The sequence below is a fragment of the Xiphophorus couchianus genome, chromosome 4 (genome assembly GCF_001444195.1).
Source record: "Xiphophorus couchianus chromosome 4, X_couchianus-1.0, whole genome shotgun sequence".
Classification (NCBI taxonomy): Eukaryota; Metazoa; Chordata; class Actinopteri; order Cyprinodontiformes; family Poeciliidae; genus Xiphophorus; species Xiphophorus couchianus.
The window spans coordinates 32,421,063-32,709,420 of record NC_040231.1 but is presented as its reverse complement, the minus strand read 5'-3'; the positions used below and the strand labels follow the sequence as shown (position 1 = coordinate 32,709,420).

At 40.3% G+C, this 288,358-nt stretch overlaps 1 protein-coding gene across 8 annotated transcripts; it reads left to right on the top strand.

The window, feature by feature from the left end:
* The first annotated feature begins 49,810 nt into the window (after nt 1-49,810).
* znf536 (zinc finger protein 536) lies at nt 49,811-282,259 on the top strand. 8 transcript variants are annotated; one of them, XM_028014776.1, is made up of 10 exons: nt 49,811-50,045; nt 50,192-50,300; nt 77,537-77,615; nt 93,709-93,819; nt 102,215-102,314; nt 142,389-142,484; nt 172,711-174,986; nt 218,072-218,230; nt 228,957-230,729; nt 280,395-282,259. In XM_028014776.1, the coding sequence occupies exons 7-10, from the start codon at nt 172,712-172,714 to the stop codon at nt 280,547-280,549; spliced, it is 4,362 nt and encodes a 1,453-aa protein (XP_027870577.1). In that variant the 5' UTR covers nt 49,811-50,045; nt 50,192-50,300; nt 77,537-77,615; nt 93,709-93,819; nt 102,215-102,314; nt 142,389-142,484; nt 172,711; the 3' UTR covers nt 280,550-282,259. The 8 variants fall into 8 exon arrangements, with proteins under 8 accessions (XP_027870577.1, XP_027870573.1, XP_027870578.1 ...); XM_028014772.1 differs by lacking the exon at nt 93,709-93,819; XM_028014777.1 differs by lacking the exon at nt 93,709-93,819 and having other exon boundaries at nt 102,215-102,327.
* Nucleotides 282,260-288,358: the final 6,099 nt, after the last annotated feature.

Genomic DNA, 288,358 nt, shown 5'->3' with positions numbered 1-288,358 from the left:
AACCAAGTTGGTCACATCCAACAAGATCAGAGCTTTCATAAACAAAGAACAGCATTCAGTGAGGTCGATGCGATGTTTGTATCTTTGTAGTTGTGTTTGTTTTGTGTCAGCGATGAAAAGTTTCACACCGACAGAGGGGACATTTAGTACGTACTTTCATAACAGATTATTGGAAGCAAATTTCCACAATCTATTCCTTAATCTGGCATAAGGACATGTAATTATCAGCAGGAGGTCACCCAGCCTTATTTATTTTCTTAGATCGCTGGTCATGATCTGGGTCAGAACCATAGTCAACAAAAACCCAGTGTGTAATAAAGTATGAAGCACGCAAATTTGATTGTCAGAGTTTAGCATTGTTAGGAAACCATGCACTTAGTGGACTTTAGTTAAGAACATGAACAGTCACAGTCACAAAGGAGGATGTTCCACCAGCCATCAGATCCTCCAGCTGGGAACTTGGTTTGTTTTTCTGAATGTTGACTTTTACAGTAGGGTCCCTGGGCTGATGGCGGTCAGAACAATGGTGGGTCAACTTTAACCCCCCAATGCCTTTGCTTGTCCAATTCTTTAGAGCTAAATGTAAATGTTTGGTCGTTTATTACAAATAAATGGTGGTTTAAAGGTAAATAAAATGGCACACGGAAAAGTTGAAATCACATTTTTGGTACTTGGTTTTTCTTTTACTTTATGTTTTTTATTAAATAATTAAAGCATCAAAATAAAACAAGTTAAACAAATGAAGGCATGTGGTGGGAAAGGATGATAAATGTCTAAAATAAAAATATAAAATCAAGTGTTATTGATATTCTCAGAAATAGAAACAAGAAGGGAGATAAAAAATAAAATAAAACAATTACTTTCTTATATCTGCTAACATTATTTAGGCAAACATTTACCTTCCAACTTTGTTTTAGATATCTCTCCTCCCAGGTTTATTGAGTAACAATCATATTCTATCTTATGATTGAATATGAAGTGAATATCATTCCAGCCTTCTCCTGCCAACCGGGCCGGGAAGCCTGACAGTCCCCAAAAAATGAAAATGATCTGCCATAAAGTTTCCACAGTCCCTCCAAAATAATTTTTTGGATTACTGGCCTTTTTGTTTTGTATTATTTTAGGAGAAATAAAGAAACAAACAATGTTTTCCCATGTAAATTCCTTCCATCTACACAATGGAAGGAATTTACCAAAATCTTGTTAAACTTTTCCTGTTCACTAATTATATTTGCTTCTTTTTCCCCATTTTGATTTAATGTAGAGTGTAGATTTTTTTTATTTCTGTAGCTGTCAATATAATCTCACAATTAATCTTCCGTTAATTTTAGATTCAGAAAAATCAACCATAAAATTATCGGTATGACATTCTCCTGGGTTTATGAAATATTATAAAATAATGTCCTTACTTGAACATTTTTTTCCAACTAATTTTCTTTGTGAAGTTTCTGAAAACCGAAAAGTTGTTTGTTGTTTCATATAAAAAAATACACACACACACACATATATATATATATATATATATATATATATATATATAGGAGCTAGTTGTTAAATTGTCTATCATTCACAGCTGGTTTAATATAATACATATAATACAGGTAATATCAACATAGCTAATATATACTGATATATACATATACCAATATTGTTGCACTAATCTGTCTTTTCCTGTAGTGCTTAAAAAGGAGAAGCCATTGAACTTGTGATTAATTGCTAATTTTCAGGCGGAAGCAGAAGCTACATCTAGTTACCTAGATAGCTTACCAATCTTCATCTTCCAAAAATATTGGCCTAAGACATTTTTTGCCAAAAGTGATCTTGGTAAAAAAAAAAAAATAGAAAAAAAAGAAAGTTGATTTGGGCAAATATATATATATATAAATCAGTTTTTGGCCAGAAATGACCTAGGCTGTTACTTTAGTAAGGTGAGCATATGGGGAGGGGACAGGCTGGTTCTTCCCTTCATGCTCTGTCCATCTCTGACTTGAGGATAGGAAGGATGAATGAATAACATGGACAGTCGTTTTTCCTGGGTTTGAGTAAACACTCAGTGAAAAGTCTGGTGGCATCACTGCACCAACCAGTGAATGACAGATGCAACAGCATTAGCTGGCTGATTAAAGCCCAATCGTCTTCAAAGACGGATGTGGGGGGAGCGGTGGGGGATTTTCATCCTGACATTTAAAGAACAAACACATTGCCCAGTTGGGTGGCATATTTGCCTATTGTCCCTTTTTAAGATAAAATTTCAGCCCATGTGGAAATTCTAATCTTCTCACTTTGCTACTGTATGTTTCTCTTTAGGTCTCTGTCGCCTCTCTGTCTCAGAGCCCGTTGCATCCCGTTCATTGTGTTCCTATGAATCGACGTGGCTGCATATGCATGCATGCCCATGTGTGTTCCTGTCTATAAAGCCTTGTTCGGGAAAGCTCTGTCCAACTCAGGCGGTAGCCTGCAGCCACATGGAGTGGTCTGATAGAGCACTGAAGTCTGCAGGAGTCACACACACTGCTGATCTATGGTGGGGCCTCTCTTATCGGAGCTGACAGCACAGTAAGCTAGGATTAGCATCTAGATCTGTGAAGACCGGACTTCTGCGCCGGGGACAACGGTGACAGAATACAGGAGGGTGGAGGATAAAGAGATGAAGATAGTGGTGGTGCATGGACAGATAATGGAATGTTTCACTAACTTCTACAGTAAAAGGTAACATTCCTGCCAGCACCGATCTGAGTTGCTTCTCCTCACCCTGCTCTTTTCAGGCACATTGTCCCATTTTCACTTTCATTCTTGTTCTTGGTGAACAAAGAAGCTTGAGAGGAACATTTGTCAATGGCTTCTTGGGCTTTTTTGGTGGTCTGATGTGAAAGTCACACTTTAAAAACTCTAAAACATCACACTGGCAGAGCAGGCGAAGTGCGCCCTGTTTTTGAAGTCTTTCTTTGAAAAAAGGGAGGCAATCCCTTGGCCCAGGGATCATATTCTATTTACGTTCCCTTTGCCAACGACACAGGCAATGCTGGCCAAATTCACAAAAGAAGATCCACATTGGAAAATCCGGCTAATCCCTGATTGAAAGTTCATGTGTTGGCTTCGATGGATAAGCTCTGGCAGATTTTCCCAGGAAAGGGGAGTAAAGGAAAAAAAAAAAAAAAAAAAAGCAACAACAAAACTGGGATCCTTTTTGGTTAAAAAGTGGACTCAGTGTCAGTGGCAGGAAACAGTGTTCCAGTCTTCCTGTCACACACAGCCTTTCAGGCTCAGGGCTACAGTCGCCTCTCCTCTCCTTATGTTGTTGTCCTCAGAGGTGCTCGACTTCAAACCATTTCATTGGCTGGTTTGGCCTGATTCTACCTTACATAGCCTAGCTTCTTTTTCATCTACTTTTTTTCTATATCCATTTTTAAATATCTCAATTTCTTAGCAACTCGTTCCCCACTCTTGTTCCCAGTCTGTTTTTCGCTCTTTTCTTCCATCCTTCCCTCTCTCCCTGGCTCTTCCAGGGGTGGTGGCTATGGCTGGAGAGTCTGCACAGATGGCAGGCCAGCTTGCCTTCAGGGGAAGGGCTCCACAGCTTAAACTTCCTCAATTTTTCATCTTTGCTTCTTCTCTTTTCTTCGGCTCAAACTTTTGGCTTTCAACTTTTAGTTGCTGGCGAGAATTTATCTCACTGTGCATGATGTGATGCTGGAGAAGGGGGTGGGTGGGGATGAGCTGTCCTTAGATCAATAGGGGACATCAGAATCAGCGGAAACTCCACACAGAGACCAGAGGAATGTCAGCCATGCCTCTGAGGGGGTATTGCTGATAATCTGACACTTGAAGTTGTCATACAAAGGATAAAGAAGCCTTCATTATTCAGGCATGCGTGACATCTTTTAGTTTGTGTTGTACTTGATTGATAAATAGCATAGGTGCCAGTGAGGACTTTAGTAAGACAGTAGAAGCTTTAGCAAGTACAAGTGTCATTAAAAATCAGATTTGTCTGCCTGGTGTTAAAAAGTCTGCTCTTCTTCAATTTTCTCTAAAGATGACTCTGAGATAAGAGTAAGATTACCTCTTTTTATCTCCCAATAGATATCATTTCACACTCCAGTCAGCGGGAGCAATGATCCTCTAATTGCTTGCTATACTTAAAGCTGCCGCCAGCAGAAGTGGTCTTGTTAGCAGCAGCCCATCGCCTCTTCATGGGATCAGCCCAACAACTTGACCCCTGTCAAGTAATCACCTGATAGCCAGAGCTTTGCTTTGGGTCTCCTTACATTCAGCCCTGCAAACGCTTCAAGTTTCCCAGCACAAGCAGCAGGTTCATTTATTTTTATTACAACTCAGGAAAGTAAGTGTGGAAACAAAATAGTAACATACTGCAACTGCCAGAATTATATTTTTCTTTTTTACTATGAGCAAAAGCACCCCCCCCCCACCCCCGTATACACCCCTATATATATATATATATAATATATATATATATATATATATATATATATATATATATACATGCATATATATATACATACATATATATATATATATATATATATATACGTATATATGTACTGTATATATATATATACAGTACAGACCAAAAGTTTGGACACACCTTCTAATTCAATGGGTTTTCTTTATTTTCATGACTATTTATAAGGCAAGAAATCCCACTTATTAACCTGACAGGGCAGGTTGACCTATGAAGTGAAAACCATTTCAGGTGACGACCTCTTAAAGCTCATCAAGAAAATGCAGAGTGTGTGCAAAGCAGTAATCACAGCAAAAGGTTGCTACTTTGAAGAAACTAGAATATAAGGGCTATTTTCAGTTGTTTTACATGTTTTTGTTTAGTGCATATTTCCACATGTGTTATTCATAGTTTTGATGCCTTCAGTGTGAATCTACAATGTCAATAGTCATGAAAATAAAGGAAATTCATTGAATTAAAAGGTGTGTCCAAACTTTTGGTCTGTACTGTATATACTGTATATATATATATATATATATATATATATATATATATATGCACATTTTATTTATATTTTAATCTTTACTGTTCAATGTCTAAGGTTTTGTTAATTCATTATTAGTATTACTATCATTAGGACTACTATTATTTTTATTACATGTAATAGACATTTAAACCCTTTTCTTTCAACAGAACCATTTTCAAAACTGTATGTTTAAAAACTGTAAAATAATAATAATAATAATAATAATAATAATAATAATAATAATAATAATAATAATTGGGAAATAGAGTTTTTCAAAAGCTGTTTCAAATGCAGTATTCTTAGGAAAATTATTAGCTGATTTAAAAAAAAATGCATTTGGCACAATACTGCTGAAATAAATTGTGAAAGTAATCTTTTTAAATATTCATTAGTCATATTGAATGAAGTATATCATCTGTTTATTACTTCAATGTGAGATATCCAAGAAATATTTACTTCTGAGACGTATACACACATTGTGTATATATCTATGTAGTGTTGATTTAAATTTTTATATATAATGTTGATTTAAAATTTAGATTATATATATGTGTGAGGCTATTTTTGTTCATGATTTTGGACATACCAAATGTAATATTTTCTTCCGGCTGCACATTTTGCAACAAGTAATATCTCGCATTTTACTGGACTCATTAGTCAGACAAAAGCAACCAAATTAATATTTAGTTAGGCTTTACAACTTACATATGTTCACCACAAATAACTTTTCCTCTCAGACAAAACTTTTCTGAGAAGGCCTTCAGAGCACAAAGTGAATGTTAGAAATCCTAAAACCCTGAGCAGCACTCCAAACGTCTTCCAGTCCACTCAGTAAATTATTAGATACTTCAAATAAGGAGAGAAAGCAGAGATGCTTTGTTTAACTGTTTCTTTAGGTTACGAGAAGGAATTCATTCTAAGACGTTTTGGTCAACAGAGTAACTTAGTAAAAATAAATGTGGCTGTTAGGTCTGCATACAAATAAAGTCTTGATAAAAGGAGCAGGACATTAGTGAGATTTAGCTCCTCTGTCCTGTATTTTACTGTATAGCATCTTAATCCTGATAATATATTTTTTAGTAGTTTCCATTAATCTGACTGTGGCCATGTTGTCATTGTACTGCTGATGAGGTTTTGTGTGCGAATTAACACTCACCTTGACCTGTGACTTGCACTCTCAATTACTCATAAAATTCTAATTATATAGAGAGATTATAACGTTTTTAAATATGATTGCAGCATTTAATACACTTTAAAAGTTGTACGTGTCGTAGACTGGCTTTTTTTTTTTTTTTACTCCAATGTTCCTAATTAAAGCTTAGAGGGGATTTGTCATCAGTGTGCTTCAAGCATGTCCTAATTCTCATTTTCATAAAACATGTGTGAAATAGTCTATATTTAACACACATGATGGATACTTTATATTCCTTGTGTGGTTGTTTAAAGGACATTTTCATGTGCTGCACATGTGCCTTCAGCAGAGGTTGAAGGGGGGTGGGGGGAAAGAGGAGAGGAAAAAAGAGAGACAGGCCAGTGAGAAGGAGAGGATGAAGGAGAGTTGAAAAATGATTCTGGACTTTGTCAGAGAAATCAATTGAGAAATGCACAGACAGAGGCAGCAAATTGGGTGATAAGACCCCCGTGTCCTCCCTCTTCTTAACGAGAAGCACTGAAGCATGAGGGTAAATAAAAGAGACATCTCTCCATTTCTGCCTTTCTTATATTTTGTCTCTCTCATTTTTTCCCCCGTCCGTTCTGTTGCTCCGTCCTCTGCCGACGATGCGTCTGTTTATTTCATTAAAACGGATCTTCCTCCTCCTCCTCCTCCCTTCGTATCGATACGTTTGTGCATGTTAATGTCAGCTGACAGGACGCGACCGTTACCGTCGTGTCTGCACGGATTCCCATGCATGTGTGTGCAGGTGCATAATGCGATCTGAAGGGGGGCCCTTCCTCACTGCTCAAGCTTTTGGTTGAGGGACAAGCGAAGGTTTGGAGCATCATCTGCCTGTGCGTGGTGTAAGACAATGTGAGCAGGCTGTGGGGGCTCTGAGGTGTCCTTAAGGTGTCTCAGAGAAGGACCCTTCTGTAGCCGTGTGGGAACACAAAGCTTTGTCTCCCCATGCCAGATGGACCCATGCTTTTCCCCACACTCTTCCTCTCACAGCTAAGACCTAGGCTTTTCTCCCTCTTCTTTTTGTACCCCCCTCCCCCTTCACCTCCCTCCCTCCAAAAGAAAAGCGCTTTGGCTAAAGGAAAACCACAGCTGAATTTTATGGTGCCGCTTCTTTTGCCAAGCTGATTTTATAATTCAAAGGGACAGAGTGGAAATGTGTGTGGAAATGCTGTTTCTGAGCCGCGTGCCTTTTTAGATGCAAGTTTTGTAATGGTGGAAATATTTTTTTCTCCTACTAATATTTCCATTCCCCCATGTGAAATGCCAGTGATATCCAGTGTTGCAGGGAAGCTGGAGCTCAGTGAGTGTTTGGGGTCCGTTTGGAGCAGATCTGCTGGGGCCTGATTCCTGAGGGGCCTCAGTGAGGTGACAGCAGATCACACCTCACCGGTCTGTGCTTATGAGCTACAGCTCAATAAGAGCAAGCATACTTAAACACACACACTCATGTGTATGGATGCCCCCCCCACACACACACACACACGCATGCACATGTCTACTTACATCCATCCATCCATTTTCTGTTCACCCCTTGTCCCTAATGGGGTCAGGAGGGTTGCTGGTGCCTATCTCCAGCTACGTTCCGGGCGAGAGGCAGGGTTCACCCTGGACAGGTCTCCAGTCTGTCGCAGGGCAACTTACATACATTCATACATTTTATTAAAAAATAATAATTTATCAGTTTTCATTTAAAAATGTATAGAATGTTTTATGGGGTTTTTTACATGTTGCATTTATCAGATTCTTCTTATATTAGCTGAGCAACTTCCTACATGTTTCCACTTTTGTTTTTGGCGGTTTACTGTTGGTGAGTAGCACAATTTCTTTAGAGGTTGAAAAACTTCCTTTTCTTTACTGTAGTTTTTAACTCCACAGATTCTTCATCAGACTCACGTCAGGCTGTCATAACATCTATGATATCAATATTTAGGACTGGGTCATAAACTTGGGATGCACTTGTTTCTTTTTTTTGTCTCTTCCACTTTCTTCTTCCTTTCTTTTATTTCAACATTTCTAATAAATGATATAGTGGGACTCAATCATAAAGTTGTTTCACTCCTGAGAGTTCTGTAAACCCAATTTAATTTGTTCTGAAAACAGAACAAATTACAACATTTGTTCTGTTTTCAGCTGCTGCGATCGTCTCTCACACTGCACTGAGTCAAACAGTCCAAACCGTTGAAGGATCTGTTCCCCTCCTTGCCTGTGGTGGCGCTGCCCCGAGAAGCACTCAAGGAAATGACATAAAACTTCTGAAAAAACCTCTGAGGGCAACTTCAGATTTGAGCTGTTGTAGGATTTTTCTTTTGTGTGTTGGTAAAAGATCATGAGCCTTTGTATTTACCATGATATCAGTAAATATACGTCAACATGGCACTCAGGACCATGTTGACATTTGGTCTGACACTCAGTTCTTTTTAACAATCTTTATTTAATGCAATCACAGGTGAAGGTAAGCTGGTAGGTTTAGCTCATTTGAGTTAAGGTCCTCTCCAAGTTATGTTGTATACAAATGACTGGTTTCTATGGTAACGTCACACACAGTATGTATGGCTTTGATGCTTTGTTTTTATACAAGAGGTCCTCAAATCCAGGCCTGGAGGACCGGTGTCCTGTAACTGTTAGGTGTCTCCCTGGTCCAACGGGCCTGAATTAAATCCCTGAGTCACCTGCTCAGTTCAGCCTGGATCTTTGGAGTCCTGCTAATGACCTCATTATTACACTTAGGTGTGTTAAAGCAGAGACACATCACAAAGTGGCGAGGCACCGGCCTCCAGGCCTGGATTTGAGGACCTCTGGTTCTAGACAGTATGAACCAGTTAAAGGAGTAAATAGTAACTTCTGCGTTTGTCTTAATTTACTGCCACCGTTGAGGAGGAGTCGATAGTGTAGAGCTCTGCATCGACAGAGAAGTGGATGTTTTCTAGTTAAAGGGAGCTTCAGATTTACAAACCAGGCACATCCGACATCTTGTCCTCCAGCAGCACCATATAGACACCTTCAGTTCTGTTAGTGAAACACATACATGTCGATTGAATGTTCTAAAAATAAATAAAGATTTAATTAGGTGTAAGGATAATAGTTTGAACCATAACCTACTGCAATGCAGTGATACAGGCAGACTGAAACGTTATTAGAAACTTGCAGATCGACAGGGTACTGAACCCCCCTTACTCTAAATAAGTAGACAAACGCAGCAGCACAGCTTCACTTCCTTGACCGTGTTACAGCAACACCTCTCACCGAGCGGAGGGAGCACATTTACTCCAGGGATAGAATTAACTTGCAATTTTCCACTTCTCATTACAATTCAATAAAAGCCAATCTGCTCTTACCTTTAGAGCACTGTTTTGGGTGGATGCTTTCAGGGGGGCTCACTCCACTCTGAGCCCAATTAAGAACATTTAAACATATTAAAATCTCCCCAGTGCTTCACTGTCTGGATTACTAGTTAAATAAAATCAGTTGTTATCACAACTCTGCCTTTTCATCTATTATTTCATCTAAAATGTTCACCATACATGATGTTTTCCTCCCCTGTGGAGGACACTCAGGGCCATGTTAATATATTTACCGTTAATACAAAGAAGTTACCATGATGGCACTGACTTCAGTCTGATTTACATTTTGTTTACACATGTACAACCATTTGATTACTGTCAGTGGAGAAGAAAAAAGCATGATGTTATACTTTGATGCCTTGTATGCCAGATATATAAGTGGCACTGCTAGAGAATAGAAGGACAAAAAACACATTTGACATTCAGTTACTATGTCAAAAACATTCTCATCAGCCCTGTTTAGTCCGCTGTAATCGCACTCTGGTTCATTTGTGTAGTGAGTCTGGTTCATTTGGGGAGATGTGAAAATGTAATCAAACTGATGTGGAACTCTGGTCTGCAGGAAGTGGACTACAGTGCAGGGCATCCTGGGTAAAGACAACCAAAACAAACCTGTGTGTGTAGCATATGGCTATTGTTTTTGGGTTTTTTTTGCCAAAGACAAAAGAAAAATCCTACAACTGCTAAAATCTGACATCACTCCATTTTTGTTTCAGGACGAAGGAAGACAGTCTCTTCTTCAGAGCTTCTTTAGTGGTCCTTGGTGCAGAAGGTGAGGAGACAAGTTTTTCAAAGGGTGTATAATGACTACAGCAAAATCTAATTCCAAATTTCTCATTGAAAGTAGAAAACGATAAGCCTTTTTCCCCCAGCACCCAAAGAAAACCAACAGATGCAAAGGGTTCACACCAGAGCCAACATCCATTCCCTCTTTTGATCATGTTTTACTTAAAATTATGCAGCGCTTTTATTTCCATTTGGCTTATGCTCTATAAATCAAGACCAGGGTCACTATCTTTAGCATTAAAAATTCATAAAACCACTACAAGGGAAATGAAGAATTTATGAAACACATCCTAGACCTTCTTATTACTGTAAAATTGCTGATTCGCTGATGGGTGAAGGCGAAAGCAAACAATGATATATTCTCCCCTGAAAGCCAAACTCCAAAGAGTTGTTTTGAGCACTCTGTAATGGAGAGCATCAGAGTAAACAGCCTGATGATCTTTCACATACTGCGCCACTTTCATACAGCACCAGTGTCTAAAGAAAATGATTATGCATGGAGAAAGCAGACTGTCTGAAAAAGAATAGAGAGGCTGTAGTAAAGGAAGGAGGAGGAACAGAATAGATGAAAATACTTAAGTGTTCAGTTTGAATGGGCTGAGATAAATCTGACTCAGATGTGAGGGAGGCAGATAAATGGAGGGATGTGGGGCGGGTGAAAGGGGGGCAGGTAAGTTAAATGACCTGTGATATGTGTAGTTGGATTGTTTTTGAAACAGAACTAATGGCGTTGAAGGTGGTAGAAGGGATATTGTGACATAGCATTTCTTCTGTTTTTTGTTTTTTTTCTGGACACACGAAGATGGCATTTGCCTCCATTTTTAACACTCAGCCACACTTAGGTGCGCACTGTAGGTGTGTGATTGTCTTTGTTTCCAAGCACATTTGCGTCTATTGTGCGCAAAGGGGTGTGTGTGTGTGTGTGTGTGTGTGTCTGTGCGTGTAGAAATTAATCAAAGCGGGGGCGATGATGAACAGTTTCTGTAGAATTCTGTCAAAGGTTAAGAGCTAGTTATTTTTAAGAATGACATGAATCTCGGGGAGACAGTGATTGCCTAAATGACCACTGTAATTACCAATTACTTTTTGAAGCAGAGAATATATTCACGGCATGTAGCCAGCTAAATACAGACAGGCATTAGCCCATTTACGTACTAATGCACATAATTTAGATCCAGAAAAGGGCAGATGGGAACACAATGGAATATATAATAGATACTATCTAATATAATTCCTAAAAGAATATTGGATTCATTGGAGATGAATATTATTTTGTGTCAGATTGTTTTTCCATAAAACATTCAAAATATATTTCATCTTCTTTCTCTTCGTACTTTTCTCATTCTCTGGGTTCCTTGGAAACGCCACCGTCGGCGCGCTGTGATCGTTAACGAAGGGTACCGCAAAGGAGACTGCTGTCTGCCTATTTGGCAGGCTATTATCCCCTCCTGCATTAAACGAGAATGAGGGCTTGACACTTTTCACACAGCTAGCCTGGTATCAGGCGCTAGATTACCTGGCCTTGTCTGAGGCGCACAGTTCAGAAGTTGAAACTTTCGCGGCAACACCCACAAACAACAAAAGGGTGCAAATCAGAGAGAATGCGGCGTTCAGAAGCAAAACCTGCTTCTCTGTTTGTCACCAAGGCGCCTGGAGACGAGGAAGGCAGGGGGCGGGGAGAGGAAAACAATGGTTGACAGGCCTGACTGGCGAAAGGATATTTACTAAATTAGACATAAACTGCAATGCTCTGCATCTCCGCCAAGGAACTTGTAAAGTCCCATAAATAAGTAAAGCTGAAAGACAGAGACGGAGCACGCAAACAAAAAGCGGTGTACAAAATGTGACTGGAAGTGGGGAGTGAGCACTTCATGCTCCATGCGAGTGTTTGTGCGCGTTTGGGATGCTTTCGGTTTGGGGATAATGAGTTGTCGTTTTGCCACACTGCTCTGCTCAGGAACAACCTGTCTCCCTCCTGCGACACACACTGCTCTCTTCCTCGCCACCCTTCGTTTTCCAGTTCTCACTCTGTCACCTCTGCTATTGTCAATCTTTTGAGTCCTTCCTTGGCAGGATAATAGGGACACATATTTGCTCTCTATGTAATCTTGTCTGTGTTCTATCTGATACACACTTTGCAGAGAGGCTGATTATTAACGGTTGGCAGTGGGGATCAAAGGGAGACGCGGCACAAGTGAGCGGAGCGTTTTGAAATCAAACTTTGAGCATATGATTTCTCCGGCCCTCCCGCTCCACCTCCCCCCGTCGACACGTTGCTCACACATTGCAAAGTCATGTCCGCGCCGGTTGCGACCCGCTTGAAAGAGATTAGTTATTCCATGTGGGGTTTTTCTTTAGTGAGAGCTGGCACTACATTGAAAGCAAATCCACCGGGGCCCTGGGATTCGCATTGTAATGATAGTAATAGCTATGGGAAGAAGGAAAAAAAATAAAATACATATTTGCCTCAGAGCTCTCCTCGCCAATATATTATCCCAGCCCTCTTCATCCCCGCACAGCCCCATCACAGAATGTGTCAGGATTTAAAACGGGACAAGATATTTTTAAGAGGCAGAAACAAAGTGTGTTGACTGTTTATTTCTTTCACTTGCTTCCTGTCATCTCATGCCAAAGCTGTTTAGAAGCAGCATTGTTGCTCCTCTCTTTGCCACCAGCTCTTCACTCTCACTACTTCTTCCCCTTTTATTTTATATTTTAACAATACCTGCATTTTACAGTGACAGCACTTTTTTTTTTAGCTGCATCTTTATTATTTTTTTTCTTTTTTTATTCTTCATGCATCATCAGTTTTGTTGGCAGTTGTTTCAATAGTTAATGTGATAAAACGGGCTGACAAACTGGAGCTATGTTTTGGTTGGGAATTTGTGCAAAGCAAAGGCTTAAGAGTGCATAGCTGATAAGATATTATGTATAACAGCTCATTTAAAATTCAGTGCATCTACTAATTTTTTAATTTTTTTATTTAGAGAAATCTGCAGATAAACGGTTTAGTCTGGTTTTGGTCATTTAAAAAAATGGTTTCAATTGTGTAAAATTTGTCTTTTTATTGTAAGCTTAAAAAGTCAACTGGAATATTGTGTCAGTCTAATTGTTTAAATGTTTTGTTAAGATTTTAATACTTAATTTGTAAAAGAAAATGAAAGGTTATGTTTTAAAAGAAATCTCAATAATTACAGTTTTATACATCCCACAATATTATACTTTGTGGTAATTGTTGGAACACAGCAATTCAGGTATGCCGAGCCTGATGTCCAGGAGATGCTGATATCCAACATCCAGGACATCAGGGCATCCTGCAACATCCAGGACGTCGAGGAACTCCAGGCGAATTCCATCCACCTCCAGGACCTTGCAACGGAGAAGCTTTTTAATAAACACCACTGTGAATTCAGCACTGGAGGTTTCAGAGCCCAACCCAAAGAACAAAGTGTGTTTCAGCTAGAGGGGGCTCACACTGCTAAACCTCCTGAGTAAGGCCTATTCAGGGATCCTGCAGAGGAAAGTCTGGCAGATAGTCAAATCACAGATTCAAGAGGAGCAGTGTGTGTTCTATCCTTTCCACGGAATGATGGACCAGCTCTACGCCCTCAGCAGGGTACCGGATGGTACATTAGAGTTTGCAAAACCTTGCAAAAGTCTTGTGGTCATGGAGAACGTGTTCGACCATGTCCCTTTAGGCTTCCTGTAGACAGGTTCTTTATAAATAAAAGTACCAGGCTCCTTCATACATCCTTCGCAAATGCTATCAGAGTTTGGTTTGCACTTCCAGCAGTAAGTCAGACTTGTTGGACTCCACTAAGGTTGCCTCTTTGTCACCAATTCGGTTCAGAACCTTTATGAGCTGAACTTCGAAGAGCAGCCATGGTGTTGAGGGGATCTGTTCTGATGGGCTCAGGAGCAGAGTGTGAAGTGGCTGAGAAGAAGATCCGACACCATGGTCTTCAGCTAGAAAAGGGTGGAGTGTCCCTTGCAGGTGGAGGAGGAGAAGGCCCTGCCCCAAGTGGAGAAGTTTAAATATTCTTAAAAAGTAAAGTGGGAGATTGCTAGGTGGCTTGTTGTGGCATGTGCAGCGATGCGAGCTGTTTACCAGTTTGTCATAGTAAATTGAGATTCTCAATTTACTGATAAATCTATGTTCCTAACCTTCCTAACCTCATCTACACTCACAAGTTCTGGGTAGAGGCCAAAAGAAGATCAGCCTGTTGAAACTCATCAAGGCTGAAATGAGTTTCCTCTGCAGAGTGTCTGGACTTTCCCTTAGAGACGGGGAGAAGTTCAGTCCTATGGGACCGGCTCAGAGTAGAGCCACTGCAGCTTTACAGAGTTGAGGCGACTTTGGCATCTATTTACGATGCCTCCTGTATTAACATTAGGATTTTGTTAGTTTTGTCCTTTAATGATATTTTGATTTTGATTTATTTTATTTTTTACCATTGTTGTTTTTGCTCAACAATGTCCAGGAGATGCTGAATATAATCTCCTGAATGCTGATATCCAGCATCCTGGATTCCATATTCTGCTCCCTCCTTACATAGAGCTGTAGACTGTTAACCGCAGTTTGACATCTCTAACAAAGCCTTGTGTCGGCTCCAACCTCAAGGTCACCATCTCACTGCTTCAGTGGGATCCAAACTCTAAGTCCAGGTCTGCTGCCCTGTCAGTGTCAGGCTCAGTCCAGTTACAGTCTTCAACCTCAGTCTCATGCTCTAGCTAAGCAGCCCACGGCTCTCTGCTGCCAGGTCAAGCTGCTGTCTGTGATGGAGGTGAAAAGCCTCCACCCTCTGCTCTTAGCTGACTTACAGATGTTGCCCCTTCAACAAGCCAAGTTCTTTCCATATAGGCTTCACATTCCTCTCCTTTTCCATGTACATCAGCCGCTGGGATCTGCTGGACAAACACACACACAGTCTTCACAAACGTTTTTATTTATTTTTTGCTCAGAGATCAAGTTTATGCTCCACCCTCTTAAAGGGGTGATAATGAGCTGGTCTTATACACTCCCTTCTCAGAAGAGGAGAAAGAGAAACACACTGACAAGAACAAACTAAAGCAAAGCCATGTCGGCTTCCTGGTTGTTCCTGATGAATTATCCACAGCAGATCGCTCCTGCATTCTTTGTTAAATTCATTTTTATTTTGGGCCAAATCAAGATCACCAATGCTCTCAACGGACCAACTGTGGAATAATGTATAGTTAAAACCTATTACAAAAACTGTTATTATAGTATAGTATATAAATATTATAGTTTCTCTGCATTCAGTTTGTACTTCTTAAATTAAGTAACATTTAACATCTTTTCACGTTAATGTAATTTGGTCTGATACAAATAACAACTGATTTGACAAACAAAATGATATTTAAGAGGCTAGAGGACCGCAGAGATAGTTAAAGCTGGCCTGATTTGGTTTGCAGGCCGTGAGTTGGACACATGTGCTTTAAAACATGTTTTATTGTTGTTTTTCTTCTTCTTCTGCTCATCATCTGTCCTGTGTGTCTGGCACCACCTCTGCCTTGGATTGAAGAGCAGCATACTGAATATGCTTTATTCTTTTACAGCTCTGATATTAAAGAGCTGTGAGTATTATGTAATGTTGACTTTTTTGAGCTTTACATCATGTCACGATGTTATTACCTTCTCATAACTACGTCTGCAGTGTTGCTTTGATTCTTTCATGCAAGTGAAGATTTGATAAATCATTTAATCTCCCACAGCAAACAGCTGTCAAATGTCTGGGTGGACCTAGCCCCGCCCTCCAGCACAGCTCCTTGGAACTGCAGTTTCCAAGCTTCTGAGCTTCCAATTCACAGAGAAGGCGTCCTCTGTGACTCTCCCACTCAGCTCCTTCAGACTAGCCATCAGCAATTAGCACCTGGTGGATATGTGCATCTGCTTAGCTCATTATGGAAGCTACTTCTCAGTGCTGAAAACATTGTCAAAGAGTTAATAAAGGAGCCATGTTATGATGACTTTGTCAAGTCGGAGTTTTAGAAAGAGTTAGTTTTTAAAGACAGAAGCCAATTTTTAAGGCATTAAATTACAAAATCAAATTTCTTTGAAGTCATATTTGATATATGTAGCAATTTTTATAACATCTGAAAGCAACTTTGTTACTTGATTGAGGCACAATCAGGTATTACAGTAATCTTGATAATGTTTTGTTTTCTTCTTTCAAGAACATTTTCATGTTGGATCATTTATTCAGTTGGATTTAGTTTCCTGTCCTGGTGTAATGAATGATGACTGAAACAATGAAGTCCCATCACGCCTGCCTCTCTCTGGTATCCACTGGTTTGTTGTTGCAGTACTGTGGATAAAACACTGATGTGGTTGTAATTCAGTCTTTCATGTTGTGTGATTACTTGCTCTTTATTGTTGCTTTAGTTTTTCCCATTTGAGACACATTAGATACAACTGAAAATTCTAACATGCATTTGGCAGAAGATCTGCTCTACAAAATAAAGCTACTGATTAAGACAATATCCCCATCCTGCCAGCAGTGTTCATGGAATGTTCACGTTTTGGTGCAATGATATAGAAATCAGTAAGCATAAGCACATTGTCACAACTGCACGGGAGCGAATGAACTAAACTGTAACCTTTATATCCACGAGCAAAGTAGTAAGTGGTGAGTGTGAAGCCATGGCATTTGAATGACACATTGATGGCCGCAGCTCATGTGCGCCATGCCAAGAGTCCAGAAGATAGAACAAATCTGGATCAGAGCGGTCCAAGAGCTTAGTGGGGAGTCCACAAACTGCTCAAAGCTGACATTTGTGCCTCCAGGAGGTATACAAACAGGCATAGGCAGACAGTCAGCCCCCCAGCCCTCCGCATACAAACACAGACATAAAAAGATCCTGAAATTATCTTAATCTTCTCTGATTTTTTGGCACTTTTTCTCCCTGTTCAGTCTGAATAATGTACAGCGCCATACAGTACATACAGTATATGTAGTTCCTGCTCTGGTGTTCCCCAGAAGAAGTGTCATTTTGAGAGTAGAGCTCGTCTGTGTTGTCTGGGGGGACGGAGGAGAAACTGCTGATGTGTTGTGCATCGTTTTCCTCCAATAGTGCCGCAGTTCGTTTAATGGACACAGGTTCTTGTTAAATCATGCAGACTGATTGCTTTTATGTTCTACAGTACAGACGTTTCTATCCCCTCACTAAATAAACAAAGTATTCAAATGTGGAAAGTACAAGGAGTGAAAACAGTGCCTGAATGATAGAACACAGACAATAATGAAATCTAATTTTCTGATATGAACAAAAGGATTTCATACATCTATAATGGAAACATATCCTCAGACATCACTGTCTTTTATGAGCACAGAAACCGGGAATTAATAAAAGAAATGATGTATTGTGTTGGCTCCTGAATCTAATCCAATAACAGGAGGAGAGATTTTATTATGAAATTATATTTACTCATCTATATTAATATTTTGATGAAATCTTAAGGTACAAAATGTTATCTGTAGTGAAAACTGATTGTTGTTCCATCCTCCCAGCATTAAAATTGAATATATGTACACAAACGGTTCGGAAAATATATATTACCAAACAATGCAAAACGTAGCAATTTAACAATAAATGTCAGGAAATTATAATTGTTCTGATTTCTTTCCTTGTTTCCATGACTCTACATGATTATGTGATTTTTGGTGTCTGATATTTATGGCGAACAATGCCACAGACGAATTAACTAAAAAACTCTTACAAAGAGGAAGGAGATGCTATCTTCTTTGCTAGCAAATGTTTGCTGGTCTCCTTGATTTAAAGCGTGTTCTGAAGAAATAGTGTGGTCAACCCTTTTGATCCAAAATGGCCGACTTCTAATTGGCTTAAGGATTTCAAGAGAGTTTAGTTCTTGTTGTAGAGATATTGACACGTGTACCAAATTCCAAATGTCTACATTTACAAGTCAATCTAACTGAGTTTAGGGGGCGCTGTTGAGCCATTTGAACTCGACCATTTTAATTCCACTGAAACATGAAAGTTTCCCTATGGGGTGAATTTTGTGTAAAGTTTTGAGAATGTTTCATCCAGCTAAAAGTCACTGTTTATCTGTAACCAAGTTATATCAAGTGCATTGCTCCCTGTTCAGTCTGAAGTTTTTTTCCCCTAATTTCCAGCCATGACTCTGTGATTGGAACATGTTTTTTCACTGTGCTGACTTAATATAGTGTGACTGCGGACGTACACACGGACACAAATGAGAGGGATTTGTTGTACATGGTGCCAGCAAGCACTGATGACTTTCTTAGGGATTCTTTCCAAATAAATTATGCAGCACACAATGAAAGGGGCATGCATCTATTTTAACGAGGATTCTTTGTTTTATACTGTTGCTCGCCATGTGTCATTGACTTAAATGCCTTATGAATACCATTGATTAAATAAACTGGCATTGCATTGACGTACTTATGTGCTTAATATCATCCTTGAGCTTGCCTCTGCTGCTTTTATTGCAAGGGGGAATTAAGAGAAAACAAAAAGATTAAAGCTTTTTTTTCCTCCCGTGTCTTTTGGAACAGTTTGCTGAATTCCATTCAGGGCACAATGTGTTGCTTGCCTTCTGCGCACACAAAAAGCATTTGGTGCTAGACATTAATGTTCTTTTCATGATGAGATCGTCGCTATTTATTAAAGGTAAATTTCTCCATAAGGTTCTCTTTATGTTTGCAATGCAGACTTTATTTAAAATCAATGTCATCACCATAATAATTTTTTGAGTTATTTATGAGTCTTAATGCAATGGCTGTTTGTGTAAAAGTACTTTAACCAGTCAATGAAAAATAGGTTGATCTCTCTACTATGTTTGGCTCCTAGTTTTCCCTTTTCCTCAGAAGTGAAAGAGGAAGTAATGAAAGTCTTTCACCCAACAACACCTACTGATCCTGGAGAGAGATGGTAACGTTTTCATCAACAGAACTGGAGACTGTCAGGAAACATATGGGAATAACTGCAGTTCCTTTATTCATGTGATAATCACAGTTACAATTAACAAAGGAGGTACTTCTTTTGTCACAAGACCGTAAGAAGCAACACTTTTCAAGTATTATGTGCCCCTACCTTTTATAATGACAACCAGGGTTCCACTGAATAAAAGCAGTGTGTCATAAAATGCGTCTGGCTCTTCGAATTTGTCCCCAAAGTGTTAAAAGTGGTAATGAGTATTTTCTTCATTGTTTCTACCTTTGAAATGTTGGGGCTCTTGATGAGCCTCGTGTTTTGCTTGACATTCTACATGATGTTTATCAGATTGTGGAAAGCTCAGATCATATTATAACTAAAACGTCTGCAATCTGAGCTGCTGGTCATTCAATCCAAACTGCTCAACAGGCGTTAACATTAAGCAACTATACAACTCACCGCTCTCATCTAATAGTTACAAATGGGTTATGTATCAGTCATGGCAATGATATCTGAAGCAAAGAGATGATCATTATTACTTGATTATTGTTAATGGAGGAAGAGGGGTGATAGTGTTTCATGATGGTTCTGGCCTTTGACCCTGCTCGTGTGCCCTGTTTGAAGCTGGATCAAGATGAGTAGGTGGAAGAGAATCTGAGACATAATTATACGGAAGAAAGTGATTCAGAGTATTAAGATGTACAAAATGTGATATTATTAACATCATCAACATTTCTCATGTGATGGTGGGAGCAGAGGCAGAGCTGAGATTCTTTTTTTGTCTTTTCACGTCTAGGATTGTAGCGGACGTTAATAAAAGCTGGTACAGAGGTAGAAGTCAATCCTAATTGGTGTGGATTTTATTCTTTCACATTAAAGCTGCAGTATATAACTTTTAAAAATATGTTATTTTACATGCTTGTTAAAATTGTCACTATGTCGTGACAATATATTGAGAGATAATCTGTGAAAAATGGAGTTCATCTGCCTTTTCCCAGTGCTGCAGTATCTGGTGACGTTATTAAATAGAATGTTGACTACAATGTGCAAATGACTCACTAATAACTTACAAGGTCTCTACCTATATCGACTTCAACTAGTTTTACCTATAGTTAGATTCATGTTTGACTGTTATCCCCAAGGCAGCTTAACGGAAATCAAAAGACAGAAGATAAATTGTAACGGAGCAAATACTAGAAAATGAAATATTCAAAGATACACATTTGGATGAAAATTCATACAAATCAACCCATTTACATTTCCCCAAGTCGTTGCTCTTCTTCCAGCTCATTGGTAGAGCACACACACCATGTGGAGAGTTGAGATGTAACAATACAATATTAATATCTGTATCAGTATTGATCCATCCATTTTCTGTTCACCCTTGTCCCTAATGGGGTCAGGAGGGTTGCTGGTGCCCATCTCCAGCTACGTTCCGGGCGAGAGGCGGGGTTCACCCTGGACAGGTCGCCAGTCTGTCGCAGTGCAACACAAAGACATACAGGACAAACAACCATGCAACAACCACACACTCACACCTAGGGAGAATTTAGATAGACCAATTAACCTGACAGTCATGTTTTTGGACTGTGGGAGGAAGCCGGAGTACCCGGAGAGAACCCACGCATGCACAGGGAGAACATGCAAACTCCATGCAGAAAGACCCCGGCCGGGAATCGAACCCAGGACCTTCTTGCTGCAAGGCAACAGTGCTACCAACTGCGCCACTGTGCAGCCATCAGTGTTGATATTGAAAATAATTGCAGATTGGGTATTGATCACAATGTCCTCACCCATAAGGGCAGATCTACTCAATCTAATTCTATGCTATATGCTCTGAGCTTTTTTATTTATTTTACATTATATTTAGAATTCCTAAATGCATTTTGGTCAGTTTCAGTTTATTTTAAAGCTGTCTGATATATTGCTAATTGCACTGACTGAACAGATTAAAATTAATGTTTCTATATGTTTGACCAAGCTTGTGAAGCTATTGGCGTATTTAACTCTCCTGTTATGTTGCAGGTCAAATTGACCTGTTTTAAAGTTTTTTTTTTGTTTTTTTTTTAATAGTTGGAAGTATTTCTTTTGCATGAAACTTTTTCCATTTGTCTTAATAGGTGCACTTTACATATAAATAGAAAATGTATTCATTTTACACATTTGCAACCCCTCCTGTATCTACTTTTTACATAGATACTGTTTGGGTCAATTTGACCCGGCAGTCAAGTTGAAGTGCCAAAAAAGATTTAAAAATGTCCAATTCTATGTTTCCTTGCAGATATGAACCATATTTTACCACACACACAAACACAACACACCACACACATACACACACAAGCCCACTTTCTCACTATTCTTTTTACTTCACTATGAAACTGCGAGAAAGCAGGTGTTCATACAACTTTTGTTGTATGAACAGAAAATGTTCCTCTCAACATTTTCTGTTCCCATGGTCAAACTCCACACACACTGAATGGACATTCAGCTGAAGTGGGGGGAAACATAAATACTCTCTATTTGACTAATCAGCGGGTCAATTTGACCCTGAACAGTATATGTGTCTTAAGTTCAATTATAAAAATCACCCATTGAAAAAAAGTCAAAATGTAATATAAAATCTGTGAGAAAAGATACATTTCCAGGAAATTATTGTTTTTTTTTGTTTGTAGGTTTATTTCAGCTAACATAAACAATGTAAATTCCATTTTTTATGTCCAAGTGAGTAAATAAGTAAGTTGTCGTCATTAATCCTTTATTTGTGAGAAATAGAAAAACATAATTGCACAAATATTGATTGAAATGGTTAGTATTGGAGTTAATAATCAGATACAAAAATGTTTTGGAGGAATTTTTTTGGTTTCTGACACTACACCATGTTCTAAATTATTATGCAAATTGGATTTTAGTGTCTTAAAGATGAAATTTTTGTTGCGCAATTAAATTTATAGATGGTATTGTGTGTCAGGGCTCTTTTAATCACTATAATTAATTAATTAGAGTTGGTTGATTAGTTTGTCTGGTGAGCTCAATTAAAGGAAAACTACTTAAGAAGGATGTTCCACATTATTAAACAGGCCACAGGTTTCAAGCAATATGGTAAAGAGAAAGGATTTCTCTGCTAGATGAAAATCATCAGATAGTGTAGTGCCGTATGACAAGATATGAAAACATTAGATATTTAACGAAAACTGAAGCGAAGCGTTATCGTACTGTGAAGAGATTTATGGCTGATTCAGAACAAAGATGAGTTTGTACAGATAAAGACAAAATGAGGAAGGTTTCTGTTAGACAAATTCATTGGATTAAGAGAGCAGCTGTTAAAATGCCCTTACAAAGCAGCAAACAGTTATTTGAAGCTGCTGGAACCTCAAGGTGGAGGATCCTCCAGAGGCTTGCGGTGCATGAACCTACTATTGGGCCCCTAACCAGAGCTCACAAGCAGAAACGGTCGCAGTGGGCCCAGCCGTACATGAAGATTCATTTTCAAACAGACTTGTTCACTGATGACTGCTGTGCATCAGATAGTCCAGATGGACGCAGTAGTGGATTAGTGGTGGATGACCACCACGTCCCAACACGACTGTGACGTCAGCAAGGAGGTGGTGGAGTCATTTTCTGGGCCGAAATCATGGGGAGAGAAAGAGAGAGAGAGAGAGAGAGCGAGAGAGAGAGAGAGAGAGAGCTGGTTGACCCCTTCAGAGTCCCTGAAGGTGTGAAAATGACCTCAGCAAAGTATATGGACTTTCTGACTGATCACTTTCTTTCATGGTTCAACAAGAAGAGCCGCACCTTCTGTAGCAAAATCATCTTCATACATGACAATGAATGCTGCAAGGAACACCACTGTGTCATTGGCTGCTATGGCCATAAAAGGGGAGAAACTCATGGTGTGGTCACCATCCTCCTCTGACCTCAACCCATTGAGAACCTTCGGAGCAGGGGTGTCGAACTCCAGTCCTGGAGGGCCGGTGTCCTGCAACTTTTAGATGTGCCTCTGCTGCACCACACCTGAATAGAATAAGTAGGTCATTAGCAAGGCTGGGAGAACTGATCTACACAAGGAGGAGGTAATTAAGTCATTTCATTCCAGTGTTTTGTACCTGTGGCACATCTAAAATCTGTAGGACACTGGCCCTTGAAGGCTGGAGTTTGACACCTGTTTTTGTATATCTGATCGGTATCAGTCGATACTAGACCTGACATTTTGGTATCGGAAGTGAAAAAAATGGATCAGTGCAGAGGCTACAGTCCTCAAGTTGTCTTGTGTTTGATTTCCGGTCTTTGGCTATTCGCTGCATCTAGCGAGTGTAAAAAAACAACAACAACAGCAACAAAAAAAACACAAAATAAAAAATAACTTTTAGATAAATAAGATGAATAAATAGATTAAAGAAACCCATCCCTTTGAAAAAGGTCAAATTTTATTCCCAAATACTACCATAAAAAGGTCAATCAAATCTACAGTCCTGACCGCTCTGTTGACCAATTAAAATCTCCCATGGAACTGACACTGCACTGAAAAATGATTCAAAGTATTTATCTTTTCTACAGTCTTAAGTTCTGAAAGTCCTGGCAGAAATAAGGTCAGGGATTAGAGTGAACATGACTGTGGTGTAATCACTACATTTCTGTCCAACCATCCAGGCTGTAAGTATATGAAGGACCAGCGCCAAGTCTGGCCTGATGTTTTTTGTCATCCCGCCAGTTGAAACATCCTCTGGATAGTTTCAAAAATGATGCATCCGCCTTTGATATATTCTTAAGCACACATCAGACACAGTCAAATATTAATCTGCCAAACTTTCCTGCCAAACAACATCTGTCAGAGAACATGATCTGATTCTCAACTTTTGTTTTTTTAGGCTTGCAAAAATATCCCCCCCGCCCCCGATCCCCCCAAACCCCACCGCCCCATCTCTAGAACATTCATCCTCGCAGCAATGCGTGTGTTTGCGCTGTTATTTACCAATTCATAAAAATTCAAATACTCCGAATAAAATGTAGCAAACAGAAGAGCAACTATAAGCATGAAAACACATCAGATTTATTCTGCCTGCCTTGTTTACTGGTTCACGGAACACTGCATGCAAACAGAATGCAAATGCATTTGATTTAATCAGGTGATGCTGAGGTAATTGTATTTGGAGAAATGTCCAAGATTTTTTTTTCCTTTATTATCAGTGGGGAGTGTGTGTGTGTGGTGGGGTAAAGGAGGGAGGGGGGGTTATGAAATCCATCTTAAACAAAAGCTATCATCACTTCCAAGCCTTGTGATCTTCTTTTGTCACATGCGGATGTGGATGCGTCTTTAATTTCCTTTCAATTAAAAGTAAATATTCGCCTTTATTTTTTCCCCCACTGTGAAATCCAAACAAGAGAAGTCAACACAAGCAGACAGGTGAGGAATATTCATTTATAACTGCCTGCCATTTTCCCTTTCTTTTTTCATTGCTGACACTGATTATGTGATTCAACAGGCAGCCCTGTGCCTGCATGCCTTCACCACTTTTATCAAACCCATCCATAAGTTTGCAACAAAAGCAAAAAAAAAAAATAAACAGAAAAGGGAAGAAATCCTTCCTACCTGCTTGTCTCGTTCAAAGCCAGATGGAACAGACAGGCAAACAGCAAACAAGCACAACATAACACAACTTTACTTCATCATTAAATGGTTGTTAATCCATGTCTCCTGTGGCTACAGTCGCTTTGATCAGAGCAAAATTGTCACAAAGATGCAGATTTTCTGTCCCTTTCGTCGTGCGCTAGCTCATCATTGTATGCATCGTATGTAGCAGTCATAGACAGAAACAGCTGACAATGTAGCCCCTTTGTAGTAATGGTGTTAGAATGAAGACTTAAAGCAGTTTGTGGGGGAATTAAGGCATCAGCAATGAATAATTTTGTTAGGGAAACTGAGAGAACTAGATAAAAGTTATTGTAATTCTGATTTTCTGTATCCTCACTATTGATCTGAGTTATGTGATATTTTTTTGTTTGAACATAGTTTAAATCTTGTAGTGTGCTGTTGGTCCATTCAGCTTGATGGTTGATGGGTTGTTTGACAGACGACCATATGAATGTCTTAAAGATCAAAGCAGTCCTAAATAGTAAGTTTTACAATTATACAAATATTTCTCACACAACTGCTGAACCGCTTCAGATAAACACTGTTTGGTATTATGACTTTTACTTTGCTGGTGGTAAATTCCTTTGGCTTCTGTCTCAAAAAAGTTGAAGCAGTTGTAAAACAACAACACTGGATTAAATTTTCTAATTTTGCATCAGGAAGGACACTGGTTTACCTTAAGTAATACTGAGTCAAGGACTTGATTGAATTTCACTGATGTCGTTATGAGGTCACATTTCACTGTGTAATATGATATAAATTTAGTTATCCCATCCCTCCCCTCTCCACCTCTCCATGCCCTGTGCTGGGGACTCTTGTTTGTGCTTTTAAGCTTTGCATCTTCCTGTGTGCTCCAGGACAAATGATGGATGGCCCCATCCTTTACATTTGTTTTATTGCATCTGTCATAAGCCAGAGGTGGTATCTGCATACTGCTTGTGCATTAACCCACCACAGTGCATGTGATATAGGAATACACATATATGTGCAAACAAAGCAGTTGATTTGAAGTAGTTGAGAGATGGAAGGCCTCTCTGTGCACCATAATAATCATGGCTATGCGTTGGATGTTTGTTGATATTTCACTCCTCCTTTGTAGCTGGGTTGTTTTTTATTGAAAATGCCTCAGACATTACAAATGAAGTTTAGTGTGCTGAAAGCAAAGAAAAGAACTACAGAAAAATATATGTGTAGTAGTTGTGTGCAAGTGTTATTGTGTGCAAGTGTTCATTTTTTGGGTAAAATTTTTTAAATGCCTTTTTTTTATTACTTCAAATCACATTTACCAGTGTTTTTTTATATTGTCAGTTGTATTGTATTGTATTGTATTGTATTCAGACTCAAAGCTGGGGCACATCAGTGGTTTTTCCTAAGCTCCACAGGTGTTTCCAGGCACCTTGTCACAGATCTCAGTTTTTAGATCTTCCCACAACTTCATCATAGGGTTGAAATCAGGGCTTTGAGATGCCCATGACAAAACATGTTGGTGTTGAGCTACTATGTTACCAGGTTGGCTGTATGCTGAGGGTCATTGGAAGACCAATCGGCACCCAAACCTTTACTTCCTGGCTGATGTCTTTAGATGTTACTTTAATAATTTTACTTAATTTTCTTTTCGTATGATGTTATGAAGTGTACCAGTTCCTCCTGCAGCAAAAGAGACCCATAACATTATGTTGCCACTCCCGTGCTTCACAGTTGGGATGGTACAAGCAACCCATTTATCATCTAAGCGTTGTCATTATGTCCAAGTAGTTACACCTGCTCAGTGTAGGGTGTCACAGGGTGTAACACAATTTACAAGACAAAAGGCTGGGGTCAATAATCAAAGGAAACTCAGCTCAAGTCAATAATGTATTTTTCCAGCTTGTCTGTCTGGCTTAGAGCCATACAAACCCAGAGGAGAGTAAAAGTACCTCAAGGTTTCCAAAGCCAAAACAACAAACAAAAATTCACCCCATTATAGCTCAAGAACAGAACTACTCTTGTATAAAATGAAGAACATAAACTACAATCAAAAAACTTCCTGAAAAACCACAAAAACAGGGGAAAACTTAGTCAAAAGTAAATGACGGAGAACCTCTACCAAACTCCCCATCAGGACTAACTTACAAAAGTTCAAATGTCAAAAATGAGCCATCTCAGAATGTGAAACCTCACAGTTCAGACGTAACAAGATCACAGGACAAATCTCCCAAAAACAAACATGTTTGTCCCTGTGTGCATTTGCAAACTGCAGTCTGTTATTTATTATTTATTTTTTTCATAGTTCTACTTTGGGTATAAGGACTTCTTCCTCACTGAGTGGCCTTTCAGCCAACGTCACTGTGGATCAGTTAACTCACAGCCATGACATCATAATCTGGCCTTTCCCTTGTTGTTGAAGGAGACAGTAATCTGTCTGCATGCAAACTAATGAAATCAAAGAAAATTACAAAAAGTAATTATTTGAAAGTTTTTTGCTTCCAACCATTTAGTAAGACAATGATTTGTCTCTAGTTTCACAGCTGAAACCTTAAAGTAGTTGCTTGGTTCAAGTATCTTTGGGTCTGTGTTAAACTACCTTTTTTATTTTCCTTTTCTCATGACAGTTGTTTAAAATGTTGCGTCTAAACTTGTTTATTCTTGAATTAGTTTTGGGAAATTGTTTTCCTCTCTGATTCAACTGGAAACTGAGGAAGACTTTGAAGGTATGCTGACCTTCTCCACTGTCGCAAACATTTCAGTGAACTTAGGGCGTCACAACTGTTTGTTCTGACGTCTTTTCTGTACATTTCCTCCGTGGAGGTAAGCAAATACATGTAGCTGTACAACTTGAAACACCATTATACATTCATATATATTTATATATATATGTGAAAACACTGTGTGTATGTATATGTAAATGAGTTATCTTTTACCTTGTATTTTATGGGTTGTCTGGGTGTTTTCTTCCTAACCTTGCCTTTCCTCACTTCCGCAGCAGTAGCCCATCATAACTTGGTGAGTTACAGAGGCTCCTGATTTTTCCTCGCTCCTGTTTTGTTGTTTTGACCCTGCACTCTGCGAGGAATTTTTGAATAACAGATCTTGCAGCCCTATGTGGTTTTCAGAGCGGCATCATGCAAAATGAATAGGGGGTGGCACATTTTATTGAAGTTTGATTTAAAGATGGGTGGGCTGGAGTGTGAAGGACAGAGACGGGAAGAAAAGAAGGAAAGAAAAGGGGGGGAATTTCATCATAAATTATTTTACTCATATTCAGCCCCGCTGATGCATGTTGAGTTGGTAAATAATGCATCACCGCAGTGCATAATTAGGGCAACAACACTATTCTTCTCTCTCACTCATGCTTCAGTTTTGCTATGTAGCTGTTTCATTGTTCTTCCCAGCTTAATGGACAAAGAGGCCACCTGATTGATCTGTGAAAAACGGCCTAAATGGTCTGAAAGTGCTGCTGCTGCTTTTGCACAGTGTGAGGTGGCATTATTTTTTATTATTAGCGCTTTAAGATTTATGTTTACATTTAACAGATATACGTTATCAAATGAAATCTTATTATCATTTGGACACCAAATAAGCAAAGGTAATGTGTCCTGGAACACAGGAGGTGCCTCGGTAATGTTTGTCGCAAGCTATGAATATTGGCTTCACAGATTCATTACAGAGCAAATGACCTCGTCGTTGATTCTAATGCAATGTGACAAAATGCAAAGCGCTGTTAAAAGGGCGGGAGGGGGGGAGGAGGGGGCAGGGGAGATAGGAAAGAAGAGGTCATTATTTAATATATGTGTCTGGATATGTGTGCGTGTGTGGGGGTGTGTGTGTGAGTGTATGTGTCCTGCTCTCTGTCGTCTTCTTTCCACTGTGGATAACACCTTTTCAGAAGAACTGCCTTGAAGCATTATCCCCTAGACATGATACATGGCTAATCTTCAGCTTTGAGCCATTACGCTACAGTTATCTGTGACCCCCTCTCTCTTTATATCATTACAGTTAAAGTCCATAAAAGTGTGTTTAGACAAAGATGAAGGCATTACCTGCTCAGAAACCCCAAGTGCTATTAGAGGCTTAGGCCCCTGCTGGCATGCACTGGATATTAAATATCCTTTATCTTAAACTCTCTCCCTCTCACTGTGCTCAAGGTAAGCTGATATCTCACTCTGCTTTGCCTTATATTGCCACTGGCGTAATAAATACACAGATAGCAATGGTTCGAGTTTGTCCTGGTCTCAAACGATTATGTGAGGCATGCCCTCCTTTTATACAGTAGGGGAGAAGAGCTTGTATTTATTTTCCGGGAGAAGGTAAGGAGGGATACAGTTACAAAGCCAGACAGAGTGGAGGAGCAGTTTGACTTCTTCGCTGCAGTCGGATGGAAGGCTGAGCTTTGGACTTGTAGACAATCTTGAACAAATTGTCATCTTGTAACATTTATGTCCAGAAATATACACACTTCTGCACTTGTCCACAGGTGTCCTGGTCCACTCCTGCTGGACAAACTGCTCCACTAGAATGGTGCCTTCTCCAGATGTTCCAGCTCCCTCCACAGATGTTCAACAGGATTTAGATCAGGCCTCATGGAAAACTGGTTCAGAATAGTCCAATGATTTGCTCTTAGCTGTTTGTGGGTGTTTCTATAGATAGCATCTTTTTTGTTCAGGCCTCTTTCATATGTTTGTTTTTATATGATTCTACTAAACCTCATTTTAAAAGCAATGTCTGATTGTTGCTGGTTAAATGTAAGTTTCAGTACATTTTTATTTACTATTACTTTTATCATTTTCAAGTAATTCCAGTGATCATTGTGGGCTTCTCAGTCATTCACACAGAGGAAACAATAATCTGAGCCAATCTATGTGTGCACATATTTATACCTTTGATATATATATAAATACACAGGCCTTGGACAGTCTACCTGAATGTTTGTCGTGTGTTATTTTGTTAGCTCATGGACATATACATGTTCCTGCCAGATATGAAAATGTTTTCTGATGGGAAAAGTGATGTTCATCCCTTCAAATATAACAATGTGAAAGGAGTACAAATTTAGAAAACAAACTGTTATTTTTCCTCTACATTTTATTAGAGAATGTCATGTAAAAATGATCTGTACCAGTCTCAATAATCAACAGATATTTTTATTGACAAATGACAAGACTCTGCAATGTTTCCGCTGATATGTTGAGCATCTTGGCGTTGAGCTCCAAGTACTCTGAGGTTGGAAGGCCTCTTGTCATCACCCTAATCTTTAGCTCCCTCTGTAGACAGCATCCTAAAACTGAAACGAAGAACAGTTCTAACAATTGAGAGTCCTATAAAAAATGCAATAATAAGTTGGACATTATGAGTTTAGTTTTATTATTTTTACTTTGATTTAAGCATTTAATGTTTGATTCTGTTGCTGTGTTTCTGGTAACAAGTGTTGCTTTTACCTCAGTGCCTCAGTTTCCTGGTCTTCAACAGCTGCTTCCCATCTGCTCATTCATTCACCTGTTCAGCATCCATTAATCAGAGTCCATAGCATAAATACTACTGGGTTGGTCCATATCAGATCCTCTGTTGTCCTCACCCTGTTTTTCCTTTCATAAAATTATTTATCATTATTTCTCCATTTGGATCCCCATGCTGAACATCTATTGCTTGTACCAGAGTCTGTACACTAAGTTGTTCCTTGAGTCCAAACAGTTCTATAGAATATTTGTACCCTCTATCAGACTGTGCATTTAACACTAAACATTTGATTCTGTAGAATTCATTGTCATCACCAGGTAACCAGGATTACTTTCCATCTTTTGGATGTCCAGAAACATCCAACAGACGAAATAGCTCAGGATAACCTACTCAGGTCTAACTATAAGTTTTATCAAACTGGAAAGTTTTAAGGGGCTGCACAGTGGTGCAGTTTGTAGCCTTTCAGCAAGAAGGTCCTGGGTTTGATTGTATGGAGTTTGCATGTTCTCCCTGTGCATGCGTGGGTTCTCTTTATTGGTGTGTCTCCTTAGGTGTGTGTGCATGGTTGTTTGTCCGGTTTGTCTATGTGTTGCCCTGCGATGAACTGGTGACCTGTACAGGGTGACATCACCTCTTGCCCACCAGCACTCCTCCCAACCCCAATGGGATAAGGGTGTAAAATGGATGGTGAACAGGTTGTCTGCCTCACAGAGTAATGGGAGCTAGTTCCACAGGAGCCAGTCCTTCAGACTGGTAAATCATGGAAGGTTTGTAGTTCTGCAGGACTTTTCCCATTTTGTTAAAAGTGACAAAACAAACACATCAGGAAAGGCTTCCTTCTAAACTATGAGAATTAGCATATATTTGTATAAAAGCAACATTCCCCCTTTATTTGGCAGTATCGCATAAAAGATTTGATTTGATATTCAACTATGAAAAATGAAAAACAATGAACAACTGTGCTGAATTTGGTTGTTAAGTCTTTCATTTCACAGCTTTCTTTACAAAAATAAAAATCTGTTAAGATGCTGTAAAAAGTTTTTCTTTTTGCTCTGCATTAAGTCACTTTCACAACTTTCACTACTCCTGTCATGGCAACCAGGGGTAGCCTGCTGGGGAGATGGTGTTTCTCCTAGCTATAACCCCTGGTCTCCAGAGTGTGGAGGTCAATGAGATTAACCTAAAGTTCTTTTTCTTCCATTATGTACACTAAATTGCACCCACTTACAGACAAGAAAAAGAAAAGGGAATCACGTATGGGCTGATATCTATTTAAAATCTAATCCCTTTGGGGGAATTCCTCAGCCTTTCCATTTTTCTTATGTTTCTGCCTATTGCCTGCGGGCTCTGCTGTGCCGTGGTGCGAAACAACCCCATTCAAGAAGGTGCTATAACCTCGCCCCTGTTCATATTAACTGTAGATTCATCTATGCTAATTCAGCAGACACTTAAGATTATAACTCTTTTCTTTTTCTAAGCTCACAACCCGTATTTCTCTTTCTCTACCAACGAAGCTTGCTCTGTTAATTTACTGTTTCCTTATTTCTATGTTAGAAAAAATATTTGACTATTCCCTCAGGTTTCCTGATATTTTTGAAGCACTAAAAAGACCGTGTTCCTTTCAGTATTCATGAATGTTTTGGACAATGCGACAAGTAAGTACTATAAACAAAATCTGGCAAATGTAACTTTGAATTGGGAGTAGTGGCCAAACTACAGGTGCGCTAATTAACAATACCTCACTCCATGTCATAAGCAACGGTCTAGAAAGTGACCGCGTATACTAAACATGGAGAGATTGTTTAGTTAAAGAGGAAGTGGAAACAAACTAATCTGACAGCTATAAATACTGCAAATAGATGTATCACATATTCAACCTTGTATAATCTGCCTTTGTTTTGGGGATGTTAAGGTTGACTCACTTCCTTTAAAGTTCTCTTTCATGCAGACCTGGCATTAATTTGCAAAAACGCAGTTGTTTAGCTCAAACTATATTTACTGACCAGGGGAGCAGCCACAGCAACGTGTGAAGGAAACAGAGCGAATGACTAAAGGCTCCCCAGATCAAATGGATAAAAACCAGTCTGTTTCCATAGGTATAGTCTTTGGTCTTGGCATTTTTTTTAACAGTCTTACTAAGATCCAAGAAAAAACACAAACATATTTCTGAAATATTATAAAGATTGGTTCTAAAATTTCAAAAATACTTATTTGCATTACAGCAGTCTTCCCCGTCTTATAATTGCTGACCAGTTTTGTGTTTGCTTCCTTTGGCATTTTGATTACTTTCGGTGATGACCTCCAGGTCCTTCAGATTTGAAGGCCCTTCTTGACTTCACCTGGCTCCTGCCACAGATTCTGTATCAGCATTTTCCATAGTACTGCATGGACTAATTGTACGTGTTCACAGTTAAAGCTGCATCATTACTTAAAATATTTCTACTATTTTAAAGTATCCACATATTTCGTCATCCATCCCAATTTTATAACAGTATTGCGTCCCCCACTGCTGTCTAATTTAATCTTTTTCTAAGGGTATTGATTGTCTGTTAAGAATCAGGTTATGGGGTCTCGGCATAGGTTGCCATGGCAGTAGACCTCAGTAAGGAAGAGGACCTGCATCGCCATAATGACAATGTTCAAGCTGAAGCCTGAGACCAGTTTGTTCCCTCAGTATCAGTCAGGAGAAAATATTGTGACTGGCTTAAAGGAACTTCTCCAGTCACGGCGTGTGAATGAGGATCAGCAGCTGATCAGAGCGTCACAAAGCGTGGAGGTGTTCATGTTGTCAGCGCTCTGTCATGCTGTGACCATCGTCTCTATTTTGCCATTGGTAAGTTTACTTTATGCATTCCGCAAATTACTTGTGAGAGTGCATGAAATGATCTGAAATATTGCATAATGTTAACCACTGTCCATAGGATGATGTACAGCAGCCGTATTGTATATGTCAATGGAATATTGAAATGTAAATTCATGTAAATATTACAGATTATGCAAGGTCAAGTTAGTCTTTCCCAATAAAAGATTACTGTTCATGGCATTTTAGCATGTCACTATTTTATGGAAAAAATATAGTAATGTATGTGACGTACATGACCTGACTGTGTCTCACACTCAAAATATTTCCTACAAAAAGCCAAGCAATCCAAGAGAGAGCAGTTGTCAAGATGAAGTTTATCAGCAGGTTCTGATTGATGATGTTCCTTTCTTTAGAAGTGCAAAAGTTCCTTCTTGATGACAGCCTCAGTGTAAGCAGACCAGGACAGGTTGGCAGAGGTTTGTGTAGGAGATGAGTCCCACCCTTGCTGTATCACCAGCAGACTTCATGGTGGGGTTGCTGCCCGGCAGCAGTTGGAGGTGTAGAGGTTATAGAGCAGGGGTTTAATGTGGGGAGATCATGTTTGGAGTGATGTGGACCAAGTTTAACAGAGCAGGGTTAGGTTTAGAGAGGAAGTCCTTTATCCAGAGAGGGTTTAGTGGGGGGAAGTCTGAGGTCAGACAGTTTGCTGATCAGAATGTCAGGTGACAGTGTTGGACCTTCAATACATAATTTCCTTTTAATGACCAAACAGCATTTTTCAAAGTCATTTTGTTATTCTGCTGAGACCTTCATTGATTTGATCTTGCTTATTAGAGGAACTGACAGAAAGCCTGCACTTCATTAAAATACTACATGACAAACACTTTGACAAACTATTTCTACAAAAGCAAGTCACATTTAAGGAACAAGTCACACATTGACTCGGCCCTGAATTGATATTATTAAATGTTCAGAAAACAATCTTAACAGTTGCAATGATGATAAAGATTGCTTGTCATTTAGCAGATTCCACTATTCTGAAAGGTGGTGTTAGTCGTTGTTGCAGGTGTGACAGATTAGGCAGTGACCTGGACCATGTAACGTTCTGGTTATGAATCGCCCCTGTGGAAAGGTGAGCACCATGACAACCCTGTGATGGATGGTGCCAACGTCCAATTAAGCATTTGTCACCAGGCTACTGAGGCCTTTCTTCCCTCAGATCCATCTCTCTTTCCTGCGTTGGGCCCATTAGTTTACTACACACCCAGGCACTCATAGAAAGCCTCAAACTACTACGAGAGAGGAAGAGGATTCAAGATCTTGTGTGTATACTTTAGACCTATGGATTTTCTCTTACATTCTTAGAAACACATCCACATCCACAATGCTTTGTCAAAGTCTTGGGCTTCCCTCACATTTGTCTGGAGGATTGAAAGTTTTTACGTGAAAATTTTAACAACTTTTAAAATACTTCATTAATCCCAAAGGGAAATTAAATGATATAACTCATTATAGATGTTTCTTCAAAGAGTTGCTGTGGTTTTCCCGAAGAGCCCTCTGACTGACAACACTTTGTTGTTGTATGGCAGTCTGATGAACACTCAGTTGCCTGTGTTGTTTTTCATTTTATGTGTAATCCTTCTTTGTGTATTTCTTTCCAAAGGTTCCAAATCGATCAATCAATTAATCAATCAAGTTGATTTGTATAGCACATTTCAGCAAAAAGACAGTTCAAAGTGCTTTACATCATAAAAACATAAAAACATCATAAACACATCAGAGTCACCAATTATGAAACCAGTAAGACATTGATTGCATTTTGTCAAGAGCCATTGGTAAAATCATCAATACACATGAAATATGTATTGCTTGATTGATAGACTGATACAGAACCAGCCTGCTTTATCAGATTGATTGTTTTTTTAAGTCTGTTTCTGATGCTGTTGTCCTAACAGATGACAGAAAAGACTGAACTCTCCACAACAGACTAATAGAAGATCTGCAGCATCTCACTGAAACACTGAAGGACTGAAGCCTCATCAGAAAAATGCAGCCAGAAGAATGTTTGTTTGGTTATTGCAGTCCACTCAGACTTTTATGTCTGAATAATTTATATGTCAGAGGTGATCAATAATTGTTAAGTTACAGTCCCTTCCAAAAATATTAACACCCTAAGTTTTAAGCAAACGAACAAAAAAAGTCATCCAGTGCAAAATATGATCTCAATATAAATGTCACCGTTATGGAAAGGTCTCAGAGCTTTCTTAGAGAACAAAAAGCATCATGAAGACCAAGAAACTCAGTAGGCAGGTAGGGAGGGGTTTGTGTAGCAATTTAATCCAGAATCAGAAAACACAATATCCCAAACTATAAACTTCTCTTGTGGGACGTCCTCCTTCCATCATCTGAACATGGTAAACATTTATTTTGGCTGTCCATCTGAGTAGAGAGGTCAGGCAAGAGGAACTTCAATCAGAGAAGTAGAGAAGATACCTTAGGAGGGAACATCTGGTGAGAGGACAACTAGATATTATCCAGTCCAAAAATCAGGCTTATATGGAAAAGCAACAAGAAGAAAGCCATTATTAATAAAAGCCATAAGAAGTCCCATCGACAGTTTGCTACAAATCATGTAGGAGACAGCAAACATCTGCAAGAAGGTGATGTGTTCAGATGAGACCAACATTGAAATTTTAGTCTATATGCAAAGAAATCTGTGTGGCAGAACTGCAGTAAGGCCTTTCATCCTTCTGTCAGTCCATGGATATAAATCAGATGATTTATACTCCTGTCTTTGAATGGCCCAGTCAAAGTCCAGATCTAAAGCCAATCAATGGCAAAAAAAATAAATAATAAAAATAATAATAATAATAATAATAATAATAATAATAATAATAAAACTGATGTTTACATATGATACCTATACAATCTAACTGAGCTTGACTTATTTTTGGAAAGAAGAAATAGCAAAAACGGTTGTGTACAATAATATTCAGATATGAAGAACTGGTAGAGCTGCATGTTTTAGTTCTTTCTCTGGTTTAACACAACTGGATCAAATGATGGCTCATTAGAAGACCTACGAAAAACACTGACAAGCTGAGGAGGTTGTTACTACCACCAGGTAGAGAACTGAAACATGCAGGATGCCACTCCAACACCCACTATGGACACCCCTGATCTATAAAGAACACTACTCTATTTTTTTCCTCTACTTCACAATTCTACAATACTTTTGTCATATAATAAATCAAAATAAAATGTGTTGTAATTTGTTGTTTTAACATGAGTTCAGAAAAAGTTCAAAGTGTGTGAACAGTAACACTTTTTGGATTCCCTCAGAAGTGTAACAGCCTCAAATTGATTCGTTCATGCATGTTTGAGAGATCCTTCAATCTCCCGTAGCAACCATTCAGCTGTGCAAAACACCTGGGTGGACCGAGCACCGTCTTGGAGGACGGAGCTCCTTCATGGAGCTGCAGTTTCCAAGTTTCTGAGCTTGTGCCTCACAGAGCAGCCCTCTCAGCTCCTTCAAACTAGCAGCAGCAATTTAAAATATAATATAATACGCTGTAAAAATGTATTTTAGCATCAGTGAGATTTAAGCTAGAAACTACATAAAACAGGTCAGCTAAAGGATGATGCATTCCTCTGTCCTGTCAGAGGTTCTTTATGGGTTTATCACCAAAAACATGACCCTGAGATATTCTTAATCTCCCCTGTGCAGTTTTTATGCCAGATGCTCAAATTGTCCTTACTTTCCTCAGTTCTCTAAGAACACATTGCACAAATGCTTTCACGGTATAGTCCACACAGACTGGACAGAAGATGAATGAAAAATCAGCCAAAGCCACGTGAGAACCTTAGAGATACTGATGAATAATGCTCAAGACCATGTCAAAGGACCTGACAACAATATATCTCCATGGAAACAAAGTAGCAAGAAATTAAGGGTGATTTAAAACTTCCACACGGCACACTACGTGTCCACATGCTTGAAAAAGTCATTCAGCCTCATCTTTCCTCAAGTCCATCAACAAAAGTCTCAGACTTTTAAGGCTACCTTTGGTTGAACTTAAGCTTTTCTTTTTTTTCCCCCTCATGTCTTGTGTATCCACTCTGAAATTATAGATGGGTATAATAATAATAATGTCATTTTGTACCGGAATCTTAGTCATTACCTGCAGTAAAGTGCTTCTAATTGATACCACCAGAGAGATAATGATTACAATGCCCTCCAGGAACATATTATTGCAATATTAACCTTTGTATATACTTTTATGCAGAAGACTCTGCCACATTAAGGGATCTCTAAATCTTACTTGTGCGGTGTAATGCCATTACAAAAGAATGGGTACTTGGAGGTGTGCCCTTTTCCTGATTAAGTGTGTCCAAGGGTTTGCGGCCATCTCCAGGAAATGGATGGCATAGAGGAGCAATTGCTAACATCTTTCTCTTTTCTTGCTGGATAAAGCTGTCTTTCTTCCAGCCTTTGTGCACCAGAAATAACCCTGCTTTCAGTGGCATTACTCTTTCTAATGTGTCAAAGAGGGTTGACTTATTCCTGTTTGATCACAAGTGTCTAACAGTGATATCTGCCTCTGTGTGAGTTGGCCAGTTTGACCTGCTTCCTGCACTGTTGTTCAAGAGGACTCAAAGCAAAGTGTCATTTTATTCTGGACACCAAAACTTACTTTGCAACACTGCTTTGCTAAAAAAAATTAAAAAAATAAAAACTAAAAATCAAACAACACTTTAAGAGGAACCAATGGAAAAGTATACATTTTCATTTACTCAATGGCAAAATGCAAATCACCGTTTGCATCACTGATGCTTTCTCTCCCGATTACCCACTCCGCATTATGCTCCAGTATTGAGGTCAAAACATGGGTCAGGACCAGTTCCACAGGGGCATCGGCCCCTTTTGGCCCCTGTCTAGAACCGCCCATGGAGCAGGCAGAAGATGGAAGGTGAAGGACTGGAGGCAGTAACTGTGTTTCCATTATAAATGTGTGCAAAACGTTGTCAATATTCTGCTAAGGTCGAAAAACAAAACAATGTCATTGTGAGCCTGGCTCTTATATTAAATTGAATATAATTTCAGATTTTTGTACAATTTTTGTCCAGGTTAACTTTAAAAGAGAGCTACTATTGTTACAGGTTAATTTTCTAAACTACAGAAAATGTAATTAAGGATGCTCAAATATATAAAAAAATTGGGCAGACAAAACAAAACATATTTTGTTCTATTACTTGATTAATTGTCAGAATAAGCGATAGAATACTCGATTACTATAATACACGTTTACAACAGCCCTAATAAAATGTTCATCTGTACACATTTCAGTTTTGGGATGTATTGATTTATTGAATTGTGGCACATTTGGCTTTCCATACTCGGCTGCTGTCCAAATGATCGGTGCCGTGTTAGGCTACTGTGTATGACATTCTTTGGACGTGAACTCTAAATGCTACAGGCGAACCGTTCTTTAACAGTTGAGCTTCTCCAGCAGTAACTTCGTTCTACTCCTGGCTGGCTGGTGACCTCCAGCCCAGCGGTGAGGACACGCCTGTTAGCACCGAGAGGCGAAAGACGAGAGGAGAGCGAACTGTACCTGGATTTCAGGTGAGCTCCTCAATGACAGTGGCCGTGTTTCTTTATGTCAGAGTGCTGTGTGCTGTCGGCTGCCTGACCCAGCGCGGAGGGGCCAAGTGAGACTGTGTACTTTCTTCTCCCTGCCTGTGGTGCTCTGTGAGTTGGTCTAATAAACTCAAAGTGAGAGGTTGTCTCTCAGGCCAGACCTGTGTTTGGTGGCCGGTACTTAAACTACAACTGCACGGACAAATGGGAAGAAAAAAAACATCTTTATGTAAATGTTGGACATTTACATAAAGATGTTGGAGGCAAAATGTAAATTAAATATAAGGCCTGCATTTGTCTTAACACACAGGTAATAACTAAATAAATGTATAAATAAATAAATAAATTTTATCCTCCCTGTTACAGGTTCTCATACTTTGTTGATGTTCTGTTGCTTACCTCTTTGTTTCAGCGGGAGTGACATGATAACTTAGTTTTTGTCAAACTGCACAACCTATTACATTCATGGTTTAAATTTAAATCAACCAAATGTACTTTTGAAGTTATTGTGTTTGCTCAATGGAAGAATTAACAAAAATATGAAGCCTGTAGCTGGATGGACTGCTTCACATTTTTTGTTGTCAATCACAAACATGCTTTTTATTGGGACTTTTTGTTTTGGAACGACTGAAATTTGGGTCGTTCTAATAGAAGCCTCTGTAAAATGATACAGAAGCTTCAAAACTCTTCAAATAAAAGTGGGAACATGTGCTGTATGTGTGTATGAACTCGCGTGTGAGACCTTGAGATAGTTTAACTCATCCTGCTTCCAACCCCTTTAGACCTCATTTACAAACCTCCTAAGTATTTTTAGCTCAGCTTTACCACAGTTTTCACAACATGGCAGTGATGTGCTTGTTTTTCAGAGAAAGTAATTACTCACTATATTTCTTAAAAAAGCAAAGTTTTTCTTATTCTGTAGACTTGGAGGTATGAATGAAGCCTTAATCAGACACCCTTAAATAAAAGTTATTCAAAAGTTGGCTTCATGGCTCACCTAATTTGTAAGTAGGGTCCACTTCTGTTTAACTTAAGTATAAAATGCACCAGCTTTTGGAAGGCTTCATGTACGTTGGAGAACATTAGTGAGCTTTAAACAAAGGAGTCTGAACACACTGTGCCCACAATTAAATATGGAGGTGACAGCATCATGCTGTGGGAACGCTTCTCTTTCGTAGGAATTGGACAATTGCTCAGAGTTGGAAGGAATACTGATGGAGGCAAAGTCCTGAATGGAAACTGTTAGATGCTGGACAAAACGTGACCGGAGTGAAGCAGGTGGTGCAGTCAATCACTTACAAAATGTAATCAGATTAATCACATTGTAGCGCTGTGATTAATCACTATGTCTAACTTTGTAAGCTTGAAATGTAAATATGTATACAGTTGTGGTACTTATGGTGACGTGGGCACGCCCTGACAGATAACATATTTTATTTTCTTGTTCTTGGGTGCCCAACCCTTTTCTTGTGCCACCCTGGGCAACCGCCCAAACAGCTCGTATCACTGAATACCATTGTATTGAATAGCACATTTCAAAAAATGTTTAAGAAAATGTTTTACTGTATCAAACCAATCATGTCTGAAGATTCTCAGTTTTCTGTTTTTTTTATATTCATTGAGGTTTAAAGGAATTCATTTTGTTTAAAATGCTAAATTAGAAATGTCCCTCTGCATTCATTTCCAATGGAACATGGGTGATGAGGCGACAGTCACTTGTCCAGCAGAGCCACCAGCGTAATTTGTACATGTGAAACCTTGAGCTCGTACATGTAGATGTGCAAAGGTAGCCTTGCCACGCAACACAAGAGGGTTGAAAAATGTCCAACATTTGTTGCTGTCTGGGATTGTAAAACACTTTCACCTTTCACTGTCATTCGTTGCTCCCCGTGTGTTGATAAATCTTTTGGTCTAGTTTGATAAATCTGCAATATGTGATATTAATGCGTTAAAATGTTCAGATTAATCGCGTGCGCTAACTTGTTAATGTTGACGGCCGTAGAAGCAGGACAACTACCTAATGGACAAATTTAAATTAGCTTTAGCTACTTCACAAAGGAGAATGGGCAAAAATGTCAGAGCTTATACGAGAAAAGCTGGTAAAGACATGACCCTAATGATTTGCTGCTGGAATTGCAGTGACATCAGGTGGGCTGAATACAAAACCCCACGTTCAGAAATTTTATTTGAGGTTGCAGCAGGGCATGTGAAGAAGTTCGACGGGTGCCTTTGCAGACAGACAAGTTTCTTTTACATTAGGAAACATGAATTCTGGTGCTCTTTTTTCACCTACATTGACATACTGTGCTGCTGTGCCAAACCAGTGACACCGTCAAAGATAGAGCAGCTGCGTTTACTGTGTTGGTGTCAGTTCCAGCAGCATTTATCCAGCAGAGTATCCTCTCCGTAAAATATTCTCCCAAGCCTTCTTCATCTGTATCTGAAGTGAGCAAACTTACCTGTTGATTCCAAAGCGAAGTGATGACCTGGAAAGATAGCTGCTCAGGATTCTGCTTTGTGTTTAGTTTTCATCCCATAGTTGGAACACAAGGCTCTCTTGTTCCTGACTGCTTGTTACAAATATCCCACATAATTCCCACAGGATCAGAGATCATTTGCTGTGGTGCTGGGTGAATCAGTAGGTTGTGTGTGCAGAGGCTGTAGTCCTTAACTCTGCTGTCTTGGGTTCGATTCCTGCTCTCAGGACATTTGCAGGACTTTCTCCTCCAGATTTACTGTTGTTCAAGGACAATAGAGCCTAAAAAATCTGTAAATAAAGGAGTGAGATGGTTTATTGATAAATTAAAGGGGCAGTGTTATGTAAAACAAACTTTGTTGAGCTTTAAATCATGTTATGACTTTATTCCCTCATCAAAAAAAAAAAATACCTGGAGTGTTGCATTGATTCTTTCATGGATGTTTAAGAAATCCTTTAATCTCCCATGTCAGTGGGAGAATCTTGTGCCCCCTGCTGCTCCTCCTCAGAGATGCAGTTTCTTAACTTCACCCTCCCCCATGACTCTCCCACTCAGCTCCTGCAGACTAGCAAGTAACAATTAACAAACACCTGGTGAAACTGCGTATCTGGTGAGCTCATTAAAGGAGCTACTTTTCAGTGAACGCTGGTAAAAATCATTGTTGAACGGTTAATAGAGGAGCCATGTTATGACGACTTCCTGAAGGCTTGAGTTTTTATAAAGAAGAGGGGTTTCTTAAAGAGAGAGAGAGGCCCAATATCAAGGCGAAAAATCACAAAGTCAAATTTCTTTTAAGTCAGATTTGATATATGTAACTTTTTTATGACAACTGAAGGTAACATAATTACTTGATTATGCTATAAAATGGCACTGTATGTCTGGAAGGTACATAATACGGCCCTTCAAAGAACTGGTACTGTGTAGCATTTTTTCCTCACACTCAAATCATCACATTCCTTTTGTTGTCTTCACTGATTTCCTGCTGTTTCTGAGCTGACACTAGTATGGTTTTCTTTTGTCCTGGGTAATGGGAGACTGTTGCTGAAGTGAACACTAGGGTTAGTGTGACCGAATCCCTTTGTGGTGTGGCTGGAAGGTGCTCTTTCTCCTCTGTTTTGGTACAGAGCAACGTAATCTGCTTATTTCAGGGTCAGGCAGGCAAATCTGCAAGCAAAGTAAATGCAACGTTAACCATCAATGCTGTTTTGTTTTGTTGTTTTTTAAAAATCAATAAATGTGCCATAGCATTGAAAATAATAATACAATAAAAATCTATGCTAAAGTACTTTAGTAGTAGGGCTTATAAATAGATATATTTTACTGGTAGTTATCCCACTGGGGAGCCGATGTAATCCTGTTGCAGTTTGGAAAAAAAAGACGAGGAGGGAAGGAATACCACAAGGAGGAAATCCAGGGAAATGGACGGGATATTGAAGTGGAGCTCAAATGTGAAGGATGGGAGGTGAGAGTAAGGCAAAACACAAGGAAAGGGAGTAATCACGTGTGTTCGGCGGAGGTCACCACTGGTCTGCAGGTTCTAATTATGAGCTAATAGCCACAGAGGAGGTCATTTGGAGCCATTAGCCGGTGCCTGTAGATAGTTAACGGCTCAGTGCATAACCCAACCTCCTTAATGTTCCCTATGAGGCCGTTAGTGCTCTGTCACCAGCCAGCTAGCTGCCTCGTTACTGTGATTAGAAACCAATTGATAGGTAATACTAAAATATGATAGCACTCTATCCAAGAAATATGGACTTTAGTGGAAAGGTAAGATGACAGGAGTTGTAGTTTCTGAGTGTCTCTGCTCTGTAGTGGGGGGATGCGAATTTCCACAGAAGCTAAGAGAAAATATCCTGCTGTATAAAGATGAAAAAGTTGGGTCAAATATTGAGCGGCACTAGGTTCAAAATGAAATACGTCAATATTGCAAACCTAAACACTGTCTGGTTACTATGTTTCTATGTCTAGATGATCCTATAAAAATGGTCAGGAGGTTTTACAAGTGGAACCTCAGACACAGAAAATCACACTCAGTCTTAATAAAACTCAGGGTGAAACAGGAGCAATTCTGAACCGCGGGCCACCAGTATGATCTGGATAACAGGGACACCAGCTCTGTCCAGAGGCAGCACACTCAGCCACACTGCTGATGCTTTGACTTTTACGCTGACTATGTGTTTGCTTCATTTTCACTCTGAAAATGAAGCAAACCAGCTTCAAACAAGCACTTTCTGTGTTTCTGATACTAAACACAGAAATGTTCCTCTACTGGACTCTTGATCACTTTGGAGGACTTTAAAGAGGACGGGGGATGTTATGTATTTTCCAGGAGATTATCTTGCTATATTTCAACAACTTTTTAGTCAGCTGTATTAAATACTAAATAAACAATAAAAAACTCTCACACATTTATTAAACTTTAAACTGTTTAATTTCCCTGTCCTGGGATGCCTTCATTATGATTATTTCTCATATTACTATCAACTGGGTTGTCACCATCGGACCCTGCAGCAGTGGAGCTGTGGTTTTTAGAGTTATACCTGAATCATATCTTTTTGTTTGGTCATCCAATGGGTGAGTTGAGGTTTCAGTTGACAGAAGAACAGCATTGGCCCTTCAGGTCAATGAAAGGAACTCTTCATCGTTAATTTATTGAGGGAAGAGTTTGGAGATGACAACTTCCTGTTTCAACATGACTTCTCACCTGTACACAACGGGAGTTCCATAGTGAGATGGACAAACAGGTTTGGTGTAGAACCGTTTGACTACAGGTGCACCAATCTGATGTTAATATCTGTATCTGTCCCATCTGTGTATTTATTGGAGTAAATTCTAGACCGGGTATCAGTGACAATGTGCCCAATCCGTGAGGGTCGGTCTATTCAGTCTACTTCTATGATGTGCTCTGAGCGACATCGTGCCTTATTATTTATTTTACATTATATTTACTATTCCTAATAGAAGGGTTGTTTACTTTTTACATGTTTGACCAAGGGTATAATTCAGAGCATTTATGGCTGTGTTTAAGAAAAGAAATGTTTTCAGTCAATCCTGTTTTTGTGTATCAGATCAATATCAGTTGATACTAAACCTCAGATATCTGTGTTGGAAGTGAAAAATCTGGATTGGTGCATCCCTAGACTCGACTGATCTGTACAGAATCCTGACATCAAAGCAATGTTCAAGTGGAGAGTGCAAGTCTTTTTGTGCATTATTAGTGTCTGAGCTCAGAAATGTGGTTCAGGAAGCTCACGTTGGGCCAGCTTTATGTCAAACTACAAAGATTAATAACAGGATGTAGCTCAAGTTCTCGTGTGTGAAGGCTGGCGAGTGAATACTTTTGGAACTATCGTGCATTTTTAGTATTAAACAGCAGTGCTATGACTTTCCCCAACTAGGCCTGTATAAACTTACACAAACACATAGAAATTAAATCAGTATCAAAACAAGGTTAATCTAGACCTACTATGCAGAACATTGTTCTTAAGCAATTAGAGTCAGATGTTTTCATTTAAATATATTTTATTTCTGCTCTGGCCAGACATTGATTCATATGATTTAAATTAAAATCACACTGGTTATCGGTCAAAGGCAGAATACTTCCTGCTCTTCCACATTCATCAAGGCCCCAGACAAGTTTGATCTTGAGTATATGCTCTTTCCTGGCAAATAAAGTAATCTAGCGCTCCCCGAAGAGTCACGGCTTCGTCTGTGATGAAATCTCCAGGCTGGCCTCTAAATATTTGCCCGTGCTGTATTTGTGTGAGCGTTTCATTAACGATCAGAGCTGACAAACATGCACACTCATTGACCCCGGTCATCAAGGGAGAGCCTGAGACAGCAGGGCATGTTCCGTGTGTATTTGTTGGAAATGTAAATGCCTCACATGAAGAATTGATGTCGCCGGTGGAGACGGTTGCGGGTGGAAATGAAACTGATCTGGTAAACATTTTCCATATCCAGCTCTCCTGGCTGTTATTTAAGGTGCTGTCAGAAGTTTCAAGTGTAACTGATATAAAATTCTAAAGTTTCATTTTTACAGTTTACAGTCACAGAAGGTTCAGAGCGTCAGATTGTTTAAAATTGCACTCACTCCCTTTTCATTATAGCAGTCTAGTTTGAAAACATTAGTTCATCAAAGGGTTGCTCCAAATTAGAGTTTGAGGAACTCAATTTGAAGGAGAGAAAAAGCGCTTCTATTCCACCGAGGAAAAGCCGAAGTGTGTGTCTTGGCTATGTTTGCATTTAAATCGAAACAGGCCCACTTTAAAGATGCTTGCTGTCTTCATAAGTTCTAAATTATGCAGACACACATGACCACAATCAAACAAAGCACCAGAATTAGTTTGTTCCCATGAAGTGCTCTTTGACTGTTGCCTTCGCCCCCTTTTAGCTATTAGCAAGAAGGGCAGCAGAAATGTTGTGCATCTGGACAGAGACTGAGACTTTGACAGAGACGGCAGGGCGATCTGAATTTGCCCGAGGAGTTAACAGAGGAAGGCCTGTTTTTGGAGCGCTGCGTTGGACGGCTTCCAGGCCAGAGGGGAAGTGAGTGGAGACATCTTCAGCTGCTCGTCACTGTTAGGGCAGCAAGAGGGCTGCCGCAACCCGTCCGGACCGCCGGCCAGCGCCTGCTTTGCCTCCCATCTCGAAACGCTGAATGGGAAAGTAGATCCAGGAAGAGAAAAGAACAAATCAGATTTTTTTTAAATCATAAAAATAAATTATTCCCACCTGAAAGCAGACACTTCCAGGATATCCTTTTATTGCACTTCAGGTCCTGGCCCTGCTAAAATAGAGTATCCTAACAGCATGTTGCTGCTGATACCAAGGTTTCTTTCAACATTCTTCTTAACACTCTTCCATAAGAATGGAGTGTGCTACTAATATTTGTCTATTGAGAGATCTGAGTTGTCTGCTCTGCCAGAGTTACCATGGGAATGCTAGCTGCTTCTTTTATTGAAGCTGCAGCATGAAACTTTTATACACAATTTGATTTTTATCTATTTGTTAGAACTGTCACCATGTCCTGACAGTATGAGACAGATAATCTGAAAAAAACTAGCTCTTCCATCTCCTTCCTGTAGTCCTACTGCCATCTGCAGAAATACAATGCTCAGTCAGCAACAACCAATCAGAGCCAGGGTCTTAGTGCTGTCAATCAACCTTGTGAATGCACTGCTAAATGCTCTAATGGTGGAGAAATAACTTAACATTAGGGGAAAACCGTTCATCCACCATCATTGGTGGCCATGCTAACCAGCATTAGCAGTGACGGGTCAGAGGGGTCTCTTCACTAGATTTGTTTACAGTGTTGTGTTAATTTGTATCTGTTTAAAAAAAGTTAAAGTTTGATGAAAATATCATACAAAAGTAAGAATATCTGCTTTTGTAATGGAACAAATACTTAAATTAAGGAGTATAAGACATCTTATATAGACAACATTGAATACAAAAAGGTTTATCATACAAAACATTCCTATTTGCCAAACTATACAATATGGGGCTTCAGATGATAATAAATTAAGAGCCATTTTGGAACTGACAGAGCCATATCTCTGAAAAGAGCTGAACTCCCCATTACTAAGCCTGATCATCACAACAGGCTGCATTGTGGGGAACTAGCTGTAGCGCAGCCGAGAAGACAGGGGAGGTGCTAAGGCCCTGCTACTGGCTCTGATTGGTGATTCTGACTGAGCGGGGTATTTCTTCAGATGGCAGTAGGAGCACTGGTAGGAGGAGGAACTGGATTTTCTTTCCCACAGATTTTCTGCCTCATATTGTCACAACATAGTGTCAGTTTTAACAAATATGTAAAAAAGCTATTATTTATAAAAGTTCCATACTGCAGGCATCGTTTCATAATCTAACACTGTATTATGCTTCTCCACAGCTTCCTCGCTGAGCGATCTGACCGCTCTGACCACTATGACCATTCTGCTGGGTTCCTTGATCTCCATGATGATGTGTTCTTGAAAAGACTCCTGAGACCTTCACAGAAGAACTGGCTTCATGTTGGGAATCACACACAGGTGAACTCTGTTGGCTAATTAGTTGATTTATGAAGGGAAACAATTGCACTGAATTTATTTGCAGGCATTGGAGCTAAGGGGTCTGACTGACATTTCACGCAACTTTTAATATTTTTATTAGTAACAATCAAACAAAAAAAATCAAGAAAAACAAAAAGAACTACCAGGGTGTTTGTTTTGTTCATTCAAATGAAACTTGCTAAAGATAATCCCACAATCACTGAAGGTATTAAATAAATCCACAGGTGGACACGCTTTTCCCATGTCATCAATTCAAAGAAGTGATGATGATGATGATGATGATGTTTCCTGAACAAAGACCGTTCAAACTTTTCTTCAGGACAGGCAGATCAGTTCAGTGACATGGTCAGTAAAATAAAGATTTCTGATGGAAATGAGGAGAAAAAAAGAGTAGCTGATCAGAATAGATGATCATTTCGGAACCTGATTTTTTAAGAATATTGTTTTTGTCTTTATCAGTGAAGTCCATCCCTCTGACAATTTAAGATGTCAAGAAAGAAGATGTGACAAAGTAGTACTTGTGTTTTTTAGCACATGATTCTATTACTTTTTTCCTCAACATTGTGTGACTATTGTTTTGTAAAGGACAAAAATATGCATTACTTATAAGAATATAAAATATTTTTAAGTACATTTGTAAAAATCCCTGAATATCGAGATGTTAAATAAAATATACGTACATATTTTTTGTAGTGTCAGTGTGAGTGTTGAGTCCATATTTCTTGCCAGGACTTTCACTTGCCTGAAGCTGGTCATGAGCTTCTCTAGATGTTGAGATGAACTGAAACTAAATTGGTTCAACTATAGGACAAAATGTTTTGCTCTGTCCTGGATCCTTTTTTGAAACCAACCAGATAAACTTTCTCAGACTCGCAGTAACAACTGTGTCGAAACACTGTTACATTTACATGCAAAAAAAAAAAAAAAAATGCAGATAAATAGCCTTAAACAAATGGTGGAAATATTTTTTTGTTCCTTTAGTGTAAACATCCCTGGGTCAGAACAGCAACCAATAATAAAAATAACTACCAGCACAATGCATTCTGCTGGACTTTCATCATCATGGTGGCCCACTTTTTGACACATTTAACCCTGCTCTAACTGACGAGCCACACACCCCTGAGTCTGTGCAGAACATCTGCAGAAACAGTCACTTTACTGTATGTATGGCGAGGGGGACAGCACTCAGCAGCGCCATGCATTGTTGGAAATTTGCATGCTGAAGTCCATATGGCAAGTTCCTTTTGACCTGCTTTCCCATCCCCGATGGATTGTCAGGCCTGTCAGACGATAAAGAATCACTTGACTTGCTATAACAAGTTCAAAAGGCTCTGATGACGCGCCGTTGATCCATGGAGAATCGGTAAAGAAACACCCTGCCGCTCGCTGCTATCACTGCCATGAAGATAGCCGCATTATTTAGGGGATGGCTATGCTAATTTCTGGATGTGGGGAGCGAAAAGTTACATGTTTTAAGGTAGGAGGAAAGAAATCACGTGCATTAAACAAAGAAAGAAGTGCGAATCTTTAAATGTGATTATGTTTTCTGTTGGAAGGTAAAGAAAAGGACGGAAGGAAAAAGTGAGCAACAAGTACATATTTTATATAAAAAAAAGAGTGAGCGAGAAAGCAAGAAAAGTGAGCTGTAATCAAATGTGGGTAAAAAAAAAAAAGTCCGATTTCTTTTCCTTTTTTTTTTTTTTTTTTTTTGGATGGAAAAATGTTCCGAACAGGCTGCAGTTAATTCCTGAATGCAATTAAAGTAATAATGGTTTTAACACGCTGCGAGTTGCGGATTATTCCCACGCACAGATGGAGCGTCGCGCGCTATCCTTCGGAATGACCGTCCGCGTGCTCCTTCTCCGGACAGCTCTGGAGCGGCGCGTGCGTGTCCCGAGTGCGTGTGACCCGGCGCTGACTTATGTGGTGGAGGTGGAGGTGGAGGTGGTGGAGGGGGGTCATAAACACGACCCCCGCGCTGCATCCCCTCAGCGGGCCCACGTCCGGTTCCGCGGCCATCCGATCCTCTGTCGGCGGCGTTAATGCGTCTGTCGGTGCGACATTTTGAATAATCAAGGCTGCGCGCGACCACTAGCTGTCAGCAGCACAGCCTCCCTGTCTGTCACTCTCCTCTGTGATGCACTTAACATTACAGAAAACAAGCTGTCCGTCCAGGAGAGTACTTGATATACTTTTTCCCTCTTTATTATTATTACCAAACCGTTCCCATAATTACCCCATAATCATTATATAATCCCCCAACAAAGCCTCTATTGAAGCCCTGTCTTTTGTCAACGCTGGGACACTGAATCTATAATTGCATTATTCAGCCTCTTCCAGCCCCCCCGCCCCCCCCCCCCCCCCCCCCCCCCCCCCCCCCCCCCCCCCCCATATGGAACCATAATATATCAAAAACAGGGTGCAAGGGCAGCTTTTAGTCGCAGGAAACACTCCTGCGTCTGCGGGACGTCGCTCTGTCTTTCTGTCATGTGCTTTTATTCACCGCTTAAAAAAAAAAACAAACCAAAAAAAAAAAAAAAAAAACCCAAAAAGTTGAGCGAACTTCCAAGTTCCTGTTGGCATTAGTGTTTGAGTCAGCCTGAAAGAGCAGTTTAAAAAAGAAAAAGAAAAAAGAAAAAAAAGCTTCGAGCACCTGCGCAGAAATTTCTCCACGCTTTAACTCAGAGCGCACTCGCATCTTTATTCTCTAATAATTTCATTTTAGCGCAGCGGGAATAAATCCTTTGAATCGGCGAAAGAAAGAGAGAAAAAAAATCCCTGAAAAGGTAAAAGAGAGGCTCCCCTGGGAGCGGTCCTGCGTCTGTATGCGCGGGGACCCGCAGCCCAATGAGGCTTATTTACATTAAATACGCCACAAGGTTACAGTGCAGATAGATGAGCGTCATTTTTATCACTCATTACTTCTCTTTAGCGGTGACTGACGCTCGGGACGCAGAGGAGGAAACGCTCATTTATCCAGGAGTTTCTAAAGGCCAGGAGGAGACGGGGAGGACGGGGAGCCGGAACAGCTGTCCTGAAAGGTAAGGAATGTCACTTTTTTTGGAGTTATTTGGTGTGTTTGCAGGGAGGGATGTTAAGGCTCTGCCAGCCAATTCTGGTCGCCCCGAGCCTCCGCTGGCTGCGCCTTCACGGCTTAGAGCAGAGGGCACGTTGCTTTTCGCTTTCTTTTCTTTCTTTTTACTATTAAAATTTTAATCAAAAAAATAATCTCTCCGCGCGGTTCAAGGTCAGGATCTCGGAGGTATTTCTGGAGCGTTTTGTTTCTGTCTAATGTGAGGACCGGGAGAAGGAGAAGGTGGCGCGGGGGGCGGAGGGGGCTAGCTGCTCCGCTCAGCGCTGGGTTCATCAGCTGCTCTGACGGCGGATACCGCAGGAGCAGCCGGCGCTGCTCTCTACAGCAGAGCGCCTCTTCCAGCCGCCAGATAGGGGGAGTCTGAGCTGAGAGATGGAGGGGACACGCTGCTGATGCCCGCCGATAGGAGCCGGACCGGAGAGCGAGGGGACAAGTCCTGACAAAAGCCTTGTTTGTTTTCTTCTTTATGTCCAAGTCGGAATACGCGGACGAGCGTGGAGTGGACAGTCTGTAACCCGTCCTGAGCGCACTTTCCCCCCCACAACACTCTCGTCCCCGCAGCAGCAGCAGCAGCAGCAGCAGCGGCGGCAACATGATCCCGTCACATCAAATGGACATGCCTCGCTGTTTGCTGAGCACTGTTGGTCTCGACGCGGCGTTTACGCACCGGAGTCGGCGAATTTAAAAAAAACCCCCAAAAACCAAAATATATAAACAAATAAGAGAAGGTAAGAAGTGTGGAGCTGAAAGCGAAGAGGTCTTATCGGGGGGTTCTGAGTGTGTGTGTGTGTGTGTGTGTGTGTGAGGGTGGTGGTGGTGGGGGGAGCTCACTCAGGCTTGTTTCTGTGTGTGTGTCGCAGCGGGGGTCCCCTGATGTCTCCCCGAATCGTGATTAGAAAATAAGGGTGCAATTATCCGGAGCGAGGGGTCGTAAAACAGCAGCTGGGACCGAGAGAGATGGAAGCAGCTCGGAAGCGACACCTTGCAAGTCTCCGCGTGCCGAACTAGTTTCATTAAGAGCAGAAAATTCATTAATGTCCATTATTGCTTTTTATTTATTTTTTATTCTTTTTTTTTAACCCACAAAGCCTGTGCGTAAAAGCCGCTCGCTGCACACCGTTTTGCATTAAGGATCAGCGGCACAGCGTGGGACTTTTACAGAAGTATGTGGCCGTGTTCCCGGCTGCTTGGAAAACTTTCTTTTTTTTATTTTTTCCCCGTAGCCGGCGATATTCCACTCAGCTGGGATTTTTGAAGACAGATGGAATAAAGAAGTTAAAGTTTTGGCACCACGTGTTCTTAAAAAAAAAAGAAAAAACGAAAAGAGAAAAAAGGCAAACAAAGTTATGAGATGGTAGAAGAGCCGATGAGACCTGCCATTTTGAGCACCGAGATCGACCTCTGAAATGAAAATGCCGTCAAAGCGTTATGTTCTCGCTGATTAAAGCGCGGAAACGGAGCCGTCTTATTTCTGCCTTGACAACAACACCTAGTCCGGGTTGGGAAAAGTCTTCCTCAAAAGTTGCGGTGTGCGCGCGAGCAAATAGCAGCGGGACAGCTCACGAGGCCATATCACATCAGCGGAGTGAACAGATCAGATTTGTGTCCTGCCCTGATTTCAGAAAAAAACATTCTCTCTGCAATATTTTCACTCCATGAATAGTAATAAAAAGGTATATATATATAAAATAACAAGCAAAAAACAAACAAAAAACAAAACCACTCTCAACTTTAACAATCTTTAACATATTTCAATAATATATGAAAATAAACGGGCAGTTCCGAATTAATAAAGAATAAATTGAATTATGCGTGGCACCAGGGATGTTTGAGCTCTGTAATCCCATTTAAAGCCCCTGTCACACCAAGCGTCTTGGGTGGGGAGCTGTTATTTTCTCTCCCTTTTTTTTTCTTTCCTGGAAGTAAAACTGACCCCTGACCGGTTTGACCCCGCTTTACCTCCAACCAGCTACCAGCTTTATGAAGACAAATGCAATGGCTCCAACAACTCCGTCACACTGTTTCCCTAACCTTTCCCCAAGTTATCCCGAGCCCCCTCTGCCTCCTTCCATCCCCCATCCGCCCAAAAAAGTTGCTTCCTCCTTGGATTCATTGTGCAGGGAAAATTGAATAAATAGATGGACTGTACGGGCTGGGATGCTGTCATTGTGTAATGGTATGCACAGGGCGGATATTGTGTCTGAAATAGTGTCTGGGCGTAAACCCCTTTTGTCAGTTGCTTTCAGTCCTTTATCGCAGGAGAAATATGAAATGGATGACAGTGCAGAGCTGCCTCAGACCTGTCTGCCCCTTCCCTGCTCCTCTCTCTGGTCCCCTACCAGCTGACATGTTGTCATTCTTTTTAGTTGAAATATTTTAGGAGGAAAAAAAGGCCTTGCTTTGCTTTTCCAAACTGGCCTTTTTGAGGAATTGAAGGTGTTCTCGGTTTAGTTTGGATTTATCAGGCCCACCTGAAAATCTCTGCCTTCACAAATGTGTAAATTGTGTCACTGCACACACACAGAGGAATGTCAGAGAAAAAAAACAAAAAACGGGCATTTAAAATGCTGAACATTGATACATTTTGTTTCTGGATGAAATTTGAAGAGTGAATCGTCTCTCGTGGCAGCAGGGATTTGACGAATCCTCCTGCTGCAACTTTCTGACTGACGGAGCTGGAAATCCGTTCTGCCGACGATCCGGCGTGAGCCGCTTTCCCACCTGTGCCCTGTAACGGCGCTTCTGAGGGTGGTGGAGAGTGTGTGTGTGTGTGTGTGCATGTGTTTGGGGAAGGTGGGTGGGGGGTCACAGACCATGACTGACTGCGTTGATAAACATCTCGCCGCTGCAAACGGAGGAGAGAGAGCCAGAGAGAGGAGATGACATCAGATCAGTTCTCCTTTCAGCAGGCTGTCAGTCAGTCAGTCAGTCAGTCAGTCAGTCAGTCAGTCAGTCAGTCAGTCAGTCAGTCAGTCAGTCAGCAGGCCGCTCTCCCCTGCTGTCAGAAATCTGCATACTGACGGGTTAAACAATCACATTTTTATTCTAAGTGTAAAAGAGGTTTCTAAATTGGAACGGCCAACATGCATGCTTAACCATGGCCTGTGATTTGGATTCAAGCATCTGCAAGAGTCCCCCCCCCACCCATCAGATCTGCAGCCTCACATCCCCCCCCCCCCCTCCATTCTCATGTAATTATGGGGAGAGGGCTCCAGCTGCACAGGCTGCAGGGCCAGGTTTTCCCATCCACTGGGATCAGGGCAGTGGTGGGCAGGCCGGATCAGGCCAGCTCTGCTGATCAGCCAGCCATTAATTGATATGTGCAGTCATTGTGAAAGCAGCAGCCCTCCAGCCTCGCCCTCATCTCGTTTTTTTTCTTTCTTTTGGTTACCTGCTGGTTTTCAGGGCGCTGGATGGGAATAAAAAAAAAAAAAAAGTTCCACCCTTCATTTCTGATCAGGCTGTGTTCCTTACTGCGCTGGTAGAGCGAAGTGGCCGTGTGTGTGGGTGTGTTCTGTGGTGACTGTGGGAGAAGGGGGTGGCGGGGGGGCTTGTAACTCCTTGACCTTGATCTCTAGAGTTTAAGCCAGGGAGGGCAGCATGTTGTCAGGCTCCACATGAAGTTGCCTTGTGAGGGTAATAATGACGAGATTTCTCCGGCTAAAAACTCCCAATAAATTTCCCCCCAAAAATAGATTCTTCCTCCAGGTTGAAATGTTTTCAACAGCAGCCAACAGGTTTGGTGCCTCCTGCCTCTGCTCATGCTTAGGATTTCATTTTGGTGAATGAATTTATAGTGAGAGACACAGAGCTACAGTAGCTACAAGAGTCTCTGCCAAGACAATTATGGATCAAAACTAGATTGAACACATGAGGTAAAAACAAAAAATCAACAGAAATATCCAACAGTTGGGATGCGGAGGAGCTGAGGGGTTGGGTGGGCCGAGATGGCGAAGCTGAGGCTAATCGCGGACGTCAGTTCCATCTAAGAATAAAGAGTGTGGGGCAGATGAGGCGTTGACAGACTGGGTGCCCTCATGCCAGGGTGCCATCACAACGAGCGTCTGCGTGTCTGGGCAGAGGGAGGAAGCGGGGCTGAGAGGAGAGCGGAGGCAGTTGGTCTTAAGAGGGAGAGCTAAGTATGGAGGAGGTGATTTCTCTTTATCAGAGGACTTGTAGAGAATGTGTGTGTCTGTACATTGGTTCAGTGTGTTGAAGCCCCCAGGTTTCTGCCCAGTGTCCTCTGGCCCTACGTCCCCAGAGGAACCCCTCTGGGGCACCGTGGTTCCCCGATGGTTTGTGTCCTGCTTGGATTCCTTATTCCTAAAAGTTTGCTTCAAACTGTGGATTTAAGGAGGCGCCAGGCGATGTCAGGGCTGTTTTTTTTTTTTCCTCCCGTTGATGCGTCGAGGAGCGCTGTGTTTTCAGCCGTGTCAATTCCACAGACAACAGCTTAACACAAACCGGCAAGCACACATCAATCAGAGGTCTTGAAGCAGAGAATTGTTGCTACTTAGCATTCAGCTGCGCTCTGCAAAGACAGTGGTAAATACCTCCAGCCTTCATGAGATGGAAGTGTGTGCGTGGGTGTGTGTGTGTGTGTGTGTGTGTGTAGAAGGTCCTGTCTATCGCCCCCTTTCACCTAGCATCTCCGACTGCTGGGCTCATGTCATGTCTGCTCTTTAGCTGCGTTGCGCGTTTTCGGATGTGACCTCTGTAAACTTCCAGACCCCGGCTAATGAGGATGTCAAAATATTCGGGGAGGGGGGCCGAAAAGAAAAGAAAAGAACGGGAGGGGAGAGAGGAGAGGTGAAAGTGTGGGAAAGCTGGGGAGAATGTGTGCACCTTTAATTATGATCAAGAGGTTCTCACCAAAGGATGGAGGCGTTTCCCGTTCGCTAGCTCTCATAAATCTGGCCCTGGATCTGCCGTACGGCGAGCCCAACCATTACTGTACACCATTGTAGCGCACATTCAGCTGCTTCCCCAGCACCTCATTTGCATAATTGGATCTTTAATGAAACTTCCCCAGTGGAATGAATAAGAAAATGAATAAATTATAAAATAAATATAATAAATATATATATATAAAAACATGACAAAACAAAGCGTACGTTTCCATTGGGGTAAGAACGCTCAATCAAAATAATCTGCGGAGCTTTTTTATGAAACTCTCTTGTGATGTGTGTGTGTATGAAGGGAAAGGTGGTGGTGTGGACTGGAGGTAGGAGAGAGAGAGAGACAGCAGTGTGAACAGAAAGAGGGGAGAAAAAAAAAAGAGTGACCTGCTGTGGCACAGGCGCTCGCGCATCAACGGCAGTGCTACAAATAGGATGAGAAGTGACTGTGAAAGCTGTACATTCCCAGCCAGGTCTCGCGGGTTAAGACTACAATAGCGGGATATTCTGTAGCCCAGGGGGGGATTTCAGCTCCTCTTCTGTCGACACTCATTGCACCAACTTGTTACTCGGGGAAGATGGCTCTTTTGTCGGAGAGACGATTCCGTTCCTGCCTGCTGGAATTCCTCCGCTGCGAATATTTTCACAAAGATGAATTAGCACTGCTATTCTATTTTATTTGAAGCCCATATATATATATATATATATATATATATATATATATATATATATTCAGACAATTTGCTGAAAGTAGTTTTTTTTCTTTTGCTTCTCCCAGTGGGTCCCAGTGGGACGTCCATGTTTTTCTGTCCATTCTGCCTCAGGGTCTGTAGGGTGAAACCTTCACCTGTGTGTTTTGTTGAATACTAAATGTTCCAGTCCTCGATTTATTTAAAATTACAAATTTTAATCGGCATGGTGCGGTAGAGACTGTTCGGTAAGCTCTGTTTTGGTGATAAGTACCCTTTTACTCCAAAGTGGAGCAGACAATTGTTAATCGAGGACTAATGGTAAATGATGGTGTGTTAGAACGTGTGTCTGAGAGGAAGGGTTTCTCTCTGCCTATTTGTGCGCACACGCGTGCGCGTGTGTTTCCACTCCACATCTGTACAAGTGGATCATGTGTCCGAGTGGTTTATAGGTGGTTTGCGGGGCAGGATCTCCTTAGTGAGGTAGTGGAAAGGTGGGCAAGGTTCAAGTAGCTCAGACACTTTGATGGCAGCGCCGGAGAGAACCCTTCACCAGCCTTCTTATCGCTCTTCCCCTTGCGCTCTTTCACTCCTTTTTTTTGCCATCTGTCAGCTCCCACAAGCTTTCCCAATATTAACCCTAATCTTTTCCTACCTGCCTTCAGTTTGTCTTTTTTTATGTCTTCTCTTCTTTTTATTCCTGATCTTGACGTGAATCTTAATTTCAGATTCATAATTAACAATATACAAATGATCGTTTTTGGAAGTTTGTGTTAGAAGAGACATTATTAAGATATATTGCTGCTGTAGTTTAGTTTGGAGCCTGTTTTAACATTATTCTGAGACACTTCTCTTTCCAACTGCACAAAAAAACAAAATAGTTTTAATCACATTGAACAGGTGATCTAGAATTTCAAATGCATTTTTTTGTAACTGTCTGACAGTCATCTACCTCTAAACTTGTTCCACATTGAGTTTGAACCACATATTACATTTTACAAAGAAGTAAACAGGTTAGGTTGCGATAAGATGCTACTACCACATGCTAATTTTACGATTTAAAGTCAACTATTTGGGGGGAAACTGTCCTGTTAGTGGAAATAATACAAAGCTGAATGGAAGATGAGGAGTGATGACGAGGTGGTGTGGGGGGGAGAGGGAACAACACCCGGCGAGGAGCAAAAGGAGAGCAACAGAGAGGCAGGAAAGGAAAGATGATTTACCTAACAGATTCTGCAGGCTTCCCTCTCAACAAGCGGCTGCCACAGATCCTGTGAGCCTGAATTGATAAATTCACTTTGATAAAAGTCACTGAAATGCCGGCCTGTCTGCGCACCTCCATTAAGCGCCGGTACATTTGTCACAACCACTGGAAGTCAAGCGAAGGGTTTTAATGTCACATCGGGCTGAATTAAAGACTCAATCGAAAGCTGTGAAAGGTTTACGTTTTCATTCCAAGTGACAGTGGTGGCGCTGCAGCTGCGGCTGCTGTGAAGGATTCCTCAGCTCCGCTTGATCAAGGCAGTCATTTTACATTTTCTATTTTTCTGTTGGGAAATTTAGGATTATTTGCCACTCGGTTTAGCCTGGCTGCTCATTTTGTATATTATGACTTTGAGCAAAGGCGGGTGCATGTCTCTCTCTCTCTATTTGTGTGTGTGTGTGGAGGGGAGCTGGGTTGTTCATTTCATGTTTGGCATTATTTTTGTAATTTATTATTATTAATATTAATCAAGAAAAATTAAATCTGTGCCGCATTAATCATCAACCCTGCCTTAATATAGCAAACCAAGGGAGCGTTTTCTTTTTTTGTTTGTTTTTTAAAAAAGGCTGCATTTAAAAACACAGTTTTCCCCCCTGAGAAGTCCTTTAATACCACATTACTGTTTCCCATTTATGCAAAAGTAAATAAGTAAACCCAAAAGGCAAATGAGCATTCCAGGCATTAAACACACAGCCTTCTGTAAACGACTGGCGCAGCCTCAACCACATCTCCGAGGCAAAGCTGCTGTGAGACCCACGACTGCTACTGTGCCTTTTTTTTAGATAGGATAAAGGTAAATACATGTCTTCTTGTTTAACTTTGTGTCTATTTTAGGACAGCGCATTCAACATTCAAAAGCAAGTTTCTCTTCATGGGTTTCATTTCACGGAGCTTCAGGGACTGGGAGAGAACGCAGGACCTCCTTTAGACTTCAGGGAAAAGATCAGGGAGAGTTCATTCCTCGGCTTTATCAACACGTCTGTCCTCTGTAAAAAAAATTAAATAAAATAAAATAAAAATCTTCTTACAACACATTCAGCTTGTTTTGCATAACAGCAAAACAAGCAAAACAAAATGGTGAAGTTGGACCTGCTCCAGTCCTGGAATGTACAAACAAGCCCTCATGACTGCTGACTAAAGCTGGAGCACAGAAATACTTCCGTTACTCATACCTGTCACACACACGACCACTCACCCAAACAACTTAGTTACTTTGGAAGTTTATGGGAGGAAGAAAACTTTAAAGTATTTCAATATCTCTTACATACCAGCAGGTGTTTTTTTTGTGTATTTAGTAGACTGTTTAATTCAATCATAAATCAACAAAAGAAAACTCCCATCATGTTCCATTAACTACCAAAAACATCATCAAGACTGAGTGTTTGTGTCCAGACAGAAACAGGACTGGTATTAAAACCGTGTGTTAGCGGGGGGCAAGCCTTCCTCAGCTTGTGAAGTTGATGCCTCCTGGTGTTTTATTTAATCAAGTAAAACACACTTTACATGCGTGTGTGTGTGTGTGTGTGTGTGGTGCACGTGTGTGTGTGCAGTTGTGTGATGGCGTTTTGCTCTCCAGGAGCCGTCGGTCTTTCATGAACTACTTTAAAAAGTCTTGTTCAAGGTGGGGAACCTAATAAAATTTATCTATTATTTATCTGCGTTAGCGCTGGCGTTGGATTTGAAAAGAGAGCGCTCTAATGCGAGAGAATTCCCTCGGTGGCGCGCTCTTTTCTTTTAATGCCTCTCTTTAGTCATAAGACGAGCTCCCACTTCTGTGGTAAAAGAAACCTAATTGATCTCGGCCAATTTCAGTTTTCTCAAATCGTCTTTTTCTCCTTTGCATCTTCAAATGGCTCACCTCCTCCAGCCCTCTCCTCCTCCTCCCACCGCTCCCGCTTATCTTCCTCTTTGTCTTTTGCTGCTTAGTCTGTGGCATTTTTGTCAGCGTTATTATTTCAGATCATGTGCTCAAGTTGTTTTCCTCACCTCAGAGCTGAGTTTTTTTTTTTTTTTTTTTAATAGCTTTTCTTGTTGTACTCGCACACGTTTAAACATCCGCAGGCAGATCTGCCTGCTTTTAAATGTTGCTCTTGATCATTCTGTCCCGGTTCGGTCCGGGACCACAGTGGTGTGTTTTTGTTTTAAAATGTCTTCTGTGTATCCTTATACGACGTAATAATATTTTTATTAATTTGCTCACAATGCATAGCTGCTTTTAATCAGGGACAATCAGGGCCTCTTAAATCCTGTAGGAGATTTCAAAACAATCCCAGGAGTTGTTTATTTCTTGGTTTATAACATGGTGAATACATACATTAATAATTAATAGCAGACAGATAGAGTTACAATTGGCAGACATGTTTGTCTTGGAGCCAAATTTGGCTGAAAAACCTTTGAAAAGATGAGCGCACCTTTTGTTTAAACAAGGTGTGGATAAGATTTCAAAGTAAAAGGTGAAAAACTGTCCCAGATTGAAAAAAGGTGTCTGACCTCAAAATATGTTTGTGGTTAAAAGAAAATATGAACTGCATCAAATGGGTCACCAAAAATCCCCCCTAATTTACAACTATTTTGTTTTGAATTAATTTTAGATCAGACGTAGCAGCTAAATAAAATCCAGTTGTCAGTGTAGTTCTTTTGGTTTTTTTGTGGCGTGCCACAAGGTTCTGTGATAGGTCCTAACATTTTGGTAATATGCAAAATAAAAAGAAAAGATCTTAAAGAAACTTTAATGAGTGACTAATTCTTAGAGCATTTTTAACTTCAAAGCTGAGGAAAATATTCTAACAGTCACGCTGGAAATCTACAGTTAACTCTCATACCCTCTAATGCTTTCCAGATTGACTTTATTTTCAAACGTCTTTTTTTTTTCCAGTGAGAATTTGGTTTATTATTTTAAACAACAGAATACATTTTCATTCCAGTGTTGCTCCTTTTTTCAGTCGCTGAAAGCCCGAGTCTATGACATTGTATCATGCTTTCTCACCTCACCCTGTCTTTAAGCAATTAAGCTAGGTCTTCCACATTTACAAAAAGAACTACAACTCATATCCCCCCCATTCAGCCCATAATATGCCCACCCACCAGCAAGACAATCTCATGACAGAACTGCTTCAGATTGCAGATAGAGGTCTGCTCTACAGTTCTGAAGTTGAGCTCAGGTTTGTTTCTCTCTCTCCCTCTTGTAGCCTCCATCTCTCTGATTGCCGATCAGCCCCCGAGGGCTTCGAGGCGCTCCTTCTAGATCCCTGTGATTACAGTAAATGCCCCCCCACCCCAACCCTCACCCCAGCCCCCCCCTTTTTAACCAGAGATCAGAATTGGCTTGCAGGGCAGGAGTGGGAGACCTGAGGAGGTCAAGGTGAAGAGTTTGGGACACCACTGAGACTGAGGAGGCTCAAAATGTTCGAAGATAAAGTGCAAAAGAGCAGAAGTGGAACCAAAACATGACTTAAATTATTGTTCCATTAGACTTTGACAGTTGGCTTCTGCAGATAGATTTGGAGTTGAATAGAAAATTGGCATTCTAATATTACTTAATGTCCTCATGCAAAATAAAATTGGCATGAAAGCAATAACTGTGCTTAAAGGATTTTTTTTTTTCAAACTTCCTTTTTTTTATTGGGTTTAGGATATGACAGAGGAGTTTTAGTTTGCACAAGTTAACACTGAATTAATACATTTTCATTGTTTATCACCTAAACATTTTAAACTAATTTCACATCCACAACATGAAATTGTTCAATTTCTGTTATAATTTTTTAATAAAGTAAAAAGTTGATTATGCCAATTCACTGCCTTTTGCAAGCTTAGTTAAACCTGTTCAGTTTCCCACCAGTCCTTTGATAAATGATGATATAGTTGTGAAAAATCTTAATGAGTCTGCTTTTATTTGTAATTATTTACAAATTTTCCTTTATGAAAGAAAAATGACTTTTTCAGGACATCAGCTGGTAAAATCTAAATGCAACTGAGGGAAAGAAAGTATCTGCGGGAATGTTATCAATACTTGGTCATATGTCAGGTTGTAAGAAAACTTTTGAAAAAATGAAATGGCAAACTTGATGACTAGAAGATACAAAAAATATATATTTATATGTAAATGGCAAAAGTAGAAATTTGCTTTCAATTTTATTTCATGATTTATTGCTTGTTTTGTTACATGGCTGGCGGGGAGGCATTATGCAAAGTTGACTTTTTTGAGCTTCGTATTATGTTATAATGATATTCCTTCATCAAAAACATACCTGGACTGTTGCTTTGACTCTTTCAGGCATGTTAGAGGAATCCTTGAATCTCTCCTGGCAACCATTCAGGGGTGCCTAAGCGCCATTTCCCTCATCCCTAGGCGAGCCCCACCCCCGCGCCTACAACACAGCCCCTCCAGACTAGCAGCAGCAGCAAATGGCAAGCAAAAACCTGGTGTATTTGTGTGTCTGCTGTGCTAATCCTACAAAATGCAACGCTTCCAAGATCAGTCGTAAATGGCATCAGTGGATGGCATGAAGAGGTGTTGTTGGTGTGACTTGCTGAAGTCTGAGTGTCTGAAAGGAGAGGAGTATCTTAAAGAGACAGAGGCCACTTTCAAGGTGTCAGATGATGATGCAAAGTCAAATGTCTTTTAAGTTGTTTTTGATATGTACAGATTTTTCCAGATCATTGATGATAACAGTTACTTGATTGTGCTATAAAATGGCACTATATGCCTGGAAAATACATAATTCAGCCTCTTTAAATACTACAGGTGCATCAAATAATTCTATATGAACGACTTTACAAACTAAGGGAATTCTGTAGTTTTTCAATTGGAAGTAGCATATTTGGTTGTTTATAGCCAATGAGAGAAAATCAAAAAAAAAAAAAAAATCATAAACTGAAGCTAAATATGTATAAATAATAATATGTATCCAGAATAAAAAGAGCATGGTCAAGAATTAAGAAAGGAAGCATAGATACATTTAGACACTCCAGAGGACCATGGGGCGTTGCCCATGGTGATATTATAAAGGGCAGGTGGCCCAACTTGACCAAGTTTTCTGTTGCTGTTATGTATTTGCTGAGAGTTTCAGCATTTTATCCTGCTCCAGAATTGAAAGGATTCCCTTCAGTTTTATTGGGTAAGGGGGAAAGGGGTGACAGAACCCCCTCTGGGACTGAAAATGAAACTTCATTTCTTTTGGTAGACTGACCTACATCAGGATCAGTTTTATTGGCCAAGACTGTGTCCACAAACAAGGAATTTGCCTTGGGTTTTACATTACCGTTGTTCTCTAACCGCTCAGCCAAATTAAAACGAGGCCAACGTTTTTCTTTTAAGTGGCAATTTGCCTTCCAAACCTGCTCCCACCCCCCAGACAAAAAGTATATCATAATTGCTGGTGGACAGGTCTGCTGATAGTGTGCTTAGCAGCCATGTGTCAGTGTCAGCCCTCAGGTGCTGGTGTCGTCCTCTCCCTGGAAGATGTGTGCTTTCCCACGGTTTGCTGTCGTTCCGACTACAGCGTGTACCACTACCTGCATGTGTGTGTGTCTCAGTTCATGTTGGGAGGAAGGGGGCAGCTGGGGAAGGGGGTGTGGTGTGTGTGCATGTGGGGGGTGTTTGATTCAGCCGTTACTTGTGTTCATGTGGAGCCCGGCAGAGGTCAGTCTCCTCCTCAACACCCCTTTTTCATCTAATTTCTGAGGCTGCGGGCGACCGCTTGCCGCGCTTTTGTTGCCAGAGGTAATCTGTGAAGTGATCTTAATTATGGAGGTTCGGCCTGTCCCCCCCCCGCGCTCCGCCACGCATACACACCTCCTCATCCCCCTCTCTTCTCTCTCTCTCTCTCGTTCTCTCTCTCTTCCTCTCTGTACACACTTTTAATCAAACAGCATAGTTAGCTGGTAATGAGGGCGAGGGGAGCACGTGCGCTTCTGCTTACACATGCTGCGAGGCTTCGAGGAGGAGGAGAAAGACAAGGATGAAAGGAGTGAGGAAGGAAGGGAACCGTCGAGAGCAGATGATGTGCAGTTTCCATGACAGGTTTGTCAAGAAATTTTTGTGCTCATATTGAATGAAAAATAAAGCGGGCCTACAGCTTTTAGAGAACAAAAATAGGGATTTACATCAACTATAAGGACTGTAAAATCTGAAAAGTTGCAACTATTTATAACAGACACCTCTACAGGTAGTCTGTTCTCCCTCACACACACACACCTGTGCTGGTAGTTGTTTCCAGGTCACAGCCAGGTCAGGAGTGTAAACGTAATGACTCGCGCTTCGATGTGCTTGTGACTTGCATCACCACATTAGTGTTGCTGGAAGTGAAAGACCTCATGACCTCAACAACCCTGAAATGTTCCAGATGTGGGACATCCGTCAGGTTTTTGGAGTCCTCCCACGAGGCTGAACCAGCAGCCAACAGCCACCAAGCCCAGTAATGCAGGCCAGAGTGGTTTAGCCACCTTAACAGAATGAACTAGTTCACTTGGGTTATAGAACTGAAGTGAATTAATTCCATTGTTGTGCAATTTGGTAGGACACTGCAAGTTCCTAGAGAGAATCTACACATTCACAGGGAGAACATGCAAACCGGAGGGAAAATTTTAATCCCAAATATTGTCTTAGGGAACAGAGCAAATCCTGTGCTCTTGTTTCACTTCAAACTAAAAACTTTAGAAACATGGATGTATGACGTATGAGGAGCTTTCACATCTGCCAGGTTTTCTGCTGCAGTCTAAGAATGCATTCACACCAGCTGTGTTTAGTCCACTTTAATTAAACTCCATCGGACTAAAATGTCAGGTTCGTTTGAGGAGGTGTGAATGCGTAATCAAACTTTGATGTGGAACAAAAAATTTAACTTTGGGCTTCCTTCAAACCTCAGTCTGGGTTTAGCAAAGTGAAGTGTGATGGGGTTAGAATGAATATGTGAACGCCACGCGGATCAAAAACTGCTCTAAAAACAGGAAGCAAACTACTGCGCAGGGCATTCTGGATAAATATAACCAAAACAAATAAACGTGTGCTAGCCGGAGAAATGGCTCGTGGTCTTTAAAAACGAAAAAGAAATCCTCCAACCACTAAAATCCGACGCCACACTTGCTTTGTTCATGTTTGGTGAAGATGGAAGTTGTTCTCAGCATCTTCTTCAGAGGTTTTCATATTGTTTCCTTCAGTGGTTGTTCATGCAGCGCCGCCACAGGCAAAGGGAGGAATGGGTTCTTCAAAGGGTTGACACAGCGTAGTCTGAAAGAGAACCGCATCAGCTGAAAGTGGGACAACTGTTGCAACCTTGGTCCCCAATCGAACCGAGTCTAATGGACTATCAGGAGTGAAAGCAACCTGAGGGTGTGTGCTTGGATGTGTGAATAGTGCTAATTCCTTCAGGGTCAAGAGGAGGGGCCGGGGTTAAATGTGCCTGACAGGAGAGGTCAACAGTGATTAGCTTCCCTCTGAACTAATGGCTGGATGCTGAGGAAGCAACAGGAAGCACAGGAGAGACGGAGCAGAGAGGTGGACCTGCACTTGGGTTACAAGTTTGATGAAATGACTTTGTGCTACTGCTGTGAATAGTGCCGCCCCCCTTCCCCCAATCTCCTCCTTCAATCCCCTCCTTTCCTCGTGTCGCTACATTATTAAAGGTTGCCTCGGTGCTTAAGTTAGGCAAAGCAGATGGCCCTTTTCATAAATCATACTTTTAAGACGATTATAGGCATTGCCACCCTCTGTTCTTCCTTCGTTCATGGAGTTTATTTTATTTCTTTACAACACAAAGATAACATCGGTGTGGACTAGAACACTTCAGTTTGAACCTTGAGATCCACAACAAAACAAAAAAACAAAAAAAAAGAAAACAAGAAAAGAAAAAAGAAGGAAAGAGATAAGATTCAGCACCATATCGTCAGCCTCCCCTGACTTATTCTGTTCTGAGCTTGGCACAAACTTATTCAAAACAGGATGTTAAATATATAGCATTGGCAGGGGCTGGGGGGAAAAGAGGCAGGAGACGAGTGATCATGGGGATGTGTGTGCATATGCACGCTGGATTATGTCTTTGCTGTTGCACTATTCCTTGATGTATGCACCATGTCAGGCAGTCATTGTCTCCTGGGTAAAGAATGATAGTTCAAATACCTAGCATCTCTCCCCTGGTGCTCCAAATGCTTTGCCTTTGAAGTTTTTATAATCCATCTGTCATCTTCGAGAAGGGAGGGCACATGTTCCGTACCGCTCAATTACCAAATTCTCTTTTTGCCAACTGCAATGAAACAGGAGGCAAATAACATGGGTGACCCTAAAAAAAAATTTAAAAAAGCAGTGGTGTGTGGAGGTGAATAGAAAGAGAGAAAGAGGAATTGCCCAAAATCCTGCGTTGCTGACTTTCTCACGCACTTGATTGTGTCCCCTCGCTGCCTCTCATAACAGGAGAACAAAGCCTGTTTGTTGTGGGTGGAATGCCTAAAATGCTTCCTACTGTTACAATTATGAAGCATTTGATTGAATGTGTATTGTTGCAAGGGCTTGGTGATTTTGATCATTTTTTTAAGTGCCTTGGATTGTTATTCTGCTTCCCTGCAAGAAATAATAACCAGTCACCTAATCAAATTCCATTTGATATAAACATTTCATTTGTTTTAATAGCTGGTCAATGCCTTGCATAGTTATGAAGGAACAGAAATGTGTGTTTTGATTATAAATATTCATCACGGCGGCTTACAGACGAACGCTGAATGGGGGCTTTTGTCAGAAGCTTGGTGGAGTATCTAATGAAGTTTGTTGCAGTTCTTGGTGTTAAAATCGTCTTTAATTGGTGAACGCTTTGTTGTGCATTACTTTAAAAGTGCCACCGAGCGACCAGAAGAACTTCAGACGGCTGCCGGAAAAATAACAACAGCGGCAGCTGCAAATTACGGCTCCGAAACATATTTCATTTACATACACCACAGGCGCCTTTAAAAGGCTTATACCTTCCTTAATTCTTTTTCACATTTAACACTCGATGCAAAACAATCAAGGCTTCAGATCTTTGTGTCTGCATCCTCGTTTACATCGACCCCCTCCCCCCCCCCCACCACCATCCTAAAGCATCCTCCATGGGAAGGAGATGAAAAGATTGCTTTGGAAAACTCAAAAGGAAACTTGACATTCTTTTGTTGTTTCTGAAACTTCCAATATTCCACTGTAATTGTTTCACGCACCTTATATATATATATATATATATATTTTTTTTTCATTTTAAGGGGGGAAATAACGGGGGAAGATGAAGAACATGTCGGCTCCTTTCTTCCTGAATAAAAGGCAGCAGAACCCATCTGGTTGGGTGATCCACTGCTGGCCCTCTCGCACTCATCGCTGAAATAATACTCCCTCTAATGACTCCCGCATATTCTGAAATCTCCCTTTTGAAATTGGTCTTGGCAGATTATTTGCAGGTACTTGAGTTGCATCTGTTTGCAATTTTGCAAATGTGGTAGATTTTAATGCCAGGCAGGGGCAGGGGCGGCGAGCGGAGAAGAGGCTATTTTAATCTTGGGGATAAGACTGGCGGTCTGCACGGACGTGTTCAGGTAGTGGTCTGCATCAGACTTCAATACGCTTATATGCACTATTACTTCCTTTATCCATAATTTGGAGCTGCTATCCGCGGTGGATAGCTCTGTGGATTTTCAGTGTGGTTCATTGTGTCGCAGCGCTGAGTTGTAGTTTAAGCATATTTCGCATTCTCCTTAAGAAAATAATCCAGAGTGATAAAATCTCTTCTCAGTGTCATTTTGTTTAATGAATACTTGCAATTCTAAAACTTTGAGATCCTCGGGTGTCTGGGAAGTTTGTCCCTGATTTATATGGCACTGATTAGCGCAGCTAAAGCAAAGCTGAAATGATTGTGACTTCAGTCCCTATTATTTCTACCATGTGGCGAGCAGCTGACCAGCTTAAGCCTGCCCCCCTCTCCCACTGCCTGGCCTCCCTCCTCCCCCCTTTTAAAACTGTAATAAGGTGCCCTATTGTCCTATAGCAGGGAGTAACAGGGGCCACCGCCGAGCCCACCCACCTGACTGTAATTTCATAGGTGGTTACAATTACATTAATTACATATTTCATCAACACTGTTTATCCAGCCGCACGGTAAATGAAGAGGCCAAACTTTTCTTTTGTTTTTGCCCCCCCATCCCCACTCTGTCGTCCGTTCTTTCTCTCTTTTTTCAGTATATTGAAAGTTAGGATGGGGCGAGGGTAGGCGGGGGTGTGTGTGGGCGTGAGCGGGGGCGTGTGTGTGTGTGTGTATGGTGGGGGGTTACCAGAGGAGGAATTAGGCTGAAAGTGTATGCCTTGCAACTTTTCCCCTCCCCGTTGAAAATGTTTATTTGAACAGTAAGCTCATGATTTGAATATTTGTAATCCATGCTTAAATTTACAGGCCAGATGAACTTTTTGGCACAGAATGGCAACCATAAGTAGGATTTTGAGAAAAGCTTTACAAAATTTTAAGCCATGTGCAAGGCTTATATAATTTAGAAGGGGGGAAATATGCGCAAATAACACAGCCTAAATCTTATTTACTTTACACATGCAGGAAATGGACTCAAATAAAATCAGATCTATATCTATATTTATCATTATATCTACACAGCTCCACTGTACTGCATATATATATATATATATATATATGTGTGTGTGTGTGTGTGTGTGTGTGTGTGGGCGTGCGTATGTGTGTGTATACAGTCATTCAATAAATTAGAATATACGTCCCAATTAGAGCCGTTTGTCATATTAAGTGTGTGTTTTGAAATGCATGTATTTCTGTTTTTAAATATACTTTTTAGTCTAATGAAATATTCTCACTTTAAAAGTCATGTTTTTATCAGCTGTAAGTGGAAAATCATCAAAATTTACAGAAATAAAGGCTGTCAAACATCCGTCTGTGTGTAATTCACCTATATAATGTTTTTCATTTAGTGATAAACTTCCTAAAATAAGTGAGCTTTTTGATAATGTTCCACTATATTGGATGGGTCTGTGTATGTCTATATACTTGCATACATACACAATACATTGCTATGATGATCCTAGGCTGCCATGCTGTGATGTATTTAAAACAATATGCACAGTAGGATCTGTTTTATGTTATTTATTTAGGAAAGAAAGCAGCAGTTTCTCTACTTTTAAATAATATTTTTAACCTACATTTACAAGTAAATATGCTTATTCCTCAATATGTCTGTTGTTGTTCTGTTCCTTATGAATCAACAATAGTTTAATAACTGATATTACCTGCGCTCTTGTACGCCCTGCTAAACATGCATGATTGGCAGCGCTAAGACCCTTCCCCAGATTCTGATTGGTTGTTTCTGACTGAGCGGTTTTTCTGCAGATGGCAGTAGAATCATAGGGAGAACACAGAGGAGCTTAATTACCTGTCTCATACTATGATGTCATATCCTGGTGACAGCTTCAGCAAACATGTAAAAAAACATAAATATATATATATATATTTTTTTTAGTGAGTCGCATACTGAAGCTTTATTAAACGCATCACATCCTTCAGCGCTCCAGGTGGGAGTGGGAGGTGATTTTGTGACTGGATTTTTTTCAAACAGCTGAATTTCTTTGTAAGAATAAAAAGGTGTTTATTTTCCAGCTGACAAGCAGTGTGCAGTGTGTGTCCATGCAGGAGAAGGGTAGAGGAAATAAGACAATTTCAATAGCTAGAATAATATTTTACCGTTCAGGTAATGTCGTAGGAACCAGCTGCTTTTTTGAAATCACTATTTTACTTTGTTGTTGGGACGCACGGGAAGCTGTCACAGGGATCATCTCCATGTACTCCATGTATCCGAGCATATGAACTGACTATTGAGTTCTGCTGCTGGGAAGCCACCCACATGCCAGCTGGGAGGTGGATGTCAGAGTCAGAGAGGCAGAGGGAGAGGTCAGTGAGGCAAGCAGACGAAAAAGGAAGACTTTTTTTAAAATGATGCTAATCAGTCCAAAGGGGCCTGGCCCTCTCTCCCTCATCAGGCTGCTGTAATTCAGATGTGCCGAGACCCTGGAATTAAATGTGTCAATGTGAGGCGCGTGCACACACACGTGTGTGTGCATCTGCGTCTGCCCGTATCTATTCGCCTTGAATCTATTTCTGCCCGTGTGTGCGCTCGTGCACAAGGGGTGTTTAGGGGTTAAGTAGAACCAAATTAGTCGGTAGGAGAACTAACAGCAGCACTGGCTTTCTGTGTGGCTACATCTTGGTGAATGTCAAGATGATTTAGCGGCTCTTCTGCGCGCCGTCTGCCTCTGAGCACCAGCCCTCCAATCACGGCTTTAGGCTGTCTGTTTTGTGGCCCTCCATGCAACAAATGAATAATAAATGTGAAACTAGGCACCACAATCGCAAGAGGTTATAGCTTTAAGTTTGGGGACAATGAAACAGTCTTTTAAATGTAAATGTCGGTAAAAGCTTAGTTTAGGTTAAAAGAAAATCCATAGATTTGGCTGCACAGTGCCATTTCTTAAACTTTCCTGTGAGAAATAAATGTGTGGTTTCTGTTCCACAGATTTTCTGTACTACAAAGATTTTAGTTGTGTCTGATTTAAACAGCATTCTCTCTGGCCATTCTGCCAAAAGTCTGTCATTCTTCCTAGTAAAAGCAGGGGTGATGTTACACTCTTTGCAAGAAATTTGCTTTAATTTAGTACTTTAAGCTATTTTTAATATCGTATGTTATCATTTGTACGGTTAGCACAGTAAACCTCCCAAACGTGTCAGTCTCCATGTGTCGTCACTATTTCATGTAGACCTTTGCCTTTCCTCTGAGTTTTAAAAAGGCTGCCAGTGTCTCTAACCCTGCATATTCCATTACACTGACAGTTCAGAAGAACACCACAGTGCTCTGTGCACAGCTTTGCTGTTTTAAGCTGATATTTCCTGTTCTATCCAGAAATCTGCTCCAGGTTGTTTAGCTAATATGAAAGTTCGTGTTAGTTGGGTATAATGTTGACATTCTGTGGCGGACAATTGTATCGTAAAAATCTGGTTTGAAATGACCAAACCTGCAGAAGAACAATACCGACATCACTGGTAAAAATACTATTCTCTTTTAAACAGCTTTTACTTTTGTGTTTATGCTAATCAAAAACAGCTTGAGCCTTCTTCCTACAGTAACAACTTCCACAATGAAGAGTGTTAAGGTTATTTTTTTGAAAAAGGAAAATATTTTTGAAGGTTTTTTATTAGTAATGTGATAATTCCAGTTGCTAGACCTATTTCTAGTTCAACTGATTGGCTTTCTGCCTATCTTAGGAGGTTTTGCACTCTTGCTCCAATATTCAGAAAAAACCCTGACAGAGTAGCCTCCAAATCTAAACCAACCTTAACCCTGATGTGGAAATATGTTTGTCCTGTGTGTCTCTGTGTTGGGGCAGTGACCTGTCCAGGGTGGGCCTGCTGGGAAAGGTGATGACCCCACCATTATACAGGCTAAATCAGACTCAGTAAATGACGGGATGGAAAGCCAACAATGAAAGCATAGAGCTTTGGCGTAGGCAGCATAAGATCAATGCTGACCAGCTCTTCTAAGTGGTGTTTGTTGTTTCTATAATGAAGCAGTTTTGAATAATAACTTGGTGAAATGCATTTAGGGAGAATTAGATAAAAAATAAAGTAGTGCATGAGCCTAAAGCATTAATTGAAGGTTTGATGAGTGTGTCCAGTGAGCTGGCAGCTTTATGTTTCCACCAAGAGTGCATGTTCACTCTTTACGCATATTTTGTGTGTGTATATGTGTGTGCAGAGCGAGTTATAGTGGTGTTAAGGGAAGCTCGAGCTCTGTGTGTGTGGGTGTGTGTGTAGGTGTGTACAGGGTCTCCAGTTGGGCTAAAAGCAGAATCACAGCTCAGCCGCTGCAGCCGCTGCCCCTTATAGTCCTTGGCAGTTAGTGGTATGAAAAAGCCTTCTCTTTGAGGGCATTATATAGATTGATGTGCTCTTCCTGGAGCATACACACCCCTACACACACACACACACACACACACACACACACACACACACACACACACACACACACACCTCAGCATCCTGAGAACCTGACTGTGTTTGATAGTGTGTGCTCAGAGCACAGCCAGATGTGTAAAGTAGTACTGGATCTTCAGGGTTTAAACTCCGCGGATGAGCGTGCGCGGGCGTGCCTGCTACAGATTGCACATGCGTGTGTGTGTGTGTGTGTGGGCGTGTGTGTGCTTGTGGAACATGAGAAGGGACAGGTCATAGTGAAGGGAGCAGAAATGCATGTGGAGGGTTCTTTTAGTAAGCACTGAGAAGCATTCACATTCACATGGTGGATTTTTGAATGATTTTGATTTAAGATGGAAAAGCTGTTCTCTGATGCAAGAAATTCAGCAGAGAGTCACACATTTGTGCTACATTTCTGAGTAATGAGAGCACAGGAGGGATTTTACCCATAGCTCCATGGCTGCATTACCTGCTCAGTTCACATCCAACCAAGAAATGCAGCTATTAGACATTAACATTATTAATATTGCGGCTATTAAACGGTCTAACATTAGAGTGTTGCCTTGCTTCATTTAACCGTGAGTAAGTGCACAATAAATGGACTGGAAAAAAAATGGGTGACAGCGTTTAATTCCTAAGTATCCCAGCGTATCAAGCTAACCACCTTTTAGTCCCTCGCAAAAGCATTTATACCTCTGGTTTTCTTTTTTTTTTTTTTTTTGTCACCTTATAACCACAGATTTTAATATATTGTTTGGGAAATGTAATTGTAAAACAATCTAATATGGTACACAATTGTGAAGTTTAAGGAAAATGATATTGTTTTGAGAATAAAAAAATGGAAAGTGATATGCACATGTATTGTGTATGAGAACCACATTTTTCTGTTATTATTACCTGCAGGTCTTGTGGAGTATGTCTGTAGTTTTGCACATCTAAGGATTGCAGTGTAGTTCAAGCTCAGTCATTATATGATGAAAGCAAATCCTGCAGACTCTAATTTGGAAAATAGCCAAACTTTAACTAGGCCATTCCAACATTTGAACCTGCTTTGGTCTACATTGCAGCACTGATTGGATGTTTAGGTTCACAAATCTGTCACCCTAAATCATTTTTTTCCCAGAATTGCCCTGTGTTAAGTGCCAACAGCGCTCTTGTCTTTGCTGAAGAAAAGCCTTCCCACAGCATGATGCAGCCACTACCATGTTTAATGAGTGTTTGTTCACAGTTTCTTGTGGAGACACCAGAGGTTTAACTTTGGTTTTACTTGTCACAGTTACACATTTGCCACTACATGACTTAGATTTAAACAGGAATTGTTGTGGCTTTCTTTCAACTGTGTTGTTTTATGGTCACTCTTCCATAAAGGTCATATTTGTAAAGTGTACAAATGGAAATAATGATTTCTGAAAGAAACCCTCAGAGGTTTCACAAAACAACTGAATTTATGCTGAGATTACATTAAACTTTTGAAGCAAATTGGTTGTGTTTGTTTTTTATTTAGGATATTGCAGTCAAGGTGGATGTATACATGTTTGCACATTTTTATTTCTAGTAAAAATTTAAATGAAGATGTGTTATTTTCACAAGATTTCACATTTATGCACAACCTTTCATTTGATTCTCAAATTAAATTCAAATAAAATGCTTTGAAGCTTGAATAAAGTAGACTGTACTCTCATGAAGGTTTGATTATCGTTAGATTAGGTTAGGTGAGGTTAAAGTTTGGAGTTGGCAGGAAGTTGAAAGACACCTGTGGTCTAGCAAGGGGGATCCTCCAGCAATGACTTAGTCCCATTGTTTCCTCCCTTGGCTGAAGCAGCTCCTACCCAAGTGTGATCAGGGTGTAGCAGAGCTGATATACAATATCACAGCAAATACACACAGATGTCATGGCTGGTGGAAGTAAAGGCCAATGGAAAAGTACAGCGCAGTTCCAGCTGACGCTAAAGCCAAAAACGAGGATGGGTAAACAGCACACTTAAACATTTCGGCACCCGTTTCATTTTCATTCTGATTCCTTTGCTTCTTTTAAATGCAGCGATTTATCTCAACCCAAATCTTTCTGCTTTTCTCATTTTAGCGAGCCCATTTAGATATTAACCGACTCAGTGCTGAATAGACCCGGCTGTAGTTTTGCGCGTTCGCTGGCATGTTTAGAGGGTTAGCCTTAGAGATGTCGCTTTGTTTAACATCAAATATTTTTACTGCTTATAAATGTACATATGCGGTTCCATAGACTCAATATGTGCCTGCGTGTTCATGCACTCGTCAGCTTTTGTCTCCAACCAAGTGGTGGTCCAAACAACCTACTTTTGTCTGACAGCGGCATCAAGACACGGAGGTGCACATATGCAGAAAGCTATTTGGAAAGGCCTCCTCGTAGCTGTCAGCTTTTATTATGCACCGAGGTGTCATGTTTGTTAGGAAGCTGAGTGCAGATGGCAGAGTGGAAGAAATGGATCACTAATTTTAACAATGATTAATGAACAGAGATGGAAAATGAATTACATCGGACTATTGGAGGCAAGGAATATTTTCTCTGAAAATGTTAACTTCAGCTGCCAGGCAGCCGGCCGTGTTGTGGGAGTAGATTGAGGAGGGGGAAGGAATGTGTGTGTGCGGGTGTGTGTGTGTGAGCACTAAGGTGCAATTTTTCCCTCGCATCTTTTGTAGAATCAACACTTCACTGCTCTTGCCTATTACTTTAGCTCTCGCCTGCTTAAACACTGCTTGCTTTATACACATTTACCCCCCACCCCGCACTCCCTCGCCTCCTGTGTGTACTGCTCTACCAGTTAAGGTACACACTCTTTAATAAGGTAAACACAGGAAAGGTTAGACTGTCTTAAAATGTTAGCTATTTTCATTACTCTGCAGTGAGCTTTATATCAGATCAGAGATGTACCAGATTCAATCAAGTGTTAGGAGCTTTTTCTGCGATTTTCTCCTCCAGTAGAACAATAACGGATCTAGCAGTGCACATCTGCTTCTGGAAAGTGCTTGGCAAGCTCTTCTTTTGACTGCATTTAGAATTTTTGATCATGACAACATCAATGAGGCAGATTTTGGGGGGAAACATATGTGTCCTTTCACAATGTTTTACCCACTTATAGATGCACCATTTGACTGTATGTGACATTTCATCAGCATGTTGTTCCCTTTCTCACATTGCTATTGTAATATTGTTGAAGAAAAAAAGGCAGACATGACATTCCTCGTTGCCTGTGATATGAGCAGATTTCCTTCTTCGTCTTCTACTTTCCTTGTATTAGACCCCCAACGCAGCCATTCCCACCCCTGCCACCCTGCCTGTGGTTGTGTCTGTGTCGATTGTCTGGTGGGCGGTTGGTGCAACATGGTTTAATAGGTAGATGCAAACTATTTTGAATTTAATTAACCTTCTGATGGGAAAAACATAAAAGGGAGAGAAGGGGAGCAACTCCTGGCAGCGTTGCGTGTTTGTGTGCTTGTGTTTCCGTGTGTGCAAACAGGAGACGGAGAGAAATAAGAGAGTAAGAGTGCGACAGAGGATCTCAGGTTACAACAGCATATGCTAAGCACTCAGAAAACATACACAATGCCTTTGGTGAACAAGGTAGTCAGTATGCCCCTGGGAGCCAATTTAGATTGTGACTTAAGGCAACATCTCGGCTTTGTGTGTGAGCGGGGTGTGTGTTCCCTGCATATGAGTGTGAGTTTTACCTCTTGACGCTCCATTGAAAAAGTAGTGGTGGGTAAATCTGGGTGGCCCTCCTGCAGACCCTGCACATCTGTGTCCCCCCCACCCCGTCCAGCCCCCCGTAACCCCGTCACCCCCGCCACCACCCCGCTCTTGTAGGACTGAGCCAGTCTGTATATGCCTGGCTGCCTCTTCTCATTCAAAGATCCATGAGATTTGGTTGAGCCTCTTTTTGGAGGTCCAAATTTAGCAACATCTCCATATTAATGGATCACAGAAAGAGACTGAGATACAACAAAAAAAGAGGCCCTAAAAAAGACGGGAATTTTGCTAACGGTGTGACTGACAGATGATCTTCTGATGAAAGAAACAGCACAAGTTCATTCTAAAATTGATGCAGAACCAAGTCTGTGCACATTATCATCTTGGCAAACTTGAACAGGTTTAAGCAAACCTCTGAAATGTCATAAAAAAATGAAATGTAAATAGGGAGCAGTTTAGTAAGCCGCAAAGAAATTGATATTTTGATTTCTTACTAATGGAACAAAGTGAAAGCACCTTATTTTAGATTTCTCAACTTAGTAAAGCTTAAAAACACACCAAATTAGAATTGTAAAAATAGTCATTTCACAATTTATTGAAAATACCTGGTGCTTAATTTGATTCAATAATGTTTGCAACAAAAAAAATGAAAAATATGGCTTAAGGCTGAAACGACTCCTCAAGTGAGTCGAGTACCTCGATTATTAAGATTCCTCGAGGAAAATTTATCTGCCTCGAAGCTTCGTTAAGTTATATTTTATTATTTAGCGCACCGTGTTCCGACCGGGTTATTACTTGCGTTGCGCAGAGCTCTCACTTCCGCCTGAGTTTGTTGACAAAAGCTAAGTGTTAGCAGGATAACGTCCAGTTTTCAGGTTCGGCCTGGGAGGATTTTATTGATTGTTGATTATGTCCGGGTCTTTGTCATTTTTCGGGGTACCAATAAGCATTCTTAAAATGACTGGCGCGGTGCCTGGAGTACGGCAGCTTTTCTCCTCCCGGAGCTGCTGCATGGTGGCGGTTCAGAGCGAACAGAGGGGAAGAGCGCTGCAGGTGTATTTATACAGGTGAGCAGATAGACTGAACACTGCGAGTGGCTGTGCATTAGATGATTAACGTAAGTGTAGCTTTACGGACGAACCAGAAAATTTATTTTATATCATTCCTGTCACAACAAATGGATGACGGAGGTCATTGTGACGGCATGTAGCTGGTAGATGAGTTTCTGTGTGTGACGAACAAAGGTGTCAAATCCCATCTCTAACATAAACATAAAAGCTATAAATGTCTGGGCAAGGTGAGAGTTCATCTATTAAATTGACTGAAGATGAATTCATAAACGAAAAGCTGGACTATAGACATTTTTTCATAAGCGTATTTGTGAGCCTGTTTCTTTATTATTGAATTGAATATAATTTCAGATTTTTGAATTACTTTTCTTCAGGTTAACTTAGAAAGTGAGCTATTATTGTTATAGGTTAATTTTCTAAACTACAGAAAAGTTATTTTTAGGGATGCTCAAATGTGAAAAATCAGACTGATGTTGAAATGCGGTAGTAATACTGTTGTGTTAGATTTACCAATGTTTCATTGTATCTTTTTTAATCCGATTACGGTACTCGATTAATCGTAAGAATAATCAATAGATTACTCGATTGATTACTAAAATGTTCGTTTACAACAGCCCTAATATGGCTTACATTTGTATTTCATTTTATATAGATATAATGAATTTGATAGCTGATGTTTGGACCATTGTCTACATGGATAACCACAGTCTTTTCTAACCCTCATCAATGGGCATATGTAGCAAAAAAAAAAAAAAAAAAGACCTAAAAAGTCATCCTTCCCACCTATTTTCATATCATCTTGCTGAATCTCTGGGTTGTTCCTTACATGGACACTGCATTACTTTTAAAACAAGTTCCCAGTGAAACTGCTATAGATTGCCCAGAACATTGTGGTGCATCCAGCACTGCATGCCAGCAGCTGTTATTGATTGCCTGGGCCTGGCCTTCCAGACAAAGCCTTGTCACTTTGTTGTCACTCACTTCCCTACAATGTGAGATCCAGGCTTCTAAAACGTTGTACTCCTCCTCAGCCTATAGGGTGTGCTCGGAAACCTGCCATGCTGACACACAATGCAGTCTGAGGAAACATTGTTTTCATTTTTGGCACCACGGCGCTTGAACCAGGTGTAGCAAATACTTTCAGACCAGAAAGCGCTCCTTTATACTGGTTTTGAGAAGTTCTCAAGGACGGTCTCCTACAAACACCCAACATCTAAAATGTGCCTTACACATATTTATTACGCTTTTCTCTTTTTCAGAGATAAAAAAGCCAAATTATAGCTCATAAGATTTGAAGTTATTGAAAAAAAGCTCCACCACTGGTTTACACAAGCATTTATGTTTGATACATGTGCAGAATGACTGTAAAAGTTGAAATGATTTCACAATAAGTTTGACTAACGAGTCGAGCTGCGAGGCGGGTTTGAGGGGGAGGGGACTCGGAATACAATTTTTAATGGGTATTTTTCTTCTGTCGTCAGTGTTGCAAACTTGTCAAGCTTCAAATGCAGGTGACGCTGAATTTCCTGGTATGTGTGCTTTGTTTACAGGCTCTTGTCGTCCCACCTTCTGTGAAACTGTCTGCGTTCTTCCTGACATCCGGCATCCGCTGGAGAGGCAGCCGTGCAGGTACGATCACACCCATTGATCAAGGGGAACGGGAGGATATTAAAGGTGTCTGTCACACTCACAGACCCGTGCACTTATGTTTTTTATTCCAAACTTTATCTGGGAAAATTAACTATGGGCTTCATAACCAATGCCATACTTCTCACTTACACTAGTAATTATAAATTCCTGGAGTTTCCTATCACTGTGTTGGCCTGTCAGTGGCTCACTTTGGAGTGTGTAAAAGTTACTCACACTCCACCTAAACTTTCACTACCAGAATAATATTTTGATGTGTCAACTTTTGTGGAAGCAAAATAGAAGCTAATTTGTGCTTGGTGTTTGTCTAAGCATTTATTCTCAAATAAAACTGTGAATGTAAATGTGATCTTTTTCCCAGTGTGATCAGAAATAGCCCTACAGCGCCAAAGTCTGGTTCAATATTCCAAGTGATTATGATTTCTCTTGGGAACTTTACGTAAACTGAGTTAAAACTGATTCATAACTTGTTTTATGTTCTGAAGCCAACATTTCTAAGTAGCAGTTTGAAATGAAACAAATTAAACTTTTTTAGCGATCAGGATTCCAAATAGTAACATAATATGTTTTTTTAAATTATTATTATTATTTTTTTTTTTACTAACCCTTACTTCAAAATCCAAAATGGCTGCCTCATATAAGAGCAGCGGAATGTCTTTTTTTATTTTTACCTTTATTGATTGGAATGCCAATAAAGCATGCATAGTACTTTGTAACAATTAATTAATGCATAGAAATAAATTAACCTGTACCCAGTAACACATCCACCAATTAAATCAACCAATTATATGCTTTATAATATAGTGGATATTCAATCTACATTCAATATTTACATGTGGCTATGCAGTGTGCATGTATTATATGCTTTCTGCATATTCATATAGTGGGTAAAGGTTAACCTAAATGACAAATACCATTCTCTACCACAGCAAGATCCAATTCCAACACTAAACAGCTAAATGAAGAGAAACACAATCGAGCCTAAAGACACAAACATGGCCGTATCACACAAACTGCATAGAAACCAGCAACATTACATTCCCTCATTTTACAGCAAGTGCATTTCAATATGTTTGGTGAAAAAAATGCTAGCCATGTGATTTTTGCTAACACCCCTGGATTCTATTGACTCTGAAGCTTTGATTGACATGTCAGCCAAATTAGCCAATGGGCTCCTGAAAGATGTCAACATCCATCGCCCTGAATGCACCCAGGTGTATTTTTACTTTGCAGTATTTTGTCTCTTGGGAACTTTTTGTTTTTGCATTTTATTGCAAAAACAAATTGTTACTAGATAGAATGATTTTGTATGGTAGGATAAAACGATAACGCAACCCCAAAAAAACCCCCAAAAAAACAAACTTGTTTGAAAATTCAAATTGTGCCAAAATAGCTCGGACGGAAAGTTTGTCTGGGCTTTTGTTGACTAATCCCTCTCTGAAACTTCTATTCTTCACATTTATTGATAAATTTTGGTGAAATATTCTGATCTTGTACTGACTACCTGTGGATTGGTAGGTGTTTTGGATTGTAACTACAGGCTTTCAAAGGGACATTCACATCACAAAGTGCATTTAGGCAGAAATGTTACTGGGTTTTTTTCATGCTCTGATGCATGCCATATTAATTTACTCTCACTCAGTAACATGGATTCTGATTTTTAGACCTCTGGTGTATTCTCTGGAGAAGTCTTTAGTTCTTGAGATATAAATTAAATTCCTTTTTCAAGCAGGTCTTCCATTAAGCGGCCTAGGCTAATTTGAAATAGTCACAGGTCACTGAACACAACAGCAAGTGAATTCAACTGGTTTTCCAAATTTTGTGTGGAATGTGGTTAAGTTGGTGTGACATCATTCACAGATCAGATTAATGAACACCAACATAAGCCTCCCCATCCCCACAATGTTGGAATACACACATTAACACATAGGACGTCTGCACAACCGATAACACGTCAGGCACCGCTCCCCCTTAGCACACGCTAAAACCACATGCGCCCACATGATCTGTCAGAAAGCCACATCTCTGTCATTCCCACGCGTTGTGCCTCCATGAGACAATTAGCGTGCAGAGGTGACACGGCAAACAGGTGCAAAGCATTATTGGTGGAGGTGGAGGAGCGCGTCCACCCCATCCCTCACCGTGATGGATACTTCCAGATCCGCATGTGTGTGTCCGTGATGGCAGGTTGGATGACAAGTCAGGGGACGTCTCCGCTTTGTGAAGTTAAATAGCTTCATCCAACCTGGTTGTTTGTAATCATCATCATCCTCATCCTCATCATTGCTGTCATTCACACACCATAGAAATTGCACTCACTTTCTTTTCTTACACTCTTTAGGACTTTATTCTTGTTTGCATTTTTGATATCCTTTCTTCCTCTCTCCAATTATGTTATTAATCACTCATCTTCTCACTTTGGTGTTTTTTTTTTTTTTTAGCTTTTAAATGAATCTCTGTAAATAGAGTTTAGGTGTCTGAGGGAATGGAGCTAGGTGTTAGGCTGGCTTTCACATCTGATAAAACTAACTGTTCTTTTCAAAAGACTTGTTTATTTTTTTCTGTAAAATGTAATTTATGTTATTTTATAAATTTTGAATGACCTCTATAACAGCCATTATGACATTAAGTTTGCATCACAGATGCGTTACTAAGGTGAAAAACTCCTGTCCAACACAGATATCTGAAATTCATTTTCTTATTCACTCAATAAAGATTAAAATATGCAGAAATATTACTACATGTCTCTATCTAAAGTGTGCCTTGGCACTTGTTGGTTGCATAGGAGTTAGTTCTGCCTGCTGTAGTTTTATTAATCAAATATAGCATGGGTGAGTCATGGCGTTTTGGCTTGTGTCATATTGGAGGTATGTGCCACAGATTTATCTCATATTGGAAGCAGAGCTAACACATGCTACCCTTGACGTATTCTCACACCATTTCTCACACAAAGCACTGACACACAAACTTGCAGGCGCTCACACTCTTGGAGGACTTATATAGAGGGAGGTGCGTAAACAGGCACTCCAGTCCTTGAAGACTCATTAAAAGACGGCCTGCCTTTTTTAAAAATACTTTTTTTTCTGCATCCTTAATATAGTTACTGCATTTTCAAATAAATGAGATATTTTGAGAATTTTTTTCTGATCTTATTATTCTTTTACTCTACATTAAAATGTGAAACATTCAAATTAGCCACAGGACAGTTTTCAGTTTTTCCATTTGGTAATGCTCCCTCATCCAGATTCTGTCAGTTACGGGTTTGTTGCCCAGATCAGAAGTGGTCTCAGGTGTCTTTGACTAAAAAAAGTTGGGCTACACTTCAAACCAGATATTTACATATGCTCCATATGTACACACAGAACCAATTTCTCCGCATATGTAACAATGGATTTGACTTTGACTTTTGTAGTTCCAGTCAGTTATAATTACTAAAATAATTTATCTTCACTAAATGTTAAGAATAATTAGCAATAATTTTTGTAAGTTAACATACATTCCCTTATGTTGTTGAAATTGTTGTTGAAATTGTATGAGTTGGACAGTTGGCTGGAATTTTGATCCAGGTCCTCCTACTGGTTTATAGGCTACTTTAACACACACCTTTTTGGCTCTGCCCACCAATTCTCAATGGACTGTAATGACTATTCCAAAACATTGTAATTGTTCTCTAAGCCATCTTTTGGGTTATTCTGTGGTCTACATTTGGTCATTGGAAGACCCCATGGTTCTTCCTGGCTGATGTCTTAAATGTTGCTTCAATAATTTCACATAATGTCTCCTTATGCTGCCATCTCATAAGGAGAGATGGCAGTGCATCTTTGTGAAGTGCATCAGTTCTGTGAAGTGCAGCATGGTTCTTACTTTTCTATACTTACATTGGGATTATGATCTCAGGCTTGCAAACTTTTCCCCTTTTTTGTATAATGCTAATAGTCCTTATAGACAAAGAGCCATTTTACCAAGAATGATGAACTTGCAATCTGACTTTTTTTTCTATTAATTTGGATAAATGGTTTCTTCCTGGGACCAGCGACCTCTCACCCAATGACCCGCCCCTTCATGGTTAAGTGGTACAGACATTCATCTCTTGGACACAGAACCCGTCTCCTTCCTGAACAATTTGATACCTGGACATTTCCAGAAGCTTCACTCAATGATGAGCCGGACTTGTTGAGGTCTACAATTCTCTTCAAAATATCTTACCTGATTGTTTGAGCTCCTTGATTTTTCCATGGTGTCACACAAGGAAGCTGTGTGTGTGAGGTGTTGTCCTAGACTACACCAGTTAGATCAAGATCAACACCAGAAGATTCCAAAATGCATGACAACATCATCTGGACTTTCTTGAAATTTTTAAAAGACTATTAATCTTGGTTTATTTCCAAAATCTGCATCTTTCAGACATTTTTTTTCTCTATTTTAGAATTTAGCAAATAGAAATATTTTGGGAATCTTAAGTGACCTAAAACATGATCTGTTTATTCCTGTACTACAATATCTGTAGTCTTATTTGATAGGAATTGATATTTATATTTCTCTTACAAAAGTTGGAAAGATCAATCCATTTAAAACAATATGTTTGTGTATATAAATATTCTCACGTTAGGAAAATGTTTTTTAAAAGAAACAAAACAAATTCTATAAATATCCAGCTTTGAATTGACCAACTTTGAACGTACTTTGAAATCAAATGAAAATAGCATCAGTCAAGAGTTAAAACTGAAAATAAACTGAATCAAATTATTGCTATTTCAAATTTCTGTATAAACTAAATTACAAAGTAAAACTAAATGTATGGTTATTATGATGGAGATACTGTAGGTCGGTTTTAATTAGTTCTTTGGGTTAAATTTGTCACTTCTGTGTTCTCTTTAAGCCGTCGGTATATTAAGACATGTTTGGCATAAGAAAACCCTCCCGTTCTCGCTCAGTTTCTCTTTTTATCTCTTCCTCCCTCTCTGACAGCCTTCATTTGCTGGAGGAGTGGCAGACTTGGTGGGAGTTAATGATTATAATTATTTAGCCTTTTTTTTTTGTTACATTGCGGGATAATTATTTAAGAGGTTTGTGTATTCATTGTTGTAATCAGTAAAGAGAGATTACAGAAAATCCGCATGCCAACAGATGGCACTTGGCTGTTGTTGTTGCTTCATATTAAACCCAGTACAGCACACTTGGTAGCAGGCAGGCAAGAGCGAGGGGACATTCACAAAGGGGCCAAATTATAAAACAATTTGTTCTTCATCATAAATCCATTTATCATATCACTTCATTGTAGAGGAAATGAAAGGGAGGCAACAGTAGTTAGCATTGTGCTGTGTTTGTGTTCGCTTCCAGACCAGCTAACACGGCCATCTTCACAAAGTGGTGGTGGTCCGGAGAAGTCTTTGGATTTGCTGGGCGAAACAACACAACAAACAGTATTTGACCAGAGAGGCCCCCAACCCGATGGCTTTGTGTACTGTATCAGTGTATGGCCATCGGTTTTCACACGTAACCCCATTCACGGCTGAGGCCGTCGCTTGGCAGCGTCTACCATGACGCACTCCGCCATCAGCCATCGCCGTCTCCTCTCCCCGCATGCGGAACGTTCTTCGCCTCCAAAAACTTTTACTTTTCAAAACACCGTTAACACGTTTTCTGCAGGCGAACAAGTGGATAAAAAAAAAAAGTTAAGCGAGGGCACTTATGATGCGGGGTCGGGGACCACAAGGAACTGCTGGCCTACATTCCAGACTAATTGTATAATTGGAAAAGCTCTCCAAATGAGCAAGCGAGCCACCCCTCGTCAGCCCCTTTTTACACACACATACATCCGCACACACATGCTCTTCAAAGCAAATCACAAAAGAGCATTTTAGGCATAATAATTAATTTCAAAAAGCGTTTATTATTAATCCCACACACCAGCATCCTGGCAGGAGCAGCTAGGCCAGGCTGGTTAACAACCCCCACACTCTCCACCCCACCAGCGCTCTCATGTGTGCACAAACATAAACACACAGGGCAGTCAGGTGTCTGATGCTTATGTTTATGCATTAACACATTCCTTTCTCTTAAAAAATGTCATCCGCCAAAAATATTCAACTTTAAAAGAAAAATAAATGTAAGGATAACTGTTACACAACTTTAAAGTTCAAGGATTGTTCAAAAATAATGAAAGTTATCATATTCACCGAAGTGAGTTTCCAGAAGGATTCAACTCTTTTCAAATGTATTGTTGCATTTATTGTTTTCTATTGAGCTTTTTTTGCAATTTCTCATGTTGCAGCCGCAAACTGTTTATGTATGCTATTAGGATTTTATGTGATGAACCCGCAAGAATCAGTGCATAAATGTAAACTGAAAGGAAAAATGACACTTTCTTTCACAAAAGTCCTAAATGGCACTTTTGCCTGTTTATCCTGTCTATGCTAAATGATTAATATTTCTTGAAATGTAATTGTAGTTACGAGAGACTTCATAATCCATTTTAAAAATTGTTATCTAAGTTGTTTTGTTTATTGACTTTGGATATTTAAAATATTTCCAGTTCATGTCTTAAATGTTCTTTTGAAATGAGTTTTTTTTTTTTTTTTTATCTTTGAGGGGATGTAATATGCCGTTAATGGTCTCAAAATGACAATAATCATTAGGCAAAAATGTTATTGTGACAGGCCTAGTGAGGACAGCAAACCTTATCAAAGTTTTTTTCTTTTACAATTTTTTAAATGCATAACAGGGATAATGCACATTAAACATTACCACAAGAGGAGAGATGCATTGTAGTCCTAAGTACTAGTTTTCACTTGTAGTCCCTGACTGATAGAAAGATAGTTAAAGCTGAAAGTAATCCTCCAAAAGATTCGTCTTCCAGCAGAACATTGATCCTAAATGTATAGACGGAGCAACAATGGAACATTTTAAGGCAATGTATCCCCGTGTGTTAGAATGGCCCAATCAAATCCCACACCTCAATCCAACAAAAAATCTGTGAAAAGATTCAACAGATTTTTAGTCTGATCTGAGTTTGATCTTGTAAAAAAAAGAAACAAAAGGTGAGGGTTGCAGTTCTAACATGTCAACTCTCAGGTAAATTGTTTATTTTTATTGCAGAGTTTTCAGTTACTAATTTTTATCTTTGACAGGCTTCACTTGGGCAAAAGAAGAAATCTGAACGTTTTTGCCAGCTGAATATTACGCCTCATGACATGTTCCATAAATTAAGTTGTGAAACTTTTTTTTTTGTCGTAAAATAAGCAATTTAATGACCAGTAAGGAATGATCTACTTGTGTGCTGTGTTAGCACTCATATTTTACTGTTACTACTGGAGCTCATGGTCAAATTGAATTTCCTGATTTATGGCCCTTGCCATGTACCGTTCATTTCCATGGCTACTGAGGGACTTATGGGGGGATGGAGTGGGATACAGGGGGTTTGGGGGTGGGGAAGGGGTTGTTGGGGTAAAGGTGATTTCTGAAGTCGACAGCGGCGTCCAAAGGGATTGCGGGATGCTGTTAAAACGAAGCCGTTAATTAATACTATTGATTGGCAAAAAAATAAAAGCAAATGTGATTTGCATATAGTGATCAATGCATTAACCGATTCCACCCCCCACCCCCACCCCACACACATACACACACACACTCCATCAGAAATCTGATTTCTGGAGTTTTCAAAGTGAGAGAGAGGGAGTTCAGACTAATGTGGATCGATTGGGCCCCGCTCTCAGACAAGAATGTAAAGCATTTTAGAAACCATTGGAGGGTGAAACATGTTAGCACAAAAGAAATACTTTCAACTTGGACCGCTTTATTTATAAAAAATGAAGACAGTTAGCCCTTTTTCACATTTGCACTAGAACCGGCCCCAAACCACACATTCAGTTTACATATAGCATAACACAGCAATATTTCTGCTCAACTTATGCTGAAGACAACACTGTGAAGAAAATGTCAATGAGAACAGCAAGGCCATGACAATCAAAAACACAAGAGGCGTTAAAAAAGCAATATGTTTTTTTTTTGCTGTGTTTTTTTTTACCCCTCCTTTCTTGCTTGCTCTGTCAAGAGCAGCTTATTATAGCGTATTGATTTATAAAGCTTTAAATGTGATCCTCCATGTCCAAGTCAAGGGCAGGGAGTGCAAGAGACAGACTGAGACGAGGTAAGGAAGAGGGTGGAGGGTGAAGCCAAGCAGGGGAAGAAGGGATTGGAAGACAAAGACAAAAGGGAAAAGATGTTCTAAAATGAATAGAGTTAGAATAGGGAGTCCGCGGTGTGGGGGGAAGAGGCAGCAAGGCATTTTCAGAAACGCTCTAGAACACAAAAGGGTAATTGTTTTAGCCCAGATGTTGTTTCGCACAACAAGCAGGATACAATGTTCCTACTGAGCTGATGAGCCCAATCAGTGAAATGATTAAAAATTGATTTTGTCCCTGTAATTACAGTATGTAAACTACTTAGCCGGGATTGCAAAGGAAGTGATTTTCTAATTACGTATATACTCTGGTGTCTAATGATTGGTTTTTTGAAGTAATGAAGAGAGGGTCCTAACGACTCCACTGTGTTCTGTTGTTGAAGGGAGAAGGCAAGAGAACGGGTGGATGAGTGTGGATGTGTGTGGGTGCGTATATGTGTATGTGTGCTTTGGGGGGGGGGGATTCTGACGGCAGAACATCGTTAGGGCAAGACAGCAGGCTTGCATACAAAAGGGGGATGAAAATTGAATTTTTGCCAGCCAGTGCTCGCACGATAACACGGGGGCCCTGTGTTGGTTTGCACAGGATCTGGAAGCTAAATGGAGACTGTGACTTCTCATGGGGGTCGCTAGGCCCTGACCAGCCCTGGCAATCTGGACCCTGCAATTAAAACCTCTCGGGGGTGAGGGATTTAGGACATCACACTAGCAGTGGAAATCTAACAGTTGTACAGAGATCCGGCTCTACTGTAGCGAGGCCCTTCTCAACTGTTTCATCTACAAGCCTAGCTGTTACAAGCTGAATGTTCAGGATTCAAAAGTTCTAAAGTCAGGATTCAAAATTCTAAAGTCAGAAATATTTTTACAATTTTTAGAGATCAGCTATTGTTAGTAATGATTCTGGTCACAAAACCCCATATTAAACTGCCTTTCGTTTTAGGATTATAATTTTTTTTTTATAATTATGAGTTTTAAGATCTGCCTTAGCTCTTTCGGGCCACAGGTGATGTAATCTTTTTTTCTGGTTTTTACCCAACATAATTATCCTGGAAGGCTCTCTTGGTTCAGTGATCTGTATGGGTTCTTTTTTTGTTTTTTCAGTAAATCTAGTTTCTAATAACTATAATAAAAATAAAAATTATTTTTAGCGCTTTCTTAACTACTCAAAGATGCTTTAAAAGATTACAACAACGTAATATCAAACAGTGCAGTATACTGTTCACCTGCTTTATGAGAAACTTTGAACATAAGATCCTTTTACTTATCAGACTAAAACAAGTAATGTACATTAATGTTGACTTTTTATGGTTGTTGTTCTATAAAGTTTTTAGAATGTTTGATTCATCCAAGCTCATTGAAGCAGACAAACATCTTTATATTTGGATAAAAATTTATATATTTTCTTTGTTAATGTGTCTCAGTATTGGCTCTACTGGTAGGAGGATAGAAATGACATTTTTGTTTTCCCCCTTAAAGGATGTAATTGTCATAAATCTGCCTCTTTTTTACAACCTACTTTGCTGGGGAAACAAGTTTGTGGATATTAGCTGACAGCATCGTGTTTGACCATCAGTTCCTGATTGGCTAGACGATGGAGTCACTGGTTGCATCACAAATGCGACTGCCTGGCATTTGTGTTTCCTGGACCGCATAATTGCACAATTTGACATTTTAAAAACAAATTTATCAACTTTTTTTTGCATCACACAAGTCACATCGACTGGATGCTGCCATTGACACAACCACAAAGAAGACGACGACAGAAAGTAGTTGGATGATTTTGGAGCAGCATGTTGCTTAATGACTTATCACGTGAACAGACTTAATGGAAACAGAAATTGTGAAACTGTTTTTTTATATAGTAGAGGAATATTGAATTGATAATTGATAATTGATAATCAATCTAATAATCTGATCCCCCATTTGTAAAAACTAACAACAGTGAGTAAAAGTCACAAACTGAACAGAGGTTTCAGCACAGCTTCCATTGCCTCCATAGTCAGATTGTACTAGTTTTTGGAAAATGGGACCACCCAACTATATGGTGACCACTCACTAACGCTGTTACTCAGTTGTGATGGAAAACTACCCAAACTCTGCATAGTGAAACCAGGTCCAGGCGCCGGTAGGTGCCAGTGGAAAATGGCCATCAAATAAGATAATCGAGATGCGCCAACATCACATCAGATGAGGATGGGAATGAAGAAGTAATATATAGTTGCAGACATTTAACACCACACTAAGACTTTGCACCACAATCTGTAACATTTGTTTGTTTCTTTATGTATAGAGGTTAGGTCTATACAATGACTTGTACAAGTCGTTGTATAGAGGTTTTAGAAACCTGAATTTTAGTTCAGATTTCTAAACTAAAACTTAGTTAGTCTGATTAGATGTAGAGGTTAAGGCATAAAGCAAAGAATTTCTGAAGGATTAAGAGTGGTTGGGACCCAAGAAGTACACCTGCAGCCGGATACTTCTCAAATGAACACGTAAGGCAGAGGCAGTCTGGCCTGTTAGAACGCAGTGCTCTGAGTCCCACCTGTGATCTATAAGCCAATCATCAACTATGAGAGCACCCTCATGCCATTGTTATTATTATTTTCTATATCGTACCATTGATGTGTTTAAGTTATAGTGTAATGTATTATATATTTAAAAAATGTCTACTTATATTTTATAATAACCTGCGCCATAAACAACCAGTGGATCTTATATCAGCATTTGTTTTGTACAGTAATGTATGAACAACATCTGTGGGAGTTTTGATGAATAGAATGTAATAATTCATGGATTTATTTTACACGAGGCATTTATTAGCTCTTATTGAACCTAAAATAAAAGGGTGGCAGTCTTGAGGAATAACATTTCCTTCATATCACTTGGAAATCCTTTTGTCGACTCAGCAGGTTGTAAAGCATCTTAAGATAACGCCTTCAGGGCGGACTTCCTCTCTCCTTAAAGTAGCACCAGTTCAGCAGCATTGAGAAATACTGGAGATAATTTCAGGAAGATGTCCAACAAAAGGCCACAAATCAGGATGTGAGGAAATGTAAGGGTTGTTTTGTCCAGTGTCTAATTTTCAACAGTTTCATCTGAAGAGGTTGCTCATTGTAACAGCTAAGATACTCTCTGACCTTTCCTTGTTTCTTTTCCACTACGTTCTTTTTCCCATCATCTGCAACTTGACAAACCATGGAAGCTGTCATGAATTAAAATTGACCAATAGGTCAGGTAAAAAAAACAGCATTATTGCAGGCACTGGGGTGTCAAGGAGTCACTCCATCAAACAGAATCTGGAGATAAACCCACATAAATCATCTCACACAGAGTGAGTCACTGCCACAGTAATGGCTGTGGTGTCCTCATTGTCTGCGCTCTTAACATATCTAACAAAGACAAAATATTTTCTTGGCTTTATCTTATGTTCAGTATTGAATATTTAATTATGACTTTATTCATTATTTAAAACATTTTTTTTAGAGAAATTAGAAGATGTGAGTTGAGCCTTTGATTATGAGGATAGGAAGATCTGTGGGTTTTAGCTCTTTGGGAACATTAATAAATGACAGAAATCTAGATTAAGAAAGCCGGAATGCGACTAGAAAGAAAAATGACAAAGCTTTGAAATGCTGCCAGTATCACCAACTGCACTCCTCTGACACAGCTGATTGTAAGAGAAGCCGATAGCATAGCCAACTTAGGCCTTTAATAATTCATTTAGCTGGGCTATGATCTATCATTTTGTACCTTTTGACATGCAATATTGAAATTTAATATTGCATCAATACAAATGATGTACTGCTAGTCGTTGAAAGTGGAGAAAGGATGTGGAGTGCACAAAGATCTCTGCCAATGTTTTCCTGCTCTGTTCTTCGTCCCGTTCTCTCTTTGCCTTTTCCACAGTTTTATTGTACTAAAGTGGAAAAAAAGGCATAAGAGAAACATCTGTCTCCCTCCAAACTCCCGCTTTACTCTCAGCTTTGATATGTGTGCTTAAAAAAAAATGACAACTTAAAAAGTTCAGGGAGAAAGTCTCTTGTTCAAGTCAAGAGAGGCTTGGGGAAGAGAAGGAGGGTACGCTGGGGGTGTAAGTGAGTAGCAGAGGGAACATGACAGCGGTGGCTGAGGGAGACGTCACGCGCTGTTAAAAGCTTTGACATGATTCTTAAGTGCGGTGGGATCCCGAGGGCAATACTCAGGCTATGAAAAGCAGCGGGAACGGAAAGCCTCTGTTGCAGTGTCAGTCTCGTTTCACCCCCAGACTGCTTCGTTTGAGCTGTCGGTTCAGTAAGATACGGATGCACTGATAGGCAACGCTGGCTGCTGTCAGTCTGAAGTGGATGACACCAGTGGTGTGTTGATGCTTTGTCTCCACATGTTTCCTCAGCCCAAAATGCTGCTGCCTTTTATGTGTCTTGCAGTACAAGACAACTTGGGCGAGTCGCTTTTTTCTCTCTTCTTTTTTTTTTGTTTTTTTTGCTTCTCTCTGTTGTTTTAAGTGTCTGTTTACAAGCCGGCTGATGGAACCACACTGACTGCGGGATGTGAGCCAACAGGGCTGCCCATGATCCGATGAGTTTGGCCCGGCAGTCCAGCCGGATTCCAGTGCGTTTAGGAAATCTGAATTTCTGGACCTGGGAACAAATTCTGTATTTCCCATAGTGGTCACCTTTCCTAAACCACCGGGGTTAAATTTTTTTAGAAGGTCTCCATCTACTCTTCCTAACTAGTTGCTGCTTATTCAATAAAGTTTGGTAGGAATTTACTGTAGCGTACTGAAAAAAACATATCCTGTGTAGTTATTGCCATATTAAACTTGTTTGTCAAAAACACATCATATGAAGAGTCCTGTAGCTCTGTGTAACCTCCTTCAAACAGATAATATGGTGCTTTTTGTTGCTTTGGCATATTTTTTTTTTAGAATAAGGAATATCTAGGCACCATAATGACCCAAAGAAATTAGGTTTGAAAAGATCTCCCATAAGAATCACTTTAAAACCCCAAGTTGTTCAAAGTGCTGCAAATGATTAATTAATTGTTCTAGATAATACAACAAATGATTTAAATATATTTTAGGAGCGTTAATGTGAAATATCTTAGTTATTTTGATTGACCTCTCTTAAGAACTCCCATTAGTCAAGTTGCTGGTTCCAAAGTTCTGCTACACTTTGTGCAACAGATCAGAGCTATCTGACTAACTCTGTGTTGAACACTGTGACTTTGGCTGAATCAGTGACATCTTGAAGGTTTTTACAAACCAGCATCACCCTGTCATAAACCCACGGGTGTGTATGGCTGTCACTGACGCTGCATATTCTTCAGTGCATTAGCATTTTACTATAATTACGTCATGTTAGCAAATGTTGTAAGAGAAGAACAAATAATTTTAGACTGTTACTAATGGCTGCTGTCACCATGCGAGGGCCCACTCGTGGAAAAAAAGGCTCCTCAGTGGAAATCGCTTCAAGACGAGAAGTATTTGCTTCTCTGCGATAGAGCTTTATTGCAAAGAAAAGAAGAAAATAATCCAAGGAATTGTGGACAACAGCTCACTGTTGTTCGTTCTTGTATAGCTTCCAAGAACCTTGACCTTTCGCTGTGCCCTTACACCGCTCTGAACATGGAGGAAGTCTGCCATGCTTGTAGGTGTCTGGGTATGCCAACAGTGGGAAAGAAAGGCACAGTGAGGGAGAGAATTAGGTGCAGTTGGGAGGTGCCTTGGGTCGCCATGGGTCATGGTGTGCCTCCCTGGTCACAGCCTTATGTCAGGGCTTTATTACTCCACCTGCCAAGGTCCTGACCTGCTGTATGAAGCACTGTCTTCCCTCACACTTTCCAGGGAAAAGGTGCCTCGTGAAAACCAGACAAATTACATTAACATAACATTAAGAGTGTTGTCTGGTTAAAAACCCCAAAACCATGGTGAAAAAGCTTATTACAGTAGAAGCATTATAGCGTTTTGTTTTGCATTAAGATCAGTGATGTGATGACAGAGGCCTGGAGGAACTACATTAAGTGAGATGTTTGATGCTCTACCTGAGGTAAAGTATGGAATGATCTGCATAATGATGTGAAATATTTTTACTAGGGGATTCAATATAAGGAGCTCTATATCTAACTGATCATATTATGTAAAGTCGGTGATATTGCTTGCAGTTGATTTTTTTTATACACGAGTGCAATCTATAGAATGGTTGTCAGGATATATAATTTATTCTCTGCCTGTCCATCTTAAATTTGAAGAGGGTTTTTTTTTAACTTACTGATAATTCACTAAAATTAGTGGAATAATTAATTTATTGAAAATAGGAAAGTTAATTGAATAAATCTTCAATAAAATGTGTAATTTTAGAGGAAGTTGTCGGAGGAAAGTAACGAGTTTGAAGGTAATGAGAGTGGATTTGGAAAACACATTAAACACTAGAATCCAGCAAATGAGTGCAACCAAAACACACCATGACTGTAGCACTACGTCTAATGACTGTTTTTATTTTCCATTCATCTTTTGATTCACTTCATCTAAATGACATTTTACCCCCAAAACAATAAACATCTTCTTATTTGTATTCCAGATATGCAGGTTTGCCATTTTTCTGCATATAAAATATCCAGACTTAAAACAATTCAAAGTGTGAATGCAAGCATGACAATTATATATACTATTAAGCCCGTATTATGTATGTTTTTAAAGATGGAACTTTGAATCATCTAATGTCACCTAATTTGAAGCATTTTTCAAAGTTTCAAAATATATGTATTTGAATTTATTTATTTGATTGATTGAATTTGTCACTGATTTTGAAGCTTTAACAATTTTTTTTTTTTATTGTTTCTGTTGGTTGAATCTGACCAATTACAGGGTGTTAAATCAGTTGGTATGAAATAATCTCCCAGTGGAACTAGACGTTTGTCATCAATATTAAGGAATTATTGACGTTAAGCAAGCTCCTATTTCTTACTGAACAGTTACTTGTAAGATAGTTTGCCTTATTTCAAGTGTACAAAGATATTTGCACTAGAAACTAGACCAAAAGTACTTGGTAAGATTTTGTGTTTTTACAGTGTGAAGAACGATAATTCCCATTGGGATCTTCTATTCCTCCATGGAAATATTTTTGCTTTTGTAAGAGAGAAAAAAAAAATCCCTCTTAATATTAATTTTATACAGGTTTCAATCGAATGTAGTAAAACTTGGATAGTTTCCTTTTCTGTTTCTATATATTTTTGTTCTCTTTCTGGATCTTTAGTTCTTACTTTAACCGCTTACTGAAAAGCATTTTTTCTTTTAATCTTGCTTTTTTTGCCCCGGGCCTCATGGGTGTGTTTGGCAGGTCAGCCCCTCAGCGGGTGAGGAGTTGTGGGCTTGGTGACCTTTGTCTGTCATTGTTTTGCTCCTCACACCTCACCCAGGGAGTAGGAGAAGAAGCTTAGTGTATCCACCTGCCACGGACCTTAGCATTGTAGCTCTACATATTGTCGCGGGGCGGGGGTGTTTTCGGCGTGCCAAGAGGAACTGAGACGGTCCCGAATGAATCGGTGCACGCAGTGAGCAGCCGAGTTGGTCCAAATGACACACAAAGAGTCGGACTGAAGAGGTAATATCAGAGTGTGGTGGGATCTTTAGCTAAATTGGTTGAGCAGAATCAAAAACGAGTAGCTAACAAAAGCAGAAGGGACTCCGGATTCCAAATGTGATTTGTGTTCACGCACGCGGCTCTGCGAGATGAATCAAACACACCTTGAGTGAGCGAGGGGATGGAGATGAAATGAAACAACCAAACGCTTGCCTCCGCCGGGGCCTGATTGAGTTCAGGTGGCTGGAAAGTGTCTCACCCAGGGCTAGTTGTCAGTGAAGGATCTGCTGTCTTCTTATCTCTCTCTGTGCTGCAGGGCTAACCGGTGAGCATCGGGCGCGCCGCTTTTGACGGATGCTTATGCGCCTCCTGTGTTGTCGGGGGACAGGCCGCTGACACTCTTCATCTTTCACCGGCAAAGTCTGAGGTAGAAATGAAGATTGATGCCAAAAAGTGGCGTGGCAACCCGTTGGCCTCTCTCGCCATACATAATCATTTGCGCGTCCGTGACACGCGGATGTATAAGCGCACGCGTGGTCGGCGATACGAGGCGCCTCGCGTGTTCACACAGGAGACTGCTTCCTCTCTGCTATTAGAGACATGTGATCTGATTGCATTTGATCTCCAAATAAACAGGGAATCAGTCCATCTCCTTGGTGAAGATGGCAGATGTGATGGACGAGCGCATTAGCGTCGAGGACAATATTAGATTTGCTCAAAATTATTGATCTTTTGTTTGTGAGCCAAGGCAGCAATAAATAACAGTGCATGGAAGATGTGACTCATTATCACCATGCCAAAAGCCTGATAGACCTCTGTCAAAGCTCCCTCTCTCCCTCTTTCTCTCTCTCCTCTCACCCCTCCTTCTTGTCCTCCTTCCTTTCATCTCCATCACTACAAACCAGTTTAATCTGTTTTTAATCCTCACTTCCATTCTGTCACTGGTGGCTTTAATGCGAGGCCTCACTGTCACTATCTGATTCCCTTAAAAATGTTTAATCCTCACTGATAACCCTGTGTTATTACATGTTGCTCACACACACACACACAATCGAGCGGTAGGACACTCACACTCACACACACACACATAAATATGTACACGCAGTAGCGTTTAGTGGCTCTCTTAGTGTTTTATTCCTTTTTACCTTCTTAGTGAAGAAAAAATCCTTTTATCACACAATGGGTAATTTATATCCATTACCAGCGTTTTCAATCCTTTTCAGCACGGCTGTCACTGCCTTTGGCACACTCGTGATTAATGTGATCTAATAATAGTCTGCCATTATATTTCCTTTAGTAAAACATGTACCAACATCCTATTCAGCTCCACAAAATTCATTGCCCCTTAAAACATTTTCCCCTTTTCGTTTGAAAGGCAAGATTGCTTTTTTTCTCTCTCTCTCTCTTTTCTCATTCTTGTTTCCTCCTTCCTTCTTATTCCTTCTAGGTGATTATTTGTTGGGGCAGGGGGGAGGGGAGAGCGAGTTGGTGGTGGGTTAGTAATGGCACTTGCATGTTTTCAGACACTTATAAGAATGATGAGATTCATGATCCAAAGTGGTTTGTGTGAATGCAAATATGTGTGTGGGAGTGTGTCTGCAGGTCAGAACTGGGTAGCTCCTGTATGGGTTTATGAGTGCCACACTATTGAGGATCCCAACACCTTCAGGCCAGAAGTACATATTACTTTTAGTCAAGATTTTTGCCAAGAATCCCTCCCCACCTCTTTTTTTGTTTAGATTTAAGGAGTGATAGGTCTGGAGGGCCAGGTTTCGATGTGTCTTTATAGAGCTAAGTGGTCCTAATTCCCAAAAGCATTGGACTGACATTTTTTCTTCATATGAGTAACAGTTTACAGAAAAAGTTCAGGTTTGTTCAGTGGTTTTAGATTTTAATCTTGAGATTACCAAATTGAATCCAAACTGTGAGACCGTATGGCTCTGAAGTGCTTTTTAACTTCTTTTTCTTTTTTTACTGCCAGGACTTCAAATGTTGACACAAAAAGCTCTGTTTCTGTCTTACGGTCATGCAAATCTTGAGTAAAATTTTGAAATGTCGCAAAACAGAAAACAAAAAAAGTAAAACTGATTTGGAGGGAATCAATCAGATTATGCAAAGCATAATTTTGTCAGATGTTAATGCTGCGTATGGCTGTAATGAACAGGAAGTAGAGGTTGCAAACTAGCAAAACTTATCCAGCAAATGTGTTTTGTTATCTAACTTTTTGCACATTAATTTTTTTTTTTCCGGAAAGGTCAAAAAACCAGCTCACGTAATCATAAAAACACTTGATGGAAAAGCTTGCTATTTCCATTAACTTTTTTTGATGCAATACTTCAGAATGCACATAAAAACAGATTGGTGGAAACATGGCTGAAGACGGTTCAAAACTGATGGAAACCTCGTCTGTGCTTCTGGTATTTCCAAGTCAACAACAAGGGCTAGTTCAGAAATAGCTAACTATTTAATTTAGAGTAAGACTATTAAATATTCTATTGGATGTGAAAGTCATGGCCATTTTTCATCAGCACCTAGCAGCATGGCTCAACAGCTTGCATGGTTTTCCATTATAACTGATGAACAGTTCCACTGGGTGTGGTCGTCCTACAGTCTGAAAAGTTTTGTTACATTATGATTTGTGTGCGACACAAACCCAACATAATGCCACAATGGTTGGACCGGTTGGATTGTTGTAAAAGAATCGCTCTTCTGACGAAAACAAGGCCTGTCAGTTTTCTGACGTTGCATTTTCAGCTCCAATCTTGAAACCTAAGTGAAGTATGTTTTAAAAACGACCTGGTACCACCTAACCATTATGGTGGAAAACATTTACAACCAAGGAAAGCAGAGCCAAGTCGCACTGAGCTGTGGAAAAGAAAACACTTACCTGAAGCTAACATGCTAACAGCAACTGGAAAGCGCCTTGCCAGAATGTTGCCAATTAAAGACGAAATATCTGGCTGCTATCGCACCCCTACAAGCTTTAATTAAATGGGTTAATATCTCAGTCTTTGATTCAAACAGCGTTCTTCAGAGCAGCTTAACCTTTTAAGATGAGCTGACTGTTGCTTTTAGAAAGACAACTGGAAATGCATTCAGCTAAGATTCAGACAATGACATTCCCCTTCATTTTGGGTATTGTCAGGGTAAACCCACAGAAAAACACAATAATGACTTTATAAAACTTTAACAATTGACTTTTTTTTTTGTCAACATAAAACTACTCAAATGCCAAAGAATAGAATCAAGCTTGTTTTACCCCAAATATACCTAACATGTTTTGAAGAGAATTTTCATTTCACAAAATTGATTGTAATAAAAATACCTAGCTTTAATTTCTGTCCACTAAGGGCCTCATCTGAATATCTTGAAGGCTGTGATGTTTTAATGGACTTTGCCAAACATCACATTTATAACATTTATATTCTTTTCATTATTTGTCACTGCTAAATTTCCTAATTAGCTTACTGCCTTAAAACAGCGAGTGTGTTGAAGCTTTGTGGATGATGTTTTTTGCTTTCAGAAATGTTTCAATATACGAAAAAAAGTCTTTAATAATACACTTTCTATTTAATTTTGAGTGTTGGGTAAATGTATAGTTCATCTATTATTCTCCTATCTGGATAAGTAGGAAAATAAGTGTAAGAAAAACACGCTTCATTCTTTGTGCTACTAAACGATCTGAGGAGGAAATGAGAGACTGAGTTTTATCACATGGATTAAATGTTAGAGATGAACATAATCAACACTACAAGTGTTAGCTTTAACAGTCTTGGCATAGCTGTATTGGTTTTTGAATTACTCACCGTGAAACCAATCAGATTTTTAGACCATGAACACTTTCTGAAAACAGGTGACAATTTTTTTCAACCGTTGCTCCATGTTGCATTTTTGATCATATTTCTGCAGCCATTGAATGTTTAAAAAATATTGTGTTTGCATCTGACTTTTAAAACATACTGCCTAATGAACACATTCATCACAACTATTTGGGTTTAATGGGATGAAAATCAAGCCAAACATGTCAGGAAATTTAAGTCTGGAAAAGTATGTAATTATGAAAAAAAAAAGTGTCAAAACTCTGCAGTTTAAAACGGAGACAGTGTGGAATGGACATATTAGCAGGTGAACATTTAGCTGATTGTTGGATTTTTTAAAAATTTTTATTAAACTCTAAATCCTCTTTTTTGTTTTCACATTCTTCCTCCCTTCTTTTTGGAAAAGCACCCGAAGCAGAGGGAAGACGCTGTCTCCCTAGAAAGCTCGTCGGATTATGCGTGTGTGTGTGAGTGTGTGTGTTTGTCGCTTGGGAGGTGGTCCAGCAGTGGGGTCTGTTCTGTCCCAGCCGGACAGCCTGAGCCAGTCTGCCACTCATGGGGGCACGCTGTAGATGGGGCGGCGCCAGCGCAGACACCCGCTCACACACATGCTCACCCAAATTCACGTCCCTGACGGAACAAGTAATACCTGGATTTCACACACATACATAAACACACCCGCACACACACACACGCACACCGTCCTGGCTCTGGCACACACGAAGGGTTAACCCTTACTGGGTTCTCAGACTTGTATCCAGGATGAACAGGTGGTCCCACAAAACATGGGCATTCATTTCCTCATGACTTCTCCCTGTGTGTGTGCAGGCGGGTACGGTGCGTGTGTGTCTGTGTGTGAGGACAGAAGGGTAAATGTGTGTGGAAGACAAATGTGTATAAGTATGGGGTAGCTTTTGTAAACCTTTTGTGATTTTATTTTTCTTCTCATGGCGAGCTGCTGCCTGAAAGAACATCACAAGTTTCACAGGGCGAGGCGGCGCGCAGATATGTGAACGTTTGTTGGCGTGTGTGTGCATGTGTGTGTGTGTTCCTGACCCCGCGATCCAACTGCACCAAACACAGCTGTCAGCACTTCACATCGTCGCTTTCTCCCCTTCTATCTGCCCCCTTTCCCCACATTTTTCTTCATTTGAATCATCCCAACTGAGATCCTTCCTTTAAAGACAACTTCTACTGAGCAGCGTCTTGCTCTCCTTCACCCATCATCCCCTCTCCACACCCCCACTGCCTCAAGTGAGCTCTTCCCAGCAGAGAAAATCGAAGGTAAATCTCTTTCGAGGCAAAAAAAAAAAAAAAAAAAAAAAAAAAACATTGTACTGCACTTTGGCTGTTTAATATATCACTCTCCAATAGAGGAGGAGATGGAGATGGAGAAGATTAAAAAACATACTCACCTGACCACCGTGATAACAGGTCCTGCTCACAGGATCGTTTCACCACTGTGAAACTGACTGCGGCTGGGCATTTAGCACATCGTTTATTGTGAAGAATGTCTTATCATGGCGAGAATTTTGATTCATTACGATAACAAAAAGTTTTAAGAACTCTAAAATCTGTCTGTTATTGGTTTTCCAGTGAGGGAGCATAAATAAATATCAATAAATTAGAAAAAAAAATATTAAATGCTTTTACCGTGGGCAGTTAGTGATAAAGATACTTCTCTTTGACACTCCTTTGCAAAAATACAAAATCTTACCAAGTATTTTTTGTCTAATTTCTAGTGCAAATATATTGAACTAATACAAAATGAAAACAACTTAAAATAAAATGTTCTGCTTATTTTGACTTTAGTAACTGTCGATATTGATACACAAATGCTACCTCCACTGGTAGTTTTTAACTTAAAACATGAAAAATGTATTGCTATAAGTGAGAAAATCTGCCAGTGGAACTAGTACTTTTCAATCTATATTCAATCTGTCAATCTAGTTTATTTACATAGAACATTCAGCAGCATAACAGTTCAAAGTGTTTTACATTGTGAAAACATAAAAAACATCATAAACACATCACACTGTCAACAATTTTGAAACCAGTAATATGCATTGCGTTTTGTTGAGTGCCATTGTTAAAATCATGACTATACATCAAATATGTTTGCCAGTGTTCCATTTATTAGAGTTCAAAGGTCATTCTAAACAGGTGGATTTTAGTTTTAATTTAAAGGAACTCAGTGTTTCTGCTGTTTTGATGTTTTCTGGAACTTTGTTCCAGATTTGTAGTGCATATTCAAGAATTAATAACTTAATCTCAAATATCTTACTGAAAACCAACTATTAAGTTAGTTTTGTCTTTTTTTAAAAGTGTGTTAAAATAGTTGGTCTAGAAACTAGAAGATGCCTGTCCCTGTCGGGAACACAGCTGATCCACTGAACCCAGATGCTGCAGAAGTGGATGCAAAAAAGACTAAAAAACAACCAAAAAATCACATAAGAGCAGGTAAACAAAGTGAGAAGGAGAAAAGTGGATGAAGCTGAGGAGACAAACACAGAAAGAGCTGAAAGAAAGAAGAGTCTCTCTGAGTCAGCAGGTTTAGGTGAAGTCTGATTAAACGAGGTAGGAAACCACTTGGGGTAGTAAATAACGGAGGTGTCAAAATGTTGCTTAATGACCTGGATATCTACTGCATGAAATATGTATCTGCAGATCTATGCAGAAGCCACATTTTTTCCTTTGATTCTTTAATGTGTGTGGGGGGCTAAATTTTTAAAACAACTTACTGCAAAACTACAAGAAGTTCGCTTGTAAGGTAAACTTGACAGAATACAGTATTCTGTGGAATACCACAGCCATTATTGTTTCATGGTTATGGGAAGGAAAATGTCTTGAAGCAGTATGTGAAAAGGTTTGAAGAATCTATCAATAGGAGAGAAAAATGCTAACATTAGCTCCTCAGTGCTAATGTTAGCTAACATTAGCTGACTTTAGCTATGATAGCAGACCAGTACAAGGCCTTCAGGTAGTAAGTCTGCGTCTGACGTGACTTAAGTTCATGTGTCCAGTCGTAGACTCAATCATCAAACTAAATTTATTTGAATTTGCTTGTCAAATACTGCTGTATGAATAAAATGCAAACATGATATTTTAGTCGTGTCCCACCACTACATTTTGTATAAAATGTATTGCTTTACTATATTTTAATTTCAGAAACATTTAATCTATTCATGACATATACTTTTTCACATTTTCATAAATCTTTTTGATTTATAAAAATCAAAAATATTATCATAAAGTAAAAATTCAGGTGCATACATCACTTTGTTTTAACTACAATCTTTGCATAACTTCTAAAGAAATCTGCATATAGATCCACATCTTCATTTCTGGGACTAGAAACAAAAATACTAAGACCGATGTTGTGCTAGTAGGAGTTGACATCCCATTGAAATCAAAATAAAAAGAAATCCACATTATCAAAATGAAATTAAAGTAAAGGTGAAAGATTTTCCTGAAACATTTGCAGTTTTGTTTTCTTTGAGAATATTTTGTTTTTATTTTTTTTTTTACTCAGTCATTAGCTTTCCAGCTTCTGGTTGGAATTAATGGAAAAAGAATCTGAGCTAAGGGAGACGAGTGTGGAAAACTCATTCAATCACACCATGCTTATTGGTTTTTAGGGCGGAAAGCGGTAATAGGCGTGCAGGAAACTGGCTTCTACTTTACCATTTCTAAAAAATTCTGTATTTCTACTCCATATGGATACACTTCAAACTGATTTTAAAATCCTTCACTTTGGAAAGTGTTCTAATAAATCTTTTTTTTTCCCCTCCTAATACTCTGCATATGAACAAGAAAAGCAAAAACAGCAGGAAAAAAAAAAACAAAAAAAAAACTATCAGTGTTGATATGTGTCCATATGTGGACAGGGGCCTTAGGGGATTTTGAAGAATATCAAGTCACCAGTGATGGAACCGTTTTGAACCTAGTGGGTTTTTATTGGTATCAAAGAGGTAAAATCCATACTGTCAGACTGTGATGTCACAATATTGTTCTTGTTCTGTGATTAAATATTACTCTAAAAAAAGTTGGACTACCATCAGTTGAATCACATTCAATGATCTGTTTTCCTGAAGTGAATGAATCTTCTTAAGTGCATATAGAGCGTCTGCATAGAGTAGCTCTAAGCTGAGCTGTTAGTGGAACAATGCTGCAACATTTGAGTAGTGTGTGTATTTATTCCTTTGTGTGTCATTATGTGTTATTGTGTGTTAAAGTTGGTATTGTTGGGTATTGTTTCCCATCAGTTTTTCCAACTGATGGGGAAAAAAAAACTCTGCCTAGCTGATGATCAAATTAAGCTTCAGTATCAGATGTGTAGAAGGGTAAGTGACCCTAAAAGGGAGAAGACATGCAGAGAAAGTGGATGGATAGATGGAGGGTTTCCTTGTTACCTTGACCCTCTGTACAAACAGTTCCTTAACTATTTAGCTAAGGACCTTCCACACTGGTGAAAAAAAAAAAGTTTCTTGCCTGGTTGCAAAGTTTTTATAGCAATAAGGGAGAACATAAAGATGTATAAAGAAAATGTCTTTCATTTTAAAATTGATTTCACTACCACAATTTACAGCTGGTCTACGTTCTGGTTTTTATTTTGCTCATTCTTTTTTTTTAAAAATCCGTTATTTGGAACCCTAACCCCTAACCCTATGTAGTCAGTCACACTTTGAAAATGTACAATGAGCAAATACTAAATGTTCAAATAAACAGTGCCGTAGTAAAAGCAGTTTAAGATTTGAACATGCTCATGCAGTTATGTCACCTCATATAGTATTATATTTTGCATTAAAACAAGGAACAGAATGTATAAAACACTGAAAACCACAAGGTTTTCTTTCTGGGAAAGGGAAAGCCCTTCCAGATGAGGAGGGTCCTACAAACTGTATGCTGTGTGTGTTGAAAGAAACTACGACAATGATGATGAACTCAGCACTCCCCTCGTTCTCTCCTTCTCTCTCTCTCTCCTCCTCTCTCTCTTTCTTGCAGGGCTCTCTGTGCAGTGGCGACTAAAGCGGCGCTGAAGCTGAAGCGGGCTTAACCGGGCTAAGTACTCTGTCTGAGGAACAACCCCCTCCCAACGTCTGAGGTGACTGTCTGAGGTGACTCAGGGCTTTGAGGGAAGAGAAAGGGAGGAAGTGGAAGAGAGAAAAATGTGTGTGTGTGCATGTGGAGGGGGGTTTGAGCTAACTTGAATATTTGTTATTATTATTGTTCACATGAATGGAGGAATTTTAAGTGAGGGAAACAGGAAGGAAAGACGACAGACAATGAACAGAACGCAGAATGATGAGGAGAGAAGTTACAATGTTGGTTACTCGCTTTACCATGCACTATGTGTGGGGAGAGGGGGGGTGACGGTTACAAAAAGGCAGAGGCTGATTGTATTACATATTCATCACACAGACATAACACACACACACACACACACACACACACACACACACACACACGAGTCAGCTTTAAGTGGACATACAGACGGACCTCATGAGCATATCTACAGATAATTCCTGTTTAATCTCATTAGTCCTCCAATGTAGTAGATTGTTTGTGTTTAAGCGTACACAAGCAGTGCCTTTCATTGCTGTGCACTGAACTTAATGCTGATACGCACATCTGTTTGACGTGAGCTAAGTTAAAGATGGGAGTCCAGAAAAGTAGAAAGAGAGAGAAGTGTGGCAGATGGAACCTTTAACATCCTGACACGGTTACCCGTCCGACGGAACAAAGTGGAACCCCCTGCAGGCCCGCGCCTCCAGGCTTCGGTACTCTCCAAGGATGCAAGGTTAGTTCACCCAGCAGCTATTTCTTGTGGAGCTGTGGAATTGCCTTTGACAGAGCACTGGGAATATCTAGCCAAGGTGCGGATGAACATGTTGCGTTCGTCTGTTAATAGCAGGGTCTCGTATGTTATTTTGGTTGATTGAGGAGACGGTTCTTTTCACATCTGACTATCCCAGTTACTCTTTTTTTTTTTTCCCACAGTTTGGGTATAATGATAGATGCATGTGCCCAGGCATGAGGCTGTGTGCAGTCGTAAATTTAGACATTATGACAAAAAAAGAAATGCGTGAATAATTTAAAACCTCCCTAATTTTTCTTACGCCATTCTTCAGATTCCAACTGCATCGCTGTGAGAAAAGCATATGTTGGAGAGTTCAGGAGGATTTTGTACGGTGCCTGTGAACTGTGAGTGATGGCAACCAGCCGACTCTGCTCTTCCTCCCGTCTAACCGTGTGAGAGTCCCACGCGCCCCGTTCCCTTTCTCAGAACTAACACCGCGGCGAATTGAAACAAAAAAGGTCACATATTTTATTTATGTGTCAAAAGTGTGGTGAAAGAAGGGCATGGGGGGGACGGAGCAGAGTGTATCACTCTATCTGTTGGCTGGTATCATTCCATCTGTGCAGATCAATTCTCCCAGACAGAGAGAGATGAGATAGGAGCTTCTACACAAAGGAGGGAGGGAAGGAAGAAATGCTAGTGATATTGATTTATCAAAGAAGTATAGCATTGCGTGATTTGCTTAAATGTCCACATAAAACCAAGCTGTCAGAGCCGGGCATGCATTTGGCCACACAGACGCGCAACTGTGGATTTTCTCCTGTGGCTAGATGTACACGACATGCAAATGCATCTAAAACCATCTGTTGTACAGTGACGATTTGACATGGCATTCCTAAAGCCATTCCACCAAAACATTGGTGCTAACCTCGTAGCTCCCATGACCTTAACATTTTCTTACGACGACGTGGGAAAAGTCATTTCATTCTTTGAACAGATATAAAGTATAACAAAGCACAGAAATCTGCCTGACTGGCTGGAATTCCTGCATTTCAAGAATGCCTCGACTGCAACATTGTACTCCGCCGGTTCAAGGAGTCTCCCGGCTATTCTGTCGGTCTCATCCCCTGCTGAATAAGTCCTGGGGAGCTTCTCAGCGCTCCGCGACCTGTACACCTGGCACAAGGACAGGGAGTGGAGGCAGAAATGAGATTAAAGCGCAGTTAAAGAAAACTGTAGAAAAGAGCAGAGAGAGTGTGCACAGGGCCATAAAAGGGATAGTTTAACCATTGATCGAGAGCAGTGGTGGAAATGGCAGCAGTAAATCAATTTTATCTTGGAGCAGCTAAAGAGTGTTTTCTAATGAGGTTAATGCCACGTAATGGCTAAATTCCTCTGGTTAAAAGATGCCCTCAAGGTGGTGACGAGAGATAGATGTCGCCTTGGAAAGCTTAACACCTCGCTGTTCAGCAACAAGCTGAGGGAGGCCCTCTTTTTTTTTTTTTTTTTTTTCCTCCCAGGCGGTTTTTGTTTTAAATCACATTACTCCTTCATCCCTGCAACTTGTCTTAACATCAAATAGACGCTGGTAAACCTGGACTAGCCATTCACAATAACTCTATTTATCTTGTCCCCAGTTTTTATCTAAGAATTACAGCATTTACCACAAGTAATAGACAATGTTGTATTTCAACACATAAAAAAAATAGTTTCTGGAAACCCAGTCATCACCTTAGTGCTAGACAGCCAACTATGAGGAATGTCATACTGGAATGTGCTGACGAAACCGACTGACAGAGCAATAACAGCTTATTAATCCAGGCCGCTTTTAGAAGGTAGAGCTTAGTGTGTTTTAAATCAGTCGCGTTGAGGCAGTTTGGAGATGCATGTAAACGCTGCAGCTACATCCATGTGCACACAGGGTTAAAACCAGAGAACCAGAAGGTGACATGCTAACAACAATGTAGAGTAATGCTTGAAACAGCCCAGCTGGCTGGTTCTGAACTCTGGTTCTGAGCCGTGACTTATTCAGCCCACTGAATTTCACATCCATCTGAGGTTTGGAGGTTAAAAGGTTCAGTCAAAAAGTTATGACCAGTAATATTCACAATACATTTGAAATGAGATATTTACATACTCTGTATCTATATTCTTTTTTTCTCACTTAAACTAAAAATGTCCCTGTTTTAAGTAAACTAAGGTTAACAAGATTACTTTTATTGGTTAAATACATGAATTAAAAAGAATGCTTTATTATTATTATTATGTAGTTATCCCCATTGCCAACTTATTCACAATATTAGATCAAACTAGAAGTTTTTCAATTGAATATTAGATTTAAAGTACAATAGTAGTTCTTTTTTCTATGAAGTATTTCAGATATTCCATTTGAACGGAGATGAAAAAAAAAACAAAATTCTACTATCTCCATAACCAACATTTGCGTAGTGTTGTAAACCCAAAAAGACAAGCCGTCATCATGTCATTTTCTCAAAGACTCCAGACCTTCATCTATTCAAAGATAATTTAAAAGTTTCTTCATAGCCCTGCATGATTATAGGAGGCTTCAGTAAAGGCATACCAGTTCTTAGCCGTTGACAGTTAGGAAATTAAATGGGTGGGTGAGTTTTCAGCAGTTCAAGAGTGTTGGTTCTAAACTAGAGCTTGTCTCAAAGTAATTACAGTGTGTAAAATGCAAGCACAATACCAGCGTCAACCGCCATTAGTTGATCAGCCGGCATCCTTCATTTTACAGTTTTGACTCCTGAAAGCAACCCTCCCTGTGCTGGGAAGGGAGAAGTTCTCAGACAACTTCCGATTTAGCAACTGGAGAAAACTTTAGCCGATACTGTATGTGCAGGGAACCCCACGGCATCTGATATCAAGACTAATCACACGCAATACAAGCTAGCTCCCGCGCATGTAAGCAGACCCAGACATGTTAAATTATTACATTACCCAAATTACATTAGTTAGTAATGGAAGCATAAAAAATCCTCTTAGACTTCGGTGGAAGTGATCTAAAGAGTCTGTAAGCTGTAAACTAGACTCCTCTATAACATTGCTGATGGAAATACAGCTCACAATCAGCGGGCGTCTTTTTGTGAATTGGACACATTAGGGGTGCACTCCACAACGGGAGAGGCTTGGAGAATTCATGGATTTCCGTCAGCAAGAAACTCTAAAGTAGCCCTTTAGTGGTTCTGGATTTAAATCTAATGCTTCCTATGAAGACCTTTCAGTTGATGACATGCAAACGTGAAACAAATAAAGTCATCCCCCTACTGCCATACTCCCTTTTGAAGATGAAAACTGCAAATGATAGCAATTATTAAATTTAACTGGGTAAAGTAGTAGTTAAGTTAAGTCACTGTAATGTTCCCTGAAGGATTTGAAACGTTGAAATCTGCTGGTTTGTGTGTCTGCGTGTGTGTATGTGTGGAAACAAGCGACACATGGCTTGAAACTTAAGGAAAGTTCATCTCCACAGACCTCTAGCATTGATCACTGGGGCCCTAAAGCTATTATCATGATCTAATTAGATTTAACATAAGTCTGTGTCACGGCCCGGTGCAAGGCTGCCTTGTCCCCAATTCCACACTTTCACAGCACCCCTATTTAAAAATAGCTCACACACGACATGAATACAAATACTTTTTTTTTTCCCGGTCATACTGAGATCTACTTTAATTTCAGACTGAAGGTCTGGGCCAAGAGAAATGATATAACTCACAATACACTGAAGAAATGTGGTCTGGTGCTGACGTCCCGTCACCCAGACAATCGGTGTAGGAAATGCTTCAACACTTTATTTCAAGTAGGTGTTTCAAAAATGGTTTCTTTAATTTCAGAATTTTGCTGTGAACCTTTGAAATAAATATGGATTTCCTTTGATGTTAGACCACTCAATTGGTTTTATAAGACCTTGTATTTAAAGTAAGAACAGTCAAGTTAAACAGAAAGTGCTCACTCTGTTGATTCTGTTGTTTGAATCAACAGTTATGGTCTATACCAGATAAATATACTAAGAATATTTAAATCTAACCCCAGATGTAAAAGCAAATTACATGGAGTTAAGATTTGCCTTAGTCTTTCTTTCATTTTTTTGAGTTGAAGCCATGTACTAAACTTGGTTTGAAAACTTTTGCTAAGTCTAAAAATCACTCGTTCTGTGATGAGACATAAATTATAAAACTGAATTCTAAGTGTAGGTAAATGTGATTGTTGAATTTCTGAATAAATGGATGGGGTTTATGTTTATTTAATTTATAACTGACAAAGTAATTTATTACAATGTTCAGCTTAAGAACATCCCTTTGGTCTTTATTATGATGCTAAGCTAAATATGAACATGTCATTGTTGATTTAATAAATCAGAAGCATCATTTATAAGGGCAACGTGATCATCACCGTCTGACTGGAGAGATGGGGCTGAACTTCTGTAAACTGTTGTTCAATGGTAGTGATAAATTCAATTTTGCTCAAGGAAAGTAAGCAAAATTCCTTAAGCAAAATCCACACATAGACACATGCAGCTATACATTTGTTGTATAGCCAATTCACAACAAATGTCTCAAGGAACATTACAAAAAAGTTAATTTCATTTCAATCGCACATACACATTAATCCAAGTTATTAAATCAGGGCATTAAATTCAGCTTATTATTGAAAGTAGATTAAAAAGTTTTCTGTCTAAGGACCCAGCAGATTGCATGGAGTCATTGACCTGCAGCATTCCCTCCTCCTGGACGAAAACATAGAGATAATCTCTTGCATTGTGCTGTTGACTATAGCAAGCCCTCATACTATGTGTGCATGAAGTTTTTTCTTCTTAAAAAACTCACTTTTAACAAGAAGAAACCTCCAGCAGAACCAGAACCTGGCTCAGTACAATAGGCCATCTAGACAAGACAGACTGGGGATTTGAGAAGACGGAGCAGGAGGCACAAACAAGAAACAGTTCTTTCTATCTTAATGACAAGTAAAAAGTTAGTATTAGGATATGAACACATTTACTACAATAACTAAAAGTCAACATGCTTGGAATCTGTTATCTCTGTAAGATGGCACATATTATAAAGAGGCACTACATAGTAGCCATTTGTACTGTGTGTTACCATCATAACCAATGTTTTGTATTTTTACAGTAACTCAGCAGGTTTAACATTAATCATTTTCTTAATAGATCTGTTATTTTCTCCTGATTCTAATGATCACGAATGAAGCCAAAACTGTACGCCTTTAATCCCTACTACCTCTGCTACAGACTATACTATGTCATTACTTGTTAAATAAAAATGAAGAGGATGACACACCATACAGTATACAGTATATACAGTATATGTATATACAGTATATATACATTATATACCTGCAACATATATGTATGTTAGTGCACAACATATACATACTGACTGTCTGAATTCTGCTATTATTAGTGCCTTTGGACTTGTGTTTTCTGGATTGAGGTGGCTGAATGCTGCTGTGAATTACCTGCTCTGACACTTTATTAATCTTCAACGAGATTAGCAGCAACTATGCACACAGCTGGGCCGGTAGGTTGCTGTGGCCATTTGCACCCCGTGCCCCAGCACAAACACACAGACTAAAACACTGATAAATAAATTTAAAAAACTGCACTAACAAGACCTCACATGCAAAAACTCCAATGTGCTTTTTTTTTTTTTTTCCACAGCTCTTTCTTTTCATTATCTACTGCAGTATTTCTAGTTCAGGCTAAAGGATGGCATCTCACCTCCTGTATATATGAAGACTATTCTTATGAATCCTTGTGAGAAATGCATATCTCCTTTTAAATGTGCTTGGCATTTCTCCAGAACCACTCTGACCAAACAAGCACCCCGTATCACTCTCCCCACCCCACGTCTCTCTTTTGATTGATATGTGAAATCCGTCTCTCTCTGCGGTTCTAAAGGCAGTCCCTGTGTGCATCTGAAAGGTGCTCATTGTTGAGCTGAGACCACTTTGTCAAGAAACAATCCCGTTCCCAAGGAAGCCGGGAATGTCTTAAAGAAAAGATACATTGGGGGAACTTTTAATTTTGTGTGGGGTCATTTTAATCCTGATCCATTTTTATAGAAGCAGTTGTAGTTCAATGGCTGCTCACCCTAATGCTCTAAAAGAAGGAGCCAAATAAAGAGGGACCAAGAGAGAATGGAAAACCCACCCGCGGGCCCATTGAACAATCCTAAACTTACGTGTCACAGGGAATGAGGAAGGGTAGAGGCCTTTGTTGTTGGACACATTGGGATGTATTTAAGATTTACAAAGGAGTTTTTACTGAATACAGGCCTGATTTTTGATACAAGGTTTAAAATGAATGGCTTCAGGGCAGATTTCTGAGGGGATGAAGTCTGGTTTGGGAAATCCTTCAGACCTAAACAGGCAAAAACTGGTTCCAGGAGGTAGTGGAGGAATATGACCCTACAGCTCTTAATTTAAAAAGGACACCTACAAAGCCCAAAACAATGTTTCTTATTTTTTTTATTTTTGTTCAGCTTCTGATTACAAAAACAATTCATCTGTATTTTCAAAAAGGGAAGAACTGGAAAAAGTTAACAAGGTAGCATATGGAGTTTCCACAAACCTTTTTTTTTTTTTAACAAAACCCAATCTGTTCCTTCAAACACATCAGTTAATGATTTTTTATTTATATATATATATATATATATATATATATATATATATATATATATATATATATATATATATATATATGAACAAGACAAGACATTGGATGTATGCAAAAGTTTTCTTTTTCTGCATTTGAAAAACCTGTGTTTGAAACCTTGCCACCACTGTGGCGAAATGGAAACTGGATCTTGTTTGAGAAATGGCGGGGTGAGACCAAACAGTCTGATTCATGATGGTTATTTATGTACCATGTAGCTGCTGCTCAGCGGGGGGTTAAAGGCATGGTCTTTACTAAGTAACATCTTTTCCTGCTCGGTTTCTCCTCAGCTGGGCTCGCGGCCGGTCTTCCTGGTGCAATGTCTGTTTTTGATCATCCCCCAAAAATAACGAGTGTAGGAGTTCTGCTCCAGTATCGTCGTGCTGAGAAATTAGGTGCATTCAAACGAGCTTCGCTGTTGCATTGTGACGGTCAGGCTGATGCACATCCCCTGTTTTGGTGACATGACCTCATGTTTGTCACTGAATCTCTCAGCGAGCAGAGAGACATGACCACATAAAGAAAGAATATGCAACTGCAACGTTATTTTTTTTAAGGAAGACATGCCTCATTCTTTTCCTCTAATTGTCCTTTATTTATTTAGTCTTTCCCCCTCCTCCTGTTTTCACCCTCTTTCCTGAGACACAGGGATCCAAGTGAGCAATGGTGCATTACTAAGGACACCTGCTCACTTGACGTGGCCAGGAGGATTGACTGCTGTGTGTATTTGTGTCTTCGAGTGTGTTCACTTTTTATTCATTCATCAGTTGTTAAGCTGAGAGAGGAACCAAACCTGTCACATGCTTTCATAGTGGATATCTGGAATTCTGCAAAGACTGTGTCCTAAATCCAGTTGGCACTTTGGTCAGCAAAATAATGAGAATATTCATACTCTGACAAAACCTTAACTGATGAAGCACGCGTCATAGAGGTATCATGTCTAGAAAGGATGGAACTTTGTCATCTGTTAGTAGCCTCATCCTTACCGGTCTGTTATTTATTCAGAAAGATTTCTAAAAACGGGCCAAGTTGGATTTGACCCGACTGGGGGCATCAGAACTTGATTTTTGTATTCCAAGAGTGACTTTTTGGTTTTGTTTGAGGCCTTGTGGTTGAATCATACATTTATCTAGAATACTAAAACACACTTCACACATTATTTTTATTCTGGTGTTAGTAGTTGTAGGATTTCACTTTTGTATTTGGTGAAAGACCATGAGCTGTTTCTCCCACTAGTGCTAGACACACAGGTTTGCTTTGGTTATAGTTTCCCAGCATGCTAGGTGCTATAGTTCGGTTCCTCCTTTCAAAGTGCTCTCCAGTCCACTTGGCATTCACATATTCATTCCACCAACATTGCTCACTTCAACTGAACAAGGACCTGTAGGTTCGTAGGCGGACCAGAGTTTGCTTTTTTGATTCACGCCTCCCCAAATCAACTGGACTTTCTAGGCAAACAGAGTAGAGTCCAATTCAAGCAGACTAAACTGGGCTGGTGGGAATGAACCCTTACAAACACTGGGACTGTAGGACCAATTGTCATATAAACAGCAAAATTCTACATCAGGGCAAATGTCCTCACACGCTCTGTTGAAATCCATTCCCGCTCCATTCTCAAGAAGTTGTGGTTTTGGATTTGTTCTAGAAAGCATTTGTTTTCTCAGAGAAGGTGGTCACTTGATGTTGAAGGTCTGTGATTACCTTCTGAGGAGGAACAGAGGCGTGACAGGTGTGGATCAACTATGACCTTCCCATTTGATGTCGATAGAACGTGCGTAGATCACAGATTGCAAGTAAGGCCCGAAGGGACCCAGTCGGCTGAACTTATCTGAACTTGACGTTTTCTCAAATTATGTCTAAATCGGAAAAGTTCTTCACCATTCCTGTCGTGTTCAGTTAGGGAATGTAAAATAAACGGTTTCTTAATATTTCGTTCATAAAAAGAAACCACAGCATCCCTCCAACTTAGACCTTCATGACACCAATTAAAAGCGACCTTGTTCGATGCAGTCTAAATAATTATCTCTTAAAGATGAAAAGAAAAAAAATTCTCCTGCCGGTCTTAAAAAGCAACAAAGATGAGATGTTGAATTCGGGGAAAAGCACAATATGTTCCGTTACGTTCTCAATACTTTCTCTGTTGCTTTGAACGAGAAGAAGATTGGAAGTGAAGGAGGCGAGAGAGGCAAAAAGCAATGTTTTACCATTCTAATAAATGTGTTCTGTTCACATTTATTCCCAAACCCCCACTGTGCCCTCTCACCCCCCCACTCCTGACTGTCAAACAAAAAAAAGTAAAAACATTCTTATTCGTTTAGTATGTAGGTCACATTACAGTGGTGTCTAGCTATTGGACATGGGCTTAGATAACTGTTTGTTGAGTATTAAATGCTTTCGCTGCATCAGCAGCCTCTGCTACTGGCATTTCTCACACAGCTGTGCAGCTGAAAAGAGGCAGCGCCACAGCAAAATTGCGTCCCGTTCATGCACATGTACACACATGCTTTCAGGTTTTGGGCGGCGTGTGCGGGTGTGGTTGTGTGTATGGATTAAGAAAGGAAAAAAAAAAAAGTAAAAAGTCTTTGTGTGAAACACTTACTTTTCTCATGTAAAAGTGGACATAAAAGCAGGTTTTGAAAGCCAGTCAAAGCTGCACCTAGAAATGAGCGCTGGGCTTTGGTGAAAAGGAGCTAAACCCAGTGACCTGAGGCGCTAACTCAAGCAGATGAATCTTTGCTTTTCTTTCCTCTTATCCATGTTTGCTTTGGGTGACCTTGCACACCAGCCTTGTTTCGGTGTGTTCACATAGCGGCTGCCCTAATGGCTCCGATAGGCCCCAGTGTGGCCGATGCTTTTCCTCTGAAAAACACCCCTCAGCGCTCGACCCTTCGCCCCTTCAATTATATCCTCGCCTTTTGATGCAACTGCTGCAACCTCTGATTTGAAAATGGCCAGGAAGAAGTTGCGGGGGGAAGAGGAGAAAATTGCCCTTGCTTTGATAGCAGCAGGATCCAGGCGAGGAGTTAAGTGTTCACTTAAAACAGAAGGACGGGAGACATGAGGGGGACGTGGAGCCGATGTGCAGTTTTACCCTCTGTTGTCTTAGCGTGAAATGAAAGATGCGAGAGGTACATGTGTGCTCGTTTGTGAGCTTTCCTCCCCTCCTTCTGTCCTTTGGACAAAACAAGCCCAGATGGTGATTGATTTTTCAAGTGCTGACATCCCTGCTTGAGAAGCGCCCCTCCATTCTGCACACACACACACACACACACACACACACACGCCTGCACACCCCTCTTTGTGCCTAGCAAGTCAGGCACACTAACATCTCAGTGCCATCTTTCTCTTTGTGACTGCCAGGAGCCACTATTGATTGACAAAAGTATGCATGCAAACAAATAGATGTACACCCACATGCATGCATACACACACACACACACACACGCCCTCCACACGCACACACACACCCCAACACAAACACGAGGACATGCTTGCAATGCCGTCCAAGACCACAAGCACAGAGCCAGAGGTCATTTCCAGTTTGTCCTCATTTGCAGGTGGAGCTTTAAAAAGGGAAAACATGTCCATGGAAGGTATTAAATATGCCAAAGACTGTTTGCTTTCACTGAAATAGCTTTGGAAGTATTGGGTAATGTGTTTGATCGACAGAATATACATTAATTAATCATTTCTCAACCATCCACATTCACAATTTGGTCCGCTTTAATCCAACTCTGTTTCCGGTTCACCTGTGGAGGTGTGACTGTGCAGTCCAACTCTAATTGAGTTCTGGTCCGCCTAAAAACCTCGGTCTGGGTTCGGTTGATCTGAACACTGGCATAGTTTGAATGCATATGTGAATGCAAGTGGATCGGAGACTGCTCCAAAAGCAGAAAGCAGACTATAGCGCAGGGCATTCTGGGTAAATACAACCAAAGCAAACAAGAGTTTGAGCAATTCCTCATGTTTTTTATTTTTTCACCAAAGGTTTAAGAGAAATCCTACTACCGCTAAAATCTGACACCTCTCCATTTTTTGAAGGAAGTTGCGCTCAGTGTCTTCATTTTTTGAAATTTTCTTCTGTGGTTCTTGGTGCAGCACCACCACTGGTGAGGGGGAGGGCAGGTTTTTCAAAGGTTTTTTGACACAGTGAAGTGTAAATGAGAACCACAACAATGTAGTAAATTGGTGTCAAAATGTAGTAAATGTTACAATTTTTGTCCCCAATCAAACCGACTCTACTAGACAACCCGGTGTGAAAACGCCCTGAAAATGAAGTGCTATACATTTCCCATTAAAGTGCAATTTAATTATCATCCTCAAATTGTCTGCTTCTTTTCAAACTGAATCATGGATTTATATTTTGAATTTACATGTCTTCTATTAAAATAAACCATCTTTAAAACAGAGAAGCCCTCATTTTGTGCCTGTGCAAGATTTCCAGAAATGGACAACATGCAGGAAGAAAAACCACTGATTATGGTTCATAAACTGGCATTTCCCCGGATGTTTCCCCAGTGTGAGGCAGATAAAGAGACACAGAGCAATGACAAGCAGGGATAGCATAAAGTGACAGAGAGCTGTACGCCACAGCAGCCCTATTGAGTTAAAGTGGCTGTGTGGCTAAATGATGTCATTGGCTAACTAGGCGTTCTCAGGCCATTGCCTCTGTTTGCGTGACTAAATACATACAATTAAGGCCTCGGCACTTCTCAATCTCTGTGAACTCATTGTTATCCCCGGGTTCAAGTGCACTGATAATGGGGGCCAGAGGAAAATAGGCATAGCAGCAAGAGAGACGGAGAGCTGGTGGGTAAAATAGACATCTCATTATTAGTGGCATTCTCTTTCACCCCGACAGCGTTTCTAAAGCCTCGTTCAGCGTTCACTAATCTGTCCCCTTTTCTGGCCGTTTTGCTTTCTTTCCTGTGGCTTTCTCTTTGTGGCACTTTTTAATTTTTTTACTTTGTCGTATCGCTTGTATGTTTTTCTCTGTGCTTCTCTTGTCCCTCATTAGTTTGGCCCTTTGTCTCATGACGCTTCATGTTCACTAAAACATAGACACTTTTCACATGCAGTTCAGGTCCAACAGCAGAGATCAGGCCTCATACGACTTCGTGTGGTCAGGAGTCATTTGTTTCTTGTGAACGTAGATGTTTAAATAAGAGATGCATCGATGTGACATTTCTCAACCAATGTCGATCATATAAATGTTCAATTTCACATATCGAAAATAAATTTGCTTCACAGAAACACAGCAACTTTTTTTGGATAAAATGTTTTGGCGCTAGGATGAGATGGGGTTTTTTTTTTGGTTGAAATTGATTTGACTCTCAAAGCTGCAATGGAAACACGTTTGTTGCATCACGAGTCACGACCGGATTCTGTCGCTGCCCCAGATCACAAAGAAGAAGACGACCGGATGACAGTTGGAGGGTCATGGCACAGGGTGTTTTTTGACTGACTTATCACGTGAACAAGCTTGTTCACATGTTTTTGTTTTTTTTTTCAAAACTTTTTTTATGCTTTAACATGAGGTACAATGTAAAGGCAGTGCAATAGTTATATCGTTAACAGTGGTTCACATGTGATTTTAATTTAATAGAAACACAGCCACTGTAAATTTATTTATTTATTTTTTTGTTTGTTTGTTTTTTTTTTTTTTACATTAGCGCAATATTGGCAAAGTTTGAAACACATTTGTAATGGAAGCGCAACTTATAACTTCTTTCAACCTTGACATAAAAATGTTGATGTTTGCAGGTTTTAGTCTAATAAAATGTGAAACAGTCACTAAGTTAAATAGATATGATTATGGTTTTCTGACTTTTTTCATACTGGAAAGGTATTAATATCAAAGTACAATTGATTGGATGCATTTATAGCAAAAGGGTGGAAAATCTAATATTTTATCACTTGATCAGTATTTAAAGTCAGTCAAATGAGAATTATCAGCTTTTAGATCTGGTCTATTGGTTGAGGCATCAGTAGTTTCAACTAGAAAGATAGTTTGACATATTACTTTGTAGCTACTGATCTGACTTCGCCAGGCCCTCGAATTCCAGCTTTAAGTTTCAGTTTTTGTTGGCTTTGAGCTGAAGAGCAGCTGCAACAACTTTTCTGCAAAGTTTTGCAAACAAAAACTCACTCTGTCGCGGGGAATGTAAGTAGCCCTCGCTGTTGCCTGTACAGAGCAGTGGAGGTCACAGTGTGGATTCTCTCTCTCTTTTTTTCTCTCTCTCTCTCTCTCACACACACACACCCACACCCGCACGCATACACACAAAAAAGATTGGGTGTAATCGTCTAAAGTGAGACTTCCCTGATGGCCTCAACACTTGACAGTGATGCCCTCAAGTCTCAGAGAAAACTCTGTAACTTGAGAACAATTGCTTCTGTCTGTCTTGAGTAACCAGATCACCATGCTGTCCTCCCTGCCCACAGGCACACTCCTTCCCAATCACCGCTGCACATTCATACACACACACACAAACATGTATGCCCCCACACACACATGCACCCGCACACCCCCCCACACACACAGATCTTCTTTCTGTAGAATACACACAGAGACAGATAACCCATGGAAGGAGTCTCACACACAGGTTTGTGTGACAATAAGTGTGTCTGAGGCGTACTACAGGGTGTGTGTGTGTGTGTGTGTGGGGGGGGGGGTGCGTGTGTGTGCCTCTAAGCAGAGGAGGGCAGGTTCTCCTTCACTCACTGCTGTGCAGTGTAGTGGTAGTCAAGGTAAATTGATCTTATTTAGTGGCACATCAACACGTGTAAGGGGGCTTACGGCTCATTACTCTGGGCCCTGATCCTTTCTGTTCACCCGCTGATGGATGGCCTGGGCGGGTGAGGGGAGTTACAGGTGGGGGGCAGGTTAAGGAGAGCAAGATGGACATCAGCCTTGGTGTCCCCCCGCCGCATCCTTCCTCCACTCCTCCTCCTGACTTCTCTTTACTTTTTCCACATATTTAAATTTGCCACTTGCCAGAGTTCCTGAACATGTTGAACCACCAGGTTTTAAATCTTCAGAAGATCAATGGAAATGAGTTTCTCAGTCATGACGTGAACTTTTACCTTCACGTTGCTGTTCATAAGGACGTCCAGTCGAATTTGCTGCGTGGATCTGTTTTGGTCAGGCGCCGTGTTCAGATCTTGATGTTTCAGGTGTTTTCCTTCCAAGGATTTTCACTCAATTTGCCGAACAAATCATACCCGACATTAACTCTATCCTTACTTATAAACGCAAGCTGGCTTTAAAAGTTGTTAAATTATTTTCAGCCTTTATTGAATTTATGTATGATAAGAAGTTCAACTTGCTCTGCTTTGCACATTGGTAAACTGTAAGAGGGCACATGCAGACTTCTATTGACATGTGTTGTCAGTATGTGACTGGAGTAAAATAAACATCGTAAAATGCTTGGACAGCTGCACTATTTATAGAAAACCATAAATTTAAGAAAAATGTTTAGGTTTTAAAAGGATCAAACAAAATAACTGGTCTTATTTTTGGGTCTGGCCCTTTAGCTAAGTTATTTGTTTTGTCTCAAACCTCTTGGAAAGAAAACAGCCCAGTAGCCGCTCTGTTCTTAGATATGCATGTTGTTTTATATTGTCTTTTTGACAAAACATAGATGTTCCTGGAAATAATATCTTGAAGGCAGCACATCCATCTGTCCGTCCATCCATCCAATTTGTACATGGTCTAGCATAAGGAAAAGGGCAGCTAGCATCTCTGCAGGGCAGCTAGCATCTCTGCAGACCCCACACATGCTGGACACAAACTGTTCAGACTCTTACCTTCAGGTCTATAGAGCGCTACTTGCAACAACCAGCCGCCACAGAGACTGTTTGTTTCCCCAGGCCGTCTCAGATGAACACTATTTCCAGATAACTTGTGAATATTTTTTGACCCAGAAAGAACGACTGGATCCTTCTGTCTGTGAATGTCGAGGGAGAAAATTCTAACCCAATAGAGACTCTGAGTGGGATTGGACCCAGGACTTTGTTACTGTGTGCCACAGTTGTGCCCCAACGCATGTGATTTTAAACATGCATTTCCAAATGAGTTTGTCCATGACTCAGACTCAATGTTAGGGTTGAATGTTAAACATTCAACTCAGTCTGAATGTTTTTTTTCTTTTCTTTTGTGCTTCAGAGGCCTCTGTGTTCATTCCTCCACATAAAAATCTGGAATACTGATTTGTCTAACCATGATAAATATTTTCCACTGAGTGATGGTCTGCTTTTCATAAACAACAGCGCTGTCAGAAGGATCATGGCTGCTAGGTGTTTGGCTGAGGCTGAGATTGTGGCCTTACTATTGGTTACCAAATAGCCTCCATCTTCTTCGTCATTCTTCTATGTTATAGTAATAATAATGATAAAATAATCTTATTACTTTTTTTTTTAGATTGAACGATTTCCTTAAACTTTTGAGGATAGTCAAAAGATTTACATCATATGTCTCAAGTAAGCTTGTTGTATAGTTGTTGTTTTTTTTTTCTCTTTTCTCCTTTTAACACCATTAGCATTTTTGACACTTTCCTTTTAGGTCTTCTTTTTATATTCCATTTCTCCCTCTCACCCTCCCAAAAAAAACACAAATAAAACAAAACAGAGTGGGACGTCTTTTAAATGTTCTAATTCGTTTCCCTGCTGTACTTGTTGATTTCAGATGTTTAGAAGGCTGGATTCACTCATTAGCTGTGAGGTTTTTGGTCAGGCATCCTGCTTTCAAGCTTTCTGTTTGAAAGCTTGTATGTGGTGAACTTTTAAACCCGTACATTAGCTCTCTGACACTTAATTGTTACCAGCACGCAAACCTGCACTGTAAACATGGCAGCCATGACACACGGCTACCACACACACACACGCACGCACACCCACGCCCATACGCGCCCACGCCCGCACACCCCCACACACACAGTGTTCGGAGCACTCCGTCAAGTCTCTCCCTCTTAAGCTCATGGAGCATTCCTCTCATTCATGGAAGCAAGGCCCTCCTAGTGAAGCGCTTAATTGGCTGCAGATTGCTCTTTAACCTCTGGGTTATACCACACACTCACACACAAGCAAGGCTCGCTCACACAACAGACAAAAGCAAATGCACACACATTGCACATGTGTGCGCACACACACAAGCGCACACCACTTGGCAGGCTGTTAAAGTCTTAAGGAAAATGGAGAGTGGTTTTTACAACTTGGATGGGAGGTCAAAGGTCAACAGATTTGTTGCAGACGTCCTTTGAGGATCTGTCAGTCAAGGCTACGATCTCATGGTGATTACCACACACACACACACACCCACACGCACACGCACGCCCGCATGCATATGTTTGGATGTGTGTTTTGTCTTGTTTCTGTTGTGTTTTTAAAAGAATAGTTCAGTTTTCTAGGTGGGATCCTGACGTTTGTAGCAGCCAATACCTTACACACTTTGAATCATGTCTTAAATAAATACAAGTGAGGCATTTATAGAAACACCATTAAAAAAATTGACCACCTTCTTTCTGATGGTTATGTACAGAGAAATGAATGCTAACAGAAAACAGTTTTTGCTAGCATTTTGTAAAATTGACCCATCACATGAAATGCATTACCCAATGGAAGCTTTTCAGGTGGTGGCTAACTGTAAGTAAGCATAAAACTCAATAAATGTTGTTTACTATAATAAATTATGTTTATTTATTCTATTAGTTTTTGTAGCAAATAATTACACTTAAAGGTTCTATTTAGCGATCTATGTTTAATATGAGAGGATTATTTTTTACAGACTGTGTCCACTGAAAACTGCAATCTTTTGTCTTTTGATTTTCCCAATTATAAATCAGTGTTATGATCATTTGCATGAATTTGCGATAACATTTTTGTCATTTGTTAAGCTCTCAACAGAACCCTGCTCACTAAAAATGAACTATACCTTCAAAGGTTTAGACATGTGTGAAAACATGGGAAATAAATATGAATATGCAACTTTTTGAAAGAGTCATTCCGTCAAATAGTGGCGTGGAGAATCATAATATATGAAAATGTCAGTTGCAGACTATTCCTTGAATGTCCAGTATTAGAAGGTCATACCATCATGGAGGACAATGATAGTGAATCTGCCATCTTAGCTGTAGGTTTCTTGAAATTAAATGATTTTTTTCACCCTCTTTAGGAACTGTAGACTACACTTTACTATCTGAAGTTCAAAATTAGAAAAAGAAAATACTTGTCCAGTTTCCCACCACTGGATTTCTGATCTTAGTATTTTCAAACGATCTGTGACGTCTTGCTCACTGACTTTACAGCCCAACAGAGATATCGGTGCCTGACTTTTTGCTCGAGTCGGCTGCACATCTTAGAAAATCATAAGCTATTAGTGTCCGAGTTTATATTCTGCCTTGACAAGAGGTGAGTCCAGATTATACTTTTAAATGTGGCAAAATAAAATAAATAAATAAAAGTGATGCTCAGCATGGCCGACTGATACCAGAGTGTGTATTCTCATATCTTCTGCTCCTGCATACACTAGGACATGCTCGCCCGTCTTACAGTGCTCTCTATTGTTAACAATGCATGCTGAATTTCTCCATGACTCACTGTCCTCTTCCAAAAGAATTAAAATCTCTGTGCTTTCTTCCTAGTTCGGCTTCTGCACTTTTTTCTCTCCCTCTTAGTACGTGAAAAGGACGCAGTGCTAATGTGATCGTGCTCATCGCAGAAAGAACAAGTGGCACAATTGAAAAAGAAACAGAGGGAAACTGAATGAACATTTCTAATTTTCTGCAGTGGCTCAGTAAGGATGGGAAAAGCTTTTCTTCAATCAAAAACAACAAAAAAAGAAATCATACTTTACTGCATCACTATGAATTATGAATACGAATTGATCAGTTATTTGTTACAAACAAAACATCAGTAATGGTAACTTCTCCTCTCACTGTACAAGCCCCATGAATGATTAAGCTACTGTAGCAATGAGAGCAGATCATATTACAGACGCCATTTTGTTTGCTCCCCCTGCTACCTTTCATATCTCCAGCAGTTGTTTACCATATTTACTCTAAACAGGACGGCGGTGGAGTGTGTATATGCAAGGGGTGTGCGTGAGTGTGTGAGTGTGATAGAGACAGAGCGGTGAGAGTTTGCAGGCGGGGTGGCATGCTCGGAGTTAATGCCACAAATTGTTGTTAGATGCAGGTCTCCCTCCGCCATGCGTTTTGGACAGGAAGAAAACGTGATTGGCTTTGTTCAATCTTCCTGGCAGCCGACACCAGCTGACATCTGTTCCCTCCTAACCACTCAGACTTATCTCCATCAGGGAACACACACACATGCACCCCCACACACAAGCAGCGTTACATAAAACAGCCACATGCACACACTGATTCATGCACTCATGCAAACAGCCATTCTTGCGTCTTTTGAGGAAAAAAGCGTGTCCGTGCTAGATTTTCTTTTTCTTTTTTTTTTTCAGAAACATTCGCACATTTATCTGTTAATGAAGAGCTCAGTGCGTGACAGTTGTATGGAAGCAGAAGGTATATGTACACAGAAGCTTTATATTGAGAAAATTGATTAAAAAAAAGTATTAGTAAAAATAAAAACAGAAGATGATTTGCTCATCTATTAAGGAGCAATTTTGGCAAAGCTTCACATCTTATTGCAAAGATAATTTATATTAACTGTGACACAAGGCTTGGCCACATATCTTGGATTTTCAGTCAGTTTTTCTTTTGTTTTTTTAAAAGCAAATAGCCATAGCAAATGCATGTGTGTGTGTACGAAAAGCCTTTTCGCTCTGAAACTAGAGGATTAAACAGGAAAAAATTAATAATAATGATAATAATAATAAAAGAAGAAGGGAGGATTGGTGGGAAGTAAAGGACAGAAGCCTGAGCGCTGAGAGGCTGTGTGGAATTGGCCCCTCTGCTCCGGGGTCTTGGGAGACGAACGCGACACGTCCAGATTTGGTGTTTTTGTTGCACTTACCAGAAAACACCAGATGAATTCTCGCCAAGCCATGTGTACCGTTTTGTGTATGCATGAGCGTGTCAATGCGTGAGCATGTATGTGTGCGCATGCTGGCGTGTGTGCGTGTGTGTGTGTCTTCTGTATGTGTGTGTGAGCAGGTGGCCGGCATATTTGAAGATGACAGTAGGGGTCTGACCCATGCCAGGCTCAATAAAGCAGCCTTGTGATGGAGCTTATGTGACACACCATCCCAAAGGCTCTGGGGTCCCCCCTCCCCCTGCTCCTCCAACACCCCCTTACACACATGTGCACAACACACACTCAGACACACACACTGCCTCATTTCCCAAGCGGGGCTCTCTGTCAGATTGCAAGGGCTGCACTCTGATTGCCGCGGGTGTGTGTGAGGTCTGTGTGTGGTCCGATGACGACACACTCAACAAACTATTAGCGCTAACGGTATTGATCCGGGTCACCTCCGGATTTTATGAAAAACTCAGATTTGCGGATCGAAGCAACTGCTAAATGAGTTGGAAGGAATGCTGGAAGTTCTGCTGCTGCTGCTATTTGGTTGAATTCGATATGAGTGTGAGGCGGTTCGGCCCAAATACACAACACAGAGGCCGGCCCAGTGACAGAAGACTGATACAAGTCTAAGTTTATTTGGGTAGCACATTTCAGTAACAAAGGCAGTTCAAAGTGCTTTACGTCATGAAAATATCATACAGTCAATAATTATGAAACAAACAATAGATATTACTTTATGTCAAGAAACAAACACAATCCAATGAGGATGGTTTCACACCTGATAGTCCAGTAGACTTGATTGGGGTAGAAAATTGCAACTTTTGTTCAGTCTTCAGCCTCTGTGGTTCTGTTTCATACTGAGTGTGTCAAACACAACAAACCCTTTTCAAAACCTGTTCCCTCGCTCACCTGTGGTGGCGCTGCTCTTACAACCACTGAAGGAAACAACATAAAAACCTCTGAAGAAGACACTGAATGCCACTTCCTTCTTCACAAAATGTAAGCAAAAATGGAATGGCGTCAGATTTTAGAGGTTGGACGATTTCTCTTCTGTCTCTGATAAAAGATCATGAGGCATGTCTCGCTCTAGCGCTAGACTCATTTGTTTGCTTTGGTTATATTTACCCAGAATGCCCTGTGCTGTAGATTGCTTCCTGCTTTTGGAGTGGTCTCTGGTCTGCTTGGCCTTCAGATATTCATTCAAACCACAGCAGAGTTCACCTCAACCGAAACCAGACCAGAGTTGGTTTCTTGGTTCAGTTGCTGGTAGACACAACCCAACAGACTGGAAACTGTAACTGTAATGAAAAGTGGCTCTACAAGGTATTTATTAAGAGGGAACGACTAATTGCACTTTCCACACGTTTCATATTTTACAGAAAATCATGTATCACTTTTTTTTCACATCACAACTGTACACTACTTTGTGTTGGTCTCATAAAGTCTCTGTGAAATACATTAAAATGCATCATGAAATGTGACAAAATGAAAAAAGTAGTAATGTTCTGGTCAGTAGGCCATTTAGAAAAATAAACCAATGCTGTGAAATAGTAAAAAAGACCCAAAAACTACAGCACTTAAAGGCCAGTTAGTCTACATTTATAGTTCAGCACTTTCACAATTGAACTAAATTCACTCTATTTATAAATGTTCCCTATGTTGGAAGTCAAGAAAATGTGGTAAATGTCATCCTTCCAGTCATCCTAATAGTTTTTGTTAGTGTAACATTTTCCATCTGCTGTCAAATTATTTACATCCACTAGACTCTTGACTTCTCTTTATACCACAGAAACTTTATATTAATATGTGTATGTTTCACACAAAGCTGCTTTGTTTCCCATCTTCTTTTATTTGTATCTAAAGGTAGCAACGTTAGTCTGAGCCTGTGACTTATTTACTTTATTGACCACAGTCATGTCTTAAAGAAGTTTATGTTCTACTTTATTTATGTATTGAGGCCAGTCAAAGTTTTTCAGGCTGAGGTCACTGAAGTCAAATGAAAGGGAACAGCTGGGCTGATCTGTCTGGAATACATGCAAAATGGACAGAAAAACTATGTGAAGACACACAGTTTTCCTGTTGGTTTCTCCCTTTCTCCTCCTTGCCATATTGTCATTCTTTGACTGCCTCACACTCCACAGGGGTGCAAAATGAGCAATAAGCTTTTAAATTTGATAGTTAAGAAAATAGGCTCCAGTGTGCAAATGTAAAATTTCTCCTTCATGTCTAGTTATACTGAAGGAAGAAATTCATTTCATCCAGAATAATCAAGTCCAGGGACAACAGGTTAAATCCATGTGTGCACAGCAATGCACAACATGTCACATCATGATTTTATTAAATAATATTTGAAAAAAAATAGGAACAAGAAAAGGGTAAACATCTGGCTTGCTGAGTGCTTAGGTATGGAGTGTTTAGATATCAGTATTATTTATATTCTTTTCACTTACCTTATATGAAATCACAAAGGTCTTCTGAGGGTAAAGGATGACATAAAAAATATGCCAATAACAAAAGCACAAACAGGTTATGTGTGAGCTCACTGAACTTTGACCTTCTTAAAAACACCAGTTTGCTTCATAAAGCACCAAGAACAGAGAAGCAGGTTAGGAGAGCGGCCATGTTGGGGTCAAGTCCAGGTTCAGAGACCATCGTTATTTTCAAGTATGTGTGCATTGATTTCAATTTTTTCCCAATTCTTTGAACAAATTTCCAAAAGCTGTTGTTTCTATTGTCCTAAAATGATGTTTCTTTGAAGAAAGACAAAACTCATGTGAGCAACTATTGAATTCATTACATTTTTTTGTGGATGTTGTGTACATCTTTTTTGAATTCAGTGAGATCCCCCAATCAGGGACAGGAAACTGACCAAAATGGTGAAGGATTTAAGACCTTGGACAAACATCTAAACAGCTTTGCTGCCATAAATATTTTTCATTAACTGTAAATTAATAAACGCAGGAGTGATTAATAGGGTAACATGATCTTTAGTCAAGTTAAACTTACCAGGGGAAAGTAAGAAACTTACCAGAGAAAAGTAAGAAGCGACCGTAAGCAACACACTAATCACACAACAGGGTTTGGGTATCTCTCTCTCTCTCTCTCTTTTTTGTTTAATTTGTCTGGCATCAACCTGCAACTGTCCGCGTTTGTCATTAAAAGCAAAAAATAACAACGATAAAGGCCTAATATGAGAAGCTGTTCCCTGATCATTTGGTACACTAATGTAAAAAGGACAAAAAAATGAAATTCAGCAAGCTAAGCCTATTAACAAATTTAGCCAGCCCAGGTGTCAGAGCAGACTCAATTGCCACTGTGACCAAATCCTTTTTAGATTCATCCACTGTAATTTTCATTCTCTTATGCAGTGAAATGTTTTTTTCCCCAGCTGTAATTAAGGAAAGCAGCCCAGCAACAGCTCAGTAAGCTGTTAGAAAAAAAACGTGCATCGGTTTAAAGGATAAATCCCACCTTTTCTCTACCCCCTCTCTGCATCTTTTAACCCAAGAAGTCATGAAAATCATTCCTGGCTTTAAACTTCAAGATGAATGCAGAATTCTTAGCTCTAACCCCTCTAAAGCAGTTGTCCCTAGAAGTCAAACATGATATATATATAAAAAAAAAAAAAACGGGCTCCTAGCAGGTGTTGAGTATACTGACAGTGAGTACAGCCATGAGGCTTAATGGGAAGGGAGGTTAAAGTGGTTTCATCATAGATCAGTTGACAGTAATGCTTTGGGGCAGACACTACTGATGCTGAGACAGAGAAGAAAAAAGGATGTTACCTGTCAGCCAGACAAAAATCCGTCTCACCTCAGAACTTTTACACCATCTGACGCTCTTTCTAATGCTCTCTGTGAAGCCCTGCTCCCTCCCTGCTCGAAGCTGCCATACATGCACAGCAACAAGCAAAAAAGTTCTGGCTCCTAAAAATGAAATAACAAGCAGTTGTTCTGTAAGTAATTGAAATCTGTGTAAAGTGTCCCAGTTGGACATTGGATTCAGCGCTTTTTTTTTTTTTACGTTATGTTTTCCTCTGATCAGTTTAATCAAAGCTGCAGTATGTAACTTTTCTAAAAAAATATTTATTTCTATGTCTGTTAAAATTGTTGTTATGCTGTCACAGTATAAGACAGATAATCTGTGAAAAAAACAAGCTCCTCTGCCCTTTCCCAGTGCTCCCAGTACGAACTGCAGAAAAACACCACTCAATCAGAAGAAACCAATCAGAGCCAGGAGGAGGGTTGTAGCGTTGTTAATCACTCTTGTGCTCACCCTCCCCCCTTTGCTCTTTGCTATGCTACAGCTGATTCACCACAACATTGCCTGACAACAAAGCTAAGGCTAGTTAGCATGGCCACCAGTAATGATGAATAAATGGTTTTTCTGGGACGATAAGTTCTTTCTCCGCTATTAGCACATTTAGCAGCGAGTACATAGCATGATTGACAGCGCTAAGCCCCTCCTCCTGACTTCGCCAGGGTGCCTCCTGGTGGAGGTGGAGGAGATTGTTCTTTTCACATATTATCCGTGTCATATCTTTGTTACAGTTACATACTGAAACTTTAGGAGGTTTTTTATTGCCTTTATTGTACCGACTCACATGATGAATCTGATTCTCGCTGCTGATACAACAGCTGCCGCCGGATGAGCTGTCTTTACCCAATCACTTAAATCTTCAACTCAGGTCTCGTTGTGTTCAGACAAATGAACTCTGCGTATGAAAGAGAGGGGATATACTGGAATGGAGGGATGATGTGTTCTTATATGGGTTCTTGGTTGGATTTCCAGAAGTTCTCATCTCATTTGATGTAACAATTAACTATAAACTTGAACATGTGACTGTGATGTATTTGCACACAGAGCTTTTTGAAGCTTTCTGAAAAACAAGACTTGCAAGATAAAAATCAACTAAGTGGCTGTGTGTGGTATGCATGCATGCATTACTGATGCAATCATTCATTGTTCTCAGAAGCATATTCAATAGCTAAAACATGGCTCATATAATCGAATATCTGAATCTTAGCTTGGAAGGTAATGTCTAATTTTGTCTTTACATCTTCCGTTATTATCTACTGTGTACCGCTCTGTGTCATTTGCCATCGTTTCACATGATGACTGGGTTTAATGGAGATGGTTTGCTATATTCTCTGCTATTAATGTAATTTCAGGTTAAGTTTCACATTTCAGCCTCTTGCCGTTGGGCCGACTACATTGTGATTATTTTTGTCAGGAGTTTTTTGAATACATGAAATAAACAGTAAAGTACATCAGCTGGCCAATCTATCCAGCAGATGAAATAATAGATTTACAGTTAAAGCGCAATGAAGTTGACAACTACCGCGCTGCCGTCTGAGCATCAGAATGGTGATGCAGCTTTAACATGGAGGCCTGTCCCAGATGTGACTCAGCCTGAAGTCTAAGGTGGCCCTAATGCTGCTTTGGTGTCTTCACACACAAAGTTAAGATCTCAAAAATCTCTGTTAGACATTAGAGTTAGTGTAGAATTAGCCAGGTCATTACATTTTGTAATTCTGTTGAGTTTGTGATTTCTCCCATTGAGCTTGATTTCTTAGGATATATGTCGTTGTGGCCAATCAGGAATTGTGTCTTCTGCATTTTTTGGAGTTGCAGTCTGCCTGTATAGTGTTGTAGTTTTAGCAGTGGAGTGGTGGCAGTGGAGGAAGTGAGTAAAGCTATTTGGAAGCGCTTCAGTCACAAATTCAAATGTTGAGCAATTAAAATCAGAGCAAAAGGAATATTTAATAAGTTTCACTGGGATGGTGTTTTGCAGTGAGCTTCATAGCGTAGCTCTCTTCACAATCAAGCTGCCGTGTTAGTTACGTCACACCCAAATGTTAGTGATTTGGTAAAATCAGATCCAGTCATTTCAAACTTCAGCAGATTCAGCAGATACACATTCAACAAGCAGTGGTTTTTCAATAGCCGAGGGCCCGGACCCTCTGCAGAAGCACTTGCTTAACCAGGGACAGGCTTAACCAGGCTGCCTCTAACTAGTATAAACTTTTTATTGACAGGATTTTCTAGATTTAAAAAATTAAATAAAATGTCTCACACAAAGGTTTAACAAAGAAGAACCTTGCAAGTAACTCTGGGTGAAACACAGCTGAAAAAAAAAAATGCTACTAATTTGTAATCAGGCCTGTTATAAATCCAGTTACCGTATTTTTCGGACTATAAGCCGCTACTTTTTTCCCACGTTTTGAACCATGCGGCTTATAGCCAGATACGGCTTTTCTGTGGATTTTTCTTCAACCACCAGGGGGCCCTTTAGCAGGAAGTGAATCACAAGAAGTCAAAATTGGAAATCAAAGAAGATAAGATAAGATAAGATAAGATAAGATAAGATAAGATAAGATAAGATTTATTTGTCATTGTCATCAACAGATTACAATGAGAACCTTTGTGTGAGACATTTTGTTTTATTTTTAAAAGAAGAAAGTCCTGATTTTCATTTAGAACAAGCACAAGCTAGCAGCAGGCACAACGGAGAAATTTCTTCAAACTCATATGATGCATCTTTTAAGTTGAGGACTATCAGTCTGGCAGTACAGGAGGGAATAGAGCTGCTGCACGGAAGGTCAGCATGAACGAATCCATGGTTCGGAGTTGGAGACGGATTAAGGACGCAGCCCTTTGCTGGGTCCTTATGGAAAACCGAGAGCAGCGGAGATACCAGCGGCTTATTGCCCGGTGCAGTATATAAATGTACGTTTCCATTTTTTTTTCTAAAAATTTGTAGGTGCGGCTTATAGTGTGGTGCGCTCTACAGTCCGGAACATTCAGTAATCCATTTGGTTCATATATAAACATGATGGCTCTATGTAATAATAGCATAAATGTAACGGGGCTTACAGCTACTGGATAGACTTCACTTGAGGAGAAATTTTTGGCATTTTCATAAAACCAAATCTTGTTACGTTCCTAATATTTTCATATTCTCTCTGCACTGGTCAGTGGCATGAGAAGAGAAGTTTTTTGTTTTGTTTTGTTTGTTTTTTTTTTGCCCGGTGCTGATATCAAGATGAATATTGGTTACCATGAGGGGTAACCAATTTTCTAAAGGAAATTCAGTGGAGCCCCTACTAATTCATGACTCAGTATTCATAGATGTTTCTGTGGTATGTAAATTATTCCCACCTGTTTGAGAATTTTTTTTTTGTTGCGAATATCTAAAATATTCTAAAAAAAAAAGCAACTTAGGAGGCTGACATACCTTAAAGCATCTCTGCTTGGCACATTACTGGCTGCGTTTACAAAGCAACCAATCCTGGAAAAGCACTTATTGTACTTGACACTGATTGGTTGTACCCGCAAGAGTGTAAATAAGAAAGAGTGTAGATGCTAGCTTCACTCAAGTTCTAAAATGGTTTCCACTGTGCGTTTTATGTATTATGGAAGGTATATTTGATACATGGGTTTGTGTTTGAAAAAGAAATGAGCCAAAATCTTTTAGGAAATTGCAATTTCCAAAACAGAACTCAGATATGGTATGGGTCTTACTCAGTGGGGTTACAGAAAAAAAATAGTTTCTGTACTGATATTTAAAAAAAAAGATAATTTTCTTTATTAATCATATATTTGTTTGTTTTTGCCTCCTTTTTACTATTTCCTTGTTAATAATTTCAACAATCTTTACATGTCCGTCCATCAGGTCATCTGTTCTGAAACGGAATAAAAAGTGAGGCACATCCTGGAAGGGCTGGCAGTCAGTCACTGGGCACACACAGACACACACACACACACACACACACACACACACACACACACACACACACACACACACACACACACCAGCAAACCTGTAGGCAACACAACAATTAGAGGTTCCTGGCTCCTTCTTAACTGATGCAGAAAAAAAAAAACTTAGTGCTATTTAGAAAAAAAAACTGTCAGGGGATGAAAAAGAAAACATAACTGTATATCCTAAATTAATCCCTACTGAGGTTAAATAAATCTGCAGCAAAAGAAAGAATCCCAAGCCTCTGCTGCCTCATCCCACTGTAAAATAAAACCCAGCTTTGCTTTTTTGATCTCTTTTTATGCATAACTAAGTGGGTTTAACGATATATTAACCTCTCTCCTGAGATATTTCTTTCAACTTTTTTCCCTCTTTCCTTATTTTTCCTAAAGGATTCATTTTCCGTAATGAATCAGCATTCATTAATTGGTAAATGATGATTGGAGTCATCAAGAGTATTAGAGTATAATTTTGTATTTAAATGTTAGCTAAATAAAAAGCCACAGTTTGACCCCTTTCCTTAACATCAGAATTATATTTGGACTCAACACAGCTTTTCCTAAAAAACGCTTGTGGTGGAAAAAATGAATAAATGTTGCCCATCCTCCCCTTGCAAGTTCTCTGTGTGAAAAAGTGTGAACTAACAAGCGCTCAGCAGATTGCAACACACAGGGACATCTACGTTGTTTGTTCAGGAAAGTCAGTGGAGTCGAGCCAGGCACTAAAACTGTTGAGTTACGTGAGACTCAGAGGGAGCATGAGTTATATTACAGCTAGCTGCCCTTTATAACTGGATCCCAGTGGTTGAAAACACCTGGAAATATCTGTCTGGTTTATTTGTTTTAAACTTGCATCGCAAACGACTGAAAGCAAAAATGGTGTTGAAGCACAACAACTCCTGGCAGCCTCCAGGACAGTGTTGTGAGTCGACTGATTCCTCTGGGCTTTTATTAGGAACATCAAGGCAGGTGGTCCATCCTCGAACGATGACCATGTTCCGGCTGGAAAAGGCCCTGATCTAACACTTACATCTTAGTTGAGAACAGCGTTGGAGGAGATAAATATGGTGCGTTAGTTCAGTAGTTACTTCTTGTCTTAAATATGTACATCACTGATACACAGCATACTCCATAATATGATATACTTGGTGAAGGTTTGGTGACAAACTTGATTTTTAATATTGTCTGGGTATTGTTCAGAACAATCTGCACTGAGGGAGCCATCTTCTCTCTGCGCCTGCTGTTGTGTGAGGACAGAGTCAGATAATCCAGCCAGTTATCTGCTGAGGTCCAGTCCGTTCTGACCCAGCTGGTCATATTCATCTAAACCGCTGAGTCACAGCTGGTTTTCCACACATCCCTGTCCTCCTAGACTGGCACTTAGAAAACTATTCATGCCCTTCTCTATGCATCTGGCCCCCCTTCTGAATGGGAACTTTTCTTGCTAGTACCAGGTTGGGCTCCTTTTTGCCTTCAAGATTACTTCCAATTATTATTTATTATAAGAAATTATTATTTATTATTTGTGACATGTTCAACCAGGTGTCAGAAACATTGCGTAGACATTTTCTTGAATTGATACAATTCCATCCTGGAGTTCCTGCAGATTTGTCTGCTGCTCATTCAAGATGCAAGGCTTTGTTTTCAGCACATCCAAATGTTGCATTACTCAGGTCTGATGTGGGATTTGTTTTCTGCTCTTTTTTTTTTTTACTGAGGATCTTTAAATGGGCCAAGAAAATATCCTCCCTCACCCACCATGACACCACCACCACCATGCTGAGTCTTTGAAACGCTCTCTTTTTTGGTTTGTTTTTTTTCACACCAGATTGCGAACATTGCAGTTGGAATTGCAACCCGTCAGATTTCAGGTTTACTTCTCTAAAACAGTGACAGTTCAAAATATTTGAACAAGTACAAAGTTATTGTAAATATCACCAAATATTACCAAAATTATCACCAAAAGCCCATTTCTGTCTGCTTGTCTCTTGGCAAGGTTGATGACAACATGCAGTATATGCCCTAAACATAAACACACAAAATGACATAAGACAATAAATCTCAAAACACAACAAACAAAAGTAGGAGAAAAGGAACAAAACTGAACATGATAAACAAATCAGTACATCAATTAATCAGTCAGGAATCAAACAATCAGTCATTTTCATAAAAACACAAAAGTACAAAGTCATAAAAGACACCACACATGGACACAGCTTTCTCCTTACTATGTAAGCATCACATTTTGTTTTGCAGTACCTCACACATGGGAAGATTATTACAAATCCCACATTAACTCGAATCTCTTTGTAAATAACCATCTACTGCAGAATTGACCAGTTTGTTTCAACTGTGGCATAATTTGCGTGGTAGAAATTCATTCTGGTCTTGGCTCTGTCCCGCATAACCAGTAGTGTCAGTCTCAAGGCTAAACTAAAAGCAACACAGAATCCTTTTGAGACGGACACAAACTTTCTATGATTTAAAACTTGTCACATATCAGAACAAGCAAGCTCATCACTTATTACTTACTGATCCAGCAGCAGTAAGCTCAGTTGGCACTTCACACTGTTTCTCTCTGAAAATTTTCCATGATGTTGTAAGAAAATCAAACTGATTGTAGGCGGTTTTTTTGTGGTCCCACAAGCATGCCATCATCTCTTCAAGTTCAAATCCTTCTATTTGCCTGAGTTGTATTAAATATAATGCAGGTAAAAGTTAGATATCTGTTGGGAATGTAGGCCTCGCTTCCCTGCTATCTTGAGTAGGGAAGCAGACAGAACAAGCCACAGCAGCCTGGTTTTTGATAAAAGCTCCCCTTACCACCTCACCTCCATCTATTTTCCTTCCCTGTGCCTCCTCCATAAACAATGAAAAGTTAATGAAGATGTAACCTAATGATGTAATGAATATGGCATAGCCCAAGGTCAAAACAGGCTGCAGTCTGGGGGCCCACAAGACTGGGGCAGTTGAGCACCATTCTTTTCTACGCCTCTTCTCTCTGCTTCACAATCACAGAAACACACACACTCTGAAATAGTTTGCAGATTCAGCTGAGAAAGCAATCAGACTTTAGCAGATTTTAAAACAGGCTTTGTACTGTATGTGTTCTGTCTTTTGTCAGCGATGGAGGGAAATGTGTGCTTGTGCAAACGTAAGCACAGTACAGAGGGTTAAGTGAGTACCGCAGTTGGTAAGAGGATGCACTTTTTATTTTACAGTATTCTTTTCTTTTTGTGTGTGTGTGTGTGTGTGTTTTAGCATTTCTAACCTTATAAGGCCCATTTTTCCCAACTACCGTAATTTCCGGACTATAAGGCGCAACTTTTGTCTCACGCTTTCAACCCTGCGGCTTATACAATAATACGGCTAATTTATGAATTTTTTTTCTAATGGGCGCTCGAGCAGAAAAGGTAAGAGTGAGACAGGTATATGTGTCGAGGAAGACGCAAGTTTAATGTAACCAAAGAGAGACTTACAGAGTTTGTGGCGAAGAATATCTGACGCTATTTCAATCCGACACTGAGGAGGAAGACTTCCATGGTTTCAGTGCACAGGAGGAAGATGAAGACGACTCTTAGTCTTCATGTATGTATGTTTTTTTTAACCAGCACTGTTAGTGCTGTGCTACCGTGTTGCTGCTGTGTTACTGCCGCGTCACAGGCACTGTTTGGAAAGAAAAGCTAAGGTATATTATTAAAACTTTGAAAATCCTTTCTGTGTACCGTCTTTCTTTGTAAATGTTCAATGTAGGCCCATGCGGCTTATAGACAGGTGCGGCTTATGTATATACAGCATGGTTTTTCCTTTAAAAATGTACTACTATGCTTATAATCAGGTGCGCTCTGTAGTCCGGAAATTACGGTAATACATATCTTCTGTGGACCCTGTGGTTTGTTTTCAGCTGCTTTGACCCCGCTCTGGTTCTGGAGTAGGGTTCAGGTTTTGGAATACGGTGTGAATTTAGTTTATGTGGGCATATACTGGTAATGGTTATGTTTATGATACGTGTCCGGGTTAGGCTCTAGAAATGAATGAAAATTGGATTAATGAAAAGTCAATGCAAAGTCCTTGTGATGGACCATGGGTGTGAGTGTGTGCGTGCGTGTTTGTGTGCATGTGACAGTACAGATGCTTGTTCTGGTAATGGAACCGGTGATTAAAAATGAAAGGGCCTGACAGAGTGGGGATTTTGGTGGATTCAGGTACGATCGATGGAGCACTCTCCCTGCTCATTGGTCTGGAGAGCGTTTGAGAACAGTGGTGTGTCTTAGCATGCTTGGGGTTTGCAACTTAAGAATTCTTTACCGCCTTTGTTAATCTTGAGCTCTATCCTGTTATGTTATCTTGAGTTCAGGGTACCTTATATATAATGAACTAGAAAAGACGGAGGGGTAAAGTGCCAAAACAAAGAAAATTCAAAGAGGAATGACCATGAAAAAGAGAAGATGACAACTGTTACTAACTCATGGCTTACCCACCAGCCAGGTGCTGCCTGTGTTCGATCTGTTTGGCCTCTGCCAGGGTAAGGAAATGTCTTCATCTGTCTTTTGTCCTTTTATAGACTATTAACTCCATACGGGGACAGCAGGAAAAGACTCAGGGTGTGCTGAATGGTAAGACATGAAGTCTTACTTGGAAGCATGTAGTCCATAGGTTTGTTCATGTTCTCAAATGTACTACTGTGATGTACCTAAGGCCAGGGCCAGGGGACACTTTTTGTCAGGATAGTATGAGTTACTCGCTTCAGTACAGTACACATAGATTCTGGCATTGCAGAACCTCCTAACACCTGCTAGCAGGACTCTTAATAACCCAGTTTTATTCTGCACCATGTCTTGATGGCAGGCATTGGCTGGACAAGGTATTTACCATCCATGTGAAAGCTATTATTAACCACAAGACAAAGACAGGCTGCATTTGAAGAGATGCCGTAACCAGGAGGCATGGACTGATAATGAATGGCATCATGTGAGGTTCAGGTAAATATCTGATGATCATTACATGCATGAATGATCACATTGGGGGAGCAGGACCAATCGGCTGTCAATGTTCTGATGGGACTTTTAACAGCATTGAAACATAAAGCCCTTCCACTCAGAAGGCATGGCTTTCTGTTCAGGCTAAAGATTAGAGTGATGGCAAGGAAGCCTTCCAGGTTCAAAGACGTGGAGCAGACTGTGGTCTGCTGGGGTACGTACTTTGTCTATAGGTTGATTTTATTTCCTATTCTTTGCAAAATAACTTGGGTTTTCTCATTCTAACACAGAAATAGGCTTTGATAAAAGGGAATTTGTTGTAGTTCAGAGTGTGTTTAGGACTGTTGTTTTGTGAGAAAGTGAATCTCCATTTAATTAATTAATTAATGTATTTATTCATTCACTCATTTTCAGCACATACTGTTGCAATGTACCCATTGACCTGTACATAGACCTTTACCTGCTCGGTCTTTGTTAAAAAGAAGAATAATATTCATTTGTAATATATTATTATACATCAAACATTGTGAAACATCTGCTGATCAAATTCCTCTGTAATATTTAATAAGCTTGATCACTGTGATTAATACATTATGACCTCCAGAGTAGCTCTGACAGACGTTGCCAAACATGTACAGTCAGTGCTGAAATGTTAACACTATCAACTTTATCTAAAACACATAGGAACCCAAACTGAGAGCCCCAAAAGAACCCGTCCACCATTAACAAACCGATCTGCTCATAGAGAGTGTGATCTTGCACCCAGAAATCTTCCTGAGATTGTGCATTTCTTCACGTTCACACACGCTTCTTCTATAAACAGGTTCTCCTTTGGCTTCTTATGTTTCCACCATGAACCCACTGTGTTCATGCATGTGGGCGTGTGCAAGGTTGCTGGGGCTGATCTGTTTTAAAGAGACTCTTGCCATAATCAAAAACAATAACTGCTCATAGTGTAAACTCTTCCAAATACCGCCCCCTCTACCCAAAACCCCCCCTTCCTCCTGACGCCCCCTACCCTCGCCTTGAAGTATGAAATAATATTCTGTGTGTGGGCCCGGCCGAACACTGAGAACGCAAACATTTCACAATAAAGTTGTTTAAAGAAAGGCCTTGGCATAGATGGCTGGGAGATAGAGGACATGCTGCGTTAATTACAAGCCCCCGTTAAAATAAACTGCCGGTATAAAATATGAGTCTCTCCCTCGCCTATTCTTGGGGATTTGAACCTATAAAATATCAGCGAGGTGTGCACCTCAGATGTGCTGTTTGGAGACCAAACACAGCAGTCGCTCTCTGCTTGGAGATGGAAGGGGGGCAGACAGACACAAAGAGGGAGAATGAGGGGAATCAGGGCATGATCAGCGAAAAACACAACAGAGCTGTACGATCAACAAAGAAAGCAGTGTTTATTCTGCATTTAAAGACTTAGGAATCTTTCTCCCTGCCACTGCATGCCGTTCACTCAGAGGGAAAATAGCCTAGTTAAGCGGCAGGTTTATTATTCTTCAAAGCCTGGACTGAAAAGTAATATGCTTTAAAGGCACAGTAAATGCATCGGTGTGCGCCTCCCGAGGCCTGTGTGCGTTTCAGCCTTTCCCCTCACCGAGTGCCGTGCCTGTGTGTGTGAAAGCGAGCGAGGGTTATATTGCAAAGAGAGAAGCCGAGAGTTGGATTATTTTTCCTGAAGTGTGGACTTAAGTTTCTGCTCTCTGTTCTGCTGCTGGGTGGCCCATTTGGCTTTATCCGTGTTAACATAAGAATGGAGGGGTGGCCAGGAGATGAGGGAGTGGAAGGAGGGGCCGGGTAGCTGGTTTAAATTATTCTTCGCCTCCGTCGCTGCATAGCAGGAGCTGTTGTTATCCACTTAGAACATCAGACGATTTGTTCCTTCTCCCTCTCTCCTGCTCTAAACCCCGTGGGCATCTTTATTCGGGACCTTGCGTACGTTATCCCGTAATGCCTGTCGTGGCCGGAGTTTAAGTCAGCTTGTCACCGCTACTGTATTCAGCAAAAAAGAACTCATAAAAAAAAGAAAAAAGAAATTTTTAAAAGTTGTTTTTTGCAATCAACTAAACAATCTCAAACTTTTCTGTCCATTTTGCTTAAAATAAAAAAAAAAAAAATAAAATGTCCTCTGTAAGGAAAAATCCAAATCTCAAATATAAACCCTCCTGGCTATAATCTAAGCTCAGTGACGAGGGCTGTGACGCTCGCAGGCCCAGATGAGGAATGCAGTTATGAGAAGATGTTTGTATACATTCAGCTTGTGCCTCAGAGAGCAGCGTTGGTGGTGAAGCACAGCTTAAAGACATCTGGATGCGATGAAATGCCATTTGTCTAAACAATCAAGAATTCAACCGAAGCCACCCAACGTGCGCCGTGCTTATAGGACACACTTGTGCAACGGGCTGCAGCTGAAATGGAAATTGACAAATATTTTATTGTGACATTCTTCTGATTTTTTAGTTTTTTTTTTCTTTTCTATCCCCCCATCGTTCAGCTGTAAACAAAGAGAGGGAAAAAAATTACTTGATGACAAAACTAAGAAAAGTAAGCACATATGGTTTGAGCTAAGTCTTCATTAGCATTTTTGGGAAAACTTACAATCCCAACTTTGGAGGACAGATGAAAGTTCATTTTGTAGATCTAAACAGTTTTAGTGGTTTTTGTTACGTTTTGCCTTTCTTACCATGTAATTAAACTCTTCTACAGTATCATTTTCTAATGATGATTATAATGATGTCCATATATATGTATATATATGTATAGACTTTATTAGAAATTGCTGATTTCCTAAAAAATTGGGTTCATTTCAATCTAATGAACGAAGAGACAGAGAAGAAAGGGGAAATGAAAGGGAGAGATGTGGGGAAAAAGTTTAAAGGGGAAGAAAAAGAGAAGAGTAGAGGAGAGAAAGAAGGATAGAGAAAATACAAATTAACATTCCAGAAGTCTGTAGAAAGAGAAAAACAACAGAGAAACTATAGCAGCAAACATATTCACATATAATAATAAAAGAGATGTTTCCACTGTCTCCATGAATATGCAAGTATGACATTTTCACTCTGGAACCTGGCCTTAGGTACATCATATTTTTAGGGTTTTTTGCAAACTAATTAATGACATCATTTAGTGGCTTCTTGCAACTTTTACCAATTTGCTTACTCAAAAATTTCCAACAATATTAGTCAATCATAATTACGTTTTTTATGCTTTAAGAGTCTCATAATAACATATGCTTGCTTGCTATCTGGCTGCTATTAACAGGTGACCTGTTAATAGCAGCCAGATAGCACTCAAGACATGGTGCCTCAAGAACAACTTTGTGGCAGTTTAATTGAGTAAAATCTTGTGACACTTCTGTTATTTAATGCCGATCTGATTAAAAACGCTGTTAAAAACAGAAGCCAAATGTAAAATAGCAGAAACCTGCTGGGATGGGATTTTTGTGCACGTTCAAGACGCAAAACCGCTAGATAAACAAGCAGACATGGGATGAGGCATTATCTGTCAAAAGAAATGCCACACCTTTTGATTTATTTTCCAATTAATTCCATTTAAACAAAAGGTCCAGGCAGTTGTGAAAGGCAGAGCTCTGACTTTGCCAGTGGTGTGTGCGTACGGCGGCGGCTGCGAAGGGGGCAGGCAAACATGACTGGGATAATAAGCGTCATGGAATCTAATCAAATTCCTAAGAGGAATTGATTGTTGTGAGGCAGCCGGTGCAGGAGTGGGGTTGACAATAAGCTGAAATTTAAGTGTTAATTTTTATGCTAATCCTCTGGCATCTCTGTGTGATGCAATTTGGTCCGGCAGCCCCCTCGACTTTGCACCGCAGATATGAAATTGTCCCGCGTACGTAGAAAATGTCAGCTTGCCAGACCCTGAAAGCTTGTAATTTATTAGGTATGTTTCTATTAGTATGTGTCACAGTTGTTAGAGAGCCACATGTGCAGGCAGGCGGTCGCTCCACCTCGTTCTCTACCCTCCCTCTCTTTCCATGCATCACACCTATTCTGCTCCTCTGTGCCAACTTCCTCAAATCGTCTCTTCTCCATCTTTGTTTCTTTTGTTGTTGTTTTTTTCCTCCCAAACTGGCATTTTATTCTTTAGCATGTCAACCAGAAGCCCACCACACAGACACAATGACACAAACACCAAGCGTGGCCTTAAAAGTGTCCCGGATCAGTGCCTGCTTCTACGGAGCCTTAATGTATTATCATATATCTGGTGGTCCTTGCCCCCTGGACAAAAGGCTATTTAATACAGTTTAATGACATTCTGTAGAATTCCTGTGAGTGTGTGTGTGTGTGGGTGTGTGTGTGGGCTAAAAGAGTAACAGAAGTAGGGAATTAAAAAGAGAATTATTCAGGATTCACTCATGCAAATATGCCAATATAAAATGTGCTACTTTCACTCGTCATTCTTCTTGTTTTGCTCTCTCCTCTGGAAAAGTCGAGTCCAGTCCAATTTAATCACGAGCACGTTTAAAAACAACAACGGTTAACCAAAGAGTTGTGCACATAAAGGAACAGATGTTACACAATAAAAGAATACACATTAAAGCAACACAGTGCTAAAAGAAATACAATTAAAAAGAAGACAAACGTCAAAAGACTTTACAACTCAGTCTGATTCAGATGCAAACAAGAAGAATTAGTTCTTCAGCACAAAGTGTTGAGAACAAAAGGAAAAATAATAATACATGGAAGAACAGAGCAGTAGCAAGTTGTTGCCACATTTACTTTTTTAATTCAACGTTACAAAATACTATAAAAGAATAAAACACATGATTACTAAATGTTGCCATGAACTAGCAGCATGCGAGAAGGCTGCCCTCCTGCAGGCCCCAGGACTGTGGTGATCGTTGTGCAGGAAGAGTTTCAAACAAGCAACCCTTCTCCAGTCCACTCATATTTCCATAAAATGTGTTTTTGCCCACATGAAAGTGTAAAAAGGCACGTATTCATTGTAGAATTTACAATGTTTCTGTCATACTCTTAAGAAACCAAAGGCTGTGCTAGTCTGAAGATGAAAACAGTCAAACAATTGTAGGATTAAAAAAAAAAAAAAATTAAGCTAGAATATTTTGTGCTGGGGTTGTTTTTAGATTGTTGAACAAAACGTACCATGGTTTCACAAATCTACAGTGCTTATATATTTTATTTAGAAACAGAAGACACAAGAAAAAATAAAAAAAAACATTAACAAAGCACTATCACATTCAGCCTTATTGTGATTTTGATAGATGGAGTCACAGAAGTGTAAGAGAATAAACAAGTAAGTTGGTCTATTTAAATTACCCCATTTCAAATATTTGATGTACTCTTGACAGTGATTTTAAATGTCAGTGGAAGATATGTAGACGTTCAAGTTTAAATTCTATTTTGTTCTTAAGCGGTCGCATTCATCGTTTTGGAAATCAAGTATGCAAACAAGTCAAACAGCAGCTCAACCTGGATGGAAAAGACAGATTTTTAACAACCATAAACTCCAGCTAAGTTAAGTACACTTTTTTAAAGGAAATCTGCTTATTATAGAGTTCTGAAGCATTGATATGAGTTTCTTACTTATTCAGGGTTAGCTATGCAAGTAGATGACTTCCATGTTTACTTTACTCTCATAGTTTGCCTGTTTGACTTAAAACAGTCTTAGCTTAAAAGTGGGCAAAGTGAGATTCCTCTTGTATTGATGCTGTTTTTATGGTTCAATGTCTATGTTTGTTGGTTAATATTTATGCTTAATGTCACAACAAGCAAATTTACTGTCTTACCTTAAATTTTGTCAAAAGAACACATGCCAATGCATCTACTGCTGGTCACATATATTTTTTCTTGATAAAGTCTTCTTTAAAAATAAGTGAATCAAATACAGTGGGTGACTAGCCTAGGTATGCTTGCTGCTAGCCTATTGATGCTAATGGACAACAGTGGGGTTAGCATGCTAGTGCTAACCTCTTCAATGGGAACGCAAGTGAATTGTATCTTTCTCATTTGACAAAGCCAGCTACTCGGTCACCAATTACGAAATACCATTAATCAGTAATCAGTAGCTAGCCGCAGAATGGATATAGCTTCCTACAAATGCGACATGGACCTAAACACATAACAAACAACTGACAAACCGCTAATACACTGTGTCACAGTCCATCAAGAATTTAAGCTGCAGAAATGTTATAATAAAAAGCAGAAATGCCTTTTTTTAAACTTCCTTTTTTGTCTAACTTGATGTCAGAAGCAGCTCAGTCACTAACATATATATATGGGCTACACATCTGGTGAATTTGGGTCGTACGCTGTCTAACAAAATGACTTCCAAACTGAGAAAGAAACCAGAAACAATGGATTTTTACTTTGTCTTTTTAGATTTTTTCCCCCTATTTTACGTTGCAACAGCATGTTAAGTCATTTTCTTCCTTATTTTTTAACACTGATGAAATTGCTATGTGCCCTGCCTGCACGCTGAGTGGCTCTATGAAGGCAGTCAAAAACTGTACTCAGCGGGCCCAGAAAACACACTGAAAGGTTTGGATGCAATTCACATATAGGTCAATTAAATGCAACAACATCTGCTCTCTCCCTACCATTTGCATATAGCATTCATATGTTAATGATGTCCCTTGTTTTTTTTTTTTCCCCCCTTTCTCAGCATGTGTGTACGTGCGTGTGCATGTTTGCGTGTTATTTGTTTCCCTCTTTATTTTCTGTACTTCCTACCCTCCTCCCAATTTATTTGTATCGCCAAACAAAAAGTGATGCTGAAAATTTGGATTCATACTTCCCTATTTGGGGAAGATAAAAAAAAAACACGATAAAGAGAAAGAGAGAGACGCCCGTCCTATTTTCACTTCCTCTCACTTAACGATTAAAGGGGAGGTTAGATTGGTGCCACAGTTGTTCCACTGCCATGCCCCTGATTTCTACAAGAAGCCCCTTTAACGGCAGAGAAGGCAAAGCCCCATCTCTTCCCCAAGCAGCCCTAACGCCTTATAAATCAATGATGACACAGATGGACTAGCGATAATCTATTTAGAATGCCTCACAGCAAATATTGTTGTGCAGATGATTAGATAGCCAGTTATTTTAACTCCCAAAACCTAATCTTCTGCTTCTTATAATGCCCTTCAGATTTCTTGTTGTAATATTGAGTTTGATGTTTTGCTTCCTCGAAATGAATTTAACAAAAATATGTATTTGCAAATGTATAATTTTTGCTTGTGCATATGATGGATATGCGATTTGGTGACATGACCTGCTTTAGGAACAAAAGATCCCGTGTCTTCAAAGAGGGCGGAGGAGGACCTTTAGCACAATTGTATCTCCGGGGCATTTGTGTGCGCATTAATGTGTGTGTGTTAGACTAGTCTAGCGACACGAGGGGGGTTAATGGCAATCCGGGGTCCCTGCCCCTTTTCATGGTCGATGGGTCTCACTTTAGAGTGCTGGGGGCGAGGAGAAGGAAGAGAAAAGGAGGAGCTGGGAGGGGAGAGAAAGAACAGAGGAGGAGTGCAGAAATGAAGTGGAGGTTGTCAGACGTGGCAACTGCTCGGAGGCCCTGATAAATATAAGCCCTTATTGATCGGTGGAAAATGAAAGATCCCCGAGTGGCGTGCAGTATTTAGCTTCTTGTCTGCCTCGCGTCAGCGATGGCCTTGCCTAGGAGGGATAGATTTTCAGCTGTGCCTCCGGGCACCGCAGCGCACCGGCTTTGATTTCATCTTTAACCTTTTTCTACCGCGTTCCCTTGACCTCTGCAGCAGCGTTTACTGAATTTGTTAGATTTCCATCTTGACATTGATCCCCACCGCCACCTCATACTCGCCTCCCTTTCAACCTGTCGTCTTCCTAATGCTCCATCCCTCTTGTCCATTCTTTTCCTCCTCTCTCCCAGGTCTACGTTTCATTATCACCTCGTTTTCTAATCCTCCTCCTCCTCTGTGTCTCCTCCTAGGTGGCCATTCCAGTAAGCAGTAGTCGGTGAAGAGTGACAGCGAGAGGCCACTTGATCCCAACAGGTTGTGCACCAGTATGCAGGTGGTGCATTAAGGTCAGTTCACACCCCCTTAGCACGTAGAAAAACTTGACTTCACTTGGATTTTTTTTTTTCCCAACCCTGTGTCTTATTTGCTTCTCACACTGTAAGTATAAAAGAACAAGACACATATACACACAGTTAAATGCACACATGCATTCACACATTCCAACTGTTCGTCATTCACCCACCATTTAGTTTTATCCCCAAAGGCACAGTCTTAAACCAAAACACACACACACGCAGTCACACAGCTACAGTACACTGCTGTTATGTGCGCAGACAGAACTTGTAACAATCTGGATTGTGATAATCTATGATAATCATCCACCACATGCCACCTAAAAACGCACATGGGTGGCATTCAACACCCACACTGGCACATTGCTTCAGCGCGCCTTGCCTCCCTGAGCCGCTCTCCCCCAATGTCACTACCTCTCAGGTCAATGTCATCGCTTATGTCCTTATTTTTCTCCTTGCGCGTGGAGGAGCCCGCTCTGTGACGCACAGCAAAAAAAAAAGAAAAAAGGAAGGAATCTAAAATATTTTATGTTTAGCATTAGCGTAATTGTGTCCCACTCGTATATCAAAGAAGGATAGTTGAAGTTCAACGAGATCCAAGAAAACATAGATCTGTCCCTCACTCCTCAACAATGTCTCCTCCCTCTCTCTTTTTGTATTCTCTCCTTCTCTCCTCTCCTTTTGCTAGATGGATGATACAAAGCCAGCAACAGCTGTTGGCAGACAGGCCTGATATGAGAATAGCAGCATAGGATGAGCGGGCATTAAAAATTAATATGCTATTTAGCTTAGGTGTATTTTAGGTATTTGACATTTTCATGTCCGGGACAGACTAAATTTATTCATAGCTGAGAAAAAATAAAAAAATAAAAATCTAAAAAAAAATCATAGCGAGAATGAAGAATAGATGTGGGGAAACAAGGCGAGGGAGGGGGCGAGGCAGGGGGAACACTAAGTGAAGGCCATTTTGGTTTTATGGTCACCCTGTTTCACTTTGCTTCCCACCACAGTGATCAATGTGTGTGTGTGTGTGTGTGTGCCCTGTATTTGATACATTGTAAGGGCCAGTTTCCTAACACATACTACGTTGTGAGGACTAACTGTTCCTAATAGGGACAAAGCCTGGGCCCCATAATAAGAACTGCTGTTTTTGGATTATAGGTTAGTGTTAGGACTGAGTTTAGGTTAGGGTTAAGTTTAGGCATGTACAGGTAATGGTTTCAGGTAAAGATCAAGTTTAGACTATAAAAATGAATGAAAAATGAATGGAAGTCAATGCAAAGTTTATGTGTGTGTGTGGACGTGTGCATGTGTGTATTACGTGTCTGCTGCATAACATAGTATAAAGGGAAATGATTGAGAGGTTTTAGCCTAAATCTTCACTCTGAATGAGAAGTACCTCGACATTTAAAGGTGATGTGTGGAAATTCAATTTTGTGGTGATTTTTTTTGTTAGTATAACAAAGCACTTTTGCAAAAATGAAGCAAAACAAAAACCAGCCTTACCTGAGACAACTTCTTGCCATGTGGATGCTTAAGGACCAGAGCAACATGAGGGGTGTGAGGTCAAGCAACCCAGTCTGATAATGTCATGATAGATTCTGCTTGTTACACGAGATGATGAAATCCAATTCAGACTCTACAAAAAACATAAAGAAATTTTTCTTTTTTGGTTTATCGCCGATTAGAAGCTCAGAAGAAGATGCCAACTTTAGCATCGTTAACAGCGAACAATTAGCCAGTCTGACTATTCCAACTGTGCCTATTAATCTTTTATATCTTGTCTAGCACGATTTTGTTTTTCTACCAGACACCCAAAATGCTGTCACAAGAATGATTTATTATTTATAGCTGGTGAAGACTTCTTTAATGTTTTCAACGCCGAGTGTTTTCAGCCAGACGGGTGAGAAGTCTAAGTGTTAACTCCATCAACACAGAATGACTTCATTCTTCACTTTAAAAACCCATCCAGCATGGATGCAATACTGTCAAGCTTGGGGATCATAATTTACTACCCAACGGCCAAGTGTCATGCAAACATGTTACTCTTACCTGCCACCAGAACCTGCCGACGTGTGGGTAGGTTCCCCTGGTCTGCCACAGTGGCCTGGAGATTTGAAAAGACAGAGTTAACCAGGAGAACTTAGAGAAAAGTAAGTTGGTGGGCCACTAGAGAAGCCACTAGAGAAGCTAGTGGCTTCATCAAGGAGAGTAACACATCTCAGCAGATAAACTTTGAAAAAGGGTTTTAAGATGGAAGAGAGCACATACAGATAGTCACAATAAAAACCCGTAGAGTAGGAAAGAAATGGGGTTAAACGCTGAAAGATTGGGTCAAGTGCATCATCTACGGAGGGAGAATGTTAAGTTGTTGGCAGCGGCGTCTCAGCCGATGGCTCCCTCCAGGAAGGTGTCACAGAGAGGCAGAACACCAGACCTGATGTAGCTCTCTAGCATAAAGAGGATAAACTGGAGAGACAATAGTGTTGAAAACAGCAGCCAATAGGAGAGTAGTAAAAGAAGAAAGTGAGTAAAAGTGGTGTGTCCTCTATCTCAGGATAATCTAAGCAAGTCTAAGTATAGGTTTTATATATAAAAAAGCAAGTTTTAAGCCTAGTTTCAGACAGCAAGTTTATTTGTATTGTCCACTTCAGTAACAGAGCAATTCAAAGTTCTTTACATAACTATAAAGAAAAGTTGACAGGGTGTCTGCCTCACGGATTACAACTGGGACCTGGTTCCACAGGAGAGGAGCCTGATAAACTACAGGATCTGCCTCCCGTTCTACTTTTAGAACCTCCAAGGACCACCAATAAACCTGCAGCGTGAGAGTGGAGTGCTCTGCCAGGAACATGTGGAACAATCTGATCTCTGATGCATGATGGTGTTTGCTTATTGAGGGCTTTATATGTGAGAAGGAGAATCTGAAATTCTATTCTGGATTTCACAGAGCCAATGAAAGTTAGCTAAAACAGAAGAAATACGATCTCTCTTTAAATCCCATCAGAACTTTGTTCGCTGCAGTGCTTTGGATCAGCTGAGGGCTTTTACTACATTTTGTGGACTTTCTGTTAGTAAATAATTACAGAAGCCCAGCTTTGAAGTAACACATGTATAGAATAGCTTTTCAGTGTCACTCTGGGCAGGATATATCTAATTTTGGCAACATTCTGAAAGAGAAAGAAATACATTCTAGAAGCCTTTGACACTAGATTATATCTTGGTAAAAAATGGCACCAAAGTCCTTTACTGTATAACTGTAGGCCAATATAATGTCATCCAGATTAATTGACTGACTATGCAGTTTCTGTCCTCTTAGAATTTAGAAGCAAAGAAAAAAAGCCACCCAGGCATTTATGTCTTAAGACATGTCTGTAATCTACTTGGATTAATTGGATTAATCAGAATGTATGGATGAATATAGCTGAGTATCATCAGCATAACAGTGTTTAAATGGAGATCCAGAGGTGCAGAATTAACCAGTTTAAAAAACAAAATTTACTATTTACATAATGCAGTGATGTGGTGCAGAAGGTAAACATATAAGTGACCGAAGTGTGTCTCTGGTCTGTCTTTTCAAATTACAAATGAAAATTTTTAAACATTTGTTTACTTAAAATGTCTGTTTTTGTCTGGAAGCCAATTTCTAGTTCCCACAGAATCAATATCTATAGTTTCTTTCAATAACCTGTCGCTGCCGGATCCTCAGGCAGCACTTCAACTCCATCTGATAGTCTAATGAAAATGGCTCAAAATGAAAATTATTCTTGCAAGCTGATACTGATTGTGCATGTTAATCTTCTTTATTGTTGGCACCAGATTCAAAGAAATGTAATTAAGTGAAAGGTCTCTGTCATGTTCACACCATATTTGTGTCATTTGCTAAATGACAGGGCTGCACAGTGGCGCAGTTGGTAGCACTGTTGCCTTGCAGCAAGAAGGTCCTGGGTTCGATTCCCGGCCGGGGTCTTTCTGCATGGAGTTTGCATGTTCTCCCTGTGCATGCGTGGGTTCTCTCCGGGTACTCCGGCTTCCTCCCACAGTCCAAAAACATGACTGTCAGGTCAATTGGTTTCTCTAAATTCTCCCTAGGTGTGAGTGTGTGTGTGCATGGTTGTTTGTCCTGTATGTCTCTGTGTTGCCCTGCGACAGACTGGCGACCTGTCCAGGGTGTACCCCGCCTCTCGCCCGGAACGTAGCTGGAGATGGGCACCGGCAACCCTCCCGACCCCATTAGGGACAAGGGTGAACAGAAAATGGATGGATGGATGGATGCTAAATGACAGAGGACATTAAAGGACTAGCTCCAACTTTTTGGGGACACACTGTATATTTCCCATGTTATTCTGCTGTGTTTTTTTAAATACATGTTAACCAACAAACTTTTTTAGTTGGTTTTATTAGCCTGTTAATTGCACTTTTCTTTTTTAACACAAATAGATAAAATGTATTTTTTTTATAAAAATATTATTATTATTTTTGCAAATACATTAGTGTAAACACTATGAAAGATACTGTTACAGCTGTAAAACAGCTTACCACCATGAATAAGAGCTTTCATAGAACCATGTTATGACAGCTGCTATGCATAGAGTCATTTTCTGGCAATTAGAATGAATTGTTTGGCAATCAGAAGGTTGTGATTTTCATTCCAGCTCCCTCTGCTACATGTCGTGGGGTGCTTGGGAACCCAGAGTTGCCTAAATGTTGTGCATTATCATATGAGTGTGTGAATGCTTTTGAGTGTAGGTGAATGTGACTTGTCGTGTAAGTGCAACTTTACAACATATGACTGCCTTTGAAAAATATACCTTTCAACCCAGACTCAGGAAAGAATAGCCAAATAGTTCAGTCTGTTATTGTCTACAAATTCCTGGATTTAGAGAGGCACAATATGGCAGCTGACAGGGACAAAAATAAGCTAATGTTTTGCTGATTTAAACAGTCCTTTTTAAGTCAAACCACTGTACATTACAATAATCAATAGTTTATGAGCATCAACGATTGGCTACAGTCAGGTTCATGTTTTGGAATGGTGGAGCCCAGAGCCTTATTACCATCTAGCCTTTACCTTTAACTTAGCTAACATTTAGCTTTTATGAAAACAGGAGATTTTAGCACATTTCTTAGACTATTTTATATAGCCCAGTGGCCAGAAGAGGAAGGGAAAAAAAATACCCATCAAGCAGACATGTTCACATTACCAGACCATTAGTGATTAAATCACTTAATGGAAAGAAGCTTGATCAGTTTGAACCACTGCTATCCTCAGCTCGGCTTGCTATTAGGCCTGCTGTATTTGGAACAGTTTTAAGCATCAACGATACAAAAAACACCATGAAATACACAACAGAACAATATTCAGATTGTTTATCCTAAGCTCATTGTCCACTTCCCTTACACTGCCTCTTACTCGGGTCATCCTTAAGAATCAGGGAAATTTGAATGACCGAGTGAAGCTTAGTGCAGGATAGAGGGTTTTCCCTAATGGTAGTGAGGGATTGAGGAGTTAAAGGCCGAAGAGTGTAATCCACCTTGTGGTGCCTGATGGAGATGGTGACTTCACTCAACACTTACACCTAAAAATCAAAACAAATATCCACTTCCTGTTCCTGACAGAATTCTCATTTGTTGTGCCTGAAGGACTGAAGAGACACATAGCCTCATCAATGCTGTGCTAGCTGAACCGACATCGTTGCTGCCGCAGCTTGATGCTTGTTCCAGGCCAGCGCTAAGAAAATGCCACACGTTCCAAGCTAACATGTGGCTAGCCGCACATATACGCTGTCTCCTGCTAACTGAAGAGAACAGCATTCGTTTCCACAGCTGGAGAGCATCCTGGAGCTGAGAAGAGCTGTAGCTCAACTCTCTACCAACACTCACTTTAGCTTCAGTTTTGCTTCTTTAGTCAGCTAAATTGTAAATGGGGACTACTTGTGTGCTATATATCCAAATGTAAATAAAGTCCTATGCAACACTTCACCACAATTTCGAAACCTGTTAGTGGGAAATGGCTTGAGTTTATAACATGACAAATGTGGAAAAGTTTAAGAAGTGTGTTTACATTTGTGAGGCAATGTGTACATTATTGTTTGCAAATATTTGATCCAAGAATTCCTCTGAAAGCAGTAATATTAATGAATGAGCCCGTATGAAATATACCCACTGTGGATGAGCCTCACATTCGTCACAGGTGTGACAATAATACATCACCTTCTCTCCATTAGTCATCTTCCACCTCTTCCCAGCTGTTCCCCTAATTTCTCACTTTTGCAGAACTTTACTCTTTCTTTGCTATTTTCATATGTTCTCCTGTCTCATTCGCTCCATCTGCATTACTTCCACAGTTGGTAGAAATGTTCCTACTGCAGCACGGCACTGTATATACGCTGACTGTTATTACCTTGGGGAACGTTTAGCAGCTCTGTATTTAACACCATAACCTCCACTACATCAGCAGTGGCAACCCGGGGATAGAAAGAAAAAAAAAAAACTAGGAGGTGGAAACCAGAGATGGCTCGTGTTAGGCGAGCAGCCGACTGATCGCCACAATAAAGACGACAGGAGGGAACAAGACAGAGAGAGAGAGAGAAAGAGCGAGAGAGAGACCAAACAAGTCTACTTTATTTCAACCCACTGGATGATCAGCGCTTCTTAAGGGTTGGGATAATTTCTTACGATATCTCTCACTACAAAGTAAACAGAAATCAAAGCCCTTCATGCTTCAAGACAGAAGCACTAAATGAAAGCAGCTATCTTAACAACCTCATTCATTTCTGCTCTTTTTTTTTCCCCCTCATGTGCTCCATTGATTTCACATAACTAGTGTTAAGTGAAACTATTTTAGTACAATGGATCCACTTGACTTTGTGTCTGTAAGCTAGGCTGTCTTCAGCTTCAAGTACAGTCAAGTAAAACTACTAACAATCAGGCTTGCTGGATTAAAAATTAAATAGTCAATTTGAAACATCAAGCAAAGCTTTTTTTTTTTTTTGTCTCTCTCTCCCTGTGAGTTGGTGCCAGTTTCTGTGGCGGTGTGATTTTCAAAGTGTCACAACAGCCTGTGTGCCTTTGAGGCTAAAACCTCTTGGCAGATGTCACTCCCTGTCATTCAAATTCCACCACCCAGCCCCTGACCAGCATATTGTACCCATCAACTGGCTCCCGTTCCAGTCAGCACCCATCACAGTACGCCCCCCATCCATCCCCTCTTGGTTTTTAGGGGACTGGGAGCATCTTGAAATAAATGAGATCTAACAAAGGAATCAAAGCACTGGTCTTGTCCTTTTAAGATTTTAGAGCGTTTGAGAGAACGGGAATGGTTGAACCAAAGTTCCAGGAATCTTTTTTCAGAAACTAGAGTAGATTTCTGGGGACATCCTTCACTCGCCGTATGTTTCCTTTGCATCTGCCAGAGTATATGCAAAGAAACATGACATTTGTTTCTCAGAAACTTAAAATTTCTGCTTAGAACCAAATCTTAGCTTCTATTTCTAAGTTTTAAAAAGAAGACAGTCAAGAGATTTAAAAACAAGAAATATGGAACAAAATTTTAAGTTTGTAGTGACTTTATTTAAGATATTAGTTAGAATCTCTGTAACAACATCAATTCTAGTTTGTTTTTCTGCTCACAGCTTTGTTCCTCTCCCACATGCAGTGGTTGATCAAAATGTCTGCTAACTCTCCCACAGTAGAACGAGGGACCTGCTCAGCACCAACAGCACCATTTTAAACCCCACAGTGAAGGGAGTTAGCCTGGGTAAAGAATAATGCTCCTGGGAATGGAGAGCTGTAGCTCATTCCTGAAATATAGATGTGCATTGTCGATGCACATCTATATTTCCACTTGCAACATTCCTGTTTCCATCTTTTTGTTTTTACATGCTATATTTCCTGGTAAAACTTGTAAAAATGGAAAACAATGAATGACCTGAAGACTGAAACCTTTAGAAATGTTCGCAAAGGGCTGAAGAAAATAACTTCCAGCATATTAGCAACAAGAAGCCTGATCCCCCCTGTGTTCTCTCTCCCCCCCACACCCCCCAGCCGTCCCCCAGTTGTGGCACCGCTCGCCTTCCTTGGCAAGTTTCCTGAATTAAACTGCTGGCTTCCTGTTCTTTTATATGCACGGCCACATCTGGGGAGCCCGCTCATAGGGCCCCGCCGCTTAATAACAATCACCTTCCCTTTCACTCGGCCCTGATTGTTTCTAATTCGCCCTGACAGATAGTAGCTGACAAGCCGCCCGCGCCTCCCTCCCTCCGTGACCTGAGCTCACTCAGCACACTTATAAGGCCTGTCATTTTTAATATTTGATTTTCACTTCGTAAAAAGTTATGTGTTTTAGAGCTGCCACAGACACCCCGCCTCCCGGATCACATGATGAAATCACTATTTGACTGAAGCAACGTCCAATGGCCACTTCTCCCTCCTCGCCCTCCCCCCGGCAGCTTTAGTTGATCTACCTTTTTTTTAATGCTACATCTCCAGATCTGGTCTTCCTCGTATTTCATTGTTTGCTTATCTTTCTGCCCTTTTCATTTTTAAAGTTTGTTTTTATGTCTTGTTATCCCCCTCCGTCCCTGATTTGATTTTTTGTTTTTTCGCATTATGAAAATAAGGCATCTAAACCCAGATTTTTGTCCAGCTGTAAACATAAAGCTTCAGCTTTAAGGATGGTTGTAGGTATCAAAAAATTGCCACTTTTCATCCATCACAGGCTTCCAGCATTATTTGCTTTCCATTGATTCCCATTAAAGAGATATGGAGGCATGTGAAATGCATATCAGGTAGGCTGATCATTAAATGAAAGGATGGATTCATCGACATCTTGACGGATGACATTTTGCTGTGCGATCCATAAAGTCCTTCAATAAAAATATAATTTGGAGCTTAAGACAAAGAAAAAAATGGTTGGAGAGGGCTAGGGGGAGGAAGAAAAGCACAGAATGATTGGATAATGTATGCATGGATGAACCACAGAACGCTGCTGAAGAAATGTCAAAAAAACATCCATCTTGTGTTTTAAGCATTGATTTGACTGTTCACCAACTCTGCAAACACGTCCGTTCTGTCTTTGGACTCAGCTTTGTGCTGTGCCCGAGCGACGTCGAACGAATGTTTCAACTCCTCCAACGCCCGCCCCCCACCCGCCCACCCCTCAACCTTCGATATCGGGACACTGAGGTGCCCGGGGCGCACCCACTGCCGTTCTCGTCTTTACCCGACGACAAAAACACAACTAATTGGAGTACCACTGCATGTTTTCACTAAAGGCAAAAATTTAATTACATTTGAGCTGGGAATGAGTATTTTGGGAATGTCTGTGTGTTCATTCAAACAAATGGAGCGAATGAAAAGCAATATTTGTTTTGCTTTGATTAACAAACGGGCAGGGTAATTTGTCAAGGAGGAAAAAAAAGAGAGTGGGGGCAGAAAATCCTGTTTAACCCCCAGCTTTCCAGTGGCGAACCCGTCTCACCCTCACGCACACACGCGCACACGCCTACACGCATTCACTCCATCCCTCCTTCAACATCTTCCTCTGTCTCGACACACAACTTTTGCTTCCGGCTTTGGGACTGACCTGCTGTTTTTTTCTGCCCTCCTTTCCTATTTTCATTTGCCCATCTTTCTCCCTGTAGTGGCTGCTTTGTGGACCTCCTGTTCATAAATGCTTTATTAATAACTCAGTGAATAATGTAAAGAGTATTGTTTTCTCCAAGGTTGTATTAATAAACATGAATGAATTTATTTCTCTTCACCAAAGCATGATTAATGCACATTAATGTCTGGATATTGCTCACTCTGCGCTGCATCACCAAGCACGCATCAGCCCCATCCCCACACTGCCTCTGCCACCAAAAAAAGAGAGAGAAGAAGACAACCTATCAATGTTAAATATTTATGGCATAATATTAATGGTTTTGTAAAGAAAATAACACGTTATTAATCCACTGATTAACAACTGATTAACCTTTTTTATTAAACACGTGATCCGTGCATCATCGACTCAGGATACGTCGACTGACTGCACTGCAGAATAATTATTTTGGTGTCTTTTCTAATTGCAAAACTCGCATGGCTGAGCTATGTGCATGTCTACGGGTATTTCTTCTTCTCTCGCCTTGACACGCGCACGGAGGCGAGACCCATGCGTGTGCACGCAGTGTAAAATGTATACATCTGAGGCGGACGGAGGGGGACAATAACACATGCAAACATAAAATGGCAAATTCTTTAACTCTGAGGGGGAACAAGCGCAGGCGCCCATATTTAGCAGCCGATCTCTTTAAAACAATGGGATTTAATTCACATATCCGTTTATTCTGCAGTCACTGGCATGGGATGGGAAAGTGGAGTGAAAACACAGCTGAAGGACAAAACATTTTCCCTTTTCCCTCCCTCTCTTTTTGCCTCTGCTCATCTCAGAGCTATTGTCTGTGTATTTTTAGTTCCCGTCAACCAAAAGACAATTATGTTTTCTTACATCGTGGAGCTGACCTCAAGTTGGCAATGACAGATTAGAACGGCATGTGAATCAGTGTAGTTCAAATGCAGAGTGAATTCTGACTTACTCTGTTGTTGCATGAAGTTGATCAAATGCATCAGTGCTGGAAGAGGCAAACTTTAAAAAGGAAACTTTGAACCTCTTTTTTGAAAAATCTGTTAAGGAAGAATTTTTTCTTTAAAAATGTTTTATTGTGCTCTATAGATTTAAATATAGAGTATTTATAACAATAAAATGTCATTTTGTAAACTTAGTGCATATTTAGTGGCTCTACGTTAAAGGGGAAAACAACAAGTAACCATTAAATTGAACGTTTTTATTGTGAGCAGATTTGATAACTTTGCTTTTTTCTTCTCTAACTTGTCACATTTGTTTCTTGTGACTCTTCAGTCATATTTTTCTTTGTTTTACTTTTTTAAAGCCCACATTTTACTACCACTAAGAACTCTTTGCTTCTTTTTTGTTGTTTTGTTTTTAAGGTTTTGTTGGCTCTAGTGGCCTTTATTTGAAAGTAGTTTGACAGGAAACAGGGTAATGAGAGAGGGGGAAGACATGCGGCAAATGTCACCAGACCGGGAATCGAACCTGTGACCGCCGTTACACGGACTAAAATCTCAATACCTGGGTCGTGCCTTGCCCCTACGCTACCCCAGCACCCCACTCTTTGTTGTTTTAATTACATTTTTCATTTATGTTTTAAACCTATCTAATTCTGTACAATTTCTCTTTTACAAAATGTCTAAAGCTAGAATTTAAACCGTCTCTTTGATCCGGTCTGATCTTTAAGCAGTTACGAGACACGGTGGCAAAACATAAAGCTGCTCCCACATACTCAGGGGTACTGTTTGTGTTCTGTGTACTGAATGCTTATGGTATACAGGACAAATTCCTTCCTTTCCCACAATCCAAATGGACACTAGCAAGTTTGATGAGCCAGTTTGTTCTCCTCCAGGTTGGCCACTGCTCACCTGTCAGCGCTGCACAGAGCTGCTCACTACACCTTCATGTGGCTGGTTGCACTGACTTTAAAAATCAGCTCAGTGTTGGATCCAAACTAATGTGAACATGATTTTCTGCTGAGCAGTTTCATGTGGGAGTTGGTGCACTTTGAGTCCAGTTTGAGTCCACCTTGTGTACGTGTGAACCTCCAAAGAGTGAAGCAACATGAAACTGCTGCTGCGCATGATACACAAGTTGTTGCTAGCTGTGTGATAGTGTGTGAGTTAAAGTTGATACCACAACCTTCTATCAGATGTATACTATCAACATTGATCATGTGACTATCTGAATAGAGATGGTTATTGTTTTATGACCCAGCCCCACTGTGCACCATGCAGGTCTAACTGCAGCTTCCAGATGTGATAGGATATGTTAAGGTCTTGAGGGCTGAGAGGTGATGTACCCTATAGACAGAACAACCATCATTTTGGCATGAACAAGACAGGCATCCAGGCATGTGGACAACCACAGTTTAACCTAGAATGTACTGTATGTTTTTGGGCTATTGGGGGGAGTTAAAGTACCCAAAGAAAATAAACACCAGACCAGAGGACCTTTAAATTTCTTGTTCTTGTTGCAAGGCACCAAGACTACTAACCAGAACCACTGATCCTCTTCAAAGCCAAAGGCAAAATTAAAAAAAAAAAAGATATCACCACTTAGTTATGCATAAAATATTTTATTTGTTTTGTAATATTTCCTTGAGCACTGATCACGTTGATGCTGAACATTATTTGACTGTCCCAGAAGTCCTGATAAGACTAGGATGGATTGTGTGTTCGCCATTGTTGTTTCCTTCTCGGTTTGTTCTTTATATTCCCCTCTTCTTTTTCTTTAGCTATCATCAGAATAAATGAGTCTGATACGAAAATACACAGAGACATATGGTTTGACCCAGTTTATAACGTGTCGAGTTCAGTTTTTGGTCATTCCAATAAAAGATTCTGTGTGTGTGTATGTGGGTATATTATATGTGTGTGTGTGTGTTGGATTTCAGGCCTTCTTGGGAAGTGGAAGGTATTTATAGGTTAGCTCACACATGTGTGGAATTCACCCTAATTAATAAGCATCACATGTAGTCAGGTCTATGGCTCCGCCCACATGTTTGAAGTGTAGTTCACCTGTTCTCCAAAGTTACCCAAAGAAAATAACCTTTGGCCTCACACAGGCTTTCTTCATTCAGTAAAGACACAAAACTATTACACACTGTGAGTATTTCTTAATTACTTGGGGGTTGCTAAGTAGCTATGATTGTGCTGTCACTGTGCTGGATGCTGACTCAGCACTAACTACTGAGAATGGCTATGTAAAGTGTGTGCAGAATTGCAACTTAGGAAGCAATAGTTATTTTTTTATGAAGTCATTTTTTGAATCTCACGGATGCTTTCACAAGTTTCTTTGCTGCCTGTTCTGTTAGACTTAAACAACCTCCTGGACGGCCTGGTAAGTTGTAACAGAGTTCTGAGGAGGTACAAAGTCAGACACAAGCAGCACTCCACGGTAATCACAATGCAAGTGTCAAGATGAGAATGAGAGGACTGACATGAACACCTCACTGTCTTAACAAGCGCTGGCCAAAGTTCAAAAGCTGTTTACTCTGAAGAAATGCATCACCAGCTGTCAAAAAGGTTGGCTTGACGATGCTTGCAGAGTAACAGACAAGTGGATGAAAGCCATAGCAGTACCTGATTTGGTACACTTCCAACTCTAGTGGGTGCTACAATAAGGAGATATTCATTTTATAAAATGAGCTCCATGTCATCCATCAGTTTTCTATACTTGCTTGTCTTTGCAGAGTCATAGGGTGGAGGTGATATTGGGCGAGGGGCGGAGTTGACCCTGAACATATTGTCAGTCCATCACACCACACAGACAATTTTAAAATATTCAGTTGACCTAACAGTTCTGTTTTTGGAATATGGGAGGAAGTACCCAGGGAGAATGCACACATGCACAGTGTGAACATCAAACACAACACAGAAAGACTCCAGGACCAGATTTGAACCACGATCTTCTGGCTGCAAGGCAACAGCGCTACTAACTGTATCACCTTGCAAGCCACTGTTGGCTCATTGCAATTTCATATTTAGCATATTCAATATTCAGTTGATACTGGGGTAACAATTGGTAAACGTGGGCAGGACTGACAGCAAACAACTTTTGTGCTTTTTGTAAATGGCTAAATACTGAAACTTCATCCCACTGAGCTGAAATTTACTGAACACATTTCTTAGATTGAGAAACAAAAATGTTTTGAAAATGTAAACTCAAAGTCTCTAAAGAAGCATTTTTCTCAGCTGTTGTATACAGTTATGATTTAGGCAGTTGACACTTTATGGTTAATGCCAGAAACTTTCTATTTTTAAAAAAAAATATGTCAATCATTGAAATGAAAACCAATCATAAAACTGTATTTTTGGAAAATCTTTTAACTCTTGAGGATATTTTGCCAGTATAATTTTTTCTATTGGCAAAATAGAAAGAATCTATATTTTGCCAAAAATAGAATTTGTTTGGCAGATTACAATAGTGAGCCTGCTATTGATTAAATAATGAAAGGCTGAATGTATTTCTCTTTTCCAAATATTTCAAATCCTTTGCTGAACATGGAGTATTTAACTGCGCAGTTTACCGTAATCTCTTTTCTAAAATAGCCATTATAAATCACATTCTTACTATTTTTACAGATATCCACTACCTGAAGCCGTGCCTTCTGTGTGATTTGGTGGAGAGAAAACACAAGGTGAACGAACACGGCGTTCTCTCCGCCTCACAGTGGCATGTCAGTCTTCAAAGACGCATTAGGTTTGTAGCAGAACAAATAGAGACGCATCAAAACTCTCCAAGCCAACACAAGTTTTCAGCAGGGAGGAAGACATTTTTGCCTCCCTGTCACCAGCTGCAGTTTGGACGTACCACCAGAGGAGTTTTGGTGACAGCCCCGTGAAGGCTGCTTTGTTTTGCTAAGTCGTCTCCATTCTTTTTAATGAGCTATTATGGTTATGTTTTGTCTCTGTCGTGTTCGTTGGCTGGCTGAGTTTCTGAGATGGTAAGACAGAGGCAAATGGGGAGGCGGTAGTGGGGGGTTCTTTGGGAGGGGGGACAGGGTTCTTTACACCTTTCTGCAGTTTTAGGAAGAAGATGCAGTTGGAGGCACACGGTGAAATGAGAAAGTAAAAAAGCCAAGTTTCTACCAGTCTACTTTAATTATAAAAACAACAGGATGTCCAAGGTTACTGTATTTGCATCATATTACTTTGCTTTAAGATAACTGGAATACAATTTCACTACTTTGCTTCAAACATCCAAACTAATATTGAACTGCTCTTGCACAGGAGAAGCAATAAGCTCCTCTCCTTGCCTTCCCCGAATCAAAGCTGGAATCTGGAGGCCAAACGCCAAACTGTCTCCCTGCTCATCCACCTTTTCTTTTGTCTCCTCTGTTTGCCTGGAGATGTGATGAGCTTCCTCTTTCCTCACATGGGGTAAACTGTAAGGAATTAGATGGAAGCTGATGGGATGTTGAAGGGGAGAACATGAGGGAAGTTGGGTGGCTAAGCAGCCACTGTGACAACCCTCCTGTCAGCAGGTACTCAGTATAATTGGTAAACGGAGGCCGCGGGATAGTAGTGGGGCCCCTTCCCTTCACTCTGATTCTGCTCTCTTACTCTTTTTTGTTTCCTTTTTGATGAGTTTTTGAAGTCACCGGGCAGGTGTATACAGCCTGTTTTCCTTTTTTTTTTGGTTCAGAAAAAGAGACAGAAGCCAAAACAAGAGAAACTAAAAAGAAGCTGGAGCGGTACATGTGTAAATGTGAGTCAGTAACACACTAACCTCACTGAAGGTAATAACCCAGAAAGTGAATGACCATGTATGTCAATTTTATTTTGAATTCTACATTCACAAATGTGTTTTTCATCCACGTCCAACTCTTGCTTTGCTCTCAGTGCCAAGCCCAGCCAGCCATCAGGCTCTGTTTGCCCTCTAATGAAACATATTCATCTTTATCACACTCTCTCGTGGCTCCCGAACTTACTTTACAGCATAGTCAATTAAACCCTTAGGGACCACTCTGCGCGTAAAAGGATATATAATGCTTTGACATTTCAGCAAGTCCATATTAGACACACCCATAGAGCATCTGGGTTGGATGGGAAAGAGACATAGTCAGGCCCAGAGGTAGATGGAAGCCCGTCAGAGGGATTGGGTCTCTTGTAAGCCAGTTAGCCCTTTGGATTCAGTTACTTATGCTGATGTAAGAGGGCAATTGTAAGCTGATACTCAATCTCTCGGTGACCCCTACACTGGCTCTTGTTCTCACATTAGGCTTCATAAAGTCATATATAGTGTAACAATAGACTAATAAATAACTAATATGGACTTAACTCAATAAAAAAGTGTATTAGTGTTCTGGATTACAGTTTAAGCTTCTTACATTTTATAGCGCATTTCTTAGGACTCCTATCTTCATTATTATCTAGATCTATATATGTTATGTATCTACTGTATGTCTGCCAGCTTTTGTTTCTTGAATCAGTTCTTAGAAATTCCTACCCCAGTTGAAACCAGTGGGTATCACTGATTCAAACCAAGGCTCATATTGCTTTATTTTTGTTTCCAGGCTAAAATCTGATGTCACATCCCGTTTTTGAGACGGGGATTCTTGCGTTCCTTCATGGTGGTAGGGATGCCAATGCATGTTTACGGTGGACCTGCAACTGTCATGTTACTTGGAGCTTAAACTATTAAAATAGGCAGCTTTAATCATTCTAGAGAGGGTTTCAAGTATTTGCGCAATTTAGTTATTTGCTAGCGACTGTGGAGCCTAGCCCCAGGATCTACTCTCTTATGCTTTGCGTGGAGATAAATCAGTGCCCAGCTAAGATCGAAGACTGCCCACATGTTGAAGGATAATTTTCCAAATAGTTGCAGAAGCATCTGACACTCAAGATACGGAGGATGCCTTTTTTACAGCAATTGTCTTCATACAAACAAAACCTGTGACCCCTTCTGGAGTATAGCCAACAGTTGGTGTTGGTGTTTTTGTTTCTAAGACTAGATGCTGGTGTTGCTATGAAATGTTACATTCTATGCCCGACAGGGACCCAAGTTTCAGACTTTATAGTAATTACACTGAAGTTGCAAAAACTTCAGATTTAAAACACACACTAGACTCATGTTGTAGAGTCAAGAACCGACCAAGGGTACTCAACCGGGACCTGGGTCTTAAAAAGCCAAAAATCTTGAATAAAAGCATGATAGTATGTTAGCTACTATCAAACAGCAGGAGGTTTGAACTCCTTACCTAGACTGCAGCTCTTGTTGCAGCCAGTGATGTTCACAGACTTTGGGCCATTAAAGATTTATAACAATCTGTTCATCTTTACTTTAACTTCATAATATTGACTGCAGAAAACTGAATACTGGAAGAAAAAAAGTAACATAACATACCAACAACATTTCACTTAACTGCTGTTAAGCTAGTGTCATATGCTGTAATTCAGAACATATCTTGGGACATGATTACTGTTTAGACTTGATAATTATAACTGTACCTGCAGATTTGAAGCATGAGTTCCTAATACCTTTAAAAATGTTAAACATTTTTTAAGGGTATTACTCCCCAGCCCTCCAAATCTACACTTCTTTATCCATTTCCAGTACAAATTAAAGCAGCTTACCACAGCTTTTTGTATGCTGAAGTAAATATTAAAGAATTGAGACATTATTGCTGAATGCTCAACATGCTTAGGACAAACAGTAGCAGGTTTAAACACAGGTTTAAACACTGCTTTAGGGATCACCTAAAGTAGTACAGTGCTGTAGATATACTGGATGACATTACCCCTTTACTTCACTTACACCTGATCAAAACAACTTTTTAGGTTGCTTATGATCATCATGGCAGCCCAATGAACTGCTTCAAATGTTCTGTGCATAAAAGTTTGGGTACTTTTTAACACGCCTATTCAAGTCATGGTTCTTGACCTTCCCATTTTGGCATTGTCCTGCCTTTTTGTCACAGCTCAAAGAGGAAGCTTTTTATTCACAGATATGTCAGTTTTACTTCTGAAAAAAAATGATAATGAACTTCCATTTGTAGAGAAAACCAATGCAAACTATCCTAGTGTGGGTTGTACGTGATTCCTATTTGTTTATTATATTTATATCAACAGATCCTTGTGCACATTAGTCTAAATATGCTGGTAAGATCAGTAAACTGTGTTTGGTATGCCCAGCCACCAGCATGAGGAACAACAGTGCAACACCTTCATTGTGTTCTGCTGTTCTACAGGGGTTAGCTGATGCCCCATGTGAGCAAAAGTGTTTCAGAGTCTCGCTGTTTGTCATCAATAGACTGCAATTCAAGCAGAAGTCTTGAACATTCTGACAGATTCATCAGTACAGCTCATTTATGCAGGCATGCTGCAAACCAGCTTCTTTTCTGTGCGGAACAATAAGCAAATTTATTATTCATAAAAGCTAATGCATTGTTTCTGTTGCTTTATATGTCTGTATTTTTTTTTTTTTTTTTGCCTTTCTCCCCAACTAGATGGTGGGCTGAAATCTCTCAGGCAAAGGTTGGCAGTTTAATGTCTGGGTTGAAACAGGAAGTTTGAAAGACAAAGCACTATATCTGTACATATGTGCATGTGTGTAAACTGATTTAAATTGCTCTTTGAGCCCTGCAGAATGGCGCTTTAAATGTTAAATGGGGGTTGAAGCCTGCCTGAACTAATTTGTAAGGCTTTGCACCATGTTGACATTTAAATGTGATAAGAATAGCAAACTGTACCGCCGACCTATTTTGAAGATGCTTTTGGAATACATTCACATCAGCTGTGGCCTATAATTAATAAAAAAAGACAGGCCTCCCTTCCTCTAGATTTGATTATAATACAACCTTATAAACACACCAGGGATAGATGAGAGGAGACGAAGGGGAAGAACTGGGGTAGGGAATAAAAGAGAAGAACAACAGGAATAAAAACAAGAGAAATGATGGAGGCAGGAATTAAGAGGGAGGTGGATTGCGAACACCTGGTCTTTGAGGCAGATTGCGTTGGCTGGCTGCTGTGCTATCACATTACTCTGATCTTGCCTCTCTTGTTTGTCAGAGAATTGAGAGAGGGAGAGAGAGAGTAGGTGGGGTGGAGGGGTCTGAAAAATCAGCATGCAAATAACACCACATTGTTAACTTAATCAGATGCAGGGGGAGAAAATATGGAGAGGAATGGAGGGAGCATGGTGGGGCTGAGAGAGGAGGGGTGGGGGAAGGAGGAGGGTGCGATGATGGGAGATGGAAGGTGAGGGTATGCACATCATACCCCTCCTCCCCCTGCCCCATACACACCATCCAACAGCCCCACCTTTGCCCACATACAGCACCCCAGGAGAAGTTCAGAACCAGAGAAGACACTGCAGTTATGTTCTGGTCTGAGGAGATGAATTTATGGATTACCTTCCATTTCTGCAACCTCTTCAGGTTGACTTTAAGTGGCGTTAAGGACAGTTAACATCTGGCTCCACCTCTACCTGCTGACTGGCTTAACTGTTGTCTCAACCTATCACTGGAGTCAGATATTTACACCATAAATAAGAAACCTGCAATACCTTTAACCCCTGGCAACCACCAAGGCAACTAAGGAAGAGAGATCATGAATAGTGACTATGTATTTTTGGATAAAGAAAATAAAATAGCTGTCTATTCCAGCTAATGATTTTGTTATCAAAAAATATACAGTACTAACTAAATATACAGTCCTAACAGGGGATGTTCTCTGTGGAGTTTTGTGCATATACTACTTATTAGTGATTTAGTTCCATATTACTGAAATGTGCAGTTTCAATGAATGAGAGTTTCACAATTCATAATTTGTTGTAAATAATTAGAGATTTTGGTGGGGAACGTTTCTGTAATGTAAACACTTGTAAGACCATAAATGGTAGAAATCTTTTAACCCATTCTGTCTGCTCACTATCTATATGACCCAATTTTCTTCTCCAAATCCAGGCTGAGGATATTATAGAAGTTATTGACTCCAGATAACCCAAACTTCTTATGGGGCCAAAACCCCAGGCCCCATAAGAAGAAGCGTTGTTTTTGGGTAAGGGTCAAGGTTAGGCTACTGTAATGAATGAAAAATCTATGGAGGTCAATGCAAGTTCCCTGTGAAGACAGAAGGACATATTAAGTGCGTCTGTATATGTGTGTGTGTGGGATGGTGTAGCTCAATAGTTTCTTAAAATGCTTTTTCAGCAAATCTGAATGAAACAAAATGAGTTTTTGCTCAGTAGAGAGCTTATTTTTCCATCGCAGACATCCACTGCCTTGATGAACACTGCCTCTAAGCAGAGCGCTCAGAAATGTGTGTCTTTTTAATGAGTGTGTGTGTCATAGGCTTTGTTGTGAAAGATAAGTCGCTGGCAGTGCTGAAGGTCAGACAGGGCAGAGGGGAGTGAACAAAACACACTGCTGGCTCGGACTGGGAGCTCCCAGGATCGGCTCCGGTGTGGACAGATCAGAGGACCCGGTTAGATAGCCGTGTCCCAGGATTGTCACTTAACCATTTTGAAAAACGGCAACATTCCATGAGTGTAGAGGTGTAATTCTAGTAGAGTGTAAAAAAAATAAAAAAAATAAAAAATACATATATATATATATATATATAAACTGATTATGGAAAAATTTTTGATTTCCAGACTTTCAGTCCATATCTCATTTTTTTAGAAGTTCCATTCGTCCGTCCGTCCGTCCATCTGCCCCATGTTTGTGACTGTTTGAAATATAATTTAGTAATCCATTGCTATTTTCTGTTTATAATTTTTCTAATTGAGAGCTTTTCCTTTTTGTTTGTTTTCTTTTCATTAGCTGATGTTTAGTTCATAGTCAAGGATAATTGCAAAATGTTCCTCAATGGAAACGAAGGCTCTAAAAATATCATCTAGTGTTCAGGATGATGGAGATATCAGCTTTAAAACACAGAAAAAAATGTTTCTTTAAACCAACTTCAAAAAATTGAGTATTTGTAATCTGATTTGATTGAAAATCAATCAGAATTACAGCTGGCGACAAAGTAATAAAAAGTAGTTTTCTGTTCAATTTTTAAGCTTTATGTGGTAAATTTGTTAGATGTTGGGCGTGGTACTGAGTCCCCCCAAAAAACGAAAATAAATACATAGGTAAATAATTTGTTTAACAAACCAACTGTAGATTGTTGTACAAGGTACCCAATCTTTTTGTAAAAGCCCTTAACTTAGCTTATTATTTTTACTAAACTTTAATTTTATTTATATTTTATCATTTATCTACCCATGATGTTGTGAAGCACTTTGGTCAGCCGAGGTTGTAATGTAAGTCTATGACTTGACTTGACTGTCACAAGGACACCGGTGTCACTAAGCTTCTGCAGCACGCAACACACAGGGTTCCTTCTCAATCTGGAAAACCCTAAAGAATATGAAATGTGAATATTTCGAAATCTGGACAAATGAAACAAAATATTTTCAGAAAAATGTAGTATTTTAGTATCCCTCAATCAGAGTAAATGTACTGTTGAACTCATTAATAGGGGTCACTCAGAAGCTACTCATAAATCCATCCACCCTCTGATAGTTTGGGATTTTGCAAGTTCCACATTCAATGAATGACATCCATCGTCTGTAAATTCACTGTGTTTATGTTTTAGAATTAACAAATACAAGAAAACACCTTTGGGTCATCACACATCGTCCCACATGGCCTCAAAATGAAGAATAAGAAGTAAAAATGCTTGTGTCACTTCTTCAACCCTTTGTCATGCGCTGCCTCTGGTAGGCCTGCAGAGTGGCACCTTTGTTTTTCAGCCACGCTTTCAGGTGTGGCGCGTTGAGTTTTCTGCAACATGTTCTGCTGTCCCATTAACAGACAGCACTAAAAAAACAAAAAAAAAACATTTAGGTTTCACCCAACGGCTTGCTTTAATCATGGTTGCTTTTCCTTGAGTCACTGGCATTGACGTAAATGGTGCTTCCCTGGCATCTTTCATCCTCATGCACATTACCCCCCTTCTTCCTCCCAAGTTCTCCATCAACCTTTCATTGCTTTTATTTCCCTCTGTGAAGCATTTCATCCCTCTGTATTCCACGAAACCCCATCTCTAATCTTAAGAGCAGTCACCACTTTGTTTTCTGATAAAGTCTGATAGGCAAACATGCTCTCTTATGTCTCTGAGGTCCTCCACCCTCTCCCAAGAGCACACCCCTCTAAAGCACTTCCTCTGCTACAATTAGTCTGTAATAAATACACCCTGGCCTTAAAGTAGAAATTCTTTTCTCTTGCTCGCTTTCCTTTTATATTAAGTGCTGCATTAGATCACTGTTCATCTCAAACTTTAAAGTGAAAGTAGAAAAAGCAGTGAGTGTGGTCCTTGTTTCTCTCTTGTTCACACCAGAAGTGCATGAGAACTAAACCACTTATAAGGCAACTATCAGATACTGTAACATATGCGAGGAGGCACAAGCATTTCCACTCAAGTCTCCGCTTCCTGATAGCTTTGATAAGATTTGTTTGTTTTCTTAAACAGGAAACGTGCTTCTTAAAGTAAAAAAAGAAAAAGCGGCATAGTTAAACTTCTTAGACAGCTGACATTCTCCTCAAACTCCTCAGAGAGCCAAGAAAAAGAAAAAAAAAGACGAGGAAGAAGAAAAATGAGAGAGGAGTGAGATACAAAGGGGGAGTTTATCAAAGTGACGGAATAAAGACAGATTTAACACGGGCATATTAAAAAGACATCCAGAGTTTCAATATTTAAAAATTCCATTTGCTTGGACAGAAGAGCTTTTTCATTCAAGAGCATATGGTAGCAGTACCTGCATCAGCCTTTCTCTTATCATCCTGAAGGAAAAAAAGAAAGAAAAGGGGGGCTGCAAGGGGACAGTTTCAAACAGACCTCCAGACATTGAAGAATCATTCAATTATCGGCAGCACGATGTAAAATAATTACCTGACTCACTTCCTGTAATGAATGCAGCTAATTACCCATAGACTTTTGTTTTAGTTGAAAAAAGAAAGAGAAAGTCCCAAACTCCCAACAGCAGTGGAGCCGTGAAAAGATATGTTGCATGTGGAGGCAGCACCTATCCTGTCTGCTAAAACACACACAACTCTCTCACACACACCCCCACACACACAGTGTGAAGCTTTGCTATAGACTCGCCTGGTTTAAAGGCACAATTTACCTCTCAGCACACGCGCGCACACAGCTCGCGGTAAATAGTCGTGAGTGCAAAAAAAGATCCTTCTTCTCTTAATTAGCTGTGTAACAATTAAAGTCTCCTCTTGTAAACTGAACCTTTGTCTCCCCTTCCTCCTTAGCTGGATTTCAGCACCTGTCACAACAACCCCTCCCCTTACCACCACCTCTACCGCTGCCACATACCCACCATTATTACCTCCAAAGCCACCCCCACTCCTCCTCAACTGGAGTCATTATGCAAAACTCCACCAGAAATTGCCCAGTACCGAGTAGAAGAAAACAGCAATTATTTCTGGTATTCTGTTATTTAGGCCAGATTGACATTCAACTGCTTTTCTCTTTCTATTTGTCTCTTTTTCAATACTGTCACCTGAAAAGAAGGTTGAACCGCACTCAACTCTCCAGCAGTCTCTTCTGTCTCACACTGACCCTAAACGGGTTGTACATGTCGCTGTGGGTTGGGGTTCTGTTTTAGTGTTAAAAGCTGAAGAACAGAAACTCATAAAAAGACGCGATAGATAAATCCCTCATCTATCTTCTAACAATGTTTAATATCATTGGTCATCAGCAGTGGCTGTGTGTGACAATGTGTTGACTTTTTAAAATATTCCTTAGTTTCTTATATTCACAACGAGTTTCATTAGCATTACAAAAACAGTAGTCTGTGTGTATATGATAGAGATTTTGCCTGCTTCCTTAATTCTGAGTTGACCAAAAAGCTGCTAATTTTTGCTGCAGTATAGCACTTCCTTGCAATTCTGCATTTAGCCTTTCTGTTGTCTTCTACACATCTTGCTCTCTCTCACGGCCTGAATAACCACATCTAGGAACAACCACATGTAGGAAATACTCTTTGCTTTTAAACAGCTCGTTACTTTGCTGTGCTTCCTTTTTCAGCTGCAACATCCACACCAAAGAGTGTGTCTTGTCAGTGCTAAGTACGGTCAGTTCACTGATTCCAGTCAACCTGAAAACCGTCGTGTTCAAGTCAACAGCTTGAATAAATGTTTTTTGGACTGTTTGAGGAAACCAGAGTAGAACCAACAAACCGGCAAATTCCCCAAAGAAAAGCCTTGGCAGGATTTGAACCCTGGACTTTGTTGTTGTTGTTGTGAGGGAACCATGGGATCCACTGTTCCACTGTTCTACCCGTGAGGATTCCTGCCATAACTTCTCTAAACTGAGACAGTCTGCTTAACAAATGTTTGACAGTGTTAATCCTTAGCTCGTTGCTGGGCTTTGTTCTCCCCTGCAGGGGTCTGCCTCTCTGACCTCCATTGTAGCTCACTCAGAAGGGGAGAGGTGTTCACAGATGTACATCCACACAAACCTTCCACACACACACACCCAAACACACACAGTCACAGACAGAGACGGAGACATCTGCAGGTCATCATCATCATAGTGGGAATAATAACCAAAATGGTTATCATAAAGGGAAGCTTTGAGCTCCCGTCTGTCTTGGGAAGATGATTTGGCTGGCCCGGAACAATGAACTGTGGGAATCCGCTTGCCCCGCATTGATCTTCCTCCCTTGGCATCTCCTGCGAGGCTGTCAGAGCGACGGACGGATAAAAAGATCCACAACATTTTTCTTTCTGCCTTTTTCGCTCCCTCACGGTGTCTTTTCTTTTCTCGCTGTCAGGAGGGCTCCAACTGATCAGTGGGGATGAACTGAAAGTTGAACTACCTGTTGACAGGACCTCTTAAGCATCCCTCAATGATACATTGTTCAGGGGAAAGACAGAGAAGCAGAGGGTCCTGTTCATTCAGACTCGTCACAGATCTATTGAGCCTGCGCTCTTGTCAAAAACCCTTCTGTTAGGTTTTCCGCGTTCAAGATGATATGGTGTTCACGTATCCACTTCCATCCACTTTTGTGTCGGCTTTGTAGTCGTTGAGGATTCTTTGTTTGTGATATGTCAGGTTTTCAAGTGACATTGCTGACTGCAAGGTTAGATTTTTACTTCTTGTGTATAAAAGGCAGCTGAAGCTACAATGGAATTTTTTTTTCTTTCTGTGGAAATTTCTGCTGTTTGGAGTTTATACACCAGGATTAAAACAGCTTCTCCAAACTTTTCCAAATAATACTATTCACAATAGTATTATTCAGCTCTTGAATGATGGAGAATATTATGTTTTCTGATTTGAAAACATAATATGTGGCTTTATAAAATATATGTTTTTAGAAACTGTAGCAACAAGCACAATTTTAGGGACAGAAAAAATATGGAAAAGAAAAAACATTTGAAGGAAAACTTTGGTTAATAAAACAATGGGAATGTTGTTATCACAATATTCAACAAACTTAGCACAAATGCATGTTTTTCAATATGCTGTGCAGTCCCCATATAATATTTCATCATGTTTGCCTTAAGTGAGAACAGACCTCCCCCCATATATGTGTACTGTCTCATTTCTGGGCTTGGCCTTGTCTTCGGGTTCACTTTTTTTCCACTTGAAAAGAACACAGTCCAGTTCTTAAACATCCCATCTTGTTGAAATGCAATGTTATTGGTTTTGATCAAGTGGCTCAGGGCACAGGATGGAGTTTAGATTGAATGTGGTGTTGTGTGACTGTTTTCCAAGTGCAGTTCAGAGCAGAGTGTTTTCACCTCATTACAGAAAGTAATAATGCAGTGAAGTCAAAGTGCGAGAGAGAGGAAGGAAAACAAGGCAGCTTTTTTTATTGGAATAATTAGACGTCTCGCAAAGACCACCTGCAATAGAACAAAACACAAGCCGGGGAAGAAGCTCATATCTGGTGTGTTCTGCCTAACAAAGAGCCAACTCTAACTAAACCATCTTTTGCTGAGATGTAATTGATCTTTGAAACGATGAGGAAGTTCTGTTTGTGCTTTGAAAACACTTTTTTTTTTAATGAATCTGAATATCCCTGATGTTTGTCTAATCACTAAATATTTAGCATTCTAATCTCAGCACATGTAACATATGGTAAATCCCCACATTGTCCCCCTGCACATCAGAATGCTGTCGCTCCAACTCCCTCGTGTCATTAATGATTTGGTGCAAAAATGATTGAATTCAGCATATTGTGAATAATGACTGATTTGTTTAAAGCAATGAGTTTGTTCATGAGGACGTAATGAGGTATTGCATTGTGGTAAGCTGACAGGAATCATGTCGATACATGCTGAAATAAAGTAAAGTCCGACTAATGGCTTTCGATCCCATCTGAGCTCCACCCTCACTCATCTTTATCTTAAATGTCAGACAAAGATTTTATGGCCAAACTTGCAACTCATTTGAAAAGCAGGTTTGGAAACGCACTTAATCCAAAATGAATCTGCAAGACGGCTGCGATCCAAATTCAACTTACAATCATCATGGAAGTTGGTGTCAGATCTACTTGGAGATTTGAATCTTTTATTTCAGTCTTTTGAGTCTTTTGTTGCTCATATTGAGTATTTCAATATTTATTTCAGTTTTATTCTCGGGTGAAATGACTATGCAGCATCCAACTGCGATTTTTGTCTGAAAACAAGAACGAGGTGCACAAGTTTGAATTTGATCATTTTCAAAAATGCACATAAGGCTCCCGAGCTATACATAGAGCTTCAACTTTATACTTACTCATATCTGACCAACGCTTCCTGAGCAAGCTGCACGTAGAGCAGCTGAGAACTGAAACGTTGATCGGTCTAATTCTAATTGACTGTTTTTCTATCACAGACACAGGGTTTAGGTGTGCTTCACAAATTTACGGATGTGTTTAGGTCAGGAACTGTTTAGAAGGATAATGTTTGCCCACGTTCTTCATCTCCAAACCGTTTTTGGGTTCCAGTGTTTGGAGACATGATGGAGCACTAGCATAGATGTTGGAATGAGGTGAGGTAGAAAAACTGGAGGTACAGTAGTTCTCAGTCCTGTAGCATGATGCTGCCACCATGCTTTGCACGTGCTTCGCAGTGTTCTTGGGTTTGAAAATCTCATCTTCACTGCTTCTAATTTACTACTTGTCATTGAGGGCAAGCAGCTCATTCTTTGCCTCAGCATAAAACTTTCTGCAGGAGGCATTCGGCTTGTCTGAAACTGCAAATTTCACTTCATCTTGAAGGTGTTGATTTTGAAGCGGGGCCCTTTTTCCTGGGTTGACACTATCTCAGTAAACTGAAATCTAAAGCATCCATCACTGAATGACGGATGTTTTAGAAACTAACAGAACTAACTGTTCTGTTAGTTTCCAGTTTCCAGAAGTCTTTAAGGCTTGGTGAATTCTGGGTGGCTCCTGAGGATCATAACTGAAATTCTGTCATCACAGCAACAAAGTAGCAACAAGTGCAGTCAAGCAAATGTATATTAGGCTGGCAAAGAGAATCGTGGGTCTATGTATGTATATACTGTATTTGAGCCTGTTTGTATCAGGAGTGAAATAGAGAAACTTCACAGTAGAATCTAACATGTGCACTCAATTCTTGTTGTCAAAAACCACCTGGGTTTTTGGTTGTACAGACATTTGTCTATGGAAACATCAAAAGCATAAAATTAGTATGATACTCATGCCCATGATGAGTGTTTATAAACTTCCAACCACAACTGTAGGTCACAGTTCCTACACATTGTAAATGCACAAACTGTCTTGCATTTACAATAATTTATTACGATTAAAGAAAGAGAAAAAAGTCTAAATCCCATATGCATTTAGGATACATGCCATTAATGATAACAGAAATGAACTGAGCACATTCAAATGGTGACTGAAATACACTTCCATTGTGTTTAAGATACCACTTATAATTACACTGAGGACTGAAAAAGAAACTAAGTGAAATCACTCTTTTTTTTTCTTTTGTGCATTGAAATGTGCAGAGAGCTTGGGTTTCTTTTTTTTTTTTTACGAGTGCACGTGGTGCTCTGCTGAATATTAAACCGCAAACTATAAAGACAACAACGGAACTATCGTGAGAAAATGCTAAAGGAAGTCTTTGTGGTTTTCGAGGTATCAGAGGAGCCAATAGTTTTAATGAGGCAGCACTGCTTCACATGCCAGGAAATGATAAGGTGTATTCAGGTTAGAATAACGGCAGACAGATACCATACCACTATAGAAGTACATCTGTTTGTTCAAACGCAGAGTCTCTACAGGAGCATCAGAGACAATGAGGCGTTTTAGGAGCGAGGAGGGGCAGGTTTTCACTTGATATGACCGGTAAGGATGCAAAAATCAAACTTTGTTCTTTAAAAACATGAAGCTTTATGAAATATTGTATGAGCTTTTGTTCTTCTGAGCTCTTATGTATTTTTGTAGAAGATTTATAAAAACTCAGGATATTGTCAGAACAGAAAAAAAGTTGTGGGTGAGTTGTGACCTGCTCACTGCATCTTTAGAGGGCATTCTCATACTGAATTGTTGTCTGTTGTCAAAGAGGTTGGGTTGAGTGCATGTCTTACCCGTGTGTCTATGCATTCGTGCACACCACCCTCGTATTCCCTGATGTGTGTGTGCGTGTGTGTGTGTGTGTGTTGATGTGAGCAGAGGGGGGATGTCACATAAGAAATGTCCTTTTTAATCAGGGGAAAAAATATAAAATGACTCGGGAGCAAGGCAAGCATATAAATGTGCCTCATTTGCATATGCTCGTCAGCCAGGATACGTTTATTAAAAAAAAGAAAGGAAAAAAAAAACACAAACTGGATTTGTCAGTTCATTTCACAATATTCCATTGTCTATCTGCCTTTGTTATATGTTAAAGATAAAGGCAGAAATCAAATTGAAGAAAAGGGCAAGCTGCTATCTCCCCAAATGAGCAACAGCTCATCAACCCAGTTTTCAGATTTTGATTCCAAAAGGCAGCCGCCTCTGGAAGAAGGGCCCGCTCAAATAAGATCTTCTCCAAAATATGCATGGCGGATGATCGACACTATATATTTATACGCAGGATATGAGTTATTCTTGATATAATTGTGGCACTATTCCAAGTGAAGTAAAAGCACAATCAAATGTCAAATGATTTGTTGAAAACTTAAGCATCTTTAAGAGAACATACCATACCCAATTCATTGGAACTGCTTTCTAACAGTTGTGGGGAGAAACAAGAAGAATTCAAAGGGCAGCCCACAAGTGTCACATTCCTCTACACACAAGTAGAAACTGGTCACATTGTCTAATTCATGTCCGCAAGATAAGAATCCACCATCAATTTTGTGGGCTGGAGCCCAGTGACTACAAGAACAGACAACTCTTATGTCTGCTAACCTCCCACTGAGGGGAGGGACGAAAGGACAAGAGAGAATGTTTTTGAGTGAAAAAGATGACAAATGAAACAAGTACAATGTAATCTACGGTGCTTCATAAGTACATAGTGGGAGGAAAAAAAGCAAAAAAACAGCAGAGTCTTAGTTGGCCTTCGCTTGTCTAACATGAACACCAAACTCTACATGTTTGATTTCAGTGTGTCCTATTGATGCTCCTGTCCTTCTTTTTTGTCCTGAAGCTTACCTAAAAGCAGTTCAGTGCAATACAAAAGGCTTAGCTTAAATTATCATCATGCAACCACTGTTACCGGGCAGCATACTAATCAGCTTAATGAGATATTATAGGATATTTTGTTGACTAAAGCAGAACCATGGTCATTGCTTCTCAGGGTTTGACCCAAGCAAGCAGCCAGGAATGGTGGGAAAGGCTCCTTATAACTCTCCATCTGGAGAACAGATGTGTCTGCATTTAACCATTGTTGTTCGCTTTTCTTTAATTATTTTTCTACTCATGTTACACATATGGAAGTAAAACGGTTTCCAGTAGTTGGAGAAAAAAAAGGGAGTAAAAATCTATTAAGGATGTATCTTTGTATTACTAAAAGTAAGTGCTTAATTTAACTAGTGTTGTCAATGTGCATTATGATAAAAAATGTATCTTCATTTAAGATTTTTTTTTTGTTACAATTGAACTTTATTTTATTATTCTTAAAACTGAAGAATCTGGTAGATGTAAAAACCAAACAGTGGTTGACATACTCTTAGGAGAGTTGCACCACAAAAAGTTGAATGAAATTAGGATAAAAATCATCTGTTCACTTTGAACAACCATTTTTATTTGAAGTGCTATTGTAAATATAATTATTGCATGGAGGAAGCATCCCAACAATTTAACTTGGCTTTTTCAGAAAAGTTAGTGGGTAATTGAACTGATTCTAATAGGATGGTCAGTAGTAGCTTACATACACACCTCAATTTGTGAAAGGTGTGTAACAGTAAATATTGTATCCAGTGTGACTTTACGGTTTGAAAAAACTATAAATGTAAAGAGAGTGCCTCTTTCATTGACAATGGTGGTTTTTGCAAGGTTAGGGTTCCATACATTTAGGTTTCCATTGTAAGGCACTTAAGCTAAGTTAGGGATGACCCATGGTCATGTTGTTGGATAACCAGAAATCAATTTTGCATAATATAGTAATATCTTTACTGTTTTTATTACCACTACAACTAATTTCGTTTTTTCTATCTGGTCCCACAGGATGGAGGACTCCAGTTTATGTCTTGGTGTATCATCAGCGGTGCCTGACACCGACGCCCATCTCAGTAGTGCAGTTTTAAATGGCCGCTACCCCATCAGTCAAAAGCTTCACCAGCTCACTGCCCAACTAGGACACGCCTTTCCTGACCTGCACCGCCCACAACAGATCCCTGAGGAGAAGGCTGTCACACCTTTGGATGAGAAGACGCACCACGCAGCCCTGGCCAGTCAACCTATCAGCAGTCAGATGGCCCTGTTAGCCAATCAGCTCAACCGAGACATTGATGCAGGTGCGCTAAGTGGGCTAAATGGCCGGGTTGATCTTCAGCAATTTCTCAATGGCCAAAATGTGGGCATCATGTCGCAGATGAATGATATCGAAGATGATGCTCGGAAGAATAGAAAGTATCCCTGTCCGCTGTGTGGCAAACGTTTCCGTTTTAACAGTATACTTTCACTCCACATGCGTACGCACACAGGCGAGAAACCATTCAAGTGCCCCTACTGCGACCACAGAGCAGCTCAGAAGGGAAATTTAAAGATCCATCTTCGCACTCATAAACTTGGAAATCTGGGTAAAGGCCGTGGCCGTGTCAGAGAGGAAAACAGGCTGCTTCATGAGCTTGAGGAGAGGGCCATCTTGAGAGATAAGCAGATGCGAGGGAGTGGAAGTCTTCTCCAGACTGCTCAAACACCCCATCTTGTCCTCAACAGCAGCTCCAACACCCATCAGCAGCAAATGCCATCAGCCTGTGGCCCACCTCCACTTTCTGGCCTCGCAACTCCAGACACAGTTTCTCAGCCATCTTCTTCACCGAAGCCAACGAACCAGGATGAACAGTCTGTGAACCCAGCTAATGGTTACCGTTGTACATTCTGCAAAGGGAAATTCAAGAAGCGCGAAGAATTAGACCGCCACATTCGCATTCTCCACAAGCCCTACAAATGTACTCTATGTGAATTTGCTGCCTCCCATGAAGAAGAACTGATAAGTCATGTGGAGAAAGCTCACATCACAGCTGAAACCACACAAGGACAGGGTGCCAGTGGAGCTGGTGGCATGCAAATGGCCACTGAATTCCGATGTGATGTCTGTGGCCAGGTATTCAGCCAAGCGTGGTTTCTTAAGGGTCACATGCGAAAGCACAAGGATTCCTTTGAGCACTGCTGTCAAATCTGTGGCCGTCGCTTTAAGGAGCCCTGGTTTCTGAAGAACCATATGAAGGTTCACCTAAACAAGCTAGCCATTAAGAGCAAGCCACCACAGCCCAGTGAGCAAGACATGGCCGCTGTTAATAGCATGAGCAATCTAGCTCAAGAAGCTCATGCCAATCTCTATTCCCGTTACATCTCATGTCTTCAAGGAGGGTTCCTTTCACCAGACAAACAAGGCCTTAGTGAACAACACCAGATGTTGGCTAAAGCAGGGATTGCCATGAAGGAAAAGGAGATGTTAGGAAAACTGCTGGGACCAATGGCAGGGGGTATGGCACATGGGCTTGGTGAAAATGAAAAGCGCTCACTCCTTGGGTGTCTCAATCTTGTGCCGCCACTCAAGTCCAGTTGCATGGAGCGCCTTCAAGCAGCTGCAAAAGTGGCAGAAATGGATTCTCTCAACAGCTATCAAGCCTGGCAGATCATGGCACGTGGTATGGCCATGGACAGGGCTTTCATGCCCAAGGAGCAGCAGCACCAGCCACACATAACCCCAGGGCAGGAAGATGAGATAAGTGGTGCTGTGGCCCTGGCTTCCTACTCAAAGGACAAACAAGACTATTCCATGATTGCTTCTAGTGATAGCTCCAAGCAGAAGCAGCTCTCTGAGGGCATCCAGGGATCTAAGGCTTCCAGCGGAGCCATGATTCCCATGAAGGAGGATGGCAGAGGCTTTGAAAGTCATCTAATCTCTCACCATGGTGGTGCTGAAGCCACTGGAGTTCTGTCTGGTTTAGGAGCCCCAAACATTGACTACAATCTTTCCACCCTGAAGGAAAAGCCTTCAGAGTGCCCTGACTGTGGCCGCGTCTTCAGAACCTACCATCAAATGATTGTCCACTCCCGAATACACAGCAAAGACAGGAGAGGCCTTGATGAAGCTCTTCATCAAGGTGTAGATGAACGTCGTGGCTCTGCCAGTGACCCTGAGTCCCAGTCCATCAGCCGTTCCACGACTCCCGGTTCATCTAACGTGACTGAAGAGAGCGGTGCCGGAGGCGGACAGTCCCAGACGGGGAGCATTCAAGATGACAGTCCACATCCCTCATCACCTTCCTCAGGTAACAAAGCAAAATCCAAGAAACTATTATTTTTCTCCTACTTCTTTTGTTCCATAGTTACTTTGCTGTCCATTGCACAAACAGTAACTATAGTTTTACAAAAAACATGGATGAGTTCATCTCTAAATAAATTCAAAAAGAAGCAACAGATACTTCTCCAAAATTAAATGCTTATTTTCTGAACATGGATCCACCCACTGTCCTCCTCCTCTTAATGAAGAGTGGCTTAAGATACTGTATACTCATAGACTCAGTATAAACATTGTTTTCTACCCACAGATATCTAGTTTCAATTGAAAGCGTATGGACAAAGTCAGTTAATATTTTGAAACTACAGTATTTTCACCTCAATTTCCATTAAGTGTCAAATGACTCCAGAGAAAGTGATCCAAGAAAACACCAGGTTCACAAGCGCATTCTCATTTGCAGGTTAGTCGTTAAGATCCCTGTGGAGCACGGCTAAAGACTAGGAGCATAGGGACAAACTTGTTTTAACCACAGTGATTAACAAATGTCTTTAATAAACACGATGGAGAATACCCAGCCCCTCCCGTACCCAGCAAACACACACTGGCCGGGGCTAGATAAGTGTATGTTTAGTAGGATTAGGGGCAGCTCATTGCTAATGATTACACTAGTTTTTAAAGGTAACTTTTGGTTGCTCCTTAGGGCACAATACTGGCATTAAGAATCGTGTGCAGTAATTAGGTCACGGATATGCGATAATCAGCCGGTTTAAGCTAAACAAGACACTAATTAAAGATATACATATAAAGCAGGTCAAAAAAAAAACTGAATTTCATTTGCAAAAGCAAGAATGTACTCTTGAATCCTTTGAGAAAAAAATAAATATATATAAATATAACTTAGAGTGGCTTAGCTTAAGGCTATAAGGAACTTAATTCCACCAGTGGAGACAAAATTGTTTATTTATTCACAGAGGCATGAAGTCCTTATCATGCCTGTGTAGTGTGATGGGTTTGAACATGGGACAGGCTATGTTTATTTTAATCTAAGAAATAATAACAGACAACCCCCACCCCAATTAGGAATTAATGAAAATGAGAGTGAGATAAAAACCTATTTTCTTTATAGAGACTATTAAACATAACACTTTCTCAACAGGGTGGGGGTGTTGCGGATGTAATTATCTTCTGAATTTTAATGCTGGAAGTTTTTCCCTCTGTATAACCCCCTACACCCTCATCTTCCCCCTCCTTCCATCTTAGCATCTCCAGCTCCGTCTCTGTCGATTTTGACTTAAGCACCTCAATTCTGATGGTTGCAGCTTGTTTCATTTTAACTGATTTAGAAGCACAAGCAAGCACATAAAACTTGAAAAAACCTGTAAAATAAACCAAGTTGTATTATAGCCTAAAGGTTTGCATTATGTTTGTGCTCAGAGTTTAATTGGACGACTAAAAGTCATTTAAAAAGGAAATAACCTAGTCAAAACAATAGGTTTACTTTAGCGTGTCATGCATATGTGTGGTTTGTCTTTTGTGTCAGGCCCAACCCAGTCACTTAAACTGTTAGTTGGTGCCTCAACTGAGAAGCTGTGGTTGAGTTTTGCAAAACTCAATCAGTGATGTTGATTGGCATCTTCGGCAAGCTTTTACAATTTTTCAACCTTCTTTCTCCTTTAAAAGCACACAACTAAAGTTGGCTTGTTGTTCTTCACAACCTCTAAAAGTCGCTTCACATTTGGAGCTCAGTAACCTTCAAATTAGAAAGTTTAATGTGTGAAAAATACGTGTGGAGAAAGGTGTCATACGTGGCGTCTACATTTATGTTTAGTGTGTGTCTGAGTTAGGGGGGGTTGTACTCTGTGTGAACATATATATCACTGTCTTGTGCTGTGAACAGGATGTGGTCACTGTACCATTGTTTTTATCTTAATAACTTAGCTCTTGAAGAAAAAAGAAAGAGAAAATGGCTGTTTGATTCTCTCTGACTGGGTGCTTCTGCTTGTGAGTGCATGTGTGCAAGATGGCCTCTGTCTCACCACCTACCCACAGCAATTTTGAGTTAAACTTAAATTATAGTAATCAACAATAACATGTCAACTGTGAACGAAGGTGAACTCTGGCACTTTTGTCTTTGAGATGGAACTTATTTAAGAGCTCTGAGGGAAAACAAAGCGAGAGATGGGTGTAGGTTGGGTGCAGTGGCACAGAAACACACATGTATTGATATATATATATATATATATATATATATATATATACATACACATATGAGTTTTGCATATATATATATATATGTGTGTGTGTGTGTGTGTGTGTGGTGTGTGTGTGTTTGTTTGAAACATCAAAAATATTGATGTTTGGGAGCCAGTTTAAAGTTGATGGAAAATGTGTGGGGGAAGCTAAAGGTGATGACGAGGCCTGACTACTTGATCTTATCACCAAAAAAATTAACAGTTAATTTACCATTGAAGAAAAAAAGCAGTAAAGCAGTTGGACAGCGATTATAATAAAAGTTTGTTTGCTTAAGTTTATTTAATTATTCATTGATTATTGACTCAGACCTGAACCATTTTCAACAGACCATTTGAAATATAATTTGGACTAAAACCGATGTTTTATTTCTAAAATGATATTCCTTTTACATTTAATTATTGTCTTTTGGGAGATACATGTCTTCATGTCTTATTTTCTATCAGAAATTAAGATAATTATATATATAATTATATATATATTCATACACTGCTTCGAGTTGATTTCGTAGGTACTAATACAATATTTGTTTTTCTTTGTCAAGCACAAAAAACCATCCACACTTTAGTTCCTTTTCTGCAAATAGTCACTGAATCTGTTACAACACTGGCTTTTCCTGCACACACTTAGGGCCTTAAGCAGCAGAAGTCCCCACATTCAGTCCTACAACCTTCCCACTACCCCTAAAGTCACTCGAGTCTTTTTGCTTCTGGCTGCAAAAGAATCTGTATACTCCCTTCTGTCTAGTTCTCTCTGCGGAGAATCCCTCATGTCTACATTTTCTTTTGCGTTTTAACATGGCAGGGATTAGTCTGCATATCCCTGGTCTTACCATGGCTCAAAACAAGCAGGCGAAATGCTTGCTCCATACAAATTGAAATTGGATTTGCCAACTTGACGCCTTAGGTTATAAAGCATGGATATTCATCTAATTGCAACAGCACAATGAGGGTGTAATTACACATGCAGACAAACAGTTACAGTGTAATTACTGTGTCATTGGAAAAGGAATAAAATACTCTGAACAAGATCCAGGCGACTACGAGGGAGACAAGCACTCCTGAGCCGCTCATCGTCAGGGGAAACCTCCACCAAATAAACAGACCAGGGATGATTTGGAAGAGTCTCTATCAGTTTAGTTTGCTCACATTTTGGTTGAGGCGAATTCGCAACCAACCAAAAAAATAAAAACATAAATCCAAATTTAAAATATCTTTAAATTGGAGGCAGATATTGGACAGCACAGTGTGTTAATTTGACTCCAAGGTTTTCTTTGGATTTTGTTGCATCAATGCCAGAGAGGGAAAAAAGGCCACTAGCTTTAATCTCACCACACTCCTGTTGTTCCAGGTCTCTTCCTGCATTCCTACAACTCTGAACCGGATTTAACTGTTACAGAAAAGTCATGAATGACTGGATTGTTAACACAGAGCAACACACTAATGCTATGTTTCCAAAGTGGCTAAAAACACATCCCTAAACTTAGAAAAGTGTCTGTATACCATCTCCTATGGAAAAGGATGGAACTGATTCTTATGGTCAGAATAAATCTGGATAAGGAGAGTACGCCCTGGAATATATATTTTTTTCTCCCAGACATTGTTCTGTATGACTCTCACAAAGCTCTGTCCATCCACTGCTTTTATTGTCCATCCCTCCAGAGAACTCTGGAGATATTAGTGAAAACAATTTTCAAACAACAAATTTGTTGCATTCTTGATTAATATATAGATTTTTTTATTTTATTTGCATCATTAATTTTACTGACCATCAATCTATCACAGGTTTGCTGCACTTCTGGAACACTATTTAGATGTGATGGAATGCTCCTGAACAAAGAAAAAAACAGGCTGATAATCCCCCTTCACACAGTTTGTACCCTGGAAACTGATAGCAAGGTGAACAGTGAAGCTTTTGTTTATCCAGCCTCACTACCACCATGAATCTTCTAGGAATTTCGTCACATTTTGAGAGTGAAAAATGGCGTAAATTGTACACTGAAGATATGCCACAATGATATTCCACAATCTTCATTCTTGTTGCCACTGACTCTTGATATTTGCTTAGACTTCAGACTGTAAAACACCTAGTTAGGATTAAATTATTTTAAAAAATAAAATTTATGTTAGAGACACATTTTATTATTTTAAAATGCAAAAGCTTCCCCCTGTCAGATCTACGACAATAGAAACAGGTAGAAGCCGTTTGGCCTACATGCCTCTGCTCCCATCTCATACAAAAAACAAACAAAAAACCCCCATCCTGCTGACAGATAATATTTAGTCCCATTCATACCCACAAATTCTCACAGAAGACAGCAGATTTTAGAAAATGACCTCCATCCTCAGCTGTCGAAGAACGTGTGGAACATTTACCTGGCAGGTATGAACTGAGGCCACACAGCCTGAGCTCGACGTCTCCCTGTCCCAACCAATAAAGTCTGGTACTAAATGAAAAAATCTCTAGAGCCATTAATAGATGAAATGACTAGAATCTAAAAATTAAAACAAACAAAAAAAAACTTGTGCATTATTTGGTTCACAAAAATAAGGCAAGATTTTTGAGCACCTGTATTTGAGGGAAAAAAAATCAATTGCCTGCATAACAAAAGGCTTTGCTGATGACAAACTGTGATTATTAATAATTTGTAATCACTGCGGAGTGATGCAATCTGCTTAACCAGGCTATATATTGTGCTTTTTACTCTTTTCACAATCTTACGTGAACAAATTCTTCAGATGTATTTTCAGAAATAGAATAAATGGTCCATAAATGTCAGATTCCAACCCGATCATCGTTAGAGGTTAGCAGGTCATTTCTACAGTGCTTGTGACCCGAATGACGAGTGTGTGTTTACATTTTAAAGTGGTTGGAATATTCTAGTTGAATCATATTAGTTTGACTTTGTTGCTTTTGACAAACACAGTTGAAACCGAAAGGCTGTAGCCGGGTTCTAATGGCCCAGCTGAATCGGTAAATGTTTCGGTAAATGTTACTAAACTGAAGCAACACTGCTCAGAGGGCAGCCATGTCTGCATGCGCGCTGCGATATGTGTGTGTATTAAACTCCAGGGCCTAACAAATAATGAATAACATCTCTGTTTTTCTTTTTTTTTTTTCATTTTTTTAGTCTACGGAAATTACTTTGTCTTTGTAACTGACATCTGTTCCTCTCCTGCTTCCCCCCTCGCGCTATTCTTCTTTTCTCTATAATCAGAGAACTCAGTGGTTACAAAACCTGAGCTTTCTACCCCCCACTCATTTGAAGAAGTCTGGCCTGTCATATCTGTATTTTTTATGTGTCACCAAACTTAAATAGACAGTCATTGTGTTACAGGCACATTCATTCCCTGAGCTGTATTTTTGTACAGTAGGTCAGGACTCTGGTGTCTGGTAAATGATAAAAGTTCTATTCAAACGCACTAATTGTCAGTGTGCTGCTCTGATTGACATGTCTTAGATAAATGCAGACTTAGTATTTTTGTACACGCTTGCACAATATAAAAGGCCAATTTATTCCTCTGTTCTCTTTTCTCTTTTTCCTTGCACGGTTCATTTGATTTTTTCTCCTTTTTTTCTTTTCTCTTCTTTCCCTTTTTTTTTTTTTGCTCACCGCCTCTCTCCCCTACCCTGTCTCTCAGTCTCTCAGAGTCAATTTGTAAATATTACCCATGTTGGGAATTAGCCCCGGCTTTTTAGATATTTAAAATCTTCAATTGTATTCCAACGAGTGTGTGTTTGATCGAGGGGAGAACTGTGAGACTCGGTCGGCTCCTCGGTATTCCTGGGTGGCTATCAGTGGCCTGCCTTGTCCTTATGAAACATTTATCAGCCCGTTTTATGTCTTAATGATCACGTTAGGATTCCCCCGCTTGGTTATAAATTCAGTACAGAAAAAAAAGAATTGACTGTTCAGACAGTGAAAGAGAGATGGCAACATTAAAGGAACAGAAAATTAGACAATCCAGAAAATAAGAGGTGGTGACAGGGCATCACATTCCTGGGAAAACAGCCTTATCCACTCACTTCAACTCAAACTGTTTGGAAAAACTCACATTTTTCCCTCGGAATAAGCACGCGCACGCACACCTCCCCCTTCGTCATCTGTCTTCCCCATTTCTGTTTTATGTTTTTATAATTAAAACATAATATTTATCTTTCCACAACAGAAGGCTGCCTTACACTGTCAGGTAGACTGTTTGCATATTAATATTCTTAATACATCAGCAAGCTATCTTCTCAGGTGTCATGCTGAAACCGAGCTGCAAGAAGAGACGAGAAGCTGACTCACAAACACAGCTCCTCCTGGAGTTTAGAAGCAGTTCTGGGTCAATTCATCCCGCCAGTGTCAACCGTCCCGTTGCCACTTCCTTCCATTCTGTACACAAACAAAGTACCTGTTTTCTTCACCATTCATTATCGATGCATTTCTTCTGTTAAATCAGCTACATGTCTGTAACTCCGGGCTCAGAGGTTCCGGATTCGCTGAGGAGGGAATGATGACAAGAGTTCTGATCTCCTCTGGGACCTGCAGACCCTCTGAAAATATGACCAATCAAAATAACTCTAAGTGACAACCAGCTCAGCCTGGCCAATTCTGTTCGACTCCCATTTCCCTTCAGGTCACCATATGGAATTTCTCCCATTGAGCTCTATTTCTTCAAATAAATTTCAACCTGGCCATTCAGGGAACAGAAGGGGAAGTTGTCATGATGACATCATAGTTCTGTGCTGTTTTATAATTGTAGTTTCCCTGTGGTTGTATCTTAGCCATATTAGCAGAGGACGTGAACAGAGCTCCGCACTGGCTTCTCTTCCAAATATTGAGCAATTAACATTGAATTAAGAGGAATATTTAAGACATTGTATCTCTGGCAAAGATGTCGTTTTGTTCGACACTTCTCTCTTCGCAGTATGGGATGCTTACTTACAACGCAGGCAATTTCGAGTTTCTTCATGATGGAGCTGGTGCGTTACATTCATCATGACCAAACATTAGTGATTGGGTAAAATCAGATCTAATCGTTCCAAACTTCAACAGAGTCCATGTCTCCATGTAGCGATTGTTTCTCCATAGCCGAGGGTCCAGACTCTAAATAAAGCAAAGTATAGAACAAGGGGCTATTTTTTACCAGTCTACATCTAGCTAATACATTATTTATTAGTTATTTTCTTACATGCACGTTTTAGCAGTGTGAAGCATACAGCTGGCAAGTTCAAATTGATCCGTGGTACACGGCACCGTTTGGTACCTGAAGTTGGATGCAACAATGACTGCAATGGTACAAAACAGGGTAAATGACCAACAGCGTTTGAAAGTGAATAAGAAACATAAAAAAAAATAAAAATTAAAAAAATACCAAACAGCTACATGCCACAAAGGAATGGTTGGTTTTAATGACCCACCAGTAGATGGCGGCGTTTTGTACGCAAAAGGTTTGGGTGACGACATTAACTGCAACTGCACATTAACTGCAACTGCATCAAATAGATAGCAAATATCCAAATAACCAGACTGATAAAAAGCAGTCGACATCAAGACAAAGAGATAAATTAACATCACAGTCACAGCTTGTGCTATTGACTGAGCGTGTTTGCCCAGCCTAAACATCGAGATGCACATACAAATCCAGAGATCCAGACTAAATAAGTGTTTTGCCGCTCTTTCAGTCCACAAAAACCCGGCAAAGCTCAGCGGCGGTTGGAAAACTTTCTGTTCTTTGATTGTTTATGTGTGTGCTTAACAGAGGGTCAAAGGGACGGAGGGGAGGGCAGAGCTGCGTGAGCGCGAGTGCCAAGTTCCTTTTCTCTCCGTCTGGTGACAGCTGTCTGACTCCATCAATGTGGGATTCCTGTGAAATGAGGCAGGGCTCTCAGTCAAGGAATGCAAATGATGGCACTGGTTGGCGGAGCGGGCGGTGGTATTCAGGCACAGAGTTGGGTGGGTGGGTGGAGGGCGAGGGGACCTTTGTTTGAACAAGTCAACTTGGGGCACGACTGGGTTTCCTCCTGTGTGCAGAAGAGCAGAACAATACGCTGACCTTTGCCTTGTGAAAAATGGAGGACCGAGCGCGTGATATGATGAGTGAGAGAGCGCCCGCTTTCACCTCTTCTCCTCGTCTTGTCCACTTTTTCTCCTCTTCCCCTTTTTTCACTCCTTCACTTTATCATTCTTTTACTCCCCCATTCCCCACCTCCACCCCCTCACCCCATCCATCGCTTCCCCTCCCTCCCCTCTTAACCCCCATTGACAGGTCACATAATAAGCCTTTTGTGTCAACATCAGGGAGCTGACATGACAGCAGAAAGCTACATGAAAAATTAGCTGTTTCCTTAGCTGTAGCTATCTCCGCATCACATCTCCGCATCACAGCAGAAGAAGAGACACGGAGCTAGGGAGAAGTGGGGGAGAAAGAGGAAGAACGGGAAATGGAGAAGGAGAGGAGGAGGCAAAAGTAAAAAAAATAGAAGAGGAATTAAGTCCAGGGATTAAGATCTCTGAGCTTTCGGGTTTTTTTCTTTCCCTCTCTCCCCCTGCCACATTCCAATTGTTCTTAAAATATTTGGCAATGTCAATTAGTAAGTGAGCAGAGCTAGCTGATGAACACAATTTTCCAGGCGACTGAGCACCCTATTGTTGTGGAGCGAACAGCAGATTTCTGAGGTCATTATCATTCCCTGTTAGCCGTGCCCAGCTGCTCTCCTCTTGGCTCCAGCCAAACTCTGCTCTTCTCTGTCTTTTCCCCCCCCTCAGTCTTTATTTTTTTCATCTCTAACCTCCTATCTTATCCTGTCCTACCCCGTCCCCATCTTTTTGCCTTCTCTCCTTGTTCGTCTTCAGCCCTCGTCTATCCAGCGCCATGTTCAGTGAGCTTAAAGCTGGTCCGGAGCTGGCAGCAACAGGGGGTCTTCATCTAAACGATAGAGAGAGAGAGAGAGAGAGAGAAATAGGAAGGGGGGTGGGGGGTGCAACATTGTGGGGATTCAGTGCAGGACAGAATTAGGGAGGGAAGTGCTGGGAGAGGGTCAGACAGGGGCTGGTTTGAGATTCTCACTGTGGCCATGGTTTATGGTTTTAGTCTAGGTTTATGGTTTTAGTCTAGTCTCTAGCCTGGCCATGCCTCCCTGCACTATTTTACTCTACTCTCATCTACCTTCAGTTCTCAGTCTGGGATTTCTGCCTTTGAGTTTGATTTCATTAGATGAACTTCAACGAACGATGACGTCAATTTTCTGCACTTATTTAAAATAAGAAGTTTGCCTCATGATTTTGGTTTGGCAACGGCAGCAGAGGAAGTGAACGAAGCCATTCAGTCTTTGTTGGCCACACTTCTGAATATTGAGCAGTTAAAGTCGGAGCAAGCAGACTGTTTATGACACTTTGTTACTGACGAAGAGGTCAGTAAAAAGTCCCAAGAGAAAAGTCCCAAGAGGCTTGGGACTTTTCTCTTCGCAGTGAATGACGGACACAAAGTTTCCGGTTAGCTTTGTAGCGTCGCTTCCTTCACAGTCTAGCTGGTGCATTACATACATCAGAGCCAAACATTAGTGATTGTGTAAAATCTGACATCAAACACATAGAAATAAAAAAAGAAGTTGTTCTTTACTACCAAGTGTTGTGTACATTAATAACATTAATGTTGCTGTTGCTGCCTGCTATTTGTGATATAGAAGCACAGTTAAAGAAAAATAGACTTGAGTGGCTTTAGCAGAAACAAAAATCCTGCACCATTAAATATAAAAACAATTAATCAACTTATATCAATTGTATTTATTTAATTTAATATTTTTAATGAAATAAAAATAACATAGTTGTTGACCTGAAAGCAGAGCATCATTCTTTACCAAGCAAAGGCATAAAAAACAAAGAACAGTTCTGACTAACTGGAGCGATTCCTACCATTAACTGTTAAAAAGAATCCAATCGCTAGTTAATGACACATCAACACTCAGCAGCTATTACTTAGCTTCCTCTGACCATGTCATATTCCAGGAGTTGTTTTATTTCCCTGGTATCTGAAGCTTTTTTTGAGTGACCTGGTTTAAGCCAGTTGTCCATCATAATTTTTAACACAATCCTTTGTTAAGCTAGCAGTAGCTTCGCACGTTGAGCTCACGTCACTGCAAATAAACAGTCGTGCACATGCAGTACCTCACGGAGAACTAGGGGGCACCCGCGGACCACCAGTCAAACCACCAGGTTTGAGAAAGTCTTTGAAAGTCTAGACAAAGTACAACATAGAACAAAGGGCTGGTTTCACCTGGGTAGATAATCACTCGAAAATAATAATAATAATAATACATTTAAAAATGGACTGTAAAACCTGCTGGTGAAACAATACTACAGTGATTGTTGCATTAATAATAAAATTGTGAAGTAAATTTGGTCTTAGTATGTGAATATGAAATGGTTTAATGGGTATGAAATGGAAGAAGCATAGAACAAAATGGAAACACACTAATACCAACATGTAGGTATGAATTGGTCAGTTGACATTTTTGGTCACTCGCACACTTTCTCTAGCATCCCATTCAAACTCTCATCTCAAAAACAGCTTTAACTTTACCTACGCTACTGAAAGTGTTGTTTTCTTTTACAAGCTAGTCAACCAGCAAAATCTAATCCAACTGGAATAAGTGTTTTTTTTTTTTGTGAAATTTTGTGTCTTCTGTAGTATCTTACCCTCTTGAGTGTATTTAATTTAAAGGGATGGCTTAGTAATCACTGAGACTTTCACAGCCACAACTGTAGCATGAGGAATGAGATTTTAGTGGGAAATTCTCTTAGCTCTGGTCTTTATTAAAGCAGGAACATTACTCGCCAGGAGAATATTAATTGAAACACATGTTACAGTTCTTATTTTTTGACATTAAAAACAAATCTCGTGTGTACATATTCCCGTATATTAGAGTTCAATGAACACTTTTCAGTTGAGATCTAGGATTAAAAGGAAGAAACACCTGCCTGCTGTTGCTATTTTATTCAAAGGAATCTGGCTCGCTTTCATACCGCACAAAGCATCCAGGTATCTGCATCTAAACATCCAAAGGCGTCTTTCTCTTGTTGTTGTTTTTTTTTTGTTTAAGAAATGATGAAAGACTCTTTTGTAGAAAAGAACGAAAAAGAAAGGGAAAAAAACAAGATATAGAGGAAGAAAATCTCTGATATTTTCCTATTGTACTTTCCAGCTGCACGTCCCAATGCTTTTTTCCAGAAGGCGATTTCTCCTCCTCCTCCTCCTCCTGTTTTCTCTGTCCCATCGTAGCCTCCAATTACCTTAACCACCACCCAACCACCCGTGAGGGTCTGCTTTCCTTAATAACTCATGTTACACCATTCAAACATCAGATATAAAGATCCTGGAAGGAGAGAAATCTATTTTTCTACTTCAGTTATTTGTAATTTTTTTATCCAGTATTCTTGTATGGGATGAAAAAGTGGTCGAGCTGACCAGAAGTGTTCAAGTAAAATATCTCAAAAGAGCAGTTCCAAGAACTGCTGGAATCCAAGAAAAATAACAGCAGTATCTATTGAACTTCATTTGCTATGAGGTCACTTCCTGTCATCATGTCTCTTGTCCAACATGTGGAGAGTTTGTCCGTGTTGAGCGTTGGTTGGTAGTAGGTGCCTGGCTTCTCTTTAAAGAGAAGGAGGTGGAAAAGGAGAAGACGAAGAAGAGAGACGGAGAGAGAAAGAGAGAGAGAACAAGTGAGTGAAAAAGGGGTGAGCGGCATCAAAGCGTTGCTCTCAGCTGCAGCTGCCAAGCTTCCTCGTCCCCAGTTAGCAGCCATCCAGCTGTCAGGCTGCGCGAAGAGGAAGAGAGGGGGGAAATCTCTCACCAGCCATATGGTCCCCAGTTCTGTCAGAGACACTCCACGCTCTGTGGGCAAATGGCAAACTCGTATATCTAATCAACACTCTTAATATCCAGACCTGAGACCAGCAATATTTTCAGCCTCGCCCCTCAACAGCATGGCCAAAAGGAACTATATGGGAAATGACCAAACTCTTAGGATACGTTGTGCTTGGGTCACAATGGTCTGACGAAGTCAGTAACATGTCCACAGTGATGGAGTTGTTTCTGTTCTAAAACAACCAGCACCTCTACTTTGGTAAGGGTCAGAGTTTAACATCTCTGCTTTGTCAGCAACACCAGAACCATCTGAATGCACAGGAAACAATCCTATAGAGTTACTCTGAATCGATAAGTATCGATTCATGACTCAACCACAATTCAATCCGATTTAGTTTGTTTTGATACAACAGAACAAATTCTGTTTCCTCAAAATGAACCAATAAATGAGGGGAAAGCAAGAGACTGATGATTGTCAGTAACTAAACTTTCTTTCACGTATTACAGTTGCAATAGAATGATGATTACGAGAACCCTGCTGTCGAACACGTGCATAAGTTTAAGGGTGCTTCTTCTGGAGGTCACAATTTGAACTTTGTGACCTTAAATAAATTGTTTAATAGTACTCATAGCGTTGCACACTGGCTGTTAATGTGTAGAACCCACCTGCTGGTCAATACGTAGCTTCTTCTGGAATACTGGTTAAAACACATTAACGGTAAAATAACCCAAATTAGACTGAAGTATCCGAAAACAGCCATCCATTCTGTTCTTCTAGCTTATTTCCAGCAGTTCTCTTCCCAAACAGTGAAAGTCACCACTGACAAAAGTTTAATGAGAGTCTATTCACAAACATAGTTTTCATCTGATTTTTTACCAATGCAGACATTTATAAGCTGCTGCAATAAACTCACAGTCCACATGTGCACGCCTGTAAATAAGTAGAGAAAGGTTCATGAATAATTATTTGTACAACAAGTAGGTACACTTTTGGAAGCCATTTATTTATTTTTTTTGGTTTTTTTTCCCTCAAAAAAAGAAAACGACTAGCAAATAAAAGTTCCTTTAAAGTTGTACACTGTGCAGTCGTATTCACAGTGTCAGTTTGCATTTTCAAAGGACTGCTTGGATGTAGTATTTGGTAGGCTGTAATACTTTAAGTGCCATGCATTCACACTCTGCATGCCAGTTGCATGTCTGGCCAGTTGGATGGACTCTCACAGCCCTTGATTGACTGCTTGCAGACGCTTGCACTTAACGTCAAACACCAATGGAGATGACTGAATGGTTTACACAGGAATCTGTTTGCCATCAAAATAAAGTTCCACCACTCACTCTTTAACTTGATAAAGATTTTAGTGACCCGGATGCTAAACTTCTCTGCTTTGTAAGCGACACCAGAAACAGAGTGGGACAGGAGTCAGGGAAATGTGGTATAATTTCCAGTCATATCGTCTTTCCAATGTACAAGAACAGTGTGGCTGTTGCAGACTTTCCTAAAGCTGTGCAGCCATGCTTTGATTCAATTGTTGAAGAATTCCTGCATGGCTTTATTTTAATAGCTGCTGTCTCAGTGTCTTATCTTGCCATGCCTTAAACAGGAGGAAATAAAGCCGATTCTGTGGAAACAACATTTTCCAACATTTTTTTAAGCTTATGTCTCATTGTGAATAGTGCATACACACTGGGATCAGTGGTGTGGAATTCACAGTATTCTGCTTAGTCATGATAATGTGCATTGCTTTCTTAGTCTTACTTTAAACGATCAACTGCTCATCTGGAAATTGCATTTCAAAGCTCAATGATTGACACCAAGTGATAATTATTTTTTTAACAAATTAGACATTGAGTGATGCTGCCAGTATCACTTTCTCCTTCAAATCTCTGGTATTCTGGGGTGATTAAAACATCTGCACACAGCAGTATTTGAGAAAGTTATATTATTACAGAATCCATTGTGTAGATAGAGAGGTGGTTTACATATGTGTGATAGACAATACATTTTTCACCATAATTTTACAAAAGCAAAACTTTAAGTGGCTGCTCAAATTGCGTACAATGACATGTCAAACACATTGAAAAACAATTGAAGAGCTTAATTTTCATTGTTTTCACATCTCCCTTTAGTATTAAAATGGGGAAAGAAATAAAGCGGGGAAAAAAACTAATCTTGACAATGAGAAAAATATAGTACGACACAATGTAGCTGACCATTCAGACAATGCACTTCCCTCACCAAACAACTGTGTCAGACATTTCTCAGCTCTTTTCCCAGCTGAGACAGGAATATGTGCAATGGATTGACTTGAATCCCCCCTGCCCTCCCCTTTTAGAGGAGTAGAATCTGTTAGCTTTAACATTTTTTTTGCCCCAGAGAAAATGGGCTTGAATGTGGCTTTGTGTTGTATCTGTTAGCTGGATGCTACACCTGCTCATCTAATCCTGGCAGGCCTCTGCCTCTTGTCTCTCCGGCTGCAGAGTAACATGTGCCTTATGGCACCGCCTGCCACACTGAATCATGAGGAGGTTTTTGCAGTATTATAGTGACACTGGTGGGTATAGCTTGGAAACAACCATCACTCCCCCTTTTTGGGGTAAAATGTGAAGCGCTCCCTAGTTTATTCCTTTTTTTATTTTTCGCTTTATTACAAGCAGACAGCTAATGGAACACATGTTGGAGGGTAGGGCACACCAGCAATGACGAAGATGGAGACAATCGTGATGAATGAGAAGATAAAAATGAAAGAGATTGAAATAAAAATGAGGAGATGAGGTTTGGGGGTAACTGCAGTGAGAGGGGAGTGGGATAGGAGGGTGGGGGAGTATGAGGATGATCCAAGCTTCACAAATCTTTGCTCAACCCAACAACCTGAAGCAGAGGCCATTAAAAGCAGCGAGAGCCGGGTGAGATATCAGCCGAGATGGATACGATGGCAGCAGTGGTTTGGAGGGATGGTAACTTTAATGGCCCCACTGGGTTTTTAATGAGTGTTGTGCCCCAAACAAAATGAGCTAATTAGTGTTATCATCCATATATCAGACCCTACACTCACCCATGCGTTCCCAGGCGAACACATACACACTCTGTGGTAGAGAGCACAAACAGTTCAGGGCTCCTTACTGCATCTTTTACTTGTTAGTTTTCAGTATATACACTCTGTAATGTGCAGGTTCCCTCAAACGCTGCTTCACTGTGATCCTTTTGATTGTCCACTTGTGCGGCCATGGAGATGGGTCTTTCCAACCCCGTGAGTGAGGTGATTATTTCTGCAACAGTTTAAGATCAGGTTAATAATGCCATAAACAGGTAGTTGAGGAAACAATTGAAATGGGCGTTTTGACTCAGGCTTCTGCTACCTGTGCGTAAGCCTCGTGTTTGTCACGCCATCGCCTCTGGTTGACCACGCTGCCCCATCAGCCCCCACTTTATTTCTGTGGCACTAAGCCTATTATAAAATCAATAAACAATTGAGCTTTTTTTCCCCAGTCCTTTAAAATCTTTTTTCTCCTCTATATATCTTCGGAGATGAAGGGGAAGCATGCAGGCGACTACGTGAACACGAGGGGAAGAAAAGGGAAAGGAAAAGAAAACCGGCTCAATAAGCCCCTCTGTTCCCTCCAGCATTGTGTCCTTTTCCAGGACTGAGCTTCTTAAACCTGTTTTTGACTCACGTATTTAGCACTTAAACACAGTCATGGGAAATTGTGCTTTAACTGTGAGGGAGCATGGATTGGTTTAACCCAATCAGACTCTGCAAAACCCTGCTTGGTTTGTGCTTTGGGCCCCATGCTGGGATTTCATCTGTTTTTTGCCTCTTTATGTCACTTCTTTGCTTGCATTGTGAAATAAAGCTCATGGGAGTGATTTAGGGACTTTTAATTGTCATCGTCTTGAAATGTAATAACCCTCGAGTTGATAAAAATCAACAAACACCAGCTCTGATTGCACATTTTTAAATGAGGCATCAAAAAATTTTTGGCATTTACAAATTTGAATTCCCTCTGTCAGTTTCTGCTCGTGTTTCCATCTCCGCTGTTTGGCAGGAGGGGCGGGTGGGGGTGTGTGTGTGGCGGGGGTGACAGTACAAACTTCTTTTTATTCCTCCAGTCACACAGAAGTTAGAAATTAGAGTGTCTGTAGTGAGGCCTACCCCATTTTCCAATCTCTGTTTCAACTTCTCACTTTGTTTACTCTTCTTGGAGTGCAGATACAGTAATTATCAGTGATCAAAAAACAGTGCAGGTTCTTGCGCTGATGCTTTTGATGTGTGCATGACAGTGTGTGTCGCCACATCATTAGTCATAGAAAACAAGCAATTTGCCAGAAATGAGCCTTTGCCTAGCACTCGACGGTTAATCCGTTGTAGACAGGATGCATTATATTCCACAGAGAGTGAGTAAAAGTAATTATCTATATAACAGCTGCGGATGATGACACGCTGTCACGTCGGCCGTTAAGATAAGGCAGAGCGATTTTCGTTCTGCTCCTTTTGGGGTTTCTTTAGGAGGCGGGCACCTAACCCCCCCCCCCCCGCCCACATTCCTGCCGCAGACAGTCCAGTGGCCGGACTGTTTGACTGCAACAGATTTTAACAAGCTGTTGATTGTGTCATCTTGGATTTTCTTCTTCATGGCTCACCCTCCTTTGAACATGTCTGTTATTGGCTGACCCTTTGTTAAACTGAGCTATCACTGGCCAGCCACCCCACCCTGCGTCTCGAGCCATGCCTCTGTTGGATGAGTTCTTGGAGGCCCTTGTCAGGATGGTCTGAATTAGAAAAGATGGCCGTTGTGGTCAACCACACACCCTTCCTCCCAAACCCCCCGTTTGGTCTTTGGAGATGGAGCCCCGCGACGTGCCCAGTGTTTGTGGAGCATTTGGCCGGCTCACTTGCTATTCCCAGGGTTTGCACCCCACAGAGACCCTGTGTGGGCCGCTGGTGCTGACTGTGCTTCAGGCACATGTGTGTGGCCATGTGTGTCACATCCCCCCCTTGTCATTCCAACAGACGGGAAGGCTGTATCATGCTATCGTCCTGTCACACTTGGATGATGCTTCTTCGCCTCCAAATTTGACAGTGACTCGCCTTAGTGACAGTTGCCACCAGTACCAGCCTTCTTATCCACCTGGTTCAAAAGGTCTGTGTACTGGAGATTGGCAGGCGTTTCATTTTCTCTCTCCCGCCGCTGTTGTGCGCCACCATCAATTTCACCGGCCAGCTCATGTTTCTATCTGTTGTGACATGCAAACCATTCCCTTTCACATGGTGATATCTCTGTGCGTGTAGCCGTCCCTGTGTGGACAGCAGGCGAGCCCTGGCTCCATTTGCAGGGCCTCTTGTCACCAGATCAGAACAATATTCAGCAGACGAACGACTGAGGAAGAAAGCCTGACTGTGTACCATCCATAGTCCCTGTGTTTTCCTCCTTCTTTCGCTTATTTCCACTGGGACGAACACTGACCTCATTTGTGAGGACAATAACCCCCTTGACTTTGGGGATTAAGACATGAAACCTTTGTGGATTAATTAGGTTCAGAGCTGAATTCATTTTGTCGCCCTGGAAAGCAAAGACGGAAAGAAGAAAACGGAGCATATAGGCTTTAGGCTTAAATATGAATGTGCAATTTGTCCAGATAGATATATTAAACACACACGTTTAAATCCTTTAAAAGAATGGCACTGCGTTGGTTTACTGAGCCAGGAATTAGTGTGGCAAGTAAATAACAGTAAGACGGGCTAGCGAAGAACAGCAAGCATTAGAGAGTGTTATATGTCAGCGCTGACTTCAGTCTAGGGCTTTCTGAGCGTGGAGGCAGCGTTAGCCCATTCAGCTTAACTCCTTGGCAAGGTTGCAAATGCAAATATGGCTTGCCGGACTATCTGCAATCCACAATGGGCTGGAGCCTGAATCTGCACATTCATGCCCCTAGATCTACTCTTAAGCTTGTCACACATAATGTAGCAAGTAGCAGTCCTGACAATGCCGCAGGAATCACATTATCTCAGTTGTCTTGGTAACAAAGGAAAGTGTTTGTTTTCCAAGATGCAGTGCAATTGCAATTTAGACGGTTTACACCTATTGTGTGTGCGTGTTTTTTTTTTTTTTTGCTTGTTTTTTTTCAGTCAAGAGCATATGTTTGGATGTATCTTTAGCGTGTGAAAGGGGCTGTTTGTTAGATGTTTTGTTTACTAAATAACAAAGGTGTTTGTTTCACCCAAGCCTGAACAGAAAATGTGTTAAAGTATTTTTCATGTCGTTTTGTGGTTGTTGTAAATAAAAGCGACTGTTGTCTTATTAGAGTAACACGTTTTTAATGCGACAGCCCCAGGTATGGAACCCGTATGGACCGAGTGTGGAACATGTGTTTGGTGAAACACATCCCTCGCTTTTATCTACAGCTCCTCTAATGAACCTTTGTATTGTCATTTCAACCTAATCGCTTTAAGTGAGCATGTATATACACGCGTTTTATCTCAATATATCGCCCAGGAAACCTTGCTACATCCAGTGGTAGGATCGCTAGGTCAGTTCATCAGTTGACTGCAATGTTTTTGTCTTAAGAAATGTTAAAGGTTGACGGGAAATTTTAAAATAACTTGATAAGATAAATGTTTGCTATCGGAAGATATTATTAACATATATGCACTAACAAACAAGGCAAACACAAAAAAATATTTTAAAAAATAAATAATATCAATTTCTTGCACATCAATTAAATCTTAATTAATTAATCAGAGAGTAGATTTTAAAACAATCTAAATAAACGTTACCAAAATGGACAACAATGAGTAAGAATATTTGTATGTTTAACTAAATGTTATATATAAAATATATAAACTACTGTTTATTTTTAAACAATAATTCAATTTGATTACACATATACCACCTACAGAAAGACTAGTTTTATTTAGTACACTTCTTTTTTGTTTATTTTTTAACTTGTACTATGCCATAGTTTTGTTTTAGGGGTCTTCTTGTAATGCACTGGTGGTTTAAAATGCTGTAACATCTAATGATTGAGCACCAATAATACAGCCTCTTGATAACAAATCCATAAAATTCCACTACATATTATTTACACTACCAATAATGTGATTGTATGTTATTTATGTGTTGAGGTTCACAGTGCGGTTGTGTCTCAAAAACAGCACATTCTGTTATTGTTGTGAATTAGCTATGGATGTAAACACTGTGATGCAGGCATCAGATTGTCTTGATCTATGTTTCTGGTAAATTTTCCTATTAAAAAATAAATATTTATGGATTAGAACAATGCGTTAATATACATATTTTTGATATTAATGACTTATCACACTCTTTTTCATCTAGCTGCTAACATTAACAACGTTGGTAACACGCAATCCCCACAGTGCGTGGTCAGTGTGATGCAGTGCTAGGTCATTGCTATATCACTCTGCAGGTAGAACAAAAGGGTAAATTTGGGCTTGCAACTCTTCTATAAAAGCATGGATTTGCGGCGTGAATGTCCTCCAGCATTAGCATGTGCACACATATGTGTTATGTGCATGTGTGTATATACCACTGCGATTAAATGTTTCTGCCCATGATAATGTTATTATAGCCAGTCAAGGTCTCTTATACACATGGAGGGTTAGATTTACTGTATCCTTTAATCGGAGAACACGTTTCGCTAGAGCACACACTTTATTCCACTTCCCACAGACTATAAACTAAGTTAACATTTCAAAGAAATGCACAAACCAAATGCTAAGGAGCACTACAGGCTCCATTGTAGCCATGTTTAACCACTCAGGCTCCATTTGGCTGCCAGCGCTCCGTGTCTCCCCCTCTTGAGAACACAGTTTATCCTGGGTTTTCACAGACTCACAGTTTTTCCCCATGGTCCTCCCAATTCAGCCCATCCTCTGTCTTAAGACACGGAGCTAAGTCGGGGCTAAGCCACAAGCCCCCCTCATGGGAGGACGGATCGACCAAATGCCACCTCTCCTGGCAGTGCTCACAGGTGAGGTGTGATTGTGCCGGTGCAGTACTCTCAGAGCCAGGGTTTCCCATTAGACACAGAGATGAACAGTGGCTTTTCAGGACCTGGAAGGGAAATCTGTTTTGGTCAATCCTCCTCAATATCACTGTGTTTTTTATCCTTGTGCTGCCTCTGTCCTCCAAACTCCCACCCATCCTTCTTCTTCCATTGCTCCCGATCCTACCTGTTTCGCCAGTGCTTGACACTCAGGATTTTCTCTTTTGTCTTCCCTGGCAGTGGCTCCTCTCATCTTTTGGAGAGAAGGGCAAAAGAGGATGAGGGATTGAAAGTTTGTGGAGGAAAGTTTTTGGAGGACGTTTCTGGATTATGTTCACAAGGCACAAGCTGCTCACAGTGTGAACATGGCACGTTGTCAATGAGATCTATTTCCATGACGATTATTTTTATACTCCAACAATCAGGGAGCCGACAACACAGTTGCACAGGAGGGGAAGAAAAAAGAAGTCCTTCTCATCCAATTCGATACACATTCTGTAACATATTAGCTGTAAATATAACAAAGCCATGAGGGAGAGCGTAATGACAAGATATCAACCTTTTTTCTGGCGTCAACAATTCCCACTCCGGCTCAACTAAGTGTCCTGTTGAGTTGTCAAGTGGAAGTGCACCAAACCTCCGGATGCGTACGTCTTCTGATCGGATGCTCTCCCCGTTGCTCAGCGTTGCGGTAAATGCAACATCTGATGGCTTTCTGAAATCAAGCGCGTTGGACAGGTGAGATGCTGCAGCGAGCATCACTTTGGAAGACGCGAGTTAGCACCATGTCACCCGTCCCCATCTGCAAGCTTTCAGCGTTGTATGTTCACGTGTGTACGCGTTAGCGAGTTTCACGGCATCAGAAGTCTTTCAGAGTGGTTTGTATCCGCCGTGTGTGAAAGGACCGAAATGAAAACTCTGGGAAAGAAAAAAAAGGAACATTTGGGCACTCTATCAGAAATATGGCAACTAAACAACAGATTTGCAATTCATAGTTATATTCAGTGTCACTATTTGACTTAGTGTTTGGCAGGCTTAAACAGGGTGCAGATTGAGAGACAGTGTCACATGGAGAAGGAAATGTCTTGCCTCTTTTATGGGCCATTTAAACCGCTTCCATTCACTGCTCTGCTAAGTGTTTTCCTTTATCCAGATCTAAAAAAAATCCACTTATGTCCACCTTCATCCCTTCCACAGCCGCCCACAAATCACTGGATCCATCAGGTAGATCGGCATTGTTCAGCGGCGTGGATCACTCCTCTCCTAATATCTTGCGCGCTCAGTGGGCTGCTGGAGGGCTTTCTGCTAGACAGAAGGGCTCGGCCGCAGAGTGGGTTGAGAGCCAGGCATCTTGATGATTTTTTTTTTTTTTTTTCGGGGTGTATCACCATCTTTCTAGAAGTGCCAAGCATGCACCAAGGCCATGCCACCCTCTGCATCTTCCATCTCTTCCAGGCATCTTGTAGTTTCTAAAACAAAGCTGAGCGGGCTGCCACATTAGGGACAAATGCTGCGATTTCTGCGGGCAATAAAAGTGTAATTCGGCGAAGCTGTAATGAATGCAGTGAAATGGTTGTCTAGTGCAACATTTTGTGAACTCGATTAGAGGTGCTAAGCCATTTATTTGCAAAGTCTGTTATTGCAGACATAATTTGTGGTGGCAGCGCAGTATACCTAATTTTATTTATGTATTCCCTTGGTCAATGTAGTTTCAAAATGAACGGGAGATTTTCTTTTTCTTTTTTTTTCTTTCTCTGTTCTCTCTGCTGATTTCATGAAAACGAGTTGCATATTAAAAAAAAAAAAGTCACAGTAAAAAAGATTTAAGTTCAATTTTCTCTGTTGATAACTTGTCAGGAAACATTACGAGTCTGGATTTCAAACCCTTTACATTCTGTTCTCTGATGGAATAACCTGTGAGGCTCCTGTGAAGTGTGATTCTTTCCCTCCTCCATCCCCCTCTCCTCTCGTCTAAATTAACACCACGTAACGCTGATCGATGGATCCCTGCTAATAGTGTTAGACGTTTTGTTTTAAAATACCAGTGCCCAGCTGGTGATTCCCAGCACTCATCTATTTGCCTCTGATGCACTGATCCCTGCCTCTTTTCTCGCTTTATTGTGTCTCTGTTGCTCATTTTCTACCTCTGTCCATCCTACTTGTCTACAATGTTTTTTTTTTGTTTTGTTTTTTGCCTCTATACATTACACATCTGATGGTATTTTAAGCTTAAACAACACAACCACTCCCCACACGTCCCCCATCACCCTCTATACTTTTTTTTTTTTTTTGCTTTAAAGGTCACATATTAGTGCTGGTAAAAATTGATCCGTGGATTTATGAATTTAGCCCCGTTGTCGGCGCTCTTTTGTAATGGAAGATTCAGTTGGGGAAGCTTAAGATTTCATTGTTTTGCTTTGACAACGTCGCCATGAGAGCCCGTGCAGCTGTTCCCCGCGCTCACAATGGCAGATTAATTAACACAATCATGTGGCGTTGGCTCGGGCTCAACAGCCAGGTCTGCTAAGGGATAGATAGGTAAATCCTATACATGCGTTTCCAGACTACCACTGAACGTTCTTGTGATGCTCTGCCATAACTAGATAGATTTGGTCATTGACTGGTCATCTGGAGGAATAAAATTAACTTTGTGTGAAAGGGGATCTTTCGCAAATTTTGCACTGATGTCAACTATTGCTGCATGCAGAATGAGAGCGTGTGCAGGTTCTGTGAATTTCAATGCCTCTCCGAACCATTTCTTCTCACTTCATTTAAAATTTAAATGGATACACAGAAGTAAAATGTGTCTTTTTCTCTGTTTGCATCCATATAAATATGTTAAGAGTGCGTGTGTGTGTTGAGGTAACGGTATGTCAGCAGGACGGGGTGCGGAGGTGTGTGTGTGTGTGTGTGTGTGTGTTTGCATATGTCTACTCGACACCACTGTCATCACGAGCCAGTTTGGAAAGCCGCTGCCATTAGATGGAGCTGTTCTAATTAAGATTCCGCTGCGGACCTGTCTCTCTTACTTACTCTTACTCTTACTTCGCTGACATTTTAAACTGTCTATTATGCCACTTGGCTTTCAGGTGCAATGCTGTGTAAATGGCAAGTCAGGAAATTATGTATCTTTTACATACAGTTATCCGTCAGGGACAACGTGGCGGTGAGGGAAGTCTGGGCCCAGTTTTAAAAAACGTTGATAGATCCTGAGGTTTTTTAATCGCTGTTGATCGTACGACTCACTGTACATCCTTAGTGTTTTCTTTCTTCTTTAGATGGTTCTCCTCACCAGCGAGTGCGTACATTCCCCGTTAACATTACACACGAACATGACCGCGGTTTGTCAATATTTTACCCTTGGCCCATCCCCTGTGTTGATATAATGATCACTTAACAGTCAAGAGTAAGGCGAGGAGGAAATTAGGGCGTCGGCAGCAGAGAGGACAACAACACCGAAGCAATTATGTTTCTTTCAGCCCAAGCATTCCCACGTTAATGAAATCCCTTATCGTTAGGGAAAGATGAAGGTGGGGAGGGGAGGACAGGTGTACAAAATGTACGTTGTTCATTTATCTTATTCTCTGAAATGAACGAAAGGAGCGGTGAGAATAATATAGAGATAAACTCCAGGCAACAAGTGTGTGTGTTTTTTTTTTTCCTTTTCCTTTCCCCCATGTTGCTGGCCATGCATTTTGGAGTGACAGAAGAAGCAGTGAAAAGAGCAAACAGTTTGTGAGGCAAATGAATGAGAGAAGAGGACGGAAGTGCACGGTGTATCGCTTCACAACATCTTCCTAAAGGACAAATCGAAGACACTCCCCATGCTAGCATTTAAAGTATTTACCTTCTTGCAAAATGTCTGCCCTTTTCCTTTGTAGATGAGATCAGTCAGTCTTGGAAAGTCACAGAGATCCAAGTAAAGACCTTTTGTCAAACTGGGAGTTATCAGGGTTGGTGTAATTGGGTTTCTTTTTTGGAAGGAAATTTATTTTATTTTATTTATTTATTTTGCCTTAAGAAAGTATTTGATTTGTTTCCGTGTTTGTTATGAGGAAATTATTTTTATAGACTTTGGTGTGAAGCAAAATGTACAGCTCATGAAATGTATAATATTTCAGGGGAAATTAGGAATCCACATTTTTTGATGCACAATAGAGCAAAGGGTTAACCAATCTCATTTAAAACTAGTCCAATCCTAAAGTGTTTCTGATACAAAAAAAAAATCTCTTGTGGTTTCAAAAAATAAAAGTTTTAGAAATCACAATGATTGTTCAAGCTTAGTATTTAAAATTTTGAACAAGAGATGATGAATTTCAGACCAAAACCAATGAAATAGCTCTTTAGTTTTTGGCCAATACGACGTGATAAATAAGAACGACTGTTGTCTCTATCGTTCTTTGGTAACCGACAGTTTCAATACAAATCAATAACTACTTTTCTGTTGCTTCAAAATAAGAGTCTGATACATCAACACAACAGGATGTGGAGTTTAAAGTCCTTCCATTTCAACAGAACATAATATTGGCAAAAAGTTACTTCACCAAATGAAATTACTGCTAACATACTTCACTCAGACATTTCAATATCTTATGATCTAATTAGATCTCACCAGACTCAAAGTAGCTTTTGATTACAATGAACTTGTTCTTCATTCCATAATGGTTGTTATGGGTTATGGACTTTGGGATATGGGTTCTGGGTTGCATGGTGACCTTTTGACCTAATTTTAGATTGTAGGAGGAGTTCACCCTGGACAGGTTGTCAGTACATCAGAAGGCGAGAAGAAATATGTGTAAATTAATTTACATTTATTCTGTAATTACCATCATATGTAATGTCAAGTAAACTTTTAAACTTTTTTATCCACATTTCCATGTATTTTATTTATCCAAACAACCTAAGATTTAATTTCCATGAGTCCTTCAAGGCAAACCATGCAGTTAAATGAATGTATGAAATAATTTATACTGTACTTTATGAAGGACATGGAGTAATATTTTCTGAGATATTCTTACTATACAGAGATTTTCCATCCATCCATCCATCCATCCATCCATCCATCTATTTTCTAACACCCTTGTCCCTTAGTAGGGCCGGGAGGTGCTGGTGTCTATCTCCAGCTAACGTTCCGGGCAAGAGGCGGGGTCACCCTGGACAGGTCACCAGTCTGTCGCAGTGCAACACAGAAACAGACAGGACACAACCATGCACACACACACTCACACCTTGGGAGAATTTAGAGAGACCAATTAACCTAACAGTCATGTTTTTGGACTGTGGGAGGAAGCCGGAGTACCCGGAGAGAACCCACGCACGCACAGGGAGAACATGCAAACTCCATGCAGAAAGACATAGAGAGATTTTACGACTTCAATTTCAAAGCATCACTTTTTTGGTCGATTGGCTGTTTTTGTCAAGTGTTGAAAAAACTATGAGAATGCTGAGGTGTATCTTTAACTAGTCACTGCCTCTGCAGACACATGATTGATACCATCTACTGTCCAAAGCATCCTACCGCCTAAACCATTGTGGGTCCTGGAGGGCCGGCATCCTGCACGTTTTAATTGTATAATGGCTCGTTGGATAATGTATATTGGTAATAACAACCTTTTCAGCTTGTCAATGTTCTTCTTAGGTCTTCTCATGAGCCATTATTGGATCCAGGTGTGTTAAACCAGGAAGAGAACTAAAACATGCAGGATGTCGGCCCTCCAGGACCCACTTTGGGCACCACTGGTCTAAACCTTACAGCAACTAACTAGATAAACCTTAGTTTCTTTTGGCGATTCTGTGAACAAGTTACCCTCATATCTGGAGAAGACATTAAATATCTGAGTATGTGAAGTTGCTAAATGGCTCATCTTTTCTAGATCATCTCCTAAAGAAAGCAATAGGAAACATTTTTTGTCATAGGTATGACATGTCAAGAAAATCCGAGCTCATCCCACTTCCCCATGCTGGAGATTTTAGTTTAACAGTAATAATAAATAAAGTTATCTTTAAAATGAATCACTCAAGTGACATCAGGGCCCAACAGTAGACTTAAGTGTCAATAAAGTTAGTTTAACAGTAATAATAAATAAAGTTATCTTTAAAATGAATCACTCAAGTGACATCAAGGCCCAACAGTAGACTTAAGTGTCAATAAAATAAATCTGGTTGTGTGTGTTGTTTTTGTCTCATGCAAACTTTGCTTTAATTCTACTTTTTTCTATCTAATCATAAGAAATCATAGTCAGTCAGAGAGATTCATGAAACAAGAAAAGCAGGTTTCCTGGAAAAAGAGGAAGTTTCCAGCCTGCAGATTTATAAAAATAGCTGAGACTATTTTAAAGCATGAAAGTTTTAAAAAATTAAATCTAAACATTTTGAGTAATTTGATAAGATTCAAAGTAAAATACTTATATTAATATTGATTTACTTGTAATAATACTTACACTTATATTTGTGAGAACACTTATAAGAAAAACAAGCAAATGTAACTTTGGTATCAAATAATTAGAATAATAGATTATTCTTGGTTTCTTTTCAGAAAACATCTGTAATAACTCACATTAAGATTATAATAAGAATAATTAATAAGTTATGGTTATAAAATTATAAATGAATGCTAAATCAGAGAAGCTAAAGAAAATAAATGTGATATAAATGTGATTTTGACATTGAACTTGAAATGGTGTAAAAGGTTATAAAACTGCAATTAAACATCACTGATATGTTGGAGGTAGATGGTAGGTGAAAGGTGACAGGCTAAGGGAAACAGGGGAACTAACAGGAGAGCAGAGATGATCAGCACCTTATTTGGACATAGGAGGTTGAGCAACCCTGAGACATTGGCACAGACATCATGACATGATGTCTCTTAAGACAGTGACGGATATGAGATCATCTGTCTAAGCAGACAGATAAACCCTATATAAGGTGGGTGCAAAAGAGGAACCGTTCGTTGGATCCTCCGGGCAGCTTCGAGCCAAGATCGAGATGGACAAAGAACTCTGCAGCTGAAGAAGAGCCGGGGCCACAGAGACGAAGACTGTCCCGCTCATGGAGACCAACCCGTCAGGCCCACAATCTGTGGCTTCGAATCACACTTCTCTCATCGGCTGGGTTCAGACCCCAAAGACAAAGATGAAGACAAAGACAAAGGCAAAGACAAAGAAGAAGAACTGGTGCCTTTTTTCCTGCCAGCACCAAGTCCTGTGTGACCTCAGCATCCATGCGGAGAGGAGGCTCATCAGACCTGCGGAGATCCTGGCCTTCATCGATCGGCGTCTTCCTCCTGCTGCAACACCTTCTTCATCATCAAGCCAGGTCTGGGGTTCGAAACACCAAACTCCGTCCGTCTCGCTCTAAGGTTCCTTTTTTAGTACTCAGTATCAGCAGTAGGGAAAGATAGACTAGATGATTGATTTTACTTATTTGATTATTTCTGCTACTGAATTAAGCTGTACTGACCCTTGCAAAAATGCCTTACTAATAAAATATTTAGCATAAAGAAAATCTAAAAGATGTTGTGGACATTCAGTTAATGAGTCACCTTAAAGTTCTTTGATGGTTGTAAAATAGCTGTGATGTTTGATTCTGGAGAGGAAAAAGTGGAAAATGTTTTTAGGTTGCTGGTAGCCCATATTTAAAACAACATCCTTGGGACTCGCCCGAGTTACTAAAACCTACCTGGTTCAATAACAAATGCAAGTTGTAAAATAGAGAACGAGCGACCGTTAACAGGTGTGCTCTGTGAAACTAGTTGGCTGTAGGCTGCTCAGTCTGGCTAATTCACAGGGGGAAGAAGGGTGGGACACCTGGATGTAGGCCGTCAGATAACCAGGCGAATCGTTTCTCGAAACCAGCTTAAACAGAGTTTACTTCAGTTCTGGACAGGGTAAATCCCAGCAGATTTAGGAAACTCAACGGACCCGTTAGACGGAGAGCTGGTAGCACATCTCCCCTCTCAGAAGAGGAAGTACGAGAGTGAGAGAGTAGAGACAGAAAGGAGGGGGGGGAAGTTGCGCAACAACAGACACCAACAAGCAAATTTTACAAACTGAATACAGACATCTTTATTTTTTACAAAATGTACCTGTCAGATTCTAACGTTGCACACAAGGATGCAATCTATTTTATGAAAACTGTTGACGAAAAACAAAATATCAGCAATAATAAAAAAAAAGAATCTCTCTATAGAACACAGCTTGAGTGAGCTAGTTTTGTTTTTACTAATAAGCATTTCTTTCTTAGAGTTCTGAATGCTAAAGTAAATAAAAACTATAATCTAAATCAATTTTTCTCATCTTATGCTGTTAAACATTAAAATAACTACAGGGGCTCCTCTGGTATCATTTTCCACATGGTAAGCCCTCCCCCACTTTACATTAAGCCCTCTGTTGATAGACAAGTTTTATCATTTTTCTCTAATAAGGTTCAGACCATTAGGAATACAATTACCCCTCCCTCTCATATTCTCCCTGACCTTGGTTACAAAACACCCGCACCTTTGAAACATTTAAATTAGGTAACAACCATTTATTTAACTAATATAAAAAAATGTTGCCTTGTTGGACAAAAGATTTCTCTCCAACTCATTTCCCATATTAGTAAAAACATACTGCTTTTTCCATCATTTTTAATAACTCACTTTGGTCATATACTTTCAATCAGCCACAGGGTTGATAGTTCTCTTAGAGAGGCATGTGCCCACCTGTGTGGACTTCACTGTCCTTTTTGTGTAGGAGAATTTGAAAAATATGTATTAAGCAGACCACTAAAAATATGATGACACCAGACGCTTTGATACAATTCATAATTCAATCAGATTTCAGTCATGCATTATCTCAACTCTTTAGGACATTTATATTACGTATTTCATCAGCTTGTTGAGCGCAGTTCCAATTGCTTTTTGTTAACAGTGACTTGAATACCTCTGTCCATCTTACCTTAGAACTCACACTTCACCTCTAAGTTCCACCTACCCATCCATCGTCTATACCCAGATGAGCCTTCAGGGCTGTTGGAGAGCCGGTCTTCATCTCCAACAGTCAATGAGCAAAGGGCAGTGATACATCTTTGACAGATCAGCTGGTCATTTAGGATGTTTTCACACCTGATAGTCTGGTAGACTTGGTGCAGCTGGGGACCAGAATTGCTACATTTGCAACATTTTCATCCAGTGTGCATCTCTTTTAAACTGCACTGCACCTACCAAACCATTTGAAAAACCTTGTTCACCCACTGAAGAACCACTGAAGGAAATGACACAAGAACCTCTGAAGAAGACACTGAGCACAACTTACTTTTACATGGAATGTACACAAAAATCCAATAGATACACACATTTGTTTTGGTTGTATTTATGCTTTTGGAGTGGTGTGGGGTCTCCTTGGAATTTAAATAGCATTCAAACCTCACCAGTCATCACTTCATTTGTTGGCAGGCCACAGTTTGATTTTTTGAGAATTTGAGTATGCATTCACACCTCCCCACACAAACTAGACTTTCTAGGCAAATGAACTAGAGTTCAATTAAACGAAACAAAACTGCTGTTAGTGTTCCTTAACAACTAAAACTTTATTACACAGAAATATATCAGTCTGTAGACAAATAAAAATTGGTAACTTTACACAATTATTAATCATTAATGGTTAAATTGTCTTTGCTGACAAGTTTTAACAGATAAAGTGAGTGATTACAATAATTAACCAGGGTGACATCCTTACTGACCATGTCTTCCTGCATTTCATGCCCTGTTCTGGAATCTAGATGGTAACTTTATCGATTTTAAGTGTGGTCCAGTACATATTACCAGTGTATAAGTCTAATTTAATGGCAATTTATTTCAGCTCTGTATAGCCTACATTCTTTACAGGTGCATTACGGTATATTTAGGAGCTTTTTCTTGAAACAAGTGAGGAAGAAATTACCCACACTCTCCGGGGACAGGGCTGCTCCAGCTGCTGAGATATGTTTAAAGTTGAATAAATTTCTCAGCCATTGTTACAGTAACTGCTAATAGCGGCGTTGAGCTGAGGCGACCTAATGTGTGCTTCAGGCTGTTAGATTCCTTTCCGTCACCGCTGTAAAAGAGGGCTATCTGATTGGTAACAGATCTGGGGCACTGGGGGTTTGGTCCTAGCTCGTTGGATTTAATGACCAATTTCCTCAGCTGCTTCATGCCACAAGCAGTTAAACGACAGTCAAGGTGCCCAGAGGTTCCCCACCATAGGACTTGGGGGAGAACAGAGTACACTAGCTGTAGAGACAGAGTGAGTAATTGAGAGCGACATACCCTGGCTACCAGACAGCAAATCAAAGCCCATTTCCTCAGCAGGAACTTAACTACCATCCAGCATGGTCTCAAGTCAGATTTTCAGTCCAGTCCAGAGATCATTTCACAATCAAGTGTTGGAAATCACTTCTGATAGTAGTCATGCTTTCCATAGCCACAGCAGAAAGATATAGGACTGGAAGATAGCAGCCTGTCTCAAAACATGCAGAAGTGCCATACTATGGGCTCCTACTACCTTTCTAGCATGTTAATTCCTATAGAAGATCTGACCCTGGCTTGTTGTTATAATGAAATCATCAGGACTTGATGAAGAAAGTTATTAATTTCAGCTTTGTAGTATTTAGTGCATAACAAAAAGACACTCGACCTTCTCCACAAGTGCAGTGATTGTGTTCAACCCACAGGGAGAAACCTAAAACAGCCACACCAAACTTTCACCAATAAAAACTTCATCATGCTCTGTGCTATCAAGCTGATGATAAATTATTAATATCCACAATCCTCCAGCCTTGATATGACTGCTTGGATGTAGAAAAGCAGGCAATTATGTGCTACTCTGTCTTTTGGGTTTTGGCTGCCTCCATCTCCGGCCTTCCTCTGCTTCTGCATGCACAACGCTCCGCCATAAATACATAACAACTAGTTCGTCTAACTCGCCACGAGTTCTCATTGAGCCCCTCTCAGTGCAGATATCCCGATCCAGATTAATTTGCAATTAGTCTTGAGTTGTTGAGCCTCCGTAAGATAAAGGATTCCTGCTCCAATTTCATTCGCCCCAAACACTGACAAACTCCTAACAAGAACTAACGCTCGTACACTTGATAAAAATAGCTTAAGCTTGGACTTGTTTGTTTGGAGACAAATGCTACATGCATTTGTCGGAGGGGGCTTGGGTGATATTGGAGCACAGAGTAAATGAGTTGGGCTAAAATAAAACTTGTCATTGTGTCTTTCTGGACCCTTGTCTCTAAAGGGTGGTGATGGTAGGGTGTGTGTGCGTGTGTGTGTATGGCATTGGGGGAAGTGGGAGGTGGCATCGGGGTGTTGGTGATTGGCAGCCCAAGACTCGCAGCAGGTTCTGGAAGGTTGTGTTTTAGCTACTGGACGGTTCTTTTAGTATTCTGTGAGCATTTATACAAATTTAAGAGACAGCAGACACTATGTGGAATGAACTTAAATGTTCTCTAAATGTTCTGGTGTTTGTGTATTGTTTCCTTGTGAAATATATTGTGCATTTTATCCATTTACAAAGACAGGGGATATAGACAGTAGGGTGAAAGTGGGGTGGGGGGGCTTGAGTCTATTAATAGTTGAGTCATCAGTGCCTCAATGTTCCAAAATGGCAAATTGTTAGATCCCCAATGGTGATTATTACTTGCTGTCAATGACCTTCATAACAAATTAAAATTATGCGACTGGGACAAAGCGTGCTCTTTAATAGGCGTTATGCATGGGATTGTGTGTGGGTGTGTGTGCATGTGTGTGTTGGCGTGTGCATGCAAATGTGTGTGTTATGGATGTGGAGAGTCAGTGAATGAGAGAGTAGCATTTAAAAACGCAGCTTCCTTTGCTAAAAACAGAGGCTGACATCATCTCATAAAACAATCAACGGTACGAAATTATGTGAGATTTGCTACATTTTGTGGCTGTGTACTAAAATTTCAAATTCATATTAGAAAATGAAATAACACATTGACTCCCTGTTGCTTTGTGCAATCTATGTGACAATATCAGAACCTTCCGCACTTGCTAGGTAGAGTAGGTAGGGGGACGGTGACTGAACTCTCTAGCATGGTAATTCTGAGTGTAACACCTCTACTTCAGCACCTTCCCACTTACAAGTGTGACCAAATAAAAATGTCAATTGTATACAGTGTCATGTAACAAGACGGTGTGAGAGAATTTGTACCATCTAAAACAAAATTGTGTAAAATCTGTAAAAGTGTATTTGAGTTCCCAAGAGAGCCTGACAACAATCGTAATCACTTGTGAAGACATGGGCAGAGTTTTGGATCCACATTTCAGCAGACAATAGTAAAACGTACATACAAAAATAAATAGGTGATGCTAGCAAATTGTCGCTAAAGTAAAATCCATCAAATACTTCTTCACTTTAAGTGTTCGTTTTTGGGGTGGAAACATCTGTACCACGTTTGGTGTCAGTTGAGCTTTGAGTTCCACTTTAGCGGGAAGTCCACATACCTTTAGGGATAATTTATTCAAATGTAGCAAACTGCTAATTTAGTTACACGGTATCCCTTCAGAATAAAGGTTTTTGTTGCTTTGGTCCTTTTCCATACATGTTGGGCGTGAGGTGGCGCTTCCCCTTCCAGCAGAACAACAACCATAAGCTTGCAGCCAGATCTACAAATAGAATGGCTAAGACCAAATCAAATCCATGCGTTAGAATAGCCTAGTCAAATCCAGACCTAAATTAAACAAAAGATTTGTGGCAAGACTGGGATGTTTTGTTCACAAATCTCCTTAATCAAATTTGACAGAAGAATGGTCAAACATTTCAGTCTCCAGATGTGCTCAGCTGGTAGAGACACACCCCAAATGACCACATAAATACATGCCACACTATTCAGATGTAGCTTTTTGTTTACAGTAATAATATGATACTTTGTATTGTATCACATAAAATCTCCCCAAAGTATTTGGTTGAAAAGTGAATATGTGAAAAGGTTAGAGAGGTATGACAGTTTCTAGAAAGATTGACAGAATTGCTCCAGTATCACCTAATCAGGAGCCTAATGCATTTAATCATTAAAAAAAAATAAAAGCCTCTTTTCTGCACCAGTGGTACATTTAGCAGTGGTGTTCCTCCCTGTGTGTGTGTGTATGTGGCGATTGAGTCATACACACTGGTGGAGGGATGCTTCCAGCCCCAACATAAATCGTCTCACTTCATTTTCTGAGACACTGGGCAAGCTCATAGCAGAGGAAACAGGACACGTCCCGGGTCTGTGGATTTACAGCCGGCCTGGGCTGCAGCCCGTCTGACTCACACACACAAACAATCACGCAGTGTGTGTATCCATGACATGGATTTACCCACCGTGGAATTCCCTCTCCGAAGAGACCTTGTAAAAAGTCTTCATCTCCTGTAGTAATATATGTCTTTAAGAGTACATTTATGCTCCCGAGCTATCGATTGCTGTAGCTACATCCCTCACCAGATAATTACTCCACCTTAATATGCATCCTTAATGAGGCCTAATTGATTCATTTTCATTGACCGAGAGTAACACCACTAATGGCTGTGGTGTGCAGAGCATTGATGCCCTGTACAGTATAGACTCTGACCAGTGCCAGATGGATTAAGGGTGGGATAGAAATGGTGGGACTGTAGCTGAGTTTGATGATTGGCCTATTGTGCTTGCTGTTGAGTTAGCACGCTCAGGAATGAATAGGAAATCAATGGCTGCTAAGGGAGGAGTTCTATTTAATTCAGCGTTAAAGAGACAGTGCAACAGGGTACTTGTCATTTTTAGGTGTGCACACTGCTGCCTTTTTTTGGGATTCCTATTCCTTAAACTTCTCCATCGCATATTCGGAGCTCCTCACTGCTCGTTCATATTTTCTTCTATTTTTTCTTCTTAAACATCCTTGTAACTCCATACGTCCTCTCAAAGGGGCTCTTCCCTTCCATTTGCTCTTTCTGTTTATGCTTTTAACTTTTCTCATCCCTAATGCTCTCCTCTCCTCTCCTCTCCTGGCACGACCCTGCAAACAGCAATCCAGCCGTACCCTGGTAAGCGAGGCAGCAAGCTAGTCATCCTTCACTAATGGTAACCACACCACTTCCTGCCAACACAGACTGAGAGGGGACATGATGAATATACACCCTGATTATTATAGCATTACACACACAAATGCGCACACCAATTGTGTGTGTGTGCACGCAAACACACACCCCTACACACTAGTAATTGCTTTTGTCTTCATGTCCTAAAAGACACCTACCTCTGTCCCCATCTGCCGACTCTTGGTCTCATGCATACATGCAAGCAGTGGTGGACAATGCACACACATACAAACAAGTAAGTACCTCACAAGCACTCCAATGCTCACAGACCCTCAAGCATCATCCACAGCCTCTCAACGGGGCTATGATCACCCTGCTAGAATGATAAAGTTAGTGAGACATCAGTGCTCCCTCAGATGTTTCTATGAGCATGGATGTGTGACTCTGCGTGTGTGTGTGTGTGTGTGTGTTTCTTTTTCCAATGCTCTTTGAAGCCTGAAACAGACTTGAGTATGGGTGGAAAACAAAGGTGGGCCAGTGCCAGGGAGAAACTTATGGCACCATTCCTCTTCTCCTAGCTGGGCAGAGGCATAGCCCTTTAACTGAAGGAGAGAGCCACCTTCTGTCGGCCGGGGGGTGGTGGTGGGTGAAGAGAGAAGTGGCAAGAGAGGAGTGGAGAAAAGAATGCATATTTAAAAGGAAAAAGAGGAAGAAAAAAAAGGCTCACTTCACAATTTCCGCCAGGTTCCAGGCTAGGATTATTCCTCCTTTTTTTTTTTTTTTTTACAAACCAAGTGCGGCTCTAAAGCTATTGCGGAGAACCTCTCTGCCCTTTACGATCCATTTAAAACAGAAAAAAGGAGAACTGATAATCCCTGTGTTTCTTTCTTCAGCATCCATCCTCTCTTTCTCTCCCTCCCCATTTACAACCGCAGCCTTTAGCGCGGGTGTTCACTAATAAATATAAATGTTTGTGATTAGCATCTCTGCAGCACAGGTGCATGTTTGTTGCGAGGGGAGGCTTGTTCATTAATTTTCAGCCATGAAAAGTGCAGTGCGCCATGAACGGCGAGTCCAAATCGCACACACTGATAAATGAACGCACAGATTGTTAATGTACCATTGTAAGGCTGCTGCCTCCACCAGCTAAAAAAAAAATAAAAAAAATAGGGGCCTGTTGCCAAAAGCAGCACACACACACGTGCATGCACACACATCGGTGTAGGCACACACAATCTGAGAGGTGTGGCAGGAACCTTTTCAGAGGTCTAGATGAAACTGAATGCAGCTTTGGTGTGTGTTTTTTTTAGTCGTATTGCCAAGGATTATTTTTGATTGTGAAGAAAAGACATCCCCTGGTGTGAGGCCTCTGGCTTGTGTTGTCTAATTAGATTTGGTAGAACTGGTATCTACAAGCAGTGATAAATCTCTGCATCTTAGTTAGCTTAGCTGCACAGATTGAACCATTAAGGAACTCTGTTAAAATATCTCTGATAAGGTGAACTTGTTTGGTTTTGTCTTAAGAATCCCTCTTGAAGCTCTTAATCCTGAAAGAATTCTTCTCCTCCCATCCTCTCCGCTGTAGCTTTCTGTATGCTCTAACCCCTGCTTGTGTGTTCCATCATCACAATCAGCAGATATTATATACTTTAATTAGATAAAGCATTCTGCGCCTAGCTGCGACCTTCAATATGTTGTTTTGGAGATACAGCTGCAAGTGTTGCATTCATGAGAGAAGAGAGAAATGCTGCTGAAGAGTAAACAAAGAAAAAATAAAATAAAATAAAATATCCGTCTTGGAAATGGGCTGTTTTTTTTTTTTGTTTTTTTTTCAGGAGCTGGAGAAATGTTTTATTAGGGGACCGCCGAACACCTGCTTTAAAATGTCGTTTCAACATCTCCCGAATGCCATTTTGCTTAATTGACTTGGAAATGGCCCAAATGTATTGCTGAATGCGGTCTAATTAATATTAATAATAAATGCCATTATTAACATCAAAGAACATCTGGTGCCCCTGTTTACCCCACCGCCTTATATGAAACACATTCTGCTGCTGTTTTAATCTCACAAACATTGCGGGGGTAAACAAAAACTGGCGTTCGCCTTATTTTTTTCTCTTTTTTCCATCTTTTTTCTTTTTTTTTTTTTGGCTCTCATGTTTTACTTGGTCTTACTTCTGCTGCCAGGAAGGGTCAGTAAGGAAACAACAAGTATGAGGTGAGGCGGCGTATAATTTAGAGCGTAAATGCGCTTTTGTGGTTGTTGCCCCCCTTACCTCGCCATTTTTATTTATTTATTTATTTCTCTTCTCGTGCTGCTGTTCTTCATTTAGACCTGCTTGCTGTAGTAATACCTCTGAGACTTATTTAATCCCCTGGAGAATTCCTATAGAGAATAAAGAAATAAATGAAATAATTAAATAAATAAATAAATAAAGTTGCATCTGCACATTATGGAGACCCTCGCATTAGGGCCTCCTCGGTACCCATAAATCAAGAGGCGAGTAACTTTAATCTAAAATTTCATTTAGCAGTCCTTGTCAGGTGGTAAAAGGAAGGGGGATAATGCAGCGGTGTTTAATGATAATTGGTGTTTGGTTAATAAATTCTGCAAGTTCAGATTGTGTTCTCGCAGTGGCTGGAATGCTAGCATCAGCAGTGTAACTAAACCTCAAATTGATTAACTTGCATGAACCAGACGCTCACAAAGATGGCACCGGTCCAAATCAAAAAAAAAAAAAAAAAAAAAGAAACAGAATGAAGGGAAGGGGTGCTGGGAGGTGTGTGTGTGTTTGTGTGTGTGGCGGAGGGAGCGTTAGGGGAGAGAGAGAGAGAGAGAGAGAGAGAGAGGGAGCACAAGCAAGCATCAGGCCGGATGGTGTTTTGTTGCTCTGGTGTAAGGAAATCAAGTCCCCCCGGGCACATTTTTAAAAGCCTAATGCCTTTCAAATGATGTCATCACGTTTTACTCTTTCTCTCTCCCCTAGCACCCTCCCGCTCACCCAATCTCTCTTAATATCTTTTCCCCCTTTTCAAACTGTTTCCGCCACCCTTCCACTGTGCACGCACACACACAAACACTCGCCCTCTTACCCCTCTACCCCCGCGTCCCACCCTCCCCAATCACTTATTTGGCTGCAGAGAAAGGCGATGGGCTCCGACCGGAGTCATGTGACACATTAGAATAATGGCCGAGCAAAAAGCAAAAACATCTTGTGTTTTTATGACTGATGTGCTTTTTACCCCCATGTTTTATTTCCTGAAAGTGATATCACGCTAATCAAAACCACAGAGTGTTTAGAGTGCAAAGTGTGATTGAAAGAGCACCATTAAGGAACTGGCAACCCCGCCCCGCCATTGGCCGCCACCAACCGACCTGCATCCCTGGCACCATGCACGCACTCAGTGTTGTCGGTTGCATTTGAGATTTTTGTTGATGTTCTGTTGTTTTTTTTGTTCATGTTAATGGGAACAGGGTGTGGCCGCCGGAAAAAAAGGAGGAGGCAGCCCGGCCCTACCCGCAGGAACACGGACGCGCGTGAAGATCCGCGTCGATTTAAGCGTGCGTCAGTCAGTCAGCTGCCAGGCGAAGCCTCTGAGATTCCGGCGACTCGAGGTCAGCGGGGAGCGAGGTGTTCCGCGCGCACGCTCCTGTTTTGCACACTAGCGCCAGCCCGTTTAGTCAGAGGGGAAGTGTGTGTTCACGAGTGTGAGTGCAGCAGACAGCAGGCAGAGTGACTGATACTCAGCCTGCCTCCCAGATGGCCTGCTCAACTCTGCTCCAATCTGATCTCAGAGCCTTTGTTCTGGCATGTTCCATTACGACGCCGTGACACTGGTAAAGACAGAGGGGAGAGGAGCTGGTCTCAGATCAGATACAGCTAAATTATACATGTATATTTTTTTTCTTTTTTGTTCCCCCCTCTGTGCGACTCTTGTACTAGCACAGTCACAGTTTGGCATTTGTCATGTTTTTTTTCTTCTTCTTCTTTTTCTTCTTCCTGTGGTAGAGGGAAGAGAGCGCTTTATAGATAATAAATAAAAACTCATTCAATGGGTTTAAGCTTTTTATTTTTTTGTAAGAAAAACGGCTTCAATATTAAATTTAAACAAATTTTTTATATTTTCTATTTTTCATCGAGACATGGTTTTTTTGTTGAAGCAAAGGCTTAAAAAAGCCCCAGCTGACACATATAACAGCTACTCAGCAGGAAGTTTTGACATTTGGAGATTTTAAAGAGATTTAGATGAGTGAGAACTTATAGATGCTGAATTTAAAATATAAGTACATCAAGTAAAATTCTTGGTCTGTTTCAGGGGCCAGAAGGACATCAGGGTTAGAAAGAGACATTGTATTGATAAAATTTAAGGATTTTGCTGATAAGGCCTGTTAAAAGAAATATTTATCAGATGTTAGCAAAAATGTAACCATTTCGGCGCAATAATGTTGGGATTTGGGTTAATCTATTTTTTCTAATGTCTTTCCAAGAAAATGCAAAAACTTGGTTATTTAATATATAAATATTTTGTATTTTAATAATATTTCAACTTATCTTCCATCTTTCTTCCCCAATAAAAAGCAAAAAATAAATCTGCGTCAACTAGCTGTGCCAGGAGGATAAATTCGTTTGAGTTTTGGGTTGCAGTCAGGGGCCTCAAATGGCACCAGGGCCAGACTTTGGACACCCAAAGTCTAATTGTCCATTTGTCTTGCGGGGATTAAAGCTGTTAACTTGTCTCTTTGTATTTTAATGGCTTCACACTGCTTTTTTATTTCTTTTCAATATAAAGTTGAAGAAAAGTAAAGAGTGTGAGGTTTTCCGAAGTGAACAATGTAAAATTAAAGATCGGTAGTTGTGGGCCCCTCTCGCTGGTGACAGTCACTGTAATGTTGTGTCTGCTGCAGCAAACCTTTGCATAAATAAAGGGGGGAGAAAGCAAGTGAAAATCAATAATCAGAGAGTAGTTACAGCTGGGTGTCAACAGATTTGACGCTCTCTCTCCCTGCATCACACACCCCGCTGTGAACGATGATGCCTAATATACAGTGTGACCTTCAAAATGTCATAAAAGTGTTGTGCAATAAAGTGTCAATATTTGTGGTTATATGGAGCAGGATGACTTTTACAGTAATTGGAACGGCCACGTTAAAGCTACGGATCAGTCAACTGATTAAAGACGTGCATGCCGGACGGCCGGCTTACTGCCCAGGAATGATGGGCGCTCACGTCTTGCGTGCGCGCTCACACACTCACCAAAAGGAAGTGCAACCAAACTTGTGTTGCTCTTTCTTTTTGTTTTTTTTTCTCTTGTAGCATTAGTGTGTGTGTGTGTGGAGACGTGCACGTGTATGAAGGTGTGTGGTTATGTGTGAAGCTCATTTATTATTGAAGGGCTGTTATATGCCAGGAGAGCACACTCTCATCCTCTCAGTAGTGTGTCTTCCTCTTACAGGAGCACTATTAACCCTGACACACAAGGACATGCTTGTCTGTGTGTTTGTGACAGAACCAGAGAGAGAGAGAAGCGCTCTTGTGGGCATGTGTGTGTGTGCATGGTGTGGGTGTATGTGTGTGTGTGTGGTCCAGTGTGTGCCCCTGCTTCTAATCTGTGTTTTGGATTTTTTAATTTTAAACCCCATCTGGGATGGGCAGGTGGGCCAGTGTCTGTTACACGATGCTGGGAACTGTTGCCAGAAAGGGATCTGTACAGTAGACCACTCAAAATATGTTTCTGAGAGGCGTCTATGGCTACAGTATGGTGGAGTCCTGGACGGAGCACTGGGGGAATTGTATTTGTTCTTATTTAATTATTTGTTTACGTACAGCCGCTGCTCTAAACATGTCTAAGTGAAAATGGCTGTTAATACATGAGGATGTGGGCAATATGGTCATATGTTAAATATTTTCAGATTTTCCAGTACGGTTTATGTGAATCATGCACTTATTTGTGTAGCAAAATAAAGGAATAGAATTAAAGAGAACTACATTATAAAATAAACATACTAACAGAATAACATTAAAATTCACAAAGGACACAAAAAAGACAATTTTTAAATATGCTGACGTAAAGAAGGAATGAACCTTTATCAGAATTTTTTTTTTTTAGTTCTAATTGACCACAGGTAATAATGCTTTTAAAGCTCATGTTGTTAGGTAGTTTGTTCCAGAGCAAAGGACCATTCAAACTAAACATTGCTAAGTGTTAGTACTGAGAGATTTAGAAGTATAAAGTTATGTCTCAGCGGGATTGATATGGTAAGATGTGTAGTGCATCATCTGAGCCAGGGAACCATACAGACTGAAAATACATGTGGTCTGAAAAAGCTGCCTTGAGGAACTCCATGTGACCTCTGTTCACTTCGATTTATAATTGAGAAATTACACAATGCTGGTCTGTTAGCACAGTGTCACACATCAATCAATCAATCAATCAATCAATCAATCAATCAATCAATCAATCATTCAGTGGATATGATTAACTGTCTGAGTGCAGTCCAGTTATTCTAACAGAATTTTTTACTTCAATATATTTCAGCCACATAAGTTTTTGTTTCTTCTGTTTACAACGTCAACACGTTTATCATCACTAGATTAAAAAAGAAATACCACAAGAAAATCATATTTGCCATTTCCATAAAACCGAAAATAACGGACAGACTCCAATGTCCCCTGAAAATAAGATTTAAATCTTAATCCGTGTTTTTACATGTGCTTTTACAGTCTGTTCATTGTACACAAATACGCCACACAAGCCAAACAGAAGCAGCTGGTATTTAGTATCTGTGCATTGTCACACATTTATATTTAGGCCGTCTTTCACTTTCAGTCGTGATAAGTGGCGTTCAGGCTGACAGCAGCCTGGTGGATGGAGTTGTGTGTTTAGTGTCAGCGTGGAAGAAGACTTGCTGACTTGGGTCTTTCTATTCTGTAAACCTTATTTGACTCTGCGATAGACGAGGGTGAAAAGGGGGTGGGGAGCGACAGAAAAGAAAAGTGTGGGCGTCTGTTCAAAAAAGCTTCTCATTGTGTTCGATTTTGATTCTTTTTTTTTCTATCTCCCCCCACCCCTCCCTTTTTTTTGGTTTTGTTACCGTTTCCTTACTTCTACCCAAAATCCTTTAGCAGATATTTTATGACTGCACAGTGTGCTTGGTGTGTCCCATAAATACAATATTGAAAGCATCAGCATAGTTTAAAAGTTCGTCATCAAACTTTTTGTGATAACAAAGGTCAGGAAAAACTCAACAAAATCAGCTTCACTATGAATATGTTGAACAAATTGTTTTAAGATGTTATTCCTCTGAAATGTTTGGTTTTCTTTCTCTTTCTCTTCATCTTGTTAACAATCCACTTTACTGTTTGCTAAAACCAATGCATCTAATTTTAATTGAGTATTTTTAATAAAATCTTAGGATAGTCATTCAAACGTTTCAATCCGATGTATGACTTAATTCAGTTGTGTGGTCTGAAAATTTGCATAAAGGCATATTTGCATTTTTTTTTTCTATTCAGACCTGTTAACTTCTATGGCATATGCTAAATTGAAGCCCTTGAACAAATCAGAAGAAATTATAGTGAATTTTCACAGCTTGATAATATTTATTGGACCCATTATGTGACATTTACTTACAATAGGCTTTGAAAATGTATGACAACTTCTCCAATTTGGATACGACATGTCCTGCCAAAGTAGATAAATGCAAAGATAAATGAAAGCATTTCAAAAATTTAAATATTCTTAATATCTTAGAAGAAAACAGATTATTTTTGTGGCTTCTTACTTTGTTTAATGCAAATACAAAATCTATATATGTGGGGTAGTGGCATCCAAATCTTTTGTTTTTAGATCAGATGCTTAGACATAATGGACGGATAGACAAAGAACTCACAAAGAATTCCAACCTCCCATACCCCCTCCCCCTTTCCCCCCCAAAATCAGTTCAACATTTTATTGTTCCTTTAAAATCTGTAATTTTGAAAATAATATTCAGTATCAGGTTTTATTCATGTACTCTGACTTCCATCACAACATATTAAACAGAACTTAAACAGATAACGTAGTTCTAATTTTACAGCTTTCGGACAAAGAAATATGTCAACAACAAATTTGTATGTTTTCCTATTTTCTTTTTAAGTTGGTTTTATTTGTTCTCATCCCTTTAAATTCAGCACATGACAGACTGCTTATCGTGGGTACAAGGCCAGTGTGTACAATCTGACGGTGACACCCTCACCTCAGATTATGCTGCTGTCAACACATTCCCAGGTTGTCGTCACTCATCTTTTAGATTCCTATTCGGGGGCTGATTGTGTTGATAACAGACTGCTGTTGCACTAAACTGTGCATCATCGTTTTTTGGCATGCGGAGGAAGTGGTGGAGGGCTGGGTCAAAACTGTTATCACCCTATCATATCTCTGACAGCTTCCTGTCAAAATCAGGTCGCAGGAAGAGATGCAAGGAGATCCTGCGATGCTGACAAAGCCAAACCGCTCTCTCTCTCTCTCCCTATCTTTTATTCTGCTTTCTTTTTGTCTGCCTTATTTAGCAGTTTTAATTCTCTTTGCCACTTAGCATATGCTTAATAGGACTGATGATGATGGTGAGGGTTGTGGGGGCAAAAAAGGAAGAAAAGCAGTGGGAGAGAGGGGTGTGGTGTCAGTGTTGGGGGTGTGTGGATGGTTGGGTTAAAGCAAGGTGGCGTCTCAGAGCCTTGGTGTTTCTAGAGAACCAGAAAAGTTTATGAACCATCAGCGTTCTGTCAGGGAGGGAAAAAAGCTCGGCTCGTGAGCTTGTTTGATGCGTTTGTGCTGTTTGCTCATTCAGCGCGGTAAAGGAGGGACAATGACGTACGAACGGCAGACAAAGACACAATAAAAAGTGATGTGATGTGAGGAGGGCTGGTTTGAAGTGGCTCTCAGCACAACATCCATTCACCCTCCCCTCCCTGTGCTGTCTCCGTGTTTACTCCAGATGCTGGGGAAGACTTGGCGAAGGCAGCGGTGAGCCTGCAGCCGCCTCCATCCCAGGTCAGGGAGCGGAGCATCGGATCATCCTCTAAGGACTGCCCCTACTGCGGGAAGTCCTTCCGCACCTCCCATCATCTCAAAGTCCACCTGCGGATACACACAGGTCAGTACGGTTAGCATCGTGTCAGGTGTGGATCGCTTTCCTTCACAATTAAACATTTATTGTACTTCATGCAAAATTTATGTTGCTACTTGTACTGACATTTCTTATGGGGTTAGATTGACATATCGGGTTCTGAATATTGGCCTAATCACATATTGGACGGCCTGTTACATGATGGATATGATGCAGATTAATCAATTCCATATTTTCCAAATGAGAACACAAGAAATCGTTGTTGGTAATGAATAACTGGAAAGAAAGGAAGAAGGAAAGAACAAAAGAAAGATTTTGATTTTAACAACACATTTATTTTTCAATGAATATACATTATGACATCAGAATTTACCCTAAGAAACAATCACATAAACATTGAGTGAAAAAGTAACTGTCCATAGACCACAGAATACACAACATTGTCAAAACATCACAGAATGAAAAACTCAAATTATTCATCACAGAAAAAAACAGAAACTTAATGTCTTTAACCATCAAAGTAAACATAGTGTCAACTTTTTCCCCTGTACTATTATTTATCTTACTTCTTCTACAAATATAAATGGAAACTTTTGCTTATCCAATCAGAAAATTTAAAAATCTCCACTTATCAGCTTACTTTTTTGAATAGCCTGCACCAAATATAAAAGCCACTTGAGACAAATAAACTCCACATATTTTAAAAACATCTTCCAACACTATAAGCAATGGCGAGAGTCACTTACATTCAAGACACATGTGAACATAGTTTCTATTTCCTGACATGAAGGACATGATTCAGTTGGATCTTTTTAAATTTTAGACACAAAACTGTTAACACTCTCTGCCCCATGAAAAGTTGCCCACTTCTTTCTTTACTCAAAGAAAGAAGTATAGAAAAAAATGACATTTTTATTTCAATTGTAATAGATTTTGTTTGCAGTTCAGTTCATCAAGCTTTTTAAAGTCTTTGAGAGTCACCTTGTTCATATTTGTATAGTTGCGTACCAGTACCAGTTTGGATTTTTGGTGAATGTAAATCTGTGTCTCAGCCAGGTCTCTGTATTCACACATTCCCTCTGGGGAGTTATGTCTGCATTCAGAGTGATTGCATGGACAGCAACCAGTGCTTTAACCCTAAAACTAAAGTTCTTCTACCTAAAGATAAGCTAGGATCACAGTCCAAGTAGATTCCGTTTTAAAAATTTAATTATTTGGGGACAACCACAAATTATCCAAAATGGTGGTCCACCTAATTCAACTGATTGGGGAAGCAGATTTGTCGGAATACAGCCAAGAGGCCCGTAGCATCACTGGAGGAGCTGCAGGGACTCACAGCTCAGGTAGGAGAATGTTTTAACAGGACTACTGTTAGGCTTGTCCATCCATCCATCCATTTTCTGTTCACCCTGTGTCCCAAAGGGGCCGGGAGGGTTGCTGGTGCCTATCTCCAGCTACGTTCCGGGCGAGAGGCGGGGTTCACCCTGGACAGGTCGCCAGTCTGTCCTGTTAGGCTTGTACTACTCCTTTTTTTTTTTTTTACAGAGGCAAGAGGAATTGCTGAAATAAATCCATTACAAGACAATGTGGCTCTGGTTTAGATCAAAGCATATTCACATGTGCTAAAGAATTAACAAAGACTTTAATCTGCAGATATTACCCAGCTGATAGAGACACAACCCAAAGTCTTACACACTGCAGTGGGATGAATAAAAACACATGCCTGGTTTTATTTTGATGAAATAAAAAAGCCAAACCAAATGTCATTTTCCTTCTACATCCCACTAATGCTCAAATAAAATGAATTGAAGTTTTGTAGTTTTAATGTAGAAAAATATAATTTGAGGGTGGAGGATTTTTTGTAAGGTGCTGTACTTTTGCATATGAGAATATGGTGATATGGTGAGGCTTAGGATCGGCCAGGAATGTTTTAATATATTGTTAAAGACATTTAGGTTGCTATACACATCTACATGTTTATACCTGACAAAGTATATTGAAATACCATATAGATATACATGATGCCATAGATTGTAATATTTTTAACATATAATAACCTTTACATTTAAGTTTCTAAATTTGAGTTTTTAGCATTAGATATATGTACCAGACTGTTGCTAGGTCTCCCTTTGACGCAGAAATGACTTACAAATTAGATGTTCTTAATATATTTTAGTTATTACTAAAGACTCTAGGCTTAATATTGTACACTAGTTGATATTATATGAACATGTAATGGAATATTGTGTCTTTTAAATATAGAATGGTAAAATGTGTATGCTGGAAAGTGTTGCTTTTAAATTCAGCTCAGCCAAAGCGGAAACTATAGGTACAGAATGCCCCATAAAGGCAATAAGCTGCAGGTTTCACTGTTAACATTTGAACAGAAATGGCCAAAATCCCTTTACCATTCACCGATGGCACTTTACTCATGTTACTCCTAAAGCTCAAACTGCAAGGGGACATGAATTTCAATAAGACCATAAGACAGAAGAAAAAAAAAGATAATTGAGAAGCTGGAACAAGATTTAATTTGTTGTACTTTTGTTATGTAATTGAGTTTTAACATTGGATAATCTTGAAAATCCAGATTGAAGAAACTTTACCTGACCATCCTGCAGGGCATTTACAAACAGGCTCATTTGCATGGAGAGAACTAAGTAACCTACATTTGCCTGGCCAAAGCATTATTGAGCAAGGCATTAAGATCCTTACCTACAGCTTACCTGGATCACCTCAATAGGATTAAGAAGGTTAAGAGTTCAACTGAATACTCACAATGGAAATACATACTGCATCATAAAAGGGTTCACACTCTTGCTAAAATGCCTGTTTTTTCTAATATAAAAAAATGCCTCCTTCGTAAAACCTTTAGAAACCTTTTGCACTTTTGTATGTGTTTATCCCACAATATTTGTTTTTTTAAGTTAAAATGCCCAAAGTATACGTCAAATTAAAGGTGGAACAGTTTGTCCGCAGCTACGTTTCCATTAGAAATATATATTTCTATATATAATATAGAAATATAATAACTTTGTCAATATTCGACCAATGTTGGAAAACAAAACAATTCCACAATTGTGTTTTTCAATTAAATAACAAACATAATTGAAATCATACATGAATAAGTTTGTTCATGTGTCATAAAAACATAATCCTCCTACCACTTCCTGTCATCTTCTTCTTCATGTTTTGCAGCAGTAGTAACATCTCGTTGTTGATCATGTGACTTGTGTTATGCAAAAAGGTATATCCATAGCAGTTTTGTGAAATAAACTAATTACAAAACAGCCAAACAAAACACCTCATCCTGGCAGCAAAAACTTTTTCAAAATTGGAGTGTTTCGATAAAGTAAAATTATTTTCCAAATGTCAAATTACACAATTCTCTGGACAACGGAAATGCAGCTTTTTAATGTCACAAAAACCTGCTGTGTCCATGAACGTGGAGGATCGAGTGTCCAGAAAAGTTAACCTGAGCTGGATCCGAACCTAATTGCAAATCCTATTTAGCAGTTTAAAAAAGTCTGCTCTCATTTGCTTGTGTTTCCTCTTTGTCTGTCAGGGAGCTGAAATGATAAGGAACCCCCTTTTGTTTCCTCAATGAAAGCATGTATTGATCCGAGGCCAGGAGAAAACCTTCAATCTGCACCATGCTAACGCATCCAGTAACACTTACAAAATTAGATTTCTTAAGTTAAATAGCACAACCAGGCTGTGCTATCACTGCAGCACTCCAGTAGCTGGTGATGACTTTGGGAGCCATTTGATATCTGTTAGGTCAGAGAGCTGAGTTATGTCTGCTTTGAGTAGTATGCTGCAGTAAGAACACCCCTGAGGGCCATATTTTATCATGAAGGAAGTGCAGGCCTCCACCTTGGCCTGGTGTTTTGCAAAACATTTAACGAAATACACCACTAGACTGATCTGATTTCCTCCTCTGTATATTTTACATTCATTCATTCATATTTCAACACATAGTGAAACAACAGAGAAGTTCTCAACACCCCCCCCCACACACACACACCTCCTCCACTCTTCTGCAAAACTTGGAAGGTTTAGTGAGGATGTTGTCTTTTCAAAAGGAATGTATCCTTGGATATGGGCCTGTTTAAGCACAGATTTAATAGTGTCTCTTCCACTCATGGGGGGGGCGGGGGGCTTGATGCATCCCCAATATGTGGTCTTTAAATCATTCCTATGCGCTAATCGGAGCAGCTCCATTATCACTACGAGATGACTTCTGCAGGGGCTGAAGATCTGCTCTGTGCTCCGGTGACAATGCGAGGAAATTCACAGATGACAGCCGAGCTCTCGTTACCCTAATGCAAAGTGACTGACACAATAGAGTTGCTTACCGAGCTGGCCAAGGCGGCATTGTGCGGTGCAATGCGGAGATTAATGAGTGACTAACACCGGCTTGAAAGGAATGAAGTGAATTTAAATTCCTCAAAAAGTTAAAGAGCTAATGTTACGGTATTAATTTCCTCTTGAACATCGAGTGGGAAAATATCCATTAGCAAAATTAACCACAGTTTTCTAGGTAGCTAACATTGTGCGACTGTGGCACTACAGTGTGGGGCCAGAGCTAATGAACACACTGCAGAGGGTGATATTTCATTATACAAATTAATGCTCACATTTTAATGGGAAAGTCACATAATGAATCTAGGCTTCAGTGACAGCAATTAGAGGCCCAGATTGTCCCCTTCTGGACAAGGCACTATTTAGCAGTAAGCAGCTGTGTGTAAAAAAAAAAAAAAAAATAATAAAGAAAAAAAGACCTCGCTCCTGACAATAGCTTCACATAACTTCAGGCCGAAGCACATAGCCAATAAGAGTGCCTGCTCGCTTTAAATGAGCAGTGGGGGAGAGAAAGGAATGGAGACAGGGGGAGAGAAGAAGCATGACTTGCCCGTGTCATTTAACCTTAACCTAACCTTGTAATCAGGATGAATCAAGAGGGACCTGTGATCTCCGTCTCTATTCCTCTCAGTCCTTTGGGCCCCTCCCTCTCCTCCTTTCCATTCTTCCTCTGAGTATCTCTCTCCTGAAACTGTGAGGGAGGGGGGGGGGGTTCAGTGCATTTACCTTTTTCTCATCCTTTCCTAATCTCTTCTCTTCAGTGTTTTTAATACAGTAACAGTGCAAGATTTAATATTCCCCTGTAGAGCACACTTAATATCCAAAGTTCCCCTGTGCATATAGCATCCCTTTATGGTGTGATTTTCCCTCTTTAATAATTGAACAGTTAGTCCTGGCAATGTGAGAAACACTGCCAGATTACCCCTAACTGCCAAAAGACAAAGATGCTAGCATTAGAAGATTTATTTCTGACAACAACCATACTATACATGTATTTAAGAAAAAAACCTAATGAGCACAAGAGTTAACGTACATAATAAAGTCAGTTTCTGTGGTAATGGTATTCAAACATGAGCAAGATTTTGGTGAGTCAAAGAAAACAGAATTACCATGAAAGCTGTAAAGTATGTTTAGTATCTGTCTGAAGGAAAGAGCATGACAGAAAAATGACTGTATAATGAATTGACTTTATGGTGTTTTTACAACTGACAATCCAGTTGACTCAGTTCGATTGAGTTGGCTTTCTTTCACATTGCACTCACTGTGTCAAATGAACCAACCCTTTGAAAAACCTATTCCCCTCCTTGCCTGTGGTGGCGCTGCACCAAGAACCACGGACGATAATGACACAAAAACCTGTAAACTAGACACTGAGAGTAACGCCGTTCTTCACCAAATGTAAACAAAGATGCAGTTGCAGGATTTCTTTGTCTCTGGTTTTTTAACAATGGTCTCAGTATGAGCCATTTCTCCCACTAGCATTAGACACATGTTTTGGTTGTATTTACCCATAATGCCCTGCAGTATAGCTCACTTCCTGCTTTTCAACTGGACTTTCTAGGCTAATAAAGTGCAGATGGATTAAAGAGGAAAAGCAGGGCTGACGTGAATGCACCCTTAATGTTCAGACGTTTTCAGGGAAAGTCCTGTTGGAGGATGATGGATAGATTGTAGCTTACCTGTAGTTCAAAACCCAAAAAGCTCTTCAGATCAAGTTTCTATCATGCAAATGTGTTTTCAAAAATGCTGTCACAGTTTAAGTGAATGGCTTTGAAGACACATTTAAACCAAAATGATTTTATTGCTATAGAGTCCACAGTTGTTCACATGGCAGACTGTGGTGGTTGACAGTTTTTCATAATGACTTTTGTCATTATGTGCAGTATGTGTATATAGAAACACATACTGCATAACAGAGCTGATTACGGATTGCTTGAGGTCATTTTCTGCTTTTCTGAAAAAGAGTTGATGTGCAAAAAGGGAGTTGAAAACACATTTGCTGATAAGTTCTGACATAGCAAAATTTTCCATCCATTTTTCTGAAATGTGTGGTCCAGGCTAGTTTTCCACCTCTGCATCTCGTTTATGATAGCCATATGTAACTTCTGACCAAATTACACTCTCTCTACTGTATTTTCACCAAACCAGTAGATGAAAGCACACCTAATGTGCACCTTAATTTTTAGCAATATTTTAAAAGTTTGCTCAACATCTCTACCTCAGAAAAAGAGAAAGAGGTTCAAACTGGTTAATCACCTAAGAGAGCGCGGATTTCTACCATTTCAAAACTCTTGTAGGAAACCATGTAGACTCGTTCATGTCTTCCTAGGTTACTGCTCTATTTACATAGCAACCTGTGACACGTTGTGGCTCTTTGGGTACGGTAGACATCCGGCAATATGAAGGTTGCTGGTTTGGCCTCCCCTTGTCACATTTCAGGATAGCTAACTATCCCCCCAGAGGGTTAGGGTTAGGGCCACATTATATAATAATATTTCCACCTCTTTAGCGCAGCGCCCCTATGCGGCTCATGTTGTGCATACCCACGTTTTACGCCACTGCCTGTCAGTTGTGCCACTTTAATTTCCCCCTCTGCAGTAAGCATGGACAAGTAGGCACAAATATTCACAGGTAATCTTAACCTTCAGTAAAAAGGTTTAGGTGTTTACACAAAAATGTTAAAATACATGTTTGTTTGTTTTGTGTTTTTTTTTCAACAAAAAGGTAAAAGAAACAATATCCCCACAGTTGAAAACATGGTGTTTTTGTTATAACAGGTGTAATAATCTTATCTGTGCCTTATTTTTTACTAATTTATGCTAATTGCAAAGAAAATTAAACCTTTTAGTTTCGAAGGATCAATGGCATATTGATTTAAAAGACTCGAAACTGGTCACAGCCGGTCAACATTTTAACAGTACTTATCTCTGAATCATTTGAAACCACGTCACAGTTAACAAAATGTTCTATCTGTGCTCTCCGTCCATTTAAATGCTAAAAATAAAAAAATAAAATAAAATAGTCCAACAACTGTGAAAAGTTGACCAATCTATTTTTAAATGCCATAAAGCAGTTTCCTGGCTTTGATGCAGGAATGATCTGTCATGTGCCTGGGAAGTTGTGCTGTTTGGCTGATATCAATTAAAAGTAGATTAACGGGTACATAATGACCTTTAGCAGTAAATTGTGTGTAATGTTGCAAGGCAGGATACAGTATATTCCCCAGATGTCACACCAGGCCCCTGACGTATGATGGAGCAGATGTCTTAGCCAGTCCAAATGGCTCTCTAAGACACAAACACACACACGCCTATACACGCAAGCACACACACACCACACATGCACACAGTGTTGAGCTGACACGCATGCATAAACATGTGTTCACACACATTCCAAATGGTGCGCACACACGTCCATAAACACAAGGAGAGGCAGAAATGCACAAGTCATCTGTTTCACTTGCTCCAGATAGTCCTGTGCTTAATTTTAATGGGAAATGGACAGAAACAGATCACTCTGAACATTTGTTTTTGCCTTGAGCTCGCCTTGCCCTATAAGCATCAGTAGGATGGGGTCATGAGTAAAAAAATTTGGGAGGTTTGTCTTTGTCACTTTAGATACACTAGATGAAAAAAAAAAAAAAAAACGTATACAAGCCCCTGGTATTCACCTCTGTTAGAGGACGAAATAAAAAAATAAAAAAACTAACTAGAGGTGGTTGGTATTAGTCTGTTAGTGCATTACATTTTGATTTGGCCAATTTACCTACAAAGGTCTCTTCAAATCTAGCAGATTGTAATGACATCTCTTACCCACAGCCCTCTTGGGGGACCCCACAGATCCTCTGTCAACTTCAGTTTTAAATCTAACAGGAGCATTTCAAAACTTTATTTTCTGTTGATGTAGTCATTCTATTGATTGATTTTCACTTTGGATATGGCATTTCTTTGTTGTTATTTATGTGACAAAACACTCAACTTTGGTTTTATGAAATCATAGCACATTCTATGTCAAGGTTGGGGAGAAACGTGAGCTAAGTCTTTGTGTTTTCTTAGAAAAAAAGCCTTTTTTGCACCCTCAAGATGTTCCATTAAAGGTCAAAAATGATGTATTTGAACAGGGGTGAGTACATATTTGAGAGCGATTGTATACCTTGTTAGTGCACATAAATCATTATTTTCCCCTTAAACATTAACAATGTCTTATTAGGGAAGAAAAAACAGAGGATGGGAAAAAAATCTTATCAGTCTAATTTCTGTCTAATTTGGCTCTTAGAATATCATTTTGTCCAGTTAGAGGAATTGAGAATGATCATTTGCATCAGGGACGTTTCCTTATTAAATCAGCACTGAGCCTCTGTTCGGCAGCTCACAGGAGAAGCACTTATTGGGTTAAAAGCTCATCTCATATGGTTTATTTTAAATATACTCTATGCTTCACAGACACTCTGCTGTAAGAGAAAAGATATCAAATCATTGTCTTTCTTTCTCCAGTCAGGGTTATCTGTCTCTCTCCATGCTCTCCTTCTCTTTTCTTTGCTTTTTTTCTCTTATTCTTTCTTTTTACACTCCTCAGCAGTTCCACCTTCAATTTTCTTTTGTATAGCCCCCTATTCTTTTCTCTCCCGTATCAATATTCTATTGAGTTGGTGTTTGTGGCCCTTTATTTGAGAACTCTGCAGTAGGTCTGCAGATCACAGAGTCTTTTTCTGGAATGGTGCCCTCTAAATAATGATAAATTACTTGAGCAGTATGCCATTTGCTAATTATATCCATGATTTACTACACAGCCCGACTTAAATCATTCAAACCAGCCTTGCATAACAATGCTTTTTTTCTTCTCTATGAAATGTTTTCCATGCGTATAATCTAAATATTTTATTGGCATATACTTTAAATATATAGAAAGAATGCACATACAGAACTCTACAGCCATCCGATTCCCCTTTTATTTATTTTTCCACCAATCTGCATGCCTTTACACACAGTTATTGTTATCCCTCTTACAGAAATTCCACTCTGGCAACTTTTTATATGTATGTGTTTCAAAAAAAAAAAAGAAAGAAAGAAAAAAAATCAAGCTTAGCATTTTTTCCCTCTTTGTTCATTGTTTAATGAATCCAAATCTGGCTCAGACGCCAAGCCTATTATAATTGCTAGCAGGATGTGTTCTATTTCAACATAAGTATCATTCCTATGGAAGATCTACTTCAGGCAGAATAATGCTAGAGTTAAACCATCATCAGGAATATCCATGAATATGGATGTGAAGCATAAATAAACACATGTAGATGTTACAGAACAGATTCCCCCGTCTTTTACTGTAATATAAATCACTTTCATCTGTATCCTCTGTAGTGAATCATATTGTTCTTTATCACCGGGCTCCAAACAGACATGTGGTCCACATGTGTTGCCTGCAATTTTCCCCTCGTCCTTTTATTACTTTTACATAGCAGTTTAGCCTAGTTTGTATTCTTATTTGATTCGCTGCAGTGTGGTCAGGGTTGCATTACTCTCAGAGCCCTCCGCCTCCTCCCACCAATACACACACACACACACACACACACACACACACACACACCCCGCAGGAGAAGCTGCAAATGGGGAATGTCCGAGAAATTACACTCTCACTGCCAAGGCACACGCCTGAGAGAAAACAAAGCAAGAGCACAGAGACAGTGACCCCACTCCAAACACACACACACACACACACATTTTGTTATAAATACAGGTCTAGTCACATCCTTCGAGGAACAGATAACATCCAGATAGTTTTGTTCTCAGATAAAATTATCATCGGTACCAGTGAAGTGAAAGCAGCGTATAGTGAAACGTCTTTATGGTGTTGATCTGAGTGATGGCTCACTTGGTGAAGCTGGATCAGCCCATGATCACTGGCCGGCTCCTGTCCTAACATAAGCACATTAACACTTATATAGACATCAGGCGGCGATGGACCACTGACTGGAAGACAAAAGACTTCCAGTCACCGGTAGTTGTTGTTGATAGAAAGACTTCTCTGGTTCATTAGTTGTAGCTTTTTTTTTTTCTTCTTCTTTTCTTTGTGTTAGTATTTATATTAGTTTCTCAAATTCCTTTCTACTTTGAAAAGCCATCTTATTTCAGGTATCTAAAGCTGACATTTTTAATATGAACTAATATCCTTTCTCTTTCTCTTAGTGGTTAATGAAATGCATATCTTTTTGGTGAGCTCATTTGACCTAATTTTCTTTGTTGAGGGAGGTTACATGACCCTGGGGTCCACTTTCCCTGCTCCAATAAATAGATTTTGATACAGAGTTAATGTAATAAGCAGGTTAATTATTCACTGTTTTCCTTGTCTTTTTCTTTCTTTCTCGCTCTCTGTCTCTGTTTTGGCTTCTCAGGAGAGAAACCCTACCGATGCCCTCATTGTGACTATGCTGGCACCCAGTCTGCCAGTCTGAAGTACCACCTCGAGCGCCACCATCGTGAACGTCAAAATGGCTCCAACACATCAGGCTCGTCCTCTGGCCACAACACATCTTCAGACCATAAAGACGATCCTGGGAAAGCAGGTAGTGGGATCTTCGCCCGACCAGATGTACTCCGTAATGTTTTCAAGGGCATGCCAGCCAATCTGGACTTCAGAGCTGGTCCGCTGCTGCCTCATCAGTGGGCATCGGCTGGTATCATAGCGCCACACGAACGAGATCGCGATCGTGGGGATCGGCGTTTTGATTCGATCCATTCAGCTGAGAACCTGAAGACTCCAGATGGCCAATCCCCCATTGTTTCAGCAGCTGACGGTGCTGCCAGCTTCTCCGACCTGAGCAGGGCTTACCAAAGTATGATAGGGAACGGAGTCCACTTCCAAGGTTCTCTCCAAGCTTTCATGGACAATTTTGTCCTCAGCTCTATGAAGAAAGATGTTGCTGACAACCACAACCCTGTCCAGCTCCCAGTTCAGCGTTACCATGATAATGGTGAGCCCAAAGTCAAACGTGTTGTCTCAAGTGACCAAGAGAAAGATGACAAACCAGAAGCCAAGAAGCATTCAGAGACTGGAAAGCCTGGGTCCCAGTATGAACCTCTTGATCTTTCTGTATCAGTACGTCCTGAGTGTGGACCCGGATCCCTGCCTGGCTCCTCGATCACTGTTCACGATAACGTGGCTTGGCACGGCTGCCTCTTCTGCTCTTTCTCTACTTCCTCTTTGGAGCTCATGGCTCTACATCTTCAAGCTAACCATCTGGGTAAAGCCCAAATGCAGCGGGCTGATGCTGGCAAGGAGATTCAGCAAGAGGGTATTCCCACCAACTCTACCATTCATTCTTCCAATATCAAGAGCTCTGCTTTGGGGCTGGACAGAGAAGGAGACAGAGATGGTGAGAAAATCCAGGGAGTTTGGAACAACCACATTGACCAACCTTACAACCCCTTCCAGAGTGATTTCTTCAGGAGGTTCGGTGGTCTGTATGATGGCTCTTCAAGAGTTACCCCAGGCCTTCAAGGTTATATAGCAGAGCAGGGACTGGAACTGCACAATCAGGTCATTGGAGGAACACCATTAGCTGTGGATGACCAGATTGGTGACAGGGGTTCCTGTGGAGAAACTGAGTATGACCGCATTGGATCAGATGAAGAAATCACAAAAGCTGGGGAGCACAGCACATGCGGGACCCCTTCAAACACCCCAAAGAGACCACAGCTACAGAATAACTCTGAGGAAGAGGATGATGATGGTAGAGTGGCCGAAGAAGAGGAGGAAAGAGATGATGATGAACAAATGGACTTGGAGAAAGAGGAAGAAGGCAGTCCTGCTTCTGACCACAGCCAGTCTCATGCTAAACAGCTGCAAGATGACTCTTCTCTTACTCTAATGGGCAATGCTGGTTTAGCAGCATCCTCCACCACCATGAAGCCACTGTCTCTGGTTCCCCAAGCCCAGAACCAAACCCTGATGCTGGACAAGCAGTGGCAGCAGGGCCTGGGCCTCCTGTCCTCGGAAGGTGCATCGGGACTTTTGAAGGCTGATCCGCAGGCCCACCTGGAGCAGCAAATGACCATGCTGTCTGTCCTCCGCGCCTACAGTAATGACTCCACCCTTACGTTCAACGGCCTGGGAGGCGGAAGTGGCGGATCAATCATGGGCGGCGTGAAGAGGTCTGATGGAACCGGTGAGCATGTGTGACACCTCATGGCATAGTTAATACTGGAAACCACACACACACACACACACACCCACGCACACCCCCCACACACATTTACAAACAACCTCACAAAAACAAAAGCCTTATACCTGCATGAAACTAAATTTTTAAGGTAGATTAAATTGCACCATCGCTACATACACATAAACCCCAAAGCTCACAAATGCATAAACCCTTTATTTTTTGCTTGACACCCACAAAGGTAGTCCCAAACACTCACTAAATATCTCAAGATTGGCCCTGAAGTGATTTGAGCCTTATTTCAAGCAAGTTTAGAAGCTATCAGCCTGGCGACTAGCAACAGATTAATCTTTATTACACGTTTATATTACTGGGAGTGCAGTTCCTCCCTCCTGCTCCTCAGCATGGGGGGAATAACCCTGGATGAGTCAGAGCAGGACCTCAGTTCCCTGTACCATCTCCTCCACATGTCTTTTAACCATCTTAGCCCTCATAAAGCCGGCTCCCAAAAGCCCATTACTTTATAAGATTCGTCGATCTATGACCCTGTGAAAAATGAACTGTCAGCTTTCATGATTCTGCTAAGGTTATAGCTGATCCTTGAAACTGAAGAAAAAAAAGTCTTTTTTTCTCGCCCTCCCTATTTTGTTTTACAGTGCTCGCTAGTTGCCGAGTGTCTGTGTAAAAAGAGAGTAAAAACGTGTGCTATTGGACATCGGTATCCATGAGGCCTCTACCAGTGACACATAGTTAAAGTCATTCAATGGTTTCATTAGTTTTAATAAAATCATTGATATTTTTTGTTATGTCCAAAGCAAAAAGGAAACTAAATGGCTGCAACTAGACAGCAAACTCATTATTTATGGGCACAAGAAAATAAGATAATAGTGACTATGAAGTATTCTTAAAAAGAGAGAACGCCTTTGTAGCAGAATGTCCTAAATTTCACACATGCATTAATCTGGAAGTTAGAAATGTAAAGTGGATAGCTGTGTTAGCCGTTACAAATATTTAACTTTGAATTTCAGGCGTTTTTTTTGTGTTTTTTTTACTGCACTAATAATCACATTGAGGCATTATAGAGTAAAATCAAATCCTTTTTTAGGAGTCCTAGAATGTAAATGAGATAAAAAAGATAAAAATTATTTAGTTCCTCCAAGACAAAGCTCTGGAAATACTTGTGCAGCTTTTCATTAACGCTAAAATAAAGGAGAATTTTTCCAAGTTATTTCACAAAGTGCATAAACTTTGTGTTGCAATAATATGAAATCACTTTGTAAAGCAAAACCATAAGTTGGGTCCGATGTAAATTGTTTTTCCGATGTAAACAGGATTTTGATTAGTTAAAGGTGGGAAAAAATCACTTATAAGTGATTAGGTTCATAAGTGTTTTAGTAATTCTGTATAAGATACTTCACATTAACTGTTAACTGTATTTTTCATTTATTTGGCAAAACGTTGTTAAAACTGCTGGGCCATAATAGTCATAACTATCAGTGCATTTGGTCTCTTCTTGTCCACTTAGTTTCTTAAACTATAATACTTCAGTTTATGTTGAACTGATAAGATCTGCAAACATTTTCTGCTTGTGTTTCTGTATTCGGCTGAAATATACTGCAACTAGTAGCTCAGTTTGGTCGCAGTCATCATTAAATGTTCCCTAAAAAAAATCTGAGTCGTATATTTCAACTAGTTGAAATGAGTTGAAATGGAAGCATAAGGGAAGAGCGTGGATACGGTGTTTTCAGGACAAAATAAAATTTTTACCATCCTCGTTGACAACGCTGTCAGTGTGTGCTATTATCCTTCCTGTTTCTGCTGGTCCTGGTTCATACGCTACTGTTGCGTGGCTGGAAGGGAAATAATAGGCACACTTGTCTCAGTAAAATGCACTATTACAGTCCTTCTTTATGTGTCCACTTGTAAACCCCTTGTGTTGGGGGGGTCACCCGCAGCTTGAACGAAAAAAAAGAAAGAAAAAAAAAAAAAGAGACACACATTCCACTGTTACATGGTGGGTGGAAAAAAAAAAAAGAAGAAGGTGGGGGTAGTAGCACAGACGTCTGTAAAACTCAATTCAGACCTGGCAAAATGTGATTATCTTGAGTGGGTTTGCATTAGGTTTGTATGCAAATATGGCATAAATCATTAATATCGAAATTCACCCCTGAATGTGCGGGAAGCGTCGTAGGGCACGCGTTGCACGTCTGGACTGACCGCTTCTTCATTAGTATGCCCGGAGGAGGCACAACGGGCCACAATATACATGAGTCTAGTTGCACTTTGACTCTTAACAGATATAGATGAAGATGTGAGAATTTACACAAACACACACTCAACCTGTCTGTGATATTAAAGCATGCCTCAAACTGGCCCTGAAAATTAGGTTTATCAATAAATGTCATTAGCAGCATCAGTGGCCTCAAGGTTTCTGTAATCAGACAAGGTATCTGGTTACTTAAGTACAGTTCATAGTAAAGATTGATATATACCCACACCATTTGCTGTACTCTAGGTGTGCTTAACACAATCAATACTTGGCTGCGCTGTAGACCTATCTATAGCCATGCATTATCAAACATGAAGTATTACATTATTCAAACGGTGCTGTACACGCCAGGTCTGCTTGCGAACATTGCCCCTCACGTTGTATTACTCACGTTACCTCAACCCCCTTGTTCACTTAATATATTAAATGTGGTGTGGGACTTTGGAAGGTTGAGACTGACAAGCTGGAGAGCGTCGTGCTCGGAGGATTTTAGAGCAGAAAATGGCAGCGCTCATAGCTGAGCACCTCTTAGAATTAGAGGAGTAGGCAAAAGAAAGAGGCCAGGGAAATGCTTGGATGTGTTCAATTAGACCCATCAGTATATCAAGGACTCTTATGGTATACTCTGTAGTTCTCCTAATAATTGCTGTTTTGTTTGTGTTAGTGAAAAAAAAGGCTCTCGCTCAGCTATTTTATGCTTCATAAATGTATGACAAATATGCTGTTACATGCTTTTTTTTATGCATGATCTTTGTGACAGGTAACTACATTGATGTTACCAAACCTTTAGCTAGCTCTCCTCAAGAGTCATAATTTATTAGACTTGCATAAGTTTTATACATTTCTGACAGGGTTGTGTCACCTTTCATGGTTTTCTTCTGGATTCCTCCTCCAAACTTCTAAAAGCATCCATTTTAGATGAATTGGTGTAATCTTTGTTGACCAAATGGTTTATTTGTTATGCCTAGCTGAATGGTTTACTGCCTAGCACAAGTTCTTCACATGCAAGTTTGCATATAAATGCAAGTAAACCAAAATTTACATGTACGCCTTTCTTCCACATTGGGAACATTTTCTCAATTAGTTGCAGACCTCCAGTTTACCCAATGACTGTGAGCAGGATCATTAAAATCATTGTAACATGTTCAGGTTACTCTTGTTTTTCATTTCTTTTATTAAACAATCTAATTGCAGATATTACCTGTCTCAACATATCAATGCTCTTTCATGGAACCATACCCATTTAAACATGAGATACATTCTACTACTAAACATGAAAGAAACTCCAGAATCTAAAACTTTTCTAAAATTTTCAAGGAAAACAAAAACTGATTGTCCAGTTTCCCTTCTTTTTTCCCCCACCAGATCAAATGATTAAATGGTTTAGTCATGTCTAATTCAGCCATGTTGTGTTTTTTTTTCTGGTAACCAGACTAACTTAATTAAAACTTGAACCAACATCTGAGTGCCCAGATGGAAATAACTGATGTTTCTCTGTTCGGACCGATACAAGCTCACTGGCGTCCCCTTCTTCCCCCCTCCTTTAAATTCCTGCATTTCACTTTCCCACACTCCAGGATCCATCCTTTTTCTGTTTTTCTCACTCTCAAGTCTTTCTTTCTTTTGCTTATTGCTTGAGGGCATGGGCTCCTCCAGTGATTAAGCCATCTGGAGGTCTGTCTGTCTGTCTGTCTCTCTGTCTGTCTGCGTGTGTGTGTCTGTGGGCGTGTGCGCGTGTGTGTGTCTGTGTTTTACTGAGAGGAATACTACCGTTGGTGATGCGCTTCCCCAAGCTCTCATTGTGCACCTCTGCCATGCCGGAGTGACAGTTCTGACGGCTGGTGAAGGCAAGGTGCTATTTCCCACGTGCGGTGATATTACCAGTTTAACTTGTGCAGAGGTGCATTATCACCTTGTCACCCAAAAGAGCAAAATAGTGTAGTTTTCAAGGAGCAATCAAATGTAATAGCTGCTGTCAAGCAGCAAACCTGTTGCTCTCACTCTCTAAAAATATTCCCCCCCACTTACTAATTCCCACATATCAGTGGGCTGCTGAAAGCTTCTATCTGAAACACCATCGTATTCTTCCTTTCTTGGTCTTTCTCAGCCATTCTTACTAAAACCACCAATAATATCGGTCACATCGTGTTTCCTGTAAGTACAGCGCAGTGAATGAGAGGCAGGATCGAGTTGCGCTTCATAAGAAAAATGGAGACGAATGGTGGATGATTGCAAAGTTGCATGACAATTATTCCATTCAGTGTTACAGAGACGGGATGGGGAGAAACCAGCGTGAGAACAGTCGCAGAAAGCATACGTATGTGAGTTTATATATTTGTGCAAATAAAGCGCTTTCATGTCTATATATTGTTGCACCCACCGCGAGTTTGCAGAGTATTTGATATTGGAAAACATTAAACAATGGGTTATAAATTAGCCTTCTAACCCGATATATTTGACATGATCTTTGCTTCCCATCTCATTAGTTTGCTGTTTGTTGCTTTTCTTCCTTGACTCCTGTAGACTTTGTTCAGTTTGAGTTGCTCCTCTTAAGAATGCAACGTTCCCTTCCCCAGGCGCCCTGGAGATGTGAAGAGGATGCCTCAGAGGAGTTGTACTCATAAAGCTCCTCATCCTCCGAGGAAGAAACAGAGAGAGACAGCACATTGTGTGTGTGTGTGTGTGTGTGTGTGGGTGTGTGTGTGTGTGTGTGTGTTAGAGAGAGAGAGAGTAGAGAGAGATTGAAAGAAAACAGCACTGCCAGGAAAAGACACACAGGCATAATAACTACACTTACAAAGCAAGTCGACACATAATGAGACAATGCCGCAGCAACTTCAAGGAAAAATACAGATATATAAAAAACAACAGAGAGCAAGGCAGAGCGGGGAGGAAAACAAGGGATTGTGGGGGTACGGGAAAAAAAATTATTAAAAAAACGAAGAAACTATGTCAACTTTTATTTCCTCTGCGATTCCACATCAATGGAGCCGTGCCGTGATACTAATAAAAACAAAAAAATATACACAGGTAGAGACGCACAGGCGGCAAGTTGCTGTGTTTGAAAAGCTCTGTGGCAATTAAGGACAAATAAGTTGCGTTATTTTCCCGTCGCAGGGAATGATCCCGACCACTTGCTAAAAAAAAAATAAAATAGAAAAAAAATCTTGTTTGATTTAACATCAAAAAAAAAAAAAAAGCGCAGACAAGCAAATAAATAAGAGCCAAATAAATAAAGTTGGTGAGGGAGAGAAAAAGGGGAGCGGGGGGGGCAAAACAAAACCGCAGGGGGAATAAGAATAGCGAGCGTCGAAACAAATCACCCCGCAACGTTACAACATTAGCAGTTAGAAAATACACTTAATTCCTCAGCAGAGATGGATATAAACTGCATTGTTGCGTTGCAAATCCCACCGACTGGATTTAAACGGCTGCATTGTTTTATTAGGGAAATATGGGGGTGGAGGAACGCTGCTTATTCTAATTACAGTGATTTAATCAGGATTAGAGAGGTTACCTGGATGAGACGAGGGGGCATCTGTGGCAAGGGCACATGCTTTTAGACAGCCGGGTTCCATGTGCCGGGATGTTCCGAAGGGCCCCGGCCCTTGTCGGAACTCATCTGCGAGCGCTTCCCAACACAATGGCTTTCTTTGCTCTTGGATGTGTAAACACTGGCCTATTTGTTCTGCATCTCTGTCCCTCTTTGCGCCGTCTTTATTTCTTTCTTTTTTTTTTTTTTCCTCCCCTCCCTCCCTCTTGCCTAGTTAAACAGCAGGCAGAGGGAATCCATTTTAATCTGATTAATAACTTAGTTGATCACATATAACCCAATTTTCAGTCAGTGCCGTCCTTGTGCGCCCGGCCACGCCCGCGCTGACCTTTTCCAGTCGCCTCAGTAGCATTAAAGCACAATCAGCTCCATTGTTCTGTCAAAAAAAGCTGAGGATATTTGACATCATAACAAAAATTTAATGTGCCTATCTTTTTAAATGGGATATTTTTTGTTAAAGGCCAGTCATGCAGTTGAAGTGAATGTGTCTGTGTTGAGGGTGTGTGTGTTGTGTGTTGGGGGCTTACTACAAGTGGGATTTGAGTTTCCTAGGTCACAGAGATGGGAACAAGTTTTCCCATGAATTCACAGTAATATGAATAATCCTTTTAAAACAGATATGGTTACATATTAGTTTTGAAAGGTACAGTAACTGTCTGAGGCATAAGCCACCTTGCAACACTGGGGCCCTTTGTTCCTGGCCGAGCTAATAACTGGCCCCTGATCCTCATCTCCTGCTGGTTAGGGAAGAACTCCCTCTTTCCCCTCTTACCCCCCCTCCCCTGCTTATCCTTTTTCTCCTGAATGTAACTTTGATTACATCGTTATATGAGCTTCATTTTGTCATTTCAGTTTCACTCGGCATGTTTGGCGCTGAGAGATTTGTATTCAGGATTGGCAATTATGATTAGAATGCCACAAAGTAAGCCTTGTGAGCTTTTTCTGAAATGACAAGTGAGAAATAGAAAGAAATATCCTTCCTATTTTTCCCTCTTTCTTCCTCCGTTCTCTCTCTCTCTCTCTATTTTTCTTGCCCATACACACAGGAAATATGAATCAAATATTCATGAGGTGGGCCGAGGCTCTCGTGCACCCATATGTTTCCTCATTCAAGCAGCTTGCAGTGGACAGAGTTATCCATCCAGCTCGTGTGACACAGCCGAGTGTGACAGAGAGCATGACAACACCCCTCCGCCACCTATCAGCACTGCCGTCGCCATCCAGCATTACAGTCGTCAAATAGGTCACATCAGATCAGACACTCGCCGCGCCCCTCAGCCTCCTCCACTGCCCCCTCTCTGACTCCGGCTGCATTGCTTTAACTTTTTTTAATTTCTTCCAATTAGGGACGGGTAACACAGGCTTAAACGTTCATTCTAATGTTTTGTGGTATCTGTTGAAGTAAAAAGTTTAAATTAAGCTGTATTTAAATCTATAACTGCAGCCCGTCACACCCAAGTAATATCTCTAACCCTGACTTGCTCTGTATGCATATTGAAAAACTCATGCTACATGATTCTGGATGTGAGGAAATATCAGATTCTTTCTGAGTAGTGCACATATGATGGGATCAAGGGTGCGGAATTCAAAGTGCTGCTGCATCGGACCTGGGTATGTTACATTCCGTTGAAATTATATATCTTTTTATACAGATGGATCAAATGTCTGTCTGGAAATAAAATAAAAGTGGTCAAATAAGTATTATTCACATTCAACAGAAAGTTACCATCAGTTACAGTTTCAAGTATTTAGCATGCCAGCTGAGTGCATAGCACAATGTGAGATACATCGTGTTATTAATAGATTATTGTTGCAGTATATGAGTCACTACCATAGCAGTGGCACATGTGGTAAAACCTTCTGACATTAAAGAATCTGTGGCAGCCTGGTTGATGTGGTTATCAAACTGTGTACCACAGTACTGACAGCACTGTGAGGCTACGCTAGAGTTTCATTTATTCAATGAAACTATTGAAATGAAAGACAGATACATGAGTGTAACAGAGACAATAGAATAAAACTGATCAAACTGTCCTTTACTAAGACAGCCACACTGAATAGTGCAAGTTATGCTGCTGAACCATGCATCATTCAATCATATTATGAAACAAAACACAACATTCATTGATGGCCTCAATCGACCAGGAGTGGAAAACTTTTAAAAACTTGCCAGCCTAATCATACTAGTAGTTTTTCATCATACATTAGCTTTACAGAAGAGCTTTATTTTGGTAAATTTACATTATAAAAAAAGGGGGAGAAAGTAAAATGCTATTACAAACCAATAATTTACTAATAAAAGAATAGGCAGAAGCCAAGGATTATACTTCCCCACCCTACTCAGAGACTCTTCAGTCGACATTAATAAAAGATACTGTCCATATACATACATTTAAATATGCATGTATATATGTATATGCACATACATTAAATACATATATGGTTACACAATATACACATACACCTACGTAATAGATGTAAACTTTTACAAGTTTACATTTTAAGGCTCTTTTAAACTAAAAGCACATAATTTGAGCTCATCATTCAGTTAATCCCAGTTTAACACAAATAACTGAAACACATCTAGATTTTACTTTACTTTAGCGTGTTCAAATATTAACAAACCTCATAAAATATAAAGTAGAATGTATGATGGATGTTTTTGCCACCATATAAGTTGTAAGCTAGCAAAGATCACACTTCTCCAAAAAAAATGGAGAGTCCTCCCCTCCGAGCTGAATGTTTGGACTTAGACATTTTTCAGAGTTCTGTTCCTACTAGTGGATGGGAGCATTCCACCGCTCCCATCCCAGCATGGAGTGTCTCTCGCTGGCCACGCCGTGCTGACAGCTCCTCTGAGCTGAACATTTGGACTGGGAAAGTTTGCGACGTGAGAACTTTTTCGGCAAATGTATTTTAATGAACTCTTTTACAAAATTGCTGAAAACCAGATCAAAATTGTGACATTTTGGCAGAAAAATCTGCCAAAATTTTTCTGACTGAAAAATTTTGAACAGCAATTTGAACTGAACAAGAAACTGTCCTATTTCATGAAAGATAACTGGACCAAACGGAATAATTAAAAAAATGAGATCAAGAGTAATAAAGTTTTCAAACACGTTTTAGCTATATCAAATGATATGCTATATTATAATGGCATAATTAAAGCATGTTTGAATGGAAGTAGAAAATGATGACATGGGAACACTCATGTATGAAATGAGTGTACAAACTGGTGAGGTGGTGATTTGACCCGGAGCTAATGCTAGTTAGCTAACTGCTATCATGATTGTTTTTTCACAACAACTAGCCATACAATTGTTGCCCAGGCCTACTTCTAATAATCCTTTATTTTTTTTCGAAAGACAAGTCCTTCGAGCTCCATGATTCACTTGCCAGAAATCCTTGTAAAAAATCAAGATGCATAGCATAAACAGCGTCTTCTTTTAATATGTCTTGATAGGAATGAAAATGATGTAGTAGGGGAAGGCCTGGGAGGAGGGGGGTGGGATTAAAACTGAAGGGGATTAGCACTATACTTTAAGATAAATCTGTTTTAATGTGAAACCTCATCCCCGCTCATTCCGGGGTAACCAGTCTTGTTAACTGCTTCACTATCGCTCCTTTTAATGCGCCCTATATTTTTCTTTCCTTTTTTTTTTTTTTTTCTGCTCAGCAACTTTTAAACACAGGCTTTTGGACGCGGCAGTGCACCGCTAACTCTGCCAGTTACACAAACAACGTCCCTTTCTGAGCATTTAAACACAGAACAATGGCAGAGCACATAGCTGCGCACATTAATGCTTTTGTATATTGATGGGGGGAGGAGGGGGTGAGATAGGCTGAAGCAGGAAAGCGAAAGAGAAGAAAAGAGATAAGCAGAGCTTGGCTGCACTGCCCCTCCATCCCTCCATCTCCCTTTTTTTTTCTCCTCCTCGCTGTCTCTATGACTGAGGGAAAAAAGTCTCTTTCCATCATGAAATCCAGGCTGATCTGTATGCATTGAAGGCTAAACAGACAAACATCATATTCTCCGTCTCCAGACTTTAATTGACTGAACAAGGATTGGTCACACTTTTAAGAAGCGTTCCGTAATGGATTTCCATTTTTGTTTCTCTTTTAACTGGCAGTGCGAAGGGGAAGCCATAAATGCTGTCTTTATTACTGAAAACAACAGCCGCCTCTCTCTTTCTCTCTCTCTCTCTCAATCTATCTGGCTTCTTCCATTATTCTGTATCTATTTTTGTGTGTGTGTGTGTGTGGGGGGGGGGGCGTGTGTGTGTGTGTGTGTGTGTGTTTTTTCTCACCATAAAAGATGATATCAGTGTAACGGTCGGCAGGCGTTGCAAGGTCAACTCTGCCCGACAGATGACAAACGATCTCAAGATGGCCACATCATCTGTCCTGTAGCTGTTGGCTGCAACAGGGATGAACACACACATCTTTTTTCTGCCGATTTTATTCGAATTTGTTTATACCGTTGCATGGGGGAGAAAAATAGACAGAAAGAAAAAAAAACCCAGCTGGTTCTCTTTGGGACAGAGTAGAAATGTTTTAGGTAAAAAAACAGGGTAAATGTAAAGTGTGTGGGTGTGTGTGTGTGTGTGTGTGTGTGTGTGTGTGTGTTTGTTTGGGGGGTGATGGAGGTGGCAGTTGACGGGTCAAATGAACAAAAAGGGAATTTTTTCAGAAAGTCTGTTTTTATCAGGCTTCTGTATCAGGAAGCGGGTTTGGCATGAAGCAGGGGCTCAGAATTATGGACAAGCTGCTCATCAGATGGGAGCTGGGTTTATTTTTGTGGCCCACCTCCCATCTCCCCTCCACCCATCCATCAATACCTCCCATCCTTTGCCACCTCTCCTATTTTCTACCAACATAAAATGGATCTGGTTCTATGTAACCGGATGGATGTATCCAGAATGGACAAAAAGAACTTTCTCTTTCTCCTGCAGGGCAGAACTTTTCATTTCAGTTGTCTTTCTGTTGTGGCCATTTGAGGCTGAACAGTGAACCTGCTTTGTTTTTATCAGACTTTCTTCTAATCACGCTCTCTCACCAACATTCCTCCTTGTTGATTGCTGGCTATCAGCAGGAAGTCTTCAACGTTCCATCATGTTTGTTCTTCATTTCTCGACTCTCCTACAAACAGCATATGGAGCAGTCGTTCAAACAGCCAGCTGTCCGTCTGTCATCTCTCACCAGTCATCACCAGGTTAAATGTTAGTGTCTGATTTGTTCCTCAATTAACGGTATCAAAAATGGCTGTGATTTCTAAGGTCCTATTGATAAGAGCTTTCTAAAACTAGTATATCTCCGTCAGCAGCTGTAAATTATAGAGATAAAACCTGGACAGACCTAAGGGCCACAGGTGGCCCCTAAACAATGTCTAACTGGCCCTCTGTCTTCTTACTTTAAGAAAATATACCAATAAACAAACCAGAACATCCCCAAAAACAACATTAATTACTGATTTGTAAAACAGTTAAATAACAAGTATTGAATAAAAATACGTAAGAGATTTGGGCCTAATACAGGCCTTTGGGTTTAATTACAAGAATATTATCTTTGATGGAACCGTTAATGTCAGGGTTCATTTTCTTTACTCACCCTTTTACAGTTTTGTCTTCAGTTCAGTTCAGTTAAAAAAAAATCAAATATGTTCAAAAGTTCATAGTCCATAATCGTTCTTTCAGAACCCACAGGTACTACCGACTCAGAAGGCCTGGGTAATTCTTCACAAACGGCTCTGGTGTCAGAGGTAGCTCACCGTTAAAGATTTCACAGAAATATGGAATAAATAAAATTGACTCTTTAAGAAGGTTGAAAACAACATTAAACTTTTATTTGTTTGTTCAATATTTCAAAAATTTAATTATGAAAACAAAGGTATATCTTTAGCTATAGCTTCATTTTTTGAAAGAAAAACAACATTTTTGGAAGAAAATAGAAGCTGTAATCCATTTGTTTGTTGATTTGTTTCTATCTTAATACAAAGCACACAAAATGATGAAACTGTAAAATCCTTGTAAGTTGTGAGTGTAAGTTGGTCCAAATCTATTCTTGCATGACCTCTCAATATTCCATGGTTCCAATGATCTTGTGGGAAATATGGAATTTACTTGCATCCTTTCTAGATTTGGATATGAAACTAAAAAGAAAACTGAAGGTGAAAATCTGCTTCAGTTTCCACATTTTCTTCCTTACTCACATTTAGATAGAAATCGGAATCTTTTCTAAAACATTTAACAGTTTAAGTTGGTCCAAATCTTGTTTTATGATGGACGTCTGGTACGGTTGGTGGTGATTTAGCTTTACAGCTAGCTGCAAAAAGAAAAGCTTGGAAATCGATTTGTCAAATTGACTAAAATGATCAGATCAATAAGATGTTTTGTTAAATACTACTGAACACAATAAACTCATCGCTGATTAAGTGTAGAAGGTTTTTTGAAAGTCCAAATAGTCTCTCAAGCAGAGGAAGTGAGGAAACAGGCAGTGAAATGACTTTACATTCCCTTCAGGAGGGTAGAAAGAATTCAGTAAACTTGTAAAAAATAAAAACAGGAGGTTTACCGTTTCACACCCAAATACAATTTAAGATCCAGAGCAGAATCTCAGTTTTAAAGATGTAAAGGGGCCAAAAATGCAGTAACCTTAGAAACCAAAATACTAACTGCTAACAATTTAAAGCTGTGATTAGAAAAATCAGTGATATTTATTTAAAATGAAGCTTTTATGAAAACTGTTAAATGTTTTAGAAAAGATTCCGATTTCTATCTAAATGTGAGTAAGGAAGAAAATGTGGAAACTGAAGCAGATTTTCACCTTCAGTTTTCTTTTTAGTTTCATATCCAAATCTAGAAAGGATGCAAGTAAATTCCATATTTCCCACAAGATCATTGGAACCATGGAATATTGAGAGGTCATGCAAGAATAGAATAAAAACTAATATTTTAATCTGTCTAAACTGCATCTCAAAGAAAGAATTCTTCTTCTAACAAGAACTTTCTTTCTGATATTTGTTACATGTAAAACAAAATATCGTCTTTTGCTCAAAAGTTTCAAAAACTGTTTAATCTGAACAATTCAGCAACTTCTTCTTAGCATCATCATCAGTTTAACCAACGTTTTTTGTTGTTTCTCTGTTTACTTTAATGCAATGAGATTGTTTTCCTTCTCTTAGAAGAAGGGTTTGTTTATTCCCATGAAGTATTGGATGTAAAAAAAAATGTTTTAATAAAAGATGAAGGAAGTTTGTTGAATCCCATTAAATTTCCACCCAGTTTTCAGAGTTTCTGAGTTATTCATATTTAGTCCATGTGCAAGTGGTCTTACATTAGATTCCCCTTTACACAATGAAGGCTGCTTTATCGGCTTTTTGGGGGGAATGCAGAGGTTGCAGTATTGGATCTCGCACCTATTGAAGCTGACACGGTATAACAAAGCGTGCGGGGCCAAAAAGTAATGATCATATACAAATATCAATATGTGAAAGAGTGTGTGCTAAAGAAGACACATGGCTATTGATGTTTAAATAACTGTAGCGTCAGAGAGATGGAGAGAGGGGGGAAAAATGTGAATCATATTTTCTCCGTGTGTCCGCGGGGAGAAGGAGGAACCTAATCGAACACATCACTCGAGGCGCAAACAGGGGAGTCAAGGGCGAGATAAGCAAAAAAAAAAAAAAAACCAGGAGAAAAAACACGGCTTCTTTCACTTTTTACCTTCTTTCTGCATAAAACAGATAAAAACAGACCAAGTTGTTTCACGGACAATAAATGTGTGCCGTAAACTGTCATGTCCTTAAAAGTGTCCCTTTCACTTGCGTGTCTTTTAATTTTGCAGGTCGCGTGTCACCGCATTTGCATTTCAAAAACTCCTGTTTGAAAAGCCTGGTTTAAATGCCAAGATGCGAATTGATGACAATCACCGCGAGTCGAAAGCAAGGGGGAAAAAAAGTCCTCAATCCTCCGCTCCTCGCAGCTGACATTAAAGCTAAACCCATCGGCCACAACAGAACACAAAACAAATATATATTTATCGCTGCCGCCTCCTCCTCGTCTTCCTGCGTCGACCTCTTCCTCCCGCTCTTTCTCCCTGCGCTTCATTATTTCTGTATCTCTTTATGTTTTGGATATCAGCGACCGTACGTGAGCCGGCTCCAGCAAACTAAAATACGGGAATAATCAGCGGGGTTCAGACTGAGCTCGAATTGATTCGGTGACAAACAGTTGGAGTGCACAAGCCTCTCCCTCCTCCCTTTTCCCCTTGCCTTTTCATCACTTCTGCATATTCATTTCTGTAATTTACAGTAAATCCAATAGCTGTCAGTCACACGAGCTCGCAAACACAAGAAAAGAAAAAAAAAAGGATTAAAATAAAAACCTGCTTTAAATTTACTGTGTTGGGAAACAGCTGCTGCAACGTTTACAGCAAAAACCACTCTAAAATATTAAAGATATGTCATCACAGGCTCTCGGCCCCTGCATCTGTAACCATCTGCTTTCTATTAAATCATTACGCCCAACAAAAAAAGAAGCACATGCAGCCTGCTCGCTTGCCGATGCTATTTCCAGCCGTCTCTTTTTTTTTTCTCTCCCCCTTTTCCGCTAGGTTAGGAGATAAAACTGCATCGATACAGACGCACCACCAACCACAGCATTCGGCAAAACTAATCACGCCCTTTGAACTCTGAAATTACAGACCTTCGATGTATTTTATTGAGAATTTATGTGACAGCTCAACACCAAAGAGCACAGAATTGTGAAGTAAAATGCATTTTATTTGTCGTTTTTAAAATGCCGCGCGATTAAAAATTTCAAAGATGTGGAGTTTGTGTATCTGTTCAGCCCTTCGATCAATAGTTTGAAGAAGAATCTTTAGCTGAAATTAGAGCAGAAAGACGCTGAGCGGTGTCTCTACCAACTTCATTCTAGAAACAAACCTTTTGTTTTTTGTTGCAAAATATTTTAAGCTAAGTCAGGTGTTAGGTTAGATGGAAGGTGTCTATGAACTGACCAGAGATTCTTATCTGGACTTAGGTCTGGTGCTTAACTAGGTCATTCTAACCCGTCCGTTCCCTTGTCGCTCTGTCTGTATGTCAGCATGATGATGCTGCCACCACCATGTTTCACAGCCAGAATGAGGCTTTCAGGTGATGCAGCGGTTTCATCTGACCAGAGAACGTTCTTTCATGTTCACGCACACACACACCCACGCCCACCCACCCCCCCACACACACACACACGCCCACCCACCCCCCCCCCACACACACACACTTTGTTGTGCACCCCGATCAGCACTCCTTATGGATTTCTTTCAGTAATAGCTTTCTACTTGCCACTCTTCCCTACAGTCAGATTACTAGCAGAGCAATAACTACCAGTGGAGCTGTAGAGCTTCTTGGTTCTGCTGTAATCCTTGACGTCTTCAACTGTATTTATTTAGTAGTATCAGAGTTATAGGGGGTAAATAGAAGTCTGCTGCACACTATTTTTTGTTGTATTTATGAAAGCATGTAAAAACCAAGTGTCTCATTTGTTTCCACATCACAGTTTGGCACTACTTTGTTTTGGTCTATCACCTCCAACCCGTCGTTTTTCAAATGAAAAATGATTGATGTCGTTCAGACGACTATACACCGCATTCAGTCATTCACACACTACACTCAGGTTACTAAGCTTCATTGTAGCCATGGCTGCCTTGGAGCAGACTGCCATACAGCTGACTCTGGCCACCAGCCGGCAAGCAGGTGGTGTGTTTTACTGAAGGACACTATGGCAGAGACAAACGGAGGAGAGAGGGGCAAAGGGGTGGGGGAGTTGAACCAGCAACCCATCAGTTACAGAACCCCCCCCCCCACACACACACACACACACACACACACACATACCCCGTAACACCGACAGACATTAAAGGGGCAGTATTATGTAAAATAAACTTTTTGGAGCTTTAGGTCATGTTATGATGTTTTTCCCTCACTCCGCCTTATCAGCTCGGTGTCACATAAAAATAGTTTGATCTCGCCACACACAGCCATAAAAACGCATCTTCATGCGGTTGTGTCCGGCAGACGGCTGCCTCGAGTTCAGGCGGAGTGAAGCTGCCGTCTTTAGTTGCATGAAAATCGAAATCAAAACCTGTACATGTTGAATATTTGCCTGAAATCACATTCAGAGCATCAGAAACACACAGAGTCACATGTTGATCCTGGCCTGAGTGAAATCAGGGCCTGTTTACACTGAGATGAATCTCTCTCCCAAAAATCAATAGCACATAATAGAGCAGTCTGTTTTCATGGCTCAACACATGCTTTTTAAATGTGAATATCTTGCTTCTTTTTTTTGGTATTTTTATTATTTTTTATAACTCTCTTAATTACAATAATAATTATTATTATCATAATAATTTCTCACACCTCATGTCTTTAAATTTATTTCTGTATATTACTGGTTCCTTCCTCATGTCCTTGGGGCGAGACGCTGAACCCTCAAGTTGTGATGATTAACAGCATCAGTTAAATGTCTAAAATGTAAAAATTACAGCTCCGTCTTCCCTCCTGTCCTTGGGTTACTCAGGGGTACGGAGGCGTGCGGTGACTCAGACTGTTTGGGGCGATGACATCTGTCCTGTTAGAATAGATCAAGAGAAAGAGAGAGAGGCAGAAAATAATAATAAAAAAAAACAGGAGAGCGAGAGCTTCTGAAAGCAGTGGAGCAAAATATTATGTTACAAGTGAACAGAGAGATGGGAGCAGAGACTTATGGGCTGAGTCAAAGGTAAACAATTACAACATCGTGAGTCACTTTCTTGGAGCGCAGCTAAAGGCAGATCATCTCTCCCTCCTAATAGGTAATTTCCTTTGTCTTCAGAGGCTCGTATCACATGTCGTTGCCTCCGACGCGGTTGGTCCGCCGAGGGGACGGCGGAACGGGGGAAAGAGAGGGAAGAAACGGAACAGCTTGGAACTTGGCTGGAAAAACTTTAACAATGTTTCTCCTCCAGAAAACATTCTGTTTAGATTAAACAAGCGCTTGTTTGTAAGGAATGCGGCGGCACACTTGGAGGGACGTTTATGTCTCTTTTCTCCCCTTTTTTACCCCCTCCCTCTCTCCCTCCTCCCCATGTTTCTTCTTGCTTTCTGTCATCTTGTCTGTGCAAAACTACTTGTCCTTTTCGGGGCCTGTCATCTCCCCCCTTTTCCCTTCGTTTCCAACCTCCTCCTTGTTTTGTTTCTCCGTCACTCTCCCTTGTGATGTCACTATCTCGGCGTGAATCATTAGGATATCAGTGTACAGCCACTGACAGAAAGTGCCTGATTAACAAGCTCTCTTGTTTTTTTTTCCCCTCTCCTCTTTATCCTCCTCCCTTTTTCCTGAAACGAGGCCTCCCGCTGCTCCCAACGACATTTCTCCTCATTCCAACTCCCCTCCCCTCCTCATCATCCCCACCTTCCCTCCTCTTCCTCCCTGTCGTGGATGGCAGGGAGTCACAGGTGTGTGACAATAATTACACATACACTTGGAAGAAAAAAAAATGTCGCTTCCTCCATTTAATAAGTTTGCAGTAAAATAGGCGGTGAGATAGAGGGAGAGAGAGCGAGGCAGAGAGCTTGAATCTTATCGGATACCCCAACCTCTAACTTAATCATATGGCTCTTAAGAGCAGCCTGCCACCAGCTGGGGCTCCATAATATGCATGCAATATGTGTGTAAAACGATACGCTTTAATTTTGAGCCCACTTTAAGCAGCAACAAAATCTGTTTATATGGGAGACATTTAAAAAAGAAGGGAGGAATGGAGGGGAGGGCGAGCGGAGGATTGGGTTAACTCTCTGCTCTCCGGGCCTGACAAAAGCCATCTGTCGGGTGTCACTGCCTATTCACACTGCAAAGCTTGGGGAGAGGAGAACAAATGGATTTTCTTACTTTTTGGCTAATAATGGAGCATAAAGCGAGTCACAGGTGACTCAGGTTTAAACCTGCTGGGTTTTCTTTTCTTTTTTGTCTCCCTAAGTTTCATAAAAGCAGATGTCACACACATGACGTGAATTTTAAGGCCTTGTTCACGATGTACTCTGACAGATTTCTCTCTTTCTTTTCTTTGTTGTTACATTCACCGCTGAGCTTTCAGGCACCCATCTAAACTGCTCTAAACTGTGGACTGGCCTTTAGGAAGGGCTTACAATACTGTTATCTTAATCAATCCAAAATGTTGATAATATCGATACCAAGTCAGTATTGGTATCGGATCAATACTAGAGTGGTAAGGTTGATACTTTAGTTTCAGATTCCCTCTTGAAATTTTATTTAATTGTTTTATTGTAGCAGCTCAACTCCACCTCAATGATGATTTTCTGCACTTTATTTAGGGAAAAAATTAGCACCTACTTTTGTTTTTATATTGGTTTTATTTACCATGTTAACATTCTATTAGATTATTTTGTCGACATGAACTTTGTACAAATCCTGTCCAAAAGTTAAACAAAATAAGGCAAAGGAAAAACTACAAAAACATCTAAAGGTCAGAAGCTCCAATAATAATGAATTAAACATTAAGATAGTATCGGTATCGGTATTGGCAACACTGGCCCTGTATTCTCTTGGCATTATATTGATATGAACACATGCAGTATCACACACCTCTGATGTCCTGAGACTTTAGGGAGCAACTATTTTTTTCTATATTTTTTAATGAATCTTTTTAAAATAAATTTCCAAAGATAACATATAACTCCACATCCCTCTGAAATATCTAAACTGGATAACCAGTAAATTTCAATGATTTTGTCAAAGTCCTATTTCTAAACTAGCTTAGGTTCCATGCTTTCGTCTTTGTTTTTGTTCTGCATCACAAAGGCCTATAATGAAGAGTTAAAATAGAGAGATACATATATCAATTTTAGGGAATGCACAACTTATAGCTAATACCAAATAGATTAGCCAGGAAATTCTGGAGATAAGTATGTTTATATATTTCTAGGAAAAATAAAAAAAAATTGGTGATATTAACAAAAAAGTAAATGAAAATTATAAATAGTAAGCAAACACAAATACTTGCCAAGGTTGGTTATTAACAAAAAGTAAAACATCATCAAAACATAACATGGATTTGTCAAAGTGCTTAATATGTAAAACTTGAAAAACATTGTGAGAGCCAATCTAAATAAATATGCTTTTGGCTTTTCTTTGTAAAACATCCCAATGTTCTGCTGTGGAAAAAAACCATAAAGCCACAAAAATGTTACAAAAAAAATGATAACGTAATCATGTTTTTTAACATTTAGTTATGTAGTTGGTTTTCAAATCATCTTCTAATATTGATGCATGTGTTAAACTTTCCCAATTTAATACTTATACTCTGGTGCTTTTTGAATCAACTTACCTTCACAGTGAATCTGCTCTGTAACCAGCCTTAGTATTGTTTTCCTCAGCTGCCAAGTTAGCACATAAAAAATACCTGTTTAAATAGATTATTATAACTTTAAAAAATACCCTCGTCCAGTTGGTTGTATAAAATAATCCACATGGATTTAAACATGTTTTCAAGATACTTTTCAATAAAAATTGTTAAAAGTGACCAGGACACACTCAAAACCAAGTTTAAAAAGGCAACAATGAGAGCTGTGTTCTTGTGAAAGCTGATTGTGTTTATGCACTTCCTGTTTGTTTGTTTCCTTAGAGAGAAACTTTTTTTTATCTACTTTGAATAATGAATTGAGCATACTGTACACTTTGATAACTAGGATTAAGTGGAATATATGTGCAATTAAACTGAAATGATTTTTCTTTTGAGATAACAGTTACTGTGAATCTGCATTATATTAATAAACTGAATTGATTTGAATTTGTGGAAGAATAATACTGTCTCCAATGAGAACAAAAACTTTAAAAATAATCCAGTATGTGAAGAGAAGGCCTTAACTTTTTATTTAAAGAAAGAAAAAAAAGACATATTACATGTCAGAATGGCTTGGCTGTTTATGGAATTTAACATATTATAACTTTTTATAGATGTTCACGTAGTTACATTTATTTATTCTTTTTTATTGCCTCTTTCTGGCATCACTTTAAACTAAATTGATGTTACCACATTACTGAATCATTAGCTTGAAATTCTCAAAATCCAACAGACAACCTAAAGAGGCGAATGTATGTTAGCAGACAGACATGAGATACCACCTAAGTGTTTAAGTAAAGAGAACAGAAAAAAAGTGAGAGCGAGACGTTCACGGGCACGAGAGGCTGGCGGATTTTGAGGAAGGAAGCGCAGAAAGGGGGGAGACAGGCGAACAGGAGAGGAGGGTAGAGCAGTGTGTAAACTTCAAAAAGCCTCTGACAGTGGCTCTTGCTGCTGCCGCCGCCAGGCCCGTCGACTCCACGGATGCTTTTGTTCCCCCCGCTCACGCTCACTTGCACCCTCCTCCTCCTTAACCTCACCCTTCCCTCCCTCCCTTCCTGTCCTCCCTCCTCTGCCTCTGCGTTCGCCCAGGCTCCTTGGTGATCGTGCGTGAGAGGAGTGGGGGGCTATCAAAGCCAGCGCTGTCTGTTTCAGACTTCAAAACCCAGGGCCCCCGTCCGTCCGTCAGCCCCAATCATCATATCTGCCCGGCCCCAGCGGAAAGCCTCATACACTGGAGGAGAAATATTTGATCTGTCCTCTTTGCAAGGATCAACAGTCACACAAACGACAGGGGTGCCCCGGCACGGCGAAAAGGAGGAGGGGGAAGCGGGGGTGGAGGGGGTTGAAGGGCGGGGGGGTGCTGGGAGAGAAGAATGATGACTGATTTAATGAAAGCAAAGAGATCAAATTAAAATACAGTAAAATAACTGAGCTTCCCTCTCCGTTCGTATGTTTTTTTTTAAACTTGTTTTATTGTTTAAAATTCTCCACTTTTTGCCTAACATTCGACTCAGCTGCAATGAACTGTTTTAATGAACTTTAAGCTTTATAATATGAAGTCATTTTTATTGTTGTTTCTTTATCATATATGAGTTCACAGCAACTGAATCCTCACTCTGTCAGTATCACTGAGGCCTGCTCTCACATGGAATCCTTGCAAAATTTATAACAACCAAATTTTCTTTTTCTCTTAAATCACAAATTTCTCTTTTAAACTTCATCATTTGGACAAAGTTTATAAGTGTCTAAAATTACTTCAATATATATATATTAGCATAATTTGTGTTGTGTTCGTTTTTCTTAAACAAAATATAAAATATACATATATAATTTGAGAGTAATTTGCCCACCTCCACAGCAGACATGAACAGAAACATTGTTCAAACATTTAAACAGGAATCAGGTGCTTAATGCACTCAGACCAAATATCTGCAATTTTGCAGAAAACAAACTAAAACATGAAAAAAAAAAAAAATCTGAACAGTTTATGTGGAACAGAGATGAAAGCTTTTAGAGATGGTTAATTAATATTCATTCAGATTAGGAAATATTATCTGGGTTTAAAATGAAGAATCTCTTGAACAAAAATTATCTGTCAGAGTAACACAGATGGTTTTCAGAGAAGAAAAAATCTTCTCTGAAACAAAATATTCTTGCAGGCCTTATAATAAATAAACAATAAATATTTGATAAAATCCATTGCATTTGCTTTGGAGAGTTTCAGCAGGAACACTTCAGTTTTTATCCCCTAAATGGAATGTTTAAAACATTGCCTTATAGCAGGTATCTTGTATACATGTCAGGGAGAAAAGCCCCACCTGAGCCCTGTGAATGTTTGCGCGGCGCATTCTAGTTTTACTCAGCATTTTTATTTGTCGCTCCAACAGCAAATATTGGTGCTGAGGACGGGGGCTGTCTCTGTGCATCTATCTATAAATCTATTTAGCCATCCATCTGTCTGTCTTCCTCTCACATGGCACTTATTTATTGACATCGCTGTGTGTTGCCTCTGACAGACGGCTGGTATAGTTAGCTCTTAAATCCTGGATGTGAGATCAGACTGCATAATTACCTTTCACATTAAGCCCTTTATGTCCAACAGACTAAGGCCTCTGTCACCCCCCCCCCCCAATCGTGTGTGTGTCTACCTGTCTGTGTGTGTGTCTTACACACTCATCGAAGCAGCAGCAGTGGAGCAGCTGGTAGCATTATTGACACACAGTGTTCCGAGGCAGCGGGGGCGCGGAGGAGAGACAGGGAGACACGCAGGAGGTGGCGGCGGTGTGGTGGGGGGGGGGGGTATTGAATCGGGGGAAGATGAATATGATTTGATGGAGAGTCTATGTTAGTGTGTAAGATGACTAACTTCAAAGCAGTTTTGTCTCATTGACCCCCCCCCTCCCCCCCCATCCCCCCGTCCATACACACAAACACAGTCTGCATGCCACGGCTCCCTGAACAACACACAAACTCACACCAGCGCCGTTGGCTCGGATCTGTTCAGACAGACTGCCATCAGCGATGCAGGCGTGTCACTCATCACCCCATCACATCCAACTGAATAATCAGCAGGATCTCGTGTCGAGCTCAATGGACTAGCGTGCATGTGCCAGCCTGCAAGTCCCAGGGTTCATGAGGTTGAAAGGCAAAGCTAATCAGTGTGTGTCTTATGCTTTAGTATGAAACACAGCCTTACAGGAGGCCAGGGTGGACGGGATGCCGATGAGCGACTGGAGCGCATATAAGCTGATTTCCATCCTCTGTGTTCACTGTGTACTTTAGGTCTGAGTGATTTTAGTCATTTTAAAGTAAATATTCATTGTTTAGTGTAATTGAACCAGCTGTTTTCTGTCATTCAGTCTGAAGGCTGAGAATTCGAGGTGAACTCTTTGATAATTTATTGGTTGTTCTGACGGGTTTCAAATCAGAGCTGGAAGTGCAGATGCTGCTGTTGAAGAGAGTTGAAACAGTGGAACGTCTGTAAGCCCTGCTGAGGTGCAGGAATATAAAAAATACACTCACACCAACGCCTACACGTATTCTACTCATATTAGGACTTTTTATTGACTTCCATTTATTTTAGTGACTCTGTTTATGTCTAATGCTGACATTTTCCCTAACCCCAACCCTTACTACTGTACTCCTAACCCTAGATATAACTCTGAACCTAACTCCTAACCTAAACTCAGTTCAGTCCTAAGCCTAGCCCAGGACCACTTCTAGTTATGGGGCCTGGGATTTGGGCTCCATTGGTATGTGTTAGGTAAATGGTCCTCACAAAGTATCAAATGCAAGGCCATGCACACACACGCACACCCACACACACACGTTCATTTTGATCCAACTCGTGGAGTTGTGGTCCTGAGGGAATTGGGTAAAGATGGCAGGTGATCTGCACTGTGTAAATACAGCGACGTGTGTGCCACTGTCAGAGCTTTTCACAGCAATAAAACAAATTCATTATTTTCTTCTCTGAACGGAGATGTTCGAGGTGCCACTCTGTGCGTGATTGTGGAGTGTAACTGTGTGTGGGGGGGTGCGTGTGTGTGTGTATGATAACAGATGTCCACCCTGTGGCTGCTGGGAAGACACTTCACATTCTACATGTGTTAAGTGACAGTGATGGACAGCAGGTAGTCCTTTTTAATAATTCAATATATCTGAATCTCCGCTCAGCAGATCCGTCCCTCAGTCAGAAGCCAAACATTGTCAACGAGATGTGATCACACACAAAAACGGAATACAAAGTAATGTAAAAAACTTATATTTCCCCTTCTGTTTTCACATCAAGTAATCTATTACATTTTCATCTTGGTTATGTTTGATCTTAAAGTGGAACCGCAGGCGGAAACGGAAACAGCTTTACAGCTCTCCGTGCCACCTCCTCACGTGTATTTCAAGCATCGCTCCGTTTTAGCAAAGACCAATGAAAACAGTTAAGATCGCAGCAGCGGGGACAATGAGCCAGATCGAGCCAGCCACTCAGTCAGCCAGCCAGAGACAGAGACATTTCCCCAACACCAGGATGCGGCTAAGTGAGCCTCAACTGACCAGAAATGATTTGCCTCTGTCTGTTAGACACGTAATGGAGTCATTTAACTAGTCAAATTAGGAGTCGGCGAGATGCCGCATGCTTCATTACTGGGTTCCAATGGGCCCCGCTATACATTTACATCAGAAATGACTTCAAGGCAAATTAATGTTTTTATTGTCCTGTAGGGGGGAGAAATAAATAAATAAATAAATAAAGGTATGAACCCCCCACCACACACACACACAAACAACGCATCATGACTCTAATGTTGACATCTTTGTGCACACAGTGCCCTAAGCTCTAAACACAATACAGCAACACATGCGGGTTGTTTGCACACACCATCCTATCTGTCACACAAGTGCTTCTATCAGGAATCAGGAGAACTTTAATAATCCCCGCAGGGAAAAAAAAAAGAAAAGAAAAAAACACATCCACAAGCATCTGAGATTCCCACTGCTAAAAGATCAGCACCATCTAGAGGTCAAAGGCAGCTACTGTCCCCCGCGCTCAGCCCCTTCTGAGGAGAGGCTTTGAGAAATGTCTCCCACAACTTGATTTGCTGCACAGCAAATGATTGTTTCCATTTGTCGTGAAAGGGGAGGCCATTGGATGCCTTCGTTTAATGCTAAGAGAGCGTGTCCCGCCGGATGCTGAAGAAAGCTCAACATGTGCAGCAACAAAAAAAAAATCCAAAAAAAATCCTGAAAGTAAAAGGGGGGCTCAGGGAGAATGGTGTAGCAGAGGCCGCAGAAGCAGCTCCACACACGATGTGACTGACAGCTATTTAGCCTGGCTTGATCCAGCACTCCCTCTCCGGACCTGTAAATTAGAACCAGGTGATGACGGAAATAGGAAATAGAATATATCCACTGGGGAGAGATCAGAGGCCAAATGTGTGTGTGAGAGCACGTGTGGGAGCAGGAGGGTGGCAAAGGGAAGGAGGGGGGGTTTGCATGTTGCTCTGCTCCTTGTCGACAGGGAGGTCTGACAACTGGGATAATTGATAAGAAGCAGAACCCTGTTAGACTCGGAGCAGAGCGCGGACCTCTGGGATTTGGAGTCTCGCTGTGTTTACACATCCTAACAGCCTCTCAGGCCGCAGACTCACTACGGCTCGAAGCAAAGCAAACAAGGAACAGGCCAAGCTGGATTTCAACCGGCAACCTTTTTGACTCGGTTCGGGTTTTTTAGCTCAGCGGGGACCGCTGCCTTCACTGGTCAGAGCGAGTTCTGGTGTTTCAGGCTCCCTGCACGCCTGCGTTTGTATTATCATAGATTACAGCCACATTGTTTGAAGTTGACTGACAGCCAGTGATATTTTTGTTCATGCATGAGTGTAGGCATGTGTCGGGGTGTGTGTGTGTGTGTGTACTGATCCCTTTGTTTTTGATGAAGCAAACACACGCGCCGGAACACACACCAAAATGCTCCAGTGCAATCGCGCCACGGTGTGCAGAACTACGCCAGTTGCTGTTGTTCTTGACATTCTGTCGATACCATTGTGTGGAACAGCACCGGTGTGTTTGATGGGGCTCTTGACTGACACTGGATGCTACTCTTTGATACACACACACACACAGACACTTTGTTCCAACAACAGTGCAGCCATCTCCCTATCACTGAATTGTTTTTTCGCCGTTTTTTCTGTCCTCCCTGACTTGTCGCACTCGTTCAGACAGAGATGCAGTCTGATGGATTTCATGCAGAATGAGAAACATGCCAACAAGGCCCTGTTAGCCCAAAATACAAACATTTATCAGAGGACGAGGGGTCGATGAAAGAACTGATGCCTGTTATACTGCAATACGTTTGAAAGGGAAGTTGATGCTTCTTGATGTCTTTGTCTCATCTTGGAATTTCTCTTCACACAGGAAGCAGAAAAAAATGATGCATTTTGTCTCCATGTAACCTTAACCTATCAGTGATATCCCTGTCATCTGTTCAGCAGACACACCTTGATAACATTTAAACTGTGATAAACAGCTCTATGATCTTGATGAAATGATACGTTCTGCGTAAAGATGTACGCATGCCGTGCCTTTGTGCATGTCTGCAGATTAACGAAAGCCTCTCTGTCTCTTTATATTTCTCATTTGTTGGAAGTAAGAGGCACACAAATTGATTTCTTCATCCGTCTCTGGTCAAGCGAGCCCGATCTGTCTTTCCCCTCTTTATTGAATAAACACAGGCATTTTATAGACATTGGCCCTGATGTCGCAATATTGTTTTTGACTTCCTCTCTGTTATGTATTGATCAGCGACTGGCCCGTTTGTCTGCATTGGGAGGGAAAGAGGGAAGGAGTGTTTGGTAGAAAACAAAAAAAAATGTGCATGTATTTGCACTTGTGATTTCAAATACTGTACAATATAGAAAGTGATGAATAAAACCTTTTTGTGTGTGTAGGTTTAGGTAAGATGTTGCTGTTGCTGCTGTGTTGGCTGTTCATGTGACTTTGTGTTTATGTGGTCCAACCCCAATGTCAGACTTTTGATTTCTTCTCATTTTATTATTACATGTCGACTACACAGGCACGCCATGTTGTTTTGCCGTTGCCGCTGTATGTGTTTAGTGCGTAGTTAAACTACTCAGGCAACAACTCCATCGCTAATTATAGCTTTCCACTTGAGCAGTGACACAGAGACACAAGCCCTTGTGTTAACTTCTGAGAAACTCAACACTGCTGTGGTTTCATGCACATTTCTGCTTTGTTTTCAACCTTGAAATTTATTGCCTCTCCAAGTAGGAAGTGGAGTCTGGATGCACCGTGCCACTTGTCTGCCTGACAGCAAACAATCATCAGACCAGTGCAGAAATGCATCGGGGGGTTTGGTGTATTGATAACATGCAGAGTTTAGAGTTTCCATTCATGCAGAATTCATGGCATTGGTTAGAATGTCTTTAGCTCCATCCCTAACTCATCCTAGTGCAAAAACTGCCGTGTTTCCATTAAGTACACTTTGTTTTTTGTAATTTCAATTTGTGCAATTAATGGAAAAGCAGGTAAAGTCTCTCACTCTCTTACCAAATGATAACCAGTCCAGTTACCATTTGGTTACCTGACTGACTTTATGTAGCACTTTTCTGGGCATGTAGTTCATACATCAGTACTGGTAGGCAAGTGTGGACATTTCAACACATAGTATGGAGAAGCTGGAATCAGCCTGGCAACCCTAACAGCTGTCTGATGATGACTCTTCAGCTGATCTTCAGCCTCCCCCAAAAATTGGATTGTCCATTTCCATAATGTATCCTGGACACACATGACCAAGATACTATGGACAGTGGCTCACAACCTAGGTCTGAACCCCCGCTCCGTCTGTCTCTGTCATTGTGTCCTTGGATAAGACACTTCACCTGCATTGCCTAGCAGTGGAGCCGGTGCATGGCAGCCTCGTCTCTGTCAGACTGCTGCAGGGCAGCTGAAGCTACAATATGTAGCTTTGCACCAGCAGCGTGTGAGTGACTGGATGTATTATAAAGTGTTTTGGGGTCCTCTGGACTTGATAAAGCTCTATACCAGTACAGGTCATTTACCATTTTCTGAAGAAAGCATTCTGATTTCTCGTGTAACAGAAAAACATAGAAAATAAAACATTATAAATGCCAAATGGGAGAAATGTCTAGTTTCTAACCCAGCCAGCGACTTGCTGATCACAGCGTTATGACATTAAAATAAATGTATCTACAAAACACTCTGAGGCTTGTGTTGGGAGTGGCCTAAATACAGCTTAAATACCCAACAGCCAAACTCTAGAGGATTTCGCACTGAGAGTTTATTTCCACCCCAGAGACACCCTCAGGTTGAAAACACCTGCGTGCTCCCGCGGCATAGTTTCTCCTTTTTATTGCCGTTCTCCATAACCCTTATCCATAACCAACTATTAGTTTGGGTGACAGACACTTTCCGAGCCATTACCTGACCTAATTCCCAAGTATTTTCAGTCACTGAGGCTCTTTTTACAGTTCGCAGGTGCACCTTGACGCTATCTGTCTCTAGAAAAATCTGTCCTCCTCCCATTATAGTGAGATAACCGTTGCAAACTTAATAATGCGGAACAACCTCTTTAAATAGGTTTCCCCCTGCTTAAGATCATCTGCCAAACTAATTACCAACCGTAGTGGAGATCTAAATCAGATGTGTGAAAAGATTCCTATGGAAATGTGACATATAGGCTTGATGTTGGAGTTCTGTACCCTTAACCTAATGTTAAACCCTGGATTTGCTCCTTAACATGCTTCAGTAGAGTGCAATAGAGGAGCTTCCTGTCTTTAAGAAAGGGACAAACTCAAAGTGACACCTTAGAGTTAGGCCTACTGAGCTGCTGTTCCTGGAGCAAAGGAGTAAAACCAGAAAAGACAGAGGAGAATTACTGTTGGCACTGTAGTGTAATAGTTGTCTTTATCCTGCTTATGTCCACTAGCTGCTCATAAATCTTTTCATACTGTTGCTGTACGTCATCTAAGATTTTATTATCAATGTTTGACTTTCCCCTTTTCCCCTAGTCTCTCTGTCTTCCTAATTCCCTCAAGAAGTAGCCCTCCACCCCTACCCTGCCTCCAGTTACATACCTCTGTCCCCTCCTTCTTCTGTCTCTCTGTCAGCTCCCATGCTTCCTCCATGCCTTCGTCTATCTCTCCCGCTGCTTGCTTTTAACTCTTGAGGTCATCCGGGACCCCTGGGCAGCCATCCCAGAATGCTGAGCCGGCTAACGTCCTGCAGAGCTGCCTTCTGGACAGAGCAGGCAGCCGAGCCAGGACTCGATCCACGCTCTGAGTCAACTTCGCGCTCAGACACCGCCACGGCGTAAAAATAAAGATCTACGAAAGTTCCTCAATTAAGGGGGGTAGTTCTAAATAGCGATTAATGTGAACCAAATAAATCCTCAATAATGCAGTCTGAATGCTTTAGTGAGGATGGAACCAGCTAAGAATGAACAAGACTGCCAGCTTTACTGGCACCTATAAGTGGTTTCCCATCATGTGCCAACATTTCTGTAGAGCAGAGCATATGAATAAAGACGTCCTATTAACGCACAAAGTCCAACAGAGCCAGCAGAGTTTGTGATGAGCAAATGCGGAAACAAACTGAAATCTAAAATGTGCAGAAGCAACAGGAGACATGGCAATGCAACACTGTTGGATGGTACATTAATACCCTGCTGCGCACTTAAGCAAGGTTACTGTACTCTGCTACAGTCGTGAAAACTGTAGTTGGTGGTTAAATCTTACTTTACAACTAAGCAGCCTCACAGGGTTTTAATAATGATAATAATAATTCAAATCAATTAATACAGCCTTAAAAGGATGTGCTTATATTCAGAGACTACAGGACATTTTTTTTTTCTTCTTTTCCTTTTTTTTTACAATGTATTCACAAATCTATTGAATAGATATACTCTTTACTGTAGGGACATACTGTACATCTGTAACAGCAGCCTTACATGCAAAGTGAGAAGACATGGAGGCATGTTGGGTCACTCAAAGATTAAAAGTATCAAAATCTGAAAAAAGTTAAATCAAGAATAATATACTGAATCAGTAAGAACAAGATTACAGATTATAATTATGTGCAGTTATCAAAAATAGCAAACTCTGATCCAAAGGAAAGAGCAACTAATTAGGATTTTTTTAAGTACAAAGTGTTCACATGTATTTATGCATTAAAGAAAACACACTATTAACAGAATGAAAATAAAAAACGGTGCAAACAATAAATTCCGTTAACCTTTTCTTGAGATTCTTGATCCTAACAAAGACTATTTCTTAGCACAAAGATGTTATCACTTCCTTTACAGGTAAAACTTCAAACCAGCCAAAGTGTCTCCGCTGTATGGACTTCATTCACTTGTTATCCTCACTTAGACCTAACTACTGTATAGCACTACATTCCAAGAGTCTTTCACTGAGCAGTAGAAAGTCTCCTGAAAATTACTATAGACTGAATGACTGCCCTAATAAGCCAAAAATTAGCAGCTGAATATGATCATTTCATTATTTTCCAATAAATGTTGGAGAATCTTCTATACCTTTAAAGGAACAAAGTAAATCAACAATATAAAATGTGAACTTAAGGGAAAATCTGATAACTTTTCTGATGGACTTTAGGGCTAAAATGGACATTTAAAAAACAAAGTTTAGCAAGCTACGTGTGGAGTCGACAGACTAGTACTGATTCATAACTCGCATGTAAAGTCGGGCTAAATGCAATATTTTCCTTACCATACTTTATCTTGGACATGGGCTGTGGTTTCTACCAGCTTAAAGTAAGTCATTCTTTTCCACTGTCACCACATTCTTGCTCAAAATGAGAGACATTGACTTTCACTGTACTGTAACCGTTATAAAACATAATGTATGTAATTAGATTTGCTGGGAGGGGCTTAGCAGGGTTGGGATAGATGGTTTCTATGATGATTTTAATACCACTCACAGGCAAATGAATTACACCGGCAAAACCTTTCAGGACTCAAAGTTGTCCTGCAAATTCCCAACTCGGCCGCCGAGTGTAGAGTTCCAGCATGCAGGAGGGAGCAGGGTGGGACGAGGCGGGCCTGGGTGGGGCCAGAGGGCACTTGCTAGGATGGGATTGGAACCTGTCCTAGTTAAATCTGAATGCGCATATAGGACTAGATTAGATTGATCTGACTGTCTGTTTCCGGATTCTGAACTGCACCTGTTCTCCTTGTAAAGCCCGTTGTGATGAAACTGAACTGAATCGGACTGAACTGGAGTTAGTTTTTTTGCTGTATCAATAGCTGTATTTCACAAAACTGCACCGGAAACACTATTTTTCACATTGCATAAGTCACATAATCAACAACTGTTACTGCTACTGAAAACATCGAAGAAGAATACAGGAAGTAGTAATGTAACTGTTTACATCTGTCGCTGCCATGATTTTTAATCACTTATCGCATGAACCTGCTTATTCACGTGTGACTTTAATTTCATTTCTCATTTAACGGAAACACTGCAATGGAGATATTGTGTTTTTCAGCATTAACAGAACGTCAACAAGGATTAGAACACATTTGTAATGGAAACACTGTGAGAGTATAAACATTGTGTCGGACTGTCCAGAGTGTGCTCTTCCTCTCACCTCCCAGCAGTGGACACACCCCCCCCCCCCCCCCCCCCCCCCCCCCCCACACACACACACACCTTTCTCCCTCAATCCCCTGCCATCCTGCCAGGAATAGTAAACTGATGTGTGCACAGGAGTCGAGATATAACATTACAGTATTGTAATTCATGTGAACCATTTATCTCTATTAAAATGACCAAAGTAGAAGAGTCACAGACATGATGGGAAGTGTTTTGGGAAAAAGAAATGGGTCAGAGGTTTACCAGGCAGACCTAAAAGACAGCGTCTGTCAGTTCATGAATAATCTCTGGTGAACCCGTTGAGTGACACGTGAGGTGTTTCGTTTCCCTCCTTGGCTTCCCTGCCCGCTTTCCCACAGACCTCCACTCCTTGGCCCGAAATGACGCTTAAGAAGGTAATGGTGTAAATGAAAGCTCCCCGCCCCTCTCCACTTCCCGTACCCCTCTTCATCCCCCTTCGTTCTATACGTCTCTCTATCTCGCTCCCTCTGGGGAACAAAAGAGGCCTTATTATACCTCCCTGTCAGCGTCACTCTGTGTCTCACCACTGTACAATCACTGTTTTCTGCAGCTCTACCCGCATGGGGTAAATGGGATAGAAAGAGTGAGAGGTGCAAGTACAGAGAGAACTGGAATGTCTCTGGTGTTTTTTTTAAGTGTATTTGTCTGAAGCAGGGTTTTTTTTCCCTTCTTTCTTTTTCTCTCTTGAAGCCTCAACAAGCGGTGTAATTTATTTGAGGCACTCGTTCACATCACACACACGCACATGCACTCCTTAAGTCTAGAGATATCTTCTTATTGGGGAATCTTTCAATAAATCAATGTGACTTTAAACACATTTCCCAGGCGACACGGCTGACCTGATAAGAAGTGAACTAATCTCTTTTGAGGCTGCCGGGAGAGCTTTGAACCAAATCTACTGTGCATCTATCACCAAGGTTATTTGTCAATGGCTGCTAATCCCAGGTAAATTTCCCTGGTTTTATATCAGGGTTCTCATGTCTGAAGTTTCTTGGCCTTGGGAAAATAAGAGCGTAGGCTTACAGAAAGAAGGGGAACAAAAGAAATGTTATGGATTTCAACAGCAAAACAATTTGTTCGGGAGAAGGAAGGAGAGAGGCCGGATTAATTATTCCTCACACATCGCAGTCAGAACTGGGTTGCAATGCATTCATTCTTGTCAAATAGTTTGTTTATGTAAGGCACATCAAAGATCAACCTTCTGTTTTCACCTGACTTATTTTTATTTTGTATGAAGCAGTCCCTGTGCGGTAACATTACTCTGACACCACATGCTGTAAATGAGACATTTTCCTCTGTAAAACTGGTGGATAAAACAGGAATGTCAACTTTTTTCTATTATTGATTACAATGTGTGATTGTTTTCCACTTTGACTTCCATCCAAGTTATTTCTGCACACCTTGAAGGAATAGTTAAAGTACTTTTTGTTAATCAGGTGCTGTTGAGAGGCTAATGTCAGGTCTTGGCATTAGGAATGCAGTTGGTTCTGAAGTAGGTGAGATAGACAGCGAGCGTTCACTAAGCGTTTGAACGTGTTGTTCTTACCTGCGTGAGAATGAGGTCTATTATCGTCTTAGCAACATGGGAAAGGACCAGGTTACGGCAGGATATATCAAATTTGTCAAGTCCCAGATGTGTGGTGGGTTTTGCCTGTTTCAGAAGGGTGCTAATTACAATTAGCGATACAAACTTCTAACAATTCATTTCTCAACATTTTTTCTTTAAATTTGTCCTAACTTCTAAGGAAACTGCTTAAATGATTCAAAGTTTTACTAGGTGTAAAATGTATGATTTAAAAAACACCTGAGTTGCTGCTCAGACTCGCATCAGTCTTTGGGAAATGAAGTTTCATAGCCTCTCAACTAAACCCCACTTGAGAAAAATCTAAATTGTCCTTTTAATGCATGTCATTATTTTAAAGATCATTAGAATACTATTTACTGATTAATCATATATTTCAACAAAATGTCTTTTTTCTTTCTGGATACCATTTTATGTTCTTCAGTTTTAACGCAACTTGAGTCGCCCTGTTTCTTTGTTCATTAAATGTGTTTTCAGCTGAGAATCTTTAAGCTCTTTTGAACCCTCTTCAAATTGACTGATGATATATCAACTGTCATATTTTAATTAAGTGCTTTTGAGCTCAAAAGCAACTGAAAAATCTTAAGATTTGCTTTCTGTTTCCAACCATCAGTGTGTTCTAACATGCGAAGCCATGAGATGATTCAGTTTCTTTTTAGGTACTGTGTTTTCACAAAGTTATGTTGTCATCTGTCATGTCTGTTCAGCCAGGAAGCCAGGCTTTCTATTCATCTGTGGAGCCAATTATCCAGGCTTTGAAACAAGTGTTTGGACAATATGACAAATAACATTTTACTTTTGCCTTTCACACACACACACACACACGCCCACGTTTGTCCCTTTACACACAGTTTTTTGGAATAAAAAAATGATCGGGGAAGGTTGGAAGGACCTACTCGCGCTGATATTTACTGTGCAGCACTGCCTCACGTGGAAAGAAACTTTTCCTTGAGTTCATTTTTCTTTTTCACATTGGTCTTCAAGCGCTTTTTTTTCTTCTTTCTTGCCATCCCCCTGAAGCCCTAACCCCAATCCCCATCATCTCCCCCCTTCATGTGTGCTGAAGATCATGGAAAATCTCTTGCCATATCTGTCATCTGTCACGCTCTGTGATGAACAGTTTTGATCTCTCACTCGGCTGTTTATGGCCGTTGTCAAGCAGGAAGGAGTCGTAGCCGTAAGTGCTTACACCAGCGTGTAAATAGTTTGACGTGTGGCTCCGTAACAAAGTTGCAGGGGTAAATAAGGAGCCAAACAACCAAGCAGAATTGCAATTAAGTTGTACGTCTACATTATGAAATGTTTGGAGCAGCGTGATTTCTGTCCACTCTTTTTGCATTTATGAGTCTTGATACCGAAAGTGTGTTTCTTTGTTCCAGGGAGACTTCTTGGCTGTGGGGGATCAAAGGGTAAATAGAGTGTGTTATGGTTAGCACTTAACTACACACATGCGGACGCGCTGTACGGTGGGATGGTGAAGAAATATGCCGAGGATACTGTGATCGCTGCTCAATTCTTCCACTATGAGGTCATGGTGTGAAGGGCCAAGTCAGATGGAAGCTGTGCTGGAAGGAAAGCTTTCACAGCTGAATGGAACAGACGTCAAGCATTAACATGCGTACATAGAGGCACAAATGGCTTCCTTCTACGTGTTCCCATTCAGTTAAAAAAAACTTTTAACAGAACATAAGGTACATTAAACTTATTACGTATTATTATGAGTGAAGATTCCTTCCTACCTGAATGTGAGGCATTCTTGTTTTTTTAGTGCCTGGAGTTAATCACTGTTTGGTGGGTTCTGTTACGCCACCTGCATTTTGACTTAGTGTCTCTTTGAGATTAATATTTAAAAAAATTAAAAAATCAACTGTAGTGAGAGCTGGCCACAGGCTCTGTCTGATGTGGGTAAGACAGTCTCTTCAAGATGTTTCAGTGTTTTTTGGTTGCTTTTTTTTCACCCTGAAATTATTGACTTTGTGGCACCTTTTTCAAAAAATTGTGGTTAAATTTGCAATTATTTTAAGCTTTTCAAAAAAGCTGAGATTGCGGCAACTTCCTGAAAGAGGTATGATTGTAATATAACGCATTCTTGCAATAGCACCTTTAATACAAATAAAATCCAATAAAATTCTGAGGCCTTGTCAAAGTGAAAAATAAGAATTCCATATTAGTCATTCAAGTTAATATGAACTGTTTATACAGTAGAAACAGATCCTACAGAACATCTCAAAATGCAAAAAATAAAAAACAATCAAATGGTACCGTTTCATGTCACACATGCTTTCATCTGACAAGTTTGGCTTTCAGGAGACATTGTGAACTAGGAAGTGAAATTAGAAGAGGGCTGAGGTGATTTGTCAAAATGCAACTGAGTTGCAGTGATTGGTCAGGGAAAGGGGAAACAGAAAAGGTTTAGGTGATTGGTCAGATTTGCGGAAAAGTTTTGGAAATTTCAAGAGATGGTTTTAAAGGCCTTTTTTCCTGCAGCTGATCTGGTCCCTTTGAAATTATTTATGGTGCACAGACCTGCTCTTTCATCGGCAATATTTTTAGCAGCTGTGTTCTACAATGTGAGCGCCATGTTGATGCAAACTGAAAATATCTCCATGATTTCCGTTTGATGTAATCATTTTTACCACCAGACAATACTGTTTAAAAAGCTGCTAAATATATGTAATATATATATTTTTTCTGTCATCTAAATAGCGAAATCAAAGGCAATATTCATGGGCAAATTTACAGTTAGAATAAGTCTTGACAATAGTTTAAATAAGATTTAAAGGTTGTGAGTTTTGTGATTCCTAGTTTTATATGAGTTAAAGCTTCGTGAAAATGTCACATTTTTCTAGCTCAGAATTAAACAAAAGGGGCATCAGCAGCAGCCGTGGGTTTAACAGATGCTTCAGGTCATTAGGTCACTCAGAGACAGATCAGCACTGCTGTCCAGGAGAGACAGAGGACAGCGGATAAAAGACAGGGTGAAAAACCGAAAAAGAGAAATGGAGAGTGTGATTCGTAAAGAAAGCTAAGACGTGGGGAAAAGAAGAGGGGCGTGTGTGTGTGTATGTGTGTTGAGTTGGAGGAAGATGTGGGGATGGGGAGGTGGGGGTATGAGGGGCGATCTTGGAAAGGTTTCGTATATCATAATTATCCCGTTAAGTAACGGCAGAGCGGCCTCCCCAGGGGAATTTGTCTTAAATGGAAGATTTGCAAGGAGAACGGGTCAGAAAGAGAGAAAAAGAGGAACGGCTTCCAGTCGGCAGGAAATCTTGTTTACATTTACATAATCATATCAACACTCAGTCCTTCTTCATCGTCTCTTTCTTATGCCTTTTCAAAAACAGAAGACAGGAGGGGGTGAAAAGGAAAGAAACAGATGAGGGAGGGCTTCGGGCTTCTCATTGTTGGTGTTTGTTGTTGATGCTCTTCCCCCTCCAGCCCCCCCCTCCTCATTTTCTTAAAAGTGCTGCCAGTGTTGGCAAGAATGCCTGTTATTTTAAATCTCATGCCAGCACCTCCAACCTCCTCTCATGTCTGTCTCTCTGCCTCATTATGTCCTCTTTAAGTGGGATTTCTCAGACCTTTTGGCCTTTATCCTTGTTTGGCATGTTAAAAAAAATATCATAAATAAGGCACTGCGTGGCTGTCGACGAGAGGCTTAATTGAGATCTGCAAAGAGCACCGAGCAGATGTTTGTAGCAGCAACTGTTGAATCATCAGAGACTGCTGAAAGCCTATGAAACCATGTTAAAGAGAAGCCAGGTGTTCTAGATTTTTTTATTCTGTCTTTTTTTCCCCTCTTTACATCAAGGAGCGCTGAAGTGCTGATGTGAATGCATTTGTTTAGAGAGTTTCTAGGAAGAGAGATGGAGAAATGAAACACATGGTTTATTAGCAATGCTAAACTGCTGTAAAGTGCCTCCATCTTCATCTAAAGTATATCTGTGGCTGAAAAAAACAGAAGCACGTGAAACAATAAGAAAATGTTAAATTGTTGGGTTTTTTTCACAGTCCAATTTCCTTCACATGTGTTTAACTAGCAACTCATCATTGCAGTGTAAAGTGCATACTTACCACTAACCTGATAAGTAACAAAATAGATGAAATATGAAAACCTAGATAAAGTCCAAAATGTAGTAGTCATTTTCAGATGATAAATCAGGAAACAGTTTAATATACCTATCATCATTCACATGTCACAGAGAAAAACCCTGAAAGAAATAGTTTTCTAGGTTACTGTTATCTGGTGGTCATGCTGAAAATGATGTTAAATATTAAATAATGCCCAGCTACATGCATGATTTATATTTACCAATCACTTTATTATGTGCACTTCTGTAATTGCTTGTGAACACAGACTACAAATTAGAATTTGAAAGTAAACCCACTTGGCAGGCAGGGCCTGGACTTTAGCATAATAAATTTGATTAATTTAATTGCCACACATTTTAAAGCATTAAAAATTGTAACGCCATTAACTGCATTTTTTTATATATGAATGTTCTAACCATAAAGAAAGGAAAAAGAAATGCTAATAAAATGTGGTCTGTTTGGAACCTTTGTATTCACATGTTTCCAGTACGCCCATAAATCTGAGACACATCAACAGCCACAGCAATGGCGGAGTTTCAACTTTTCTTCAAAAAATAATCGGATTTGATGCTGGAAAAGATCATTGTTGAGTTGTGCTAAAAGGAGTTAGCCTGTCAGCGAAGCTACTCTAGCCTAAATAGCTATGGCAGTGCTAAACATAACAGCAGCACAGATGCTAATGCCATCTTCTGATGGCTACTTCTAGAAGGACACCGTGCCACCAAGCCAAAGAGTGAAGCCATGAATGCTATGTATTATTTTCTTCCTACTAATTGTGTTTTACACAAACCAACCCACAGAAACCATTTAAATACTTATCATTCATGCAGCACAAACCAGACGTAGCCTGCTCCAGGTAACACTGGGAGTGAGAGGTAGCTGGGAACTCTTTCAGCTTCCATGACAGTCATGTCTACAAGAGCTTTAACATATGGCAAGTGCCTGCAGCTTGGTGTGCCAAATTGATGCATATGTTGCACTTGTTCACACGGATCCTATCTCCTCCTCCTTAGTGCCGACTCAAGGAAGCCACCCGGCCCTCCCAGCCGTCTCTATCGTCACATTCTAAACTGCTGTCATTTATTTATTCGGGACATTTGGGACAATTCCCTCCATGCCACAAAAAAAAAAAAAAAAAAAAAAACTCTGGGAACCAGTGACAGGTTCTCTGGGATCATAAATAACTCTGATAGCTGTGTTGCTGAGTTGCGATTATTTTCCTGTCTGTCTTCCTGAGTGTCATATTAATCCCCCTCTGCAGAGATTTGACTTCTTTACGTCTCACTATCAGCATCTTTTTATCTCTGTGTGTGTTTCAGGCCAGCATGGCGTTCCTCTGGTTGTTTCACTGGGTTTTAGTTTATCGTTACATTTAAATTGATTCCTCTCCTACCATAACCAATGATAGTTAAGAACTAAAGGCAATATGAAGGGAATTCAGCCCACACAACCTATATTTATGAAAATACTTCTTTTTATTTGAGGTTAAGAATTATTATTCCACTCATTCTTTATTCTCCTATCTATGGCTGTCCTTAAATAGAAATATTAGAGTTTAACAAAGAGGCACACTTACTGTTGCCCTATATATGCATTTTGCCCTATATAATATCGTCCTATTTGGTACTCTTTCTCTAGTTCATTCTCTCCTCCCTTTGTGATCTACATAGTTCCTCCATAATGTGTCATCATATTCCTTTTGTCTCCCCTCCTCCTCTCCAGCAGTCAAATGAAAGGTTCAGGGGACACATTTACTGGAAGATCCACAGACTGGTTCTTCCTCTCCATCTCCCATCTGGCTCCTTGCCACATTGTATTAGTAACCAGATATGTCACAGGGAGCCACCACACCGGTGCAGAGAACGCTGTCCGCTTGTGTCGCAATGGCCGCGGCTGGCTGATTAGGGCCTCCAATTTTACCCCCGTTGATGTGCAGAGAGACCGTCTCCGTTTTGATGTTTGGGCTTCCATTATCACAGCCATCACAGGCAAGCAACGGTAAGAGATGGTGGCGAGGACATTTGCATCATGTGGCAAAATTGGCCGGCTTATCAATGACTGAAATTGAATTTGAGCGCATGTGCCATGACAGGGTGTCACGTAATTGAACAGTTTATTATCGATGTCGTTGCCTCCTTTCTCTTTTCTTTGGTCTTATGAAAATCGTCAGTAGCAGCAAGATGTTCATTTTTACCAAAGCTAGAACTTGGTATGCTCACTGGTTCACAATTCGTTAACTACTAGAATCTACTGGTTCCAGCTCTTGTAAGAAACAAGAAAAGAAGTAGTGTTAATGGTAAATATATTACGCATGAAGTTTGAGGCCTTTCAATGATATTTTTTTTTCTGTAGCAATAAAAACCTGAATAGCTTACCTTACATATCAATAAATATAGTTGAATACAAAAGTTTACATATACTTTATAAAACTTTATCTCAGAGGAAAGCAATTCTTAGTTTTCTCAAGGTTAGAATTGAAAATAAGCTGTACCTCCATTTTATAGATATATTTATTCAAATCTTAATAATCCTGATAAATGAAATAATAAAACAGTTTTTTGCAGGATCATTTTTGGTTATGTGAGAAAACAGTGTTACTCAGGGCAGCAGAACCTTCGCTGGCATCGACCAGCTACTGACAATGCAGTAAATATGCACCCAGTTTCTGCTAAGCAAATGAAAGCCAAAGCTGGTAAATTCTTAACAACAATGATGTGTATACCCCCCCCCCACACACACACACACACACACCAGTGTACTGTTGTGAGCTTATACCTCCACACCCACCTCATCCTGGTCTTGGCCAAGCAAAATATTACAGTATCAGACTTCCTGTATCTTCCTTATGCCTTCGTTGGTTATTTATAGAACTGGACTGGCAAAAGAATTGAGGGAAAGTCAAATATTACACAGCAGGTGTGCTGTTAGGCCCATTTTTTTGTTTCTTCACGTGGAAGACGAAAATTGTTCCATAAGAGCCAAAGACCGCTTTCCCCGACGGCCTTGTGTGTATCGCAGAAAAACGTGGGAAGGATGTCAGTGTATGTAAACACAAAGCTTCCCAAACAGCAACAGAAAAGGACAAAAACCGAGTGGAGATGACCTCACCTATTCATGCCCATCAAACAAAAGCTTCCTTTACAGGGAAAGAATGAGCGGGAATGATAGTTTATTACAGAGCTGAAGAGGTTGCCAGTATACATACAGGCACAAAAAAAATAAATAAATAAAATGAAGTAAGATAAGGAACTATCTGTGGAACCGCAGAAACTTAACAGTAAAAATGTATATATTTTTTGGGAACTTTTTAAACTTGACCACAGGCTGTTTCTAAGGACAAAGTGCCAGAAGCATTTAAGATGTGACCTTTTTTCCCCTGCACATTCCATTGCCATTATGCTACATTGTTGCTGAATAAAAGGCTGTATTATGTTCTGCCTCCCCCTTCCCCAGTAAAAGGCCAGAAGTGGACCCAGTTTTTATCTGCTGAACGAATCAATCAGGATTATGTCAGCTGAAAAGAATCACAGACAGCAGTCGCCAGGCCCCACGTCTCTCTCTGTTTCTGAGTGTTTGTCGCTGTGTACAGTATATCCCCTCTCTGCGTGTGAAAGGACGAGATGTCCACGTCACAGGACGGCACTTGTTGGCTTAGAAGATGCCCGACTCGGTGACAGAGGCGCCGTTTGGGACTCTGAAAAGCCGAAGGATTTTTCCTTTAAATGTTTATACATTTACTCCCTCCCAGATCACCCCCTCCTCCCCTTTCTCCGTCCTCTATGGGAGGATTGGAAAAGCACTAATTATCATTTCAGCAGAAATGATTAGGAGATCAAACAGGGATCGAATGCCATTTCCTTCCATTAATGCAGGGGGTTTAGAGTGCCTGTCACAGCCTGGCTTGTCCTATGGCCTGTGGAGAGCAAGAGAAGAGAGGAGGGGGGATGGAGAGAGGGACAAGGATTCAAGGAAAATAGAGAATGAGACAAAGTTTGGCAACAGAAAGAAAGAAAGGGTCAAAGAGGAAAAAATAACAAAATATTTCTATCTGGTGTGATTTTACAATAAAAAACACGTTTTAAACAGGTTTCCTGGGCTAGCCCAACTAAGAGCACTTAGACAGACCTAACATGGACTAGGTATTAATAAGGAAACAGTTCAGTTGCCATGGATCTGTCATTATAAATGTTGCAATAGAGATACAGGCTGAACCTGACAGACAGGAGAAACTTCAGGTTGCCTCACAGATGCATTAGACAGCATTGACAGCACTTACTAGAGTTTGATGGTCACACTGTGGGTTTGCATGAGGGTGGGTGGTCACATTGTCCAATTCACCACAATATGGGAATACAAATGATTTTCACCAGAGCTTAAAAGTTTCTAGAGCTTACTGAGTACCAGAGCTCTCTTATCCAGCACCATTAGGAGTGACTATGGCACCAGTACATGTGTTCTCTCTAAGTACATGCTTTGACCTGGCCCAATGGAAAGAAGGACATTGGTCAACAACCACTCCAATAGTTTTGAGTTCAATAGTTTTTTGGGGTTTTTTATGTGTGTTTTGTCCATCAGTGTGGAATCGTTATCTTAGTGTCAAGATGAGGCCCAACAGATTTACTTTCACAAGTGGAATATTACGGTTTTCTCCATGATGCTCCACTTGACACATATATATAAAAATTTATGTGAAACTGCTTTGGGTTTATTTCAAATGTAACAGACACAGAAATGGAAAAGATGGGAGGAAAGAAAAATGGTTGGGAAAAGTTTTAAAGGGGAAGAAGGAGATGGGCGTAGAGGAGAGAAATACTCTTAGAGAATTAGCCAACAGCCTAGAATCTGCCTCTACACCTGCAGAAAGAGAAAAAAACAAAACAAAAGTTCACGGTTAAAACTGCTTAAGCAGTTAAGATCTGAATCCAACGTTATTTTATCACCTCTGACCTTGGAGTGGATTCTGTTGCCGACTGGAAGCAGTGTGATGCATTGACCACAAGGGGGCTCGGACTTCTGAGAGTCAGAGTGCAGCTGAGAGGCTTTAGCACTAAGTTAGATCCTTGACCAGATTTTCCCCTCATCACTGTCTCTGGTATGCTTTCGTACCAAATCCCATCCATATTAACCTTCTAGCTATTGAATTTTGTTCTTTGCTATCTTAGCCAGAGTGGTGTAGCTGTTAGTCTTGCAGCAAGGAGGTGCTGAGTTTGAATCCTCTATGTGTGGGTTACTCCCACAGCTCAGAAACAGGCATGTTAAGGTTAATTTACCACTATAAATTGCCCTCAGTTGTGTGTATGTATGTGTGTGTGTGTGTGGGGGTGGGGTGCGGGGGGGGGGTTATAGTTCTCTGCTGCTCTGTGATGGACGAGTGCCGAGTGCTCTGTCCAGGGCGTACCCCGCTTCCCCAGCAATCCTGCATGGATTATTAGGCAGCTGTAAGAGATGGATGCCTTGGTCAGTGATTGTAGATTTAATTCAAAAAATTGTCATCTTTTACTATATTATCCACATTTTTGACAAAAAACCCCACCAAGGAAATAAACAAACTGGTAGATCACAAGGCTCTGTCTCAATCACAGGATCAAGGAGATTTGAGGTAAATATCTGAAAGATTAGAGCAGAGAAAGTGAAGCACGGCGGAAGAAGTGAGAGCGAGGATGAGCTTGTGATTGTCTCTGCACGTCAGATGAGAAAAATGTCAAAGAGAATGTGAGAGATGACCTCTGCGTTCATCACCCATTAATGACCCTGCAGCTCTCAGCTTCATTTTCCCTCTCATGCAAAACATAAAAAAAACATTTCCTCCTGTCTCCAATAGTCATTTCCCCCCGCATTGTATTTATGTATTGAAAAAAAAAGGTAATAGATCAAGCACATTCCATTATTCTCTTATAAGATCATTAGCAAATATAATTAGATATGAAAGAAAGTAATTTGGAGAGAAGAGGAGAGAAAAGCGCTATCAGGCAGAGAAGACAGATTGTAGCATCAGAGTGTTTGGGCTTAAATTGCTCAGCGGAGGTATTATCAAGCCGGCAATCTTTTAGCCTCAGAAATAGTTTTGGAGACAGACAGCGAAAAATAGAAAGAGGCCACTAACATTGACTTCATTGTATTTCCCCCCAACTGCAATCATTCTTTTTTTATATATATATATATATTGCCTTCTTTTCCAGTTTCTCTCTCTCTCTCTCTCTCTCTCTCTCTCTCTCTCTCTCTGTCTCTCTCTTTTGCTCTGAATCAAATCATCCTGTCATAGGTATCACCTCACACTAGTCCCCGAGAGTTTGCAGCACAACAAAAACCGAGTTTATAAAAAGAAAACAAGTTGACACAGAGTCATCACAGACAAGAAAAAAAAAAAAAAGCAAATTATCACAGGCAGCAGAAAACAGCTAACCTTCTCTGCTCACTTCTCGTGCGTATTGATTCGGCGTTTGTATTATTTTGGCAACTTTAAAGAGCAGGCATAACACACAAATTGCGGCGTGCCTTGAAGCGGCTTCTTGAGGAACCTTCTCGCTGCAGATCTTGTCGTCTCTCTTTCTGCACGTGGCACCTCGCGCCGCACACACTCCTCACCGGCGCGCCGGAGTTTTCCTCACTCCTTTTTGCACCTTAACCGCGCTGTGTTTGTCTAATAAGGATCTGAGCTGAAAGCAGACTGAGAGCACAATAATCCTGCTGCGTTTTACCACAAATTTTCTTTTTTTTTTTTCTTCCTCACCTCTTCTCCTTCTTTAGTAATGCTTTAAGGGATTGGGGGTGGTGGGACGGGTGAAAGAGGAGGGGTGGGCTGGCGGTATGGATGTGGATTTTTCTAGTCTTTTGTGCGAATCACAGGGAATGGTAACTATAAACATCCTGTATTCATTAAAACCATCTAAAAATACAATTTTGGGAAGGGGGGAGCGAGGGGTGCGCTCACTTCCTCGCCGCTCCTCCTCAGTGTATACAAGCAGCCTGTGTTATGCCTAGTGCTGCTCATATTTACATATTTATAAATGCTGGGCTGTACAATGAGCCGGTGCTTTGCCAAGAACAACAGTTTTTTGCGAGTGTCGAGCCCAGATGCTTGTGAGAAGGAACAAAGCAGCCATGAGCAACACCAGCGGCGTGGACAAAGTTCACACAGGTCTTTCATGGCTTTCTAACACCTCATGTCCAGATGAGGCAACACTTGATATTTTCTGTCATTTTTCAGTTCAGTTTGCTATTTCGACCGACACCTTTGTGTGAATTTAAACATTTTATTTTCACATAAGGCCAAAATGGAACTTTTTCAGTCCATACATGGGACGCTGCACTACAAAGACAAAATCTTACCTGGAATTTTTGGTCTAGTTTCTAGCTCAAATATTGTTGTATGCTTAAAATAAAACTAAACCAACTGAAAAAAGAACATCTCAGCAAGATACACTGAGGAATGTATTATTCTTTAAAGAATTCTTTAATTCAAGAATTCTTGAACATGGTTTAAAAGAAAAAGGTTAGTTTTAAAAAGAAATAAATAAAAAGTCCACTGGCATATTTTTCACTTAAAAAATAATAATAAAAAAAAATTCTTGGTATATGTGAAAAAAAATCTGCCAGTGGACCTATTCCATTTTTATGTACAGTCAAGAATCATTGACTTAAAAAAAATCATATTTATCTTGCTAAAAAGATACTTCTATATTAGCTTTCCTTTTTTCAAGTATACTCAAATATTTGAACTAGAAAAACAACAAAAAATACCTGGTATGATTTTGTTGTATTGCAGAGTGATCAGAGTTGATGTTTAACTACAGATGTTCAGAGATTTATTTCAAATCATTGGAAAAGGTGGAAACCGAGGAAGCCAGCAGCTGGAGAGATGTTAAAAACAGTTTGTCACCAACCATGTAGGGATCACAGCAAACCCAACTCCTCAACCACAGTTCATTCTTTGTTTCTACATAGGAAAAGCTTTGAAACACTGAAGAACTGCTAAATGCTACTAATGTTAGCATTCATCTTATTGCCCTCATATTTGCAGTGTTTGTGTATGTCAGAGTTTATGATATTTAGGGGTCAGACTAAGGCTGAAATGATTAATCAAGTTAATTGTGATGAATTATTATAGAAATAATTACCAACTCATTTAATAATTGATTAATTGTTATAAAGACTCAAAAAATAAACATTTGCTGAAATAATAACAAATTACCTTTTGCTGTTCTTTCAAAACTATGTACATTTTGCATTTAACATATATATATATATATATATATATATATATATATATATATATATATATATATATATATATAGTACACATAAAAAGCAAATGCTAGAGGAAGGCTCTGGTTGTGATGTTCAATTTCTTATTTAAAAATGAATTATTTGTTTATTTGCATAGTTTCATGTATTCTTAATATTGTATGAAATGATTAAGTTGTTAAGTGAAAAATCTGCTGAATGTGCCATTTTTTGTGTTGTTATTTTTACATTAATCGATTAATCGTCCGAATTTTTGGGGGGGAAAAAATTGTTGTAGCCTTAGCGTAGCTGCCTTTACTTATTTATTTTGGAGTTGTGTTTAAACTTGGAGTTTTTTTTTTTATTCATCCACTGAAAACCAAATAAATGAACAAACTGGGTTTAATCTATCTGTCTCTACACCTGCAAACTCCACACAGTTTGCTGATGTGGAGTCAGAGCAGATGTGGAACATAAAACCCAATTTCATTCAAGCTAAATTGATGAAATACAATGTCAGTTTTAGATACTCAGGTTAAATAAAAATATAACATTTACTGTTGGAACCTGAACATGAATCAGACGAATGTCCTGTGTTCTAACCCTGGCTTCAATATCATCAAACACTGAATGTTGTTTTTATTATTATTATTATTTATTTTTTTTATTTTTATGCACATAGCTGCAGTTGGTGCCACATTATCCTTCTGAGACTACGTTTCTTCCGCTCACACTTCCACACATATCTCCACCACCTTATTCCCATGCCGTCTCCCACACAGGCTCAGAGTGAAGTGGTACGCCATTGTTCCTTCCTCCATCCCATTTATCCATTCTGTTGAGCATGACACATGTATTAACAGTGGATGGATCCTGGAGCTGGGTGTCCTCACACCATATGTTTTGCTTTCCCAGGTCCTCTCCCACAAAATCCCCACACCTCTCCTGCCATCTGCCATCTCTCACAATGCCACATGAGGGCGCCCTGCTCCTTTATGTCATTACATAGGAATGTGGCATGTGCTGTAAATTATTTCCAGTGACAAGTATGTTTATCTGAATCACGCTGCCATCTTATAAGCATCATGTATGCGCGCTGCATCTTCTTCCCCCCACCCCCAGGGCGCTTTGATGAAAACAAAGAGATAAGCCTTGCATTCATGTGATAAATGAATGCCAGGCAGGTTTTCTGTGTCTGTTAGGTGCATCTGCCGTCTACCCGAATGGGAAATTAAAAACTGTGATGGTGGGGGGGAAGTTATGCTAAACCTATAAAGTTGGCCAGGAAATCTCTTACCCCTCCTTCGCAGCGGCAGTTGTTTGGGGAGAAGGAGCACCATGCTTAAATAATAACATTCCAGGTGGCTTAGTTAATGAACAGTGAAAATCAAATATGGGGCCCTAATCTGGAGCTCGTTACAGGAAGTTTCTTTACAGGGAAGTCACAGGCAGGAAGTGCCCTTGGGGAGAAGCAAAATACTTTTTGAAGATTCAGGGGGGGGGGGGAAGGAAACTTTGCTTTTGCTAAAGCTTTGACAGATTTTGCACAAAAAAAAAACAACCAAAAAACAATCTCATGGCAAATTTTGGCAATGTAAACGAAAGGCTTTTAAAAGAGCTAAATTAGCTTCTCACTGAGGTGCAATTTTCAATTTTGAAATGCAGAGATTAAACAACCATTAAAGGAGACAGGTGTGTTAAATGAACGAACATGGAAAGCTACGGGAAGCTTCTGTGTCTCATTTACTGTCTTAGTTTGCCATCTTGTGGCCATAAATGTGTATGACATCATGTTAGAAATGAATAGTGTGTGCAGCATGAATTGGAAAAATATTTCCAGTCACAGGCTATATACCACTTATTCTACAAATATTAATGACATCAAAAGGAGGCTTTTTTAAATGATTTTTTTAAATTAACTGAGCAATTTGAAGGGCATCAGCAGAGTCGTACAGGGGAGGGAAGTTAGTGCATGTTGGAGCCATTTCCTCAGTGAACAGACGGCTGCAGAGTTATTACTCAGCATTGAGTCTCAGAGATGTTTTATCTTGTTATTAACTCCGTTCATTCTGATACCCATATCTGTACTGGTGAGAGAAAGAGAGAGACAGAGAGAGAGAGAGAGAGAGAGTGCGGCTCAAATAAACTCGTGTTTTAATTTGATTTTGTCAGATTCATAACGCCAGTTTTAAAAGAGCGTGACATGCAAATGTTCTTGGTGGTGTTTTATTGCAAAATAATTTCCAAATAAGTTGCTGAGGGAATGAAAGTGCAGACACGTGTGTGTGGGTGTGTGTGTGGGGGGGGGGTGGTCGTTGCTTCTGGACGTAATAACAGTTATCTATTTCCAGCTGTTTTACAATACTTCATTTTTATTTTTAGTTCTTTTTTTAATTGAATCACTCTGCTCACTTTTCACACACTGTCACGCTGCTTGTCACGCTTATTGAATCAAGCGAGTTGCTTGTGACTCGTATGAAACTACTACCCCTGGTGTCATAACTATAATGTGTTTCTAGCTTCTGTTTTCAGAATGAAGACATTTTATTTATCTTCAAATCAGGAAGTCACTTTGTACACTACGTACTATGAGCAAGACAGAAAAAGAAACTGTTTGCAATTAGAAGTGGATTCATTCAATAGATGCTGCAGTTTATTAAAGCTGTGATTTTGCTTTGATATACTGTAGTGAGGAAGCAGAAGGAATCCTATTGCAAGCAAATAAAATGACAGGGAGTTTAGATATACTGTCTGGCTAATCATTTAATGCATCTGGAATAAATGTTTAGGATTTAAATTAGTTCATATGTAGAAAATCCTCAGATGTGAAACTAATTCTCCTTGCATGCCTAGAATGTAGACCAATGGGCATCAGTGGCTCCATCAGGACAGGAGTTACTCATAATCAGGCAGATACCAGAGTGCAGAACATGCTCTGTGTTGGAGTTCCACAAGTCCTGGTTGTTCTTTCCTTGCACTTTTTTAGATTATCCCTTTATTCCTTGATCTGCACATCTTCTTCATGCCTCAATCCACTGAAAGGTCCTGACACAGAATAAGAGGTTATGCACCCAGTTATAATTAAGGGGTAAAACAGAATGTCAGAACATGTGTGAGGTAGAAAAGTGATGAAACAGCAGATAACGATAATGACAGCAGCACCACCAGAGCCCACAGGATCAGAGAGGACAGAGACACCTGATCTGATCTGACCTGACTGACATTGTTCAGCAGGCCTGATAGTTTCTAACAATAAGAAAAGGCTCCAAAACAACCAAATAGAGAGGAAATCCTGTCACTCACCAAGGTTTGAGTTTAAATGCTCACATGATGCATGATCTTAGAGAATCGACTCATATAATCTAAATCTGAAAGAAGCCCGTACCTCCTAATCGTGTTCAGTGTCTTACAAAAGACAAACCACATTCCAGATTCCCGAGTTACAAACTGATTCGTCGCCTGTTCTATGTAAACCTGGACCTGTTGCTTCGACTTAACACAGTCCCTCCACTTGAGATCACGTAATCTTTCCGATTCCTGTTCCAGATGTGCTAGCTTACTGATAACCAAACCATTTTCACACCAATCACTGATTTGCATTTGGGCCAATCTATGTTGAATTTCCTTCAATCATTAAATGTTTATGTAACTTAAAGATGTGGACTGAACTATTTTAAAGCAGCCAGTCTTTTAAATATTACAAACTTAAGATTTTACATGATTCAGATTAACTTGAGAACCTAAGTGAAAAAGTAATTTTACTGAGACTTGAACTTTTTTTGTGTGTGTGGAGAAAAATGAAACCTCGGTCAAAGAGAGACACTGATACATCACTAATAGTTTGCTAGGTTTGCAGATTATCCAACAAAACGTGTTACTTTTCCAGGGAAAATACAGCAGACATCTACATTTTAAAACACTAAGATAAAATAAAAACATCGTCTCACTACAATTGTGCCAGACAGAAACAAACACTCAGAACGCAAAGACATTATTAAAGGTTTTGGTGTTTTTTTATTATTATTACCATACTTGTAACAGATCATTCTCAAACTGAATTCATTTAGTAGACATTGAGATTAGTTGGCACTGGTGGCTCAAGCAAGCAGTCTTTTCAAAACTATCGTATGAACCTTTAAAGCAGTGGTACCCAAAGTGGGTCCTGGAGGGCTGGCATCCAGCATGATTTAGTTCTCTCTCTGGTTTAACCACCTGATCAAATGTTGGTTGGATAGGCGGCCTAAGAAGAACACTGACATGCTGAGGAGGTTGTTTCTACCACCAGAGAGAGAACTGAAACATGCAGGATGCCGGCCCTCCAGGACCCACTTTGGACACCACGGCTTTAAACTGTCATTATCAGTTCTGCTTTGTGCAGTTTTACAGAGAAGTTGATTATTTATTCAGTAAACTGAGATAGGAAGCAGTGCACCAATAGAAAATCGATGGTGTTTCGCTCACAGGTTTGTTTGATGCAGGAAGGTTATTGGTGCTGCACTACCTCCAACCTTCACTTCCTGTGTCAGTAATCATACACTTCTGTGTAAATAATCACTCAGTTCCAATGACACAATGGTTCAAAGATTCCTAAACATGTGTTTGGATGAACCACTTTGATGTTTTTGAGAGCAGAGTTATTATGGGATGGTGAACTTCCCCTTTAATTTTGGTCCAGTTTCAATTTCCGGTGTCAACTGTTGTTGACTAGTAGTGTACAGATTAATCTTAAGCAGGTGAAATGTAAAACTCATGTTTAAAGATTTAAGTTGTAACCCTAACCCTGTGACATTGTGACATTCATGAATGTAACCTCAGTGCTAAAGAGTTTGAGTGTGTTAGTGTTCACATGTTCACAGTGCTAATCTGCCTCTTGTTCTCTCATTGGCTGCAGCACATCTGTGGCTAGGAGAGGAGGACCAGCCCATGATTCATGACCCCGCGTTGACCCTCGAGTCCAACCAGCTTAACAACGATCTTAACCACCCTAACAACCATAACCTGGGTGAGCCTAAGGGGCTGGACGCCCATGCTGGAAACAAAGACTAACAACGTCCACCAGAGCGAGGCTCAGTGACGACCACAATGACGACGATGAAGGTGACAATGAGGCGAAGGAGGATGAAGGTTAAATGAAGGAAAACACTATAACAGAGACTTTATTTAAGATGATTTAAAAAAAGAAGAAAACTACTACCGTCAGAGGGAATGGAAAGTGAGAACTGTAAAATCGGACGTCTAAGACGGTGTTTGAATTTGCGAGTTGGACCTAGTGACTTTTGCAAGCATCCTCACACACTTATCAAGATGATGGCAACCTTCCTTTGTGTTTCCTGTGGTCTGAATGCATCTTGTCTTTGTTGTCCTATACACATTGCTTCTGTTTTCCTTCAGGTCTTCTTTCTGTTCTTTGGATGAAACTACCTGTCTGAAGATGACTTCCTGTAAACTAGCCCTGACATTACCGACACATTCCTGGAGCTAGAAAAAAAATCTTTTGTAACTAGGACTGAAGTATTAAAAACTTAATGAAAACTGTTTCCTTTTCCTGTAAAGTGAAGATTATCCTGTTGTACTTGGTAGAAAGTATTCTACTGCTGAATAGAAACTAAACTTTAGCAGACTGTTGACTGAGACCAAGCACATTCCTGTCAAACTAGCGCCTCACCTTTCAGCTGTCATGACTCCCTGTTTATGTCTCACATCATTCACGCTGAAGATGGTTAACTACAGACATGGTCCTTTTTTTCCAACCTGCAGCATGGTTCTTCCCAGAAATGATTTACTAATGGAGGTATGACTGGTCGGCTTTTGATGACGGTGGTGCTAGTAAGTATTGTGAAGACGGAACTTTCAAACTGCTATAAATTCAACACCCTCCATTACCAGGCCTTCATCCCACTACAGAACCTGTTCTTTTCCATTTTTTTTTTTGTTATTTTTTTCAACGCAGCTCTGGTGCTTGATGTAAATAGAAAGATATACAGCAGCGCGACAAAGTCGACATTTAAAATGTTTGCGATGAGGGAAAGTAGAGGAGTGACGATAGTTTATTGGCCGTAGAATCACATGGCCGCCATTCTTCTCAAGTTTGAAACGGAAGAATTAAAAAAGAAAAATCAAAAAAACGAAAAGAGCAAGAACAGTTTTCTTTCTTTGAACCCCTACATCCCTTTTGCTTCATCTCTCATGTCTAACCTGGAGAACTGTAGTGTTGCAGATGTTTGTATAATACTGCCACCAATCATTGTTGCACAGTGTTACTGACTACTGAAAATGGTTTGATGTATTTACTTTAAGATGAGAAAAAAATAGCATAAAACTGGAAAAAGACAATGTGTATAGCCTTAGATTACAAGTCATCTGTTATTGCTACTTCAAAGCTATGTAACTGTGCTAGACTGTAGGATGTAGGGTTGACTTTATTTTGAACTTTTATATGTACTGTACATTAATGCCTTGTCCATTTACTGATCAAAAAAGAGAGAAAAAAATGAGAAAAAAGAGGAAAAAGATGACAATCGTCTCCTGTGCCCCCATATATACAGATCCATAATGCATAGAGGGACTTATCCTTTCTGATTTCTTTCATTTGTTTGGATTCTCAGAAGTATTTTGCACTGTGATAGTATTATAAATCCAACCTATACAGTACAAAACTAGCTAATTAACTAAAATGAGCGTGTGTTTGTGTGTCCCTTGGCATTGTGAAATGTTTCTGTCATTTTTTTGTGAACCCAGAGGAAAAAAAAACCCAGAAAAAAAAATAGTCTGATGCGGTATGTATAGTCCAAATATAATACTTCTTTTTTTTTTTTTTTAGTTTGATCAACATCTATACTGTATGTGACTTTTAAAAATGGTTCCTCAGATATTTTTTTTTTGTATGCTAATCCCTTTCTGACCTACAGCATAGACCTGTTACTGCTTTCTGCCGGGTGACTTTCTGAACTTGGATACCAGCCTGAGAAGATTTTTGCCCTGCCAATGTTGTCTTTGCAGCTACATTGAAATGATTTCTGCAGACCACAATAGACCATACTTTCAATTTTATAGAAGAGGATATTCAAAATCTAAATAATAACAAAGGTGAGACATTGAAAAGTGAGAAGCTATCCTTTTTGGGGGTTTGGAAGTGGGGTCAAAGCAAACCAGTTGGATGATGAAATCACTGACCAACAGCTTTGACTTTTGACCTTATCTCTGTTTTCTGAGTAAAGATGAGAGATTCACGGTGAGAGTGGAGCTTGGGCTCTCTCCTTCTCTGAACCAGCTATAACGATCATTCCATTCCACATATGATGTACAAAACCTGTCTTGTGAGCTGAACACTCTATGTTTTGCTGTATCCTTATGGCAGATGCTTCGTTTTGTAACTACTGAACTGTACTTATAATAAAAATTAAAATGTATTCAAACTAAAAAAAAACAAGTGTCAGAGTGGTGCCTGGTGTTTTTGATTTAGCCTATAAATACTGTATCAGCGACATTCCTTTCTTTTTCATCTGCAGAGGTTCCACGGTCGTCTCCAGAACAGAACCAGGGCAGAACCAGCCTTCTTTTATCTTTTTAGTTTCCTGGTTCTGATGCTGCTGCCCCAACAGATGACGGCAGAAGAGATGATGCTTCTATGTCTGTGTCAACAACAGACTGATAGAAGATCTGCAGCATCTTGCTGCAAACCTTGAAGGATCTTAGCTTCCTCTAGAAGTCCAGTCTGCTCTGTCCCTGTTGCGTCTAAAGTCTAGTCTGTTGTCCAGATGAACACCGAGGTATTTATATTCCTCAACCACCTTCACTAATTCCCCCATGATGGAAATAGGGTGTGATCTAACCACATTCCTCCTGAAATCTACAATCATCTCCTTTATTTTGTTTACATTCCAGATGAGATGAGTGTTTCCACACCATGACAAAACAGTCCACCAGCTCTCTCTCCTGTCTCTTGTCCATCTCTGATACACCCAACAACTACGGAGTCATCTGAGTATTTCTGGAGTTGACAGTAGTCAGACTTGTGCTGGAAGTTAGAAGTGAAAATGAATGGTGAGAGTTCAGTACCCTGTGGAGCTCCTGTGTTGCTGGTTAGACAAACAATCCTTCAGTCTCACAAACTGTGTGAGTCCAGCCCATCAACAAGTATCCCCGTTAAGTAAATTTGCTATGATTCTGCATCAAAGCTTCTGCTACAGTTTCACTTCATAAACTGTGTGTTTGATCTGCAACTGGTAATTTCTGTCCAGAGACCCGAGGTGTAATGAGTAGGATATTAATTAAAAAGCAGAACTTTTACCGTTTCTCACACCCACTGGCTTTTATTTCAATGTTCAAAACATCACTGAGAGTGAGATCAAGATGACTGCAGTATGACTGAATTCCGCTAGGTGTCACTGTATCCTACATATTAAACTTTCAGGCTGGTTTTCACTCCGTAAAGCAGCAATCAGTCAATGCACATTTTTTTGGGGGAGGGGGGTTCTAATTATTTTACACTATTGAGAGATCAAGTTACTCTATTTTACTCTTGTTGCTCTAGAAGTAAACTTTTACATGAAATCAAATCAAGTTCTCTGACATAAGAAGGAAATTAAGAAGAAAAAAAAGTTGCAATAGTTAGAAGCTCATAGTTTTGTTTCTGTTTTTGAGAAGAAATTAGATGGCTGGTAAAATGGCATCTGTACAATGGATAGGGTATAAATCATACAATACATAATAATAATAATAATAATAATAATAATAATAATAATAATAATAATAATACCCTGCGACAGACTGGCGACCTGTCCAGGGTGTACCCCGCCTCTCGCCTGCAACGTAGCTGGAGATAGGCACCAGCAACCCTCCCGACCCCATTAGGGACAAAGGGAGAACAGAAAATGGATGGATGGATGGATAATAATAATAATAATAGTCACGGTACCATGCTGATTAGCCAGGTGGTCCAGATGTGCATGGACAGAGCTAAATGTCCGGATCCACCTGTGTTGTCTGTAACCTGAGCTGCAGCGTCTAAATGTAATCTGTTCTCATGTTTCTGTGACCTCCTGACCCCAAACACTGCTGGACTCCCATGAAGGTCTGCAAGTCAAAGCCAAACTAATTATAAAACAGATCACCTGCAAGGCGCCAGATGTTTGTAAGTGAGCATGTGGGATGGTTTCCAGTATGGCTCACATCTGGAGAAAGTAACTCCGTGACCAGTTTACTTACACATGCATGCTAACCCATGGGGCTGGCGAAGAAAAAAAATAGATTCAAGATACACACACGTGTGTGTGGGGGGGGAGGTGCGCCTGTGTGGGGGTGCACGTACGTGTGTTTGTATGTTTTGTCTTAATCCACTTTTGCTAAGTCATGTAACTGTTGAAGCAGTCACTTTCAGCAAGCAGAGCTGAACTGCCCTTCATTAGATTCCTCACTTGTCAAATATCTTCTATATTTTATTTCTACCTCTCCTTCTTCTTCTTCTTCTTCTTCTTCTTCTCCTTCTTCTTCTCCCCAGACATACTTGTGCATGCATGGTGCATGTTGCACCATTGTCTGCTGGCGTTGGGTTGGTCACTGGGCAGATGGTGACCTGCAGATGAACCCGTCCTCCAGCTTCCTAGCTCTAATTCCCTCAGCCTCGTTTTGCATCGGGAAACCTTGAGTGCAGCCGTTGCACTGTGACCACTAGAGGGCACAGTAGACCAGCTGTTTGGGCCCAGGCAGCTGTGGTATTTTTCAGCACGAGCTTGTCGCACTGCAGAAACACACACTCGAACTGTGCACAGAAAAAACTGAAAATTACACAGGCCTGTTTAACTTAACATCTGAACCTGATGGCTTCAAACATTCCTTAAGTACCGCCACTACAACATGACCCAATCCTGTTTCATCTGCAGGCGAGGCTGTCTGGTAGTCGTGTATGTAATTGTTTGAAGATTGCCAATTACAAGGGAATTCCAAAAGGTTCTTTTTTTTCCTAAACATTGTACAGACTGAATATTATTCTTTCTTTGTATATAGTTCTTTTTTTTAACATACTTAGATTTTAGATATTGAATCTTTTCATCCTACTAATTCTCAAAGTAAAGGATTTCCTTAGATGTTGTTTTTACAGACTGTTCATGGTCAGTCTTTATTTTTATTTATGTCAGTAAGAATAATTTGGTCCAAAAAGGAAATGATTAAAATCAGACTGCAGTTTCTGAATGCAGTGCACAAGGATTGTTTCTTTGTGATGAGAAACAGAATGAACAGTAGCTGGTTCTGTAATAATGAGATCAGCTGCTTCCATCCAAATAGCTGTTATCCAAATCCACTTATTCATGTTTGGATGCAGTCTTTAACCTCTCAATGATGATGATTATTATTATTATTATTATTATTATTATTATTATTATTTTAGTTATTTTTATTTTTTTTCTTCAAAAAGACTCAAATCTTTTCAGGAGTTGAAGAGATCTAATTTGTATATTTCTTGCTTGAAAAAAAATATCATTCAAATACCTAATAAACTCAAACTGCAGTTTCAGAGTGGATATTAAGTAGAGGCTAGTGTACAGAGCAAATAAATGCTAATGTCGCAGCTTGTCCCCCATTCTCAAGTGTCCTTCTGTTTACTGCTGATTATTTGTGCTTATGTTTGCGGGTGGGTTTGTGTCTGTGTGCAGGTCAGCATGTGCTGAGAAGTTGGCATGTGCGTGTGTATGTGTGTGTGTGTGAGTGTACACACAATGCTGAGTACGTGTTATATTCAGGGCTGGTGTGCTATGACCTCCCCTCTTCCTCTCCCTCCTCAGCTCTTATGAATCGATGATCATGTGGTGTAAGGGAGATGAATGGCCCCCAGCTCCATCTTGTCTCCTCTAATTGTAAAATATTAGTTACATTAGACTCTAGCTTGTGATTAATGGAACTTATTTGGAAGGTGGAGTCTCTCACAACCTCCCCCCCACTGCAACCCCATACTTCTCTCTCTCTCTGCTGGTTTATCAGCAGCAATCTCCAAAGTCTCTTCCGAAAAGAATTGAGTGATTTCACTGGCAGTGGACAGACAGGCTTCCTTCTCTCGGAAAAGTGGAGATGAAAAGAAAGGAAAAGTAAGGAAAGAGGGAAGAGAAGGAAGACAAAGGTGAAGAAATGATAGACGGGGATGAAAAAGAAAAGAGAGATTAAGAATGGGGCCATTCACAGGCTATCAGGAGAGCTTTCAGAAACGTTATAGCTGCTGCTTGTTTGTAAAAGGATTTAAACCTTGTGGTAGATAAGCCTGTATGTGGGATCTTAGCTGGAAAAAGGCTAAACATGATCAAGTTTTAAGCATGTTTGCAAGCTGATAACCATGAAAAAGATGAATTTGGACCTAATGTTGCTGTAGGTATAAAACTAAGTTCAGAACAGTTCGATAAAACTCTGGAGAACTTCTTGTTTCTCAACAGTCTGTCTTCTGCAGTAAGAAGGCAGAAATTCATACTCAACTTATACACATTTTTATGTTAATTAGCATTTGCAAAAGATGTAAAATAATACTTATTAAACATTGTCAGAGTCAAGAAAGATTGAAAAAGTGAGATAGAAGAAGTAATAACCAGTTCCCTAAGCTTCCACTCCCAAAGCCACTATTTATATGAACCATCAGTTTGAAAGACTAATAAATAGATTCATAAACTTGAAAATGAAGAATATTAACTCTATATTTCAGTATGTTTGAAAGCACAACATAGTTCTAGTTAGCTATGATTTTCCCCCCACTAATCATCGTTTTTATTTACTTCCGTTAAAGGAAATGTTTTCCCAATTTCAGTCTTTGTTATTTCGTTAGTTTTAGTTGAGCACAGTAATGTCGGGTTCTTGTTAAATCAGGATGTTGACAGGAGCGTCTCAGAGCTCCTCTCAGTGTGACCTGGATCTGTCCTGAATGCATTCACACGTGTGTTTACGGCGCAAACGCGACACGCTGGCACGTCTGGACCGGATGCTCCGCTACCGAAAGGTGACAAACCTTTAGGCAAGTCAGTTTCAAGCAAGAAGCAATTAGTCCACCTTGAAGATACTTTTTGGATGTGTTATATTGTGCAACACATTTAGCAAGTTGGTGAGTTTGTAGGAGAAAGAAGGTGTTATGAATGAGTATGAGGGAATAGGGTGAGAAGCATGAAGTGACTGTAAGCTAGTGGGAGAAAACAGGTAAAGGAGGCAAGTTGAGCAGAGGATTAAAAAAGATCAGCAGTAGAAAAAAGGCACCGAATGTAAAGGCAGAATAAAGATGAAGAACAGAGAGAATGGGGGCTGCTATTTTGGGTTCTTATTAACAGGTCCTGTTGGTGCAGCAATTAATAATCTACTTCTGCATTTAACTTGGGACCTGGTCCCTGGTGGAGACATTTTAGCTGGCTTTGATGCAGAAAGAGCTGCTTTCCCTCCGCCCGCCTCCCCCCACAGTGCCTCTGCTCTTCTTAAGTGCCTCCCATGGTGTTGTTTGCGTGTTGGTTTTCTCTAGTTAAGCTAGGAAATCGACCAAATCACTATTCCCCAAATTTCAAGCCAATTTTCAATCGACAACCTGGCTTTCTGTGGGGAAAAGTCTTCAATTCATCAGAGGAAATCTTGAAAAAATAATATTACATCTCCCTGGGCTTTATGAGGGTTTGAAGTAATGTTTGTTTTTTATTATTAATATTTTGGTGAGTGTCTACTCTAGGAGATTTGCACATGTTTACAAGTGTTTTAATGGTTATTACCTTTAAGAATAAAAACAGAACTTTCATGCTCTGTGTAAAACTGTCAGATGGTAATTTGATCTGATTTAATCCGCTCTCAAAAAAGACTCTGTTCTGCCATGCATGGTGGCTTAAAGTTGGGGGATGTAACTTT

Bases quoted from the DNA above. Each gene is read 5' to 3' on its own strand.
- znf536 (XM_028014772.1), top strand. From the start codon at position 172,712: ATGGAGGACTCCAGTTTATGTCTTGGTGTATCATCAGCGGTGCCTGAC. The intron at 174,987-218,071 runs GTAACAAAGCAA...TGTTTACTCCAG, and splicing joins TCCCTCATCACCTTCCTCAG to ATGCTGGGGAAGACTTGGCG. The intron at 230,730-280,394 runs GTGAGCATGTGT...CATTGGCTGCAG, and splicing joins GAAGAGGTCTGATGGAACCG to CACATCTGTGGCTAGGAGAG.